General features: G+C 49.4%; 3 protein-coding genes across 4 annotated transcripts; 1 reads left to right on the top strand and 2 right to left on the bottom strand.

Moving 5' to 3' along the window:
• The first annotated feature begins 11,558 nt into the window (after positions 1 to 11,558).
• On the top strand, positions 11,559 to 75,931 carry LOC140393632 (acidic mammalian chitinase-like). Of its 2 annotated transcripts, XM_072479908.1 has the most exons (11): positions 11,570 to 11,682; positions 14,013 to 14,045; positions 14,241 to 14,445; positions 27,971 to 28,027; positions 35,509 to 35,674; positions 55,237 to 55,361; positions 59,348 to 59,471; positions 62,186 to 62,368; positions 64,923 to 65,039; positions 66,635 to 66,770; positions 68,907 to 75,931. In XM_072479908.1, the coding sequence occupies exons 1-11, from the start codon at positions 11,658 to 11,660 to the stop codon at positions 69,173 to 69,175; spliced, it is 1,440 nt and encodes a 479-aa protein (XP_072336009.1). In that variant the 5' UTR covers positions 11,570 to 11,657; the 3' UTR covers positions 69,176 to 75,931. The 2 variants fall into 2 exon arrangements, with proteins under 2 accessions (XP_072336008.1, XP_072336009.1); XM_072479907.1 differs by lacking the exon at positions 27,971 to 28,027 and having other exon boundaries at positions 11,559 to 11,682.
• On the bottom strand, positions 72,831 to 163,578 carry sort1a (sortilin 1a). Its single transcript, XM_072479904.1, has 20 exons — positions 163,288 to 163,578; positions 151,201 to 151,260; positions 142,830 to 142,903; positions 141,448 to 141,550; positions 138,610 to 138,774; positions 133,439 to 133,512; positions 123,346 to 123,395; positions 116,022 to 116,149; positions 107,583 to 107,727; positions 103,628 to 103,783; positions 102,296 to 102,402; positions 99,710 to 99,812; positions 98,564 to 98,735; positions 96,071 to 96,261; positions 95,456 to 95,645; positions 94,833 to 94,949; positions 92,872 to 92,980; positions 91,655 to 91,767; positions 85,894 to 86,008; positions 72,831 to 76,505 (listed from the first exon to the last, which is right to left on the bottom strand). The coding sequence occupies exons 1-20, from the start codon at positions 163,441 to 163,443 to the stop codon at positions 76,491 to 76,493; spliced, it is 2,343 nt and encodes a 780-aa protein (XP_072336005.1). The 5' UTR covers positions 163,444 to 163,578; the 3' UTR covers positions 72,831 to 76,490.
• A 43,419-nt stretch (positions 163,579 to 206,997) lies between these two features.
• On the bottom strand, positions 206,998 to 220,348 carry psma5 (proteasome 20S subunit alpha 5). The gene is made up of 9 exons (XM_072479903.1): positions 220,170 to 220,348; positions 219,237 to 219,303; positions 213,922 to 214,048; positions 212,380 to 212,447; positions 211,046 to 211,153; positions 210,362 to 210,420; positions 209,862 to 209,964; positions 207,982 to 208,068; positions 206,998 to 207,324 (listed from the first exon to the last, which is right to left on the bottom strand). Exons 1-9 carry the CDS (start codon positions 220,196 to 220,198, stop codon positions 207,241 to 207,243), a joined length of 732 nt encoding a protein of 243 aa, XP_072336004.1. The 5' UTR covers positions 220,199 to 220,348; the 3' UTR covers positions 206,998 to 207,240.
• Between the last annotated feature and the right edge of the window lie 29,371 nt (positions 220,349 to 249,719).

Below are 249,719 nucleotides of genomic sequence, written 5' to 3'. Positions count from 1 at the left end.
TTGAGGAAGAGAGTTCCAAACTCTCTCACCCCTCTGACGCAAAATGGTTTTCTTCTTCTCTGTCCTAAACGCGTGACCCCTTATTTTTAGACAGTGACCCTTTAGTTCTCGATTGTCCCACAAGAGGAAACATCCTCGCCACATCCAACCTGTCAACGCCCCTCAAGATCCCATGGGCGGGATTTTCCGACCCACCGTCGGGCCAGAGAATCGCTGGGGGGCGGCGTGAATCCCGCCCCGCAGCCCAGCCGCCGGCTGCCGGATTCTCCTGCCCCGGTTTTTCGGCGGGTACGGGAATCGCGTTGTGCCCGTGGGGGGCCGTTGGCAGCACCCACCCCGGCGATTCTCCGCCCCGTGAGTGGACAAGTTGCCGCCCGTTTTCGGCCTGTCCAACCGGCGTAAATCAAACAAGGTCCTTACCGGCGGGAGCTGGCTCTGCGGGCGGCCTCCGGGGTCTTCGGGGGACGCGGGGGGATCTGGCCCCGGCGGGGGGGAGAGCCCCCAGGGTGGCCTGGCCCACGATCAGGGCCCACTGATCCGCGTGCGGGCCTGTGCCATGGGGGCACTCTTTCCCTCCGCGCCCGCCGCTGTAACGGTCCGCCATGGCACGGAGAAGAATACCCCCGCGCATGCGCTGGGATGGTGCCAGTATACGCTGGCGCTCCCGCGCATGCACCAACTCACACCGGCCGGCGGAGGCCCTTTGGCGCGGTTGGCACGGCGCCAACCCCACTGCGCCGGACTAGCCCCTGATGGTGCGGATGATTCACATCACCCCTCGGCGCCGGTACGGCAAGCCCCACCAGGTAGCGGAGAATCCCGGCCCAGATGCTTTGATCAAGTTGCATCTTACTCTTCTAAACTCCAGCGGATACAGGCCTAGACTGTCCAACATGGAATCCCTACAGTGCAGAAAGAGGTCATCAGCCCATTGAGTCATCACCACCCCCCGAAAGAGCACCCCACCTAGGCCTAGACCCCATAACCCCACCTAACCTGCACATCTTTGGACTCTGGGAGGAAACCAGAGCACCCGGAGGAAACCCACGCACACACGGGGAGAACGTGCAGACTCCGCACAGACAGTCACCCAAGGCTGGAAATTGACCCAGAAACCCTGGCGCTGTGAAGCAGCAGCGATAACCAACCTTTCTTCATGAAATAATCCACCCATTCCAAGTATTGGAACGAATATTGTGTAATGAGGCAGACTTGATTAGGGAACATAAGGTGAAGGAACCTTAGGGAGCAGTGACCACAATATGATAGAATTTACCCTGCAGTTTGAGAGGGAGAAGCTGCAATCAGATGTAACGGTATTACAATTAAATAAGGGTAACTACAAAGACATGACCCGGCTTGGGTCAGTGTCTGTGCGGAGTCTGCACGTTCTCCCCGTGTGTGTGTGGGTTTCCTCCGGGTGCTCCGGTTTCCTCCCACAAGTCCCGAAAGACGTGCTGTTAGGTGAATTGGACATTCTGAATTCCCCCTCTGTGTACCCAAACAGGCGCCGGAGTGTGGCGACTAGGAGCTTTTCACAGTAACTTCATTACAGTGTTAATGTAAGCCTACTTGTGACAATAAAGATTATTATTATTATTATTAGGGGAAGGGTGGGCAGGCCATGCATTGTGAGGGGGGGGGTGGTCCTCAGGTGGACTTTGGGAGAAAGTCCTTTAAGGGGTTCCCGCCTTGGCTCACGGGGAGGTCCGGCATGTCAGGACCAACCTGGTAAATCCCTGTAGTGATTCTCGCCCACGTGATTCCCAGCCCGGAGAACGGGAGAACCGTGAGCGCCTGGAGTATCTGGTGCCCCACCCATGGGTCATTAGGGCCCATTAGCATCCAGTAGCATCCTCCTGCTGGCGTGCGGGCGCAGATCCCCATCCCGCCGCCAATGGGGGCGCCGGAGCACAGCGGTCAATTAGGCACTCAGCGCGTACCTCGATTTCAGCTGGACGCCCGCGTTTCTGGTGTGATGGGGCGGAGGATCCAGCTCCTTGGCTTTTAGACTTCCCTGGATTGTGTATGATGCAGTCGGAAGAGCACAGCAGAGAATGGCTGCAGCTGTAGAGCACGAGCAACAGGAGGAATCCTGCCTCTGCTGCATGTCCACAGGCCGGGAGGTTCCGGCCACGGATTTGGGAGCGACCCGGGCAGTAGTTCCGAACAGTAATCAACAATCAGGGAGAGGAAAGGAGAAAGACACAGGATGCATCCACACAGAGTGTTTAGGTTGGGAAGGAATTAAAGGCCATTGAGCTTGACTTTGGTTGCGGGCAAATTAATGGAATCAATTCTGGGGGTTAGTATCAGCCTTTATAATATAGACTGATGCACAATCAATAACCTCAGAAACGAGATTGGAGACAATTGAAGGCTTTAATCCGCGAGATGTTTCCCCCAGCAGCGCAGGTACAGAAGGAAGCTGCTGGGGCGGCACCGGCTCTTATACCCCGCCTAGCAGTGAGAAGCGTTGTTGATGAGGACAGTGCCTCGAGGACAATCTGCCTTCATAGAACATAGACCATACAGTGCGGAAGGAGGCCATTCGGCCTATCGAGTCTGCACCGACCCACTTAAGCCCAATGTTCATTTCAATGTGGTCGAGGAAACAATTATAGCCTCTGGGACCCAAGGAAGAGAGTGACAAATTGAATCCAAAATAAGCTTGCTGACAGGGAGCAATAGGTATTGGTTGACAGCTTGAAGGTTGTTACCAGTCGGGTTCCACAGGTCTCAGGACTCAGTGACTTGCCTTTTGCAGTTTATGTTAATGAATTAGACTCGATGTAGGGATCAAGACATTTTCGCAAAAACTGGTCATATGGTTGACAATCAGGATATAAGCTTTAGACTGCAGGATGGCCATGGTCTGGTTATTTGGATGGAGAAGTGCTCAGGAGGGAAGTCCTGGACAGACGGTGGACAACACGTGCAGCAGGTGGAGGAGGGATAAGGGGCGTCATTCTCCGACCCCCCCAGAGGGTCGGAGAATGGCCATTGGCCGCTGTGAATCCCGCCCTCGCCGGTTGCCGAAGTCTCCGAAGGGAGAAAAGTCAGCGGGGCGTTAATGTCGCCGCTGCCGCGGAGAATGTCACGGGTCTGCGCAAGGCAGCCGATTTTCGGCCTGCCGATATTCTCCCTTCCGGATGGGCCGAAGTCCCGTCGACGTGATGACCGTTCACGTCGACGTAAATCAAACCTCCTTTTCATCGGCGTGACCCTGTGCTCCAGGCTCACGCCGACCAGCGTGGAGGTGAGTGACGGCCTGGGGGGTTGGCTCTGGGCAGGCTATGGCGTGGCCGCAGTCTGAATGCGTGAGGAGAGGTGTGTCTCGGGATGTGTGTGTGTGTGTGCGGCGGGGGGGGGGGTGGTTAGAGTAGGCTGGGCTCCGGGGGAGTGCCGGGAGGGGGTCCATGCCGGGGTGGAGGTTGGGGGGGGGTCCGTGCCGGGGAGGGGGATGGGGGGTCCGTGCTGGGGTGGAGGTTGGGGGGGGGTCCGTGCCGGGGTGGAGGTTGGGGGGGGGTCCGTGCCGGGGTGGAGGTTGGGGGGGGGTCCGTGCCGGGGTGGAGGCTGGGGGGGGTTCCGTGCCGGGGAGGGGGACGGGGGGTCCGTGCCGGGGTGGAGGTTGGGGGGGGGTCCGTGCCTGGGAGGGGGATGGGGGGTCCGTGCCGGGGTGGAGGTTGGGGGGTGGTCCGTGCCGGGGTGGAGGTTGGGGGGGGGTTCCGTGCCGGGGTGGAGGTTGGGGGGGGGGGTCCGTGCCGGGGAGGGGGATGGGGGATCCGTGGTGGGGTGGAGGTTGGGGGGGGGGGTCCGTGCCGGGGTGGAGGTTGGGGGGGGTCCGTGCCGGGGTGGAGGTTGGGGGGGGGGATCCGTGCCGGGGTGGAGGTTGGGGGGGGGGGGTGCCGGGGAGGGGGATGGGGGGTCCGTGCCGGGGTGGAGGTTGGGGGGGGTCCGTGCCGGGGTGGAGGTTGGGGGGGGGGTCCATGCCGGGGAGGGGGATGCGAGGGCAAGTGAGTTGGTCCACCTGGCCAGGTGCCAGCCTCCAACAGTTGGACCCATGCGGTCCATGCCACCTGGCTGGGGGGAGGAGGGGATATGGGCAATGATGACATGTCGTCGTTCCCCTCCCCCCACCAGGCCGTCATGTTTTCAGATCATCAAGCGATGTTGGCCGCCGTGGCGGCAGCCGCTCATGTCTATGTTGCCCTGGATGAGGAGGAGGAGGAGCGTGCCAGAGAGGAGGCGCAGGCTGCCGCAGAGGGGCAGGCGGCAGCCGCCCACGCTGTAGGGACACCTGACCGACAGGACGAGGATGGGGAGGAGGACGTCGCGGCCCCACGGCAACGGAGGCACAAGAGGGCGCCCCGTGTGTACCGGCCCCGGCAGTCATACCAGGACCTCACGGACCGGGAATGCAGGAGGAGACTCCGGATGAGGCGGGAAACCGTGGCACACATCTGCCACCTGCTGGCACACCTGTCACCGCGTGGCACTGGCGGGGGACACCCTCTCCCCGTGTCCGTCAAGGTTACGGTGGCCCTGAACTTTTATGCAACGGGGTCATTCCAGGCACCGAGTGGGGACCTGTCCGGCATATCGCAGACATCGGTGCATCGGTGCATCCGGGCAGTGGCAAATGCCCTATATGCCATGGTGCACCGCTACATCCGCTTCCCCGTGGACGGGGCCAGCCAAGATGCCCGGGCCGTGGGCTTCTCTGTCGTGGCCGGGTTCACCATGGTCCAGGGCGCGATCGATGGGATGCACGTCGCCGTGCGGCCACCTGCAGATAACAGGGCCGTGTTCACCAATAGGAAGGGGACCTATTTGATGAACATACAGGTGGTCTGCGACCACCGCATGATGATCCTGCACGTCTGCGCCCGTTACCCAGGCAGTGTACACGACTCATACGTGTTGTCGCAGTCATCCATCCCCGGCATGTACGAGGGACGCCATCCCCGGCTGAGGGGCTGGTTGCTGGGCGGCAGCGGTGCGCAGGGGCCTTCTTGGAGGTGAGTAGTGAGTTTAAAAGCACTTACCTTTACAGGAGCAGCCCTTTGGATTTCGGCGGCAGCGGTGCGCAGGGGCCTTCTTGGAGGTGAGTAGTGAGTTTAAAAGCACTTACCTTTACAGGAGCAGCCCTTTGGATTTCGGCGGCAGCGGTGCGCAGGGGCCTTCTGGGAGGTGAGTAGTTAGTTTAAAAGCTCTTACCTTTACAGGAGCAGCCCTTTGGATTTCGGCGGCAGCGGTGCGCAGGGGCCTTCTGGGAGGTGAGTAGTTAGTTTAAAAGCTCTTACCTTTACAGGAGCAGCCCTTTGGATTTCGGCGGCAGCGGTGCGCAGGGGCCTTCTTGGAGGTGAGTAGTGAGTTTAAAAGCACTTACCTTTACAGGAGCAGCCCTTTGGATTTCGGCGGCAGCGGTGCGCAGGGGCCTTCTGGGAGGTGAGTAGTTAGTTTAAAAGCTCTTACCTTTACAGGAGCAGCCCTTTGGATTTCGGCGGCAGCGGTGCGCAGGGGCCTTCTTGGAGGTGAGTAGTGAGTTTAAAAGCACTTACCTTTACAGGAGCAGCCCTTTGGATTTCGGCGGCAGCGGTGCGCAGGGGCCTTCTGGGAGGTGAGTAGTTAGTTTAAAAGCACTTACCTTTACAGGAGCAGCCCTTTGGATTTCGGCGGCAGCGGTGCGCAGGGGCCTTCTTGGAGGTGAGTAGTGAGTTTAAAAGCACTTACCTTTACAGGAGCAGCCCTTTGGATTTCGGCGGGAACCGGAAGTTCGACCTCTGGCAAGTCCCCCCCCCCCCCCCCCAATAAATTCTGGTGGAGAGGAAACCCGAGACACTACACGTGTAGTGTCTCCCACCCACCCTCCTCCTCTAACCTAATAATAAGACCCATTGGTGTAAGGTAAGTGCCATATTATATTATATATTATTAGCATTGTGCAGGCCAAGGATTGGAGGTGGAGGAGCAGTCTCTGTCAGCGAGAGAACCTGAGAACATCTCAGAAGGTAAGCAAGTGATTTTTACTTTTATACCTTTTTTCAAATTGTGTGTGTCGGGGGGGACAGAAAAGCTGTGACCTGAGTGGCTGGTTGGGATTCTAACCTAAATTTTTTTTTTTGACTATTTGGGAACTAATTAAACATAATAACTTAATTATAATTTAGAGGATATCTAAGCCAGAGATCGGAGGATATTATAGTTAGCTATCGCATTTCTATTAGAAATCTAGTGCTAGGAAACAGATAGTTGACAGTAACTTTGTAATTTAAAAAAAAAAGTATTTATAAAAAAAAGACAAATTTTAATTAATTGACGCAATGTCAGTTAGAGGGGTGCTGTGCTCTGACTGTGAGATGTGGCAGGTCCGGGAGGCTTCCAGCGTCCTGGATGGCTTCATCTGCAGAAAGTGCACCCAACTGCAGCTCCTCACAGACCGCATGGTTCGGTTGGAGCAGCAATTGGATGCACTTAGGAGCATGCAGGTGGCGGAAAGCGTCATAGATCGCAGTTATGTAAGTGTGGTCACACCCAAGGTGCAGGCAGAGAAATGGGTGACCACCAGAAAGGGCAGGCAGTCAGTGCAGGAATCCCCTGTGGTTGTCCCCCTCTCGAACAGGTATACCCCTTTGGATACTGTCGGGGGGGATAGCCTATCAGGGGAAAACAGCAGCAGCCAGAGCAGTGGCACCACGGCTGGCTCTGATGTTCAGAAGGGAGGGTCAAAGCGCAGAAGAGTAATAGTTATAGGGGACTCTATAGTCAGGGGAACAGATAGGCGCTTCTGTGGACGTGAAAGAGACTCCAGGATGGTATGTTGCCTCCCTGGTGCCAGGGTCCAGGATGTCTCCGAACGGGTAGAGGGAATCCTGAAGGGGGAGGGCAAACAGGTAGAGGTCGTTGTACATATTGGTACTAACGACATAGGCAGGAAGAGGCATGAGGTCCTGCAGCAGGAGTTCAGGGAGCTAGGCAGAAAGTTAAAAGACAGGACCTCGAGGGTTGTAATCTCGGGATTACTCCCTGTGCCACGTGCCAGTGAGGCTAGAAATAGGAAGATAGAGCAGACAAACACGTGGCTAAACAGCTGGTGTAGGAGGGAGGGTTTCGGTTATCTGGACCACTGGGAGCTCTTCCGGGGCAGGTGTGACCTGTATAAGATGGACGGGTTGCATCTAAACCGGAGAGGCATAAATATCCTGGCCGCGAGATTTGCTAGTGTCACACGGGAGGGTTTAAACTAGTATGGCAGGGGGGTGGGCACGGGAGCAATAGGTCAGAAGGTGAGAGCGTTGAGGGAGAACTGGGGAATATGGACAGTGTGGCTCTGAGGCAGAGCAGACGGGGAGAGGTTGCTGAACACAGCGGGTCTGGTGGCCTGAAGTGCATATGTTTTAATGCAAGGAGCATTACGGGTAAGGCGGATGAACTTGGAGCTTGGATTAGTACTTGGAACTATGATGTTGTTGCCATTACAGAGACCTGGTTGAGGGAAGGGCAGGATTGGCAGCTAAACGTTCCAGGATTTAGATGTTTCAGGCGGGATAGAGGGGGATGTAGGAGGGGAGGCGGAGTTGCGCTACTTGTTCAGGAGAGTATCACAGCTATACAGCGAGAGGACACCTCAGAGGGCAGTGAGGCTATATGGGTAGAGATCAGGAATAAGAAGGGTGCAGTCACAGTGTTGGGGGTATACTACAGGCCTCCCAACAGCCAGCGGGAGATAGAGGAGCAGATAGGTAGACAGATTTTGGAAAAGAGTAAAAACAACAGGGTTGTGGTGATGGGAGACTTCAACTTCCCCAATGTTGACTGGGACTCGCTTAGTGCCAGGGGCTTAGACGGGGCAGAGTTTGTAAGGAGCATCCAGGAGGGCTTCTTAAAACAATATGTAAACAGTCCAACTAGGGAAGAGGCGGTACTGGACCTGGTATTGGGGAATGAGCCCGGCCAGGTGGTAGATGTTTCAGTAGGGGAGCATTTCGGTAACAGTGACCACAATTCAGTAAGTTTTAAAGTACTGGTGGACAAGGATAAGAGTGGTCCGAGGATGAATGTGCTAAATTGGGGGAAGGCTAATTATAACAATATTAGGCGGGAACTGAAGAACATAGATTGGGGGCGGATGTTTGAGGGCAAATCAACATCTGACATGTGGGAGGCTTTCAAGTGTCAGTTGATAGGAATACAGGACAGGCATGTTCCTGTGAGGAAGAAAGATAAATACGGCAATTTTCGGGAACCTTGGATGACGAATGATATTGTAGGCCTCGTCAAAAAGAAAAAGGAGGCATTTGTCAGGGCTAAAAGGCTGGGAACAGACGAAGCCTGTGTGGCATATAAGGAAAGTAGGAAGGAACTTAAGCAGGGAGTCAGGAGGGCTAGAAGGGGTCATGAAAAGTCATTGGCAAATAGGGTTAAGGAAAATCCCAAGGCTTTTTACACTTACATAAAAAGCAAGAGGGTAGCCAGGGAAAGGGTTGGCCCACTGAAGGATAGGCAAGGGAATCTATGTGTGGAGCCAGAGGAAATGGGCGAGGTACTAAATGAATACTTTGCATCAGTATTCACCAAAGAGAAGGAATTGGTAGATGTTGAGTCTGGAGAAGGGGGTGTAGATAGCCTGGGTCACATTGTGATCCAAAAAGATGAGGTGTTGGGTGTCTTAAAAAATATTAAGGTAGATAAGTCCCCAGGGCCGGATGGGATCTACCCCAGAATACTGAAGGAGGCTGGAGAGGAAATTGCTGAGGCCTTGACAGAAATCTTTGGATCCTCGCTGTCTTCAGGGGATGTCCCGGAGGACTGGAGAATAGCCAATGTTGTTCCTCTGTTTAAGAAGGGTGGCAGGGATAATCCCGGGAACTACAGGCCGGTGAGCCTTACTTCAGTGGTAGGGAAATTACTGGAGAGAATTCTTCGAGACAGGATCTACTCCCATTTGGAAGCAAATGGACGTATTAGTGAGAGGCAGCACGGTTTTGTGAAGGGGAGGTCGTGTCTCACTAACTTGATCGAGTTTTTCGAGGAGGTCACTAAGATGATTGATGCAGGTAGGGCAGTAGATGTTGTCTATATGGACTTCAGTAAGGCCTTTGACAAGGTCCCTCATGGTAGACTAGTACAAAAGGTGAAGTCACACGGGATCAGGGGTGAACTGGCAAGGTGGATACAGAACTGGCTAGGCCATAGAAGGCAGAGGGTAGCAATGGAGGGATGCTTTTCTAATTGGAGGGCTGTGACCAGTGGTGTTCCACAGGGATCAGTGCTGGGACCTTTGCTCTTTGTAGTATATATAAATGATTTGGAGGAAAATGTAACTGGTCTGATTAGTAAGTTTGCAGACGACACAAAGGTTGGTGGAATTGCGGATAGCGATGAGGACTGTCTGAGGATACAGCAGGATTTAGATTGTCTGGAGACTTGGGCGGAGAGATGGCAGATGGAGTTTAACCTGGACAAATGTGAGGTAATGCATTTTGGAAGGGCTAATGCAGGTAGGGAATATACAGTGAATGGTAGAACCCTCAAGAGTATTGAAAGTCAAAGAGATCTAGGAGTACAGGTCCACAGATCACTGAAAGGGGCTACACAGGTGGAGAAGGTAGTCAAGAAGGCATACGGCATGCTTGCCTTCATTGGCCGGGGCATTGAGTATAAGAATTGGCAAGTCATGTTGCAGCTGTATAGAACCTTAGTTAGGCCACACTTGGAGTATAGTGTTCAATTCTGGTCGCCACACTACCAGAAGGATGTGGAGGCTTTAGAGAGGGTGCAGAAGAGATTTACCAGAATGTTGCCTGGTATGGAGGGCATAAGCTATGAGGAGCGATTGAATAAACTCGGTTTGTTCTCACTGGAACGAAGGAGGTTGAGGGGCGACCTGATAGAGGTATACAAAATTATGAGGGGCATAGACAGAGTGGATAGTCAGAGGCTTTTCCCCAGGGTAGAGGGGTCAATTACTAGGGGGCATAGGTTTAAGGTGAGAGTGGCAAAGTTTAGAGTAGATGTACGAGGCAAGTTTTTTACGCAGAGGGTAGTGGGTGCCTGGAACTCACTACCGGAGGAGGTGGTGGAAGCAGGGACGATAGGGACATTTAAGGGGCATCTTGACAAATATATGAATAGGATGGGAATAGAAGGATACGGACCCAGGAAGTGTAGAAGATTGTAGTTTAGTCGGGCAGTATGGTCGGCACGGGCTTGGAGGGCCGAAGGGCCTGTTCCTGTGCTGTACATTTCTTTGTTCTTTGTTCTTTGTTCTTTGTTCATTGCGATCGTGTCTGATGACGCCTATACGGAGGCCACGCAATGAGGCGGAGAACCGCTACAATGATGCCCATGTAGCGACAAGGGGAGTGATAGAGAGGTGCTTTGGCGTGCTGAAGATGCGTTTCAGGTGCCTTGACCTTTCTGGGGGCGCCGTCCAGTATCGGTCAGATAGGGTCGGCCGCATCATTGTGGTGTGCTGCGTCCTGCACAACATAGCCCAGCAGAGGGGCGATGTGCCGCAGGCAGAGGAGGGCGGAGTGGAGGAGCAGCAGGAAGAGGCGCAGTCCTCCCCAGATGAGGGGGATGGAGGTAATGGTCAGGGCAGACGGGGTAGACACGGGTGGGTGGCTGTCCACCGTTACCGGCTGGCCCAGCGGGCACGGGACAGACTGATAGCCGCCCGCTTCACTGACTAGATGGGCGTGGGAATCGGGTAGTATGGCCACAGACCGCACACCATGGCAACAGCCGACCACCCACACCCCCCACCCATCCAACCACCCAGCACCCTCATCCCCCTCCCCAACCCCACCCACCCCACCCGCATGCACCCCCCCCCCCCATTGCCGATCCACATGCGGCACAACAGGCTGGGCTCACCCAGTTGCGGGTGGACGCATGTCTATCGCAGGCCATGGAGGATGATGAAAGTGAATGAAAGTGCTGCTCAAATTCTCCATAACACATGAGAAATGGGAGGAATATCCATTTACAATCTTTGTGACACATTCAAAGTTGTCCAGCTTCCTCACTGACCTCTATATCCATTTTGTTCATTACAATTGATTTCTACACCAACCCTGTCAAGACCCTTCAGATCCTTGTATGTTTCAGTGCGATCACCCTTCATTCTTCCCAACCCCAGCGAATATTGACCCAAATGGTGAAATATGGCAGGAAAGGTAAAGGAAGGATTCTGGTTGAGGTGTGGACATGGGAACAGACCAGAATTTTTCTCATAAACATATTTACCTATTGGATAAATGAAATGCAAGGTGCTTTACATTGAAGAATGTGAAGAAATAATGAGATGCCCGTAATTGAGTACTAGTGATTATCTGTAAGAGCACGAGAAAATTTAAGGAGCAGTAAAGCCTATTTAGCTTAAATGAGTTCATCCCTCGAGTATTCCAATTTACCCCATTTGCACCCAACAGCAACAGTAATATCATTAACTCCACTAACCTCTATGGTTAATAATTCTATATGTTTACACGCTTTATCACAAAGGTAACCTATTTGTCCAGCCACTGTAACTTCCGAGTTAATAATTCTCTGTTGTGGGAACTGTTGAGGCAGAGCATGGCTCCTGCAGAACCCAAGTGCCATCGGTTCCAGCAAGAATAACGTTGGAGAGACAGCGACTGAGACTAAAAATGCGGAAAGTACTTGTTTCAATTGGTAAGTGTGATTTTAAAGAAAATCGCAAGGAAGATCAAATCTGTACTTTTAAATTTTATTGGCTGTATAGATTGCTACAGTAAGATGTTGAGAAAGATTTGCTGCAAACAACAAACAGTGATTACTTTTGTTCTATGGCTCACTATCTATAATACATGTTAGATATACTTTAGTAGCTTATTGAATAGAAAATTATTTGCAATACTCTTTCCAAAATAAAATTGTGAATCTCAGATGCTATGATCCATGAGTATACATTGTGTTAAATATACTCTGCAATGTTTGATTGCTATTTTGCTAAGTGGGATAAAAGCTGCATTAAGAATGGAAGAGTTTACAGTGTATTTTTTTAATGTAAATTGTCTGTCTCAGTCAGAAAATCAATGTATAGGATCATGAATTAAGAGGATGTATGGGCAAATCCCACATTGCCCTCTCTGTCCTGATCTGAACTGCTTTACAGGCGGAAAGTCAGGCAAATTAATGGAAACAATCTAATGGAGGATTACAGGGACTGGCAGTGTTGTTGGTCATCTATGATTAGACACCAGTCCAAGCGCCCTTGTGCCGAGGTGTATATTGGGCAGTGGGCAAACAAGAGGCTTCAAATTGTTACAGGGGAGACTATTTAGTTTACCAAATACATAGAAATGAGCTGTATAGATATATTGGAATGCATGAGAACTTGTTCTGGTCAATCCAATTAATCATTAAATATAACAAATCTTTCATGACTTCAAAGTCAATTTACCTGGAGCTCAGGCAGGGTTTTTTTTTGGGGGGTGGGGTGTGGTGTTAGGGGGATAGGTTGGATATGAGCTTGTCAGATCAAATAAAACTGGGAGTATGGTGGTCACATTACTGGACTAGAATTCCAGAGCCATTGACTAATGATCCACAGTGTGTGTTCGAATGGCAGTTTGTGAATTTAATATATTCTCTCTTTGGATATGGATGTTGTTGGCAAGGCCAACATTTATTGACGATCCCTAATTGCTCTTGAACTGAGTGCCTCACTCGGCCATTTCAGGGGGTAATTGAGAGTCAACCGCATTGCTGTGGGTCTGGAGTCACGTGTAGGCCAGACCAGGTAAGGACGTAGATTTCCTTCCCTAAAGGATATTAGCGAATCAGATGGATTTTACAACAATCGACCGACAGTTTCATGGTCGCCATTACTGAGACTCTGGGCGGGATCCTCCAGCCCTCCTCCACCTCCCAGTCGCGTGTTTGTTGGCAGTGGAAGGTGGTGCACCATTCGCTGACGGCGAGATCTCTATTCCCGCCACTATCAATGGGAATCCCATTGAAGCCGTCCCACACTGTCGGGAAACCCACGAGGGAGAGGTCCATTACCAGCGGACCAGAAAATCCCGCTGCCAGAGAAAGGCTGGAGAACTCCGGCCTATATTCCAATTCTCCAGCTGAGTGAAGAGAGATCTCTGGAAATTAGTGTTAATTATTTTTTTTGAAAGTGACTGTGAATTATCAGATTGTCATAAAAAAACGATTAATGTCCATGAGGGGAGAAAAACCAACTTTCCTTGCCCAGTTTATTAGTAACTCCAACAAAAACAGAAAATGCTGGACAATCTCAGTAGGTCTGACAGCGTCTGTGGAGAGAGAATGTTTCTCTCGAAACGTCAGTTCCCCTCTCTCTCCACAGAGACTGTCAGACCTGCTGGGATTGTCCGGCATTTTCTGTTTTTGTTTCAGATTCCAGCATCTGCAGTAATTTGCTTTTATATTTGTAACTCCACCAGCGTAGTTAACCCTTAACTGCCTTCTGAAGAGGCCTATCGAGTCGGTCAGTCCTATCAAAAACTACACCACATAGTGTTTGAAGAAGGCTGACCACATGTAAGGTTCAAATATAAAAGTCAATTAACATCACAATTCATTGCCGGAAATGCAGGAAACAATTTTGGCGGTCAAATCCTGGAAAGCATAAAAACAGAATTATACATCTCTAACCCATTATCACTATTATTTACTGCAATATCCAGGTGGACATTTAGAAGCACAAGTCTGGCTTCTCTGCTATGGAACTAATTAGTTCTTAAAGAACATGTTTGTGTGCACTGCCCAATCACGTAAGATACTATGTTAAAAAACACAGTAATTGTGGAGAGATGGCGGTGGGTGTGATGGTTATACATCCAGGACCCCTTACCTGCTGACACTATAGCTCTCTGCACTCAAACCGATCACCTCTTCATTGGCTGAAATCGCCTTGAGATGTCTCGTAGCCATGAGAAGCACGATATAAATGCAAATCTTTGTGTTTTTTGTCATGAACTTCATGCTTGCTTTCCTTTGCTTTATTCTAGTTGGCTGCATCCTGTTGTTACAAGTACAAGTGGGTGAGTGACATTATTGCTGCCAAGTGCGTCTGCCCATTGCTATAACGTCTTGTTTCCCAAAGATTCTCGGTTTTATTAAACAATCGGTTTCCGAACAAAAACTTGAACCGAACTCCACATTTAGTCATTCATTTTGAAAAAGCTAAAATGGAGGGTGGAAGCCTTATTGCAAATCCTTTTACTTTCTGCTTTCAGGCACAGCTTTCAAACTCTTTTGTTACTTTGCGAACTGGGCCCAGCACAGACCAGGAATTGGCAAGTTTATGCCAGAGAACATCCCCCCTTGCCTGTGCACCCATCTAATCTATGCATTTGCCAACATCAATAGTAGGCACAAGATTGCTACCAAGGAACAGAATGACGAAAGTCTTTACAAAACATTCAATGGTCTCAAAAAAAAGTGAGTAGACGTGTTTTTCATAACAGCTCCTTTGTCAGGTGATGGTTTTCTCCAACTATGGTTTCAATGATGTCTCTGCCCATCCCAGCCACCCCTCGACCCCCCAAATCGTGATTCTGCACAGTGAGTCCCTCCAGGATTGTCGAATGGTATCACAGCTGAATCTGAAGCTATTCATTACTGGAATAAAATTTTCCAACGAGAGTCATTGAATAACAACCAAGAGAAGGAATCCTGTCCAATTCTTTGCCTTGTGAGCTGTGGTTGGGTTTGGCGGCGCAGTTACTGCGAAGTCACAAGATTCCAAGTCCGACCACCCAGTGCTGTTCTGAGGGACAGCTTCACTGTCTGGGAGGGAGGCGGGGGGAGGTGCAGGTGGGGGGCACCTTCCAGAATATAACAGATCCGCGATACTATACCAAAGAGCAAGATGTGTTATCCTGGTGTTCTCGGCAATTATCAACGGTCACAAAACCAGATTACCTGGTTTTAAATCCCCCACCCTCAACACATTGTCCAACTCCCAATTGTTCGCTTTGTCTGAGATTAAGCCAGTCTGTTTGCAACTTTGGTGTCAATCCCGAGGCCGGCTTCTGACTTCATGGGCGAAATTCTCCTACCTGCCCCGCCACATTTCTGTGCCGACCGGCCGGCGGGAGTCTCCGTAACACCGGCCGGTCAATGGGGTTTCCCATTGTGGGGCAGCCCCACGCCGTCGGGAAACCCCCCCGGTGCCGGCAGAACGGAGACTCCCGCCGGCGGAGAATGACGCCCCATATTCATGCCATCCGTACTCACTGACCTACATCGACTCCCAGCATCTTGATTTTAAAATCATCGTCTTTATTTTCAAATCCCTTGACGGTCTCGTCCTTCTCTATCTAATAAGGGCGACATGGTAGCACAGTGGTTAGCACTGTTGCTTCACAGCTCCAGAGTCCCAGGTTCGATTCCCAGCTTGGGTCACTGTCTGTGCAGAGTCTGCATGTTCTCCCCGTGTGTGCGTGGGTTTCCTCCGGGTGCTCCGGTTTACCCCCATAAGTCCCGAAAGACGTGCTGTTGGGTGAATTGGACATTCTGAATTCTCCCTCTGTGACCCGAACAGACGGCGGAATGTGGAGACTAGGGGCTTTTCACAGTAACTTCATTGCAGTGTTAATGTAAGCCTGCTTGTGACAGTATTAAAGATTATTATTATTGTTATCTCCTCCAGCTCCACAACCACCCAAGATATCGGCTGTCCTCTAATTTTAGCTTCTTGTGGAACCCTGATTTTAACTGCCTTGTCTTCAGTTGCCTCGGCCCAATCCCTGGAATCCTCTCACTACAACTCTCGATCCCACATTCCTCTGTGACATTCCTGTGAAACCACTGACCAAGCTTTTGGTCACCTGGCTTAATAACTCCTTACTTGGCTCAGTGTCGTGCTGAGTTTCCTAATGCTCCGAGGAATCACCTTGGGATGTTTCATTGCCTTAAAGATCCTTTAATTATGAGTTGTTGGTGTGCAGTCAAGCTAACTCCATCTCTCTGCTGAGGCAATAGGGTAAGCGGTTGGTGCCACAGGGCAGGTAAATGCTGCCAAGGAAAGGAATTGAAGGCCCGGAGACCCATCTCACACCAGGTCCAGGAGGGTCTCCATCCATAGTAGCGCCTCAGTCCTCTCCTGCTCCACTAGCAGAGCCTTGTCCCATCTAGTCCCACTCTCTGGAATTTCCTCTGAATTTATTTTGCTCTCTCTTACTCTCAAAGCTTTCTGCCAAGCTATCTTTCCAGAATGCCCTATTCAGCATCTGTTTTTGCCCCTCCATCAAAAGCATTAGATGATTGCAGAAAATTACTTTGATCTATGACACAGAAATAGACCAATTAGTGCAACTGGTCTATGTTGGCAGATATACTGCACATGCGCCACCCACCACCTCACTTTATCCAATGGTACTAACTTATCTATCTCTTATTTTCACAGAATCACAGAATAATACAGTGCAGAAAAGGCCCATCGGGTGTTCCCCGCCACATGAAAGGCTCCTGACCTGCCAATCCTAATCCCATTTCCATTCTTGGCCCATAGCCTCCAATGTTAAGGTGTGAGGCAACCCGCCTGGCCCACCCTCCCAGGCAGTGCTTCCAGACCATCCTCTGGGTAAAAAAGTTTTCCCTCAAATCCCCCCGGACCTCCCGTCCCTCACCAGGAACTTGCGTCCCCCTCATAACCGACCCTTCAACTGAGGGGAACAGCTGCTCCCTATCCTCCCTGTCCATGCCCCTCAGAATCTTGTCCACCTCGATCAGGCCGCCCCTCAGTCTTCCCTGCTCCAGCGCAACAACCCAAGCCTATCCAACCTCTCTTCATAACTAAAATGTTCCATCCCAGGCAACATCCCGGTGAATCTCCTCTGCACCCCCTCCAGTGCAATCACATCCTTCCTATAATGTGGCGACCAGAATTGCACACAGTGCTCCCGCTGTGGCCTCACCAAAGTTCTATACAACTCCAACACAACCTCCCTGCTTTTGTAATCCAAGCTCCGATTGATAAAGGCAAGTTCCCCATATGCCTTTTCCACCACCCTATTAACCTGCCCGTCTGCCTTCAGAGATCTATGGACAAACACGCCAGGGTCCCTTTGTTCCTCAGAACTTCCCAGTGTGGTGCCATTCATTGAATATTTCCTTGTCACATTACTCCTTCCAAAGTGTAACACCTCACACTTTTCAGGGTTAAATTCCATCTGACAGTTTTCTGCCCATTTGCCCATCCCGTCGATATCTTCCTGTAACCCAAGGGACTCAACTGTTAACCACCCGGCCAATCTTTGTGTCATCGGCAAACTTACTGATCCTACCCCCCCCCCACCCCCCCCCCACATAGTCATCTATGTTGTTCACAAAATGAAGAATAATAGGGGGCCCAGCACAGATCCCTGTGGTACGCCACTGGTCACTGGGTTCCAGTCACTAAAGCAGCCGTCTGTCTCCTACAGCTCAGCCAGATTTGAATCCACCTTATCAAGTTGCCCTGTATCCCATGTGCATTTTCCTTCTTTATAAGTCTCCCATGTGGGACCTTGTCAAATGCTTTGTTGAAATCCATGTAAACTACATCAACTTCACTACCCTCATCTACACACTTTGTCAATAAATTTAATTTTTCACCCTTATGAGTTTATCAAGCTTCCCCTTGAACGCATCTACACTATTTTTCGCTCTTATTCTTAGCGTTAACATGTTCCAATTATTAACCACTCTCTGGGTGAAGACATTTCTCCTCAATTCTCTATTGAATTTATTGACAATTATTTTATACCTTTGGCCCTTAGTCTTGGTCCCTCCCAAAAGGGAAACATCTTCTCTACGATTACGTTGTCAAATCCCTTCATAATTTTAAAGACCAGTAGGCCACCTCAGTCTTACCTTTTCTCAAGAAAAAAGGTCCAGCCAACTCAGTCTTTCCACAGAAATATATTCCCTGGGACAGCACGGTGGTGCAGTAGTTAGCACTGTTGCCTCACGCGCCAAGGACCCGGGTTCAATCCCGGCCCTGGGTCACTGTCCATGTGGAGTTTGCACATTCTCCCTGTGTCTGTGTGGGTCTCGCCCCCACAACCCAAAAGATGTGCAGGTTAGGTGGATTGGCCATGCTAAATTGCCCCTTAATTGGAAAAAAAAAATAATTGGGTACTTTAAAATTATTTTTAAAATATATACATTCCCTCGGTTCTGGAATCATCCTTGAGATTTTTTTTTACATTGTGCATTTGAGTATCTTGCGAAAAAATAACGAGTGAAACTGAACAAAGTCCACCTTGCCAATTCACAACAAAACGTACAAGTGCCACATTATGCAAGATTTCAAACTTGTCAAGTAAATCATTAAAAAAACTTGTTTAAACATTCATCAGGTACTAGGATCTAGTTGGATGACTCAAGGATCTAAACGGAAGAGAATGTATTAACATAAAAAGAGAAACGTGTAGTTTTTCTGACGCCAGGATGGTAAGAATTTAACGCACAGAACAGGGTTGTATATTTACCTGGTCAATTATCCTGGAAAACAACATCTCGTGGTAGTGCTTCACTCCAGAATCTCGGTGATCTGCAGCATTGAACTAGAATAGCAAGTACTGTAGTCTTGCAGAGAAGGAGAGCCAATGGATGTATCTATCTTGACTTCCAAAAGGCCTTTGATAAGGTGCCTCACGGGAGACTGCTGAGTAAAATAAGGGCCCATGGTATTCGAGGCAAGGTATTAACATGGATTGACGATTGGCTGTCAGGCAGAAGGCAGAGAGTTGGGATAAAAGGTTCTTTTTCGGAATGGCAACCGGTAACGAGTGGTGTCCCGCAGGGTTCAGTGTTGGGGCCACAGCTGTTCTCTTTATATATTAACGATCTAGATGACGGGACTGAGGGCATTCTGGCTAAGTTTGCCGATGATACAAAGATAGGTGGAGGGGCAGGTAGTATGGAGGAGGTGGGTGTGGTGTTAGGTGCTCTGAGGTACAGATGAACCAACACGGTTGCAATTGGTACAATGCTGTTTTATTTCAACTTGCTATTTACAGATTTGTCTTGATACTCTGCACGTGGTGACTCCCTGTGTGTGATGTTAATCAGGTCCTGTCCTTGTCCTGGTCTCTAGATCGACTGGCCACCAGGTGTCGTGTTTCTTGTCTTATACTGTCTCTGTCCTTGTCTGTGATTGGCTGTCGTGTTATGTGTGCTAATTTGTCTGTTGCTCTGTCTATCATGATGTGTGTTTGAATATCATGACATCCTCCCTTTTTTACAAGATTATGTGCCTACGTGGTTATAAATATGAATGTGTCCTGAGTGCAGCTAAAAGTGTGTGTGCGTGATATTTACAGCATGTACATGTGTCGTAATTATGTACATGGGGCGATGTCGGGTGTGTCATGCTAACGAGGTTGTACCATAACAAAACAGGAAAAAAACTTTGAAGTGTGGTCCGGTCAAACAAGATCTGGAATGAGAAAACAGTAATATGGTACAATACAATAGTTGCTAAACTTTGACGTGTGAACAGTCTCATAAGTCCAGTCTAGTAGGTGTGCGACGAATTCGGGTTGACCGTCAGGGTGGCACTCCATTCATCGGCCGGATTAATGGTGTTGACGCGGTTCACATCAATGACCGCAACACGAAAGGCATCTTGGTCATCTGTGTCGTTGGGTTGGATGTCCTGATGTGTGGGCTGGACGGCCCTCACGTGTCTGCGAGGTTGTCGGAGATGTGTAGGATCCATCGGTTGAGCCGCTCGACAGTAGGCAGCGTAGTGGCCCATCTTGCCACAGCGTAGGCATTGTCGGTTTTTTGCAGGACATTGCCCTTTTAAATGTGCAGCTCCACAGTTGCCGCACGTCATGACGTCACGGCGTTCGTTACGTCACTGCGCATGCGTAGTTCGGTCTTGCATCGGGCGCGCCTGCGCAGTGCGTCCCTCAATGGTGCCGTTGGTTTTGGCACGCACAAGCGCGGGAGACCTCGAAAAGCGTGCAAAACGGCCACCCTCGTCCGGGCCGCGGGCCGGGAGGTACTCGATTGCCTGGATGCGTTCGGCCTCATGGGCGGCCTGGCTTGCCGATTCGATCGCTAGGGACCCTCTCCGTGCCGATTCGGTCGCCTGAAATTGGGCAAAGCGGCTGGTCGCATTTTCCTGGAGGACACAGGCTTCCACCGCAGATGCTAAGGTCAGGCCTTTAATTTTAAGAAGCTGCTGGCATAGGCCACTGGAGGCAACGCCAAAAACGATCTGGTCCCAGATCATGGACTCTGAGGTGGTGCCGTAACCGCAGGACTGCGCGAGTATGCGGAGGTGCGTCAGAAAGGGTTGAAAGAGCTCATCCTTACCTTGCAGGCGTTGCTGAAAGATATACCTCTCAAAGCTTTCATTGACCTCAACGTTGAAGTGCTGGTCGAGCTTGAGGAGGACCGTGTTATATTTGGATTGGTTCTCGCCTTCCGCGAACACCAAGGAGTTGTATACATCGATGGCGTGCTGACCTGCGGTAGTGAGGAGCATGGCAATCTTTGTTTCGTCCGAGGCGCCCTGTTTTGTGTTGGCTCGCATGTACAGTTCAAATCGCTGCTTGAAGAGCTTCCAGTTGGTGCCCAGGTTCCCAGCGACTTGCAACTGCTGCGGTTTGTTGTTGATGTCCATGGCTCAGGATGGCAGATTTGCCGGCAGGTATCGATCCACTCCTGGTACCATGTGGTGTTGGGTGCTCTGAGGTACAGATGAACCAACACGGTTGCAATTGGTACAATGCTGTTTTATTTCAACTTGCTATTTACAGATTTGTCTTGATACTCTGCACGTGGTGACTCCTTGAGTGTGTTGTTAATCAGGTCTTGTCCTTATCCTGGTATCTAGATGGACTGGCCACCAGGTGTCGTGTTCCTTGTCTTATACTGTCTCTGTCCTTGTCTGTGATTGGCTGTCGTGTTATGTGTGCTAATTTGTCTGTTGGTCTGTCTATCATGATGTGTGTGTTTGAATATCATGACAGTGGGGAGGCTGCAGAAAGATTTAGACAGTTTAGGAGAGTGGTCCAAGAAATGGCTGATGAAATTCAATGTGGGCAAGTGCGAGATCTTGCACTTTGGAAAAAAGAATAGAGGCATGGACTATTTTCTAAACGGTGACAAAATTCATAATGCTGAAGTGCAAAGGGACTTGGGAGTCCTACTCCAGGATTCTCTAAAGGTAAACTTGCAGGTTGAGTCCGTAATTAAGAAAGCAAATGCAATGTTGTCATTTATCTCATGAGGCTTGGAATATAAAAGCAGGGATGTACTTCTGAAGATTTATAAAGCATTAGTTAGGCCCCATTTAGAATACTGTGAGCAATTTTGGGCCCCACACCTCAGGAAGGACATACTGGCACTGGAGCGGGTCCAGTGGAGATTCACACGGATGATCCCAGGAATGGTAGGCCTAACATACGATGAACGTCTGAGGATCCTGGGATTATATTCATTGGAGTTTAGGAGGTTGAGGGGAGATCTAATAGAAACTTACAAGATAATGAATGGCTTAGATAGGGTGGACGTAGGGAAGTTGTTTCCATTAGCAGGGGAGACTAGGACCTGTAGGCACAGCCTTAGAATAAAAGGGAGTCACTTTAGAACAGAGATGAGGAGAAATTTCTTCAGCCAGAGAGTGGTGGAATTCATTGCCACAGAGGGCGGTGGAGGCCGGGACGTTGAGTGTCTTTAAGACAGAAGTTGATAAATTCTTGATTTCTCGAGGAATTAAGGGCTATGGAGAGAGAGCGGGTAAATGGAGTTGAAATCAGCCATGATTGAATGGTGGAGTGGACTCGATGGGTCGAATGGCCTTGCTTCCGCTCCTATGTCTTATGGTCTTATGGTTCTGTGCACCACTTTATAAACTGAACCCAAATCATTACCTTCAGTTCCTGCACTGAATTCACTTAATTAAATGACTATAATAATACGGAAGGGACAATACCCATGGAAGAACATTTCAAGAATTGATAAAGTCTCTTTACACCATTCACAGAGCAGCAACATTACTCTGTAAGCACCAATATTTATCTTTCAGCCGGTTTTACTAGAACAGATGATCTGGTCATTTCCCTCATTTCCCTGCAGTTTGTGGAAACTTACGCTGCACAAAATGGCCACCATTACAACTGTGGGTATACTTCAAAAATAGTTCATTGGCTGTAAAGCACCTTGGAACATCCTGAGGTTATGAATAGTAATATAAGACCATAAGTCATAGGAGCAGAATTAGGTCAGCACGATAGCATAGTGGTTAGCATAATTACTTTATAGCTCCAGGGTCCCAGGTTCGATTCCTGGCTTAGGTCACTGTCTGTGCGGAGTCTGCACGCTCTCCCCGTGTCTGCGTGGGTTTCCTCCGGGTGCTCTGGTTTCCTCCCACAGTCCAAAGATGTGCAGGTTAGGTGGATTGGCCATGATAAATTGCCCTTAGTGTCCAAAATTGCCCTTAGTGTTGGGTGGGGTTACTGGGTTATGGGGATAGGGTGGAGGTGTTGACCTTGGGTAGGGTGCTCTTTCCAAGAGCTGGTGCAGACTCGATGGGCCGAATGGCCTCCTTCTGCACTGTAAATTCTATGTGAATTAGAAACATTTGGCCCATCGCGTCCGCTCTGCCATTCAATCATGGCTGATATTTTTCTCATCCCCATTCTCCTGCCTTCTCCCCATAACCACAGATTCCCTTATTAATCAAGAGTCTATCTATTCTGTCTTAAAGACACTCAGTGAATTGGCCTCCACAGCCTTCTGCGGCAAAGAGTTCCACAGATTCACCACCCTCTGGCTGAAGAAATTCCTCCTCATCTCTGTTTTAAAGGATCGTCCCTTTAGTCTGAGGCTGTGCCAAGGCTTCTAGTTTTTCCTACAAGTGGAAACACCCTCTCCACATCCACACTATCCAGGTCTCACAGTATCCTGTAAGTTTCAATAAGATCCCCTCTCATCCTTCTAAACTCCAACGAGTACAGACCCAGAGCCCTCAACCGTTCCTCATACAACAAGTTCTTCATTCCAGGGATCATTCTTGTGAACCTCATCTGCATCCTTTCCAAGGCCAGCACATCCTTCCTTAGATACGGGGCCCAAAACTGCTCACAATACTCCAAATGGGGTCTGACCAGAGCCTTATACAGGCTCAGAAGTACATCCCTGGTCTTGTATTCTAGCCCTCTTGACATGAATGCTAACATTGCATTTGCCTTCTTAACTGCCGACTGAACCTGCACGTTACCCTTAAGAGAATCGTGAACAAGGACTCCCAAGTCCCTTTGTGCTTCTGATTTCTGAAGCCTTTTCCCATTTAGAAAATAGTCTATGCCTCTATTCTTTCCACCAAAGTGCATAACCTCACACTTTTCCACATTGTATTCCATCTGCCACTTCATTGCCCTCTCTCCTAGCCTGTCCAAATCCTTCTGCAGCCTCTCTGCTTCCTCCTGTATCCCTACAGAGATTTGTATCATCTGCAAACCTAACAACAGAGCCCTCAGTACCTTCTTCCAGATCATTAATGTATATTGTGAAAAGTTGTGGTCCCAGCACCGACCCCTGAGGCACACCACTAGTCACCGGCTGCCATCCTGAAAAAGACCCCTTTATCCTGACTCTCTGCCTTCAGGAAATCCAAATAGATCACGTTCACTGGTTATCTTTTATCTAACACCCTGAAACCTTCTCAAAGAATTCTAACCAATTTGTCAGACATGACCTCCCCTTGACGAAGCCGCGCTGACTCAGTCCTATTTTACCATGAACGTCTAAGCACTCCGCAATCTCAGGCGAAATTCTCCGGAAATGTCCGCCGACTGGCGCCAAAACGGCGCAAATCAGACGGGCATCGCGCCGCCCCAAAGGTGCGGAATGCCCCAACCTTAAGGGGCTAGGCCCGCGCCGGACGAATTTCCGCCCCGCCAGCTGGCGGAAAAGGCCTTTGGTGCCCCGCCAGCTGGCGCGGAAATGACATTTCCGGGCGGCGCAGGCGCGGGAGCGTCAGCGGCCACTGACAGCTTCCCACGCATGCGCATTGGAGGGAGTCTCTTCCGCCTCCGCCATGGTGGAGACCATGGCGGAAGGAAAAGAGTGCCCCCACGGCACAGGCCCGCCTGTGGATCGGTGGGCCCCGATCGCGGGCCAGGCCACCGTGGGGGCACCCCCCGGGGCCAGATTGCCCCGCGGCCCCCCCAGGACCCCGGAGCCCGCTCGCGCCGCCTTGTCCCGCCGGTAAGGTAGGTGGTTTAATCTACGCCGGCGGGACAGGCATTTTAGCGGCGGGACTTCGGCCCATCCGGGCTGGAGAATCACGGGGGGGGGGGGGGCCGCCAACCGGCACGGCGCGATTCCCGCCCCCGCCGAATCTCCGGTGCTGGAGAATTCGGCAACCGGCGGGGGCGGGATTCACGCCAGCCCCCGGCGATTCTCCGACCCGGCTGGGGGCCGGAGAATTTCGCCCCTCATCTTTAATAACGTACTCTAAAATCTTACCAATGACTGAAGTCAGGCTAACCAGCCTATAATTTCCCTTCTTCTGCCTCCCTCCCTTCTTTAACAGTGGTGTTACATTCCCCACTTTCCAGTCTCTGGGACCTTTCCTGCCTCCAGTGATTCCTGAAAGATCATCACCAATGCCTCCACAATCTCCTCAGCAACTCCTTCAGAACCCTGGGGTGTAGTCCATCCGGTCCAGGTGATTTATCCATCTTCAGGCCTTTTAGTTTCCCCAGAACCTTCTCCTTAGTGATGGCCACTACACTCACCTCTGCTCCCTGACTCTCTTGTAACCCTGGTACGCCTCTGGTGTCTTCCACCGTGAAGACTGGTGCAAAAGTATCTATTCGGTTCCTCTGCCATTCCTTTGTTCCCTCTTGCTTCTTCTCCAGCCTCATTTTCCAGTGGTCCTGCGTCCATTCTTGCCTCCCTCTTACCTTTCATATATTGAAAAAACTCTTCCTATCTTCCTTTATATTACTAGCGAGCTTGCACTCATATTTCATCTTCTCCCCCTTATTGCTTTTTTAGTTGTCCTCTGCTTGCTTATAAAGGCTTCCCAATCCTCTGGTTTCCCACTAATACTCGCCACTTTGTCTGCTTTTTCTTTAGCCTTTATGCTGTCCTTGACATCCCTCGTCAGCCATGGATGCCTTGTCCTCCCCTTAGCATGTTTCCTCCTCCTTGGGATGAATTTCTATTGTGCCTCCTGAATAACCCCCAAAAACTCCTGCCATTGCTGTTCCACTGTCTTCCCTGCTAGGCTCCTTCTCCAATCAACTCTGGCCAGCCCCTCCCTCATGTCTTCGTGGTTACCCTTATTTAATTGTAATACCGTTACATCTGATTGCAGCTTCTCCCTCTCAAACTGCAGGGTAAATTCTATCATATTGTGGTCACTGCTCCCTAAGGGTTCCTTCACCTTAAGTTCCCTAATCAAGTCTGCCTCATTACACATCACCAAATCCAGAATTGCCTGTTCCCCAGTAGGCTCTGTCACAAGCTGCTCCAAAAAACCATCTCTTAGACATTCCATAAATTCCTTTTCTTGGGATCCACTACCAACCTGATTTTCCCAGTGCACCTGCATATTGAAGTCCCCCATGATTATTGTAATATTGCCTTTTTTACATGCCTTTCTATCTCCTGATTTATTTTCTGCCCCACATCCTGACTACTGCAAGGGGGCCTGTACATAACTCCCATCAGGGTCTTTTTACCTTTGTGATTCGTCAACTCTACCCACACAGATTCTATGCCTTCAGATCTTGCGAGTGGTTGCGATCTGGATCGCGGCCACAAGGGGAAGGGCCCAGTCTCACACAGCTAAGTGAGTTTAAGAACCCACTTACTCATTCTCACGCCTGCTCTGATAGCCACCCGGCATCTACAGGCCTTGCTGAGGACACCTCAGCCAGCTGGTATTCAGTACTGGTCCCAGGTGGAACGGTAATTGGTGGGGGCTCTCCCAGGTGGTTAGAGGCATCTAGGTGGTTGGCCTCCAGGCAGGGTGGCACCCTGGCCTGAACGGTGCCTGCCTGGCACCTTGTCACTGCCACCCTGGCAGTGCTACCTGGGTGCCAGCCTGGCAGTGCCAGGGTGCCGGTCTCGCAGTGAAAAGATGCCCGGGAACTAAAAATGCCTTTAGATAGCGGAGGTGTTCCCAGCGCTTCTGTTAATCCCATCCAGAACGGGCTCTTTTTTTTAGTTAGATTGCGTCCTCTATAACAGGCTGACCATTATTCTCAATGTAAAATCCATACCTAATGATTTATTAAGAATCTTACGCTCAGAATGCTGATGTCTCTCTCACTAATGGCTTTTAATAAAATATTTCTACAAAGAGATGCAAATTAAATGATTCTCCTCCTGGGCGGGATTCTCCGTCCCACACCACCCTCCGACCTCCCTGCAGGTTGGAGAACCCCGGGGGGCGGCGTGAATCCCACCCTGCCGCTCCGACGCTGGCTGACGAATTTTCCGGCTCCAGTTTTCGGGCAGAGGCGAGGATCATCTCGCGCCGATCGGGAGCTGTTGGCAGCGCCCCCCCCCCCTCCCCGGCAATTCTCCGGGTCCCGATGAGCCGTGCATTCCTGGCCAGTCCCACCGGCGTGAAATGGACATGGTCCATCCCAGTGGGACCTGGCTTGTCGGCTGTCTAGCGAGGTCCTCGGTGGGGCGCGGGGGGAGCCGGCCCCAGGGGGGACCCCACGGTGGCCTGGCCCGCGAACGGGGCACACGAATGTGCGGGCGGGCCTGTGCGTGGGGTCACTCTTTCCTTCCGCGCCAGCCTCTGTAAGGCTCCGCGATGGCCAGTGCGGTGAAGAAACCCCCTGCGCATGCGTAGGAAACATGCCGGCGGTTCTGCGCGTGCACCAACTCGCGCCGGCCGGTGGCGGCACTTCGCCGCGGGTTTGCACAGCGCCTACCCCTCCAGCACCGGCCTAGCCCCTGGAAGTGCAGAAGATTCCGCACTTCCGGGCGCCCGACGCCAGAGTGGTTCACGCCGCTCTTGGTGCCGGTACGTGCCGCCTCGCCAATTCCGGGAGAATCTCGCCCCTGGTGCAGCGTGCCCCCCCGGCATCAGGATTCTCCATCTTGCCAGCCAATGGCATTGTGGGCCGCCCCACACTGTCAGGAAATCCCCAGGTGAGAGTGCACTGCTGGCGCAACAGAGAATCCCGACAGGAGAGAATCCCGCCCCATGGGCGAGATTCTCCGACCCCCCGCCGGTTGCCAAATTCCCCAGCACCGGAGATTCGGCGGGGGCGGGAATCGCGCCGCGCCGATTGGCGGCCCCCCCCCCCGCGATTCTCCGGCCCGGATGGGCCGAAGTCCCGCAGCTAGAATGCCTGTCCCGCTGGCGTGGATTAAACCACCTACCTTACCGGCGGGACAAGGCGGCGCGGGCGGGCTCCGGGGTCCTGGGGGGGTCGCGGGGTGATCTGGCCCTGGGGGGTGCCCCCACGGTGGCCTGGCCCGCGATCGGGGCCCACCGATCCGCGGGCGGCCCTGTGCCGTGGGGGCACTCTTTTCCTTCCGCCTTCGCCATGGTCTCCACTATGGCGGAGGCGGAAGAGACCCCCTCCACTGCGCATGCGCGGGGATGCCGTGAGCGGCAGCTGACGCTCCCGCGCATGCGCCGCCCGGCAAAGTCAGTTTCGCGCCAGCTGGCGGGGCACCAAAGGCCTTTCCCGCCAGCTGGCGGGGCGGAAATCAGTCCGGCGCGGGCCTAGCCCCTCAAGGTTAGGGCTCGGCCGCTCAAGATGCGAAGGATTCCGCACCTTTGGTGCGGCGCGATGCCGGACTGATTAGCGCCGTTTTTGGCGCCGGTCGGCGGACATCGCGCCGATTGCAGAGAATTTCGCCCCAGATCCTTCTTGCTTTCTTGTTCACTGAGGATTATTTTTGCTTCCGAGGTTGGTGTTGAAGTTAAGTTATTTGTTGAAGGAAAGGATTGAAATGATCGATTGCTTTTTTCTGACAGGAGACCGCAGTTGAAGACACTCCTGGGTGTTGGTGGATGGAACTTTGGGACAGAAAGGTAAACCCTACACAGGTATAGACAGACAGCTCCCTCCCTCTGATCAGCCAGACACATCAGGATGAGGAGGAGCAGTAATTATCTCTTCTTATGGGTCACCAGCTGTGTTTTTCTTTCTGCCCAGACCGTTTGGGCGCTGCTTTGAACAATTTTGTTGTGTTTGTTCCAATTGGACAGCAGCGCGAGAAACCGGGGGCGGGATTCTCCGACCCCCCACCGGGTCGGAGAATCGCCGGGGGCTGGCGTAAATCCCGCACCCGGCGGTTGCCGAATTCTCTGGCACCGGATATTCGGCGGGGGCGGGAATCGCGCCGCGCCGGTTGGCGGGCCCCCCCCCCCCCCCGGCGATTCTCCGGTCCGCGATGGGCCGAAGTCCCGCCGCTGTCAACCCACGCCAGCCGGCGTGGATTGAACCACCTTTGGGACAGCGGGACACAGCGGCGCAGGTGGGCTCCGGGGTCCTGGGGGGGGCGCAGGGTGATCTGGCCCCGGGGGGTGCCCCCACGGTGGCCTGGCCCGCGATCGGGACCCACAGATCCGCGGGCGGGCCTGTGCCGTGGGGGCACTCTTTTCCTTCCGCCTTCGCCACGGTCTCCACTATGGCGGAGGCGGAAGAGACCCCCTCCACTGCGCATGCGCGGGGGTGCCGTGAGCGGCCGCTGACGTTCCGACGCATGCGCCGCACTGCAAAGTCAGTTTCGCGCCAGCTGGCGGGGCACCAAAGGCCTTTCCCGCCAGCTGGCGGGGCGGAAATCAGTCCGGCGCGGGCCTAGCCCCTCAAGGTCAGGGCTCGGCCGCTCAAGATGCAGAGGATTCCGCACCTTTGGGGCGGCGCGATGCCGGACTGATTCGCGCCGGTCGGTGGACGTCGCGCCGATTGCGGAGAATTCTGCCTCTGGAGCAGGAAATTCCATAGTTTGAGCTGCTAAAGCAGTGACTGAATCACACACAGCAGTAAAAGACATTTCTGAAGCACTGTGATTGGACAGGCTTTCCCTGTAGGACATACGTGGAATGAAAAAAACATTTATTAATAACCCTGTCCCAGTAAATGCTTACGAGCGACATAAAAACTTTACTTCATATTTGTCATTTACAGAACAGTTATACACAGTGTGGATTTCATTCATTTAGAATATTAAAAGGGAACTTCAACCTGATCTACTAAATCCAGGTCTGTTAACCAGGGAGCCACCATCCTGACTTGTAAATATTTGGATCAATATTAATTTCCCTCACTTTCTGCACTAACTCATCACAAACTATCGGGAAACGAGGGGCGAAATTCTCCGGTATCGGTGCGATGTCCGCCGACCGGCGCCCAAAACGGCGCAAATCAGTCGGGCATCGCGCCGCCCCAAAGGTGCGGAATCCTCCGCATCTTGGGGGGCCGATCTCCAACCTTAAGGGGCTAGGCCCGCGCCGGACTAATTTCTGCCCCGCCAGCTGGCGCGGAAATGACATCTCCAGGCGGCACATGCGTGGGAGCATTAGCGGCCGCTCACAGCATCCCCGCCCATGCACTGTGGAGGGAGTCTCTTCCGCCTCCGCCATGGTGGAGACCGTGGTGAAGGCGGAAGGAAAAGAGTGTCCCCACGGCACAGCCCCGCCTGCGGATCGGTGGGCCACGATCGCGGGCCAGGCCACCGTGGGGGCACCCCCCGAGCCAGATCGCCCTGCGCCCCCCCCCCAGGACCCCAGACCCTGCCCGCGCCGCCTTGCCCCGCTGGTAAGAGAGGTGGTTTAATCTATGCCGGCGAGACAGGCATTTTAGCAGCGGGACTTCGGCCCATCCGGGGGGGGCCGCCAACCGGCGCGGCGCGATTCCCGCCCCCGCCGAATATCCGGTGCCGGAGAACTCGGCAACCAGCGGGGCGGGATTCACGCCAGCCCCCGGTGATTCTCTGACCCGGCGGGGGGGTCGGAGAATCTCGCCCCAGTTCTTTAAACTAGGCCAGCATTTATTGCCCATGTCTAATTGCCCTTGAGAAGGTGGTGGTGAATTGTCTTCTTGAACCGCGTTGTCCATATGGTGTAGATACACCCACTGTGCTGTTAGGGAGGGAGTTCCAGGATGTTGCCCCGGCGACAGTGAAGGAACGGTGCTATATTTCCAAGTCAGGGTGGTGAGTGACGTGGAGGGGAACTTCCTGGTGGTGGGGTCCTGTCCTAGATGGTAATGATCGTGGGTTTGGAAGATGCTTGAACCTTGGTGAGTTGCTGCAGTGCATCTTGTCGATGGTACACACGGCTGTCACTGTGTGTTGGTGGTGGGGGGAGTGAATGTTTGTGGAAGGGGTGCCAATCAAGCGGGCTGCTTTGTCCTGGATGGTGTTGAGCTTCTTGAGTGTTGTTGGAGCTGCACTCATCCAAGCAAGTGGAGAGTATTCCATCACACTCCTGACTTGTGCCTTGTAGGTAGTGGACAGGCTTTGGGGGGGTCAGGAGGTGAGTTACTCGTCGCAGGATTCCCAGCCTCTGACCTGCCCTGGTAGCCGCAGGATTAAATGGCTGGTGTGAGGGCCCTTCCTGTTGATTTCCTTATTTCCCATTTTTTTACTTTGGCTGTTATATTTTTGATCCTTGTATGCTGAATTCCTTTCGGCTGAAAAGGGAAGAAAGGAACTCAAAAGCCACAGTAACTTTGAACAGCAGAACTCAGACTTTCTGGCACCCGAGAGATCGATGGGACTTGGTTCGATTGGTTGGCTGGTGGCCAATGAATTGGCCAAAAGGCCGTATTCTGCCCGGTAACAGGCGGTGATTGGATCTTGCTTGGGTGGACGGCTGCCACTCGGGGCTATGTAGAGTTGAACGACACGGGGGAAGGTCACAACCGCCATGCTGTGGGAGGCACTCAAGGCGGTTGTCAGGAGGGAATTTATTTTAATCCGGCGCACAGGAAGAGGGTGGAGCGGGAGGAGAGGGCAAGGCTGGTAGAGGAGATTCTGAGGGTGGATCAAAGATACTCGGTGGGGCCGGAGGAGGGGTTGTTAAAGGAGAGGCTCCAGGTGGAATTTGGGTTAACGTCCACAGGGAAGGTGGTGGGGGGTTGTGGAGGGCCAGAGGGGCAGTGTACGAGTACAGGGAGAAGGCAGGTAGGGTGCTGGCCCACAAGTTGAGGAAGCAGGCGGCGGTGAGAGAGATTGGTAGGGTGAGGAACAAGGGGAATAAGGTGGTGACAGACCCAGAGGAGGTAAGTAGATAATTTGAGGCCTTCTATAGGAGGCTGTACGAGTCGGAGCCCTCAGCGGGGGAGGAGGGGATGTGGCAGTTCCTGGCTGGGTTGGAGTTCCCCAAGGTGGAGGGAGAGGGTTCAGGGCTGGGGCCCCGATTGGGCTGAGGGAGGTGATGGACAGCATGGGTGCAAGCGGGGAAGGCCCCGGGGCCGGATGGGTTTGCAGTGGAGTTTTATAAAAGTTTGGTGCGGAGCTGGACTCACTGCTGGTGAGAACGTGCAATGAGGCGAGGGAGAGGGGGAGCTCCCCCCACCAACACGATCGCAGGCTTCCATCTCCCTGATGTTAAAGAAGAAAAGAGGATTGTGTCAGCGAAAACCATCCTTTGTAACCTGGGACATCGGTGCAAGAATCCCACAGCAAAGTGACCTTGATTCAACTATCTTTTGGTACTTCAAAGACTTTTATCTCAATAATGTCAGGAATAACACTGTTCACGGACAAGTTTACAATATTCGGCTATACTTTCATTAATCCAATTTGGAGGCCTGTATGTGCACCCAGAACATAGTTTGGACAACATTAAGGCTTAGTTAACAAGTGGCATTCGATAAATGCCAGATAATTACAATCTCCGATGAGATAGCTTTATTACCTTCCACCATTACAGTTGTAGATTCAGACTGAGACATGTTGGGTGCAAAAGTAAGTATCAATATTTTCTTTAAATCACTCAACAGTGCAGGATAATCAAATTTGAATAATGAATTAGATTTTTAAAAAGCTATTTGCTTTTAAGGATGTGTTCTCTTATAAAACACACCATTGTGTGCAGTTTTGGTCTCCTTCTCTGTTCTTGCTCTCGAGGGAGCGCAGCGAAGGTTTACCAGACTGATTCCAGGGATGGCGGGACTGACGTATGAGGAGAGATTGACTAGGTGGGGATTGTTCTCGCTGGAGTTCAGAAGAATGAGGGGAGATCTCATAGAGATTTATAAAATTCTAACAGGACTGGACAGGGTAGATGCAGGGAAGATGTTCCCAATGATGGGGGTGTCCAGAACCAGGGGCGAGATTCTCCGACCCCCCGCCGGATCGGAGAATTGCCGGGGTCTGGCGTGAATCCCGCACCTGCCAATTGCCGAATTCTCCGGCACCGGAGATTCGGCGGGAGCGGGAATCGCGCCACGCCGGTTGGCGGACCCCCCCCCCCCCCCCCGCTGCTAGAATGCCTGTCCCGCCAGCGTGGATTAAACCACCTACCTTACCGGCGGGACAAGGCGGCGTGGGCAGGCTCCGCGGTCCTTGGGGGGGTGCGGGGCGATCTGGCCCCGGGGGGTGCCCCCACGGAGGCCTGGCCCGCGATCCGGGCCCACCGATCCGCGGGCGGGCCTGTGCCGTGGGGGCACTCTTTTCCTTCCACCTTCGCCACGGTCTCCAGCATGGCGGAGGCGGAAGAGACTCCCTCCGCTGCGCATGCGCGGGGATGCTGTGAGCGGCCGCTATCGCTCCCGCGCATGCGCCGCCCGGGGATGTCATTTCCGCGCCAGCTGGCGGGGCAACAAAGGCCTTTCCCGCCAGCTGGCGGGGCGGAAATCAGTCCGGCGCGGGCCTAGCCCCTCAAGGTGAGGGCTCGGCCGGTCAAGATGCGGAGGATTCCGCACCTTTGGAGTGGCGGGATGCCGGACTGATTTGCGCTGTTTTGGCGCTGGTCGGCGGACATCGCGCCGATTATGGAGAATTTCGCCCCAGGGGCGCGATTCTCCGACCCCCCCACTGGGTCGGAGAATCTCCGGGGGCTGGCGTGAATTCCGCCCCAGCAATGTCGCAAATTCTCCGCCACCGGATATTCGGCAGGGGCGGGAATCGCGCCGCGCCAGTCGGCGGGAATCCCCCGGCGATTCTCCGGTCCGCGATGGGCCGAAGTCCCGCCGCTGTCAACCCACGCCAGCCGGCGTGGATTGAACCACCTTTGGGACAGCGGGACACGACGGCGTGAGCGAGCTCCAGAATCCTGGGGGGGCGCGGGGCGATCTGGCCCCGGGGGGTGCCCCCACGGAGGCCTGGCCCGCGATCCGGGCCCACCGATCCGCGGGCGGGCCTGTGCCGTGGGGGCACTCTTTTCCTTCCACCTTCGCCACGGTCTCCAGCATGGCGGAGGCGGAAGAGACTCCCTCCGCTGCGCATGCGCGGGGATGCTGTGAGCGGCCGCTATCGCTCCCGCGCATGCGCCGCCCGGGGATGTCATTTCCGCGCCAGCTGGCGGGGCAACAAAGGCCTTTCCCGCCAGCTGGCGGGGCGGAAATCAGTCCGGCGCGGGCCTAGCCCCTCAAGGTGAGGGCTCGGCCGGTCAAGATGCGGAGGATTCCGCACCTTTGGAGTGGCGGGATGCCGGACTGATTTGCGCTGTTTTGGCGCTGGTCGGCGGACATCGCGCCGATTATGGAGAATTTCGCCCCAGGGGCGCGATTCTCCGACCCCCCCACTGGGTCGGAGAATCTCCGGGGGCTGGCGTGAATTCCGCCCCAGCAATGTCGCAAATTCTCCGCCACCGGATATTCGGCAGGGGCGGGAATCGCGCCGCGCCAGTCGGCGGGAATCCCCCGGCGATTCTCCGGTCCGCGATGGGCCGAAGTCCCGCCGCTGTCAACCCACGCCAGCCGGCGTGGATTGAACCACCTTTGGGACAGCGGGACACGACGGCGTGAGCGAGCTCCAGAATCCTGGGGGGGCGCGGGGCGATCTGGCCCCGGGGGGTGCCCCCACGGAGGCCTGGCCCGCGATCCGGGCCCACCGATCCGCGGGCGGGCCTGTGCCGTGGGGGCACTCTTTTCCTTCCACCTTCGCCACGGTCTCCAGCATGGCGGAGGCGGAAGAGACTCCCTCCGCTGCGCATGCGCGGGGATGCTGTGAGCGGCCGCTATCGCTCCCGCGCATGCGCCGCCCGGGGATGTCATTTCCGCGCCAGCTGGCGGGGCAACAAAGGCCTTTCCCGCCAGCTGGCGGGGCGGAAATCAGTCCGGCGCGGGCCTAGCCCCTCAAGGTGAGGGCTCGGCCGGTCAAGATGCGGAGGATTCCGCACCTTTGGAGTGGCGGGATGCCGGACTGATTTGCGCTGTTTTGGCGCTGGTCGGCGGACATCGCGCCGATTATGGAGAATTTCGCCCCAGGGGCGCGATTCTCCGACCCCCCCACTGGGTCGGAGAATCTCCGGGGGCCGGCGTGAATTCCGCCCCAGCAATGTCGCAAATTCTCCGCCACCGGATATTCGGCGGGGGCGGGAATCGCGCCGCGCCAGTCGGCGGGAATCCCCCGGCGATTCTCCGGTCCGCGATGGGCCGAAGTCCCGCCGCTGTCAACCCACGCCAGCCGGCGTGGATTGAACCACCTTTGGGACAGCGGGACACGACGGCGTGAGCGAGCTCCAGAATCCTGGGGGGGCGCGGGGCGATCTGGCCCCGGGGGGTGCCCCCACGGTGGCCTGGCCCGCGATCGGGGCCCACCGATCCGCGGGCTTGCCTGTGCCGTGGGGGCACTCTTTCCCTTCCACCTTCGCCACGATCTCCACCATGGCGGAGGCGGAAGAGACCCCCCCACACTGCGCATGCGCGGGGATGCTGTGAGCGGCCGCTGATGCTCCCGCGCATGTGCCGCCCGGCAAAGTCAATTCCGCGCCAGCTGGCGGGGCGCGAAAGGCCTTTCCCACCAGCTGGTGGGGCGGAAATCAATCCACCGTGGGCCTAGCCCCTCAAGGTTAGGGCTCGGCCCCTCAAGATGCGGAGACTTCCGCACCTTTGGGGCGGCGCGATGCTGGAGTGATTCGCGCTGTTTTTGGCGCCGGTCGGCGGACATTGCGCCGATATCGGAGAATCCCGCTCCTGGGGTCAAAGTCTGAGGATTCAGGGTAAACCATTTCGGACAGAGATAAGGAGACATTTCTTCACACAGAATGGTGAGCCTGTGGAATTCATTGCTGCAGGAAGTAGTTGATGCTAAAACTTTGAATATATTCAAGAGGCGGCTGGATACAGCACTTGGGGAGAATGGGACCAAAGGCTATGGGGAGAAAGCAGGATTGGGCTATTGGGTTGGATGATCAGCCATGATGGTGATGAATGGCGGAGCAGGCTCGAAGGGCCAAAAGGCCTCCTCCTGCTCCTATCTTCTATGTATGCTGTGGATTTTGAAAGAGTTCTCATTGATTCATTTACAATTTTCATTCCAGAAAGAGATAACCTTAAAATATTTTTTAAATGTCTTGAACCAGATAAAACCTTTTCACTAATTCGCTCGCCCTCTCAGGTTCACCACCATGGCGTCGAGCAGGAAGAACCGTTCAATATTCATTAATTCAACGATTGAATTACTTCGGAAGCATAATTTTGATGGTTTAAATTTAGACTGGAAATATCCCGCGTCGAGAGGAAGTCCAGCCGAAGACAAAGAGAGGTACACTGTTTTGATTGCGGTGAGTAAAGCAACTTTGAAATACTTTCTGCCGTTAACTTCATTTGCACTGACTTTTCTAGGTTATAGTTCCAAGGGAAAAGCAATCCTCAGGAGCGTTTCCCTGCAAGCATTCTTCATATGAGAGGTTTGTTGTGGGAAGACAAATGATTAGGATTTATTAACAATCTATTTGGACAATTAGCACTAATTCTCAGGGATTTTGAATCTATTTAGTGCAGTTCAGAATATTAAAGCAATTTTCATAAAGATGCCAGATGATGTGGCATCTACAGCAGTCGATATCAGGGTGATATAAGTCGATATCAGGGTGATATAAGTCGATATCAGGGTGATATAAGTCGATATCAGGGTGATATAAGTCGATATCAGGGTGATATAAGTCGATATCAGGGTGATATAAGTCGATATCAGGGTGATATAAGTCGATATCAGGGTGATATAAGTCGATATCAGGGTGATATAAGTCGATATCAGGGTGATATAAGTCGATATCAGGGTGATATAAGTCGATATCAGGGTGATATAAGTCGATATCAGGGTGATATAAGTCGATATCAGGGTGATATAAGTCGATATAAGGGTGATATAAGTCGATATCAGGGTGATATAAGTCGATATCAGGGTGATATAAGTCGATATCAGGGTGATATAAGTCGATATCAGGGTGATATAAGTCGATATCAGGGTGATATAAGTCTATATAAGGGTGATATAAGTCGATATAAGGGTGATATAAGTCGATATCAGGGTGATATAAGTCGATATAAGGGTGATATAAGTCGATATAAGGGTGATATAAGTCTATATAAGGGTGATATAAGTCGATATAAGGGTGATGCAATATGTTCCTGTTAACCCAGATTTCAGGGATCTTAAACAGTTGATCTAAGACACAATCTACGGCAGTCAGCATAAAGATTAACAAACATGTTTTTCAAACACCACCTAAGGCCCAGACACATCTATGGGGTCTGGCACTAAGTAGGGAGGTTAGGGAGGGTGATGGAGAGAGTGAATGTTTCAGGTGTTGGATGGTGGGGTGGTCAAGAGGGATATTTTGTCCTGGGTGGTGTTGAGCTTCTTAAGTGCTGTTGGAGTTGCACTCAGACAAGTGACAAACATTCCATTTCATATGTTGTGTTTCTTGTAGATGGTCCACAAGCTTTAGGGAGTCAGGAGGTGAGTTATTCGCCACAAGATTCCTAGCCTCAGATCTGCTCTTGTAACTGTAGTATTTATTTTTCCTCCATTTCAGTTTCTGGTCAATGGTCCCCACTTCAGTCCTTATGATGCAGGGACAAGGGGGCGGCTTGTGGCGCAGTGGTTAGCACTGGGACTATGGTGCTGAGGACCCGGGTTCGAATCCCGGCCCTGGGTCACTGTCTGTGTGGAGTTTTCACATTGTCCCCGCGTCTGTGTGGGTTTCACTTCACAACCCAAAGATGTGCTGGTTAGGTGGATTGGCTGCGCTAAATTGCCCCTTAATTGGAACAAAAATAATTAAGTACCCCAAATTTATATTTTAAAAAATGATGGAGGGAAGTACATTGATCCATCAGAATTTGGGCCTAGGACTCAATACCGAGGAACCCCTACAGTGAAGTGCTTGGCCTGTGTTGACTGGTCTCCAAAGACCACAGGCATCTTTCTTTGTACTAGGTATGAGAATAGTAGAGTTTTCCCCGATTCCCACCGACTTCAATTTTGCTAGAATTCCTTGATGCCACATTTGGAGAAAAGCTGCAATGATGTCAGGGAGAGTCAGTCTCGCTCTCTCATCTTTGGAGTAAAGTTCAAATTTTAGTCAACAAGATTATTTTGTCCAAGTGAAATCAGAAACATTGCATTTTGATAGACTTGGAGGAAGACGGTGAGGTAATGGCAATGTCACTCAACGAGTAATGCAGAAACTCTGGGAACAGAGATTCAAATCCCACTGAGGCAGCTAGTGGAATTGAAATTAAATTAACAAATAATTCTGGAACTGAAAACTAACCTCAGAATTGGTGACCGTGCGATTGCGGTAAAAATCAAACAATTTCAGTCATGCCCGCATCACATGAAAAGCGTAAATATCCAGCTGTCCAATGGCATGATTGGTGATGTCATAACGATTACATTTCCCCTCCAATGAAGGAGTTTAGCTTGTTATCTAGTTCAGGATCCAATATAATTGATCCTAAAGGGAGCAGCATATCTCTCATGTGGTTCTCACCATTGATACAGTGTACAAATCACGGCCAGGATTCTCTAAAAACACGGCTAAGTGTTGACGCCACGTAAACAGCAGAGTGTTTCACGCCGGCGTCAATCAGCCTCCTGGTCCAGCGATTCTGTAGCCCACAGGGGTCCAGCCGGAGTGCTCTGCGCTGTACCAGCTGCCGTATGCGGCCCTGCAATGCTCGCCGCGGGACCGTGCCTGCACGCAGCGGGCAGTCGGGGGTCCGCACAAGTGCGCATCGGCCGCTTCTGCACAGGCGCCACGCAACATAGTGCAGCCACACAAAGGGCCGGCGGGGAAGAAGGTAGCCCCCCCCCCCAGATCGCGCGCACCCGCCGATCGGTGGCCCCCGAGCGCGCGCCTCGCCGTCGTGGAGGCCCACCCCCCCGGAGACTGATCCCCCGCTGTTGCTCGTTTTAGCCTTAGTCTAATTGCTTTTGTTCTGTCACCTTTGCTCTTGAGTCGACAGGTATCTTTCTGATACCGCCACGTGGTTCAAGTCCAAGTAATGATCAATAATCCAACACACCGCTTAGTAAGATTTAAATCAACGCACATTTATTATATACAGTAATCAATACTTATACATTAATTCTACTTCTAAGCTATTTCCTACAACTAACAGGCCAATACTTAACTTTGGAAACGGCCCACCAGGTCAGGGAAACGAATGGCCTTTCGAATGGGTTCTGAGCCTGCGGGATTCAAAGCTGGTACAAGTCGCTAGTCAGGAGCGCCTATCTCATAGCGAGCGTTGGAGTAAGACTTACTATTTCTCGCGGCTGTTGCAGAGGGTCAGCAGAAGGGTCTCGAAGGGTGCGGAGAGGAGAAGAAGGGAAGAAGGGTGCAGCCGGGAGAAGAAGGGTAAAGAAGGGTCGATTTGAACTTGGCCCCTATTCTTACCGTCCCCAGGGGCTTCCCGCCTCTCGGGGCGGACCTTGTACCTGGTTCCAAGTGATTGGACTGGGTCCCAATCACTTGGTTCGATTTTCTCCAATGCTGGAGCGATTCCTTGATCGAGGGGCGGTCGTTTACCTCTCTTTGTGTCAGCTCCTGCTGGCGCCGAAAAGTCTGGGTCGGCTTTGTGTTACTAATTTGTAGCATATTGTTCCCGGGATTGCTACTTACTATGCAGGTGGCTGGGGTGTTGTGATGTTGATGGCTGCAGGTATCGGTCTGGACTGACTTCCCCAGAGGCGAATACACTGTTTTACCTGCAGCTGTCTGTTTGAGTCCTGTTGGCTGATTTTCCCATCAGCCTCTTCCGTTCACCATTTTAAATCGGGGTTTGGACATTCTAATCGGGACTCAGCCATTTTAAGCGGCTACATTCTCTCTTTGTGATCCTAACGCAAAGCGTGAACGATCACATCATGTTTGTTACTCTCCATTCCCTGACCGGGGGGACACACCTCCTACATGGCTTCTGCACTGACCATAGCTATGCACAAACATTTTAACTCACAATTCTAAGGGCGCTATGTCAGACAGGGACATGCATTACAAAATAACAAACTTGGAACCTCTAATTTATCCTTAATATACTACCCTCGCTAAACATTCCATTATCTTACCTTCCTCAATTATACAACAAAATCACAGTCTTTCCTGGCTTGGCAGTCAAGCTCAGGATCATACAATTTTTTTTTTTGCTCATGAAAATGTTTTTTACATCTCTTTATTTACAACAACAACAATAAACGCAGGTGAATGCACTTTATTATTTTATTATAGATCGCGGGGGTCGGGGGTCTGGTCGTAACCGAATATAGGGAATCTGATCCTATATACCGGGGTTCGAGCGCGGTACGCTCTCCTTCTCCATTTCCGTAGGCGCATAGTCTGCACTACACAGCAGAGTATCGGCAACACTAACAGTGCTTCGATCACGTAGGACAGGGAGTACCAGGTTATGAACCTGGCACACCAGGAAGATGCAGTGTCGCTGGTGACTGGGCTCTGGGTACTGCAGGGCAGTGAAACATTAACGGCAGGGAGGTTTGAAGTCATGGGGTTCGCGGTCACGCGCAACCAAATGTCCAAAACCAAAATGTTGATCACGATGAAGGAAGTCCTCATGGCTGTCCTCTTTCCTTCTCTTTCTTCTTTTCTCTTTTTTTTTCCGATCCTCGAGCTTCTGGAGTACTGTAGAAACAAGCAAAGTGTCTGTAACTATCTTTGTTTAATATCCGGTATGCTAGTGTGTCTGTCCTTTGGTGCCAATTATTCCCTTTATAATTGGTCACTATGTGTGACTCCCTCATTTTTTTTCAAAACCAGATTTTTAGGACACGGCACACTTCCCAATGACGGACCAGTGCTGAGTTAACATCCCAATGTTCCAGGATGTAAATAGCAGATGGCAGCAACCTAAAGGTTACCTAAACAAACAAAAATGTTTTGAAATGAAAAATGTCAAAATGAGGTGCGTATGGGCCGCGACGGGTAAGAGATGGATGGAGTCCCCGGGTAGGACGGCTACCAATGCCGTATCTACCCTACCCGAGCGTGATTGACCAGCGGGGGGTCCTCAGGCAGGGCGGGTCTCACGCCGTTTCTCCACTGCCTGAGCAACCGACAAGAACGGGCAAAAATGTAGTCATCGTGGTGGGGCTGCTGTAGTGGTTCTATCCCTCGAACCAGAAGGGCAGTTACGATCGGGCGTCCGATACCCGAACAAGTATCAGCTGAAAAGCTAGTTCCTCTGAACAAGCGTGTGGTCTCTTGACCAGTGTCTGCAGACAAGCTAATTCCGCTGAACAAGCGTCTGGCAGCGGTGGGTCTCTGAGGGCAAGTCCTCAGAAGTTTCAGGAGAATTGGCGTGTGGCAGTGAGACAAAATTCTCCTGTCGGACATACAACATTAAACAAACTTACTAACAACATAAAACATTCTGCAGGTTCCATCAGGAAGGACAACACTTTTCCCAAGCGGTTCTTTTAAAATATCATGTGGACACCTCAGTTCTCGGTTGCAAACAGGGTCGTAAAGGGGTTGGCGGCTTGGGAGTCAGAACCCTTTTCCCGGGTGCCAAACTCTGGAGTGGATTAGGGCTGAAAGGGCTGCATGGTGTGAGTTGGGGTTGCTCTCGTCGTTGCGGACAAGTCTGTAGGAGTTGTCGCGGTGCCAATAATTGGTGTCTAGTTGTGTGGGTACAAAATCGGGGTCATCCGTGTGGTTCGGTGGTGGGGTTTATTTAGAAAAGTGATCAGGCAGGGGTCACTTGGATCGTAGTCGGAGTCGCTGGGTGTGGGTCCAGTTGTATGAGGATAGTAGGGAGGCGTGCTGTGGCTATCGTCCGAGTCACAGTCGCTGTCTCTGCTGCTGCAGTCTGTGGGCGTTCCGGGGCGGAGTGTAGATTTCGGGGCTGGAGTCAAGGTCGAGTCCGTGGCTGGGCTGGACGTGGCGGGGGTTGGTCGGGTTACGTTGGCTGTGGGTGGGGTGTGGTCTGCTGCGTCGAGCATGACGTGGTGGGCGTGGTTCGACTGTGTTCCATAAGCCTTTAACTGGTTTATATGAAACCACGCAGTCTTACCATTGGGGTACTTTATTTTGTAAACGGATGGGCTTACTTTGTCCGCAATAGAATACGGACCCGAGTATTTAGGTAACAGGAATGTGCTGGGGTTATATATAGACAGCATCACTTGCTGGCCGATATCATACTCCTTTGCATGCACGGCCTTATCGAAACAAGCCTTGCTCTGTTTCTTTTTGGTGCCCAATTTTACTGCGGCTGCTAACTGAGCCGTTTTAACATTCGCAACTAATTGCTCCACGGCTTTCTCGTGGGTGAGGGCCGTCACTTCGGGGCTGGTCAGGTCTAAACCTAACAAGTATTCTGTCCCTTTCATGGGGCGTCGGGTCATGAGGGTGTGTGGGGTGTAACCTGTGGAGGTGGAAACAGTGTTACGCAAAAACATCAGCGCAAAGTGGAGGACAGAATCCCAATTGGTGTTGTTCTGCTGGACCATTTTTCTGAGGGTGGTTTTTAGGGTCCGATTCATTCGCTCCACGATATCACTCGACTGAGGGTGGTATGCAGTGTGGAATTTTTGGGTGATGCCAAATATCGTGAGGACGTTCTGCATGACACGTCCCGTAAAATGGGAGCCTTGGTCCGATTCAATACTGCGGGGGAGTCCTCATCTTGTAAAGATGTGGTGGGTTAGAGTCTTGACTGTGGTTTTTGGAGTGTTTGTGCGGGCTGGAAATGTTTCCACGCATTTTGTAAAAGTGTCTATGACCACAAGTACATATTTATAGCCATTCCTGCAAGGGGGCAATGGACCTATAAAATCAATCTGGAGGTTAGTCCAGGGGCCGTTAACGGGTCGGGTGTGGCTGAGTTGGGCCTTTTTGGCATATCTGTCGGGGTTATTCTGCGCACAGATAAGATAATTTTCTATGTAATGGCTTACATCTTCCTTTAAATTTGGCCACCAACAAAGCTGTTTGAGGTGGGCTGTAGTGGGATCGATTCCCTGATGTCCATGACCGTCATGGAACAAATAAATCAATTGGTTCCTGTCCTGTTCAGGAACCACATAAAGGGTGTCCTTTAACACCACACCGTCATGTGTGGTCAGTGTGTTTCTGAACCTCTCGTAGGAGGCTGGAAACTTCCCTTTCACAATCTCCTTGAGATTGGTGTCCTGCTTCTGGGCCTCTACTAGATCCTCGATTCTAGTCTGTGTGACCTGAACTGCACTCACTGGCACGCTTCCGGGGGGTTTCCAAAAATACCCATATCTGGATCCTGCCTTAGCCAGTGCGTCGGCTTTTACATTTCCGGGGGGGAGGAACGATGGTGGCTGCGGACTTTTATGATCCCAAAAGTCCTGTTCTGGGCTTTCTCTAAAATATGGCGGAGCAATGGGGCTGAGGGGAGGGGTTTCCCATCTGCGGAAACAAATCCTCTTGTTTCCCACAGGGGCAGAAATTCTGTAAGTCTGTTACAGACATAGAGGCTGTCCGAGTATATGTCTGCTGGGCTGGGGAAGGAATCTGGGTGCTCAACGATGTACGCGATGGCCGCGAGCTCTGCTGCCTGCGCGCCTAAGTGTCCGGGTAGTTTCAACGCTATTTCCTTGAGGGTGCGTCCCTGCGCGTCCTCAACATAGATCCCGCAACCTGTTATGCACTTCCCATCTAAGATTGTGGAAGATCCATCCACATAAATCTTAAGGGGCTCACACGTGACCGTGTGCGGGGGGCTCTGAGATGAATTTCCTATCTTTCTGGGGGGGTTTTAGCGATAAAGGGGCCTGTGTTATGGTGTGGAGAGATGATCTCACATTCATGGGGGGTTCCGGGGTATTGTATATTGTCCGCGAAGTATGTGTGAGTCTTTGTCTGTTTCACTGTGATGCCCGTCCCTGCAATAGAAGGGTCCATCAGGCCGCTCTTATTTGACTGACGGTAACGTCCTTGAGTCGTCCGTCCAGTAAAAGTTGGGTGGGGGTGTGCTCGGTCAAGATGGTGATGGGGTTCAGTCCGGTAATGTATGAAAAGTACTGGACTGCCCAGAAAACTGCGAGCAGGTGCCTCTCACAGGCTGAGAATCCCTGCTCCACAGCATCTAAAATTCGGGAAGCATAAGCCACGGGTCTTAGCTGGTCGTGCCGTTCCTGCAGGAGCACGGCTGAAAGGGTACGGTCTGTGGTCGCTACCTCTATTGCGTAAGGGGAAAGCGGGTCTGGAACTTGTAGTGCGGGGGCGGCTATGAGTGCCTGTTTTAAAGAGTCCACATTATCCGTATGCTGCGGAAGCCATTCCCAGGGGGCTGCCTTTCTTTAGGAGGTCCGAGAGGGGCGCTGCCTTGCTGGCGAAACCGTCAATGTGGTTTCGGCAGTAGCCAACCAGTCCTAAAAGCGACCGGAGGGCTGAAACGTTCTGGGGAAGGGGCAATTTAGCGATCGAGTCAATTCTTTTATGCTCGATCTCGCGTTTACCGTGCGTGATAATTGTTCCCAAATATACCACTTTTTCTTCCAAAATCTGGGCCTTTTTGGGGTTGACTTTACAACCAATTGAATGTAACAATTCCAGGAGTTCGGACAGAAGCTCAATGTGCTCTTCCTTGGTGTCTGTCTGCAGTAGTAGGTCGTCTACATACTGTACCAGACATTCGGGGCGAGAGAATTTTGCTAGTCCATTTGCCAGCTGTCGGTGGAAAATGGAGGGGGAGTTGTGGAATCCTTGTGGAAGGTATGTCCATGTGTACTGCTGTGCTTTAAAGGTGAAGGCAAATTTGTACTGGCACGCCTTTGCCAATGGAATGGACCAGAACCCATTACTGATGTCCAAAACCGTGAAGTAGCGGGAATTGAGTCCCTGCTTGAGCATGGTCACGGGACTTGTTGCTACGATGGGGGCTTCTGCGGGGGTGACTTTGTTGAGCTCCCGATAATCAATGGTCAGTCGCCATGATCCATCGGGCTTTCTCACTGGCCAAATCGGGGCATTATTAGTGGAGGCTACTGATCTAAGTACGTCCTGCTCTAATAAGGGACGTCATTCTCCGCCGGCGGGAGTCTCCGTTCTGCCGGCGCCCGGGGGTTTCCCGACAGCGTGGGGCTGCCCCACAATGGGAAACCCCATTGACCGGCCGGTGTTACGGAGACTCCCGCCGGCCGGTCGGCGCAGAAATGTGGCGGGGCGGGTAGGAGAATTTCGCCCAAGCTCTCTGTTACTTTTAAGGGGCGAGATTCTCCGACCCCCCACCGGGTCGGAGAATCGCCGTGGGCCGTCGTGAATTCCGCCCCCGCCGCCCGCCGAATTCTCCGAAGGGAGAAAAGTCGGCGGGGCGTCAATCGCGCCGCACGCCTCGGAAAATAGCACGGGTGGGCGCGAGGCAATGGATTTCGAGGCTGCCGATATTCTCCCGTCTGGATGGGCCGAAGTGCGTAAATCAAACCACCTTTCAATCGGCGGCAACCAGCGCTCAAGGTTGACGCCGACCAGCGTGGAGGTGGGTGACGGCCGGGGGGGTTGGCCGCTGGAGAGGTGATGGCGTGGCCGCAGTCTGAATGTGTGGGGGAGAGGTGTGTGTAGGGTTGTGTGTGTGTGCGACGGGGGGGGGGGGTGGTTAGAGTAGGCTGGGCTCCGGGGGAGTGTCGGGACGGGAGGATGACTGCCAGGGAGGGGGACGGGGGGACGGAGGGGTCCGTGCCGAGGGGGGGGAAGGGGGGGTCCATGCCTGGGAGGGGGACGGGGGGACGGGGGACGGGGGTCCGTGCTGGGGAGGGGGGGGGTCCGTGCCGGGGAGGGGGACAGGGGGACGGGGGGTCCATGCTGGGGAGGGGGGGGGGTCCGTGCCGGGGAGGGGGACGGGGGGACGGGTCCGTGCCGGGGAGGGGGACGGGGATGGGTCCGTGCCGGGGAGGGGGACGTGGGGGGGGGGGGGTCCGTGCCAGGGAGGGGGACGGGGGGGTCCGTGCCGGGGAGGGGGGGGGGGGTCCGTGCCGGGGAGGGGGACGGGGGACGGGTCCGTGCCGGGGAGGGGGACGGGGTCCGTGCCGGGGAGGGGAACAGGGAGGCAGGGGTCTGTGCCGGGGAGGGGGACAGGGGGTCCATGCCAGGGAGGGGGACGGGGGGGGGGGTCCGTGCCAGGGAGGGGGACGGGGGACGCGGGTCCGTGCCGGGGAGGGGGACGGGGGGGTCCATGCCGGGGAGGGGGACGGGAGACGGGGGTCCGTGCCGGGGAAGGGGATGGGGGGGTCCGTGCCAGGGAGGGGGAGTGCGAGGGCAAGTGAGTTGGTCCACCTGGCCAGGTGCCAGCCTCCAACAGTCGGACCCATGTGGTCCATGCCACCTGGCTGGGGGGGGAGGAGGGGGTATGGGCAATGATGACATATCGTTCCCCCCCCCCCGCACAGGCCGCCATGTTTTCTGGTCAGCCAGCGATGTTGGCCGCCGTGGCGGCAGCCGCTAATGTCCATGTTGCCCTGGATGAGGAGGAGGATGAGGAGCGTGCCAGAGAGGCGGCGCAGGCTGCCGCAGAGGGGCAGGCGGCAGCCGACCAGGCTAGAGGGACAAATGATCGACAGGGGGAGGAGGGAGAGGAGGACGTCGCGGCCCCACGGCAACGGAGACACCCGAGGGCGCCCCGTGTGCACCGGAGCCGGCAGTCATACCAGGACCTCATAGACCGGGAATGCAGGAGGAGACTCCGGATGAGCCGGGAAATTGTGGCACACATCTGCCACCTGCTGGCGCACCTGTCACCGCGTGGCATTGGCGGGGGATGCCCTCTCCCCGTGTCCGTCAAGGTTACGGTGGCCCTGAACTTTTATGCAACTGGGGTCATTCCAGGCACCGAGTGGGGACCTGTCCGGCATATCGCAGACATCGGTGCACCGGTGCATCCGGGCAGTGACAGACGCCCTATATGCCATGGCGCACCGCTACATCCGCTTCCCTGTGGACCGGGCCAGCCAAGCTGCCCGGGTCATGGGCTTCTCTGCCGTGGCCGGGTTCCCCATGGTCCAGGGCGCGATCGATGGGATGCACGTCGCCGTGCGGCCACCTGCAGATAACAGGGCCGTGTTCACCAATAGGAAGGGGACCTATTCAATGAACATACAGGTGGTCTGCGACCACCGCATGATGATCCTGCACATCTGCGCCCGTTACCCGGGCAGTGTACACGACTCATACGTTTTGTCGCGGTCATACATCCCCGGCATGTACGAGGGATGCCATCCCCGGCTGAGGGGCTGGTTGCTGGGCGACAGGGGCTACCCATTGCGATCGTGGCTGATGACACCTATACGGAGGCCACGCAATGAGGCGGAGAACCGCTACAATGATGCCCATGTAGCGACAAGGGGAGTGATAGAGAGGTGCTTTGGCGTGCTGAAGATGCGTTTCAGGTGCCTGGACCTCTCTGGGGGCGCCCTCCAGTATCGGTCAGATAGGGTCGGCCGCATCATTGTGGTGTGCTGCGTCCTGCACAACATAGCCCAGCAGAGGGGCGATGTGCCGCAGGCAGAGGAGGGCGGAGTGGAGGAGCAGCAGGAAGAGGCGCAGTCCTCCCCAGATGAGGGGGATGGGGGCAATGGTCAGGGCAAACGGGCTAGACACAGGCGGGTGGCTGTCCACCGTTACCGGCTGGCCCAGCGGGCACGGGACAGGCTGATAGCCGCCCGCTTCACTGACTAGATGGGCGTGGGAATCGGGTAGTATGGCCACAGACCGCACACCATGGCAACAGCCGACCACCCACACCCCCCACCCATCCACCCACCCAGCACCCTCACCCCCCTCCCCAACCCCACCCCCCCCCCACCCGCATGCACACCCCCCCCCCCCCCCATTGCCGATCCACCTGCGGCACAACGGCCGGGCTCACCCAGTTGCGGGTGGACGCGTGTCTATCGCAGGCCATGGAGGATGATGACAACCCGCCCTGCGGTGAGCTCCTGGCTCCACATCGTTGGACTATGTCTGCCCCATGGCCACAGTACCACCATCCACCCGGACCATCCCTGCATGCGGCTGTGACACTGCAGCGCACGGTCCCGTCCTCTGCCCGGGGGGATGTTGATGGCGGCCCAGGGGGAAGGGGGCAGCCTCACCTGGGGCTGAGGTAAGACCACCCCTCACACACACACTTGCGCTCAACGTACATGACACCCCCGCACGCTTTGGACAGAGCACAAAGGCAGCTTCGGTAGGTGTAACATTGACTTTAATAACGAAAGGAGTTCATGCACGTGCCCTAGCCCCTAAAACTCATCTGTGCCCTGCACCCGTGCCAACTTACTCAGTGTCTAATTGTTTGGCCTTACGGGCCCTTTGACTACGCCTACGTGGTTCCCCAGACGGTACAGCAGAACTGGAGGTGGACTCCTGTGATTCCTGCCCTCTGACACGGGATCCCTTTGGCGGCCGTTTCCTGGGGCGTCCTGGCCTAGATGGGCCAGGCTGCGGCCCGGGCGACTGGGATGGCGAGCTGCCAGCCTGTCCTGCCCGTTGCCCACCCGATGCACCTGGGACGGAAGGGGGGGAGCCCGAGGTGTTGAGGTGTACCGGGACATCCCCTACAATGGAAACCGGAACAGGCCCCAGCACCTCCTCCTCCCTCGGGCTGCCCGATGGCCCCCTGGCCTCTACATGGGTGGGGGATGCGAACGGACTGGCCATCCGACGCCCCCCCGACATCTGGCGCTGCCAGTCCTGGAGGCCCGTGCTGGTATCGACAGGGGTCTGCAGGTTTGCAGCCATGGAGCTCAGGGAGTTGGCAATCCCTGTCTGTGACTGTGCGACGCTGGCTAGCACATGGGCAATGGCGCCGATGCCCTCAGCGATGGCCTGCTGAGACTGGGCCATGGCCTGCTGAGACTGGGCCTGGCCTGCTGAGACTGGGCCATGGCCTGCTGAGACTGGGCCGTTGCCTGCAGAGACTGGGCCATGGCCTGCTGAGACGGGGCTATGGCCTGCAGAGACTGGGCTATGGCGTTGAGCGCCTCTGCCATCTGCCGCTGGCGCTGGCTCATGGCCTCCTGTGAGAGGGCAGCCATGTCCTGGGCCACAGACGCCGCCTGCACGGAAAGCCCCAGGCCTCGCAAACCGTTCCCCATGTCTGACACCGTCGCACCCATTGCCTCCACCGCGGACGCCACCCGTGCGGTGTCGGCCTGGGTGGCACGCATGTCCGGCACCACTTCCAGCTCCTGGACGCGGGTGGACTCCTCCACCTGCGACTGCAGCCGCCGCAAGCCGGCCGTCACCCTCTTCGCTCGTCTCAGGTTCGGTGGTTGCATCGGATCTATGTGTGGGTGTGGTTACTCCAGGAACCCGGGATCCATCTGGGCGGCAGATGTTCGCTTGGCCTGGGCTGCCCTCCGACCGCCCGGTCCCTCTGCTGCTCCTACCTCCACCTGCTGTACCGGGACGGCTGTGTTGTGCGCACCAGTGAGTGTACCAGACTCCTCATCACTAAAGTGCCCAACCGAGGTGAGTGTTTCTGCGATGGTGGAGGGTGTTGGTGACAGTAGCGGCGTTGTGTCGTGCGCATCGTCCGACTCTGAGTCCATGGCACTTTGGGGTGGGGGTTCGTCTCCACCCATCCACTCTGAGTCACTGTCCGGTATTTCGTCTTCCTGGGTAGTGCTGTCCCGGGTAGTGGTGTCCTGGGTAGTGGTGTCCTGGGTAGTGGTGTCCTGGGTAGTGGTTTCGTGGCTCGGCTGTGACGGGGGCCTGTGGCTGCCCCTCTCGTTGCTGGGTGGCACAACCCTGCGTCGCCGCACCCGCATGAGACGGGGGCACCATCTCCCTGTTGCTCCAGGTCTCTCCGTCTCCCGTGGTCTCTGAGGGGCATCGTGCGGGCGTCGCATGCCAGAGGGTCCGGGTCTCTCCGTCTCCAGTGGTGTGCGAGGGGCATCGTGCGGGCGGTCTGCATCTGCGGGGATGGGTGCCTCGACGTTTGCTCCTGCGATACACAATGAAGCATGCATGGTTAGACATCAGGCAGTGATCAGCTGATATGGGGGAGGGGGGATATGGGGGAGAGGGGATATGGGGGATATGGGGGAGGGGGGATATGGGAGATATGGGGGAGGGGGGATATGGGGACGGGCTGTCGGTGGCTCACTTGCTGGTGGGCCCCCAACCTCTGCATCAGCAACCTCCCGGTCCTCAGGTCCGCCAGCCAGTTCCAGGGCCCTTCCCTCATGTTTGGTCAGTGGCCTCTCATCAGCGGGGCCTCCTCCAGTCCTCACATGCTCCCTGGTGTTGTGTGCGCGCTTCTCCTGTGGGGGGGGGGGGGGGGGTGGCAGGGGTAAAAGGCAACACTGTTAGGCAGGTATATGAATGCACGCCATCGGTTGCGCGTGCATTGCAGAGGTTAAGGTTAGGGCTGGATTCACTTGGGGATATGGGGAGAGGGGATATGGGGGAGGGGGATATGGGGAATATGGGGGAGGGTGGATATGGGGAGGGGGATATGGGGGAGGGGGGGATATGGGGAGGGGGGATATGGGGGAGGGGGGATATGGGGGAGGGGGATATGGGGGAGGGGGGATATGGGGGATATGGATATCGGGCGGGGGGGGAGGCTCACCCTGGCTGCCCTGACGAGGTCGTTCACCTTCTTGTGGCACTGGGTGCCTGTCCGTGGTGTCAGGGCCACAGCGGTGACGGCCTCTGCCACCTCCCTCCACAGACGCCGGCTGTGGCGTGGGGCAACTCTGCGGCCGTGCCCGGGATACAGGGCCTCCCTCCTCTGCTCCACCGCGTCCAGGAGCGCCTCCACATCGCGTGACTGGAACCTCGGGGCTGAGCGGCGGGCGGCCATCCGGTCGGGTGGGGGGGAGCAGCGCGTCTTATGAGCCGTCACGCCGCGCGGCGTGAACCACGTGAGCCAGCGCGGATAGCGTCACGCCGCACGGCGTGAACCACGTGAGCCGGCGCGGATAGCGTCACGCCGCACGGCGTGAACCACGTGAGCCAGCGCGGATAGCGTCACGCCGCACGGCGTGAACCACGTGAGCCAGCGCGGATAGCGTCACGTCGCTGCTAGCCCATTCCGGGCCGGAGACTTTGCGACGATTGGGGCGGCGTGATGCATGTGGGATTTGCGCCGTTTTTGGCGCCGGTCGGCGGACATCGCGCCGATAACGGAGAATTTCGCCCCCAATTTCTCCCTCTGCCTCTTGGGGAAATCCGTACTGTTTTGGGGGTCTAGGGTCAGGTCCTGTTACTTGTACGGAGCCAGTCGTGCTTGTGGGTCGCGAATGCTGCCCTGTTCTTTTGCAGGACTGCTCTAACCTGCTTGTCCGTACTAAGCGTGGTTGGGTGGAACCAAAATTTGCCTATGGCACTAATTTTGTTCATATATTCGCCTATGTTGAGCGTTGCGGGGGCTCTTGCGGATTTCACCATCTTCCAGACACACTGGTTGACTGGATCGAATGATAGGTGGTGGGAATTCATGAAGTCAATTCCCAGAATGTGTTCTGCTGTGTGGGGTCGGTCTACTAAAACTACGGGGTGCTTGGTGGTGATGGTTCCGATTTGAATGGGTGCAGGGGCTGTGATGTGTCCCTGCTGTGAGTGGCCTGTAAAGCCGCTGAGGGTGATAGTGGCTATTTTGAAACAGGGTGGAGGAATTTAAGATGGTGCGGGACCCCCCTGTGTCCCAAAGAAATTCGATAGGCTGTCCCAGAATTTTTGCTGCGACTACGGGTCGTCCTGACCTATCCCAAAGGGTGTCGCAGACCCAACTGGGGGAGCCTGTACACCGTCAGTCCGTTCCGGTCAAGTCTGTCTGATCCGAACGGGTGCTAACGCTATGGATGGGCTCTGCCTTTTTCTTAATCAGAGTGCCCGTCTGCTGGGCTCTCTGTGGCTTTTTAGGGGCATTGCACTCTTTCGCGGAATGTCCCAACTGTCCGCAGTTGTAACACTCTAGTGACTTGGGTGGGGGGCTGTTCTTTCCCTCATTTACCCAGGCGGGGTTGTGTTGCTTTTACTGCCCGCATGTCTGCGGCGGCCTGCTTTTCTTCGGTGTTTTTAACGGTGGGTTGACTCTGAACAGATTGCTCCCAAACACGGGACAATCCTTTCACCACCCACTTCTCGTTATGGGCCTCTTCTGAGGGATCATAACTCGTACAGGCTTTCTGTCCTGCATCGTGGCGTGGGAGATAAGGGTGCGGGTCCATTTGGCCATGTTGTCTGGGGACAAATGTGCACGGTCTTGGGCAGGGGCTGGTTTAGCACACTGGGCTAAATCGCTGGCTTTTAAAGCAGACCAAGCAGGCCAGCAGCACGGTTCAATTCCCGTACCAGCCTCCCCGAACAGGCGCTGGAATGTGGCGACTAGGGGCTTTTCACAGTAACTTCATTTGAAGCCTACTTGTGACAATAAGCGGTTTTCATTTCATTTTTCATTTCTATATCTCCAAAGACTGCTGCAAAGTGAATCCACAGGCATCCAGCGAACGCTGTGGGGTGCTCAGATTTCTTCTGCCTACATTTATTGAGGCCATCTATGGGGTCACCCCGGTTATACCCGATCGCATCCAGGATCGCAGTATGCATTTCTGCAAGGGTGCCTCCTCCTACATTCCGTGGGTCGGGAAGGGCTGCTGCTACTGACGGATCTAAACTTAAAACTGTGAGCTTTACCTACTCTCTCTCACCCAGGCCGTACATGTTCGCCTGACGTCTAACTGTGGCAAAGAACTGGTGGGGGTCTGAGGCGGGGAGGAACGGTGTGATCTTCTCGCACGCGTCCCGTAATTGGGTCACTGTTAAGGGGGTGGAATATAGAAATTCCGTGTCGTCTACTATGGCTGTGCAGTGGGTGGTTACAGGGGTCATTGGAGCCTGAACTATCTGCTGAGTGGGGGGTTGGGGCGCTTTTCTCTTTTGGGGCTTTCCCTGCGCACATGTTCCCTGAACATATCTCTGTGCTGTTTCGTGTAACTCTTCCCAATCAGGGCTGTCTTCCTGGTCTAACGTTTCCCCAAAGATTTCCTGAAAACCTTTCTGGACAGAAAGCAGTGATTGCAGCTCTGCAATCTGCTTCCGGCACTTTGCATGGTCTATGGTGCTCTCTCTTTGTTCTGTGGTGGCAGCGTGGAGCACTCTCAAGGCTGCCTTGAGATCACTGCATTGTTTCTGTAGCGTCTCGACCTGTTTTTTCTGTCTCTTTTCTTACCAGGACTGCACGTTGCGTGTCCTGATAGGCCTTTTCGTACTGTGACTGGAAACTGCTTAAATGCGCCAGACAAGACTGGTGACCCCGTTTGGCGTCAGCCACCTCTTCATCCTTTGCTGCCAATTTCCTCCTTAATTCTAAATTCTCTTTTTCAACTTCGCTCACATCGACTTTACTCATCCGATGTATGCCCTCAACTTCTTTGCAGAGCGTCTTGATGACCTCCTCTGTGCCTCGCAATTGTGCCAAACAGGACACGATTGCCATCGGCTTGCGAGCTTTTCCCAAGCTCTTTTTGTGTATCTCGCTCAGGTTCGCCCACCAAGTATGCCCTATACTTCCGGGACCTGATTCCTCATTATCGCAGAAATCATTCCACAGGGGCCATCCTTTGCCCTTGAGATATTTCCGGATTTCCTCCTCCCAAATGGGACACTGTCCCACTCTACTACAGCTGGTCGCTGCGACCGCAAATTCCACAGGGTTCATGAGGCGCTGCATTGCCTGCATGGCCATCTTTCCTATCCGACTGCTTCGTTTAAATTTGGAACAGGGGGCTAAGGCGGTGTTGTAAATGCGGGTACGGCTTTCGCTATTTTCCAAAAATACAGACTTCCGACAGTTTTGACGCAACAAAAATCTATCAGTTTTACCTTATAGCCCTGTTAGTTACGCATGCATTCACACACTTCCGAATTATGATCATTGATCAGAACCGCTTGAACACTTGTGGTTTTCAGTTTCCAATTGGGTTTCTAATTCAAATTTCTGAGGTTCTCCCGGAGTGGTTTTCCACTTCTAGATCGGGTCCCGGCGGAGTCGCCAAAATGTTGCTCGTTTTAGCCTTAGTCTAATTGCTTTTGTTCTGTCACCTTTGCTCTTGAGTCGCCAGGTATCTTTCTGATACCGCCACGTGGTTCAAGTCTGAGTAATGATCAATAATCCAACACACCGCTTAGTAAGAGTTAAATCAACGCACATTTATTATATACAGCAATCAATACTTATACATTAATTCTACTTCTAAGCTACTTCCTACAACTAACAGGCCAATACTTAACTTTGGAAATGGCCCACCAGGTCAGGGAAACGAATGGCCTTTCGTATGGGTTCTGAGCCGGCGGGATTCAAAGCTGGTACAAGTCGCTAGTCAGGAGTGCCTATCTCGTAGCGAGCGTTGGAGTAAGACTTACTATTTCTCGCGGCTGTTGCAGAGGGTCAGCAGAAGGGTCTCGAAGGGTGCGGAGAGGAGAAGAAGGGAAGAAGGGTGCAGCCGGGAGAAGAAGGGTGAAGAAGGGCCGTTTTGAACTTGGCCCCTATTCTTACCGTCCCCAGGGGCTCCCGCCTCTCGGGGCGGACCCTGTACCTGGTTCCAAGTGATTGGACTTGGTCCCAATCACTTGGTTCGATTTTCTCCAATGCTGGAGCGATTCCTTGATCGGGGGGTGGTCGTTTACCTCTCTTTGTGTCAGCCCCTGCTGGCGCCGAAAGGTCTGGGTCGGCTTTCAATTGCTAATTTGTATCAATTGTTCCCGGGGATGGCTGATTAAAATGCAGATGGCTGGGTTGTTGTGATGTTGATGGCTGCAGGTATCGGTCTGGGCCGACTTCCCCAGAGGCGAATACACTGTTTTACCTGCAGCTGTCCGTTTGAGTCCTGTTGGCTGATTTTCCCATCACCTCTTCCGTTCACCATTTTAAATCGGGGTTTGGCCATTATAATCGGGAGTTAGCCATTTTAAGCGGCTACACCACCCCCCCACCAGAACGGCCACTGCAGCCGTGAAGCCGAGCCCCCATCGGGTGGAACCATACGTGAACCACGTCGGCGGGAACTCGGCTGGGCGACCGTGGAAAATCGGTGCGGGGGCCTCTTTCACCGTCTCCGACCGGCGCTGCGTCGAGTGCGCGAGACTCTCGCCGATTCTCTGGTCACTGGAGAATCGCGTCCAGACCCGATCACGGGTCTGAGGCCCCATTCTCTGCCCCCGCGCCGAGTGCCATTTCAACGCAGAGGCTCACAGAACCCCGGGCCTGTCGAGGTGACGGGTCCCAATTCATTGCAAGAGCATTTTCACTATTTCGCTAAGTTGTTTCAGGCCTACTTCACAGTGAGTGTGCAACAAACTGCTTGGTCAGCAAAAGTAAGCTCCCTTCTCACAGATGTTTGGTTTTCCAAATTTTTGTTAGACAAGCACTATGAGAAAGATTTCCATTTGACCTTGTTAGGAGTCAAGTAATCTTGGGGCTCGATTGGAAAAGGATAACAAAGAAATAAGAATTTCACAAATTATTGGTGCAAAAAGGCATCCCTGTTTGACAATACTACTGATTTCAGAATGGCCTAATTATTTCCAAACAAAATGGATCGTAGCTTTTGTACGGCTGTGGGAGGATTAAATCAGATTGAGGTTGATTGGGGACAAGCTGCTAAACCAGAACAGGTGCTTACACCTGCAGAAGTCTTTTTAATGGGTGGCAATATTTCTAACACAATGTGCCCGCCATATGGACTTCTATGTTTACTGGCTCGGAAAATTGACATTAGTATTTGAGCAGGAAAGCCCTTATATTCATCACCTACTTTATTGTAATTAAATCTGTGAGGCACTATAAAAATAAACATGGGTTTTATTCAAAGTCCATATTTTATGCTTTCCCACCCCAGGAATTAAAAAAAGCCTTTCAGCAAGAAGCAGAAAACACGCAAAAGGCCAGGTTACTGCTTACAGCAGCTGTGGCAGCTAACAAAAAAAGAATTGATACTGGTTACGAGATTGAAAAAATTGCCCGGTAAGAGTTAATATTTTCAGTACAATTTTTCTTTCTCCTCTTGAGATGAATGCAGAAATTGTTATTTATTATAACTCATATTTGTGACAGTATTGGTATTAAAAACTCTGGTTTAAAGTACAGACAGGCAGTATGTCTGCTAAAGCTGTAATTACAGAGTCGTAAAAGGGTGAGTTAGTTGGTTTAGCACAGTGGGCTAAACAGCTGGCTTGTAATGCAGAACAAGGCAGCAGCACGGTTCAATACCCATACCGGCCTCCCCAAACAGGTGCCAGATTGTGGCGACTAGGGGCTTTTCACAGTAACTTAATTGAAGCTTACTTGTGACAATAAGTAGATTATTATTATTATTATTATTAATTATTGTTTCTAACCATTGACTTGGTTATAGATAAAGGGATAATGGGATGTTGTTATGATAGCTGGAGATTCCCTGGAAAGTAGATAATTGTTCTTAGTCCTAGCTAAGCAAGTCATGGAACTTAATGGGATACCGATATGAAATTAATGGGAGGAGCCAGGTTTGTCTGTAGTTTTTGCAGTCTGTTAAAAGATTTTAAATTGAACAGCAGTTTTGCCAAATGCTGTTAGGTTGAACAGAAGTGTACTGGATCTGCTCTTGAAAGGATCTCTCTCCAAATGTCTCTATACAGGTAAGCTAGTAACCTGTTTTGTTAACTTTATTTGTAAGTAGCATTTGAACTGTTTTGGGTTGCTTAATTGGAGTTACTAGCAGGTATAAGTAGTAAATATATGTTTTTCCTTTTGTTTAAGAACTGTTTAATGTTAATTGTTAAGCTATTTCAGTGACGTTAATGTGGCTAATTCTGTGTTTAAATTAAAGTTTGTTTTAACATAAAATATACTATTGGCCAGAATCCTTGCTCCTGGGGTGAAGAATCCTTTCCTCACAGTTTTACAAACTGAAAAATTGTTTCGGGTCTGGTCCAGTATCCTGACACTCTGAAATTTTCACAATAGCCTCTCGGCCCAATGTTTAAAACAAGCCCCATGAAATCTAATCAACCTTTGAAGGATTTTATTTGAATCCAGACTGGACAAACCTTTTTCTTTACTCAAGAAACTTAAGTGAGGAGTGAAGGTCATAAAGCAGGGCAGGCTGGGAAAGAGAGAGGATAGTGGTCCGATAAATGAATCAAAATTTGAAATTTGGCGATGACAAAATAGAATTTAAAGGTTGTGACCTCTAAGAGGAAGGGACAACTGAGCAAGTAAAGATTTCCATAGTTTTGCAGTCTTGGAAATAAATGACAATGAATTATTTTGATTATACCAGCAGATCTTCAGCAAATTGGATTATAGAGTACCTTTAACTCAGTAAAACATCCAAAGGTGCTTCACTTGAGCATTATAAAACAAAATATGGAGATATATTGGCTCAAATGGCAAAAGGTTTGGTCAAGGAGGCAGATTTAAGAGGCATCTAAGAGAATGTGGTAGAGATACGGAGAGGTTTAGGGAAGGAATTCCAGATCTCCTGACCAAGAAAACTAGAAGCACAGCCCCCAATAGTGGAATGATCAAAATCAGGGGTGGCATTCAAGAGGCCAGGATTGAATAGTTCAGGTAACCTGGAGGAGATAGAGATTGGAGGACAAGGTTAAGGGCATAGACATCAGAGAGTGAAATTGCTGACACTGACGGGCCATTGACTACAGGAGGAGGAGAGAGGACACCTCAATGAGAAACAGAGTGAGGCAGCAAACTAGAATTCTAAAACCAAGGCAAGATGGGAAGAGAAGAGAGTTCCTGGGAGGCCTCAATGTTGACGCTGGACCCCATGAAGTTTCACGACAATCAGGAAACCTCCTGCTGATTACCACGGACCATCGCCCGCAGCTGACGAATCCTCCACACCACTTGTGAAGCACCGAGGGCAGCAAGGGCACAGAACAAGCTCTGGTGGTGAACGTCAATGCCCATCACCAAGTGTGGCTCGATAGCATCACCAATGGCTGAACTAGCTGAGCCCTGAGGACATATTTGCCAGATTCAGCCTATGATAAGTGGTAAAGGAACCAAAGACCTCACCCTCATCAATCTACCTGTCACAGGTGCATGACAGTATTGTTGAAATGACCGCTCACAGTCCTTATGAATGATGTGGAGATGCCAGTTGTTGGACTGGGTGGGCACAGTAAGAAGTCTTACATCACCTGATGAAGGAGCTGTGCTCTGAAAGCTCATGATTCCAAGTTAACCTGTTGGACTTTAACCTGATGATGTAAGACTTCTTATTGAGTCCTTCTAAAGACAAAGTCCCATTTTTACACCAAGATTATCGCCCGTGATGTTGTGTGGCATGACAAAAGCACTAAAGTAAGATTTATTCAGAACTTACCTAGCAGGTCAAAACTGGGAATCCATGATGATCTCTGGACCAATAGCAGCAGCAGAATTGTATTCAGCCACAGCCTATAATCCCATGACCTGGCAAATCCCCCATGACACCATTGCCACCATCTCAGGACATCAACCCTGGCTCAGTGAGGAGTGCAAGAGAGCGCGCTCCGAGTTATACCAACATACCTACAAACAAGGTGTCAACCAGGTGAAGCTTCAGCACAAACCACACGTGTGAAAAACAGCAGAGCTAAGCAATCTCATAACCAATGGATCAGATCAAAGCTGTGCTATAATGCTACATGCAGGCATGAATGGTGCTGGACAATTAAGCTAAATGGAGGAGGTAGCTCCTCAAATATCCCTATCATCAGTGATGAGATGACCCAGTATGTCAGTGCAGAAAACAACCATGTGGCTTTTACAACCATTTTCAGCCGGAGGTCCAGGTGGATCTTAGCTTCCTCCAGATATCTCATTGTTGAGATTGTTCTTCAGCCAATTTAGTCCACTCTACATAATGTCACAAAATGGCTGAAGGCAGCGAGTACTGGAAATAACTACGTACCCTGCCATAATCCAACAATGCCCTTGGCTGCTGAAGTGTTCCCCGACTGGAAGGGAACATTCCTGCCTGGCGATTGTCGCACGATGTCCATTTATCCGTTGTCGCAGCGTCTGCATGGTCTCTCCAATGTACCACGCTTCGGGACATCCTTTCCTGTAGCATATGAGATAGACAACGTTGGCCAAGTCACACGAGTATGTACCCCTGGTGGGTGGTATCCTCAAGTGTAATGGTGGTACCCATGTTGATGATCTGGCACGTCTTGCAGAGGTTGCCATGGCAGGGTTATGTGATGTCGTGGTCGCTGTTCTGAAGGCTGGGTAGTTTGCTGCAAACAATGGTCTGTTTGAGGTTGCGCGGTTATTTGAAGGCAAGTGAAATGAAATTAAAATCGCTTATTGTCACAAGTAGGCTTCAAATGAAGTTACTGTGAAATGCCCCTAGTTGCCACATTCTGGCGCCTGTTAGGGGAGGCTGGTACGGGAATTGAACCGTGCTGCTGGCCTGCCTTGGCCTGCTTTAAAAGCCAGCGGTTTTTTGCTGTGGCGCATTGGAACTGTCGATCGGTGAGTCGAGCGCCATATCCCGTTCGTATGAGGACATCTTTCAGCGTCTGTAGGTGTCTGTTGAGCTCCTCCTCGCCTGAGCAGATCCTGTGTATACGGAGAGCTTGTCCACAGGGGATGGCTTCTTTAATGTGTTTAGGGTGGAAGCTGGAGAAGTGGAGCATCGTGAGGTTATCCGTGGGCTCATTGTGAAATATTTGGCGTGTCTTAATTGTATTCAATCTTATTCAAGGGTCATAGTTAGTGAACAAGTCCCGAATTCGATCTTGTGGCCCATTGAGATGAAGGAGGCCACTCATGTTTCCCACCCACTAGCCCAGATAGCCCATCATTGATATAAACAGATGGTGAGGATTCTGCAAGGGACAAGAAGTTGCTGCCAATGGGGCATCTTTCCATTAAAGTCATCATTTGTCCCTATAGTCGAAATGTATCAGTATTCAATGGATTATTCTTGGAATTTTGACTAAATACTTTTATTTCTACAGAAATGTTGATTTTATCAACTTAGTTTCATATGGTTTCCATGGAGCTTGGGATCGATTCACAGGACACATCAGCCCTTTATATCGTGGCGCTGCTGATAAAGGTGCTCATGCAAATTCTAATGTGGTACGTATACAATCTCCCACCATTAACAGTTACACATGAAGATGTCGGGCGCTTCACTCATCATGTTTTCAGAACAACTCTACAATCCCCCATTTCTACCCAGTGTTTCCTTTCTTAGATAATTCCAGTTTCCAGCTCCACGACCCTGCTCTGCGTCAAGAACAACCTTTGGCTGTCGGTCTTGTTGCCCTTTTCTTGTTTGAATAATATTCAGTGTTAGCAGTGTTCCAGATTAAACCTGCCCCAACCATCTTTATCTTGTTTTAACCCAATAAGATCAACTCCCAGATATTTTGTTCCAGTCTGGGAAGTTGAAGATTTTCCAGGCCTTCTTCATATTTCTGCCTTTGAAGATTAGCTGTGCAGCTCCTTCCCACTCCAGCCCTCGAGTATCTTTGTCAGCACTCCTCACCCAGAACTGAAAGGCACTCAGAGTGTGTGGTCCGACCAGATCATTGTACAGTTTGATCACTGCCTCAATTGATTCTTTTGTCTTAGTAGTTTAATGTTCTAATGGCATTAATCAAAAAGTAGAACATCACAGATTCTGTCACCTGACATTAGAATGGAAAAGATAGGGATCACTCAGCAGGTCTGACAGCATCTGTGGAGAGAGGAACACAGTTAACATTTTCAGTCAAGGACCATTCATTAGAACTGGTAAAAGTTAGAGTTCAGTTCCCTTGGCCTGAAATGTTAACCCTGTTTCTCGCTCCACAGATGCTGCCAGACATATTGAATAAATGTTACCTGGGAAGTTCCTGTGCCACATTGCAGCCACGTTACCCGTGTGCGTAAGGCCAGAAAGCAGCAACTATGGCCAAGCAGCAGAAAGCAGCAATTGTTTTAGAGTGACTGAAAGCAGAAGGAAACTGAATATTTCCCTGCTGAATTATCCATTAGGAAATGGAGAAGAAAATTATTGATTGTGAAAGGTGGAGGTATGTCCCTCGAGACTGTACAGAAAGAGTAACAGATGAGATGGGGATTTTTACCCCCGCATTCCTGATCAAAACATTGAATATCTGCCTGCACTGCATCCAGTTCTCCAAACACACCAACAGCCCTGTGCCACCTCATGCCATGCCTGTTCAACGACTCACATCGGCACTAGGGAAAAAACCCACCACATCTCTCTGCTCGTGAATTTCTTCCAGTAGAATTGCCAACATTGAATTAAGAAAATGTGCTCACGTCCAACCACCTTCCTCTGGTTCCATTATCTATCCTTGCTGTTTGTCCACAATTAATGGTCACTATCCCTTTAAGGTGCAGCTCACGATTCTGTTTTAACCACATATTTCCCATCTCTTATTTATTGTGCTGCCATTGGAAAGTGTGCTTTGGGCCTGGCGATTTGCCTGCTATTCAGCGATGAGAGGCAGCCCATAAAATTGTATAGATTGTCCGCCTGCCCACCTGCCCACCTGCACAAAGTGGGAGAATCAGGGATCAGCCAAACAGGATCACTAAGCTGGAGCTGGCACAGTGGGAGTATTTCTCCACCTGAAGAAAATCCATGGCCAAGATTTTACCGTTCTCGGGGACAAGTACTGGGGGTTCGGCTGAATCGTGGGGAGCTGTGTCAGATCAATTGCCCGATGAACTCCCTTTTACAAGCGGCGGAACCCCAGATGTGGCGAGGCTGCCTGCTCCAGGGAGGTGGGTAGCCAATTACTGCACCGTCATTAAAGACCAGTTAAAGGCCATTTTACAATACCACTGGCGTTTTGCTGTATAGGGAAGTATCCAGCTAAACCGGACACATTTCATCAGGAAGACTTCCCTGTAAGACAGACTGATAGCAGAAACACATCTACTGTAGACGCAACATTTCCTGCATTCCTTACACTGATCACCTCTTCCAGTGGTTAAGGCGTGAGATGCTCACCCTCTGACGAGCCTGGTATCAGCAGCCTATCTGCCATCTTGAATTAGGAAATCCATAATATTCAGCTCTATGTTTCATACATTAAATTAATGTTGAGATTGATTGAGCTTGAGGAAGATTAGGAATCTTTTGACTATTTAACCATTTACCCAGCTATTCTGCAATTAAAGACAGGAGGTGGTGGCACAGTGGCTTTGTCACTAGACAAGTAAACCAGAGACCCAGAGTAATGCTCTGGGGACCCAGGTTCGAATCCACTGCACACGGTGAAATTTGAATTCAATAAAAATCTGAAATTAAAATTCTAATGGTGAGCATGAAACCATTGTTGATTGTTGTAAAAACCTATCTGGTTCACTAATGTCCTTTAGGGAAGGAAATCTGCTGTCCTTACCTAGTCTGGCCTACACGTGACTCCAGACCCACAGTAATGTGGTTGACTCTTTTTTTAAAATAAATTTAGAGTACCCAATTAATTTTTTCCAATTAAGGACAATTTAACATGGCCAATCCACCTAGCCTGCACATCTTTGGGTTGTGGGGGCGAAACCCACGCAAACACGGGGAGAATGTGCAAACTCCAGACGGACAGTGACCCAGAGCCGGGATCAAACCTGGGACCTCGGCACCGTGAGGCAGCTGTGCTAACCACTGTGCCACGATGATTGACCCGGAACTGACCATTCAAGGGGCAATCAGGATTGGTGCACGTCCCATGAACAGATAAATAAACTCTGTGGTTTGTCGGGGAATATATGGGCGTGAATCTTAGCATAATATGAATTTTAATACCCCAAAAAACAGTTAATTGTTTCTGCTACAGAATTATGCCGCCAAATATTGGATTCGCAACGGTTTGCCAGCAAAAAAACTGATAATTGGATTTCCCACATTTGGACGAACCTTTGTGCTCAAGTCTTCGAATGAAAGTGTTGGTGCAGCAGTAACTGGTCCGGGACCACCTGGCAATTACACAAAGGAGGCTGGTTTCCTATCTTACTATGAGGTGATATAATATAACATTTATTTCTAATCCATTGATTATTTGTGCAGATATGTCCTTATGCAGCATGATATTTTCCAGGCAATTCTTTTGCTCTCTACCATGTGATCAAATTGGCTCAGACTTTGTTGGGGGAGGGCAGCTGATGGTGGACATTCAGAGTTGGATTTGTCTCACCGATTGCCAAAACTGAGAGTTGGTAACGGTGCAAGAGGTCAGCAACCAGGTTTTTGGTTAACAAAGGGGCTACTTAACCAAATGAATTTTAAGGATCAAGAAACAGACAGATGCAACTCTGTACGATGGATTAGAGACAAATTAGATACTCAAAAAAAAGGTTGGATTGAAACACAGAAAAGAAAGAAAAATTTACGGCCGTAGTCTCCGTTCCTGAGACTAAATGTTGACGCCGGGCAGGATTCGTGGAGTTCCACGACAGCAAAACTGGTGCCACACCTGGACCGATTCAACGACCGTTGAGGGGCTCTCACCGGCGTCATGTGGAACACAATTGATTCCAATGGAAAATGGTGCAGAATTCACTGGGGTTGCGATTGGCACTCAAGAGGCTGACAGGCTGCAGTCTCGTATAAGCACGCAACTCCGCACACACACTCACCCCCACCAACAAGATGGCACTGGTTGTGCTGGAGTTCGCCCATCCTGTTGATGGGTCAGCTGGGGCCAGAGGCTACCTAGGTGGGTGGCCTGGGGGAGATGGGGGGACACCCACATGACCAAATGGCTTCCTTCTGGCCATAGCCATTCGGCCTTTTGGGCCGAATGGCCTCCTTCTGTACTGTAAGTTCTATGACAAAATTCTATGACCTGTGGCACTAAGTTCACAGTGGGCTGTCAGCAGCATGCACATCTGCCCAGCTGCCTGGCAGGCGGCAGCAATGGTGTTCCATGACCACCCACCCCAACCCCATAGTCCACCTCCTGGCTACCCCACCCCCGCTTCTCCCCAGCGCTGCTCCTCAAACGAGGTGAGGATTTGCAAGTCCAGCAGCCCACCGCCAATCTGGGCCCTTTCCCGCCGATTGTGGGAGAGCTTTTCCTGAGGAGACACAGGGAGGGCATCATTAGCCATGGGCATGGCTCACAGTGGTGGCGAGGGGGTGTGCAGGGAGGGTTGAAGGGGAGGAGGTTGGGGGGGTTGCCTTGAGGGTTGGATCTCCCTTGGTGGGGGGGGGGGAGAGTATTGGTGTCTACTCACTCGTTCTGCCCGGTGTCAGTCGTTGACCTGTTTTCCAGCACTGAAGGCCAGCCCTCCTGGTCACCCTCCCCCAGCTCACAGCTGCTGCCACCTCATCCCAGGCAGCACTGGCTGCCCTAAGGCTCACCCTCCGGGACCCTCGGAGGAACAGGACATCCCCCTGGCCTCCACCGCATCCAGGAGCCTTCTCAGGTCAGCATCCCCGAATCCTGGGGCCCGTCTCCTGGGCGCCATTGTTGTGAGCTGGCTGGGGTTGGCTGAGCAAGTGCAGCTTAAGTGCTGCTCGATGGTGTTAGCGGGGGGGCTGGTGAGCGCGGTCCCGGCGAATCAGCTGCTGAGACGCTATTTGCGGTGAGAAACTTGTGAGGCCTCGTTAAGTGGACCAATTAACATTGAATTGTGTTGCCGGTTTCGCTGGACCGAGCATCGGGCAGCTCGCAATTCCCGCTCACACTTTGAAACTTTTCAAGAGAATCGCGCCCATAGACACTTATTATTTTACAACCCTCTTCTTCCCTCTGTGTTTGACTGCCTCGTATATGTGTAGAAGGTGGAGTGAGTTTAAGCAGGGGCAGTTAGGAATTCGATAATCATTAACATGTTGTGTTTCATACATTTGTAATTATAGCTACTGTTATTAATTAGCTTAATTGTGTTTATATTTCCAAACCTGGTAACTGTAATTATTGGGCAGCTAAAGACGTTGGGTATTTTTCTGAGAATTATTGGTTAATTCACTTGTGTTGTGACTCTGGGTCAAGGGGGGCTGGAATTGACAGGTCCCTAGCCCAGGGTGTCATAACAATTCGCTCCCATAGAAAGTAGTTTGAGGCTAAAATATTGTGTTTTTAAGAAGTTAGATAAAGCTTTTGGAGCTGAAGGGATCAAAGGATATCGCGGGGCGGGGGGGCGGCGGGGGCGGGCGGGGGGGGGGGGTTCAGAAACAGACTATTAAGTTGGATGATCAGCCATGATCATAACTCAATGGACTGAATGATCTCCTCCTGTTCCTATTTTTTGTTTCTGTGTATGTTACGCACATGAAGAACCAAATAATTAGAATAAATATTAAATGGACAGAAAGATTCTCTGCTTTTTAAGATTGCATTAAATCTTCACCTGCGAAGGCAGGTAGCAAATAGGTTAATTGGTACCCATCAGATTGCAGCATTAAATCACTACTGCACTGAGATGCGAGCCTATATATGCTCGAGAGAGTTACATACCGAGAGCTACAGCTCGGAGATAAGACATCGGTAGAAAGACACAAAGATAAATAAGTGTTGAATTTTTCTCATGGAACTGAAAGTAAAAATATCCAATTCTTCTCATTGACAGATCTGTGACTTTTTGAAAGGTGCTAAATCCATATACATTATGGACCAGATGGCCTCATATGCGGTTAAGAAAAATGTTTGGCTTGGATACGATAATGTGGACAGCTACGATATCAAAGTATGATTTGTGTGATGTGACCTCTATTGTTTAACTGAGACAATTTTGAGACAAAGTTATATTTGTGCACAATGATACACTGATCAATATATTAAGAGGGTAAGAGGGGCGTTTGAACTCTTTGTTGATATGAGTCAGATAGATGCACACCATGGAATCTTAGAAGCTAAATATTAATCTACATGTGTCAAAATACTGACTTACACGATTTGAATTTGGATTTATTCATCAGCGTGGCATTCATTTCAATTCAGTAGGTCCATGGAATTCAATAAGGGCAAATTAACAAATAAGAAATATAAGTACAAGCAGGACAGAGTTGGTTGGTCTTTCAGATTCCAGTTGTGAAGACTCTTGAGCCCCATGTGGCCCACAGGCTGCAGCTCGGGTGGAACGCTAGCACAGTGGTTAGCACAGTTGCTTCACAGCGCCAGAGCCCCAGGGTCGATTGCCAGCTTGGGTCACTGTCTGTGCGGAGTCTGCACGTTCTCCCCGTGTCTGCGTGGGTTTCCTCCGGGTGCTCCGGTTTCCTCGCACAAGTTCCAAAAGACGTGCTTGTTAGGTGAATTGGACATTCTGAATTCTCCCTCAGTGTACCCGAACAGGCGCCGGAGTGTGGCGACGAGGGGATTTTCACAGTAACTTCATTGCAGTGTTAATGTAAGCCTACTTGTGACAATAATAAAGATTATTATTATTTAATACAAGAATAACTTGCTTCCTCCCCCAACCTCAGTACGTCTCAAAACAATTTACAGCCAACGAAAGAGAGATCATCTATTTAACATTTAGGAGGTCGACTGGCAGAGTGGATAATTTTTGCAGCTGAACCATTGGCCCCAGCTTCTAGTCCCATCCCAGAACCTGACGGCCAATGTTCATGATATGGCCAAAGAGGTTGAGTGGCCACAGGCTACCGACCCATCACATGAAATGCCAAGCTATGGGAACAGACAGGAGTCTGTACTCTGTCTGCCTGATGTGCTTGTCAGAACCAGCAGAGATGATGATGAAATAACACTTAACAGGTTCAATAGGCAATTGAAGGGAACCAATTAGCTGGAAGAGCAAGGTTGGCACATGGATTCAAGCAAACGCTCACTTGATGGTAAACACCAACACCAGTATGAACAATCAGTTATTCCAAATTGTACATTCTATCTAAAGAATGATTTAAAAAAATAGAACAGCATAATTTTCAAAATTGATAACCTACAGAAAAAATATATTAAATCATGATGAATGGAGATGTTGTGCAAGGTGAATGGCCCTCAATGGACTCATCGTGTTCCATCATCCTCCAAACTCTAATAGTCCATATGCTGAAATTGCAATGGCTCCAGTCTGGCTAGAGAAATATCACTAACATGGCGATAGCCCCTGATGCCTGGATATTGGTCAGTATCATGGGATATCTCCATGGCAGTTGCTAGTCCTCCAGTGTTTCATCTCAATCGAGGATGATGCAAAAAGCTTGGGTCACTATGGACCCAGACAGTCTGAACCAAAAACAATGACATTTAACTGAATACAGTGAGATATGTAAATGCTACCTTAAAAGGAGTGAAAACAATTCCATTGCTACTTTATTATAGACCCGCTGGCTAAAGAAGAACAAATATGGTGGTGCTTTTGTATGGACAATCGATCTCGATGATTTCCAAAATCATTGCAAACAGGGAATATTGCCTCTCACAACCAAATTGAATTCACTTCTTAAAATAAATCCAGGTAATACATTTACCATTATCATAGATAAATAAATAATATTATTTCACAAAGCTGGTTTTATTATGTATTGATAGGTGCTTTTATTGCCTGCAGCCATTCTGTTGCAGTTTTTTAAAAAATCAACCACACTTTTGAAAATATTGGTAACTAATTTACTCCAGGCTAGAAGGATCATGATGATTCAGTTTATAGAAAACCAGATTTAAGTATTTTGTAAGTTATAAGTGACCAATCTTCTGTACTAAAGGGCTTTGGCTTAATTTATGATGTCAAGCCAGAAAAACCTATATTTATTGTGTCGAACATTTCTGTTGCAATTTCGCCCTTTTTCTGTGTCCACACTTCAAAAGGACTTGGAGATGCAAACGCATTTGCAGGAAATTTCTCATCTTACCTGAAAATGGAACAATAGTTACCACACCTACAGCAATAATAATTGGACTGTGTTTTCACAAATCACAGCTTCAATCTTTGTATTCAAGCAAGACTAGGTTTGAAGTTTTGCTACAAAAAGCAAGACACACAACAGAAATATTTATTGCCAGTGTTCGAGGAATACAAGACATTGTGCAGGAATTAACCAATTAAGAATTCACCAGCATTACTGTGTTGCTATCTCCTAGTCAGTGTTTGGCCACATTCCTCCAATGAACTATCGTAGAAACATAATTATTGAATGGCAATATGGGAAAGTCTGTGAAGCAACAGTGCTAACCACTGTGCTACCGTGCCACCCAACTTGGAGTACGTGAAGGACATCCACAGTCAGTATCACAGAAAGTGACTGCAATGCTTAATTTGTACACCAATGGCTCAGTCTGGGGCTCCACAGGTGACCTGTGTGAGATCACACAAGCCTCTGCACATCCAGGTCACGGATGCAATCTTTGTGAGGGCACACAACTTTTTGCATTTCGGCCAGGATCAGGCAAGCCAGGAAGCAAGAGCACAGGAGCTTTTACAGATCTCCTTTTCCACAGGTGCACGCTGACCTCACACAACATTGAGTTCTGTGGCATCAAGCAGTCAACTGTGTGAACTGCAAGGGCTTTGACTTGCTGGATGCTCAGCTTGTCTGTGACCAGACCAAATATATCCTGCAGGTCTTTGCACAAGCACTACATGCTCAGTCACTCTCAAATCCCAGAAGCCTTTCAGGGCCCAGGGAGGCTGCAGGGTCTGTGCCTCAGGGAGAAGGGCTACCCGCCGAGGAGGTGGTGGATGGCATCTGCGTGAGGTCACAGAGTATAGCTGAGACCAAATACAACGAGGCTCATTCTGCTATGCGTGCCTCAGAGGAGCAAGCCACAGGCTTGACAAAGATGAGTTCCAGTTCGTGGACCGGTCTGACGGAACTCTGCAATACAAATTTGTGAGTGGAGCAAAGGTCTGACAAATGGAGTATACTGTGGAACAATGTGAAATTGTCCATTTTGTCAGGAAACATAAAAATGCATGATTTAAATGGTGAGAGATTGCAAAACTGAGATGCAGATGGATCTGGTTGTCATATTGTATGAATCACAGGTTAGTATACAGGTAAAGCAAGTAATTAGGAAATTACAGCAGTGGTCACCTTATTCAAACAAAGATGTAAATGTGTTAGATTCAGAGAATGTTTACTAGAGTAATACCACAAATGGGTGGGTTGGCTTATGAGGAAAGGTTAGGTGTCCGTCCACTGGAGTTTAGTAGAGTAAGAGGTGACTTGACTGAAACTTTTAAGCTCCTGAGGGGTATTGACAGGGTGAATATGGAGAGAATGTTCCCTCTTCTCCGAGAACCTAGAACAAGGGAGTCACTGTTTAAAAATAAGGGTCACCCATTAAAGATAGAAATGAGGAAATGTTTTTTCTCAGGAGGGTTGTGAGTCTTCAGAACTCTTCCTCAAAAGGTGGTGAAAGCAAAGACTGAATATTATTAAGCAGAGAAAGATGGACCCCTTACTTATGAAGACTCAACATTATTTTGGGTAGGCAGGAATGAGGAGTTTAGGTTAAAATCAGATAGGCCAGGATCTTCTTAAATGGTGGATCAAGCTTGAGGAGCTGAGTTATCTACTCCTATGCCTAATTCATCTATTTATATTTTCAAATGGATCACAGTAAATATAAATATTACAATTTTCTCCTCAAGGCTGTAGATCATTTGCGAATTCATCTTCCAAGGAAAGTACTAAGAGCAAAACTGGCAGCACGGAAATACGTATTAATGGGGCATGGTGCCTCAACAAACAAGCTGGAATTTACGCTGACCCTCAAGATCCGGCCAGATTCTATCGCTGTGATCAACTAACCACCCATGAGCGTTGTGCTGATGAACTGATCTTTGATACAAGCTGCATGTGTTGCAATTGGCCTAAAAAAGTAGCAACTCTGCCTCTGGCTGGTGCACCAACTGAATAATACTCATCATCCATATCCAAAAATATTACTGCCACACCAGCCACTCCATTGATATAAATAGTCAGCAGTAATAAGGTGCCACTAGTGAAAATGGCTCCCAGCTAAACCATAGTTATTAACTCAAACCTTTTTGGCTGCAGGTTTGGAGTTAATTCCTCATTTCAAATCCTATCTTTATATAATTCTATCTTGAAGTAAAGGTGCCTTACTAAAAGCTTTCGTCCAAGTACACAATCTCTACCAGAACTCTCGTCCACAGCCCTAGAAACTTGATTTTATTTTAAGAAGTGTACAGCTTGACCTTTTTTTGGATACCATGCTGTGAATTTCAAATGGCTCCTTCTTTTTGCTGGTAATCGCTAACAATCCTTCCTAGCATTCTGCCAACAGACATCCGGCAGATTGCCCTGTAGTTCCCGGGCACATATTTGCCATGGAGTCGCCGCTCTTCCTCCCAGCCCACTCTGTGGCCATTCCCAAGCTAACACTATGAAATTTGCATTGATGCTAAGCACCAGGCCTTTTAGTGAGATTCCCAAGGTACTGTACCTTTTCTGATTTATGGCTCTGCTGCATTCTGGTCTAAGCACCAGTTGCCATTTAAATAACATACAGATCTAAAATGCTTTTAGCACTGAATATACATTACTTTCCAAACGTTGTTCTTCTAACTCTTGTCTGCCATGACGTTGTTAACCATTGCTGAAAACTAGAATCAAGGGCATAAACGTATCCATTAGTTACAGCCAGGGCATGCATCTCAAAACATTGTCTAATGGTTTAGGGTGGCACGGTGGTGCAGTGGTTAGCACTGCAGCCTCACGGCGCCGAGGTCCCAGGTTCGATCCCGGCTCTGGGTCACTGTCCGTGTGGTTTGCACATCCTCCCCGTGTCTGCATGGGTTTCGCCCCCACAACCCAAAAATGTGCAGGATAGGTGGATTAGCCGTGCTAAATTGCCCCTTAGATTTCATAGAATTTACAGTGCAGAAGGAGGCCATTCAGCCCATCGAGTCCGCACCGGCTCCTGGAAAGAGCACCCCATCCGAGGTCCACACCTCTACCCTATCCCCATAACCCAGTAACCCCACCCCAACACTACTGACAATTTTGGACACTAAGGGCAATTTATCATGGCCAATCCACCTAACCTGCACATCTTTGGACTGTGGGAGGAAACCGGAGCACCCGGAGGAAACCCACGCACACACGGGGAGGATGTGCAGACTCCGCACAGACAGTGACCCAAGCCAGAATCGAACCTGGGACCCTGGAGCTGTGAAGCAATTGTGCTATCCACAAGGCTACCGTGCTGCCTTAATTGGAAGAAAATGAATTGGGCACTCTAAACACATTTTTAAAATACCTATTAATGGTTTTAATCTTGGAAAACTCGATCAAATACAGCTTCATATTAGGAAGTAGTTGCAAGCTCTCTGAACTTTGGCTTTGGTCATAAGCTGAACACCGGTTTTGTCTCCACCGGAGAGACGAGAAAATTAAGAGAAATCCAAAGTTGCATTTGATCCGATGTGAGCGAACCTATCATTATTTGTCAAGTCTTAAATACATCTCCAAATTGAATAAAATCTTATTGCAAATTTGAGAATTTTTGGTTAGTTTTAAAAAATATATATATTACTGGATCTTCCAAATCACTGCTCATGGTAATTCTCAAAACAATCTTTCTGTTGCCGTTTTATTTGTTCATTTTGTGTGCATTACTTTTATACCCCTTCCCACCCGACATGATTTTATAATTCTACAAATTATCTAGTTTTCTCCCCCCTCCCCCTTTTTGTGTGGGAGCTGGTGAATGATACAATGGGAAAGACAATACACTTTGGTAATAGTTGTAATGTACAAGCAGTGCGCTATGGATACCTTTCGAAGTTAATGTCACAGAGAGACGTGATCCATTTTCTGATGGTTAATGCCAACAGCAAGAATCCAGCCAGGTAGAGAAGCTATCAGAAGAGGGAATGGAGGGATTAAATTGGTCACGTGAATGGACGTCCTCGAGAGGAGAGAAGTGGGACATGCAAGCCTGAGGCACTGCCAATATTGGGAGTACGATACACGGTTAGGCAAGTTGCATCCGCCTAGCGTTACCAGACAGCTAGCTGGTGCAGAGGATTTCAATTTGTTGTTAAATATGGCTGGTAAAAGAACATCGGACTCCACATTCAGATATGTGTTTTTCTGAAAAATTGACTTGCTGTTATGATGGCAGCCATTCAAGTTAGGGTGCAGGTACACCACAAATTTCAAGTCACTGCTGGCACCAGTTGAGTTTTTAAATTCAGTAAGCTCTACACTAAAAACTCAGTGCAATATATTAGCTCAACTAGAGAAAGGAAGTAGCGAATTTCCATTCTCGATTGAGAAAGGGTTCAGCAGAATTCACTGTGGACTCTTTAAAAATGTTTAAGATCGAGCACATGAAGTTGATCAAAATTTCAAGGGACATCACAACTAACTGTAAAAATTCAGTCATGACGATAATGTCAAAACACTGGCTGGTTAATATAATGGCCTGGCTTATTAAATTTAAAAAGCTACTTTGAACATAGCTATTCTTTAGGCAGATGGTGCTAGTTCCCCACCCTCATTTGTTGACCATTAAGCAAACCACTTTGAATCTTTGAGGCGGCAGCAAGCTAGCACAGTGGTTAGCACTGTTGCTTCACAGCACCAGGGCCCCGGGTTCGATTTCAGCTTGGGTCATTGTCTGTGTGGAGTCTGCACATTCTCCCTGTGTCTGCGTGGGTTTCCTCCCACAAGGCATGCTTGTTAGGCGAATTGGACATTTTGAATTCTCCTTCAGTGTACCCAAACAGGGGCGAGAGTGTAGCGACTAGGGGATTTGCACAGTAACTTCATTGCAGTGTTAATGTAAGCCTACTTGTGAGACTAAAATATTATCATCAGTGAGTACTGTTCTCGGCCTTAGTTTTTAACATCAGGCTGGTAACATCCTCCCACCAATCCGCAAACTTCAGTCATCAAATTTATGCTAATGAAGCAATCCAAAATTCAATCGGGTGGACAGAGCGACACAAACAGTTTACTGGAGCATTAAAATTGATTCATAGTTCGACAACTTAACCGTGACCCCCAAAAGGTAGTCAAGTTGAAAAGGCAAGAGCTCCAAAATTTGAAAAAAGCGACAGCAGTGAATCCAAATAGACTTTGAACAAACATCTCTCAGAAGGAAGTTACTCAAAGCAGAAAATGGGGGAGGGTTTAACAACTGGTCAAAAATGCAAGATATGGAAATAGATTGTTAGTACATACTCCTTTTAATTTAAATAAAATTGTTTTCAATTGGACAGCTAAGATCTAATATATTTTCCCCATTTGAAATACATCATACTAAAATATTCTGCAAATTTGTGGCTAAATTATTCATAAATTTCACTTGTAACTTTGAAAATGTGGTAAAAATGATGGTGCTATGGAAGGAGAAAGGATAAAGTGATTACCAATATTATCATTATAAAAAAGGAAACGGAATGCAAAGCCTTACATCATCCATAGGTTTTGAAAGCATGATCTTGCAAAAGTATGCAAACTTAAAATGTTCATAAATTAACTGGTACCAGACATGTCACTCTCCTCAAAGGAGTTTGTATTCAAGAAAGATGAATTCTAAATAGCGAAGATCCAGATGATTTTATTTACATAAATGAGAAAGCAAAAAATGCTCAAACTTTAATCACTGAAAATACACCAGCAATTCAGAGGATAAAGCAACTAATTCAACAATGCTCATTACATAATTTGCTTTGGAAATCCCTCGAGTTAGGTCGAGTTACAATTACTGGAAACGAAAATTCTTTCTAATACATTTGAAATACATATCATGGCTTTTGCATTAAAAAACATAGCAGGATTTAATAGTCTCACTTGTGGAAACATAATGCCTTCATGCATAATTGCCTTTTGCATTGCACAATGTGAAATTTATAGAAAAACCACCAGTTTAATTCAAAATACGCAGGGACTGATTCGCAATAGAACACAACGATCAATTTTGTTCAAGAAACAACTGAATTAGCAGAAATACATATTGTACTGGATTTTTAAAGATGCATCAGGTTGTGAAGTCTCGCTGCTGTGCAAATATCCAAGTTCACATAGCCAATATCCATCCCTCAATCACCATCACAATAGGCGATTAACTTGTCACCCATTGTTAACGACATTTATAAATGTTGGGATAATATGGATGTTAGTCTGTGATCCTGACAACAAAAGCAGAAGCAGAGTGGGAGCAGCAATGAGCTCAGCATCAAGAGGGAGACTGTAGGGTGATACGAGATATACAAGTGTGGGCATAAAATGTGCGCAAAAGTGATCATAGTTCACGATTACCTCTCGCCTTTCACTTCAGATGTCTGAACACCACAGATCTTCAGAACATGAGGCTTTGCTTTAATGACTATTGTGTCCCAGTTCAGAAAGTAGACATAATCAGGTGAACAGGACACTTCTATACGGTCATTGATTCAGGCACACAAGCATATGCCATGAAACTCATATACGGCAGTTTCTAAAAGCAGTAAAATCTGCTAAAAAGGAAGGAAACAGAATGCAAAGCAAGCAGGTTTACAACATCTATTTGGATCAAGGCTGATAGAAAACTGGTCACACCAAACCCATTCCAGTTTCATTGAGCAGATTGGTATTAGACCTGCACAATCCAGAGCTTTAATGCCACGAAGTTCTGCCTATTACAGCTTAAAACAAAGTTGTGCACACAACATTTATGTCATGAAGACAGAGCATCTTTTAACAGAAAAATCAGATAACTATTTGCAACAGAGCAAAATACAGAGCTTTGTGACAGAGCAGGGCTCTGGAATTGGGTTTAGACTTGTTTCTAGCAAGACCCATCACAAATGCTATGTGCTGAATTAGCCCTGTATGAGCTAGAAACTTTAATTGTTCCAATTTGAGAGCACGAGCAAGTACAGCAGTAAAATCAAACTCTGCATGCAGCTGGCAGAATTATAGCTTGATCATGAATTGAGCTTTACTACATGCATAATTCATTTCTAGTTTATGATGGTTTATAATATTGCTTCTCAGAAAACATACACGTTTCAGTCATCCCAGGAATTCTTCGAATACAATATTCTATTCAATTAATCAATGCACGGCTGTTGGAAAATATAAACATACATTGTATGCTGATACATCCTCAGCCCTTGATTTTACATCCTCAATCTTGTTTGGCAGAGGACAATAAGATGAAACAAAATAAGATTCCTGGCCGGAATACTCCGGCCGGTTGCTGGCAGCAGAGATCTCTGGTCCTGTGAGCAGCGCACCCCCCGCCCTTGTGTATCCTGGTGGCGTGGAGTGGCTTCAATGGGAATTGAATTGAATATGATTCTCAGTCAGCATATGCATGTCCACTTGAATATTCAAGACTTTTCACTGTATGCTAATACATGTGACAATAATAAATCAAATATTCAACTGTCATCACAAGTTATAAAACTGCTTTGTAATTTTAAGAGCCATGATCTGAAACTATACAATGCTTATAAAAAGAGCTAAGGAAATACACAAGGGTTCACTGGGACCCTCCATTCTTAATGTCACATGTGGCTAAGAATAGAAGATATATCTTGGAACATGTACATGGAGGTAAATCAACAACTTATCATATTACAGGACAAGAAAAAATAAGTACCGAGTCCCACATCACATCTCTGCAATGCATATTATTCATGCACTCTTGGAGCATAAGCTTGCTGCAAAGCTGGAGTTATTTAAGTGTTGGATTTACAACATTCTGTACTGAAAGATTTTTCTCCTGGATTTTTCTCAACCTGCTGAAAGCACAAAGCACTTGGACACATAAGCAAACAAGAAAACAATGCAATATGATTTTATAAAAAGAAAAGAAAACTATATTACATAATAACATGTTCATATTTTCCAATTCCAAAAACTAAGTGTTAAGGAACAAAGAAATCAAATCAAATAAATTAAGGGGTGTCGACAGGCCACTGAAATAGGTATTCACCAAGCAAATTCAGTATACTACACTCAACTTGCTATTCCTGAAACCAGATAATATTTCTATATATATATATATATATATATATATATAAAAAAAACACCCTAAAGTCCATGAACGTACTGGTTTCAAATTATTTCCCAAATTACCACTGATAAAGGCAGAATATTAGGTGGGACCGATTTGTGTTGTCAATGTACCTGCGTACTTACCTGATATCATTCAAAGTTAGTTTTATAATCGATATTGTTGTATGTGTGTTTATACGCATACTATTCTCTATAGCAGCGTTGAAAAAACAGCAAAGTGCAGCATGTCAGGGCATAAGCATTAGTTTTTAAATTTAATAAAATTAAATTGCAGTTGACAATTGATTAAGATTTTGATGTTTTTAAGAATGTGAAAAGCCCTCAATCATTTTCTTGTGGCATGAGGCATCAGAGTTTCAAATGGCAAATTAACTTCCAAAATCAACTAACAGCTGATCTCTTATTTAATAAAATAATCAATGTGTATCGCTAATACTTCTTAAATATATCAAGTACACAGATGTGCACAAAAATAGGAGAGTTATTGGCAGGACAATGCTCTTGAAAATTTAACTTTGCTAATTGTGATATTAAAATTGTTATGAAAGGGAAATTATTCTGAGGCCAAATATGAGTCACAATCTTATGATACTTTGGGAAAAGCATTGCCACAATAAATGTCTGCTTCTGTAAACTGGAGAGATCAAATTTTATTTGAGTTCATTATCTGGGATTCTGTATTCAGTGGCATTCATTGTTGAAGATGCAATATTTGTATTAATTTAAAAATTCACAGGTCAGTCTTGATGAGAAATAAGTGTTGGTTAATGCAAGTACCAGTTTGTTCAAGAATGTATAATCATATACAAAGTCCACAAAAGTTTGCAGTTATGTATTCAGAAGCAGATTTTAAAAATGTAGTTCTGCAAATTAATCAGTCATATTCCAAAATGACTACTTTTCCCATTTTTTAAAAAGCACATCTCCGATTGCCACCTCCCCCTTCCCCAACATAAATCAGAGCTTTCAAAATCAGTTCCAATATGCCAGGACCAGAAGCAGTCTCATCTATGAAGTTTGTGCTTGCCGATCTCATCACATTCATAATGCTTTTGCATGATGCTGTTAAATCGGAACACAGGTACTGGATAGAAAATATCAGATGGAGGCAACAGCATCTCTTAGAACCAAGATGCTGTTTGTTTGGCAGGAACAGCATCTTTAACTCCAAATTTCATTTTTCTTAAATCAGTCTATTCCAGGAGATCCTGTTAAAAGAAAGTGCAAGTTTCAATGCAAAATGTTGATTCCGAGGAGTTGAATTTTACTGATGTGACAGATATTCCCATGCAGGGAGTGGGGGAAAATCTAAATCGCTGGCTTTGAAAGCAGACCAAGGCAGGCCAGCAGCACGGTTCAATTCGCGTACCAGCCTCCCCGAACAGGCACCGGAATGTGGCGACTAGGGGCTTTTCACAGTAACTTCAGTTGAAGCCTACTTGTGACAATAAGCAATTTTCATTTCATTTCATCAGTGAATATTTTCAAAACATCAAATCCAGCAAGTATTGATTTCTGGCAATGAGGAAGAAGAATGAATCATGGTGATTTTTTTATACATATGAACTAAACTAGCATTTCACATTTTTCTATCATCTTACACCTACAAATAAGCTTGATTATTCAATGAGCAAATATTTGCAGCGTGAAGAAATTATCTTATAGTCAGATAACAAGCATCAGCAAAGCTAACCTCTATGCAAACGCTGAATATTTGAAAGTTTATTTTCCCACTCCTAATTTTGAAGGTAACAGACAGAATAGCTAACATTATAAATTTGATTCCTCAAGAGAAGCCAAAGTTAGTTTGATATGCAACTCCGCCTCAAGTTGAGGCCACACCAAAAAGAGTGAGTGGGTTGTGTGTAATTTGCATTCATACCTGAAGTGTAACAATAATGGAAACTGCTAATTACTGGATCCCTAATACCATCAACATCAGGGTGGTAACCATCACTGTTTCAGGCTCCACTCCCCTCATCACGCCTGTACTTGCTGATCCAACATCAGCCAGTCTTCTATTGTCTGCAATTGAAAATTCTTATCCTCATGTCATCTTTGATTTCTTTCTATTCCTAGTTCCCCGGAGGTTACTTCCAACTTGGTTCCTTGCAATGTTGCAGTTCAAATTTAACAAATGAACGAGAATTATAGAAACAAAATGTTTCCAGTACTCCAAGTGACTAATAGCAGATTACCATCCCACCCACTTATCTACCCATTGACTAATTCATTCAATCATCCACACATGAACATTCAAACTTACCGCACGACAAAAAGCAGAGGTGTCCCGTCTTCCCCGGACACAGAGCTCGTGGAGGGACCGAACGCTCCGCATTTCTGGGAAATCAGAGCTCAAAAGGTGCCGGGAGGAATGCAAAGCAACATGGAGTCGGGACAAGGAGGCGTTGAAGGTGTGATCGGGGGGAGGTTATCGTGTACAAGGCTCATATGGAGAGGAAGGCAAGGTAGGAGTACCAGGAGCTGGCCGGACGATTGTGGACAATCCAAGTGATACCAAATCAGAGCTTTGGGCACTGAGGAAGAAGCTGCAAATGTAGTTTGTCCTGTTGTCCAAGGGTCAGGTGGTGTCAGCTGCAGTGTGTAAGGGGAAAGCTGTCGTTGGAGGGGGGGGGGGGGGGGGGTGGTCTTCAACGCAGGGCCCTCTACGCCAACCTGAAGCATGCGACCCTCCACCATCTCAGCATATCCCCAGCCCGGCACGAGGCATAAAAGGCCATCTGACAATCAAAGAACATGGCATCAAAGAAGATGGAATCCAGTCTAAATTACCAAAACATGGAGGAGAAGCAGTACTGACGTGAATATATGGTCTCATCTCCCTTATATGGAAGTGGAACATGCCAGGAGATCTCAGAGATGCCATAATAGTGACCATCTTCAAAGAAAGGGAAAGGTGACACATCCGACCACAGTAACTACAGAGGAATTTCCCTGCTGTGGATCGCAAGGGCCGTACTTAATTGCCTTCTCCCTGTGGCTGAAGAGCTCCTCCCAGCGTCCCAATGCGGATTCCCCCCACGAAGGGGCACAGTGGATATGATCTTCGCCATGTAGAACTACAAGTGAAATGCAGGAACAGCATCAACCCTCTTTGTACATGGCCTTCTGATCTCACAAAGACGTTGGATAGGTCAACCATGAGGGATTTTGGAGCGTCCTCCTCCATTTTGACTGACTCGAAAAATTTGGCACCATCCTCCACAATGACATGGGAGACGTGACTTTGACCAACAATCCACCACAGACCCAGTTCAAGATCAGACTGGGGTCAAATAAAGCGGTGTCATTGTACTGATGCTCTTCTCGACCTTCCTTGCTGCAATGTTCCATCTCACTCTCAGCAAGCTCCCCGCTGGAGTGGAGTTAAACTACAGTATAAACGGGAATCTGTTCAACCTCAGCGACCTGCAGGCCACAGCCAAGGTTGACCCATCCTCTGTCATTGAACTTCAGTGTGCAAACCATGTTCGTGTCTGCGCACACTCGAAGGCCAAGCTCCAAGCCATCGTCAACACCGTCACGGAGGCATACGAGAGCATGGGCCTTACACTGAACATCGCTTCGACAAAATTCCTTTACCAGTATGTCCCCACCACACAGCTCTGCCTCCTGGTTATTAAAATCCATGAAGCAGCCTTGGGCAACGTGGACCACTTCCCATACCTTGGGAACCTACTGTCAACAAGGGCAGACATCAATGACAAGGTTCAACACCGCCTTCAATGGGGCAGCGCAGCCTGAGGAACTGTGTGTTTGAAGATCAGGATCTCGGCGTCAGCACCAAGCTCATGGTTAATAGAGCAGTCGTGTTTCCTCAAAACAAACCCAGCGTATCCAGTCCCCCCTCAGGGCTGAAGCTTCCCCTCCCAGACAACAACCAGGTGAATCTCCTCTGCACCCCCGGTGCAATCACATCCTTCTGATGGTGGCGATCAGAACTGCTTTAACCAATGCCGTATAAAGTTGCACCAAGACCTCCCTGTTCCTATAATAATAACCGCTTATTGTCACAAGTAGGATTCAATGCAGTTACTGTGAAAAGCCCCTATTCTATTCCCTGGCGAATGAAGGCAAACATTCCGTATGCCTTATTGCCCACCTAACTACCTATGGTGCCACCTTCAGGGATCTATGGACTTGTACACCTCAATACTCCGAGGGGCCTAGCCTTCATTCTGTATATTAGACCTCCCAAAATGCAAAACATCACACTTATCAGGATTAAATTCTATCTGTCATTGCCCTGCCCAATTTACCATGTGATCAATATCAGTCTCTAGCCTAGGACTATCCTCCTCACTGTGAACAACACTCGCAATTTTAGTGTCTTCTGCAAACTTACTACTTACACCTTCTACATTCACATGCAAGTCATTCATGCATTTTAAACACAGCAAGGGTCGCAGCACCGATCCCCGTGGGGCATTGCCAGTCACGGGCTTCCAATCACAAAAGCAACCCTCCATCACCCTTTGCCTCCTATTAACAAGCCAATTTGCCAACTTAGAATAGAATAGAATCATAGCTGCAGTACAGTGCAGAAGGAGCCATTCAGCCCATCAAGTCTGCACCGACTCTCTGAAAGGATACCATACATAGGGTCAGGCCCCCGCCCTATCTCCTTAACCCAGTAACCACCTAACCTAACCTTTTGGACACCAAGGGGGAATTGATCATGGCCAATCCACCTAACCTGCAAATCTTTGGACTGTGGGAGGAAACCGGAGCACCCAGAGGAAACCCACGCAGACACGGGGAGAACATGCAGACTCCACACAGATAGTAACCCGAGGCCAGAATTGATACTGGGTCCCTGCAGCTGTGAGGTAGCAGTGCTAATCACTGTGCCACCCCTAAAATTAAAGTTAAAATTGAACTTGGTTTGAACCAGCCTTTCCATGTGGGACCTTGTCAAAGGCCTTACTGAAGTCCATGTAAACCACATCAACTGCGCTACGCTCATCAATATGTTTAGTTGCTCGGGCCAACATTCCCAGCATGGAAGCATTGACCATGCTCGACCAGCTTTGCTGGGTGTGTCACATAGTCTGCATGCCTGACATGAGATTACTGAAACAGTCACTCTACTCGGAGCGTCAACACGACAAATGAGCCCCAGAAAGGCCAAGGAAACTCTTGAGAAAGTGCAACATTCCCACCAAAGCCTGGGAATCCCTGGGCCAAGAACACCCAAAATAGAGGAACAGTGTCCAGGAAGGATCACCTCAAGTTTCATCGCTGAGAGCAAGCTGAAGCCACGCGTTGATAGTGAAAGAAGCTGATGGCAACCTGCACACCCCATCAACTTCCCCTCAGCCACCCTCTTCCCCACCTGTGACAGAGACTGCTGCTCACACACTGAACTCCTGACAACTCATTTTTACGTAGAAGCAAATCATCCTCAAGCCCGAGGGACTGCCGAAGAAGATTTGTTTCAGAGAGCCAGCCAGTGACCATATTTTGAAGAAGCACAACGTGACAAGCTTATATAGAAGTTTTCCATTCTGAACATAGACAGCAGAATTAATATTAGACACTGCCAGAAAAGAGTCAATAAAGTGGCAAAAGGGGTACATTTTGTAGACACGAAGTGCATGTGACTTTTTTTAATAACTTAGATAGATAAAGATGCTTTCCTAGATTAAAGGTTTGATTTTCTAGAACCAATGAATTACAAGTGCAGTCAATGTTTTGTACACAAACACAAAAGACAACTTGAACACATTGGAAGCGTGTCCTGGTTTTCAATGTCTGGGCCATTTTATTTTAAATAATTCCACAAGATGCGTGGCATCCATCTGAAGAGGCAGGTGTGGACCAAGAATCCTCGGAAAGTACCCTGACAAAGCTCCAACGTAGAGTCTACATTCTACATACATTAGAACACAGAACATTACAGCGCAGTACAGGCCCTTCGGCCCTCGATGTTGCACCGCCCTGTGAAACCACTAAAGCCCATCTACACTATTCCCTTATCGTCCATATGTCTATCCAATGATCATTTGAATGCCCTTAGTGTTGGCGAGTCCACTACTGTTGCAGGCAGGGCATTCCACGCCCTTACTACTCTCTGAGTAAAGAACCTGCCTCTGACATCTGTCCTATATCTATCTCCCCTCAATTTAAAGCTATGTCCACTCGTGCTAGACATCACCATCCGAGGAAAAAAGCTCTCGCTGTCCAACCTATCTAATCCTCTGATCATCTTGTATGCCTCAATTAAGTCACCTCTTAACCTTCTTCTCTCTGACGAAAACAGCCTCAAGTCCCTCAGTCTTTCCTCATAAGATCTTCCCTCCATACCAGGCAACATTCTGGTAAATCTCCTCTGCACCCTTTCCAATGCTTCCACATCCTTCCTATAATGCGGCGACCAGAATTGCACGCAATACTCCAGATGCGGCCGCACCACAGTTTTGTACAGCTGCAACATGACCTCATGGCTCCGAAACTCAATCCCTCTACCAATAAAAGCTAACACACTGTATGCCTTCTTAACAACCCTCTCAACCTGGGTGGCAACTTTCAGGGATCTATATACATGGACCCCGAGATCTCTCTGCTCATCCACACTACCAAGAATCTTACCATTAGCCCAGTACTCTGTCTTCCAGTTATTCCTTCCAAAATGAATCACCTCACACTTTTCTGCTTTAAACTCCATTTACCACCCCTCAGCCCAGCGCTGCAGCTTATCTATGTCTCTCTGTAACTTGTAACATCCTTCCGCACTGTCCACAACTCCACCGACTTTAGTGTCATCTGCAAATTTACTCACCCATCCTTCTACGCCCTCCTCCAGGTCATTTATAAAAATGACAAACAGCAGTGGCCCCAAAACAGATCCTTGTGGTACACCAATAGTAACTGGACTCCAGTCTGAACATTTCCCATCAACCACCACCCTTTGTCTTCTTCCAGCTAGCCAATTTCTGATCCAAACTGCTAAATCACCCTGAATCTCATTTTCTGCAGTAGCCTACCGTGGGGAACCTTATCAAATGCTTTACTGAAATCCATATACACTACATCAACTGCTTTACCCTCATCCACCTGTTTGGTCACCTTCTCAAAGAACTCAATAAGGTTTGAGGTACGACCTACCCTTCACAAAGCCGTGTTGACTATCTTTAATCAAATTATTCCTTTCCAGATGATTATACATCCTATCTTTTATAAACCTTTCCAAGACTTTGCCCACAACAGAAGTAAGGCTCACTGGTCTATAGTTACCAGGGTTGTCTCTACTCCCCTTCTTGAACAAGGGGACAACATTTGCTATCCTCCAGTCTTCTGGCACTATTCCTGTAGACAAAGATGACTTAAAGATCAAAGCCAAAGGCTCAGCAATCTCCTCCTTAGCTTCCCAGAGAATCCTAGAATAAATTCCATCCTGCCCAGTGGACTTATTGGTTTTCACACTTTCCAGAATTGCTAACACCTCCTCCTTATGAACCTCAAGCCCTTCTCGTCTAGTAGCCCGAATCTCAGTATTCTCCTCGACAACATTGTCTTTTTCCTGTGTGAATACCGACGAAAAATATTCATTTAGCACCTCTCCTATCTCCTCGGACTCCACGCACAACTTCCCACTACTGTCCTTGACTGGCCCTACTCTTACCCTAGTCATTCTTTTATTCCTGACATATCTATAGAAAGCTTTAGGGTTATCCTTGATCATACCTGCCAAAGACTTCTCATGTCCCCTCCTGGCTCTTCTTGGCTCTCTCTTTAGGTCCTTCCTAGCTAACTTGTAACTCTCGAGCGCCCTAACTGAACCTTCATGTCTCATCTTTACATAAGCCTCCTTCTTTCTCTTGACAAGTGTTTCGACTGCTTTAGTAAACCACAGTTCCCTCGCTCGACCGCTTCCTTCCTGCCTGACAGGTACATACTTATCAAGGACACGCAGTAGCTGTTCCTTGAACAAGCTCCACATTTCCATTGTGCCCATCCCCTGCAGTTTTCCTCTCCATCCGATGCATCTCAAGTCTTGCCTCATCGCATCATAATTGCCTTTCCCCCAGATATAATTCTTGCCCTGCGGTATATACCTATCCCTTTCCATCACTAAAGTAAACGTAATCGAATTGTGGTCACTATCACCAAAGTGCTCACCTACCTCCAAATCTAACACCTGTCCTGGTTCATTACCCAGTACCAAATCCAATACGGCCTCGCCTCTCGTTGGCCTATCTACATACTGTGTCAGGAAACCCTCCTGCACTCATTGGACAAAAACGGACCCATCTAAAGTACTCGAACTATAGCGTTTCCAGTCAATATTTGGAAAGTTAAAGTCCCCCATAACAACTACCCTGTTGCTTTCGCTCCTATCCAGAATCATCTTTGCAATCCTCTCCTCTACATCTCTGGAACTTTTCAGAGGCCTATAGAAAACCCCTAACAGGGTGACCTCTCCATTCCGGTTTCTAACCTCAGCCCATACTACCTCAGTGGACGAGTCCTCATCAAACGTCCTTTCTGCCACCGTAATACTGTCCTTGACTAACAATGCCACCCCTCCCCCTCTTTTACCACCTTTCCTGAGCTTACTGAAATATCTAAACCCCGGCACCTGCAACAACCATTCCTGTCCCTGCTCTATCCATGTCTCCGTAATGGCCACAACATCGAAGTCCCAGGTACCAACCCATGCCGCAAGTTCACCCACCTTATTCCGGATGCTCCTGGCATTGAAGAAGACACACTTTAAACCACCTTCCTGCCTGCCGGTACACTCCTGCAACTTTGAAACCTTACTCATGACCTCACTACTCTCAACCTCCTGTATACTGGAGCTACAAGTCAGGTTCCCATTCCCCTGAACTAGTTTAAACCCTCCCGAAGATCATTAGCAAATTTCCCCCACAGGATATTGGTACCCCTCTGGTCCAGGTGTAGACCATCCCGTTTGTAGAGGTCCCACCGACCCCAGAATGAGCCCCCATTATCCCGAAATCTGAAACCCTCCCTCCTGCACTATCCCTGTAGCCACGTGTTCAACTCCTCCCTCTCTCTATTCCTCGTCTCGCTAGCACATGGCACGGGTAACAACCCAGAGATAATAACTCTGTTTGTCCTAGATCTAAGTTTCCACCCTAGCTCCCTGAATTCCTGCCTTACATCCCTACCCCTTTTCCTACCTATGTCGTTGGTACCTATGTGGACCACGACTTGGGACTGCTCCCCCTCCCCCTTAAGGATCCCGAAAACACGATGCGAGACATCACGCACCCTGGCACCTGGGAGGCAACACACCAACTGCGAGTCTCTCTCGTCCCCACAGAATCTCCTATCTATCCCCCTACTATGGAGTCTCCAATGACTAATGCTCTACTCCTCTCCCCCTTCCCTTCTGAGCAACAGGGACAGACTCTGTGCCAGAGACCTGTACCCCATGGCTTACCCCTGGTAAGTCCCCCCCCCCCCCCCCAACAGTATCCAAAGCGGTATACTTGTTATTAAGGGGAACAACCATAGGGGATCACTGTACTGACTGCTTCCTCCCAGCCCCTCTCACCGTCACCCATCTATCTTTATTCTTCGGAGTAACTACATCCCTGAAGCTTCTATCTATAACCACCTCTGCCTCCCGAATGATCCGAAGTTCATCCAGCTCCAGTTCCCTAACGCGGTTTCTGAGGAGCTGGAGATGGGTGCACTTCCCATAGATGAAATCAGCAGCGACACTGACGGCGTCCCTCACCTCAAACATTCTGCAGGAGGAACATTGCACTACCTTCCCTGCCATCCCCTTTAGATAAAAGAAGAAGAAAGAAAGAAAGAGCTTACCTGTTATTCACTCTATCCCTTAGGTTAAAGGAGGTGGAAGGGTGGGAGACACTACAAGTGTAGTGTCTAGGGTTAGAAACTGCCCAACTTAAATACAGGTAAAAAACACTTAACCAGCAACCACTGCGCCCCACACAAAAACAGCAATCAGCTGTAATGGGTCTGCGCAAACAATTTAAATCTTTACTACTTACCCAGCAGTCACTCTGTCCTCACTCCGATTGGATTCAGCTGGAAACTCCCTACAGTAATTTAAAAAAAATTTACTCCCCTTCTCAGCAAGCACTCACTCAGCAACCACTGCGCCCCGGACGACAACACCTCAGGGAAAAGAAAAACTACTTACCAGTCATCAGTCAATCACTTACCTGCAGGCTGTGATGTCACGGTTCAACTTCTTTCTACTTCTACCTGCCCTCAAGCCTTCCTCTCAGCTGGGATCCTTACAGCGGTTGTTTTTTTTTGGTTAAGGGGTAGGCAGGGAAACACTGAAGAAGTGTTTCAGGTTTAAAGTGTCACTTGACAACAGCTCCTCCACAAACCACCTTCAAGTTACGGTGGCCACAATGCACCTTTGCAAATTTCTCTCGCAACTGCCAATCAGCAGCGCCGCTCTACTGCCCTCTGCTGGATTAGGTGCTCAAGTTCTTACGGATTTGAGCAAGATCTTGAGCTTTAGCCCAGAAACTAGAGTACGACCAACTGAACCACGAAAATGCACAGGCAAATTCTTAATTTTCCCATGGTATTTAATCGGAAAAATTGTACTACACTTACTTCATCAGAGTCATCGTGGTACTCCGATTTATTGGCAGCTGTAGTGGTGTCCAGTTCATCTGCTGTGTTAGCCTCTGCATGCTGCTGGAGGACAGAGTACCGATGTACCAAGAATCTGAAAGATTGATTAAAAGCCATTTTAAGGCATTATAGTTGGCAAGTTTATTAGGCACACATTCTTATTTTATGGAAAGGGACAAAACTGGGCCCTGGGTGCAAGTTCTAAATTGGGGCCAGGCAAATTTTGATGGAATTAGACAGGAGCTTGCAAAGGTGGATTGGAGTAGCTTGTTTGAGGGCAAAGGTACCTCCGGCAAGTGGGAGGCCTTTAAACGTGAAATAGTCAGAGTTCAGGGGCTATATGATCCTGTTAGGGTGAAGGGCAAGGCTGGCAGGAGTAGGGAACCCTGGATGACAAAAAAATATTGAGGTTTTGGCCAGGAAAAAGGAGGCATGGCTTGGGTACAAGCAGCTGGAATCAAGGGATTCCCTGGAGGTGTACAGGGGATGCAGGAGTATACTCAAGAAGGGAATTAGGGGCATGAGGTAGCTTTAGCTGAGAGGATTAAAGTGACTCCAAAGGGATTCTTTAAGTATATTAAAGGAAAAAGAACGAGAGAGAATAGGACCCCTCATGGACCAAAGTGGACATGTGTGGAACCGCAGGAGATGGGTGAGGTTCTCCATGAATATTTCTCCTGTGTTTACCGTGGAGAAAGACATAGAATCATATCATATAGAATTGACAGTACAGAAGGAGGCCATTCGGCCCATCGAGTCTGCACTGGCCCTTGGAAAGAGCACCCTACTTACGCCCACTCCACCCTATCCCCGTAACACAGTAACCCCACCTAACCTTTTTTATTGGGACACCAAGGGCGATTTAGCATGGCCAATCCACCTAACCTGCACATCTTTAGATTGTGGGAGGAAACCCACACAGACACGGGGAAAACGTGCACCCAAGCCGGGAATCAAACCTGGGACCCTGGAGCTGTGAAGCAACTGTGCTACCGTACTTGGGAAGCTGGGGAGGTTAGTGGCGATATATTGGGGACAGTTCGCATTACAGTAGAGGTGATGATGGACATATTAAAATGTATGATGGCTATGAGAGGTTGTATAAGGCTCAGCCCCCGGAAGAGAAGGAGGGAATGATGCATTTCCTGGATCAGCTGGAATTCCCGAAGGTGGAGGAGCAGGAGAGGGCGGGATTGGGAGCACAGATTGATGTGGAGGAGGTGGTAAAGGGGATTGGGAGCATGCAGGCGGGGAAGGCCCCGGGACCGGATGGGTTCCCGGTGGAATTTTATAGGAAATATATAGACCTACTGGCCCCGCTTTTGAAGAGAACCTTTAATGAGGCCAGGGAAAGGGGGAAGTTGTCCCCGACTATGTCGGAGGCGACAATATCGTTACTTTTGAAGAAGGATAAAGACCCGCTGCAGTGTGGGTCCTACAGGCCCATTTCCCTTTTGAATGTAGATGCTAAGCTCCTGGCCAAGGTAATGGCGACGAGGATAGAGGATTGTGTCCCGGGGTGGTCCATGAGGATCAAACTGGGTTCGTTAAGGGGAGACAGCTGAACACGAACATACGGAGGCTGCTAGGGGTGATGATGATGCCCCCACCAGAGGGGGAGGCGGAGATAGTGGTGGCGATGGATGCCGAGAAAGCATTTGACAGGGTGGAGTGGGACTACCTGTGGGAAGTGTTGAGGAGATTTGGTTTTGGTGAAGGGTTCATTGGATGGGTACAGCTGCTGTATAGGGCCCCGGTGGCAAGCGTGATCACGAACAGGCAGAGGTCTGACTACTTCCGTCTTTATAGAGGGACGAGGCAGGGTGTCCCCTGTCTCCGTTACTGCTTGCATTGGTAATTGAGCCCCTGGCCATAGCACTGAGGGGCTCCAGGAAGTGGAGGGGAGTACTCAGGGGAGGAGAAGAACACCGGGTATCATTGTATGCAGATGATTTACTACTGTATGTTGCGGACCCGGTGGAGGGGATGCCTGAGATAATGCAGACGCTCGGGGAGTTTGGGGAATTCTCGGGGTACAAATTGAATATGGGGAAGAGTGAGTTGTTTGTGGTACATCCGGGGGAGCAGAGTAGGGGAATAGAGGATTTACCGCTGAGGAGGGTAACAAGGGATTTCCGGTACTTGGGGATCCAGATAGCCAGGAGTTGGGGAACCTTACATAGGCTTAATTTAGCACGATTGGTGGAACAGATGGAGGAGGATTTTAAGAGATGGGACATGGTGCCCCTGTCACTGGTGGAGAGGGTGCAGGCAGTCAAAATGGTAGTCCTCCCGATTTTCCTTTTTGTGTTTCAGTGCCTCCCGGTGATGGTCACGAAGGCTTTTTTCAAGAAGATCGAGAAAAACGTCATGAGTTTTGTGTGGGCTGGGAAGACCCTGAGAGTGGAGGGGGTTCTTGCAGAGTAGCAGGGAGAGGGGGGACTGGCACTACCGAGCTTAAGTGAGTACTATTGGGCCGCCAATATTTCAATGGTGTGTAAGTGAATGGGAGAAGTGGAGGGAGCGGCGTGGAAGAGGTTGGAGATGGCGTCCTGCAAAGGAACCAGCCTACAAGCACTGGTGACGGCACCGCTGCCATTCTCCCCGAAGAAATACACCACAAGTCCAGTGGTGGTGGCAACACTGAAAATTTGGGGGCAGTGGAGACGGCATAGGGGAATGACGGGAGCCTCGGTGCGGTCCCCGATAAGAAATAATCATAGGTTTGGCCCGGGGAGAATAGATGGGGGATTTGGAGCATGGCAGAGAGCTGGGATTGTGCAACTGAGGGATCTGTTCCTGGACGGGACGTTTGAGAGTCTGGGAGTGCTGACGGAAAAATATGGGTTGCCCCAAGGGAATGAATTTCGATACATGCAACTGAGGGCTTTTGCGAGGCAACAGGTGGGGGAATTCCCGCAGCACCCGACGCAGGAGATTCAAGATAGAGTGATCTCAGGGACATGGGTGGGGGATGGTAGGGTGTTATATACACACAGGGAAATGAGACACGAGGGGGAGAACATGGTGGATGAGCTGAAAGGAAAATGGGAGGAAGAGCTGGGGGAAGAGATTGAAGAGGGACTGTGGGCAGATGCCCTACGTAGGGTAAACTCTTCGTCCTCGTGTGCCAGGCTTAGCCTGATACAATTTAAGGTTTTGCACAGGGCACGCATGACCGGAGCAAGGCTCAGTAAATTTTCCGGGGTAGAGGATAGGTGTGGGAGATGCTCGAGAAGCCCAGCAAACCACACCCACATGTTTTGGTCATGCCCGGCACTGCAGGGGTTCTGGGTGGGGGTGGCGAAGGTGCTTTCAAAGGTGGTGGGGGTCCGGGTCGAACCAAGCTGGGGGTTGGCGATATTCAGGGTTGCAGAAGAGCCGGGAGTGCAGGAGGCGAGAGAGGCTGATGTTTTGGCCTTTGCGTCCCTGGTAGCCCGGCGAAGGATATTGCTTATGTGGAAGGAAGCCAAGCCTCCAGGCGTGGAGACCTGGATAAACGACATGGCAGGGTTTATAAAACTGCAATGGATAAAGTTTGCACTAAGGGGTTCGGCTCAGGGTTCACCAGGCGGTGGCAACCGTTCATTAACTACCTCACAGAACGATAAAGGAAGTGGGAAGGTAACAGCATAACAGCAGCAACCCATGGGGGGGGGGGGGGGGGGGGGGGCGCTCAGGGGGGTCCTCAGGGGTGTTTTTGTAAAGATATTGGCACTTGGTTATGTATATTGAATTGCTGATTTTATTATTTGGGAGAGTTATTATTTTTGTTATGGCAGTTGCCATTTAGTTTATATATTATTTATTTATTTGTTAAAATACGGTCACGGTTATTTATATTGTTTTGCTGTTGTAAAAAGGGGAAAAACCTTTGTACTGTTTTGTTTGGCCGAAAAAGTGGAATAAAATATATATATTTTTAAAAAATGTATGATGGAGGACAGCATGGTAGCACTGTGGCTTCACAGCACCAGGGTCCCAGGTTCGATTCCCCGCTGGGTGACTGCCTGTGCAGAGTCTGCACGTTCTCCCCGTGTGTGCGTGGGTTTCCTCCGGGTGCTCCGGTTTCCTCCCACAGTCCAAAGATGTGCAGGTTAGGTGGATTGGCCATGATAAATAGCCCTTAGTGTCCAAAAAGGTTAGGCGGGGTTATTGGGTTACGGGGATAGGGTGGAAGCGAGGGCTTAAGTGGGTTGGTGCAGACTCGATGGGCCGAATGGCCTCCTTCTGCACTGTATGTTCTATGTTCATAAATCTCAGATTCTATGTCCTTCGTTCAAAACACAGTATTTGCATTTTTCAAATGGAGGAATTGGTCCCGAGGAAAAGTCACTCGACCAAAATCGTCACCGTTTCCACAGATGCTGCCTGAACTGCTGCAGTATCCCAGCAGTTTTGTTTTTTTATTTCAGATTTCCAGCATATGCAGTATTTTGCTTTTGGAATTAGTCAAGACTTGACTTAGCAATTAAATAAATACATTATAATGGCTTATTAGTTAAATTAAATAATTTTCACAAAATCATCAGTCCCATCTAAACCCAAGAGCCTGAAGGAATTCAAGATTCTCCCCCCAAAATGCGAAGTTAATTTGTGGTGGGATTTTCAGGGAGTTTCCCCCGGCTCTGCCAGCGAGTTCCCCACCTGCTGTTCAATGACACGGAGTCACTTTTTTGGGCCCTGGGGAGCTTCTCACCGGTTTAGCACTGGGGACTCTGAGATCGGGCCGCCATTTTGAAAAGGTGCCCCAATCTCTCATTGAGCTTGTGGGTCGCCCATACGCCCCACCATGGGCAATGTCACCCCCACACACATGGACATTACCCCACACCGCCCAAATGAGGACACCCCACTATGGGGTTCCTGGGGTACCCCCTCTTCAGCGCCAACCTCTTCCCCCCCCCCCCAAGCCTCCTTACAGCACCCACTTCCTGCTAAGAATCCCACCCATCACCCACCCGAAGACCCCTACTACCTGCACTGCAAACCCCCACCCTTCAAACCCACCCTCAGTTCATGGGAATGGCACCCCTCGCCCTTGGCATTCGGGGACTCAGGCAGTGCCAGGGTGCAAGCTGGGGTGTGCCAAGGTGCCCATGTTCCAGGGGGAGGGGCAGAGAGCCACCCTGCACTTATCCTGACCACCCAGGGGTCTCAGATGGCCCGGGTTTACGACCTACTTCCGCGAGCACCATTCGGTCCCACCCATTTGGGGTGGGGTTCCGACTCGGACATCTTGCGAGATGTTGGAGAATCCCGGGAGGCGCGGAGCCTGTCGGGAGGCTCGCTGCAGGCCCCCCCCCCACCCTCCCCCCCGGCATTCCTTGGCCACATCGTGCTCTCACTGGAGCGCAACGTGGCCTGTGAATCAAACCCAGAGTTGCAATTCAATTGTTGACTGATTATATTTGTTATTTACTGTTTGACCTTGAATTTGCTATAAATACATGAAGGATAATTTGCTGAATTTACACAAAGATCACAGACAACCCATTCCTGAATTTCTCAGAAATACTCAGCAGCAGGCGCTCTCACCCACAACAAAGTGGGAAAATTGCACCTGTTGTAAACTATTCCTTTCAATTAAAAACTCTCGGGATTCTCTCCTGCTACTGCTCTTTCACAATTAGCATCAACTGGAGTTAATATACATTAGGAATTTTAAAAAAAAATTATGTATTAAACCTCGAAACCCCAAAATGTAGAATTTTCTCAGAAGTAAATCAGATGCACTTGCCTTCCACCACAAACGTATTTCTTGATAAAAATCATTCCTAGGATTAACAGCATCAGTAATAATGCTATTATAGTGGCAATAATTGGCACAGAGCTGGTTCTGTGTGAATTAGACTGAAAACAAAGGAAGATTTTTTTAAATTCTAAATATTATATGAACCGAATAATTTTGAACAGAAGGTACAATTAATAACAAAGTAAGGACAATGCTGGAACTTCCGGTACGACAATCAGAGTGCCACTCCCCTCATGCTTCTTCAACTGGAAATCCAGCCGTTTCCATCTTACCCAGCTTTCTCACTCAGGCCAGGTAAGGTTGGTGTAGCACAACATGTTCCTATGGCAACACCAGAAGCAGGGAGGTCCTGGGCAGCCCCCTCTCTCCTCTTTCCCCACCCCACCCTTTTTTTTTTTTTTTAAAAACAGCATTAGTTGCCACGGAGGGGGGTATCCAAAGTTTGCCATTTAAATCGCATTTACAAATGGTTCCCAGTACAGGACAATTACCCATTGGAAGTCTGAACTTCCCCAACAATTGCTGTGCAATTCTATCCTGGAAATCTCCAGGATGATGGTTCCCAAGGCTCGGAATTACGGGCCTGTTCCCTGTTCAGATCTGTTCCCTGCCTTGAAGATGGTCTCACCAAAATAAGTAATGTCACGAGAAAAATAATGATGTGGAGATACCGGCGTTGGACTGGGGTGAGCACAGTAGGAAGTTTTACAACACCAGGTTAAAGTCCAACAGGTTTGTTTCGAATCACTAGCTTTCAGAGCACTGCTCCTTCCTCAGGTGAATGAAGAGGTATGTTTCAGAAACATATACATCGACAAAGTCAATACTTTGAATGAGAGCATTTGCAGGTAATCAAGTCTTTACAGAGCCAGAGATAGCGGTAACCCCAGGTAAAAGAGGTGTGAATTGTCTCAAGCCAGGACAGTTGGTAGGATTTTGCAAGCCCAGGCCAGATGGTGGGGGGGTGAATGTAATGCGAGATGAATCCAAGGACCCGGTTGAGGCCGTACTCGTGTGCGGAATGTGGCTATAAATTTCCGGAATGGTTCTTCTGCACACTTTGACCAAGATTTAATTTTACATTTGCTTCCTAGTTTAACATTTTACCTGAGAAAACTTCAGAAATTCTTCACCATATTTACTCGCCTCTGTGAAATCAACATTTCCTCCACCTGCAGTACAATAAATGCCATTGCACTTACCAGCTCTTCAGGGGCCAACAAGTTACTAACGCATTTTTTACTAATGTCTTTCACGGAGCGATTCACTTGTATCCCTCCAAAACATCGGTCTCCTGGAATTTTTCGGTACCTATGAAATGAAAAAAAAATGAAAATTGCTTATTGTCACAAGTGGGCTTCAAATGAAGTTACTGTGAAAAGCCCCTAGTCGCCACATTCCAGCGCCTGTCTGGGGAGGCTGGTACGGGAATTGAACCCGCACTGCTGGCCTGCCTTTGTCTGCTTGGAAAGCCAGCTATTTAGCCCTGTGCTAAACCAGCCCCTCATTGGGGATCTGGTAATATATCAATCATTAAAAAATAAGAAGCTTCACATTTAAAATGATTTATGAAACTTTTTTAATATGAAAAAGTATGTGCATGAAACACCAACACCATACCAGTCAAACATCTGAGGCCAGAATAGTTATTGATCTTGCAAAATAAATAATAAATACCATTTGGCAACATAAAATTAGCAATTGTCAGCAAGTTACTGGTACTCAGTCAAGAGTGCCGTGCCTAAAGAGAAGCAACTTCCAGGTTTAACTTCATGAATTGAAACTTATGATTGAAAGTAAAGATCTCAAAGAGAATCAGAAAAGTTGAGCGGTTTTGAGAGAGAGAGCAGAGAGTGAAAAAAAAAAAAGAGGGGATCATTTAATCTCTCCAGTCTTCCACCTCATCACTAACCTTCTCCATTGTTCTTTTTTCCCTATCCTCCCACTTTCCCAAGGTGAAAACCTAGCAAGTTTCTAACTTTTTCCAGTTCTGTTGACAGGTCACCACCCTGAAAGGTGAATTGTTTCTTTCTCCACAGATGTTATCTGACTTGCTGAGTGTAACACCATCGATTCCTTTTTAAGTCTGCTCAATAAATTGTAGCACCATCGATCACACACGAGGCGAGACGTAGAGAATTTCAATCGAGGCTTTATTGAGCAGACTTGTTCCCCAGCAGCTCAGTCACAGAATGCAGCTGCGGGGAGTAAACCGGGTTCTTATACCCCGCCTATCTGGGTGGAGCCCAGTAGGCGGCAGATCCAATCAGGACCCAGCATCTGTCCTCCAATAGCTCTCGGCATTCATGGTGTACCGTATTACCCCTAATACATACCACCACACTGAGTATTTCCAGCATTGACAGTATTTTGTTTGCGTGGAGTGCTGCAAGTGTTACTCAGCTTTCCAGTGAAGGCAAACACTGTAAAAGACTTTTCAAAAATATATTTTTGTTGTACACAAAATCCAACACTTGACCAATCAGGAGAGTGCACTGCAATTACTGGAAAACAAGGAGATCTTGTGGCATTGTCGTAGCACCCATGTTCCAGAGAACATAAATAGTGCGTACAGAGGCAGGTCTATGACTCAGTTCCTAGGAGTGGTACAGGGAGAGTCACATGGATACGTAACAAATGGAACTGATGGTTAAGTTGCTTCTCACTACTGATGAATGCGATGTGGAATCACATTATAGTGTGCACACCTGAAGGTGACGAGACAAAACTATGCTGACAATCTCAGTGGTAGTTACTTGTGGCTCTGGGTTACAAGGTCCTTGGCGATCGAGGTGCTTTCTTTACTCTCTCTTGTCACACAGAAAATGCTGAAAAAACTCAGTATTTGTGGAGAGAGCAATAATGATCGAGTCCATCTGACTTCTTCAGAGCTCTGAAGAATCATATGGACTTGAAACTTCAACTCCTGTTCATCTCTCCACAGATGCTGCCGGACCTGCTGAGTTTTCCCGTACTTCCCGTGCGCTTTTGTCACAAGACAGTGGAAACAATTGTCATTCACATCAACCTCCTTTAATTCGCATTTACTTTTAAATCCGAAGACAAATTTTACAATTTGCACGGAATATCAGCTCATGCCAAGAGATGCTAACAGTCTTAAAAGTCAACATTTTGTTCAGTTTGATTGAATCACATTCATTACCCATTTGTCTGCAAAATTTCTTTTCTTCCTTGTAAGCAGAACTCCAGGTCATGTCCTTGCAGATCATCTTGTTCGATACATTCGGAGCTATTTTCTTTTCTGTAGTAACCAAAATCACTGAGGGGAAAAAAAGCATGTTTATAAACAACAAGGTCAGTCCCAGTCAGTATAACAAATGCAACATTGACAAAATAGTCAAGAACTTGGCTCCCACTTCGAAAAAGCAAATAATTGATCTTTCCATCCAAGGTTTATACCGTATGAAACCAACACTTCAATTAACACCTATCAGTAAGGGATGTTATTCTAAATCGCCAAAAGCAAGCCTGAAGAAAACCTATTGAAACTTTCAATTAGAAACAATACATTCTTATTAAATTAACTGAATGAAGTTAGATTTTCAAAATAAGTCAGGTTAAGAATGGCCAGGCAAATGAAGCAAAGAAGGATTGTGGTCATGTAGAGTAAAACTGTGGTTTAGGACCTGGCAGGTGAAATTTTCCTGTTCTGTATTTCCTTATCCTGAGACATAGTTTGGCAAACCTACATATTTCAAAATAAGCCAACCAAGTTAGATTGACAGATTTGCATCATGAATCATTGGAAAAACAGCAATGGCATACCATAAATAATCATCCAAAGTACACAGACAGACATTGGGCTGTTTGTTCACAATGTAGTCGTGTCCATTCCGACAAAGGGAGGATTTTCTCAAACGCCGGAATTTCTCTTTGTAACCCAACATACAGCCGTCATTAGGATCATTAACATTACTCGAATGAGCAAGCCACTGGATGTAATCATCGTCAGCACCTGGGGAAATGAGCATTAAAAACTTTTTAAGTGCATGTTTATCTTAAAAATCAGTAACTAGATTTCAAAGAAATACATCCATTTCCTGCACGAGTGGTTATAGAATGGAAACCCGACAATTAAAAGCTCATGCAATCCAAGTGTTGGTTTAGTGGCAGTAGTCTCACACAAGTCAAGTGCTCATGGGTACAAGTCCCATTGTCGAGGAGCCGAGGTGGTGAGTAGTCATCTTTGTTCACAGGCAAAGGGACCAGGGGTGTTGGGATTGCCACCCCAGTCAATACTAAACAGCAATAGCAAACAAACCTAAAATCAGTTTGGGCACAAATTGACTTTAAGAAAACAATATAATTAAGTCAAATTCAATAAAACTATGAGATGATTCTGTAACTGCTGATTTTCAACCTCATTAAATCCAAACTCACAATCTCTTGTGAGGAGTTCCTCAAAGTCAATGGTGACAGATATCCAATGCTGTGTAAATATCAGGTCCACATATCCCCAGATACTGATGTTCATCGATTTAGCACCTGGTTCGGACGCAAGGCCAGTAAATATGATGGGTTTGTCGATGAATTGATACGGGTACCAGCACTGACCTTCATCAATAGAAAACCTAGAATCAAATCAAATTATTGAACGTGTAAATTAAGGTGTTCTCAACATTTAAAAAATCAAAAATGACTATCACAACCAAGCCCTTCCCCTTAGTTCGAGCTCAGAAAATTCCCACTATTCTCCTGATGGGTGCACAATTTAGCCAATAGCTTTCCAAATAGCAAAACGGACCAAAATCAGACAATATCAATTCGAGATTTTCAAAATTACAAGGAACGCTTGCCAGTTTAAAAAATATATATTTTTATTGAATAAACCATTACATAGTAATAACACCCACATACAAATCAGAAACAAACAAGCAGCAACAGTAATATGAACTCCAACAACTATAATAATACCCAGAATAATCACCCCCCAACCTCTCCCTTACCGCTCCTAGCCTCCCCCAAACCTCTCCCTTACGCCTCCACTAACAGCCAGTGACCAGCTCTTGAAAGAGCGAAATGAATGGGCGCCATCTACGATAGAACCGGTCAATCGACCCCCTTGTCGTAAACTAGACTTTCCCGAGGTAGAAGAATTCCATTAGATGACTCAGCCAAACAGAGGCACTGGGTAGCGCCACCTGCTTCCAGCTCTGCAATATTCATCACCGTGCCAACAGCAATGCAAATGCCAGACCATTCGCCCCTGCACCTGTCCTGGACGACCTGTCACCACAACTAGCGACTAATGGACAGGCTTCTAAGTCAAGCTTCAGGACTGCCGATATGGAGCTGAAAAAGGACCTCCCATAGCCCACCAATTTGGGGCAGGACCAGAATCTGTGCATCTGGTGAGCAGGTCCTCTCGAGCATCACTCACACTTATCCCCCACCTCCTCAAAGAATCTACTCATCTGGGCCTTGGTGAGGTGCGTCCTAAACACAACCTTAAGGTGTAACAAGGATGAAGTAGCATTTACCCTACGGAGGGACTCACTTCATACTTCTTCCTCCTAAATGGGCCCTAATTCCACCTGGCCTTTACCTTATCCACCAAAACCTGCTGTTCTCCCATAATCCACCTATAAATCCCACACATGCTGCCCTCAATCGATTTCGCACATGAGAGGATCCTTTCCAGCAGTGTGCTCCCGGAAAAGTCGGAAGCGCTCGCTTGACAAAGTCTCGCTCCTGAAAATACCAAAACCTATCCGGACTCCCAAGCTCTGCCTTTTCCTTCAATTCCTCCCAACTTACAAACCGCCCCTCCAAGAATAAATCCTTCACCCTCTCTAGTCCCTTATCCTTCCATCTTCTAAATACAGCATCCAACTTCACTGGCTCAAGTAAATGACTCCTACAGGTTGGGGCCCATTTTGACATTGCCCTTAGCTTGAAATGCTGATGAAATTGTCGTCATATTTTTAACGTGAGGTTTACCACTAAATTCCCAGAATATTTTGCTGGTGAAAAAGACAAGGATGTCGTACCAGTGCTTCCAGGCCGGTTCTTCTACATGACCCAGACTTAATTTGTACCCAACTAACTTCCTGATCCCCAAACCACCCCAGCACTTTATCCGCATTGGCCACCTGGTAACAATGCAACAAATTTGGCAGCGTCAATCCTCCCACCTGCTTTTCTCTCTTTAGAACCACTCTCCGGATCAGAAACGTCCTTCCTGCCCATTTAAAGCCCATTATGGGCCACTCCACTTCCCGGAAAAAAGACAGGCAGAAAAACTGGAAGGCATTGGAATAAGACGACAAACCACGGCAAGATGGAACATGTCCCACCAGCGATAGTGGAAGAGTCATACTAGAGTTGAAATGTTAATTCTCTTTCTCCCTCCACCAATGCTTCCAGACCTGCTGAGCTTGTTGAGCCAATTTAGTTTTTATAACAAGGAAGAAAGGCAGGTAAAAAGTGATTCAAACTTTGCAGAATAAATCTGGAAATGCTGAGAATGTAGGTACAGTAAGAAGTCTACAACACCAGGTTAAAGTCCAACAGGTTTGTTTCAAACACTAGCTTTCGGAGCACTGCTCCTTCCTCACTTCACCTGAGGAAGGAGCAGTGCGCCGAAAGCTAGTGTTTGAAACAAACCTGTTGGACTTTAACCTGGTGTTGTAGACTTCTTACTGTGCTCACCCCAGTCCAACGCCAGCATCTCCACATCATGAGAATGTAGGTAGGCAGGGTTATTGTGTCATGATGAGTTTGCACCATCAGCAGTATTGCTTCATGGGTCTAATATAAACTACGGTTGTGAATATAATGTAACAAGCGCAATGCCACAGAAAACAAGTTTATAACATGCAGATCCCAATAAGCATGATCAAGAGGTGTTTGCTACCAAGCAATAATACTCACTTTATCGTATTAACAGTGTTATACTCATTGCGTTCCACGGCAACTATCAAACCTCCAGAGTCCAGAATAGTATAGTGATGGGGTCCCTTTAAGGCTTTAAACCATGAATAACCACCATCATCAGACACATACACATCGGGTATCATGACAGAAATTGCATCCCCAACACTGCCTAAAAATGAGACAAGACATGATACAAAATAACAAATGTGTGGTAATCTTTGAAACAGAACAATAGCTATTTCCCTAAAACTAAAGCTAAAATATTTGGGATAATTTGAATATTTGCACTCCATCACTCTGCTGCAACTAAATTTGAAAATATAATAGTAAACACTGTGGCAAGGTTAAAAAAAAATCAAGCTGTAAAATATTTAATTATATTGAAAATATTTATTCTCATTAATTTCTCAACTTCCTTTCAAGTGATGACAGAAATTGCAAGTTCCAAATTCAGACTGGCAGACTTTCCTTAATTTGTAACAGCAATAGGGTTAATATTAAAGAGTCTGTACTCAAGGAAAATAGCTTATGTCCCTCTCTCCATGACACCAACAAAGTTGATTTCACATTCCCAACAGAGGCATTTTTAAAAAAAACATAAAATTCCAATTAATGGCAAAATTTAGCAAAACTACTTAATTCAAAATGACAAGAGGCTGGCATGAGCCTATCGCTCCTGAATTAATATTTTGCTGAATTTTCCTCATGTTTACCTACACTATTAATATTCTTCATGCTCAGCACCAGCCTTGCAGTTGCAAAAAGGAAACTATAAAATTGAACTGCATAATAAAATACAGCATGGTTATAAAAGTGCACGTCTCAAATAAAATTATTTTATGAAGCAGCGAAGGGTTGAACAAAAAGCAACCAGGGTCGTGGCAGCACTTGACAAGGTGCCAGAAGCAGCTCACTGCCCTTTTGACCAGAAAGTGGTGCACGAAGTGGGAAGGCCCGAAGCGGAGTTGACTTGGGTCAGTGGGGGTGGAGAGAGAACTTTCTGAACAAACTGCTTATGAATTATAGGCATGCTCGTTGTAGTAAACTTCATTGAAAATGCACTCTGCAGTGAAACTGCAACATGAATTCAGTTGCCTCACATTTAAAGCTATAAAATAAATTATCAGAACAAAGTTTTAATACCATGTGCTATGATCAGACCAACTGCGTTTGGCTCAGACAATGGCGGCATTGGTACATTCAGTTTCTGGGAAATGCTGTAGGATGCATGGATATGCAGACTACACTGTGGAAATTCAAAGACAAAAATTAGATTTGCTCAACAATGAATCAAGTCATCAGATGCTACCTATAAAGAAAAAATATTTAACATTTAGGGCATAGTAAAATTTAATACATCAGTTCAGCAGAAATAATTCAGAATAACATCTTTTAACATTTTATTAAATGCACTCAACACTGGAAAAATGGGAACATTCAACACACTGCACAGAAATACTCGATTTGTATAGTGTGGTTTACATGGCTAGGATCTCCTTAGTGGCACGCCAACAAAGTTGCACATGTATTCTCTTCCCACTGAATTGTTCACACATTATCTTTCTACGGTTTTTAAACAGTTAAAATAATAACCTAATTCGCTAACTTTAATATATTATTGGGGTTTGAATTTCCGTGAAAAAAAAGCTTTAAAACTCAGCACCTTGAACACGGACACAATTTCCTGGCCCCACGTTTACTCTCTTGCAATCCAAGTAAAATACATTAAGCCTGTATTAAATGTTCTTAATCTCTCTGAATCACATTAAATTATGGGGGCAAGGTCAAAACGTTGATCAAATACGTTGAATCCTACTTAGAGTACAGAAACAAAAATCTGCATTGTGTGAGAAAACTGCTATGTTGCTATTTAGTAGATCTTTCCAAATATTTGCACAGCACGTCATTTTCTCAGATTTCCTTGGAAGTGTTACTTTAAAAACAAAGCCTTACCGTCATATATAAAATAAACAAATGGACCTAAACTGTCATGTATTCAATGTTCTATTATACTAGATTAGTGGTGCTGCACTCAGATGTCCAACAGCAAATCCGCCATAAAGTATCACATGTGGAACTCCTATCTTATTTGGAACTGTGCAGCAGGTTAGGAGAACTAGCCCAAGATTCGGATCTCAATGGATTTGCACGGAGGCTGCCCCAGAAACTGTTAGTATGCTTCACTGCCATTATTTATGCTCTTCTACAGGATGAGACAGGCTCCTTAGACCAACAGAATGTTGTGTCCATGAACAATATGTATGCCAGGTTAAAGTGAGGGCATCACTGTGTGCGTGAAGACACACAAGATCTCACCTAATCAGGATTCAGCATGAAAATCGCCAGGAGCTGTTTCGCTTTGCGTCCCCACCACTTTGTTGCTGGCAGCAAGTTAACTTTTGGTGTTTCAAACCAGTAAATTTCAGGATTGTGAAAAACGGACAGATAATAATATTGAGAAATATGTTTTTCAGTAAAACTGCAACCCAAGTGTTCCAAGAATATGTAGAGATATTAAAAATGAACAGATTGGAGAGCTAGAAAGCAGATTCCAAATATGAGCAAAAATATTCACGCCGTGCAAAAAAGACAAAGGCATCATACAATGCTAAATTCCTGTCCAGCTACTGTGCTCAGTGTTCCTCGGGGTTGGTGGAGAATTCTTTCAAAACGTTAATAGTTAAAACTTGCAATTACATTTTCTTCAACAGAATGTAGCAATGTCTTGGTCGACAGCTTGTTACAGTAGACCTTAGAGACACGTTGCAGTCATTCCCTGGCCACTCCCTGTCATCATTTTATGATCCTCACATGAAGGAGAAAGAACAGCTATGGTCAAGGCACATCTGGAGTGGGCAGAAGTCCTGTTTCATAGCTTCCCCCAGATATTGCAGTCCAGCTAAAGAAATGAGCTTGTGCCTGCACATGTAGAGATTCTAAACTGTCAGACACACGAGGATTCATTTATGCTTGCCAGAAGTGACATACATTTATGTGCAAAGCCCTGTTCTCTTCAAACAAAAGGATAAGTTCAAGCCTCATGCCTTTCTTGAATTACCTGCAAACATGAGGAGTCTAAGGCTCCCTGTTGCTTTCTCCAGAGCAACATACATACGAACAAACGTATGTATCTCTGTCGGAGTTGACTTCCCAATCAATCAGCACCCCTTTTCTCCTCCAGTATAAACTGTTGTGACCATTTGAAATTTGGCGTTCATGTATTTGTCCCAATGAGTGCACGATGAAAAGCAGCAGCAACACGTTTCTCTTTTCAGCACATGTACTGGTTCTCGGAGTTTGGGAGAAAGCCAGAATGTCTAATGTAACCAGATTACCACAAAGCACTTGAACCCCACCACAATATGAGCAAGGCTGCAAGGAACATAAATTCAGCGTGCACTGGAATGTGCTTTTCAATTAGGCTAACAGAAACCACTACACTTACCATTACGCTTTAAGGTCAGTCTTAACTCACAGTTCAACGGTTGCTACATCTAAATTCACCTGTACTTCCTCATTTAACATCTGGAAGGTTAATAGCACAATAGTGCTAACAATCTCATCTGTAAATCACATTCACTGGAATCTAGTCCGAGAGTATGTTCCAATTCTAAATATTTCTCAAAAGTTGCATTTACTTCACTGTGAAAACGGCAGAAGAATGTTTCTAATATATTCAGATGAAAGTTCTGAGATATATCAATACGCATATTTACATCTCAATCTCACCTCATCTTTATTTTTGGCTGTCGAATCACAGTCACTATTCTCTGGTTTTCTTAAGGGTTTCCACTCTCCTCCTCTGTCAAATGTAATGACAGACTGAACAGAACCATCTAAAAGAGAATTAAAACATGCTATTTATTATAGTCTGGATAGGATAGCACAGTGATTAGCACTGCTCCTTCACAGCACCAGGGACCCAGGTGGCACAGTAGCACAGTGATTAGCACTGCTCCTTCACAGCGCCAGGAACCCAGGTGGCACAGTAGCACAGTGATTAACACTGCTCCTTCACAGCGCCAGGAACCCAGGTTCGATTCCTGACTTGTCTGTGCAAAGTCTGCACGTTCTCCTAGTGTCTGTGTGGGTTTCCTCCGGGTGCTCCGGTTTCTTCCTACAAGTCCCGAAAGATGTGCTTGTGAATTGGACATTCTGAATTCTCCCTCCGTGTACCCGAACAGGCAAACTCAGCAGGTCTGGCGGAATGTGGGGACTAGGGGATTTTCACAGTAACTTCATTAATGTAAGCCCACTTGTGACACTAATAAAGATTATGTCCCCTGAGTTTTCTGTGAATTAAATAAGGCCAGTGGTGGGTTCCAGCAATGACAGTGAATTCAAAGTAGAGTTGCAGCCTTTGACCAACAGGAATTCTCACTTGTTGTATAACCGCTAATAGAATTTTCTGGCTCTTGGCCAAATTATCAGAGAGTCCAAATGCTTAGCTTACAAATTGTGGCTCATTGACTAATCACAAAGGAACAGAAAGCAGCTCAGACCATCTCATGAAGCACAGCAGTGGGAGGCGAAGCAATTCCCATTCAGCCATCGCCCTCAAAACTTCCCCGGTTCACAAATAACTAACATAAATCATTTAAGCATCCAACTAGAAAACTACTCCCTGAACAACAGTATATTGAATAAAAGCAAAATACTGCAGATGCTGGAAATCGGAAAGCAAAACAGAAAATGATGGATAAACTCAGCAGGTCTGGCGGCATCTGTGGAGAGAAACAAAATGAAGATGGAGTCTAAATGACCCTTCTACAGAACAGTCTATTCAACTGCTGCAGTCCATTGCCAAAAATCAGTGTATCACAATCAAAAATTGTCTGACACAGAGCCTTTTCCTCTTTTGCCATCCATGTAAACAGATTTCATTAGCTTCATATTTGTTTTAAGATGCAACATGTCTTAGCTCAGCCTGGAACAACAGTGCAAGACTGAAGAAATATAATTTAATATTTCCAATTTTACAAATTATAGGAATGAAATAAAGTATGTATAAAACTGTAAAGCAGTTCATGTTTTAAAGAAACGCAAGCTTGTTTTACTTGCCTTCAGACAGTACACTACTAACATATACTCCACGCAATGAAGTAACATTGGTGAAATCCGTCTCGCCTCCTGTTGTTGTGTACAAATGTCTTTCAAGAGATTTAGAATACACTATTCCACGATCATCTGAAACATAAATTGTGCCAAAGCCAGTATCTACATTGGGGAAGAGAGAAAAAAAATAAAGATTTATTTTTTGGAGGGGAGAAAAAGGTAAAGATTTTTTAAAATAGAAGGCTAACTTGGCAGAGCTCGCACATTATTCCTTTTGCTCCTCAAGGTGGATTCAGCACAGACACATGATAAAATTATGATTGTTGCAGGGGCCCCCAAGTCAATTTGAACATTCCCCAATCCAATTCCAAGTTCATAGCACAATGGAAAAAACAAACTCAGTTGCATGGATATAGAAAATTCTTATCAGGGGATATTCATCTGTGGTTAAGGTTAAACGTTGAGAGGAAATCAAACATGGGAAACCTAAACATGCAACTAAGTTGATGTCAAAAGTACAGCAGTATTTCCATTCCCTATTGACATCCTTCATTCTGATCAACACAGGACAGTTTAAAAAATGGCAATTTCTTTCTGATATGGTTATATTATAAATATTTTATAGACACTTGCATTTTCATCCATTGTTACAATAATAGCCATGATACATTCCATAATAAAAGCCTTCTCAATCAACCAACCAATCAGACAAAAACGGGCACCCAGATAACGAAGCAACTTATCAAATGCTTGACCATCGGTAAGCTTTACAAACGGTTTTTTTTTTTAAAGTCCAAAGGGTCAATGGAGAGAAAGGGATTTAGGGAGTTAGTTATGGGTGGGTGAGTTTAGGGAGTTAGTATGGGTGAGTTTAGGGAGTTAGTATGGGTGAGTTTAGGGAGTTAGTATGGGTGAGTTTAGGGAGTTAGTATGGGTGAGTTTAGGGAGTTAGTATGGGTGAGTTTAGGGAGTTAGTATGGGTGAGTTTAGGGAGTTAGTATGGGTGAGTTTAGGGAGTTAGTATGGGTGAGTTTAGGGAGTTAGTATGGGTGAGCTCCCTGATGGCTAAACTCACAGGTGCCAACGGCAACATAAAAGGAAGAGGAATGCATTAAAAGATCAAAATCAGAGGAAGGGGAATTTGAGAGGGGTCGAGTATAGTAGGACTGCGTAAAGGGCATGGCCATGAAGGGAACTAAAATCAATGAGCATTTTCAATAAGAGGCATTGGGTGGCTTGGTGTCAATCCAAGACCGCTAGAACTTGTGTGATGAATATGCAAGATAGGGTTTATAGTAAGGATGTGATAGCACTAGAAAGGGTGCAGAAGAGACTTACCAGGAGGTTGCCTGAGCTGGCGAGTTTTAGTCATGAAGAAAGATTGGATAAACTGGGGTTGTCTGCTTTGGAGCAGTGGATGAGGCGCATCGCACAAGGCTATGGGTGAAGTGCTAGATAATGGGATCAGAATATGGCGGTGGTTGTTTTTGACCAGCTCAGGCACGAAGGGCCTTTTCTGTGATGTAAATCTCTGACTCTATGACACAGACAGAAATTTGGAAGAGTTGAAGTTTAGAGGGTAGAAAATGGAAGGTCGCCCGAAAGACCATTGGGATAGTCAAGTCAGGAGATGACAAAAACATGGATGAAATATGAACTGAGGCAGGAACAGAGGAGTTGATGTCACAGAAATGTAAAGAGGATATGGGGTCAACAGCTCAGCCCAGGATTGAGAGGGGCATGCTATTTGCTAATAGTCTGGTTCAGCCAGAAACAATGGGTGAGGAGAGGGATTGGATCAGTGAATAGGATACAAGGTGCAGTAGTGAGTAGTGACTTGGTGCCAAGACCGTAGACTTGGGATGACTCCACAGGATCGGGGTGACCTGGCTCAGATCGCCATTGCTGCAGTCCAGTCTTTCAAACGCACCCCTTTAGTACGACTCGCAGGCTCCTGGCTGTTCACACTGCTGAGTGCTGCCTGTGTCCTTTAAATGCTCAGAAAGCCTCTGGTCATCAGGGAGCCCACCCTGGCCACCCCTCTGGACACCCTCATACCCTAGCTGTATCTTCAAGGGCCAAGCTTAATCAGAATCCCACCAAGAGTTCACCCCAACCAGAGGACAGCCTTTGGAACCCTCGCTGGTTCTCTGCTCCTCTCAGGGCAGAGGATTTACCAGTGACCCCCAGATCACTAGCTGGCTTCTCCTGGCAAGACTGGCAGCGCCGTTTGCCCCTCAGGCAGTGTTCAGGGGGTTGCGGCCTGCGCTAGGGAAGAGGGTGTCCCTCCGCTCCTCACTGGCATGAGCCGTGGGTTCACCTCGGTGCGGGGGCTGGTCTTTTCTGAGCCATCTTGGTGGCTGCAGTGAGTAAGTGCTCCAGCTGCCAGACTCTTTGCAGCTAACTCTGGGCCCAGTGGTTAGAAAACCCACTGGGAATTGTTGCGAATTCACACCAGCACTCTGCTGGCCTGTCAGCAGATCCTGAATTACTCCATAAATAGCACCCCCAATGGAAACGCAAACAACACACAATTGAGTCCTGGCATCAACACTTAGGGCTGGATTCTCCGTCCATGGGGTGCTCGGAATGCGTTCCCCGATGGGACGATGGTCCCCCGAGAATCGGACGTCAGGCCAAAATCGGGATCACCGACCCAAACGCCCCGCTCTGGCCCCCCACTGGCAACGTGAAGGGTCCCACGCCATACACCAGCGGGAACATGGAAATAATGATCGATTTGTATCTATTTAGCGGGCCTGGCGCCCTATGGTCCGCCCTCCCGGGATTCTCCAGTCCCCACGGCCAGGAATCATGTGTGCGCGGTTCACTTGTGATCTGTACAATCGTGGCCCTGGTGTGGTGGACCTCGGGATGGGGCAACCATTGCCCTCTTAGCCCAACGCGAGGTCCATCCTACGCCCGAGACCCAAACCCCCTCCCCAACACTGCAGCCCCCAGCCTACCCCCCACATCACATAGTAGCCCCCAATCCCCAAGCACGAGAATAACCCGTCCCCATCCCCCAGGGACCACTGTGATAGGGAGACTCCCCCAGGGTCCCCTTTAATAGGGAGACCTTGCTCAGGGACCCCTGTGATAGGGAGACACACACCCCCAACAGCGATCCCCATGATAGGAAGACCCCATCCCAAAAAGATGCAAGTTGCACTTTGCATTCCAATCACTTAAGTGTGTGATTTCACTGCACTTACCTCTCTTTGATGTGGTCAATGTTTACCCTGGGGTTTCACCACTTACGCCACTGTTGTGAAAGGGTATGAATAGATCAAATTTGCAGATGGTTTTTACGAGCTGGCACAGCTGCTCTCCTTCAAGAAATGGACATGTGGAGCTGCAAGGTAAGTACTAAAGCTATAATGCCCCTCTCTAGACTACTCTCTAACTTCCAGATAGGGGCCCATTTTCGGGGGGGGGGGGGGGGGGGGGGGGGGGGGGGGGGGCGGCCACGTGACTTCGCTATCAGGCCACCGGCTCAAGGTGGCGGTCTGATAGCAGGATTCTCTGGTATTCCATGCCATGCTTATATTTGCATACCATGAAACACTGAATTGCAGCTCGACAACTGCAACAAGGAGATCGTAAAACTGATACAATTCAGGTCCGGTCTCCCAAACTGAGAATCCAGCCCTTAGTCTCCCAATCGGAGAACTCCGTCCAAGAGCTTAGTTTATTTACTAAGTCAGACACTGAATTTCAACATCAGCTGTATGTATGTTATTTTTTCCCCCATATCACTGCTTAAATTCCACTCTGCTGCATCTACATCCATCACTCAAAGTAAAAAAAATTCACAGGAAAAGGTTAACGGGATGCCAAAAGGTGCATCTCTCACACTTGAAAAAAGTGATGATGGGGTCCAACAAGTCCATCTTTACGCAGGGTTTAAAGGTTTAACACACTATTGCTCCTGAATTAACATCCTGTCTCAAATACCTACCACCAGGGTCATCAACGTGCATGAACACCATGTCATCATTTGCAGCCAGTATGGAGTAGAACTGCTCAGCGCTTACATGAGGCAGCTGTGCCATGTTCCAGGTGTCTCCCATATCCAAGGACACATGGAGTGCCCTCAAACTGACCTACAAAATAAATAATGGGTAATAACGAGAACAAACGGATTACATAAATAATGTGCATGAATTATATGCATTGGAGACCATGTCTTTGTTTTTTAAAGTCCCCTTTAAGTTCTTCTCCTCTCTTCATGCACCAAGTGACAATTGAAGCAGACAAAGCACATGTTTACGCCCATTTCCGTGCCTATTTTTTTCCTAGAACAGGTCACTAGCCTGTCACCAGAGATTGTAGATCGATGTGCGACACTCCACATCAAGCATTGCTGCCTCGGGGCCTCTCCAACTCTGACCATCTGCCATAAGCATATTGGAAGGATCTGCAGTTTGATAACCAACCCGTTTGGTCAGCAATCCTGGAGTGGGATTCAAACACGGAGCATTTGGTTCCAAGGCAGGGACGCTATCTACTACACTACAAGACCTTCTCCCCTTTCAGTGACCCATTCTGAAAGATATGTAACTAAGAGGGGTAAACCTTCTCTCACTCTCTCTCTCGCTCTCTCTCCAGGAATGTCTACACATTTGGATTGGATTTGTTTATTGTCACGTGTACCGAGGTACAGTGAAAAGTATTTTTCGGCGAGCAGCTCAACAGATCATTAAGTACATGAGAAGAAAAGGGAATAAAAGAAAATACATAATAGGGCAACACAACATATACAATGTAACTACAAAAGCACTGGCATCGGATGAAGCATACAGGGTGTAGTGTTAATGAAATCAGTCCATAAGAGGGTCATTTAGGAGTCTGGTGACAGTGGGGAAGAAGCTGTATTTGAGTCTGTTCGTGCGTGTTCTCAAGACTTCTGTATCTCCTGCCCGATGGAAGAAGTTGGAAGAGTGAGTAAGCCGGGTGGGAGGGATCTTTGATTATGCTGCCCGCTTTCCCCAGGCAGCGGGAGGTGTAGATGGAGTCAATGGATGGGAGGCAGGTTCGTGTGATGGACTGGGCGGTGTTCACGACTCTCTGAAGTTTCTTGCGGTCCTGGGCCGAGCAGTTGCCATACCAGGCTGTGATGCAGCCTGGTAGGATGCTTTCTATGGTGCATCTGTAAAAGTTGGTAAGAGTCAATGTGGACATGCCGAATTTCCTTAGTTTCCTGAGGAAGTATAGGCGCTGTTGTGCGTTCTTGGTGGTAGCATCAATGTGGGTGGACCAGGACAGATTTTTGGAGATGTGCACCCCTGGGAATTTGAAACTGCTGACCATCTCCACCTCGGCCCCGTTGATGCTGACAGGGGTGTGTACAGTACTTTGCTTCCTGAAGTAAATTACCAGCTCTTTAGTTTTGCTGGCATTGAGGGAGAGATTGTTGTCGCTACACCACTCCACTAGGTTCTCTATCTCCCTCCTGTATTCGGACTCATCGTTATTCGAGATCCGGCCCACTATGGTCGCATCGTCAGCAAACTTGTAGATGGAGTTGGAACCAAGTTTTGCCACGCAGTCGTGTGTGTACAGGGAGTAGAGTCGGGGGCTAAGTACGCAGCCTTGCGGGGCGCCGGTGTTGAGGACTATTGTGGAGGAGGTGTTGTTGTTCATTCTTACTGATTGTGGTCTGTTGGTCAGAAAATCGAGGATCCAGTTGCAGAGTGGGGAGCCAAGTCCTAGGTTTTGGAGCTTTGATATGAGCTTGGCTGGGATTATGGTGTTGAAGGCGGAGCTGTAGTCAATAAATAGGAGTCTAATGTAGGAGTCCTTGTTTTCGAGATGCTCTAGGGATGAGTGTAGGGCCAGGGAAATGGTGTCTGATGTGGACCGGTTGCGGCGGTATGCGAATTGCAGTGGATCAAGGCGTTCTGGGAGTATGGAGGGGATGCGCTTCATGATCAACCTCTCGAAGCACTTCATTACGACTGAAGTCAGGGCCACTGGTCAGTAGTCATTGAGGCACGTTGCCTGGTTCTTCTTTGGTACCGGTATGATGGTGGTCTTCTTGAAGCAGATGGGGACCTCGGAGTGGAGTAGGGACAGGTTAAAGATGTCCGTGAATACCTCTGCCAGCTGGTCTGCGCAGGCTCTGAGTGCACGACCAGGAATCCCGTCTGGGCCCGTCGCCTTCCGAGGGTTCACTTTCAGGAAGGCCAATCTGACTTCGGAAGCTGTGATGGTGGGTATGGGTGTATTATGGGCTGCTGGGGCACTCGCCAGCGGATTGTTGGTTACCTGCTCGAACCGAGCATAGAATGCATTGAGTTCATCGGGGAGGGGTGCGCTACTGCCAGAGATACTGTACGGCAGAATTTTTTAAATTCTGGATCGTCCCCAATGCTCTAAATTCACTACACAACACAATGTGGGTGGAATCCTCCAGTCCCCAGACGTGGGTTTGGTGGCACGCTGTTAGCCAGCAGCGGGATTCTCTTTTCCCCACCTCTTGTCAGCGGAGTCTGCCATTGAAGCCACCCCTCGCCGCCGGGAAACCCACGGATGGGGATACGCTGCCGGCGGGATAAGAGAATCCCAATGGCATGTATCTTTTAGAACTGGACTCATTAAGGCAAGTAATTTTTCTCAGAAATGTTAGTAAACAAACAGTATTCTACTGAGGGTTCAATGGATATAACTAAACTCCAGAATTACAGTTCAAAGTTAGAAAACATCACACACACATAAAAGCTCCCAGTTGACCATACTACAAAATTACTCTGAATTTCAGATTTACTATTTTGCAGTTGAGTTGATTTGAAATTTGTAACGTCTGATTGTAACCGCAATTTTGGTCTTGGTCTAACCTTTCCCCCCAAAGAATGTTCTCTTAAAAGAACAAATATCTAATCCAATGACTGCCCTCATTAAATTTCTACCCATGCACCAATAAGATTTATTGTTTGGCAATCGTAAAAATTAACACAGGAACACTCAGTTACAAATTAGGTTCAAAGTCCTTATTGCACAGGTTGAAATTTAAGATGGAGAAATTCCACTTTCAAGACTTTCTGCTATTGATTTTAAAAACAGATGCAGTATGTCCCAATGAATGACACTATTTCTCATTCTGCTCCACACATACCTTCCCCGTAAATTTAAAATGGAAGTTACTGCTTTGGCACAAGCTACTTACTTTCTAAAAAACATTGAAATATGTTAGAAGATACCAATAAATTAAAGGCACAAATGATTCATCAGTCAAGATGATAGAGAAGATAGTTGAACACCTTGATGAGACCTTATGATAAAAAAATCTGATGGGACGTGAAAATAAATTCTTCCGGAGAGAACTGAAAACAATGTTAAATTCAAAATTGCACAACATGTAAGGAGTTTGGTTTAGCAAGGATCAGAGTGTTTTGTTACCTTAGTATAATGAGCTTTATAACACAGCTGCTAAATAAACAATGCATTTACTTTTATAGCTTTATGTGAATGCACACCCAGTTGGAGTTAACCATGTTGGTACATGTATGAACCCAACTCTATTGGCAAATAAAAGTTCCAGAAGTTTCTTGTACACCAGAGTTATGCCTCAACTTGATTTGTAACAGAAGTATAAGATATTCTTTCAAATTTGTACCATTATGATGATGAAAACTGGGGCTGGTTTAGCACAGTGGGCTAAACAGCTGGCTTGGAATGCAGAACAAGGCAACAGCGCAGGATCAATTCCCGTACCGGCCTCCCCGAACTGGCAACAGAATGTGGCGACTAGGTGCTTTTCACAGTAACTTCATTGAAGCCGTGATTTGATTTGATTTATTATTGTCACATATATTAGTATACAGTGAAAAGTATTGTTTCTTGCATGCTGTACAAACAATGCACACCATACATAGGGAAGGAAGGAGAGACTGCAGAATATAATGTTACAGTTATAGCAAGGTGTAGAGAAAAGATCAACTTAATACGAGGCAGGTCCATTCAAAAGTCTGATGGCAGTAGGGAAGAAGCTGTTCTTGAGTCGGTTGGTACGTGACCTCAAACTTTGGTATCTTTTTCCTGACGGAAGAAGGTGGAAGAGAGAATGTCCGGCGTGTGTGGGGTCCTTAATTATGCTGGCTGCCTTTGAGGCAGCGGGAATTATAGATAGAGTTAATGGATGGGAGGCTGGGCTACATTCATGACCTTTTGTAGTTTCCTGCGGTCTTGGGCACAGCAAGCTGTGATACAACCAGAAAGAATGCTTTCTATGGTGCATCTGTAGAAGTTGGTGAGGGTCGTAGTTGACATGCCAAATTTCCTTAGTCTTCTGAGAAAGTAGAGTCGTTGGTGGGCTTTCTTAACTATAGTGTTGGCATGGGGGGACCAGGACAGGCTGTTGGTGATCTGTACACCTAAAGATTTGAAGCTCTGGACCCTTTTTACTTCGTTCCCATTGATGTAGACAGGGGCATGTTCTCCACTACGCTTCCTGAAGTCGATGACAATCTCCTTCGGTTTGTTGACATTGAGGGAGAGATTATTGTCGTTGCACCAGTTCACCAGATTCTCTATCTCATTCCTATACTCTGTCTCGTCATTGTTTGAAATCCGACCCACTACGTTGGTGTCATAGAACATAGAACATTACAGCGCAGTACAGGCCCTTCGGCCCTCGATGTTGCACCGCCCTGTGAAACCACTCTAAAGCCCATCTACACTATTCCCCTATCGTCCATATGTCTATCCAATGACCATTTGAATACCCTTAGTGTTGACGAGTCCACTACTGTTGCAGACAGGGCATTCCACACCCTTACTACTCTCCGAGTAAAGAACCTGCCTCTGACATCTGTCTTTTATCTCCCCTCAATTTAAAGCTATGTCCCCTCGTGCTAGACATCACCATCCGAGGAAAAAGGCTCTCGCTGTCCATCCTATCCAATCCACTGATCATCTTGTATGCCTCAATTCAGTCACCTCTTAACCTTCTTCTCTCTAACGAAAACAGCCTCAAGTCCCTCAGCCTTTCCTCATAAGATCTTCCCTCCATACCAGGCAACATTCTGGTAAATCTCCTCTACACCCTTTCCAATGCTTCCACATCCTTCCTATAATTCGGCGACCAGAATTGCACGCAATACTCCAAATGCGGCTGCACCAGAGTTTTGTACAGCTGCAACATGACCTCATGGCTCCTAAACTCAATCCCTCTATCAATAAAAGCTAACACACCGTACGCCTTCTTAACAACCCTCTCAACCCGAGTGGCAACTTTCAGGCATCTATGTACATGGACACCGAGATCTCTCTGCTCATCCACACTGCCAAGAATCTTACCATTAGCCCAGTACTCTGTCTTCCTGTTATTCCTTCCAAAATGAATCACCTCACACGTTTCTGCATTAAACTCCATTTGCCACCTCTCTGCCCAGCGCTGCAGCTTATCTATGTCCCTCTGTAACTTGAAACATCCTTCCGCACTGTCCACAACTCCACCGACTTTAGTGTCATCTGCAAATTTACTCACCCATCCTTCTACGCCCTCCTCCAGGTCATTTGTAAAAATGACAAACAGCAGTGGCCCCAAAACAGATCCTTGTGGTACACCACTAGTAACTGGACTCCAATCTGAACACTTCCCATCAACCACCACATTTTGTCTTCTTCCAGCTAGCCAATTTCTGATCCAAACTGCTAAATCTCCCTGAATCCCATGCTTCCGTATTTTCTGCAGTAGCCTACCGTGGGGAACCTTATCAAATGCTTTACTGAAATCCATATACACATCAACTGCTTTACCCTCATCCACCTGTTTGGTCACCTTCTCAAAGAACTCAATAAGGTTTGTGAGGCACGACCTACCCTTCACAAAACCGTGTCGACTATGTCTAATCAAATTATTCCTTTCCAGATGATTATACACCCTATCTCTCACAAACCTTTCCAAGAATTTGCCCACAACAGAAGTAAGACTCACTGGTCTATAGTTACCGGGGTTGTCTCTACTCACCTTCTTGAACAAGGGGACAACATTTGCTATCCTCCAGTCTTCTGGCACTATTCCTGTTGACAAAGATGACTTAAAGATCAAAGCCAAAGGCTCAGCAATCTCCTCCTTAGCTTCCCAGAGAATCCTAGGATAAATCCCATCCGGCCCAGGGGACTTATCTATTTTCACCCTTTCCAGAATTGTTAACACCTCCTTCTTATGAACCTCAAGCCCTTCTAGTCTAGTAACCCGAATCTCAGTATTCTCCTCGGCAACATTGTCTTTTTCCTGTGTGAATACTGACGAAAAATATTCATTTAGCACCTCTCCTATCTCCTCGGACTCCACGCACAACTTCCCACTACTGCCCTTGACTGGCCCTACTCTTACCCTAGTCATTTGTTTATTCCTGACATATCTATAGAAAGCTTTAGGGTTATCCTTAATCCTACCTGCCAAAGACTTCTCATGTCCCCTCCTGGCTCTTCTTAGCTCTCTTTAGGTCCTTCCTAGCTAACTTGTAACTCTCGAGCGCCCTTACTGAACCTTCATGTCTCATCTTTACATAAGCCTCCTTCTTTCTCTTGACAAGTGTTTCGACTGCTTTAGTAAACCACAGTTCCCTCGCTCGACCACTTCCTTCCTGCCTGACAGGTACATACTTATCAAGGACACGCAGTAGCTGTTCCTTGAACAAGCTCCACATTTCCATTGTGCCCATCCCCTGCAGTTTTCCTCTCCATCCGATGCATCCCAAGTCTTGCCTCATCGCATCATAATTGCCTTTCCCCCAGATATAACTCTTGCCCTGCGGTATATACCTATCCCTTTCCATCACTAAAGTAAATGTAATCGAATTGTGGTCACTATCACCAAAGTGCTCAGCTACCTCCAAATCTAACACCTGTCCTGGTTCACTACCCAGTACCAAATCCAATATGGCCTCGCCTCTCGTTGGCCTATCTATATACTGTGTCAGGAAACCTTCCTGCACACATTGGACAAAAACAGACCCATCTAAAGTACTCGAACTATAGCGTTTCCAGTCAATATTTGGAAAGTTAAAGTCCCCCATAACAACTACCCTGTTGCTTTCGCTCCTATCCAGAATCATCTTTGCAATCCTTTCCTCTACATCTCTGGAACTTTTCAGAGGCCAATGGAAAACCCCTAACAGGGTGACCTTTCCTGTCCATACTACCAGTATGGCAGTTCTAGCATTCTTGGCTCTTAAATTTAGTCCTGCAGTCTATATTAGATCAACAAGGTTTAAGCAAGATTTTGCCATAGAACCTCGACATATACAAAATCTGGGAATATTTTCCTTTCAATTCTAAATGTGTATAAATAAAAAGGTTAACATTCGGGTTTCTTAAACTTAGTTTGTTTCCAACTGTTGATTTTATATATACGGATACAAAATCTTCACTCACATTAGATTATTGTTATGACAACTTAATTCCTCCCACCATAGTTCACAGAGCAGTGTAAAGTAAATAAAGTAGTTCAAATTCAATTGATTGTCCACTAAAAGTTATTTTGTAGATCTTTAGTTTGCTTAAATGAGGCTTTAAAATATTTGTCTAAAATTGTGTTTACAATCCCGCAAACAAAAGGATGGCGTAGTTTAAATATACAGAAAGAGCATAGTTAAGAAAATCTGCTTGCGGAACTCAGTTATGCTTTTTAGCATTATTCCTTTTATATTCAATCAAATTGACAGAAATATTATTTCAATTCTGGAGTGGATGATCTTAAATTTCTGAGGTGCTGAAACTACAGATAACCCTCAATATCTACTCAATTAGAGTCAGGTCATTTTTTTCTTCACTGTTGGTCTTCAGGCAACAATTCTCCAGGAGCACAGTTCCACAGGTCAGGCACCTCACAGTACCGCATGCAAGTCATTATTATTTGTTTGCAAGACTCAACAGGGACTGCCTCTATGAAAATCGCTTATTGTCACAAGTAGGCATCAAATGAAGTTACAGTGAAAAGCCCCTAGTCGCCACATTCCGCCACCTGTTCGGGGAGGCTGTTCCGGGAATCGAACCATGCTGCTGGCCTGCCTTGGTCTGCTTTCAAAGCCAGCGAATTAGCCCTGTGCTAAACAGCCCCTAAACTAGCTTATCTTAGCTTGGGGTTTGTTTCAAAAATGATTTGATAGGTTGGTTAAACAGCTGAAGAAAGAAAGGACTCCTCTTTGATGTTACACATGTTCTTTCACAGACAGTGAACCATCGTCTCGCTGTTTTCACACTTCCACTTGGCATTTGTGATGACCTGGAAACAAATTACTCACCCAGAGTTGTACCATGATTTGGGATATATGAAAACAATATTTCCTTACACAACAGCTGATTATGAAAATATATATTTTAATAAAATGACTGCAAAGACAGCAAGTGTTCATGCACGCATGTTCTGAAAATGTCTCTATATATTTACCTTATCAGTCATAACAGAAGCAAAGAGGAAACACCCGCCGAGCCCAAATGAGTAAATTTTTGATCCAATAATTTTGAATGTTCTTCCAAAATCATCTGTCCTTTTAAGTTGCAACAGGCCCCTCGCAGCTACAATACAAATCAGATTGTATCTTCATTAGTCCAATTCACATATCGAAAAAATGACCTTAAATTTAAATAAGCATTCTGTGCTTAACAATATTTAAGCAAGCATTTTGAATAGAAATCACAATGTTTGCTTGCCAGCAATGCCTACCTCTCAGGAATGCATCAAAAAAAGCTTGTTTTTAGCCCCAGTTTAATTGAACAAATACAGTTAGTTTGCAACTTATGTTAACAATTAGAAACCAAAGCTTTTTCTACTGAATGGGGAAGCACATGGGCAGCAGGGTAGCAGTGGTTAGTACTTTTGCTTCAGAGCTTGAGGGTCCCAGGTTCACTTCGAGGATTGGGTCACTGTCTGTGTGGAGTCTGCACATTCTACCAGTGCCCGTGTGGGTCTCCTCCGGGTGCTCCGGTTTCCTCCCACAGTCCAAAGATGTGCGGGTTAGGTGGATTGGCCACGCTAAATTGCCCTTCGTGTCCAAAAAAGGTTAGGTGGGGTTACAGGGATAGAGTGGCGGTGTGGGCTTAAATAGGGTGCGCTTTCCAAGGGCCGGTGCAGATTAGACGGGACGAATGGCCTCCTCCTGCACTGTAAATTTTATGATTCTATGAAAAGATATATTGTAAATGTTCCCAATGTGTAGGGCGGCACGGTGGCCTTGTGGTTAGAACTGCTGTCTCACGACTTCCGGGTGCGGCGATGACCAGCTGAGTCGCACGTTTCGGCAGCTCCCGGTGAAACGGACTTTTGGGCTCTTGATAGGAGCCCCAACGGCAATTTTGACGGCTAAAAACACTGTGCGGTAAACCAGAAGGGAATCCCCCCTGGATACGGATGAAAAAAGGAGGAGAAAGTGGCCGGATTGCAGTGGTCCTTTAGAACAGCGGCAAGGAAGGCAAGCAAAAACCAAGATGGTGTCGGAAGGTGGCAGTTTAACATGGGGCCCTGAACAACACGAGTTCTTGAAATGCTGTGTGGAAGAGCTCAAAAAGGAAATGAAGAAAGAGCTGTTGGCCCCGATACTACAGGCGATCGAAGGGCTAAAGGAGGAACAAAAGACCCAGGAGCGGGAGCCTCAGGTCGTGAAGGCAAAGGCAGCCGAGAATGAGGACGACATACAGGGCCTGGTGGTGAAGACGGAGACGCATGAGGCACATCAGAAACGATGTGTGGAAAGGTTGGAGGCACTGGAGAACAACGCAAGGAGAAACAACCTGAGGATTCTTGGTCTTCCTGAAGGTGCGGAGGGAGCGGACGTCGGGGCATATGTGAGCACGATGCTGCACTCGTTAATGGGAGCGGAGGCCCCGGCGGGTCCGTTGGAGGTGGAGGGAGCATACCGAGTGATGGCGCGAGGACCAAGAGCAGGAGAAATTCCCAGAGCCATAGTGGTGAGATTCCTCCGTTTTAAGGATAGAGAAATGGTCCTTAGATGGGCAAAGAAAACTCGGAGCAGTAAATGGGAGAACGCGGTGATCCGCGTTTATCAAGACTGGAGTGCGGAGGTGGCGAGAAGGAGGGCGAGCTTTAATCGGGCCAAGGCGGTGCTTCATAAAAAGAAGATAAAATTTGGAATGCTGCAACCGACAAGACTGTGGGTCACATATCGAGGGAGGCACCACTACTTTGAGACGGCGGATGAAGCGTGGACTTTTATTGTGGAAGAAAAACTGGAATGAGCGGGTTATTAAAAAGAACGTTTGAACAAAGTGGTGGGGCGAATGTGGGGGGCGAAGAGGGGGGTTAAAAAGGGGGGAAAGAGGAGTTTTATGTACTAATCCTGTGATGTGGTAACTTTTCTCTCTTCCACAGGTGGTGATGGGGGGGGAGGAGGGGAGGTGGAGGAGATGGGGCGTTGGCCATTGGGGGCGGGGCCAAGGGAGAAGCGCGGGCTTGGTTCCCGCGCTATGATAATCATGGCGGGAATAGAGAAGCAGGAAGGAGGGGGCGTCGCACGGTGCGAGCCGAGGTCACGGGGGGAAGCCGAGGTCGGCCAGAGTTTGCCGACTTCTGGGAGCAACATGGGGGGAGTAATTACGCTAGCGGGGGATCTAGCGGGGGGGGGGGGGGGGGTGGGAGGGGGGAATTACTGGGTTGCTGCTGCTGGGGAGAGGGGGGAGCTGGTATGGGAGGTGATGGGCGGGGGGGCACCGCCTGGGGGAGATACAGCTGCTTGGGAACCGGGTGAGGAGCTAGAAAAAGGCGATGGCTAATCGACAAGGGGGGGGGGGGTAGGAAGCCCCCCAACCCGGCTGATCACGTGGAACGTGAGAGGGCTGAACAGGCCAATAAAGAGGGCACGGGTACTCGCACACCTTAAGAAACTTAAGGCAGATGTGGTTATGTTACAGGAAACGCACCTGAAACTGGGGCAGGTGTTCCATTCAGGGCTAGATGCAAAAAACAGGGGGGTGGCTATATTAGTGGGGAAGCGGGTAATGCTTCGAGGCAAAGACTATAGTGGCGGATAACGGGGGCAGATACGTGATGGTGAGTGGCAAACTACAGGGGGAGACGGTGGTTTTGGTAAACATATATGCCCCGAACTGGGATGATGCCAATTTTATGAGGCGGATGCTAGGACGCATTCCGGACCTAGAGATGGGAAAGCTGATAATGGGGGGAGATTTTAATACGGTGTTGGAACCAGGGCTGGATAGGTCGAAGTCCAGGACTGGAAGGAGGCCGGCAGCAGCCAAGGTACTTAAAGATTTTATGGAGCAGATGGGAGGTGTAGACCCGTGGAGATTTAGCAGACCTAGGAGTAAGGAGCTCTCGTTTTTCTCCTATGTCCATAAAGTCTTCTCGCGGATAGACTTTTTTGTGCTGGGAAGGACGTTGATCCCGAAGGTGAGGGGAACGGAGTATACGGCTATAGCCATTTCGGATCACGCTCCACACTGGGTAGACTTGGAGATAGGGGAGGAAACAGGAGGGCGCCCACCCTGGAGAATGGACATGGGACTAATGGCAAATGAGGGGGTGTGTCTAAGGGTGAGGGGGTGCATTGAAAAGTACTTGGAACTCAATGATAATGGGGAGGTCCAGGTGGGAGTGGTCTGGGAGGCGTTGAAGGCGGTGGTTAGAGGGGAGCTGATATCAATTAGGGCACATAAAGGGAAGCAGGAGAGTAAGGAACGGGAGCGGTTGCTGCAAGAACTTTTGAGGGTGGACAGACAATATGCGGAAGCACCGGAGGAGGGACTGTACAGGGAAAGGCAAAGGCTACATGTAGAATTTGACTTGCTGACTACGGGCACTGCAGAGGCACAATGGAGGAAGGCACAGGGTGTACAGTACGAATATGGGGAGAAGGCGAGCAGGTTGCTGGCACACCAATTGAGGAAAAGGGGAGCAGCGAGGGAAATAGGGGGAGTGAGGGATGAGGAAGGAGAGATGGAGCGGGGAGCGGAGAGAGTGAATGGAGTGTTCAAGACATTTTATAAAAAATTATATGACGCTCAACCCCCGGATGGGAGGGAGAGAATGATGGGCTTCTTGGATCGGCTGGAATTTCCCAAGGTGGAAGAGCAGGAAAGGGTGGGACTGGGAGCACAGATCGAGGTAGAAGAAGTGGTGAAAGGAATTAGGAGCATGCAGGCGGGAAAGGCCCCGGGACCGGATGGATTCCCAGTTGAATTCTATAGAAAATATGTGGACTTGCTCGCCCCGGTATTGACGAGGACCTTTCGTGAGGCAAAGGAAAGGGGACAACTGCCCCCGACTATGTCTGAAGCAACGATATCGCTTCTCTTAAAGAAGGAAAAGGACCCGCTACAATGCGGGTCCTATAGGCCTATCTCCCTCCTAAATGTAGATGCCAAGATCCTGGCCAAGGTAATGGCAATGAGAATAGAGGAATGTGTCCCGGGGGTGGTCCACGAGGACCAAACTGGGTTTGTGAAGGGGAGACAGCTGAACACGAATATACGGAGGCTGTTAGGGGTAATGATGATGGCCCCACCAGAGGGGGAAACGGAGATAGTAGTGGCGATGGATGCCGAGAAAGCATTTGATAGAGTGGAGTGGGATTATTTGTGGGAGGTGTTGAGGAGATTTGGTTTTGGAGAGGGGTATGTTAGATGGGTGCAGCTGTTGTATAGGGCCCCGATGGCGAGCGTGGTCACGAATGGACGGGGATCTGCATATTTTCGGCTCCATAGAGGGACAAGGCAGGGATGCCCTCTGTCCCCATTATTGTTTGCACTGGCGATTGAGCCCCTGGCGATAGCGTTGAGGGGTTCCAAGAAGTGGAGGGGAGTACTTAGAGGAGGAGAAGAACACCGGGTATCTTTGTATGCGGACGATTTGCTACTATACGTGGCAGACCCGGCGGAGGGGATGCCAGAAATAATGCGGATACTTGGGGAGTTTGGGGATTTTTCAGGGTATAAATTGAACATGGGGAAAAGTGAGTTGTTTGTGGTGCATCCAGGGGAGCAGAGTAGAGAAATAGAGGACCTACCGTTGAGGAAGGTAACAAGGGACTTTTGGTTACCTGGGGATCCAGATAGCCAAGAATTGGGGCACATTGCATAGGTTAAATTTAACGCAGTTGGTGGAACAAATGGAGGAGGATTTCAAGAGATGGGATATGGTATCCCTGTCACTGGCAGGGAGGGTGCAGGCGTTTAAGATGGTGGTCCTCCCGAGATTCCTCTTTGTGTTTCAGTGCCTCCCGGTGGTGATCACGAAGGCTTTTTTTTTTAAAAGGATTGAAAAGAGCATCATGGGTTTTGTGTGGGCCGGGAAGACCCCGAGAGTGAGGAAGGGATTCTTACAGCGTAGCAGGGATAGGGGGGGGGGGGCTGGCACTACCGAGCCTAAGTGAGTATTATTGGGCCGCTAATATTTCAATGGTGAGTAAGTGGATGGGAGAGGAGGAGGGAGCGGCGTGGAAGAGATTAGAGAGGGCGTCCTGTAGGGGGACTAGCCGACAGGCTATGGTGACAGCCCCATTGCCGTTCTCACCGAGGAACTACACCACAAGCCCGGTGGTGGTGGCTACACTGAAGATTTGGGGACAGTGGAGACGGCATAGGGGAAAGACTGGAGCCTTGGGGGGGGTCCCCGATAAGAAACAACCATAGGTTTGCCCCGGGGGGAATGGATGGGGGATATGGAATGTGGCAAAGAGCAGGAATAACGCAACTGAAAGATCTGTTTGTGGATGGGAAGTTCGCGAGTCTGGGAGCGCTGACCGAGAAATATGGGTTGCCCCAAGGGAATGCATTCAGGTATATGCAACTGAGGGCTTTTGCGAGGCAACAGGTGAGGGAATTCCCACAGCTCCCGACACAAGAGGTGCAGGACAGAGTGATCTCAAAGACATGGGTGGGGGATGGTAAGGTGTCAGATATATATAGGGAAATGAGGGACGAAGGGGAGACTATGGTAGATGAACTAAAAGGGAAATGGGAAGAAGAGCTGGGGGAGGAGATCGAGGAGGGGCTGTGGGCAGATGCCCTAAGCAGGGTAAACTCGTCGTCCTCGTGTGCCAGGCTAAGCCTGATTCAGTTTAAGGTATTACACAGGGCGCATATGACTGGAGCACGGCTCAGTAAATTTTTTGGGGTGGAGGATAGGTGTGCAAGGTGCTCGAGAAGCCCAGCGAATCATACCCATATGTTTTGGTCATGCCCGGCACTACAGGGGTTTTGGATGGGGGTGACAAAGGTGCTTTCAAAAGTAGTGGGGGTCCGGGTCGAACCAAGCTGGGGGTTGGCTATATTTGGGGTTGCACAAGAGCCGGGAGTGCAGGAGGCGAGAGAGGCCGATGTTTTGGCCTTTGCGTCCCTAGTAGCCCGGCACAGGATATTGTTAATGTGGAAAGAAGCCAAGCCCCCGGGGGTGGAGACCTGGATAAATGACATGGCAGGGTTTATAAAGCTAGAGCGGATTAAGTTCGTTCTAAGGGGGTCAGCTCAAGGGTTCACCAGGCGGTGGCAACCGTTCGTCGAATACCTCGCAGAAAGATAGATGGAATGGAAAAAAGAAGGCAGCAGCAGCTGCCCAGGATCGGGGGGGGGGGGGGGGGGGGGGGGGGGGGGAGGAGGAGGAGGAGGAACCAGAAGGACTCTCAGGGTTGTTAATATATACTGTATAATATGTATAGGTCGTTGCGACAGATAATTATATATTGGACTGTTAAATTATCTTTTTGGAGAGTGTTACTTGTGATAAGGCAGTTGCCAATTAGGGTTAGTTTTCATTTTTGTTATTTATTATTTATTCATTTTTTGTTTATAAAATAGGTCATTGTTATTTGTGTTGTTATAATATTGTGTAAAGGATGCACGATGTACTGTGTTGGTTGACCAAATATTTTCAATAAAATATTTATATTAAAAAAAAGAACTGCTGTCTCACAGTACTGAGAACCTGTGTTCGATCCCAGCTCTGGGTTAGTGTTCGTGTGGAGTTTGCACAGTCTCCCCATATCTGCGTGGGTCTTGCCCCCACAACCTAAAGATGCGCAGGGTAGGTGGATTGGCCACACTAAATTGCCCCTTAATTGGAAAAAAAGAATTGGGTACACTGAAAAATGTTTTTTTTAATGTTTCCAATGTGTAATTACCAGAGTAAAACAACAAATAAAACAGCTAGCACTGCTAACCATCATTCAATTACTAAAGTAAAAACTGTTTTCCAGCATTACTGCTGGCATATTGTTAGTACTCTTGTCGCAGAAACAGTATGATTCTGCAAGTGAGGTCCTGGGGACAAGCCACAGGAATAGACTACCTGCAGTCTTTGTGAACAGTACTCCAGTGTACAAGAGTTCAGTGGGCAGATAGAACAAAATTCAATGCGAATAATACCAGTTTTGTTCACATTTACAGAAGCCTTTTTTAAATAAAATGCAAGAATCAATTGTGGAACAAGTTAATTTTCATATTATGTATGTAGCGTATGATTTGTGTAAGGGCTTAATCCACGGCTTTACACTGATGTGCTAAATGACCTGTCTAATAAAAACAAATCCCAACGGACTTCTGAGGTTTTCTTGCAAGAAAAATAAAACAAAAAATAAATAAATCTAAATGATAGCAAGAAAGAGTTATCGTATACCTTTGAATGTTGTATACTTCAAAACTAAAACTCATAACCAAATTATCTTACATATCCATTTCAAAGAAATTACAAGGTAGGATTTTTATTAACTTTAATCAAAATGTATGATATTGACAGAACTTACTACAAGATCCATTGGGGTGGGTTGTGAAGAAAATAGTATCATTTTGTCCCCTGAAATAAAACAAAGCAAAGACAATCAAATGGACAATCATACTTACGAATAAAATGTAATTATCATACAAGCTGGGGGACAAAAGGGGAAGTGGAACGACTTCCAAAAATGACATAAAATTTGCCTGCATAGGCCAAACATTGAAGAATCTGTTCGTAGACAATAGATCGTGTTCAGGGACTTCCGGGTGCGGCGCACGTTTCGGTAGCTCCCGGTGGAACGGATTTTTGGGCTCTTAATAAGAGCCCCAACGGCAATTTTAACGGCTAAAAGTACTGTGCGGTGAACCAGAAGGGAATCCCCCCGGATACAGATGAAAAAAGGAGAGGAAGGTGGCCGGATTGCGGTGGATCCTTTAGAGCAGCGGCAAGGAAGGCAAGCAAAAACCAAGATGGCGTCGGAAGGTGGCAGTTTAATATGGGGCCCTGAACAACACGAGTTTTTGAAACGCTGCGTGGAAGAACTCAAAAAGGAAATGAAGAAGGAGCTGTTGGCCCCGATATTACAGGCAATCGAAGGGCTAAAGGAGGAGCAAAAGACCCAGGAGCGGGAGCTTCGGGTCGTGAAGGCAAAGGCTGCCGAGAATGAGGACGACATACAGGGCCTGGTGGTGAAGACGGAGATGCACGAGGCACACCATAAACGATGTGTGGAAAGGCTGGAGGCGCTGGAGAACAACGCGAGGAGGAACAACCTAAGGATTCTTGGTCTTCCTGAAGGTGCGGAGGGAGCGGACGTCGGGCAATATGTGAGCACGATGCTGCACTCGTTAATGGGAGCGGAGGCTACGGCGGGTCCGCAGGAGGTGGAGGGAGCATACTGAGTGATGGCGCGAGGACCGAGAGCAGGAGAAATTCCTAGAGCCATAGTGGTGAGATTCCTCCGTTTTAAGGATAGAGAGATGGTCCTTAGATGGGCAAAGAAAACTCGGAGCAGTAAGTGGGAGAACGCGGTGATCCGCGTATACCAAGACTGGAGTGCGGAGGTGGCGAGAAGGAGGGCGAGCTTTAATCGGGCCAAGGCGGTGCTTCACAAAAAGAAGATAAAATTCGGAATGCTGCAACCGGCAAGACTGTGGGTCACATATCAAGGGAGGCAGCACTACTTTGAGACGGCGGATGAGGCGTGGACTTTTATCGTGGAAGAAAAATTGGAATGAGCGGGTTATTAAAAAAAGAACGTTTGAAACAAAGTGGTGGGGCGAGTATGGGGGGCGAAGAGGGGGGTAAAAAGGGGGGAAAGAGGAGTTTTATGTTATTAATCCTGCGATGTGGTAACTTTTCTCTCTTCCACAGGAGGTGGTGGGGGGAGGAAAGGAGGTGGAGGAGATGGGGCGTTGGCCATTGGGGGCGGGGCCAAGGGGGAAGCACGGGCTCGGTTCCCGCGCTATGATAATTAAGGCGGGAATAGGGAAGCAGGAAGGAGGGGGCGTCGCACGGTGCGAGCCGAGGTCACGGGGGGGGAAGCCGAGATCGGCCAGAGTTTGCTGACTTCTGGGAGCAACATGGGGGGTGTAACTACGCGAGTGGGGGATCTAGCCGGGGGGGGGGGAATTATTGGGCTGTTGCTGCTGGGGAGAGGGGGGAGCTGGCATGGGGTGGGATGGGCGGGAGGGGGCACCGCCTGGGGGGGACGGGGGGGGGGGGGGGGGGGGGGGGGGGGGGGGGACACAGCTGCGTGGGAACCGGGTGAGGAGCTGGAAAAAGGGGATGGCTAATCGACAAGGGGTGGGGGGGTAAAAAGCCCCCCAACCAGGCTGATCACGTGGAACGTGAGAGGGCTGAACGGGCCGATAAAGAGGGCACGGGTACTCGCACACCTTAAGAAACTTAAGGCAGATATGGTTATGTTACAGGAAACACACTTGAAACTGATAGACCAGGTGAGACTACGCAAAGGTTGGGTGGGGCAGGTGTTCCATTCGGGGCTAGATGCGAAAAACAGGGGGGTGGCTATATTAGTGGGGAAGCGGGTAATGTTTGAGGCAAAGACTATAGTGGCGGATGGCGGGGGCAGATACGTGATGGTGAGTGGCAAACGACAGGGGGAGACAGTGGTTTTGGTAAACGTATATGCCCCGAACTGGGATGATGCCAATTTTATGAGGCGGATGCTAGGATGCATCCCGGACCTAGAGGTGGGAAAGTTGGTAATGGGGGGAGATTTCAATACGGTGTTGGAACCAGGGCTGGACAGGTCGAGGTCCAGGGCTGGAAGGAGGCCGGCAGCAGCCAAGGTGCTTAAACATTTTATGGAGCAGATGGGAGGAGTAGACCCGTGGAGATTTAGCAGACCTAGGAGTAAGGAGTTTTCATTTTTCTCCTATGTCCACAAAGTCTATTCGCGAATAGACTTTTTTGTTTTGGGAAGGGCGTTGATCCCGAAGGTGAGGAGAACGGAGTATACGGCTATAGCCATTTCGGATCACGCTCCACATTGGGTGGACTTGGAGATAGGGGAGGAAACAGAAGGGCGCCCACCCTGGAGAATGGACATGGGACTAATGGCAGATGAGGGGATGTGTCTAAGGGTGAGGGGGTGCATTGAAAAGTACTTGGAACGCAATGATAATGGGGAGGTCCAGTTGGGAGTGGTCTGGGAGACACTGAAGGCAGTGGTTAGAGGGGAGCTGATATCAATAAGAGCACATAAAGGAAAGCAGGAGAGTAGGGAACGGGAGCGGTTGCTGCAAGAACTTCTGAGGGTGGACAGGCAATATGCGGAGGCACCGGAGGAGGGACTGTACAGGGAAAGGCAAAGGCTACACGTAGAATTTGACTTGATGACAACGGGTACTGCAGAGGCACAGTGGAGGAAGGCACAGGGTGTACAGTACGAATATGGGGAGAAGGCGAGCAGGTTGCTGGCCCACCAATTGAGGAAAAGGGGAGCAGCAAGGGAAATAGGGGGAGTGAGGGATGAGGAAGGAGAGATGGAGCGGGGAGCGGAGAGAGTGAATGGAGTGTTCAAGGCATTTTGTAAAAAATTATACAAAGCTCAACCCCCGGATGTGAGGGAGAGAATGATGGGCTTTCTGGACCGGCTGGAATTTCCCAAGGTGGAGGAGCAGGAAAGAACATAGAACATACAGTGCAGAAGGAGGCCATTCGGCCCATCGAGTCTGCACCGACCCACTTAAGCCCTCACTTCCACCCTATCCCTGTAACCCAATAACACCTCCTAACCTTTTTGGACACTAAGGATAATTTAGCAAGGCCAATCTACCTAACCTGCACGTCTTTGGACTGTGGGAGGAAACCGGAGCACCCGGAGGAAACCCACGCAGACACGGGGAGAACGTACAGACTCCGCACAGACAGTGAACCAGCGGGGAATCGAACCTGGTACCCTGGCGCTGTGAAGCCACAGTGCTAGCCACTTGTGCTACCGTGCTGCCCCAAACGGGTGGGACTGGGAGCACAGATTGAAATAGAGGAAGTAGTGAAAGGAATTAGGAGCATGCAGGCGGGGAAGGCTCCGGGACCGGATGGATTCCCAGCTGAATTTTACAGGAAATATGTGGACTTGCTCGCCCCGCTACTGATGAGGACCTTTAATGAGGCAAAGGAAAGGGGACAGCTGCCCCCGACTATGTCTGAGGCAACGATATCGCTTCTCCTAAAGAAGGAAAAGGACCCGCTGCAATGCGGGTCCTATAGACCTATTTCCCTCCTAAATGTAGACGCTAAGATTCTGGCCAAGGTAATGGCAATGAGGATAGAGGATTGTGTCCCGAGGGTGGTCCATGAGGACCAAACTGGGTTTGTGAAGGGGAGACAGCTGAATACGAATATACGGAGACTGCTAGGGGTAATGATGATGCCCCCACCAGAGGGGGAAGCGGAGATAGTGGTGGCGATGGATGCAGAGAAAGCATTTGATAGAGTGGAGTGGGATTATCTGTGGGAGGTGCTGAGGAGATTTGCTTTTGGAGATGAGTATGTTGGATGGGTGCAGCTGTTGTATAGGGCCCCAGTGGCGAGTGTGGTCACGAATGGACGGGGTTCTGCATACTTTCGGCTCCATAGAGGGACAAGGCAGGGATGCCCTCTGTCCCCATTATTGTTTGCACTGGCGATTGAGCCCCTGGCAATAGCAGTGAGGGGTTCCAAGAAGTGGAGGGGAGTACTTAGAGGAGGAGAAGAACACCGGGTATCTCTGTATGCGGATGATTTGTTGTTATATGTAGCGGACCCGGCGGAGGGGATACCAGAGATAATGCGGACACTTCGGGAGTTTGGAGAATTCTCAGGATATAAACTGAACATGGGGAAAAGTGAGTTGTTTGTGGTGCATCCAGGGAAGCAGAGCAGAGAAATAGAGGACTTTCCGCTGAGGAAAGTAACAAGGGACTTTCGTTACTTGGGGATCCAGATAGCCAAGAATTGGGGTACATTGCATAGGTTAAATTTAACGCGATTGGTGGAATAAATGGAGGAGGACGTCAAGAGATGGGACATGGTATCCCTGTCACTGGCAGGGAGGGTGCAGGCGGTTAAAATGGTAGTCCTCCCGAGATTCCTCTTTGTGTTTCAGTGCCTCCCGGTGGTGATCACGAAGGCTTTTTTCAAAAGGATCGAAAAGAGTATGAGTTGTGTATGGGCCGGGAAGACCCCGAGAGTGAGGAAGGGATTCTTACAGCGTAGTAGGGATAGGGGGGGGCTGGCACTACCGAGCCTAAGTGAGTACTACTGGACCGCCAATATCTCAATGGTGAGTAAGTGGATGGGAGAAGAGGAGGGAGCGGCGTGGAAGAGATTGGAGAGGGCGTCCTGTAGGGGGACTAGCCTACAAGCTATGGTGACGGCCCCATTGCCGTTCTCACCGAAGAAATACACCACAAGCCCGGTGGTGGTGGCGACTTTGAAAATTTGGGGACAGTGGAGACGGCATAGGGGAAAGATGGGAGCCTTGGTGGGGTCCCCGATAAGAAATAACCATCGGTTTGCCCCGGGGAGAATGGATGGGGGATTTGGAATATGGCAAAGAGCAGGAGTAACGCAACTGAAAGATCTGTTTGTGGATGGGAAGTTCGCAAGTTTGGGAGCGCTGACCAAGAAATATGGGTTGCCCCAAGGGAATGCATTCCGGTATATGCAACTGAGGGCTTTTGCGAGGCAACAGGTGAGGGAATTCCCGCAGCTCCCGACGCACGAGGTGCAGGACAGAGTGATCTCAAAGACATGGGTGGGGGACGGTAAGGTGTCAGATATACATAGGGAAATGAGGGACGAGGGGGAGATTATGGTAGATGAGCTGAAAGGGAAATGGGAAGAAGAGCTGGGGGAGGAGATTGAGGGGGGGCTGTGGGCGGATGCCCTAAGTAGGGTAAACTCATCGTCCTCATGTGCCAGGCTAAGCCTGATTCAATTTAAGGTGTTACACAGGGCACATATGACTGGAGCACAGCTCAGTAAATTTTTGGAGGTAGAGGATAGGTGTGCGAGATGCTCGAGAAGCCCAGCGAATCACACCCACATGTTCTGGTCATGTCCGGCACTACAGGGGTTCTGGGTGGGGGTGACAAAGGTGCTTTCGAAAGTAGTTGGGGTCCAGGTCGAACCAAGCTGGGGGTTGGCTATATTTGGGGTTGCACAAGAGCCAGGAGTGCAGGAGGCAAGAGAGGCCGATGTTTTGGCCTTTGCGTCCCTAGTAGCCCGGCGCAGGATACTGTTGATGTGGAAGGAAGCCAAGCCCCCGGGGGTGGAGACCTGGATAAATTACATGGCAGGGTTTATAAAGCTGGAACGGATTAAGTTCGTCCTAAGGGGATCGGCTCAAGGGTTCACCAGGCGGTGGCAACTGTTCGTCGAATACCTCACAGAGAGATAGAGGGAATGGAAAAGAAGAAGACAGCAGCAGCAGCCCGGGGGGGGGGGGGGGGGGGGGGGGGGGGGGGGGGGGGGGGGGGAAAGGAGAGGAGAGGAGGAACCAGAAGGACTCTCAGGGTTGTTAATATATATGTATAATATGTATAGGTCGTTGCTATAAATAATTGTATATTGGACTGTTAAATCATATTTTTGGAGTGTTTATCTGAGACAAGGCAGTTGCCATTTAGTTTTAGTTTTTGTTATATATTATTTATTCTTTGTTTATAAAACAGGTCATTGTTATTTATACGGTTATATTATTGTGTAAAGGATACACAATGTACTGTGATGGTTGACCAAAAACTTTCAATAAAATATTTTTTTTAAAAATAGATCGTGTTCAAATTTACTTCAGCTGTTCAAGGGGATTTTCACAGTAACTTCATTGCAGTTTTAATGTGAGCTTACTTGTGACACTAACAAAGATTATTAATATCGAGGAAATTCACTTTACTGATTTTATCTGTGTTCAGTTTTCCCCTTTGTAGACTGAATGTTACATTAGAAGAGAACATGCTTGTATATTTGGAGGCCATACGCTTCTTTTGCTAATTTAATCAAAAAGAACTTTGAGGAATGCTTTTCTTTTCCAAGATTGATCAATAGGGAATTCGGAGTCTTGCTGCAGGAAGTGTGCAGAATACTGTGGGATACTTTCTGTTCTTTAACCAGTCTAGTAGCTAACATCAATTCCTCCATGTTTTTCAATTATACAGTGGTTCAAGCTACTTTTAATTTACGGTTTCCACAAATGAATAGAATAAGCAGCCACAATAGTGTTAAATAACTCTTCTTTTAGGTGAAATGTAAATTGGGAGTGGAGGACTATACTAATATTAGAACAAGGCCTCGAACTTTATTCTAATAAATTATCACAAGTAGGCTTCAAATGAAGTTACTGTGAAAAGCCCCTAGTCGCCACATTCCGGTGCCTGTTCGGGGAGGCTGGTAAGGGAATTGAACCGTGCTACTGGCCTGCCTTGGTCTGCTTTCAAAGCCAGCGATTTAGCCCTGTCTAGATCATAGACAGATCCTCTCGCCTTTGTTTTCAGCCTCTGACAACTCAAATCCAGAACTACTTCCATCCAAAAGCATGTGAAAATCTCGGAATTCCGATGTCACCAAATTTTAATTCATTCGAGGGATGTGGGCGTCAATCCCTATTTGCCAGTGAGAAGGTGGGGTGTCCTTTAAGAATGGTGCCCTGTTCTCTGAGGATTCAGCCTTACTGCCGTCCTCGGGTCCCACGCATCACGTTTTCGACACGGGTAACCCCAGGTTCCAAAATAATTTCTACATGTGGGTGAATTGCGATCTAGATCGCCCTAATCCACCAGGCAGGAATCCCACCTCATTCCGTGCCGAAACCACACTTAGAAACGTTTTGACAGAATTGCGTCCATTATTTTCAGCTGTTAAATTAAAAAGGGAAGAAGGGATTTACAACTTGCAACGGTTTCATTCGTGAACAAGGAAAGGTTATTAAATTTAATTTGGCCTGCAAGTGGGAGCCATAGGAAAACATGAAAGATTTGATATTTTGGAATGTTCAAAGAAATGCTGAGGACAATGGAAATACAGATGAAAGGGGGAAAGGAAATGCAAGGAGAGATGTTGACAGCATTTGTGGTTGGCGGTATGAGGAAGACGACTTGCTGGAAACAGCTCTGGGCTGGGAGAAAATGTTATATTCAAATCAGCTACCCAACCAAGCCAAAAAAAGTCATGTGCCTTAAAAGTTTATTGGATTTCCACAGACGAGGAAGTGACTTTTGAGAGGTTGTATCGTATGCCTTTATTAAAGCAAAGGCAGCTTTGCCCTAGATGATCACAGAATTGCTACAGTGCGGAAGGAGACCATTCGGCCCATCAAGTCTACATCTACCCTAAGAAAGAGCATTCCACCCAGGTCCATGCCCCACCCCACCCTATCCCCATAACCTCACATGCCTGGACACGGAGGGGAAATTCAGCATGGCCAATCCACCTAACCCACACACCTTTGGACTGTGGGAGGTAACCGGAGCATCCAAAGGAAACCCACGCAGACATGGGAAGAATTTGCAAACTCCACACAGGCAGTCACCCAAGACTGGAATTGAACCCGGGTTATACAGGGGCTATGAGGCAGCAGTGCTAACCACTGTGCCACTATGCAAAGCTTACTGGATTTGTATAGTTGAACATCTATAAGGGAGCCTGTGTGACGTTTATAGTGGACCTGACCAAGTAGGGAGTCTTTTGGAAGGAAATGTTTTGCAAGGCTAGTTTTAACTGTGCAACTGTAAACTTGTGTGCTCAAGTTTTCTTTCTTCGTGGTAATAAACCTTTAAAATCCAAGTGTTACTGGACTTGTTCCTGCTGAGGATCAGTACTTTTCTGCTCGTTCAGAATAGAAATAGAAAAAGTCATGGCCCATCAGCCAAGTCCTCTGGGGTTTGGTTTACTCGACAATGAATATCCGCTGTGGTCATAATTGTGTTATCATACAGATTTTCCAATACATTATAATGTTTAAATCAGAACCACTCTAATTGAACATTAACAAAATTAATGATGCATTCTCAAGGGCAATTAGGGATGGGCAGCAAATGCTGGCCTGGCCCGTGTTGTTCACATTCCATTACAGACATGAAAAAAACCTAATCCACAAAGTGATTTCCAAGCCCACATTCTGCCCATCATGAAAATTACTTCCTTTCACGTCAACATCACCTAATCTTCCAGCCTTGCCTCGTCCAATCACGACTGAAACTTTTCCCCAAATGTATTACCCCCAGACTCACCAAGTCTCTTTTCAGTTTCCAACCAGCCAGTTCGGAGAGAAAAAAAACCTGCTTCACATCTTCTACAATTTAATCATCATTTCAGCCTTTGTCAACCAAATCGCTTCTCCTTCTCCATTAACAGTTAATTCAAAATTGTTATTCTTAATTTATGGTGTCTCTGTCGCCTCATCTTCATTCTACCACATTCCTAACAGTACCCTTCCAACTTTGGCCTTGAATATAACCTCTCTCTTCTCCCACTCTAACTTGGAAATAGTAGGCGGAATCTGACCATATTTTTTCAGGCTCAGACTGAAAAGCAGCATGTAGCTCTCCAGCTGCTCACACCAGTTTTCTCTCCAGATATTGACCCTCTCCAAGAGAGAAAAAGCGAGTGGGCGTGGTTTGCAACATCGCTGTGGCGGGGTGGGACCGGAGTCGGGGTGCCCCAATCAGAAGTGAAGTGAAACTTCACACCACACCCCGACAATTATCGGAGGGAACCCCTGCCCCCTCACCACCGCTGAAGTATCACCAGTGTCCCCCTCCCGAATCACACATGGAAACCCCTCCCCACCCTCCCAAATGGGGCTTCCACGAGGGCCCACCTCTGGCACTGTCCCCTATGCAGGTCTGCACTGCCAGAGGGTAGTGCCGGGGCACTGGCTGGGCATGCCCTTCTCCCCCTGGGTACCATACTTACCTTTGCTCCCCTGGAAGGATACTCTCTACTGAATGCCGTTTTTAAAAGCGAGGTTTGACTATTCCGTGGGGGGGGGGGGGGGGGGGGGGGGGGGGGGGGGGCTGGCTAATTATAGTTACATTTGTTCGAATCCACTAAAATGAGGTTCTCGCCCTTTGTCCAGAGAGAATCGCGTTTCCCGATCCTGTCCGGACTTTCAGCCTGCATCGCCATTCTTTCCAACAGCGACGCAGGCGGAAAATCGTCACGAGACCCTTCAACCAAACTCTTCAGAACTAACTCCGCAAACCTACATCTTTCAAAACCTGACACTTTTAATCAACTTCAAAAGTGTTAGTCTGGGCGGCACGTGGCGCAGTGGTTAGCACTGGGACTGCGGCGCTGAGGACCTGGATTTGAATCCCGGCCCTGGGTCACTGTCCGTGTGGAGTTCGCACATTCTCCCCGTCTCTGCCTGGGTCTCACTCCCACAACCCAAAGATGTGCAGGGTAGGTGGATTGGCCACGCTAAATTGCCCCTTAATTGGAAAAAAAATAATAATTGGGTACTCTAAATTTTAATATAAAGTATTACAGTCCAGCACCAATTCTCCTTTGTGAACGGCTTTGGGACATTCACTATGTTAATGAATTACTCCATACTTTACAAAACAACAATCTGCTCAGTCATCAGTTACTATCAGTTAAGCTTTACTTACCACTTAACAAGACAGACAAAGTCATGAATATTTTTCCATGTTTCACCAAAATTGGAGGAAAACCACAGCACATTCTGAAATATTGCAAATAGATATTAGACAAAAAGAATAAAATCTTGGAATCGAATTATGAATACATTTATGAAACCACTTACATACAGATAAGCTGCCATGTTTTCTATATTACATCAGTGACTACATTGGAAATGTAATTCATTCGGTGTATAGAACATTGGGATTCCCAGTGACTGTGACAGATGATATATTAATGTAAATTGAATTTCATCTGCTGTTGCTCATATTTAATCCCATTTATTATTTACATTCTGGAGTTCCTGAATTTAGCAGATCCTATTCTGTGCTGTACTGTTCTATGCTGTTTGGAACATTGAGCTTTGGAATCCAACTCAAATGTTAACTCAAAACAGGAAGGGTTCAAATTCTGAGCCAGGGTAACCCACAATACTTCTTGCAAGTAACCTTCTGCCTACTTTTTAATACATGCTGGTCACTTTGAACTCACTAGTAGCCTCTCATGTGAAACTTTGTCAAAACAGTTCAGAAATAAAACAAACGCAACAACAAGTTGGGACTGTCACTTCCTCAGATCTTTCCCCCTTTTACCCGATACAGATTGCTCCTTTTTAACTAAACAACTACCGTGCAGGTAATTCCCAACTTTACTATCGACTTATTGGCCCTGAACCTCAAAAGGTGGAGTGGCAGGGCAGCACGGTGGCGCAGTGGTTAGCATTGCTGCCTCATGGTGCAAAGGTCCCAGGTTCGATCCCGGCTCTGGGTCACTGTCCGTGTGGAGTTTGCACATTCTCCCCGTGTTTGCATGGGTTTCACCCTCACAACCCAAAGATGTGCAGGTAGGTGGATTGGCCACGCTAAATTGCCCCTTAATTGGAAAAAATGAATTGGGTACTCTAAATTAAAAAACAATGATACTTGCAGAAATATTAATAGTGGCAAGAAAATATGTAGAATATAAAGCATTCCGATGCATTTATAATTAATTGTCACTGATTTTTCTCTTCCAATTTCTACGTCCATAAAATTTCCCAGTAAGTTGATAAAAAATAAGAGCAGGAATAGGCCCCCCAGCCCTTCGAGCCCGCTCTGCCGGTCAATCAGAACATGATCTTCTACTTCAACACCATTTTTCAAAGATTCGCCGCCCTCTGAAGAAATTTCTTTGCATCTCAGTCCTTAGTTTGAGACGTTTCCCCTGGTTCTAGCCAGGCAAAATATCCTTCCTGCATCTACCCTGCTGAGCTCTGTAATAATTTATTGCAATTAACATCACCCAATAGATGTGAAAAATTTGAAAGCTTGTAGTCAGTTACTCAAATGTAACTCCCACATCTGCACAAAACTTTACCTATTATTCAAAAGCCATCTAGTTCTAAAAACCGGAGATTTTCTTTCTATTCGTTCATGGGATGGGGGCATTTACTGGACATCATCAGCGAGTCAACCACATTGCTGTGGATCTGTAGTCACATGTTGGCCAGACCGGGTAAGGATGGCAGATTTCTTTCCATAAAGGGCATTAGTGAACCAGATGGGTTTTTACAACAATCGACAATGGTTTCATGGTCATCATTAGACTTTTAATTCCAATTTTTATTGAATTCAAATTTCACCATCTGTCCTGGTGGGATTTGAACCTGGGTCCCCAGAGCATTACCCTGGCTCTCTGGATTACTAGTCCACTAGCAATACGCTATCACCTCCCTGGAGTTGTTTCCAAAGCAACTGCAATGGTTACACATAGTAACTACCGTACCCTAAAGATAAGCTGAAGCATTCGCAAGAACCTTCTGCCAGAATTGTTCAGTGGATAACCAGTCTCGGCTCCTCCAGAGGCCCCAACATCACAGATATCAGTCTTCAACCAAAATGATTCATTCCACGCGATATCAACCATATGATATCAAGAAACATATGAAGGCACTGGATACTGCAAAGAATGAAGACGTGTGCTCCAGAACTTGCCGCACCCCTAGCCAAGCTATTCCAGTACAGCTACAACACTGACATCTATCCGGCAATGTGGGAAATTACCCAGGTATGTCCTGTACACAAAAAGCAGGGCAAGCCCAACCCATCGAATTACCACCCCATCAGCCTACACTCAATCATTAAAGTGATTAAAGGAGCCATTAACAATGCTGTCAAGCAGCATTTGTTTAGCAATAACCTGCTCACTGACACTCAGTTGGAGTTCACCAGAGCTCCTTGGAGCTCCTGACCTCATTACAGCCTTGGCTCAAACATAGGCATGGAGCAGATCCCCAGAGGCAAGGTGAGAGTGACTGCCATTGACATCAAGGCAGCATTTGACCAGGTGTGGCATCAAGGAGTCCTATCAAAACTGGGGTAAATGAAAATCGAGGGGGAAACCTCTCCAATGGTTGGAGTCATACCTAGTACAAAGATGGTTGTGCTGGTTGGAGATCAGTCATCTCAGCTCCAGGGCATCACTGCAGGAGTTCCTCAGGGTATTGTTCTAGGCCCAACCATCTTCTGCCACTTCATCAATGACCTTCCTCCATCATAAGGTCAGCAAAAGTGTGGATGTTCACTGATAATTCCACAATGTTCACCACCGTTCATACCTCCTCAAATACAGCCCATGTCCAAATGCAACAAGAACTGGACAACAGCCAGGTTTGGGCTCACAAGTGGCAAGTAACAGTCAGCATCACATGTGCCAGGCAACGACCATCTCCAACAAGAGAAAATCTCACTCCTTGACATTCAATGTCAATCCCCCACTGAAGCTGAACTGGATCGGCCATACAAACACCGTGGCTACAAGAGCAGGTCAGAGGTCAGGAATCCTGTGATGAGTAGCTCATCTCCTCACTCCCAAAGCCTGTAAACCATCTACAAGGCACAAGTCAGGTTTATGATGAAATGCTCTTCACTCACTAGGATGAGTGCAGCTTCAACAACGCTCAAGAAGCTCGGCATCATGGAGGACAAAGCAGTCTGCTTGATTGGCATTCATTCCACAAACATTCACTCCCCCAACCACCAAAGCACCATGGCAGCCGTGTACACCATCTACAAGTCGCATTACAGGAACTCACCAAGGCTCCTTAGCCAGCACCTTCCAAACACACGACCACTCCCATCTAGAAAGACAAGAGCAGCAGATACCTGGGAACCCCACCACCGGGAGGCTCCCCTACAAGTGACTTACCATCCTCACTTATTGTCATTTCTTCATTTTTGCTCGGTCAAAATCCCAGAACTCCCTCCGTGGCAGCACTGTGCGTGTGCCGACACCGCAAGGCAGCACTGTGCGTGTGCCGACACCGCATGGCAGCACTGTGCGTGTGCCGACACCGCATGGCAGCACTGTGCGTGTGCCGACACCGCATGGCAGCACTGTGCGTGTGCCGACACCGCATGGCAGCACTGTGCGTGTGCCGACACCGCATGGCAGCACTGTGCGTGTGCCGACACCGCATGGCAGCACTGTGCGTGTGCCGACACCGCATGGCAGCACTGTGCGTGTGCCGACACCGCATGGCAGCACTGTGCGTGTGCCGACACCGCATGGCAGCACTGTGCGTGTGCCGACACCGCATGGCAGCACTGTGCGTGTGCCGACACCGCATGGCAGCACTGTGCGTGTGCCGACACCGCATGGCAGCACTGTGCGTGTGCCGACACCGCATGGCAGCACTGTGCGTGTGCCGACACCGCATGGCAGCACTGTGCGTGTGCCGACACCGCATGGCAGCACTGTGCGTGTGCCGACACCGCATGGCAGCACTGTGCGTGTGCCGACACCGCATGGCAGCACTGTGCGTGTGCCGACACCGCATGGCAGCACTGTGCGTGTGCCGACACCGCATGGCAGCACTGTGCGTGTGCCGACACCGCATGGCAGCACTGTGCGTGTGCCGACACCGCATGGCAGCACTGTGCGTGTGCCGACACCGCATGGCAGCACTGTGCGTGTGCCGACACCGCATGGCAGCACTGTGCGTGTGCCGACACCGCATGGCAGCACTGTGCGTGTGCCGACACCGCATGGCAGCACTGTGCGTGTGCCGACACCACAATGCAGCAGTGCGTGTGCCGACACCACAATGCAGCACTGTGCGTGTGCCGACACCACATGGCAGCACTGTGCGTGTGCCGACACCGCAATGCAGTACTGTGCGTGTGCCGACACCGCATGGCAGCACTGTGCGTGTGCCGACACCGCAATGCAGTACTGTGCGTGTGCCGACACCGCATGGCAGCACTGTGCGTGTGCCGACACCGCATGGCAGCACTGTGCGTGTGCCGACACCGCATGGCAGCACTGTGCGTGTGCCGACACCGCATGGCAGCACTGTGCGTGTGCCGACACCGCAATGCAGCACAGTGCGTGTGCCGACACCGCATGGCAGCACAGTGCGTGTGCCGACACCGCATGGCAGCACAGTGCGTGTGCCGACACCGCATGGCAGCACAGTGCGTGTGCCGACACCGCATGGCAGCACTGTGCGTGTGCCGACACCGCATGGCAGCACTGTGCGTGTGCCGACACCGCATGGCAGCACTGTGCGTGTGCCGACACCGCATGGCAGCACTGTGCGTGTGCCGACACCGCATGGCAGCACTGTGCGTGTGCCGACACCGCATGGCAGCACTGTGCGTGTGCCGACACCGCATGGCAGCACTGTGCGTGTGCCGACACCGCATGGCAGCACTGTGCGTGTGCCGACACCGCATGGCAGCACTGTGCGTGTGCCGACACCGCATGGCAGCACTGTGCGTGTGCCGACACCGCATGGCAGCACTGTGCGTGCGCCGACACCACATGGACTGCAGTGGTTCAAGAAAACAGCTCAACACCACCTTCTCAAGGACAACCAGAGATGTGCAACAAAAATCTAGCCAAAGACACCCACATCACAAGAATGAATTTTAAACATTTCATTTCACAGAATGAAACATTGCTGCAAAGAGGATACATGTCAAAATGACTATATTTTCCATTATTAGCTGAACTCTCTCTCGTTCAAACTTACCAGTTACCTGCTAAAGTGAAAGCAACGTCTTTCCAAGCTTAATTTCAACATTTTTTTTGATCTCTTGAATAACCAAAACTCATTCCGGATAACAAATCCGATCATTTTCTTCTTGGGTGTACTTACATCTATGCTGAGTGCGAGCAGATGATCAGCATTTTTGGAATTGTAAAAGATTTGCAGTAGTGGGTGAAAAGGAAGATTTTGGGGGGAAAAGTTCTTGCCAAAATCACTCGACGTGAAGATCCTTCCACCACTGCTCTTCCCAGAGACATCAGCTGTAAGGATCACCTAAAGGGGGAGAAAAAAAGAGAGAACAATTGTCATCCTGAAATATACATTCACTGTTTTTTTAAATTAAGTTAAACTTTCATTTCCCCCTAAATACACAAACACTTAACTAATAATTCTTTATGTAAAATGGAGAACAACTCGCTGAGGTGGCTCTGTTGTGCTTGCTGCAGCCATTTATACTGGACGGAGGAGTTTCACATTAACAGTTCCTATTAAAACAATTTTGCAAATGATGTTTGCGATCATCTGATACCATCTTTCTGACGGTTACAGGGGTGGGAACATGCTGGTTTAGCACAGTGGGCTAAACAGCTGGCTTGTAATGCAGAACAATGACAGCAGCGCGGGTTCAATTCCTGTACTGGCCTCCCCGAACAGCGCCGGAATGTGGCGACTAGGGCTTTTCACTGTAACTTCACTGAAGCCTACTTGTGACAATAAGCGATTATTATTATTATTATGCTGGACAACTGAAGCAAAATTCCTCCTTCATTGTCTCACCCAGAGTTGGTACAGCTACTTTAGATGTAGAGCAAATGCTTCCTCGTGTGGGGCAATCCAGAACGAGAGGTCATAGTTTTAGGATAAGTGGTAGCAGATTTAAAACAGAGTTCAAGAGAAATTACTTCTCTCAAATGGTCGTAAATCTGTGGAATTCACTCCCCCAGAGTGCAGTGGATGCAGAACCATGGAATTGATACAGCACAGAAGGGGGCCATTCGGCCCACTTTGTTCATGCTGACCTAAAGGCATCCAGGTGCCCTTTCCAATCCCACCTTCCTGCTCCCGGTCCACAGCCCTGTATCTAACAGCAGCTTATGGTGCAGATCCAGGTACTTGTGAAAAGAGTTTAGGGTCTCTGCTTCCACCACTAACTCGGGCAGCGAATTCCACACTCCTACTACCCTCTGCGTACAAACGTTCTTCCTCACGTCCCCTCTACACCTTCTGCCACTTAGCTTGAATCTATGACCTCTGGTTTTTTGAACTCTCTGCCAAGGGAAACAGGTTGCTCCTGTCCACTCTCTCTCTACCCCTCACAATTTTGTATTCCTCAATCATGTCACCCCTCAGCCTTCTAAATTCCAAGGAAAACAGCCCCAATCTCTCCAATCCCACCTCGTAGCTACAATTCTCCAGCCCTGGCAGCATTCTAGTAAATGTCTTCTGCACTCTCTCCAAAGCAATTACATCCTTCCTGTAATGAGGTGACCAGAACTGCACGCATTCCAGTTGTGGCCTCGCCAGTATCTGATACAGTTCCATCATCATATCCCGACTGTCTGGACATTGAGTAAATTGAAGGAGGGGATTGACAGATTAATAATGGGTTAAAGGGTAATGGGGAACAGGCAGGAAAGTGGAGTTGAGGCAGAGAGGAGATCAGCCATGAACGTATTGAATGGCGGAGCAGGCTCGAGGGGCCGAATTGCCCACTCCTACTCCTAGTTCTAATGTACAGCAGCCCAGGCCACTGGAGGAGGGGGAAAAAACTGCAAACCTGCCTCTGCAATTATGCTGCCAGGTGACACCACAGTCCCTGCCAGGAGCCAAAACTACCTTGGGTAATGCAAACTGTCTTCAGTTACTTGGCCACAGGTAGCAGCCTGAAAGTCTTCAGCAAACCAGTAAGACAAATGTATTATATACTTAAATGTTTACACTTAGCCTCGCAGATCTCATACTTTTTAAGCCTCGCAGATCTCATACTTTTTAAACATTTGTTTGGTTATAGTACTCAGCCTAATCCCTGTGATAATTCAGTACCCTGCGCGTCCACAGAGCTATGTGATATTACCACCTATCAATCTACAAACATTAATTAATTTTTATATTTATTTTCTTCCTGGCTGCTGCCGTCCTCTAACAGTTATTGAATTTCATGGTCAACAAAAAGCCAAACGAAGCCAATTGAGAGACCATCTCACTGAAACAGCACCACATTTGGAGTTAATCTTTGATGAACAAGAGTGTGCTAAAACAGAAAGGGACTCTTCTGGATAAGGGTATCTCTCAGCAGATTGTGAGTATGGCGACTTGGGAATTGTGGGTGAAGGCCAGTTTCTATTATTTCACTTCACAATTTGTTGGATCTTACAAAATGTTTAACATATGGATGCCACGGTAGTGGAATTGCAGAATCTTTCAGTGTGGTGAGTTAAGTGTTATTTGTCTTCTATATTTATCTTATGATCAGCATGCATCACATTCGACAGGTTTGTTTCCACACTCCCAATTGTGTTTTTTTAATATATTCGTCCTTACCCCTTTCTCAGGGTCTTCCTGTACCAATAGGACAGTTGATTTATGTCTGACCCCAAGCCCCATACCAAACATTGTTCTGAAGCTTGTTGCCAGAGAATGTGCAAGAGTAGACCATAAGTATTCTCTCTCTAGTTCTCGGTGCCTGCATGGAACGAAAGATGCACTCCGCTACCCTCATAAAGTAGACATTTATAGCTCAGCACACTGCACCAAACAAGCCTATGGCTGTGAATCCAAATCTTAACTTTGCAAATCTTAACTTTGCAATGTACATCAAAAAACCGATTCAGTTTGAGAAAAATCAAAAGAAAGACAGCAATGGATAGTGCACTACAAACTAGCATATTGGCCAATGATAGTGCTGGACATTCTAAATCAGGCTGGCACGCAACATAAAAGGATTACCTTTCCAGAATTCTCAGGGCCAATAGCAATTCCAAATTCCGTACGGATGAAAGTATTGTTGATGAGTTTTGTAATATCAGAGAAGGTCTTTCCATAATTATTACTGAAAGAAAATGATCAATTAAAACAATGCAGCATGCAACCTGCTGAGTAAGTAAACAAAGTCTAAAAATGACACAGCAAAATAAAACTCCATTAGTACTTGTAGGGCACATTGAAATACTGTGGCCTACAGTGATAGAACGTAGTTATACAAATAATTCAGCACCCCAAATTCCAAATCTTAGCCAGGCAATTTTTCAGAGAGCATTATCAAAGAAAGAATTGTCATCTCTCCAAAAGAGGGAGAGACATTTAAATTAAACCAGATTAATATGCCTAATTTCTCATAGCAATTACATGGGTGCAATGTGAGGCCTGTGAATAGTTAGCCAGAAACGGTCATAACACGCTTCTCAAGCAGGAGTAAATTCTTTTTAAAATTTCTTTTCCAATTAAGGGGTAATTTAGCGTGACCAATCCACTTACTCTGCATATCTTTGGGTTGTGGGGGTGAGGCCCACCCAGACAAGGGAGAATGTGCAAACTCCACACGGACAGTGACCCGTAACTAGGATCGAACCCAGGTCCTCAGCATTGTGAAGCAGCAGTGCTAACCACTGCGTCACCCCAAGCAGGAATAAACTTAACATGTAGTGCAGGTTTTATGTTGTTACGGAAACAGCATATAGCTAAATTACAACATTACCTTTCTATCCAGTTTTTATACTATCCAAAGGCATAAAGAATTTAGGCAATTCTGATTTAATATACTCCAAACATGTTCCAATGGAATTTCTCCAACTAATATTACATTGATCTCATGGCATAACCACAGCTATGGAAGCTACTGCAACATACAACTTCACATCCATGGTAATACAGAATAAATCGGAATACTCTTCCTTGTAATCCAGCTTCCGTTGTAAACACAAAGACTAAGCGAAGGTTCTGTTAATCTACTATCAATAAGATTACCGACAGGGCACAATAGCAAACAGAAAGCAAACAATTTTGTAGATTCTACTACAAATCAGCATGTGGTCAGAGATAAAGAATGTGGAAGAGCACAGCAATCAGAGCTTATTGACAGATGGATACTGGAGCATGATCACAAATTATTACGACATTTTTACCACTCTATAGCAGCTTCAACATAACTGCCAAAGACTGATAAAACTCCACTATTGCTTACAATACAAGTAAGGCAGGAACACAGTGTGCACTCTGGTTGCAGAACTGTTCATTCAAATTCTTGAACTGAATTGATTGAACAGCAGCAAAGGTTGTTTCACATTTTTCTGTCCAAACTATTATTGAAAGCTGAAGGTGCCATACATTACCTTCTGTATAACCGTGACTGCCCAAAGCTAATTCCCAAGAAAGGTAGCTGGAAGGTCGTTAAGGCCAGGAGTACCTATGAATGAAAACACAGCAAAATAATTAAAATTTTATTTAATGTGTTGATTATATTTTTCCCCCAAATCTAGAATTCTTCGCAATATAATACTTCCACATTATTATGCACAAAATTTTAAACCTACCGATAGCTCACTAAAACAGTTTGTGGTTAACTCAACGGGATTAATGACAAATTGCAACATTGTAGATATGCTACAAATTGGGGTCTACATTAAAGCAGAACTGGCAACAAATTAGGTCACCATCAAACACACCCACGCCAGTTGGTCTATAAAAACCCTCCACAGACATTTTGTATGTTGAAGCAACTTGCAAGCTCGATCACAAGAGCAGTCACAGAATTTCTGCTCAACTGACATGCATGCCAAAACTGAAAGCTCACCGAATTCTAAAAATAAATCATACAACTGAAAAACAGCCTTGAACAACGGTTCTGGGCCAAAGCCATTGCTTTAACATGACACAAATAAGTGAACTTTCTTTAACATATGAACTTACTATGATGAATATCTCTGAATTTCAAATCAGTTTGAAAACACAAACTGCTAAAATGTAATACCTTTTCGAAATAACTTCAGAAACCTCGCCACACAAATGCTTACTAATGAAAGGACAGGATGATCAGCAAGTTGAATTAGCACAATTTTACTGATCTTCCGTTCACCCTTAATGAATGTTCCAGAACAGCAGAACCGCACAGGAGAGGGGCAAAACACTGCCGCTTAAGGCAAGTCAATATGGGAAGATTACTGTTGCAACTGCATTCTAATCACTCCTGGGGTGAAATATCCTTTCCTCACAGTTTTACAAATTGCTTGGGATTTCTTGTCTGGTATCCTAACAATAATTGGGGTCCAATCAGGTATGCCAGCAGCATTTACTAGATAGAGGGAGGCAGCCGCAGTGACTACTTTCTGGAGAGCTAGATCAGATCACAAAGAAGTTAGCTCCCTCTCAACAAATATGATTTTGGCTGAAAAGGTTACAAACAATTATACTTGAATTTTGGCATCTTTCTTTGAAACCCAATAAGCACTTGAAGTTGTTACTGGGACAGTATTTTCAATGTTCAAACCGGTCATAATTTTAAACAAAAGCTGGTTATTTTATAGTAAGTGTATCAGCCGGAAATTACATAATTTGGCTACCAACAGAATTCACAGAAATTCATAAGAATGTAAATACATTTGTAATTGTACACAGTGCACTGTATTGTATATTTTACTGTCTTTGTTAAAATTTTACACAACAGTCTCAAATCTCTCCAAAATGCATGGGCACGGATTCAATACTTTGGCCAAGAATGTTGAAACTAAGCCGAGGTTGAATTGTGTGGTCTGAGCATACACAATGTACCCAATGTCCCAGGAAGCACCAGTGCTGCACTCAGCTAAAAGACTCTTAATTAACTTCTAAAATTCATAATGAAAGTTTGGTTCGAAAAATCAGATAGGCTGAAAAAAAATGAAATACTGCTTTGATTACATATCTGTGGCAGTTATTATTTGTTCAGTAAACTTTTAAATAACACATTAATGATTAGGGGTTTGGAAAGAGCACATGCACTCACACGGGTGGAGTGCATTCTCTTTATCCTCCACGCCTACACTTGTGTACATGAGGCGGAGGCCAAATAACATTCAGCCGGATATTCAATGCTTTCATTGTAGTTGTACAACTACAGATAGCATCTTGATGAGGTATTGCTTATAAAATGAATGTAACCAAATGATTACAAACCTGATAACACGGAGTAATAATAAAAACACATCAGGGAAAGTTGCAAAAATTCCTTGTGGTAACACTTTGCACGAAAGGTATTTGGAAAAAAGCAAATTATTGCAGATGCTGGAATCTGAAACCAAAGTTTATTTTAATTAATTTGTGGGATGTGTGGATCGCTGGTTAGGCCAGCATTTATTGCTCGTCTCTAGTTGCCCTGGAGAACGTGGTGGTGAGCTGTCTTCTTAAACCGCTGATGTCCCTGTGGTGTAGGTACACCCACAGTGCTGTTAGGGAGAGAATTCCAGCATTTTGAACCAGTGACAGTAAGAAACGGCGATATATTTCCAAATCAGAATGGTGTGTGGTTTGGAGGGGAACTTAATGTGTCTGCTGCCTTTGTTTTTCTAGGTAGTAGTGGTCATGGGTTTGGAAGGTGCTATCTAGGAGCTGGAGAAAACTGCATGAATTTGGTACAATGGGCAGTGCAGGACTACCTTAAAAACAGTGATAATAATCATTCCTCTTGCTAAAACACTAAGTGTACAAGGAGAGTACCCAGACTTAAGACACTACTGCTGCAGTCAGACAAGAGTAATACATAAAGCAGGAATTGTAAGCAGAGTTGCTGCTGTAAAGCCAAGATTGGAGATAGCCACGGAAAAGGATGAGGAAGAACAAAGAGGTAGAATGGGGAGGGCCATTTTAAGACTATATTCTTCTGTTGTTAACTGTCCAAGTTCAAAACAATAAATGAGCAATCTGCTCACAGGAGTCTATGAGGTTAGCAGACTATAAAATAACCTGGGACCAATCTGTGCCAACATACCCCAACTCCCTATTTCCCGTTAGGTAATACTTCATTTTCAAGCCAGAAGTGTATCTTTTTAACTAGGTTTTGCAAGTTTGTCAATACAATTGAAAGTTTATGTGCCACAGATTTTCTTCACTCCTGTTCCAACGATGCTGGGTCCATCCAGGGCCTTCCCTTACAAGCCAGCTCAGCACCTCGTCATGCACGGGGACGCACGCACATGCACAATTAGTCGCAAGAAAGCTGAACTGTAAAGATGGAGCTTGAATTCTTAAGACAGTTTTTATCTACACAATATAATGTGTTTATCATGAGAGTCGTCGGGGAGTGTGAATAACCAGACAGTAGTAATTAAAGGAATCCAAAAATGTAACCTGCTCATTACTGGGGCAACTTCTAGAAATGTCTGCTTACTGGCGATTACAGAAACCCAACTGTATTCACACTTGTTCTGGCACAAAATTTTCTTAGGCGACAGAGCTTCTGTTATTAATATAGGCAGCAGTCTTGCTGACCAATTTATTATACTGACTCAATTAATGTTGTTGGTGCAATTTTGAAGAACTAATTATTTGGTTAAAGGTTAATTTTTTGGTGATGTAGCTTAGAAAATCTACTGTGTAACAACAGGTATATTTTGACGCATCCAGATGAAATTCTGCCATCAGATATCTCAAAGGCAGTGCTAACCTGTTTTCATTCTCGGGATGTGGATTTCCCTGGCTAGGCCGGCATTTATTGTCCATTCCTTACTGCCCTTGAGCAAGTGCTGGTGAGCCGCCTTCTTGGACCTTTGCAATCCATGTGGTGTAGGAACATCCACAGTGCAGTTAGGGAGGTAATTCCAGGATTTTGACCCAGTCATAGTCAAGGTGGTGTGTTACTCAGGGGAAACTTGCAGGCAGTGGTGTCCCATGTATCTGCTGCCCTCGTCCTTCTGGTCATGGGTTTCGAAGGTGTTGTCTATGATGCCTTGATGAGTTCCGGCAGTGCATCGTGTAGATGGTACACACGGTTCCCCACGGTAGGCTATTGCAGAAAATACGGAGGCTGGGGATTGAGGGTGATTTAGAGATGTGGATCAGAAATTGGCTAGCTGAAAGAAGACAGAGGGTGGTGGTTGATGGGAAATGTTCAGAATGGAGTTCAGTTACAAGTGGAGTACCACAAGGATCTGTTCTGGGGCCGTTGCTGTTTGTCATTTTTATCAATGACCTAGAGGAAGGCGCAGAAGGGTGGGTGAGTAAATTTGCAGACGATACTAAAGTCGGTGGTGTTGTCGATAGTGTGGAAGGAAGTAGCAGGTTACAGAGGGATATAGATAAGCTGCAGTGCTGGGCTGAGAGGTGGCAAATGGAGTTTAATGTAGAGAAGTGTGAGGTGATTCACTTTGGAAGGAAAAACAGGAATGTGGAATATTTGGCTAATGGAAAAGCTCTTGAAAGTGTGGATGAGCAGAGGGATCTAGGTGTCCATGTACATAGATCCCTGAAAGTTGCCACCCAGGTTGACAGGGTGGTGAAGAAGGCCTATGGAGTGTTGGCCTTTATTGGTAGGGGGATTGAGTTCCGGAGTCAGGAGGTCATGTTGCAGCTGTACAGAACTCTGGTACGGCCGCATTTGGAGTATTGCGTACAGTTCTGGTCACCGCATTATAGGAAGGACGTGGAGGCTTTGGAACGGGTGCAGAGGAGATTTACCAGGATGTTGCCTGGTATGGAGGGAAAATCTTATGAGGAAAGGCTGATGGACTTGAGGTTGTTTTCGTTAGAGAGAAGAAGGTTAAGAGGAGACTTAATAGAGGCATACAAAATGATCAGGGGGTTAGATAGGGTGGACAGTGAGAGCCTTCTCCCGCGGATGGAAATGGCTAGCACGAGGGGACATAGCCTTAAACTGAGGGGTAATAGATATAGGACAGAGGTCAGGGGTAGGTTCTTTACGCAAAGAGTAGTGAGGCCGTGGAATGCCCTACCTGCTACAGTGGTGAACTCGCCAACATTGAGGGCATTTAAAAGTTTATTGGATAAACATATGGATGATAATGGTATAGTGTAGGTTAGATGGCTTTTGTTTCGGTGCAACATCGTGGGCCGAAGGGCCTGTACTGCGCTGTATTGTTCTATGTCTATGTCTATGACTGCCACAGTTCATCGGAGGTGGAGGAAGTGAATGTTTGTTGATGCTGCGTAGCCACCTAAAATGGCTGATTCCCGATTAATTTGGCCAAAACCCGATATAAAATGGCTAACCGAAAAGGCTGATGGGAAAAGCAGCCAACAGGACACAAACGGACAGCTGCAGACAGAATAGTGTATTCGGCTCTGGGGAAGTCGGCCCAGATCGATACCTGCGACCATTAGCAGCACATCAACCCAGACATCTGCAGTTTAATCGGCTATCCCCGGGAACAATTGCAACATATTAGCAATTGAATGCCGGGCCAGACCTGTCGGCGCCTGCAGTGGCCGAAACAAAGACAGGTGAACGACCACCCCCCGATCGAGGAATCGCCCCATTATTGGAGCATATCGAACCAGTGATTGGGAACAAGTCCAATCACTTGGGACTCAGGGTCAAGGGCCGCCCCGAGAGGCGGGAAGCCCCTGGGCCCTATAAATTGAGGGGCCAAGTTCAGATCGCTCTCTCTCTCCCTTCTTCTCCTGCTCGCAACCTTCGCAAGAACATCGACCAGAAACTGTAAGTTTGACTCCAGCGATTGCTACCCGATAGAGACTCCGAGCCATCGACCCGTATCAGCCTTTTGAATCCCGCAGGCCAGACCCAATTCGATAAACCATTCGTTTCCCTCACCTGGTGGGCCATCCCCAAAAGTTATTTGGCCAGTAGTGGTAGGTAGTGATATAGACAGTAGGATTATTGTATAAGTATTTATTGCTGTACATAATAAATGACCGTTGATTTCAATCTTACTAAGCGGTGTGCTGACTTATTAATCATAACTCGAGCTTGAACCACGTGGCGGTATCCGAAAGATACCTGGCGACTCGTGAGCAAAGGTGACATAATCAGAGCTAATAAAACTAAGGCCAATAAGAGCAACACTGCCAATCAAGCGGGCTGGTTTATTCGAGATGGTGTTGAGGTTCTTGATTGTTGTTGGCGCTGCGCTCATCCAAGCAAGTGGAGAGAATTCCATCACACTCCTGACTTGTGTCTTGTGGGTGGTGGACAGGCTTTGGGGAGTCAGGAGGTGAGTTACTTGCTGCAGGATTCTTGGCCTCTGGCCAGTTCAGTATTTATAAAATGATCAGAGTTCAGTTTCTGGTCAATGGTAACCCTGAGGATATTGATAGTGGAGGATTCAGTGATCGTAATACCATTAAATGTCAAGGGACGATGGTCAGATTCTCTCTTGTTGGAAATAGTTATTTCCTGGCGCTTGTGTGACACTAATGTTACTTACCACGTGTCAGCCCAAGCCTGGATATTGTCCAGGTCATGCTGTATTTAGATATGGACTGCTTCAGTTCACTGATTAGTTACAAATGCTGCTGAACATTCAATCAGCCAACATCCCCACTTTTGACGGAAGGTCATTGACGGAGCAGAAGCAGCAGAAAGTAGTTGGGCTTATGCTCTGGAGCAGAGCTGACTGACCTCCAACAACCACCTTCCTTTGCGCTGGGTATAACTCCAACAAGTGGAGTGTTTCCCCAGATTCCTGCTGCCCCAGTTTTGCTAGAGCTCCTGGATGCCACAATTGGTCAAATGTTGTTTTGATGTCAAAGGCAGTCACTCTCACCACACTTTATAGTTCATAGATAGTTCATAGAATTTACAGTGCAGGAGGCCATTCGGCCCTTCGAGTCTCCATCGGCTCTTGGAAAGAGCACCCTACCCAAGGTCAACACCTCCACCCTATCCCCATAACCTAGTAACCCCACCCAACACTAAGGGCAATTTTTTTATCATGGCCAATCCACCTAACCTCCCCATCTTTGGACTTGTGGGAGGAAACCGGAGCACCCGGAGGAAACCCACGCACACACGGGGAGGATGTGCAGACTCCGCACAGACAGTGACCCAAGCCGGAATCGAACCTGGGACCCTGGAGTTGTGAAGCAATTGTGCTATCCACAATGCTACCGTGCTGCCCTTTAGGAATCCAGTTCTTTTGTCCATGTTTGAACCAAGGCTGGAATGAAGTCAGGAGTTGAATGACCCTGGCTGAACTCAAACGGAATGTCAGGGAGCAGGTTATTGCTAAGTAAATGCTGCTTTTTAGCACTGTTGATGACCCCTTCAATTACTTTACCGATGATCGAGAATAGACAGGTGGTGGGTTAATTAGCCAGGCTCTATTGGTCTTGTTTTTGTGTTCAGGACATATCTGGACAATTTTTCACATTGCCAGGTTGGTGTTGTGTTGTAGCTGTACTGAAACAGCTTGGCTAGGGGTGCAGCAAGGTCTGGAGCACAGGACTTCTGCATTATTGCCAGAATATTTGTCAATGCCAATAGCCTTTGCAGTATCCAGTGCCTGCAGGCTGTTTCTGAATATCAGGTTTGATGATTGGCATTGCTGATGCTGGGAAGCTCCAGAGGAAGCCCAGATGTAACATCCACTTGGCACTTCTGGCTGAAGGTTGTTGCAAATGCTCCAGCCTCGTCTTTTGCTCTGATCTGCAGGGCTCTCCCATCATTGAGGATGGGGATATTTGTGCAGCCTCCTTCTCCAGTGAGCTGCTTAATTGTCCACCACAATTCAAAACTGGATGTGGCAGGACTGCAGAGCTTCGATCTGATCCATAGTTGTGGGATCACATAGTTCTGCCTATCATGTGCTGCTTACACGGTTTGGCACGCAAGTAATCCTGAGTTGTAGCTTCACCAAGTTGATTGCTCATTTTTAGGTAAGCCTGGTGGTGCTCCTGGGGGTACGTTAACCATGAGATTTCAGATTATTGTCGAGACCTATTCTGCTGCTGTTGATGTCTCCCTCAGCCTAATGGATGCCCAATCTTGAGTTGCTACACCTGTCCAAATCTGTCTCATTTAGCATGGTGGGAAGGCAAGACTTCATCTCCACAAGGACTGTGCATGCAGTGGTCACTCCTACCAATTCTAACACTGACAGATGCATCTGTGGCAGGCAGATTTGAAAGGATGGTCACATATATTTTTCCTTTTGGATGATTTCTTCAGCATCTGCACCTGAAGAGATGTAGTGTGTGGTAATCAGCTGGAGGTCCCTTGCCCATGTTTGACCTTATGCCATGAAGCAACATGGCATCCAGAATCGATGTTGAGGACTCCCACGACAACTCTCTCCTGACTGTATACCACCATGCCACTGCATCTGTTGGGTCTGTCCTGTCGGTGGGACAGGCAATACCCAGGTTTGTGGTTAATGATGTCTGGAACATTATCTGTAAGGTATGATTCCATGAGTATGACTATGTCAGGCTTGACTAGTCTATGAGACAGCTATGCTAGTTTAGACACAAGGCTCCGATGTTAATGAGGAGGACTTTGCAGGGTCGACATGGCTGAGTTTGCCATTATCGTCTCCAGTCTCCAAGCCAATGTTGGGTGGTCCATCCAGTTTCATTCCTTTTTGACTTTCTGGAGAGTTGGTTAATATTAGTCATATTTCACATTGTTTAACATAATCGGCCACATTTTTCAAGCATTATTCCTTTATTTTTAAGTATTTAAATAATGCAAGAATTGCAAGAATTAAAACCTATCAAATTCAATCATAATGATAATAAAAAGTTCACAATACTTACACCAGTTCCATCTCCAACCCATGCCAATGTTACAGATCCACTCAGATCCACAAATTCATACTAGGGGGCAAAGAAATCAGAAAAGATATTGAAAGACTTTTTTACTGCATGGGTGTGCACAATTATAAAGCACAACACTTCAAAGCCTGACTGATTATGGTAACCCTAGCCCAGTAGAGGAAGACAGTTTACTTGGGCAACAATTTTCAAACTGTAGTCGACTTTTTTTGCAAGTGTACTAATGCATCAACTTGTACAATTGTGCTTCACACCAACAACGCGCTTTCAAAGTGATTCACCTGATGAAGGAGCTGTGCTCCGAAAGCTAGTGATTCGAAACAAACCTGCTAGGCTTTAACCTGGTGTTGTAAGACTTCTTACTGTGCCCACCCAGTCCAACGCCAGCATTTCCACATCATCACAATAATGCACTGATCATAGAAAATTCCCTACAGTTCATTAGCATAGTTGATCATATCTCATTAACTTATAATACTGGGAATAATAAAGGTATGATGTGGAGGACAAACTAACTGTTCAGTCTGCATTGAAGACATCCTGATAAATGTAGTCAATCAATGTCAAAATTAATTATTTTGTACAATGCAGGTGAGACGTTAATAAACAATCTTTGCGGGACTTCCGGGTGCGGCGATGACCAGCTGAGTCGCACGTTTCGGCAGCTCCCTGTGAAACGGACTTTTGGGCTCTTGATAGGAGCCCCAACGGCAATTTTGACGGCTAAAAACACTGTGCGGTAAACCAGAAGGGAATCCCCCCTGGATACGGATGGAAAAAGGAGGAGAGAGGGGCCAGATTGCAGTGGATCCTTTAGAACAGCGGCAAGGAAGGCAAGCAAAAACCAAGATGGCGTCGGAAGGTGGCAGTTTAACATGGGGCCCTGAACAACAAGAGTTCTTGAAATGCTGTGTGGAAGAGATAAAAAAGGAAATGAAGAAAGAGCTGTTGGCCCCGATACTACAGGCGATCGAAGGGCTAAAGGAGGAACAAAAGACCCAGGAGCGGGAGCTTCGGGTCGTGAAGGCAAAGGCAGCCGAGAGTGAGGACGATATACAGGGCCTGGTGGTGAAGACGGAGACGCAGGAGGCACATCAGAAACAATGTGTGGAAAGGTTGGAGGCACTGGAAAACAACGCAAGGAGGAACAACCTGAGGATTCTTGGTCTTCCTGAAGGTGTGGAGGGAGCGGACGTCGGGGCATATGTGAGCACGATGCTGCACTCGTTAATGGGAGCGGAGGCCCCGGCGGGTCCGTTGGAGGTGGAGGGAGCATACCGAGTGATGGCGCGAGGACCGAGAGCAGGAGAAATTCCCAGAGCCATAGTGGTGAGATTCCTCCGTTTTAAGGATAGAGAAATGGTCCTTAGATGGGCGAAGAAAACTCGGAGCAGTAAATGGGAGAACGCGGTGATCCGCGTTTATCAAGACTGGAGTGCGGTGGTGGCGAGAAGGAGGGCGAGCTTTAATCGGGCCAAGGCGGTGCTTCATAAAAAGAAGATAAAATTTGGAATGCTGCAACCGGCAAGACTGTGGGTCACATATCGAGGGAGGCACCACTACTTTGAGACGGCGGATGAAGCATGGACTTTTATTGTGGAAGAAAAGCTGGAATGAGCGGGTTATTAAAAAGAACGTTCGAACAAAGTGGTGGGGCGAATGTGGGGGGCAAAGAGGGGTTTTATGTACTAATCCTGCGATGTGGTAACTTTTCTCTCTCCCACAGGTGGTGATGGGGGGAGGAGGGGAGGTGGAGGAGATGGGGCGTTGGCCATTGGGGGCGGGGCCAAGGGAGAAGCGCGGGCTTGGTTCCCGCGCTATGATAATCATGGCGGGAATAGAGAAGCAGGAAGGAGGGGGCGTCGCACGGTGCGAGCCGAGGTCACGGGGGGGGAAGCCGAGGTCAGCCAGAGTTTGCTGACTTCTGGGAGCAACATGGGGGGAGTAATTACGCTAGCGGGGGATCTAGCGGGGGGGGGGTGGGAGGGGGGAATTACTGGGTTGCTGCTGCTGGGGAGAGGGGGGAGCTGGTATGGGAGAGGATGGGCGGGGGGGCACCGCCTGGGGGAGATACAGCTGCGTGGGAACTGGGTGAGGAGCTGGAAAAAGGTGATGGCTAATCGACAAGGGGGGGGGGTAGGAAGCCCCCCAACTCGGCTGATCACGTGGAAGGTGAGAGGGCTGAACGGGCCGATAAAGAGGGCACGGGTACTCGCACACCTTAAGGCAGATGTGGTTATGTTACAGGAAACGCACCTGAAACTGATAGACCAGGTTAGGCTACGCAAAGGATGGGTGGGGCAGGTGTTCCATTCGGGGCTAGATGCGAAAAACGGGGGGGTGACTATATTAGTGGGGAAGCGGGTAATGTTCGAGGCAAAGACTATAGTGGCGGATAACGGGGGCAGATACGTGATGGTGAGTGGCAAACTACGGGGAGAGACGGTGGTTTTGGTAAACGTATATGCCCCGAACTGGGATGATGCCAATTTTATGAGGCGGATGCTAGGACGCATTCCGGACCTAGAGATGGGAAAGCTGATAATGGGGGGAGATTTTAATACGGTGTTGGAACCAGGGCTGGATAGGTCGAAGTCCAGGACTGGAAGGAGGCCGGCAGCAGCCAAGGTCCTTAAAGATTTTATGGAGCAGATGGGAGGTGTAGACCCGTGGAGATTTAGCAGACCTAGGAGTAAGGAGTTCTCGTTTTTCTCCTATGTCCATAAAGTCTACTCGCGAATAGACTTTTTTGTGCTGGGTAGGGCATTGATCCCGAAGGTGAGGGGAACGGAGTATACGGCTATAGCCATTTCGGATCACGCTCCACACTGGGTGGACTTGGAGATAGGGGAGGAAACAGGAGGGCGCCCACCCTGGAGAATGGACATGGGACTAATGGCAGATGAGGGGGTGTGTCTAAGGGTGAGGGGGTGCATTGAAAAGTACTTGGAACTCAATGATAATGGGGAGGTCCAGGTGGGAGTGGTCTGGGAGGCGTTGAAGGCGGTGGTTAGAGGGGAGCTGATATCAATAAGGGCACATAAAGGGAAGCAGGAGAGTAAGGAACGGGAGCGGTTGCTGCAAGAACTTTTGAGGGTGGACAGACAATATGCGGAAGCACCGGAGGAGGGACTGTACAGGGAAAGGCAAAGGCTACATGTAGAATTTGACTTGCTGACTACAGGCACTGCAGAGGCACAATGGAGGAAGGCACAGGGTGTACAGTACGAATATGGGGAGAAGGCGAGCAGGTTGCTGGCACACCAATTGAGGAAAAGGGGAGCAGCGAGGGAAATAGGGGGAGTGAGGAATGAGGAAGGAGAGATGGAGCGGGGAGCGGAGAGAGCGAATGGAGTGTTCAAGACATTTTATAAAAAATTATATGAAGCTCAACCCCCGGATAGGAGGGAGAGAATGATGGGCTTCTTGGATCGGCTGGAATTTCCCAAGGTGGAAGAGCAGGAAAGGGTGGGACTGGGAGCACAGATCGAGGTAGAAGAAGTGGTGAAAGGAATTAGGAGCATGCAGGCGGGAAAGGCCCCGGGACCGGATGGATTCCCAGTCGAATTCTATAGAAAATATGTGGACTTGCTCGCCCCGGTACTGACGAGGACCTTTAATGAGGCAAAGGAAAGGGGACAACTGCCCCCGACTATGTCTGAAGCAACGATATCGCTTCTCTTAAAGAAGGAAAAGCGGGTCCAATAGACCTATTTCCCTCCTAAATGTAGATGCCAAGGTCCTGGCCAAGGTAATGGCAATGAGAATAGAGGAATGTGTCCCGGGGGTGGTCCACGAGGACCAAACTGGGTTTGTGAAGGGGAGACAGCTGAACACGAATATACGGAGGTTGTTAGGGGTAATGATGATGGCCCCACCAGAGGGAGAAACGGAGATAGTAGTGGCGATGGATGCCGAGAAAGCATTTGATAGAGTGGAGTGGGATTATTTGTGGGAGGTGTTGAGGAGATTTGGTTTTGGAGAGGGGTATGTTAGATGGGTGCAGCTGTTGTATAGGGCCCCAGTGGCGAGCGTGGTCACGAATGGCATATTTTCGGCTCCATAGAGGGACAAGGCAGGGATGCCCTCTGTCCCCATTATTGTTTGCACTGGCGATTGAGCCCCTGGCGATAGCGTTGAGGGGTTCCAAGAAGTGGAGGGGAGTACTTAGAGGAGGAGAAGAGCACCGGGTATCTTTGTATGCGGACGATTTGCTACTATACGTGGCGGACCCGGCGGAGGGGATGCCAGAAATAATGCGGATACTTGGGGAGTTTGGGGATTTTTCAGGGTATAAATTGAACATGGGGAAAAGTGAGTTGTTTGTGGTGCATCCAGGGGAGCAGAGTAGAGAAATAGAGGACCTACCGCTGAGGAAGGTAACAAGGGACTTTCGTTACCTGGGGATCCAGATAGCTAAGAATTGGGGCACATTGCATCGGTTAAATTTAACGCGGTTGGTGGAACAGATGGAGGAGGATTTCAAGAGATGGGATATGGTATCCCTGTCAATGGCAGGGAGGGTGCAGGCGGTTAAGATGGTGGTCCTCCCGAGATTCCTCTTTGTGTTTCAGTGCCTCCCGGTGGTGATCACGAAGGCTTTTTTTAAAAGGATTGAAAAGAGCATCATGGGTTTTGTGTGGGCCGGGAAGACCCCAAGAGTGAGGAAGGGATTCTTACAGCGTAGCAGGGATAGGGGGGGGCTGGCACTACCGAGCCTAAGTGAGTATTATTGGGCCGCTAATATTTCAATGGTGAGTAAGTGGATGGGAGAGGAGGAGGGAGCGGCGTGGAAGAGATTAGAGAGGGCGTCCAGTAGGGGGACTAGCCTACAGGCTATGGTGACAGCCCCATTGCCGTTCTCACCGAGGAACTACACCACAAGCCCGGTGGTGGTGGCTACACTGAAGATTTGGGGACAGTGGAGACGGCATAGGGGAAAGACTGGAGCCTTGGGGGGGTCCCCGATAAGAAACAACCATAGGTTTGCCCCGGGGGGAATGGATGGGGGATATGGAATGTGGCAAAGAGCAGGAATAACGCAACTGAAAGATCTGCTTGTGGATGGGAAGTTCGCGAGTCTGGGAGCGCTGACCGAGAAATATGGGTTGCCCCAAGGGAATGCATTCAGGTATATGCAACTGAGGGCTTTTGCGAGGCAACAGGTGAGGGAATTCCCGCAGCTCCCGACACAAGAGGTGCAGGACAGAGTGATCTCAAAGACATGGGTGGGGGATGGTAAGGTGTCAGATATATATAGGGAAATGAGGGACAAAGGGGAGACTATGGTAGATGAACTAAAAGGGAAATGGGAAGAAGAGCTGGGGGAGGAGATCGAGGAGGGGCTGTGGGCAGATGCCCTAAGCAAGGTAAACTCATCGTCCTCGTGTGCCAGGCTAAGCCTGATTCAGTTTAAGGTATTACACAGGGCACATATGACTGGAGCACGGCTCAGTAAATTTTTTGGGGTGGAGGATAGGTGTGCGAGGTGCTCGAGAAGCCCAGCGAATCATACCCATATGTTTTGGTCATGCCCGGCACTACAGAGGTTTTGGATGGGGGTGACAAAGGTGCTTTCAAAAGTAGTAGGAGTCCGGGTCGAACCAAGCTGGGGGTTGGCTATATTTGGGGTTGCACAAGAGCCGGGAGTGCAGGAGGCGAGAGAGGCCGATGTTTTGGCCTTTGCGTCCCTAGTAGCCCGGCACAGGATATTGCTAATGTGGAAAGAAGCCAAGCCCCCGGGGGTGGAGACCTGGATAAATGACATGGCGGGGTTTATAAAGCTAGAGCGGATTAAGTTCGTCCTAAGGGGGTCGGCTCAAGGGTTCACCAGGCGGTGGCAACCGTTCGTCGAATACCTCGCAGAAAGATAGACGGAATGGGAAAAAGAAGGCAGCAGCAGCAGCCCAGGATCGGGGGGGGGGGGGGGGGGGGGGGGGGGGGGGGGAGGTTGGGGAGGAGGAACCAGAAGGACTCTCAGGGTTGTTAATATATACTGTATAGTATGTATAGGTCGTTGCTACAGATAATTATATATTGGACTGTTAAATTATATTTTTGGAGAGTGTTACTTGTGACAAGGCAGTTGCCAATTAGGGCTAGTTTCTATTTTTGTTATTTATTATTTATTCATTTTTTGTTTATAAAATAGGTCATTGTTATTTGTGTTGTTATAATATTGTGTAAAGAATGCACACTGTACTGTGTTGGTTGACCAAAAATTTTCAATAAAATATTTAATAAAAAAAAAAATAAACAATCTTTGCAACAGCGTATGTGCCATAAGCTACTGGGGGAGCTCTCAACCAACCCTGAATTAAGCTTAGTCTCTTGAGGGGTGGGGTATTTTAGTCCAATTGTTGTTATTCCCTTGCACCCATTTTACTTCCTGTGCAAGGCTGTTTAGCACAGGGCTAAAGCGCTGGCTTTGAAAGCAGACCAAGGCAGGCCAGCAACACGGTTCGATTCCCTTAACATCCTCCCCGAACAGGCGCCGGAATGTGGCGACTAGGGGCTTTTCACAGTAACTTCATTTGAAGCCTACTTGTGACAATAAGCAATTTTCATTTCAATACCCCTAACCCCCGTCTTGCCAATGGCTGCTGTAGTGTAGCAGAGTGGTCCAGGTGACTATGAAATCACCCTTCCCGTCCCCTCAAGAAAGCACCAGCTCCCCACTCTCGTTGTCAGCACTCAACAATGCAGTTCGCATCGAGAAGACTGTGTGGAAAATCACAATTGCAAATCATTTCCCCATCGCCATGTGATGAAGCACATTAAAGCAACATTATCCATATCAAAACAACCCCTTGTGATTATTTTCCATTTACTTCAGATTTCCACCCTCAATCCATTTATCTAAAAAGTGATGTTCAATAGTGGAGTTCCAATCCAATGTAAAACAAAATGTCCAAAGTGTGCCTCTAGTTTTTAAAATATCTGGGCCACAACTCCCCAGCGTCAGGTTTTCAGCATCTGCTATATTTTGTTTGGGATAAAAGGGAAAGTGCAGTCTGTGATTTTCCAGGTGGCACTGTCATCTCACAGGGCATTCATTACAATTCAAACACGAAAGACATTTACAGGCTTTGACAAAGTTCATTTGCAGGCTGGAGAAAAAGAATTAGAGTTAGATCGTGTTGATCCACTTGGAAAACTGCACTGTAAATTCTGTGAGTCTGTGCTAAATTTGTACAATGTAATTAGACCCCAGTAATGTGCCCGGTTTTGTGCACCCAATTACAGATAGGTCACCACAATCAAAAACATATACCATATATATTCACCAGGAAAAGAAATGAGAAACAATTCTTGTGCAAATAACAGTGGCAAATAAGGGCAGCACGGTGACAGTGGTTAGCGCTGCTGCGTCACAGCACCAGGGATCTGGGTTCAATTCCGGCCTTGGGTCACTCTCTGTGTGTAGTCTGCGCGTTCTCCCAGGGTCTGAGTGGGTTTCCTCTGGGTGATTTCATCCCCCAGTCCAAAGATGTGCAGGATAGGTGAACTGGCCATGATAAATTGCCCCCAAGGGTGGAGCCGCTGGAATAGTTCAGGGGTTTGGGCTGAGGTACGCTGGTGAACCGGTGGAATTTACTGCCGCAGAAGGTTGTGGAGGCCAAGTCACTGAGTGTGTTTAAGACAGATATAGGTAGGTTCTTGATTAATAAGGGGATCAAGGGTTATGGGTAGAAGGCAGCAGATTGGGGATGAGAAAAATAGCAGCCATGATTAAATGGCGGAGCAGACTCGATGGGCCGAGTCACCTAATTTTGCTCCTATGTCTTATGGTCTTACATTTAATAGTGTGGGGGAAAAAATTCCAAATAAAAAAATCTCCAGGTTCCCAAGTAATCAGTAAATGCAAAGACCAGTATGCGTAGTTTAAAATTGGATTGAAGCACAACCAAAGTACCTGTATACTCAATAGTGAAAATGACACAAAATACCTGTTCAATTCATCAGCTATTTCCTGAATCTCCATTATCAATTCTGCAGACTCACTTTCTATAGGACCAAAGCTCACTTTGTGAACGCGACTATTTAAAAAATATTTACAGAAACTCTTACTACCTGTTTTTATATTTCTGGCGAGTTTTCTCTCAGTCTAATTGTTCCCTCCTTATTAAATTTTGAGTCACCCTTTGCTGTCCCTTACGTTCTGTCCAATCTTCTCACCTTCCACCCATCTTCACATATTGCGTGCTTTTTCTTTATGTTTGATCATTTCCTTTCTAGTTAACCACGGGTGGTGTGAGAGCCTGTCATTTGGGCTTTTTCTTACTCATTAGAACGTATCTATTCTGTGTATTCTGAAGTATCCCCTTATAATGTTTGCCCCTGCATCCCTATTGACCTATCCCTTACCCTAATTTGCCAATTCACTTTATGCTCTCATAATTTCCCTCGTTTAAGTTAAAAACATAGTGTGGGACACACTCCTCCCTCCATCAAACTGAATATTTAAAAATTCAATCATATTATGGTTGCTGCTACCTAGGGGGACCTCCACTATGACATCATTAATTAATCACATCTCATTGCACAATATCAGGTCTCGTGTATTTTGCTCTCTGGTTAGCTCTAGAATATGCTGATCTAATAAACTCTTCTGAAAACATTCAATGAACTCTTCACCTGGGCTACCTTTGCCCATCTGACTTTTCAAGTCCACATGTAGATTAAAATCTCCCAAGATTGTCAATGCGCCTTTCTAACAAGATCCAGTTTTTTCTTCCTTTATGCCCCATGCTGCCACGTGGTTATTGTTAGAGAGTCTGTACATGACTCCCACAAGTGACTTCATTACTTTACCATTTCTCATCTCTAACCAAACCATTTCTATATCCTGGTTTCCTGAACTTAGGTCATCCCTTTCTATTGTGCTAATGTCATCATTAACTGACAGAGCCACCCCTCCACCTTCTCCTCAATTCCTGTCCTTCCTAAATGGTCAGTAATATTTGATATAACGATGGGCGGCACGGTGGCACAGTGGGTAGCACTGGTGCCTCATAGCGCCAGGGAATTGGGTTTGATTCCGACCTCGGGTGACTAAGTGTGGAGTTTGTCCATTCTCCCATGTCTATACGAGTTTACTCCGGGTGCTCCAGCTTTCTCCCACAGTCCAAAGAGGAAATCTTTCTACCTCAGTACGTGTCTAGGCTATACAGCAAATAGCAACCTCACGCTATTTATCATAGGTGAAAACAAATTAAAGAAAAAGGATAAGAAGCTTAAAAAAAGTAAAATGCAATGAGATAAAACAGGTTAGACTAGTACTTGCTCAGGTCAGGAGGAATGCACAGGATTGCAAACAAACAGCCGTGGAGAGATAGCTCAAGTGACCAACTACGAGCTCAGTTAAATAAATGAGACAAATAATACTTGAATAATAAATGCAATGCAATTTGCTACCTCAATATGAGAACCCAACCAGAGGCACTGTATTGCTCCTTCCACACAAATTTAAAGCAGGTGTCAGAAGACATCAACTCAAAATAGCAATGTAACTCAGGAAGTTAGATCCAAGATGGTGTTCCCCATAGGAAGATATCTGCTTCGTTAGCTTCCACTACTGTTCATATACAATGAAGTTTTACTTCTGCATGAAAAAGTTAACTTTTCTTCAAAGTTCCAATCAATTCAGACATAACTTAAACGACCATTTTTCAAACAACCGCATCCAGAACAAAACGTTTCAAGTGACACTTTTCATGAATCTTAATGTAACTTCAGGAGTTTGGGTCCTAAATCTGAACTTTTCCACAAAGCTTTAAAAAAAAGGAACAGGCTCAACTTCCGAATTCCCACTGATTCCTGATCTCACAACTCCAGTGGTATTTCCAGCATCACAAACTAAACATGGGAGAGTTGATGCTCTTAATAGCATTTCTACAAAGCTGAAACGTGAAGAACATCCCTGCTGAATTCAACCATTGCTAAAATTTGATTCCCAAACGAGTGGTTTGATAGAATCCAAAATGCCTGCTCAGAATAAAGCGACTGGCTCTTTCCAGCAGTTGAGATAGCAATTTGAATTCTGATTTCCCATTCGATAATTACATTCATTGCGATCGTTTTTTTTTAAAGGGGGTTGCCTCAGGCAAAGATAACAAGTAAACATACTTGCAAATTCGGTGCAGTATTGTTAAAACTACACTGGCAACGCTTCAGGGCGTGAGCGTCAAACATGCAATGTTGTCTCTTGTCTGACACTCGGCCTTTTGGCTAAGATCAAGCCCAAGAGGAGGTGCAATGAATGCAGGAGGCGGCCGGGGGAGGCGGGGGTTGGGGGGGGGGGGTCCCGGGTTGGGGGAGGGGTCCCGGGTTGAGGGGGGGTCCCGGGTTGAGGGGGGGGGAGGGGGGTCCCGGGTTGAGGGGGGGGAGGGGGGTCCCGGGTTGAGGGGGGGGGGGGTCCCGGGTTTTTGGGGGGGGAGGGGTCCGGTTTGGGGGGGGGGGAGGGGGTCCGGTTTGGGGGGGGGAGGAGGGGGGTCCCGGGTTTGGGGGGGGGAGGAGGGGGTCCCGGTTTGGGGGGGGGGAGGAGGGGTCCCGGGTTTGGGGGGGGGAGGAGGGGGTCCCGGGTTTGGGGGGGGGGAGAGGAGGGGGTCCCGGGTTTGGGGGGGGAAGAGGAGGGGGTCCCGGGTTTGGGGGGGGGGAGAGGAGGGGGGTCCCGGGTTTGGGGGGGGGGGAGAGGAGGGGGTCCCGGGTTTGGGGGGGGGGGGGGAGGAGGGGGTCCCGGGTTTGGGGGGGGGAAGGAGGGGGTCCCGGGTTTGGGGGGGGGGGAAGGAGGGGGGTCCCGGGTTTGGGGGGGGGGAAGGAGGGGGTCCCGGGTTTGGGGGGGGGGGAAGGAGGGGTCCCGGGTTTGGGGGGGGGGAAGGAGGGGGTCCCGGGTTTGGGGGGGGGGGAAGGAGGGGGTCCCGGTTGGGGGGGGGTCCCGGGTTTGGGGGGGGGGAGGGGGTCCCGGGTTTGGGGGGGGGAGGGGAGGAGGGGGTCCCGGGTTTGGGGGGGGGGAAGGAGGGGGTCCCGGGTTTGGGGGGGGGGGGAAGGAGGGGGTCCCGGTTTGGGGGGGGGGGGAAGGAGGGGGTCCCGGGTTTGGGGGGGGGGGTCCCGGGTTTGGGGGGGGGGAGGGGGTCCCGGGTTTGGGGGGGGAGGGGAGGAGGGGGTCCCGGGTTTGGGGGGGGGAGGGGAGGAGGGGGTCCCGGGTGGGGGGGGGGGGTGTCCCGGGTTGGGGGGGGGGGGAGGGGGTCCCGGGTTTGGGGGGGGGGAGGGGGTCCCGGGTTTGGGGGGGGGGGGGGAGGGGGTCCCGGGTTTGGGGGGGAGGGGGGTCCCGGGTTTGGGGGGGGGGGGAGGAGGGGGTCCCGGGTTTGGGGGGGGGGGGGAGGAGGGGGTCCCGGTTTGGGGGGGGGGGGAGGAGGGGGTCCCGGGTTTTTTTGGGGGGGAGGGTGTCCGGGTTTTGGGGGGGGTCCCGGGTTGGGGGGGGGGGGAGGGAGGGGGTCCCGGGTTGGGTGGGGGGTCCCGGGTTGGGGGGGGGGGAAGGGGGGAGGGGGGTCCCGGGTTGGGGGGGGGGGGAGGAGGGGGTCCCGGGTTGGGGGGGGGAAGGGGGGGGGGAAGGGGGGGGGGAAGGGGGGGGAAGGGGGGGGGGAAGGGGGGGGGGAAGGGGGGGGAAGGGGGGGAGGGGGTCCGGGTTGGGGGGGAAAGGGGGGGAGGGGGTCCCGGGTTGGGGAGGGGGGGAGAGGGGGTCCCGGGTTGGGGGGGGGGGGAGAGGGGGTCCCGGTTGGGGGGGGGGAAGAGGGGGTCCCGGGTTGGGGGGGGGGGGGGGGGGAGGAGGGGGGTCCCGGGTTGGGGGGGGGGGGGAGGGGAGGGGGGGAGGGGGTCCCGGGGGGGGGGGGGGGGTCCCGGGTTGGGGGGGGGGGGGGGGGGGGTCCCGGGTTGGGGGGGGGGGGGGGGAGGGGGTCCCGGGTTGGGGGGGGGGGGGGGGAGGGGGTCCCGGGGGGGGGGGGGGGGTCCCGGGTTGGGGGGGGGGGGGGGAGGGGGTCCCGGGCTGGCCGCCGGCAGGCTCTCACTCACCTTATGGGTTTGGGCCGTTAAGTTGCCCTGGAAGGCGGGCCGCTGCTGGCAGCTGTCGGCGGGAGAGGCCGCCGACTCCCCGGGCTGAGTGGCCGACAATCCGCCCTGGGCCGCGGCCGCCGCCAGGAGCAGCGCCCAGGCCGCCACTGCCGTCATCGCCCCGGCCTCACCCACACCAAGTGCCGCTGCTCGCTCACTGCAACCGGCCGCCAAACACGGCACACATCCCCGATCCTCACTGCCGCTCCCGGCCCCTCGCTCCGGCTCCACAACAACCCGCGGCCCAGCCCCCAGCAACACCGCCGCCAACCAGCGCCCGCCCCTCCCGCCGGGCCACGCCCCCAGCAACACCGCCGCCAACCAGCGCCCGCCCCTCCGCCGGGCCACGCCCCAGCAACACCGCCGCCAACCAGCGCCCGCCCCTCCCGCCGGGCCACGCCCCAGTAACACCGCCGCCAACCAGCGCCCGCCCCTCCCGCCGGGCCACGCCCCCAGCAACGCCGCCGCCAACCAGCGCCCGCCCCTCCCGCCGGGCCACTCCCACAGCAACACCGCCGCCAACCAGCGCCCGCCCCTCCCGCCGGGCCACGCCCCCCAGCAACACCGCCGCCAACCAGCGCCCGCCCCTGCCACACCCTCTCCGCCCATTGGGCGGCTCCAGCGCCAACCAGCAGCGTCCCCTCAGACTGGCGGTGGGAAGCCCCGCCCATTGCCCGGAGTGTCCGGAGTGACCATGGCCGGAGCCCAGTGACCCCGGCCGGACCTCCCGCTCCTTGCCGGGTGTTTATTTCCTCTCGGCTGCCGGATTCCCTGAATAACATCCCCCAGTGCAGGAGGCCATTCTGCCCATCGAGCCTGTACCAAGCCCTTGCGACCCAGCACAGGGTCACACCCCACCCTCACACCCTGCCCTTTGGGCACTGAGGGCCAATCCACCAAACCACACATCTGTGGACTGTGGGAGGAAACCCACGCACACACGGGGGAGGACGTGCAGACTCCGCACAGACAGTGACCCAAGCCGGAATCGAACCTGGTCCCTGCGCTGTGAGACAGCAGTGTTAACCCGGGTCCCTGGCACTGTGAGACAGCAGTGTTAACCTGGGTCCCTGGCACTGTGAGACAGCAGTGTTAACCGGGTCCCTGGCACTGTGAGGCAGCAGTGTTAACCTGGGTCCCTGGCACTGTGAGACAGCAGTGTTAACCCGGGTCCCTGGCACTGTGAGGCAGCAGTGTTAACCCGGGTCCCTGGCACTGTGAGACAGCAGTGTTAACCCGGGTCCCTGGCACTGTGAGACAGCAGTGTTAACCCGGGTCCCTGGATCTGTGAGACAGCAGTGTTAACCCGGGTGCCTGGCACTGTGAGACAGCAGTGTTAACCCGGGTCCCTGGCTCTGTGAGACAGCAGTGTTAACCCGGGTCCATGGCACTGTGAGACAGCAGTGTTAACCCGGGTCCCTGGCACTGTGAAACAGCAGTGTTAACCCGGGTCCCTGGCACTGTGAGACAGCAGTGTTAACCCGGGTCCCTGGCACTGTGAGACAGCAGTGTTAACCCGGGTCCCTGGCACTGTGAAACAGCAGTGTAACCCGGGTCCCTGGCACTGTGAGACAGCAGTGTTAACCCGGGTCCCTGTCACTGTGAGACAGCAGTGTTAACCCGAGTCCCTGGCACTGTGAGGCAGCAGTGTTAACCCGGGTCCCTGGCACTGTGAGACAGCAGTGTTAACCCGGGGTCCCTGGCACTGTGAGGCAGCAGTGTTAACCCGGGTCCCCTGGCTCTGTGAGACAGCAGTGTTAACCCGGGTCCCTGGCACTGTGAGGCAGCAGTGTTAACCCGGGTCCCTGGCTCTGTGAGACAGCAGTGTTAACCCGGGTCACCTGGCACTGTGAGACAGCAGTGTTAACCCGGGTCCCTGGCACTGTGAGGCAGCAGTGTTAACCCGGGTCCCTGGCTCTGTGAGACAGCAGTGTTAACCCGGGTCCCTGGCACTGTGAGACAGCAGTGTTAACCCGGGTCCCTGGCACTGTGAGGCAGCAGTGTTTCCCCGGGTCCCTGGCACTGTGAGACAGCAGTGTTAACCTGGGTCCCTGGCACTGTGGGACAGCAGTGTTAACCCGGGTCCCTGGCACTGTGAGATAGCAGTGTTAACCCGGGTCCCTGGCTCTGTGAGACAGCAGTGTTAACCCGGGTCCCTGGCACTGTGGGACAGCAGTGTTAACCCGGGTCCCTGGCACTGTGAGGCAGCAGTGTTAACCCGGGTCCCTGGCACTGTGGGACAGCAGTGTTAACCCGGGTCCCTGGCACTGTGAGGCAGCAGTGTTAACCCGGGTCCCTGGCACTGTGAGACAGCTGTGTTAACCCGGGTCCCTGGCACTGTGAGACAGCAGTGTTATCCCGGGTCCCTGGCACTGTGAGACAGCTGTGTTAACCCGGGTCCCTGGCACTGTGAGACAGCAGTGTTAACCCGAGTCCCTGGCACTGTGAGACAGCAGTGTTAACCTGGGTCCCTGGCACTGTGGGACAGCAGTGTTAACCCGGATCCCGGGCACTGTGAGGCAGCAGTGTTAACCCGGGTCCCTGGCACTGTGAGGCAGCAGTGTTAACCTGGGTCCCTGGCACTGTGGGACAGCAGTGTTAACCCGGGTCCCTGGCACTGTGAGATAGCAGTGTTAACCCGGGTCCCTGGCTCTGTGAGACAGCAGTGTTAACCCGGGTCCCTGGCACTGTGGGACAGCAGTGTTAACCCGGGTCCCTGGCACTGTGAGGCAGCAGTGTTAACCCGGGTCCCTGGCACTGTGAGACAGCTGTGTTAACCCGGGTCCCTGGCACTGTGAGACAGCAGTGTTAACCCGGGTCCCTGGCACTGTGAGACAGCTGTGTTAACCCGGGTCCCTGGCACTGTGAGGCAGCAGTGTTAACCCGGGTCCCTGACACTGTGAGGCAGCAGTGTTAACCCGGGTCCCTGACACTGTGAGACAGCAGTGTTAACCCGGGCCCCTGGCACTGTGAGGCAGCAGTGTTAACCCGGGTCCCTGGCACTGTGAGGCAGCAGTGTTAACCCGGGTCCCTGACACTGTGAGACAGCAGTGTTAACCCGGGTCCCTGGCACTGTGAGACAGCTGTGTTAACCCGGGTCCCTGGCACTGTGAGGCAGCAGTGTTAACCCGGGTCCCTGACACTGTGAGGCAGCAGTGTTAACCCGGGTCCCTGACACTGTGAGACAGCAGTGTTAACCCGGGCCCCTGGCACTGTGAGACAGCTGTGTTAACCCGGGTCCCTGGCACTGTGAGACAGCAGTGTTAACCCGGGTCCCTGGCACTGTGAGACAGCAGTGTTAACCCGGGTCCCTGGCACTGCGAGACAGCAGTGTTAACCCAGGTCCCTGGCACTGTGAGACAGCAGTGTTAACCCGGACCCCTGGCACTGTGAGACAGCAGTGTTAACCCGGGTCCCTGGCTCTGTGAGACAGCAGTGTTAACCCGGGTCCCTGGCACTGTGAGACAGCAGTGTTAACCCGGGTCCCTGGCACTGCGAGACAGCAGTGTTAACCCGGGTCCATGGCACTGTGAGACAGCAGCGTTAACCCGGGTCCCTGGCACTGTGAGACAGCAGTGTTAACCCGGGTCCCTGGCACTGTGAGGCAGCAGTGTTAACCCGGGTCCCTGGCACTGTGAGACAGCAGTGTTAACCCGGGTCCCTGGCACTGTGAGACAGCAGTGTTAACCCGGGTCCCTGGCACTGTGAGACAGCTGTGTTAACCCGGGTCCCTGGCACTGTGAGGCAGCAGTGTTAACCCGGGTCCCTGACACTGTGAGGCAGCAGTGTTAACCCGGGTCCCTGACACTGTGAGACAGCAGTGTTAACCCGGGCCCCTGGCACTGTGAGACAGCTGTGTTAACCCGGGTCCCTGGCACTGTGAGACAGCAGTGTTAACCCGGGTCCCTGGCACTGTGAGACAGCAGTGTTAACCCGGGTCCCTGGCACTGCGAGACAGCAGTGTTAACCCAGGTCCCTGGCACTGTGAGACAGCAGTGTTAACCCGGACCCCTGGCACTGTGAGACAGCAGTGTTAACCCGGGTCCCTGGCTCTGTGAGACAGCAGTGTTAACCCGGGTCCCTGGCACTGTGAGACAGCAGTGTTAACCCGGGTCCCTGGCACTGCGAGACAGCAGTGTTAACCCGGGTCCATGGCACTGTGAGACAGCAGCGTTAACCCGGGTCCCTGGCACTGTGAGACAGCAGTGTTAACCCGGGTCCCTGGCACTGTGAGGCAGCAGTGTTAACCCGGGTCCCTGGCACTGTGAGACAGCAGTGTTAACCCGGGTCCCTGGCACTGTGAGACAGCCGTGTTAACCCGGGTCCCTGGCACTGTGAGACAGCAGTGTTCACCCGGGTCCCTGGCACTGTGACAGCAGTGTTCAGCCGGGTCCCTGACACTGTGAGGCAGCAGTGTTAACCCGGGTCCCTGGCACTGTGAGACAGCAGTGTTAACCCGGGTCCCTGGCTCTGTGAGACAGCAGTGTTAACCCGGGTCCCTGGCACTGTGACAGCAGTGTTCACCCGGGTCCCTGACACTGTGAGGCAGCAGTGTTAACCCGGGTCCCTGGCACTGTGAGACAGCAGTGTTAACCCGGGTCCCTGGCACTGCGAGACAGCAGTGTTAACCCGGGTCCCTGGCTCTGTGAGACAGCAGTGTTAACCCGGGTCCCTGGCACTGTGAGACAGCAGTGCTAACCCGAGTCCCTGGCACTGTGAGGCAGCAGTGTTAACCCGGGTCCCTGGCACTGTGAGACAGCAGTGTTAACCCGGGTCCCTGGCACTGTGAGACAGCAGTGTTAACCCGGGTCCCTGGCACTGTGAGACAGCAGTGCTAACCCGAGTCCCTGGCACTGTGAGGCAGCAGTGTTAACCCGGGTCCCTGGCACTGTGACAGCAGTGTTCACCCGGGTCCCTGACACTGTGAGGCAGCAGTGTTAACCCGGGTACCCGGCACTGTGAGGCAGCAGTGTTAACCCGGGTACCCGGCACTGTGAGACAGCAGAGTTAACCCGGGACCCTGGCACTGTGAGACAGCAGTGTTAACCCGGGTCCCTGGCGCTGTGAGACAGCAGTGTTAACCCGGGTCCCTGGCGCTGTGAGACAGCAGTGTTAACCCGGGTCCCTGGCGCTGTGAGGCAGCAGTGTTAACCCGGGTCCCTGGCTCTGTGAGACAGCAGTGTTAACCCGGGTCCATGGCACTGTGAGACAGCAGTGTTAACCCGGGTCCCTGGCACTGTGAAACAGCAGTGTTAACCCGGGTCCCTGGCACTGTGAGACAGCAGTGTTAACCCGGGTCCCTGGCACTGTGAGACAGCAGTGTTAACCCGGGTCCCTGGCACTGTGAAACAGCAGTGTTAACCCGGGTCCCTGGCACTGTGAGACAGCAGTGTTAACCCGGGTCCCTGTCACTGTGAGACAGCAGTGTTAACCCGAGTCCCTGGCACTGTGAGGCAGCAGTGTTAACCCGGGTCCCTGGCACTGTGAGACAGCAGTGTTAACCCGGGTCCCTGGCACTGTGAGGCAGCAGTGTTAACCCGGGTCCCTGGCTCTGTGAGACAGCAGTGTTAACCCGGGTCCCTGGCACTGTGAGGCAGCAGTGTTAACCCGGGTCCCTGGCTCTGTGAGACAGCAGTGTTAACCCGGGTCCCTGGCACTGTGAGACAGCAGTGTTAACCCGGGTCCCTGGCACTGTGAGGCAGCAGTGTTAACCCGGGTCCCTGGCTCTGTGAGACAGCAGTGTTAACCCGGGTCCCTGGCACTGTGAGACAGCAGTGTTAACCCGGGTCCCTGGCACTGTGAGGCAGCAGTGTTTCCCCGGGTCCCTGGCACTGTGAGACAGCAGTGTTAACCTGGGTCCCTGGCACTGTGGGACAGCAGTGTTAACCCGGGTCCCTGGCACTGTGAGATAGCAGTGTTAACCCGGGTCCCTGGCTCTGTGAGACAGCAGTGTTAACCCGGGTCCCTGGCACTGTGGGACAGCAGTGTTAACCCGGGTCCCTGGCACTGTGAGGCAGCAGTGTTAACCCGGGTCCCTGGCACTGTGAGACAGCTGTGTTAACCCGGGTCCCTGGCACTGTGAGACAGCAGTGTTATCCCGGGTCCCTGGCACTGTGAGACAGCTGTGTTAACCCGGGTCCCTGGCACTGTGAGACAGCAGTGTTAACCCGAGTCCCTGGCACTGTGAGACAGCAGTGTTAACCTGGGTCCCTGGCACTGTGGGACAGCAGTGTTAACCCGGATCCCGGGCACTGTGAGGCAGCAGTGTTAACCCGGGTCCCTGGCACTGTGAGGCAGCAGTGTTAACCTGGGTCCCTGGCACTGTGGGACAGCAGTGTTAACCCGGGTCCCTGGCACTGTGAGATAGCAGTGTTAACCCGGGTCCCTGGCTCTGTGAGACAGCAGTGTAAACCCGGGTCCCTGGCACTGTGGGACAGCAGTGTTAACCCGGGTCCCTGGCACTGTGAGGCAGCAGTGTTAACCCGGTCCCTGGCACTGTGAGACAGCTGTGTTAACCCGGGTCCCTGGCACTGTGAGACAGCAGTGTTAACCCGGGTCCCTGGCACTGTGAGACAGCTGTGTTAACCCGGGTCCCTGGCACTGTGAGGCAGCAGTGTTAACCCGGGTCCCTGACACTGTGAGGCAGCAGTGTTAACCCGGGTCCCTGACACTGTGAGACAGCAGTGTTAACCCGGGCCCCTGGCACTGTGAGGCAGCAGTGTTAACCCGGGTCCCTGGCACTGTGAGGCAGCAGTGTTAACCCGGGTCCCTGACACTGTGAGACAGCAGTGTTAACCCGGGTCCCTGGCACTGTGAGACAGCTGTGTTAACCCGGGTCCCTGGCACTGTGAGGCAGCAGTGTTAACCCGGGTCCCTGACACTGTGAGGCAGCAGTGTTAACCCGGGTCCCTGACACTGTGAGACAGCAGTGTTAACCCGGGCCCCTGGCACTGTGAGACAGCTGTGTTAACCCGGGTCCCTGGCACTGTGAGACAGCAGTGTTAACCCGGGTCCCTGGCACTGTGAGACAGCAGTGTTAACCCGGGTCCCTGGCACTGCGAGACAGCAGTGTTAACCCAGGTCCCTGGCACTGTGAGACAGCAGTGTTAACCCGGACCCCTGGCACTGTGAGACAGCAGTGTTAACCCGGGTCCCTGGCTCTGTGAGACAGCAGTGTTAACCCGGGTCCCTGGCACTGTGAGACAGCAGTGTTAACCCGGGTCCCTGGCACTGCGAGACAGCAGTGTTAACCCGGGTCCATGGCACTGTGAGACAGCAGCGTTAACCCGGGTCCCTGGCACTGTGAGACAGCAGTGTTAACCCGGGTCCCTGGCACTGTGAGGCAGCAGTGTTAACCCGGGTCCCTGGCACTGTGAGACAGCAGTGTTAACCCGGGTCCCTGGCACTGTGAGACAGCCGTGTTAACCCGGGTCCCTGGCACTGTGAGACAGCAGTGTTCACCCGGGTCCCTGGCACTGTGACAGCAGTGTTCAGCCGGGTCCCTGACACTGTGAGGCAGCAGTGTTAACCCGGGTCCCTGGCACTGTGAGACAGCAGTGTTAACCCGGGTCCCTGGCTCTGTGAGACAGCAGTGTTAACCCGGGTCCCTGGCACTGTGACAGCAGTGTTCACCCGGGTCCCTGACACTGTGAGGCAGCAGTGTTAACCCGGGTCCCTGGCACTGTGAGGCAGCAGTGTTAACCCGGGTCCCTGGCACTGTGAGACAGCAGTGTTAACCCGGGTCCCTGGCACTGTGAGACAGCAGTGTTAACCCGGGTCCCTGGCACTGTGAGACAGCAGTGCTAACCCGAGTCCCTGGCACTGTGAGGCAGCAGTGTTAACCCGGGTCCCTGGCACTGTGACAGCAGTGTTCACCCGGGTCCCTGACACTGTGAGGCAGCAGTGTTAACCCGGGTACCCGGCACTGTGAGGCAGCAGTGTTAACCCGGGTACCCGGCACTGTGAGACAGCAGAGTTAACCCGGGACCCTGGCACTGTGAGACAGCAGTGTTAACCCGGGTCCCTGGCGCTGTGAGACAGCAGTGTTAACCCGGGTCCCTGGCGCTGTGAGACAGCAGTGTTAACCCGGGTCCCTGGCGCTGTGAGGCAGCAGTGTTAACCCGGGTCCCTGGCTCTGTGAGACAGCAGTGTTAACCCGGGTCCATGGCACTGTGAGACAGCAGTGTTAACCCGGGTCCCTGGCACTGTGAAACAGCAGTGTTAACCCGGGTCCCTGGCACTGTGAGACAGCAGTGTTAACCCGGGTCCCTGGCACTGTGAGACAGCAGTGTTAAACCGGGTCCCTGGCACTGTGAAACAGCAGTGTTAACCCGGGTCCCTGGCACTGTGAGACAGCAGTGTTAACCCGGGTCCCTGTCACTGTGAGACAGCAGTGTTAACCCGAGTCCCTGGCACTGTGAGGCAGCAGTGTTAACCCGGGTCCCTGGCACTGTGAGACAGCAGTGTTAACCCGGGTCCCTGGCACTGTGAGGCAGCAGTGTTAACCCGGGTCCCTGGCTCTGTGAGACAGCAGTGTTAACCCGGGTCCCTGGCACTGTGAGGCAGCAGTGTTAACCCGGGTCCCTGGCTCTGTGAGACAGCAGTGTTAACCCGGGTCCCTGGCACTGTGAGACAGCAGTGTTAACCCGGGTCCCTGGCACTGTGAGGCAGCAGTGTTAACCCGGGTCCCTGGCTCTGTGAGACAGCAGTGTTAACCCGGGTCCCTGGCACTGTGAGACAGCAGTGTTAACCCGGGTCCCTGGCACTGTGAGGCAGCAGTGTTTCCCCGGGTCCCTGGCACTGTGAGACAGCAGTGTTAACCTGGGTCCCTGGCACTGTGGGACAGCAGTGTTAACCCGGGTCCCTGGCACTGTGAGATAGCAGTGTTAACCCGGGTCCCTGGCTCTGTGAGACAGCAGTGTTAACCCGGGTCCCTGGCACTGTGGGACAGCAGTGTTAACCCGGGTCCCTGGCACTGTGAGGCAGCAGTGTTAACCCGGGTCCCTGGCACTGTGAGACAGCTGTGTTAACCCGGGTCCCTGGCACTGTGAGACAGCAGTGTTATCCCGGGTCCCTGGCACTGTGAGACAGCTGTGTTAACCCGGGTCCCTGGCACTGTGAGACAGCAGTGTTAACCCGAGTCCCTGGCACTGTGAGACAGCAGTGTTAACCTGGGTCCCTGGCACTGTGGGACAGCAGTGTTAACCCGGATCCCGGGCACTGTGAGGCAGCAGTGTTAACCCGGGTCCCTGGCACTGTGAGGCAGCAGTGTTAACCTGGGTCCCTGGCACTGTGGGACAGCAGTGTTAACCCGGGTCCCTGGCACTGTGAGATAGCAGTGTTAACCCGGGTCCCTGGCTCTGTGAGACAGCAGTGTTAACCCGGGTCCCTGGCACTGTGGGACAGCAGTGTTAACCCGGGTCCCTGGCACTGTGAGGCAGCAGTGTTAACCCGGTCCCTGGCACTGTGAGACAGCTGTGTTAACCCGGGTCCCTGGCACTGTGAGACAGCAGTGTTAACCCGGGTCCCTGGCACTGTGAGACAGCTGTGTTAACCCGGGTCCCTGGCACTGTGAGGCAGCAGTGTTAACCCGGGTCCCTGACACTGTGAGGCAGCAGTGTTAACCCGGGTCCCTGACACTGTGAGACAGCAGTGTTAACCCGGGCCCCTGGCACTGTGAGGCAGCAGTGTTAACCCGGGTCCCTGGCACTGTGAGGCAGCAGTGTTAACCCGGGTCCCTGACACTGTGAGACAGCAGTGTTAACCCGGGTCCCTGGCACTGTGAGACAGCTGTGTTAACCCGGGTCCCTGGCACTGTGAGGCAGCAGTGTTAACCCGGGTCCCTGACACTGTGAGGCAGCAGTGTTAACCCGGGTCCCTGACACTGTGAGACAGCAGTGTTAACCCGGGCCCCTGGCACTGTGAGACAGCTGTGTTAACCCGGGTCCCTGGCACTGTGAGACAGCAGTGTTAACCCGGGTCCCTGGCACTGTGAGACAGCAGTGTTAACCCGGGTCCCTGGCACTGCGAGACAGCAGTGTTAACCCAGGTCCCTGGCACTGTGAGACAGCAGTGTTAACCCGGACCCCTGGCACTGTGAGACAGCAGTGTTAACCCGGGTCCCTGGCTCTGTGAGACAGCAGTGTTAACCCGGGTCCCTGGCACTGTGAGACAGCAGTGTTAACCCGGGTCCCTGGCACTGCGAGACAGCAGTGTTAACCCGGGTCCATGGCACTGTGAGACAGCAGCGTTAACCCGGGTCCCTGGCACTGTGAGACAGCAGTGTTAACCCGGGTCCCTGGCACTGTGAGGCAGCAGTGTTAACCCGGGTCCCTGGCACTGTGAGACAGCAGTGTTAACCCGGGTCCCTGGCACTGTGAGACAGCCGTGTTAACCCGGGTCCCTGGCACTGTGAGACAGCAGTGTTCACCCGGGTCCCTGGCACTGTGACAGCAGTGTTCAGCCGGGTCCCTGACACTGTGAGGCAGCAGTGTTAACCCGGGTCCCTGGCACTGTGAGACAGCAGTGTTAACCCGGGTCCCTGGCTCTGTGAGACAGCAGTGTTAACCCGGGTCCCTGGCACTGTGACAGCAGTGTTCACCCGGGTCCCTGACACTGTGAGGCAGCAGTGTTAACCCGGGTCCCTGGCACTGTGAGACAGCAGTGTTAACCCGGGTCCCTGGCACTGCGAGACAGCAGTGTTAACCCGGGTCCCTGGCTCTGTGAGACAGCAGTGTTAACCCGGGTCCCTGGCACTGTGAGACAGCAGTGCTAACCCGAGTCCCTGGCACTGTGAGGCAGCAGTGTTAACCCGGGTCCCTGGCACTGTGAGACAGCAGTGTTAACCCGGGTCCCTGGCACTGTGAGACAGCAGTGTTAACCCGGGTCCCTGGCACTGTGAGACAGCAGTGCTAACCCGAGTCCCTGGCACTGTGAGGCAGCAGTGTTAACCCGGGTCCCTGGCACTGTGACAGCAGTGTTCACCCGGGTCCCTGACACTGTGAGGCAGCAGTGTTAACCCGGGTACCCGGCACTGTGAGGCAGCAGTGTTAACCCGGGTACCCGGCACTGTGAGACAGCAGAGTTAACCCGGGACCCTGGCACTGTGAGACAGCAGTGTTAACCCGGGTCCCTGGCGCTGTGAGACAGCAGTGTTAACCCGGGTCCCTGGCGCTGTGAGACAGCAGTGTTAACCCGGGTCCCTGGCGCTGTGAGGCAGCAGTGTTAACCCGGGTCCCTGGCACTGTGAGACAGCAGTGTTAACCCGGGCCCCGGGCACTGTGAGACAGCAGTGTTAACCCGGGCCCCGGGCACTGTGAGACAGCAGTGTTAACCCGGGTCCCTGGCACTGTGAGGGAGCAGTGTTAACCCGGGTCCCTGGCACTGTGAGACAGCAGTGTTAACCCGGGTCCCTGGCACTGCGAGACAGCAGTGTTAACCCGGGTACCCGGCACTGTGAGGCAGCAGTGTTAACCCGGGTACCCGGCACTGTGAGACAGCAGAGTTAACCCGGGACCCTTGCACTGTGAGACAGCAGTGTTAACCCGGGTCCCTGGCGCTGTGAGACAGCAGTGTTAACCCGGGTCCCTGGCGCTGTGAGACAGCAGTGTTAACCCGGGTCCCTGGCGCTGTGAGGCAGCAGTGTTAACCCGGGTCCCTGGCACTGTGAGACAGCAGTGTTAACCCGGGCCCCGGGCACTGTGAGACAGCAGTGTTAACCCGGGCCCCGGGCACTGTGAGACAGCAGTGTTAACCCGGGTCCCTGGCACTGTGAGGCAGCAGTGTGAACCCCTGTCCCTGGCACTGTGAGGCAGCAGTGTAAACCCGGGTCCCTGGCACTGTGAGACAGCAGTGTTAACCTGGGTCCCTGGCGCTGTGAGGCAGCAGTGTGAACCCCTGTCCCTGGCACTGTGAGGCAGCAGTGTTAACGCGGGTCCCTGGCACTGTGAGGCAGCAGTGTTAACCCGGGTCCCTGGCACTGTGAGACAGCAGTGTTAACCAGGGTCCCTGGCGCTGTGAGGCAGCAGTGTTAACCCAGGTCCCTGGCACTGTGAGACAGCAGTGTTAACCCGGGCCCCGGGCACTGTGAGACAGCAGTGTTAACCCCTGTCCCTGGCACTGTGAGGCAGCAGTGTGAACCCCTGTCCCTGGCACTGTGAGGCAGCAGTGTTAACCCGGGTCCCTGGCACTGTGAGACAGCAGTGTTAACCCGGGTCCCTGGCACTGTGAGACAGCAGTGTTAACCCGGGTCCCTGGCGCTGTGAGACAGCAGTGTTAACCTGGGTCCCTGGCACTGTGAGACAGCAGTGTTAACCCGGGTCCCTGGCACTGTAAGACAACAGTGTTAACCCGGGTCCCTGGCTCTGTGAGACAGCAGTGTTAACCCGGGTCCCTGGCACTGTGAGACAGCAGTGTTAACCCGGGTCCCTGGCTCTGTGAGACAGCAGTGTTAACCCGGGTCCCTGGCTCTGTGAGACAGCAGTGTTAACCCGGGTCCCTGGCACTGTGAGACAGCAGTGTTAATCCGGGTCCCTGGCACTGTGAGACAGCAGTGTTAACCCGGGTCCCTGGCGCTGTGAGACAGCAGTGTTAACCTGGGTCCCTGGCACTGTGAGACAGCAGTGTTAACCCGGGTCCCTGGCACTGTGAGACAGCAGTGTTAACCCGGGTCCCTGGCTCAGTGAGACAGCCGTGTTAACCCGGATCCCTGGCACTGTGAGACAGCAGTGTTAACCCGGGTCCCTGGCACTGTGAGACAGCAGTGTTAACCCGGTCCCTGGCACTGTGAGACAGCAGTGTTAACCCGGGTCCCTGGCACTGTGAGACAGCAGTGTTTACCCGGTCCCTGGCACTGTGAGACAGCAGTGTTAACCCGTGTCCCTGGCACTGTGAGACAGCAGTGTTAACCGGGTCCCTGGCTCTCTGAGACAGCAGTGTTAACCCGGGTCCCTGGCACTGTGAGACAGCAGTGTTAACCCGGGTCCCTGGCGCTGTGAGACAGCAGTGTTAACCCGGGTCCCTGGCTCAGTGAGACAGCCGTGTTAACCCGGATCCCTGGCACTGTGAGACAGCAGTGTTAACCCGGGTCCCTGGCACTGTGAGACAGCAGTGTTAACCCGGGTCCCTGGCACTGTGAGACAGCAGTGTTAACCCGGTCCCTGGCACTGTGAGACAGCAGTGTTAACCCGGGTCCCTGGCACTGTGAGACAGCAGTGTTAACCCGGTTCCTGGCACTGTGAGACAGCAGTGTTAACCCGGTCCCTGGCACTGTGAGACAGCAGTGTTAACCCGGGTCCCTGGCACTGTGAGACAGCAGTGTTAACCCGGGTCTCTGGCTCTGTGAGACAGCAGTGTTAACCCGGGTCTCTGGCACTGTGAGGCAGCAGTGTTAACCCGGTCCCTGGCTCTGTGAGACAGCCGTGTTAACCCGGATCCCTGGCACTGTGAGGCAGCAGTGTTAACCCGGTCCCTGGCTCTGTGAGACAGCCGTGTTAACCCGGATCCCTGGCGCTGTGAGGCAGCAGTGTTAACCCGGGTCCCTGGCACTGTGAGACAGCAGTGTTAACCCGGGTCCCTGGCACTGTGAGACAGCAGTGTTAACCCGGGTCTCTGGCACTGTGAGACAGCAGTGTTAACCCGGGTCCCTGGCGCTGTGAGACAGCAGTGTTAACCCGGGTCCCTGGCGCTGTGAGACAGCAGTGTTAACCCGGGTCCCTGGCTCAGTGAGACAGCCGTGTTAACCCGGATCCCTGGCACTGTGAGACAGCAGTGTTAACCCGGGTCCCTGGCACTGTGAGACAGCAGTGTTAACCCGGTCCCTGGCACTGTGAGACAGCAGTGTTAACCCGGTCCCTGGCTCTGTGAGACAGCTGTGTTAACCCGGATCCCTGGCACTGTGAGGCAGCAGTGTTAACCCGGTCCCTGGCTCTGTGAGACAGCCGTGTTAACCCGGATCCCTGGCGCTGTGAGGCAGCAGTGTTAACCCGGGTCCCTGGCACTGTGAGACAGCAGTGTTAACCCGGGTCCCTGGCACTGTGAGACAGCAGTGTTAACCCGGGTCTCTGGCACTGTGATACAGCAGTGTTAACCCGGTCCCTGGCACTGTGAGACAGCAGTGTTAACCCGGGTCCCTGGCACTGTGAGGCAGCAGTGTTAACCCTGGTCCCTGGCACTGTGAGACAGCAGAGTTAACTCGGTCCCTGGCTCTGTGAGACAGCCGTGTTAACCCGGATCCCCGGCGCTGTGAGGCAGCAGTGTGAACCCGGGTCCCTGGCACTGTGAGACAGCAGTGTTAACCCGAGTCCCTGGCTCAGTGAGACAGCCGTGTTAACCCGGATCCCTGGCGCTGTGAGGCAGCAGTGTTAACCCGGGTCCCTGGCACTGTGAGACAGCAGTGTTAACCCGGGTCCCTGGCACTGTGAGACAGCAGTGTTAACCCGGGTCTCTGGCACTGTGAGACAGCAGTGTTAACCCGGGTCCCTGGCACTGTGAGACAGCAGTGTTAACCCGGGTCTCTGGCACTGTGAGACAGCAGTGTTAACCCGGGTCCCTGGCACTGTGAGACAGCAGTGTTAACCAGGGTCCATGGCACTGTGAGACAGCAGTGTTAACCCGGGTCCCTGGCGCTGTGAGACAGCAGTGTTAACCCAGGTCCCTGGCTCTGTGAGACAGCAGTGTTAACCCGGGTCCCTGGCACTGTGAGACAGCAGTGTTAACCCGGGTCCCTGGCACTGTGAGACAGCAGTGTTAACCCGGGTCCATGGCACTGTGAGACAGCAATGTTAACCCGGGTTCCTGGCACTGTGAGACAGCAGTGTTAACCCAGGTCCCTGGCTCTGTGAGACAGCAGTGTTAACCCGGGTCCCTGGCACTGTGAGACAGCAGTGTTAACCCGGGTCCCTGGCACTGTGAGACAGCAGTGTTAACCCGGGTCCATGGCACTGTGAGACAGCAGTGTTAACCCGGGTCCCTGGCACTGTGAGACAGCAGTGTTAACCCGGGTCCCTGGCACTGTGAGACAGCAGTGTTAACCCGGGTCCATGGCACTGTGAGACAGCAATGTTAACCCGGGTTCCTGGCACTGTGAGACAGCAGTGTTAACCCGGGTCCCTGGCACTGTGAGGCAGCAGTGTTAACCCGGGTCCCTGGCACTGTGAGACAGCAGTGTTAACCCGGGACCCTGGCACTGTGAGACAGCAGTGCTAACCCGGGTCCCTGGCACTGTGAGACAGCAGTGTTAACCCGGGTCCCAGGCACTGTGAGGCAGCAGTGCTAACCCGGGCCCCTGGCTCTGTGAGACAGCAGTGTTAACCCGGGTCCCTGGCACTGTGAGGCAGCAGTGTTAACCCGGGTCCCTGGCACTGTGAGGCAGCAGTGTTAACCCGGGACCCTGGCACTGTGAGACAGCAGTGTTAACCTGGGAGCCTGGCTCTGAGAGACAGCAGTGCTAACCCGGGTCCCTGGCACAGTGAGGCAGTAGTGTTAACCCGGGTCCCTGGCACTGTGAGACAGCAGTGTTAACCCGGGTCCCTGGCACTGTGAGACAGCAGTGTTAACCCGGGTCCCTGGCATTTGAGACAGCAGTGTTAACCCGGGACCCTGGCACTGTGAGACAGCAGTGTTAACCCGGGTCCCTGGCACTGTGAGACAGCAGTGTTAACCCGGGTCCCTGGCTCTGTGAGACAGCTGTGTTAAGCCGGGTCCCTGGCTCTGTGAGACAGCAGTGTTAACCCGGGTCCCTGGCTCTGTGGGACAGCAGTATTAACCCGGGTCCATGGCACTGTGAGACAGCAGTGTTAACCCGGGTCCCTGGCACTGTGAGGCAGCAGTGTTAACCCGGGTCCCTGACACTGTGAGACAGCAGTGTTAACCCGGGACCCTGGCACTGTGAGACAGCAGTGTTAACCCGGGTCCCTGGCACTGTGAGACAGCAGTGTTAACCCGGGTCCCTGGCTCGGTGAGACAGCTGTGTTAACCCGGGTCCCTGGCTCTGTGAGACAGCAGTGTTAACCCGGGTCCCTGGCTCTGTGAGACAGCAGTATTAACCCGGGTCCCTGGCTCTGTGAGACAGCAGTATTAACCCGGGTCCCTGGCACTGTGAGGCAGCAGTGTTAACCCGGGTCCCTGGCACTGTGAGACAGCAGTGTTAACCCGGGTCCCTGGCACTGTGAGACAGCAGTGTTAACCCGGGTCCCTGGCACTGCGAGGCAGCAGTGTTAACCCGGTTCCCTGGCTCTGTGAGACAGCAGTGTTAACCCGGGTCCCTGGCACTGTGAGGCAGCAGTGTTAACCCGGGTCCCTGGCACTGTGAGACAGCAGTGTTAACTCGGGTCCCTGGCACTGTGAGACAGCAGTGTTAACCCGGGTCCCTGGCACTGTGAGACAGCAGTGTTAACCCGGGTCTCTGGCACTGCGAGACAGCAGTGTAACCCGAGTCCCTGGCTCTGTGAGACAGCTGTGTTAACTCGGGTCCCTGGCTCTGTGAGACAGCAGTGTTAACCCGGGTCCCTGGCTCTGTGAGACAGCAGTGTTAACCCGGGTCCATGGCCCTGTGAGACAGCAGTGTTAACCCGGGTCCCTGGCTCTGTGAGGCAGCAGTGTTAACCCGGGTCCCAGGCACTGTGAGGCAGCAGTGCTAACCCGGATCCCTGGCTCTGTGAGACAGCAGTGTTAACCCGGGTCCCTGGCACTGTGAGACAGCAGTGTTAACCCGGGACCCTGGCACTGTGAGACAGCAGTGTTAACCCGGGTCCCTGGCACTGTGAGACAGCAGTGTTAACCCGGGTCCCTGGCTCTGTGAGACAGCTGTGTTAACCCGGGTCCCTGGCTCTGTGAGACAGCAGTGTTAACCCGGATCCCTGGCTCTGTGAGACAGCAGTATTAACCCGGGTCCCTGGCTCTGTGAGACAGCAGTATTAACCCGGGTCCCTGGCACTGTGAGGCAGCAGTGTTAACCCGGGTCCCTGGCACTGTGAGACAGCAGTGTTAACCCGGGTCCCTGGCACTGCGAGACAGCAGTGTTAACCCGGGTCCCTGGCTCTGTGAGACAGCAGTGTTAACCCGGGTCCCTGGCACTGTGAGGCAACAGTGTTAACCCGGGTCCCTGGCACTGTGAGACAGCAGTGTTAACCCGGGACCCTGGCACTGTGAGACAGCAGTGTTAACCCGGGTCCCTGGCACTGTGAGACAGCAGTGTTAACCCGGGTCCCTGGCTCTGTGAGACAGCTGTGTTAACCCGGGTCCCTGGCTCTGTGAGACAGCAGTGTTAACCCGGACCCTGGCTCTGTGAGACAGCAGTATTAACCCGGGTCCCTGGCTCTGTGAGACAGCAGTATTAACCCGGGTCCCTGGCACTGTGAGGCAGCAGTGTTAACCCGGGTCCCTGGCACTGTGAGACAGCAGTGTTAACCCGGGTCCCTGGCACTGCGAGACAGCAGTGTTAACCCGGGTCCCTGGCTCTGTGAGACAGCAGTGTTAACCCGGGTCCCTGGCACTGTGAGGCAGCAGTGTTAACCCGGGTCCCTGGCACTGTGAGACAGCAGTGTTAACTCGGGTCCCTGGCACTGTGAGACAGCAGTGTTAACCCGGGTCCCTGGCACTGTGAGACAGCAGTGTTAACCCGGGTCTCTGGCACTGCGAGACAGCAGTGTTAACCCGGGTCTCTGGCACTGTGAGACAGCAGTGTTAACCCGGGTCCCTGGCACTGTGAGACAGCAGTGTTAACCCGGGTCCCTGGCACTGTGAGACAGCAGTGTTAACCCGGGTCCCTGGCTCTGTGAGACAGCAGTGTTAACCCGGGTCCCTGGCACTGTGAGACAGCAGTGTTAACCCGGATCCCTGGCACTGTGAGACAGCAATGTAAACCCGGGTCCCTGGCACTGTGAGACAGCAGTGTTAACCTGGGTCCATGGCACTGTGAGACAGCATTGTTAACCCGGGTCCCTGGCACTGTGAGACAGCAGTGTTAACCTGGGTCCATGGCACTGTGAGACAGCAGTGTTAACCCGGGTCCCTGGCACTGTGAGACAGCAGTGTTAACCCGGATCCCTGGCACTGTGAGACAGCAGTGTTAACCTGGGTCCATGGCACTGTGAGACAGCAGTGTTAACCCGGGTCCCTGGCACTGTGAGACAGCAGTGTTAACCTGGGTCCATGGCACTGTGAGACAGCAGTGTTAACCCGGGTCCCTGGCACTGTGAGACAGCAGTGTTAACCCGGATCCCTGGCACTGTGAGACAGCAGTGTTAACCTGGGTCCATGGCACTGTGAGACAGCAGTGTTAACCCGGATCCCTGGCACTGTGAGACAGCAGTGTTAACCTGGGTCCATGGCACTGTGAGAGAGCAGTGTTAACCCGGGTCCCTGGCAATGTGAGACAGCAGTGTTAACCTGGGTCCCTGGCACTGTGAGACAGCAGTGTTAACCCGGGTCCATGGCACTGTGAGACAGCAGTGTTAACCCGGGTCCCTGGCTCTGTGAGACAGCAGTGTTAACCCGGGCCCCTGGCACTGTGAGACAGCAGTGTTAACCCGGGTCCCTGGCTCTGTGAGACAGCAGTGTTAACCCGGGTCCGTGGCACTGTGAGACAGCAGTGCTAAACCGGGTCCCTGGCACTGTGAGACAGCAGTGTTAAACCGGGTCCCTGGCTCTGTGAGACAGCAGTGTTAACCCGGGTCCCTGGCACTGTGAGACAGCAGTGTTAACCCGGGTCCCTGGCACTGTGAGGCAGCAGTGTTAACCCGGGTCCCTGGCACTGTGAGACAGCAGTGCTAACCCGGGTCTCTGGCACTGTGAGACAGCAGCGTTAACCCGGGTAACTGGCACTGTGAGACAGCAGTGTTAACCCGGGTCCCTGGCACTGTGAGACAGCAGTGTTAACCCCTGTCCCTGGCACTGTGAGGCAGCCGTGTTAACCCGGGTCCCTGGCACTGTGAGACAGCAGTGTTAACCCGGGTCCATGGCGCTGTGAGGCAGCAGTGTTAACCCCTGTCCCTGGCACTGTGAGACAGCAGTGTTAACCCGGGTCCCTTGCACTGTGAGACAGCAGTGTTAACCCGGGACCCTGGCACTGTGAGACAGCAGTGTTAACCCGGGACCCTGGCACTGTGAGACAGCAGTGTTAACCCGGGTCCCTGGCACTGTGAGACAGCAGTGTTAACCCGGGTCCCTGGCTCTGTGAGACAGCAGTGTTAACCCGGGTCCCTGGCGCTGTGAGACAGCAGTGTTAACCCCTGTCCCTGGCACTGTGAGACAGCAGTGTTAACCCGTGTCCCTGGCACTGTGAGACAGCAGTGTTAACCCCTGTCCCTGGCACTGTGAGACAGCAGTGTTAACCCGGGTCCCTGGCGCTGTGAGGCAGCAGTGTTAACCCCTGTCCCTGGCACTGTGAGACAGCAGTGTTAACCCGGGTCCCTGGCACTGTGAGACAGCAGTGTTAACCCGGGACCCTGGCACTGTGAGACAGCAGTGTTAACCCGGGTCCCTGGCACTGTGAGACAGCAGTGTTAACCCGGGTCCCTGGATCTGTGAGACAGCAGTGTTAACCCGGGTCCCTGGCACTGTGAGACTGCAGTGTTAACCCGGGTCCCTGGCTCTGTGAGACAGCAGTGTTAACCCGGGTCCCTGGCTCTGTGAGACAGCAGTGTTAACCCGGGTCCCTGGATCTGTGAGACAGCAGTGTTAACCCGGGTCCCTGGCACTGTGAGACAGCAGTGTTAACCCCTGTCCCTGGCACTGTGAGACAGCAGTGTTAACTCGGGTCCCTGGCACTTTGAGACAGCAGTGTTAACCCCTGTCCCTGTCACTGTGAGACAGCAGTGTTAACTCGGGTCCCTGGCACTGTGAGACAGCAGTGTTAACCCGGGTCCCTGGCTCTGTGAGACAGCAGTGTTAACCAGGGTCCCTGGCTCTGTGAGACAGCAGTGTTAACCCCTGTCCCTGGCACTGTGAGACAGCAGTGTTAACTCGAGTCCCTGGCACTGTGAGACAGCAGTGTTAACCCGGGTCCCTGGCACTGTGAGACAGCAGTGTTAACCCCTGTCCCTGGCACTGTGAGACAGCAGTGTTAACTCGGGTCCCTGGCACTGTGAGACAGCAGTGTTAACTCGGGTCCCTGACACTGTGAGGCAGCAGTGTTAACCCGGGTCCCTGGCACGGTGAGAAAGCAGTGTTAACCCGGGTCCCTGGCACTGTGAGGCAGCAGTGTTAACCCGGGTCCCTGGCACGGTGAGACAGCAGTGTTAACCCGTGTCCCTGGCACTGTGAGACAGCAGTGTTAACCCGGGTCCCTGGCACTGCGAGACAGCAGTGTTAACCCGGGTCCCTGGCACAGTGAGGCAGCAGTGTTAACCCGGGTCCCTGGCACTGTGAGGCAGCAGTGTTAACCCGGGTCCCTGGCACTGTGAGACAGCAGTGTTAACCCGGGTCCCTGGCGCTGTGAGACAGCAGTGTTAACCCGGGTCCATGGCGCTGTGAGACAGCAGTGTTAACTCGGGTCCCTGACACTGTGAGACAGCAGTGTTAACCCGGGTCCCTGGCACTGTGAGGCAGCAGTGTTAACCCGGGTCCCTGGCACTGTGAGACAGCAGTGTTAACCCGGGTCCCTGGCACTGTGAGACAGCAGTGTTAACCCGGGTCCCTGGCACTGTGAGACAGTGTTAACCCGGGTCCCTGGCACTGTGAGACAGCAGTGTTAACCTGGATCCCTGGCACTGAGAGACAGCAATGTTAACCCGGGTCCCTGGCACTGTGAGACAGCAGTGTTAACCCGGGTCCCTGGCACTGTGAGACAGCAGTGTTAACCTGGATCCCTGGCACTGAGAGACAGCAATGCTAACCCGGGTCCCTGGCACTGTGAGACAGCAGTGTTAACCCGGGTCCCTGGCACTGTGAGGCAGCAGTGTTAACCCGGGTCCCTGGCACTGTGAGACAGCAGTGTTAACTCCGCTCCCTGGCACTGTGAGGCAGCAGTGTTAACCCGGGTCCCTGGCACTGTGAGACAGCAGTGTTAACCTGGATCCCTGGCACTGAGAGACAGCAGTGTTAACCCGGGTCCCTGGCACTGTGAGACAGCAGTGTTAACCCGGGTCCCTGGCACTGTGAGTCAGCAGTGTTAACCTGGATCCCTGGCACTGAGAGACAGCAATGTTAACCCGGGTCCCTGGCACTGTGAGACAGCAGTGTTAACCCGGGTCCCTGGCACTGTGAGGCAGCAGTGTTAACCTGGGTCCCTGGCACTGTGAGGCAGCAGTGTTAACCCGGGTCCCTGGCACTGTGAGAGAGCAGTGTTAACCCGTGTCCCTGGCACTGTGAGACAGCAGTGTTAACCCGGGTCCCTGGCACTGTGAGGCAGCAGTGTTAACCCGGTTCCCTGGCACTGTGAGTCAGCAGTGTTAACCCGGGTCCCTGGCACTGTGAGACAGCAGTGTTAACCTGGGTCCCTGGCACTGTGAGGCAGCAGTGTTAACCCGGGTCCCTGGCACTGTGAGACAGCAGTGTTAACCCGGGTCCCTGGCACTGTGAGACAGCAGTGTTAACCCAGGTTCTTGGCACTGTGTGACAGCAGTGTTAACCCGGTACCCTGGCTCTGTGAGTCAGCAGTGCTAACCACTGTGCCATGCTATTTAGGTGAGGGGTGAGCAGTGAGGGGCACTTCATCTCTGTCGATAGGCATTGCGAAGTTTTTGTTAATTTCTGTTAATTTTATCAGAAAAGGCCTCAAGTGCAACAAGAATTTTCCTTTGCATACCAATTCACAGGAACATTTTTTTTACGAAAAGGAATTTGACACCAAGCCCAAAAAGTTGATCAATTAAGAGGCAGTTTTTTTAAAGAATGGTTTAAATGAGGGGGGTTTAGGGAGGAGATTCCAAAAGTTCGGGTCTTGACAGCTGGTGGCATAGTGACTGGTGGTGAAGAAATGAAAAATGGGGGTGAATAAGAAAACAGAATTAGATGAGTGTACGTTTGTCAGTATGTTTGAAGCTGGAGGAGGTTACAAAGATAGGGAAGGATTTAAAAACAAGGATTAGAATTTCCTTCACCTGTTTGTTTGAGACAAAGCACAGACCACCATTCAATAATCAAGGCTGCCATGACCAACAACGGTCAAAAAGATGTGAATATTCTGCTTTTCATCGCAACATACCAGCAGGTGCACAAAGTGTTGATGCATGCATTGTGTGAATGAATATTAATATATGATCAATGTCAGCCTTCGTCTTGTAAGACAGTGGTTTGCACTGTGGTTGTCAGCTCTATGTTAAGCATCATCTATCCTTGGCTTAACAAATGAGGGTATATCATATGTGCGGAAACAGTGTCTATTACTCATTTTTTATTTACTAATCATGAATGCGAATAGCTGCACCTGAGTTCCCAATTAGCCGCGCACAGCTAACATTGGGCAACACAGATCTAAAATGCAGATCTTCCAAAGCATAGCCTCAAAAAATGGTCAAGGGTTGATGGCAAAAGAACATAAGAACATAAGAACCAGGAGTAGGCCATCTGGCCCCTCGAGCCCCTCAATGAGATCATGGCTGATCTTTTGTGGACTCAGCTCCACTTTCCGTCCCGAACACCATAACCCTTAATCCCTTTATTCTTCAAAAAACTATCTATCTTTATCTTAAAAACATTTAATGATGGAGCCTCTACTGCTTCACTGGGCAAGGAATTCCATAGATTCACAACCCTTTGGGTGAAGAAGTTCCTCCTAAATTCAGTCCTAAATCTGCTTCCCCTTATTTTGAGGCTATGCCCTCAAATTGTAATAAATTGTGCAATGAAGTCTGGCTCCTTTCCAAACATTCAATGCATTGTTGACACAGCACCATGTTGCAAATAGTCATGCAAAGCAATTTACCAGGTTGTTAAAGATGTTTAAGGGGCAACTTGACAAATACATGAATAGGATGGGAATAGAGGGATACGGACCCCGGAAATGCAGAAGATTTTAGTTTAGACGGGCAGCATGGTCGACACAGGCTTGGAGGGCCGAAGGGCCTGTTCCTGTTCTGTACTTTTCTTTGTTCTTTGGAAACAGGGTGAGGCAATGGAAAGATTGTTGCGCCACTTCTCATGTATCAGATACTGTAGATATAAGTCTGTGTTGTAAATAAACCATTTTAATAAAAAGGAACAAAAACTATGTACCAAAAAATAGCATTTGGTGAAGATAAAAAGTTGGATCTTTGGGGTAAAAGTGCCTTTTGTGATTTCAATGCCCTTTTAATTAAGTGATGGGACACAACTGGAATTTAGTTATTTACTTATTTTTTGCAGGAATGACTATTCTTTGCTTGTAAGTTTGAACCAAAATATGTTTCCTGACAATCAATTTAGCCAGAAAATGTAGGCAAAGTAATTGGAACAGCTGATTGGGAAAAGAAGAGACGTCATAAAGTTCATAGAATCACTACAGTGCAGAAGGAGGCCATTCGACCCACCGAGTCTGCACCGACCCTTTGTAAGGGTACTCTACCTAGGCTCAGGCCCCCACCCTCTCTCCTTAACACAACCACCCCACCTAACCCAACCTTTTGGGCACTAAGGGGAATTGATCATAGTCTATCCACCTAACCTGCACATCTTTGGACTGTGGGAGGAGAAAGTGCAAACTTCACACAGTCACCCGAGGCTGGAATTCAACCCGGGTCCCTGGAGCTGTGAGGTAGCAGCGCTAACCACCGTGCCGCCCAAAAGATTTTGATTCTTGTGTTTGAATCTCCTCATGGACTCTTCCCTCCCTACATCTGTATCCTCTTTAAATCCTGACCCACAACCCTCCCTATCCCATGAGACTTTTTTAACCATCTAAGAAAATACGTGAACTATTTTGAAAAGCTGCAGTTAATCATGAATAAATGAGGTGGCACAAGGGGCTAAATTGCTCCTTCGTGTCCAAAGGATTAGGTGGAGTTACTGGGTCACATGATAGGGTGGAAGTGTGGGTTTAAGTAGGGTGCTCTTTCCAAGGGGCGGTACAGACTCGGCGGGCCGAATGGCCTCTTCTGCACTGTAGGGATCCTATGATAACTTGAGACAAGTAACAGAGTTTCATCAAATTTATGGACTCTAATATTATCATTAAATATTTTATATTTTAGGGCAGCATGGTAGCATTGTGGATAGCACAATTGCTTCACAGCTCCAGGGTCCCAGTTTCGATTCCCGGCTAGGGTCACTGTCTGTGCGGAGTCTGCACATCCTCCCCGTGTCTGCGTGGGTTTCCTCCGGGTGCTCCGGTTTCCTCCCACAGTCCAAAGATGTGCAGGTTAGGTGGATTGGACGTGCTAAATTGCCCTTAGTGTCCAAAATAGGTTAGGTGGGGTTACTGGGATAGGATGGAGATGTGGGCTTAAGTAGGGTGCTCGTTCCAAGAGCCGGTGCAGACTCGATGGGCCGAATGGTCTCCTGCACTGTAAATTCTATGATTTAATTTCCGGCATTGAACTTTGGCTGAAAAAATAATTACCGACAACATAACTTGTAAATTTTGCATTGTGTGAGTGTGCGAATGCGGGTGGTGAAAGTTTGAGAAGCTGTCTTCAACAAGGGGAGTTTTGAATCCGCAGACGACACGAATAAATGGAATTGGGAATGAAATTAAACCAAAATTTTTAAAATCTAGTCCATGTTTTCTTGTGTACTGTCCCACAATACCAACAAAAATGTTCACATTTGATACCAATGCCTTTTGGAACAGTTGAAATTACTTTTGAATATTTGAAAGTTCTGTGTTGAGGAGTTATAAAGCACAGCTAAGGATGTTTCACCCAAAAGCTAGGAAATGTGGAATCTCTACACTCCTGTCCAAAGAATTGGATCACAAACATGAGACAAGTGAGAAAGAAAAGATACACGGAATACAGCGAGAACAGAACTAGAAATCCGAGCATTGCAATGGAGGAGCGAAAGAAAGGAAGAGAGAGAGAGGACGCTTTCGAAAGAAGACAGTGAGAAAAGGAGATAAAACTGGGTGAACGGCACAGGGAAGTAGAGACGGATGACACAGACTGGAGAATAATACTCCCTAAAAGTCAGGGCGAGTCCAGAGAGGCTGGGGAAAACCAGCAGGAATCTGTAGGAGTCTGGAAAACTGAAGTTTGGAAGTCCTTCAGGAGGTGATAGAAGAGGCAAGTTGCTGAAGTGCAGAGAGCTGATAGAGGTTCTGATGTCCTGCGGGTTGGGGAGGTGATAGAATCTGCGAGGGCTGGGTAGTTAGGGAAAAGCTTCTTGGACTAAAAAAGGCTGAAGTTAGGCCAACATAAATAAAACAGGTCAGGGCAGAATCAGTGGCAGTTGGAATGGCCAGGGAAGAGTTACTTGTCCTTAAAAGGGCCAAAGTTAGAGCAATAGAAGTAACATAGTTCTGGATAGAATCCATGAGGGCTAAAGTAGCTAAGAAACTTAAAAAGGGCAGACGTCAGGCCAGCAGAAGTAAAATGAGTCAAGGTGGACCCCATGAGGATTGGCTTGGTTAAAGAAAAACACTTTGTTTGAAAAAGCGAAAGCCAGGCCAGTCGGAGTAAGAATCAAAATAGAAAAGGAGGAAGTTAAGAGGGATGAAACCAGGCCAGCGGAGGTAAAGGAGGCCCATGAAGGACCTGCAAAGGTTTGGAAAAGAGCTCGTGATCTGTTCAGCAGGCACCTTCACAGCAGATTCAATAGGCACCAGGGACGTTCCTAACTGGATCCAAACAGAGTGAAGGTGATGCCCCAATCAGTTGAAGAGCCTCAGGAAGTACAGCAGGAGCTCAGCATTCACTTTGGGGTAGTGGTGCTCCAGAGGACAGGTTAGGGGAACAGCCACACCCAAAAGCAAGAGAGGAAGAGATGAAAACCAATCCCTGTAGGAACCAAGAATAAACGTGGATGTTAGCAGCAATCAGCAAGCTAACAGCCAAGTGAAAGACACAAACGCTATTGACCATCGCAACTTACTGAAGGGTACAGGCACAGGGTTACTGACAAAATTAGCTGCCATGCCTACCAACAAAAAAAAGCAACATATGGGGCGAAATTCTCCGGTATCGGCGCGATGTCCGCCGACTAGCACCCAAAACGGCGCAAATCAGTCGGGCATCGCGCTGCCGCAAAGGTGCGGAATGCTCCACATCTTGGGGGGCCGAGCCCCAACCTTAAGGGGCTAGGCCTGCGCCGGACGAATTTACGCCCCGCCAGCTGGCGGAAAAGGCCTTTGGTGCCCCGCCAGCTGGCGCGAAAATGACATCTCCGGGCGGCGCATGCGCGGGAGCGTCAGCGGCTGCTGACGGCATTCCCTCGCATGCACAGTGGAGGGAGTCTCTTCCGCCTCCGCCATGGTGGAGACTGTGGCGAAGGCTGAGGGGAAAGAGTGCCCCCCACGGCACAGGCCCGCCCGCGGATCGGTGGGCCCCGATCGCGGGCCAGGCCACTGTGGGGGCACCCCCCGGGGCCAGATCGCCCCGCGCCCCCCCCAGGACCCCGGAGCCCGCCCGCGCCGCCTTGTCCCGCCGGTAAGGTAGGTGGTTTAATCTACGCCGGCGGGACAGGCATTTTAGCGGCGGGACTTCGGCCCATCCGGGCCGGAGAATCGTGGGGGGGGGTGCCCGCCAACCGGCGCGGAGTGATTCCCGCCCCCACCGAATATCCGGTGCCGGAGAATTCGGCAACCGGCGGGCGCGGGATTCACACCAGCGCCCGGCGATTCTCCGACCCGGCGGGGGGTCGGAGAATTTCACCCCTGAACCCTGATACAAGCCTAATCTTTTCAAATGAAGACAGGGTTTATTTGGTAACCAACCAGCTGAAGAGGAAAAAGCAACGTAAGAGCATCTTATCCAGATCAAACGCAGCTTAGGGGATCTGAGTATCAAAACCAAAGTAGAACAGAACGGATGCAATTAGTTTAAAAATGTGAATGCTGAACTTGTGTTATTTTTAATTCTCTTAATCTTTGGACACTTGCAGTGAAATCTCATTGAAATTCACATCTGTGGGCGGCACGGTAGCACAGTGGTTAGCACTGTTGCTTCAGAGCTCCAGGATCTCAGGTTCGATTCCTGGCTTGGATCACTGTCTGTGCGGAGTCTGCACGTTCTCCCCGTGTCTGCGTGGGTTTCCTCCAGTTTCCTCCCACTGTCCCAAAAGACATCCTTGATATGTGAATTGGATATTCTGAATTCTCCCTCTGTGTCCCCAAACAGGCGCCGGAATGTGGCGACTCGGGGATTTCACAGTAGCTTCATTGCAGTGTCAATGTAAGCCTACTTGTGACAATAAAGATTATTATTATTATTTTGTTCCCCATGAGATGAATATGTTTCCGGTTACAGAGGAAGTTTCTTTATTCGTTCATGCGACGTGGGCATTGCCGGCTGGTCCAGCATTTATTGCCCATCTCTGAGCACATTTAAGAGTAAACCATATGGCTGTGGGTCTGGAGTCACATGTAGGCCAGACCGGGTAAGGATGGCAGATTTCCTTCCCTAAAGGATATTAGTGAACCAGATGGGTTTTTACGACAATCGACAATGGTTTCATGGTCATCATTAGACCTTTAATTCCAGATTTTTATTGAATTCATATTTCACCACCTGCCCTGGTGCAGATGCTCCTTAGCAAAGGATGTAGGTGTAGAAATCAGGGAGGGGGACTCGAATAAATTAAGAAGTGTCACAACACCAGGTTAAAGTCCAACAGGTTTGTTGGGAGTCACTAGCTTTCGGAGCGCTGCTCCTTCCTCATGCTAGCTGGCTTCTGGCTCACCAGCTCAGAAAGCAGGCAACCACAAAAGAGATAACGCAGGTAAGGGTCGGGGGCAGTAGGGTGGTCCTGGCTCCAGATGAGGTCAACGTAGCTTCAGAACTTTCTACTGGGGACTGTACCAGCTCCGAGCCCCCGAAGGGGGATTCGAAGATTAAACAGTTTCCTGGACGGGCTGGACTTGCCAGTCGTGGGGGAGGAAAAGAGACAGGGACTGGAAGCACCGCTAGGACTGGGGGAGGTCATGGAACACATTAATTTCCTGCAGCCAGGGAAGGCACTGGGACCTGCGGGAGGTGTTCAATGACTCTCTGTCGAGGGGGGGCCTGCCGTCCATGCTGACACAGGCCTCACTCTCATTGATCCCTAAGGACAAAGACCCACTCAAGTGTGGGGTATACACACCCACCTCACTCCTGAACGATGAAGCCGAAATCCTGGCGAAAGCTCTGGTGAGGGGACTGGAGAGTTGATTGCCAGAAGTAATCACAGAAGATCAGACCGGGTTTGTCAAGGGCAAACAACTAACGGCGAACATCAGACACCTGCTGAACGTGATCATGACCCCACCTGGGGAGGGGACATCTCCCTGGATGCAGAGAAAGCCTTCAACAGACTCGAATGGCTGTAGCTCAGGGAGGTTCTGGAATGGTTCGGGTTTGGGACAGGGTTCACCTCGGGGGTGAAACTACTGTGCAGCGTTCCCATGGCGAATGAACACCACCAGCTGAGGCCACTTCCAGCTGCACAGAGGCAGGAGACACGGATGTCCATTGTCCTCACTGCTGTTCACTCTGGCAATTGAGCAACTGGCCATCACTCCCGGATCAGCGAAGGGCTGGAGCGACATTCAAAGTGAAGACAGGAAGCACAGAGCCTTGCTCCCCTGACCTGCTCCTCCAAGTCTTGAGCCCCCTACCAGCAAGTGAATGATAATAAAACTGCGGAGGGAGTTCGGAGCCTTCTCGGAATACAAACTAAACCTGAGCAGGAGCAAAATCTTCTGGTGAACCCCCAAGGGGAAAGAGCAGAGCTGGGACGCTGCCGTTCAAACTGGCCCAGACCAAGTTCAGATACCTGGGGATCCAAATAGCGCACGGCTGGACACGGCTCCACAAATGGAACCTGCCTATCCTGGTGGAGGAGGTGAAGAAAGACCTGCGGAGGTGGGACTCGCTCCCCCTCTCCCAGGTGGGAAGAGTGCAGGCAATGAAAACAAACGCGTTGCCAAGGTTCCTCTCCCTATTCAGATCCCTCTCTATCAAGGTGGATAAGCAAATCATGGCTTATGTGTGGGCTGGAAAGAACCCCAGGATCCGCAAAACCGTCCTACATTGCACGTGGGGGGCTCAGCGCTACCAAACCTCCTCCTCTTCCACTGGGCAGTGAACACCGAGAAGGTGCGAGGGTGGGTGGGAGAGCCGGACGCAGAATAGGTGCGGATGGAGGAGTCCTCCTGCATTGGAACATCCCTACAGACACTGGCCCCCGCCCCACTCCCATTCCCCCCAGCCAAGTACCCGAGGATCCTGGTGGTAATAGCCACACTAAGGACCTGGAACCAGTTCAGACACCGCTACAAACTTGGTGACATGTCTGTTGTGGCTCCATCTGCAGAAACCATAGATTCATCCTGGTGAAAATAAATGGCACCTACAAACTTGGAGACAGAATGAAGAGGTGCTGACAGTACGGGACCTGTACGTAGAGGGTAGAATAGCGACCCTGGGGGAACTAACGGAGAAGCTCCAGCTCCTGAAAGGGAACGAGCTCCAGTCCTTGCAGCTACGAGACTTTTCCACAAGGAAGCTGCAGCGTTCCCCAGCTACCGCACACACCGTCTGGACAGACTGTGAATGCAGGTGAATTAGGGGTCGGCAAAGTGCTGACTTATGGTTGGTTAGAAGGAGCAAGGGCCCCATTGGAGAAGGCACGAGAAGGATAGGAGGAAGAGCTGGGCACAGAGATAGGGGGAAGACTCCTGAGCAAAGCGCTGCACAGAGTAAACTTCACTTCCCCATGCACAGGGCTGAGCCTAATGCAGCTAAAGGTTGTGCACAGGGTGCACCTGACCAGGACACGCATGAGCGCATTGTGCACAGGGTGCACCTGACCAGGACACGCATGAGCGCATTTTTTCCAGAGGTAGAGGATAGATGCGAGTGGTGTCAGGGGAGGTCTAGCCAACCACACCCACATGTTCAGGTCCTGCCCCAAGCTTATTGGATACTAGACCACCTTTTTCTAGGCCATGTCCAAGGCCGTGGGGGTGTGAGTGGAGCCATGCTCTTTATTGGCGCTCTTCAGGGTATCGGAGTAGCCAGAGCTGGAGAGAGGGGCCGATGCCCTGGCCTTCGCCTCCCTGATTGTCCGCCCGGAGACTCCTGCTTGGATGGAGGTCGCCAGCACCACCCAAGGCAGCAGACTGGCTGTCCAATCTAGTGGAATTCCTGGAACAGAAAAATTTGATATCCGGGGATCAGACAAAAGGGTTCACCACAGTTGGAAATGGTTCAGCAACATCTTCGAGAACCTATTAGTGACCAGCAACTTTGTGGAGGGGGGTGGGGCTGGTGGGGGGAGGGTGGGTGGAGAGAGGTAGCACCCATAACACAGGGAAAGCAACAGGTGTACAATACAAAGGGGGCCCAGGGGCCTACTAGCAACACTACAGCAACACGCCCGAAAAGAAGGGCAAAGTCCCCAGATGAGGCCTCGCCATCTTCGGTTGACCTCGCTCGGAGGTGTTGTATGCTGGGATTACCACCTGCAGGTGACATCGCCTGCCCCCCACCCCCCCCCCCCCCCCCCCCCTTTCAGGTGACATCAGTGTTTTTGCTTATTTTTCTCTCTTTCCTTTCTTAACCATAAACCGGTCACAATCTGTAAATATTGACCACTTTGGTACGGTGCTGAACACAAGTGTATTGTTTAATCGCATAGTCTCCCGGTTGAATTTTTAAATGTTTAATAGTTATTTCTGTAATTTTGGTAGAAACAATGGTCTAGTTAGATTATGTGTAAGGTAAAAGTAAAGTCACCACAGTCCTAGGTGGAATTCAAATCTTGCCATCTGCAGAGGTGGAGTTTGAACCTGGGACCCTGGAGCGTTACTCTGGATCTCTGATTTACTAGTCCAGTTACAATACCACTATGCCACTGCCTCCCCATACATGGTGTTCCCAGGTATCTGCTGCCCTTGACCTTCTCGATGATTGTGGTTGTGGGTTTAGAGGTTGTGTCTAAGGAGCCTTGGTGAGTTACTGCAGTGCATCTTGTAGATGGTACACACGGCTGCCACTGTGCGGCGGTGGTGGCGAGTTTGAATGTTTGTGGAAGAGTACTGCTTTGTGCTGAATGGCATTGAGCTTCTGGAGTGTTGTGGGAGCTGCACTCATCCAGACACGTGGAGAGTATTCCATTACACTCCTGACTTGCACCTTGTCGATGGTGGACAGGCTTTGGGGAGTCAGGAAGTGAGTTACTCTCCACAGGATTCCAAGCCTCCGACCTGCTCTTATATTTATATGACTGAGTCCAGATCAGTTTCTGGACCATGGTAAGCCCAGGATGTTGATTGTGGGGGATTCAGCCCTGGTAATCTCATTGAATGTCAAGGGGCGATGGTTATTGTCCAGCATTTGTGAGGCATGAATGTTACTTGCCAATAATCAGCCTAAGCCTGGACATTAACCAGTCTTGCTGCATCTGTTCAGGGACTGCTTCAGTATTTGAAGAGTCGCGAATGATGCTGAATATTGGGCAGTCACCAGAACAAGGTAGTTGGATCTAGGATTATGGTGGTCACTCCTACCAACATTGTCGTAGACAGATGCATCCGCAGAAGGCAGATTGGTGAGGATGAGATCACGTACCTGCTGGTGGTTCCCTCAGACACAGACCTTGTCCTTCAGCCCTGTCAGTAGTGGTGGTACCCTGCCACCTTTGCTGATGGACAATGAAGCCCCTACCCAGACTACATTCAGAGCCTTTGCCATCTCAACGCTTATTCAAAGTGGTGTTCAACATGGAGGAGTACTGACTCATCAGCTGATGATGGACGGTACATGGTAATCAGCAGGAGGTTTCCTTGCCCATGTCTGACCTGATGCCATAAGACTTCATGGGGCCCAGAGTCGATGTTGAGGTCTCGCAGGGCAACTCTCTCCCGACTGTATACCACTGTGCCAGCACCTCTGCTGGGTCCTGCGGTGAGACAGGACATGCCCAGAAATGGTGGTGTCTGGGACATTGTCTATAGGTTTGATACTGTGAGTATTACTGTCAGGCTGTTGCTTGACCAGTCTGTGAGAAAGCACTCCCAACTTTGGCACAAGCCCCCAGATGTTAGTAAGGAGGGCTTTGCAGGGTTGGCATGGCTGGGTTTGCCATTGCCATTTCTGGTGCCTAGGTTGAAGTTGGGTGGTCCGTCCGGTTTCTTTCCTTCTTGACTTCCTCACAGTTTTGATATATCTGAGTGGTTTGCTGGCCAGTCATTATCAAATTCAGGAGCGCAGCCCACGAGTGGGCCGCGGGCGGGTGTCGGGAGGGTCGCGGAGCTGTCCGTCGCGGCGCTCCCGATCGTGCAAATCTGCGCGCAACAGCCGCAGCAGCCGGCTGTTAATAACGCCGGCTGCAAGCGGCCTTCAAAATGGCCGCGTGTAAAAACAAAGCGGCCGCACTGCGCACGCGGCCCGATCATCGACATGCAAGCGCAAAACTATGCACATGCGCGCCGATGATCGGGCACGCAGGCGCAGTGCAGCCGCTTTGTTTTTAAACGGTCGCAGCTTTTTGATTTATAACTTCGAGGGGGTTTTATTCATTTAGTTTATTCATTTTTTTTCCATTTATTTTATTCATTTTATTTATTTATTTTTGTACAAGTTCGGGGGGGGGGGTTTATTTGATAAAATTTTACAGGAAAAAAATGCAGAACTTTGGACAGTTGGAGACTCCATACTTTCTGACACCAGAAGGCTTCACCTTCATCCAACAGGTTCCATTGGAGGAGCATGTACGAGGGCCAAAGGGACCCAAAACCAATTCCTCCATTTTTATCAGCAGCAACAAGGTAAGAGAAAATGGTGGGTCGCGCAGGTCGGCCGGTTGGTAAAAATGGGTCCCCGGAAAAAACGTTTGAAGAACACTGTGCTAGGCCACTTGAGAGGACATTTAAGAGTCAACCAGATTGCTGTGGGTCTGGAGTCACATGTAGGCCCGACCAGGTAAGGATTTCCTCCGCTAAAGGACATTAGTGAATCACACCTCACCCAGTAAAAATTAACAAAAAGTGAACTGTGACAGGGAATTTTCATGATAAATATTGACATAAAAGTATTATTCAAATTGTGTTAATGTAAAGTGCATGCGCACACAAGATTTGTAAGATAATCTCTCTATAAAATAGTAAATGAGGAATTTAAACGACACTGCATGAATCTTTTTAAAAATAAATTTAGATTATCCAATTAATTTTTCCAAATTAAGGGGCAATTTAGCGTGGCCAATCCACCTACCCTGCACATCTTTGGGTTGTCTGGGTGAAACCCACGCAAACACGGGGAGAATGTGCAAACTCCACACGGACAGTGACCCAGAGCCAGGATCAAACCCGGGACCTCGGCGCCGCGAGGCAGCAGTGCTACTGCATGAATCTGTTCCTGGTTGATTACATTTCCTTTAATAAAACAGCCATTGCCATCCATGTATTTTCTTGCAAAAGTAAATCACATACAATAAATCACCAACTCCAAACAGCAAGCTTGGCACATTTAACTATAGGTACTGTTTGAATATTGTATTTACTGAAAATGATGTTTAATTATGACCCCTCCTCATATCAGTTTTCCTCAACAGTCAACTCCCAGCTGCAAATAAATGAGACATTCTAAACATAACTTTTAAGCAGAAGGATTACAGTTGACTCCATTTAAGTGGGTATTTTAATTCAGTAAATGTAAATTGAATATATTCCATCAACAGCAGCCCTGGAGAAGTATCTCTATCTCTCGTAGTCCCGTTATGGATGTGAGAATTTTCCTCAGGGTTCAACTTTGGAAATTTTTAAAAAATAATTTTTTTCCCCTTTTTTTCTAATGAAGAGGCAATTTAGTGTGGCCAATCCACCTACCCTGCACATCTTTGGGTTGTGAGGTTGAGACCCACGCAGACACGGGGAGAATGTGCAAACTCCACACGGACTGTGACCCGGGGCCGGAGTCGAACCCGGGTCCTCAGTGCCGTGAGGCAGCAGTGCTAACCACTGTGCCACCGTGCCGCCTCTAACTTTGGAAAAATGATAGCAATTTTATTTGCCTCCTGCCAAAATCTCCACCTTAGTCCTTAACCTCATCCATGGCACTTCCTCGGGATATGCCTGCTGGGTATATGAGCTTGGACATTCTGAATGCTCCCTCTGTGTACCCGGACAGGAGCTGGAATATGGCGACTGGGGGATTTTCACAGTACCTCCACTGCAGTGTTAATGTAAGCCTGCTTGTGACACTGATAAATGTTATTATTTGTGTCCCATCTGAGCCTTCGATAAAATTCACATTCTTACAAGCACCAGTGCCCCCCCCCCCCCCCAGCTTCCCCACCCTGCTGCTGGAACACTGATCCATGTTGATTAATGTCAATATCCAACTACCTCAATTGTTGATTTATTGGCGCAGTCTTGTAATAATCATGAGGAACTCATGGAATTCTTTGCCACTAATAGAGAATAACCAAACAGCGGTCTCTGTCACATTTCTCCCTTCCATTATCTCACCAAATCAAAGTTCTACAGTTAACCCCTGCTCTAACCCTTTCTCGACTTCCTCTCCATCTTCCCATACGTTCTCGCCAACTCATCTTCTCTTTGAGATTCACCACCTGCTCTATCAACCCTATTCCCAATAAAGTGCTGTTCACCCAACTTTGCTTCCTTGGCCCCATGTTACCAATATTGTTAATAGTTCTCTCTCTTTAGGAGCTGTCCTTCTCTCATTTAAATCTTCCATCGTCACCCCCTCCATAAAAAAGATCCTTGAGCCCTCCATACTTGCAAACTTATTGCCCCATCTCCAAACTCCCTATCCTCTCAAGTTGCTCAATGTGTTGCCACCTGCCAAATCTATGCCTATAGTTCACAGAACTTCGTGTTGAATCTCTCCAATCAGGTTTCTGCCCTTGTCACATACTGTTACGGTTCTTTTCTTAATCACAAATGACATCCTATGTGACAAAGGTAAACAATCCTCCCTCATTCTTCTCAAATTGGCCACAGCTTTTGACATGATTCAACACGAACCTCCACTAATGTCTCTACACTTCATGCAGCTGGATGTGATCGTCCTTGCCTAGTTGCAGACTTATTCACCTAATTACATCTGGACGATTACTTGCAATGGTTTCTCTTCAATCCTGGGAATAGCTGGAGGATCTATTCTTGCTCCCTCCTCTTTCTCGTGCTCATCCTCTTCCCTGCGGTAACATTAGCAGAAAACCGAGTGTTAATTTTCACGCGTGAGCTGACAACACCCAGATCTACCGTATTACCACCTCCCACCTCTCTCAACACCCTCACTGTTGTTAAATTACCAGACAGCTTGTCTGACATCCAGTACTGGATCAAGCAGAAATTTCCTTCAATATTGGGAAGGAATGTTGCCTTTCCCTTTGCTTCCTGGTCCAAACTCCATTCCCTAGCTGAAAACTACATCACCCTGGCAACCATCTGAGACCAAGTCAGATTGTTCACAACATCAATGTCATGTTTGACCCCCAAGATGATCTTCTGACTATGCATCCTCACCATTACGAAGACTGCCTTTGTAACATTGCCTTCTTTCACCCTTGCCTCAGTGTATCTGTCGGTAGAATTGACTATTCCAATGCACTCCTGTCTGGCCTCCCAAAACTCTACCACCATTCCTTACTGACACAGAAACCTGTGCTTGCTGACCTGCAGACTCCTGGTCAAGAACCAACTCAATGTTACAATTCTCATCCTTTCAAATCCCTCCATAACCCCAGGCCTCCCTGTCTCTGCAATCTCCTCCCGCCTCGCAACTCACCAAGATATCCCAGCTCATCTAATCCTGGCCTCGAGACTAATCCAGATTTTAATTGCTCCACTTTCAGTGGTCATATCTTTGGTTACCTTGGGCGCGATTTAGCGGACTTAAAACTAACTCCGCTGTCGGGTGCGTTTGGCGGAGTGTTTCTTGGTGGCTGCAGTGCCCAGAATCACCCGCTATTCAACAGCACTTTGCCATTTGTTTTGTCCTCGGGGAGTTTCCCTTCACCGAGGCCACAGAGCGACTTCCTGCTGGCGACCTGGTCTCGGCAGCAGGAACGGCTGTTTGCAGACCTGGGTGCCATTTTAATCGGCAGCCCAAATCTTCTCCCCCACCCCTTTCAGGCCTGCCCTGCTTCTGCCCCCCCCATACCTTGTTCAGACCCCTGGAAACTCCCCTCCAATTGACAAGTCCCCCACCCCTGGCAGTGCCACCCTGGCACTCGGGCACTGCCACCCTGACAGGGTATCATAGCCTGGTGCCCAGATGCCAGGTGGAGTGCCAGGGTGCCAGCCTGTCCTGTCCCGACCAACCCGAGACCTCCAATGGCTTGCAAGACGCCCCCAAGGTGCTGTTACACCTGGTCCACAGTTGCGTGTACCATTATTAAACGGTGCCCTGGCAAGGTTTGCAGGCCTGGCCATTGAGTCCTGGGCACCGGGTGAATCCGGCATCTGGGTATTTAAATGAGCCGTTAGGGCCTTTAGCCAGGGCGAGATCCAGATCACACTGGGCAGACAATTGACCTGGCACCCAACGGGATGCCCGATTTGGGCTTTCGTACGATTCATGCCCCTTGTCTCTGAGCTCTAGAATTCCTCGCCAAACCTGTCTGCCTTTAAGACCTAAAAAGGAGAAAATTCATCTTTGGAAATTGCAGAATAATAACAATAATGTTTATTGTCACAAATAGGCTTACATTAACACTGCAATGAAGCTATTGTGAAAATCCCCTCGTCGCCACACTCCGGCGTCTGTTTGGGTACACAGAGGGAGAATTCAGAATGTCCAATTCACCTAACAGCACGTCTTTTGGGACTTGTGGGAGGAAACAGGAGCACCCGGAGGAAACCCACGCAGACACGGGGAGGATGTGCAGACTCCGCACAGACAGTGACCCAAGCCGGGAATCAAACCTGGGACCCCGGTGCTGTGAAGCAACAGTGCTAACCACTGTGCTACCATGCATCGCAATGTGTTGCTTTGAACGCATTGCAAGAACTCTCCAAAATTGACTTAGTACACTTGCTGAAGAGCAAGTTTCCCAAAGTTACCCGAATTTCAATGTGGGTATAGACTATCAAGAGGCACGGGCAGCATGATCTTGACAGCTCACCAAATACAAGAAAAATGTTGCCACAGCATCTACGTCCCTACCTAGCATTCTTTAACTTGACAAAGATCTTTGACTCCTTAAAGTGTGTCACAGCTGAAGTATGGATATTCTCCAAAATTTGTTACCATCCTTTAACTGCTCCATGATGATATGCAAGTGGTGATCCTTAACAACCGGCCAATTACAGCCCCTTTTGAGGTTACGACAGGAGCCAAACAAGGTAGTGTCCTCACTCCAACTCTTTTTTCAATCTTTCTTGCCATGTTCCATCTGACTAAAGACAAGGGGCGAGATTCTCCGACCCCCCGCCGGGTCGGAGAATCGCCGGGGGCTGGCGTGAATCCTGCCCCCGCCGGTTGCCGAAGTCTCCGGCACCGGATATTCGGCGGGGGCGGGAATCGCGTCGCGCTGGTTGGCGGGCCCCCCCGCTCGATTCTCCGGCCCGAATGGGCCGAAGTCCCGCCGCTAAAATGCCTGTCCCGCCGGCGTAGATTAAACCACCTACCTTACCGGCGGGACAAGGCGGCGCGGGCGGACTCCGGGGTCCTGGGGGGGGGGCGCGGGGCGGTCTGGCCCCGGGGGGTGCCCCCACAGTGGCCTGGCCCGAGATCGGGGCCCACCGATCCGTGGGCGGGCCTGTGCTGTGGGGGCACTCTTTTCCTTCCGCCTTCGCCACGGTCTCCACCATGGCGGAGGCAGAAGAGACTCCCTCCAATGCGCATGCGCGGGAATGCCATCAGCGGCCGCTGACGCTCCCGCGCATGCGCCGCCCGGAGATGTCATTTCCGCGCCAGCTGGCGGGGCACCAAAGGCCTTTTCCGCCAGCTGGCGGGGCGGAAATTCATCCGCCACCGACCTAGCCCCTTAAGGTTGGGGCTCGGCCCCCAAAGATGCGGAGCATTCCGCACCTTTGGGGCGGCTCGATGCCCGACTGATTTGCGCCGTTTTGGGCGCCAGTCGGCAGACATCGCACCGTTTCCGGAGAATTTCGCCCAAGCTCTCTGCTGGATTGTAGCTTATTTATCGAATGGGCAGTAAATCACAGGCAACTCCAAATAAAAACAAAGACCACTCCAAACTGTCATTGAGCTCCAATACACTGATGATGATTCAATCTGTGCCGTGTTGGAAACCGATCTCCAGAGAATTGTCAACATATTTACCGAGGCAAATGAGAAGATAACCGCAGGAAGTAGTTGAGTCCAAATCATGTATGGTTTCAAGAAGCAGTTAGATATCGCACTTCGGGCGAATGGGATCAAAGGATATGGGGCAAAGCAGGGTTAGGCTGAGTTGGATGATCAGCCATGAACATAACGAATGGCGGAGCGAGCTTGATGGGCTGAATGGCCACTTCCTGCTCCTATTTTCTCTATGTTTCTATAAGGCCTACACTTAATATTTAAAAAAAAACAAAGTCCTCCAGCAGAAAGCTCCAAATGTAGACGGGTTGATCAGTAGGTTTGCGCATGATATAAAATTGGTGAGGTGGTAGACAGTGAGGATAGCCTTTTAATTACAGGAGGATATAGACGGGCTGGTCAGTGGCAAATGGAATTCAATCTGGATAAGTGTGAGGTGATGCACTTGGGCAGGACAAACAATGGAAGGGAATACATGATAAACGGCAGGACCATGGGAAGCACGGAGGATCAGAGGGACCTTGGTGTGCATGTACACTGGCCCCTGCAGAGCAGGCGGATATAGTGGTTAAGAAGGCATATGGTATGCTTGCCTTTATTAGCCGAGGCATCAAGTTTAAGAGCAGGGAGGTTATGCTGGAACTGTATAAAACGTTGGTTAGGCCACAGCTAGAGTATTGTGTACTGATCTGGAATCCACATTGTAGGAGGGAATGTGATAGCCACTGGAAAGGGAGCAGAGGAGATTTACCAGGATGTTGCCTGGGCTGGAGAGTTTTAGTTTGAAGAGAGATTGGATAGACTTTGATTGTTTCCCTTGGAGCAGGAGAGACTGAGGGGGGACATGATTGAGATGTATAAAATTATGAGGGGCATAGATAGACAGGAAGAAACTTTCCCTTGGTGGAGGGATCAATGACCAGGGGGCATAGATTTAAGGTAAGAGGCAGGAGGTAGAGAGAGGATGTGAGAAGTATTTAGATGTGCACTTGCGATCCCAAGGCACAGAAGTTTATGGGCCAAGTGCAGGAAAATGGGATTAGTTGTGTTTTAACGAGCAGACACGATGGGATGAAGAGCCTTTTTTGTGCTGTATGATTCTGACCCCAGCCCATTGATTAAAATTCAGGATGACTACCTGAGAAGTAATCTTTCACAGAAGTACGACATTAACAAAGCAATCCAGCTTTGCCCGAGATCTTCTGGTGCAGCCTCTGGCCAACTGAGGAAATGGGAGTTTGAAGATTAGGACATCAAGACCGAAAGCTAGCTCATGGCCTAGCTGCAGTCATTATCTCGATCTTATTATACAGGGATGAAACATGGACAATGTACAGAAGACACCTCAATCACTAGAGTCATTGTCTTCAGATTTTATACTTTGGGTGCAAGGACAAATACCAACATCAGTGTCCTCTCACAAACAGGCACCACTAGCATGAAGGCCACGATCACGATCATCTGCCATCAGCTTAGTTGTGTTGGTCACATCGTTTGGACGTCAGATATTAGGTGCCCAAAGCAGTTCTTCTTCTCCAAGCTCAGTCAGGAAATACACACCAGTAAAAGCACCTCAAGGATGTCCTGAAAGTCAACACAAAGAAATGCAACACTGACATCAATTCCTCGGAGACCATCATCCTGGATCAAGCCAGACGGCAGCAGAGGATCCCAGTATTTTGTGACCCAACAAGCGTAAAAGAGGGAAAACACTAGAAGCAAAAAGAACATGTCCTGACCAGAATAAATATTACAAATCCAGGTAACCCCACGTGACAAATGCTCGATGTGTCACCAAGTCTGTAGATTGCGAATTGACTTCATCAGCCATCTTTGGACTCATGGAATACAATGATCCCCACTTGCGAGGGACAGCCAATAATCAGAAAACCTACTCTTTTGATCATGTTTTTGGCTATATGTCCTAATGTCGCCTTTTCTAGCTCGGTATCTATTTTGGTTTATAACACTTCCATGAAGCATCTTTTATTACATTGGACAGTAATACACGTTGTTGAGCCCGGCTTCTCACAAATTCTGACTCATCCAAACCTCTGACTCCCAATTAAACCCTCCACTGGCTCTATTACCTCCTCTCTTCCCCAAACCCATTTCTCAATGATCTTGTCACTCTCAAAGATTACCACCTTCTTCAGTCCCATATTCTAGCACCAAGTCATCTCAGTCCCACAATCTGCAATATTCCCTCAAAACAACCCCTACCAAAGCTACACTTTTGCTCATTCGTTCAGCCAGCATCCCATCACCTCTTGGTATCTGGTCATCGTTACTTCTGAAGCTCTTGGGGACGTTTTATATCAAATTTCACACACAAGTGTGAGTTTTTGCTTACTGCATACTTTTTGGTTGAAATTCACTTCACGACTTTTACAATGAATGAAAAAAATCCATTTAATCTCATTAGTGTAGCCAGTAACAGATAAACAAAACTCCAGAGTAAAAAAAAACGTGCACAATTTTCCTGCAATATTGCCTTAGTAAACTCTTGCCAAGTGAAAACATGGGAGTTAGTTATTTCATCAGTAAGAATTATTTATGTATCTCACGTGTCTAATCCTGGCACTGATTGAATTCTGTTTGGGTTTAAATCAACTTGTTTGAAGAGAATGGTGAACCCTTTAGTCAGAGGGGAAAATCACAGCATGTCTAATTGAATTAGATGCTAGCTACACCTTTATAATAATCAGGTAATTTTAAGCCACAAGCCCCTTTGCTGGGGAAAGATTGAACTGAAAGGTGGTACAGGGCGTCGCCGGCATGTTTCTGCATCAGTTTCTCCCTCAGAACTCATTCCCAAATAATTTGTTCGAACAATTTGGAAAAAAAAAAATAGGGCTGCAGTTTCAATCTGACGGGGGGGATCAATGTGTCTAGTCCTTGCGCTGAAGAGTTTCATGACTAGGACATTAAATATTTTGTTACCTCCTCTCAGATGACAAAAGAACACCCATTGTAATGGATTCTATGGAAACACAGCATAAAGTGTCATTTGAGAATATTTTTTTTATTTTTTAGAAATATTTTTATTCTCCTCCTTTTTCACATTTTCTCCCACATTTACACCCATCAACAATAAACAATAATCAGCAAGATATGTCAATCCCCATAATAACAATTCCATCCTCCCACCAACCCCCAAACATCAGCCCGCACGTTTACATAAACAAATGACAAAAAGGAATCAGGGATTACCCGTAGTCACCCTTAATCTACACAGCCCCCCTCCCCCAACTAATGTTCGATGTTATCCAGTTCTTGAAAGTGCATAATAAATAGTGCCCATGACTTGTAGAACCCCTCCGAGCTTCCCCTCAGTTCGAACTTAACCTTCTCAAGGGTCAAGTATTCCAACAGGTCCCCCCGCCACGCCAGGGCACTGGGTGGAGAGGCTGCTCTCTATCCCAGCAGGATCCGCCCCCGGGCGATCAACGAGGCGAAGGCTATGATATCTGCCTCCGCACCAGTTTCCAACCCTGGCTGGTCCGACACCCCGAATATGGCCTCCTGGGGACCCGGGTCTAGTTTCACACGCACCTTGGAAATTACCCTAAACACCTTCCAGTACTCCCCTAGCTTTGGACAGGACCAAAACATATGAACGTGATTCGCACCTCCCCCCCCACAACGCTCACACATCCTCTACTCCTTCAAAAAATTGTCTCATCTTCGCCCTCGTGAGGTGCGCTCTATATACCACCTCCAGCTGTATCAGCCCCAACCTTGCACGAGGTGGAGGCATTCACTCTCCGGAGCACACCAGACCCCCTCCTCTATAGCCTCTCCCAGCTCTTCCTCCCACTTTGCTTTGATCCCTTCCAGTGGTGCTTTATCCTCTTCCAGAATAACTCCGTATACCGCTGACACTGCCCCCTTCTCCAGTCCCCTTGTCGTCAACACCTCCTCCAGCAATGTGGAAGCCGGTTCCTCTGGGAAACTCTGTATCTCCTTCCTCGCAAAATCCTGAACGCGCATGTACCTAAACACTTCTCCCTGCTCTAGCCCATACTTCGCTTCCAGCTCCCTCAATCCTGCAAACCGACCCCGAAGAAACAAATCTTTTAGCATCTTAATCCCCTTCTCGTCCCATTGTCATTTGAGAATATAACCACAGGAGAGGGCAGGCAGGCGAGAAGCTTGCAGGAAAGATCCTGACAAGGGAAGACCTCAGACACCACTGCCTGCAAAAGGCAAGGAGAAAGCAGACAACTGTAAACCTAGCCATGTCCATGAAGGAAAAACTACTACTTCACAAGGTCACTTTCTGCCTGTTAAATAAACAGCTTGAAGATTATATCTAGCTCGCAACTGACTAAAGCATTTTTAGGCTTTCAGCTGAAGGATTAGAGAACACGGTACAACACAACTAAACAGCATTCAATTCAGATCACTATTACTATGCTGCCAGGAAATATTGGGCAGTGCAGACAGTCTCCTGGAGCCAAGGAGCTCGAAGTGTTGATGGAAATAAGCATGATAGGGAATTCTTAATACATCTGACATTTCTCCTTTTAGTCTCCTACAAAGCAAGTGCCAGTGTTAAACGGTAGTCTTATATTCAATTTATTTTGCATCAAATGTTACTTTTCATAAGTGATGTCTCGCCATTGGCAAAATCGGTACTTCAAAATGTGAATAATCAAACTATTCGTCTCAAGATTAACAAGGAGGCAGCTCAAATTTTCACGTACCATCCAATTTAATATTGGATGCTATAGACCAGATTTTCAATGCCTATTCTGGCCTATGCTGACTGACCTCAAGCCAGGCCATGGTTAGGGTAGGGTATTGCAGTTGATCTTATGCTGGGTTTGGGTGGCAAATGTCAGCCACCCCTTTCACTTCTGGCTCCTCTCCACATCCCCTGCCAGGGGGTAGATGTGGGGACCTGAGGTGCGATAATGGAGATGGGCTATGATTTCCTCTTATTACCAGTCAGTGAGAAGACAGGTGACTTAGTGCAATATAGGGCACTTGGAAGCTAGGTAACTATATTTAGTCAGATATTAGTTTTGGTGAAGAAATAAAGAACAAAGATGAAAAAAAGACACACCCTTGATCAATGACGATAGGTTAATGTTACTTCATCTTCCTATAATCAGTTGAAATAAAAACATGTACATGAAAAATGTTGGTCCTAGAACGTTCTTTGTTTTTATTATTTCATATAGTCAGAGCTGTTTCAGGTTTGAATCACCAGTTTATAGCAAACACTGACAGGATTAAGGTTCATAATCAAGGAGGCTCAAAGTGAAACGAGGCTGAACTGAATTATATTTGGTCTATCTTTACCTTTGCCTCGCAACCTTTTTTGGTGCAAGGGTACTTTGGTGCAAAGTTGAATAAAGATTTTCTGAACGCATTATCAGTAACAAAATTTATTTAGCCTTATTTGATTCGTAACAAGTTTTCAATGCACTATGTACAGAGACCGTTTCAAATCCTTGAGATAAAAGATTGATGTAATTTGTAATACATAAAGAAAAATGTTTTCTGGAATTTCTTTCCTACAATAACTTTTATTTCATGAACAAAATCTTCAAGCGAGCATGGAACTTTGATTGTGCTCCGAATCAAACTCCAGGAAGCAGTGCCGTGTCGATATTCATGTTTGCAGTTTCTTAATTTCTTCTTCCAGCTCTTCCTTTGTGTACATATGAAATACTTTCGAAGGTTCCATTGTTGCGAGCTGAAAAAGAATCAGCAGTTATCAAACTCCGGCAAATTGTCGTGCTTGGCAGCAACAGAAGTGCTAACAAGGAGCTAAGGTTACTATCCACACAGCTTTTGTAGTGAGGCTCGTTACTGGAAATGCACAGGGATTTATATTCAAGCCTATGCTACTTTCTAGCTTCATTTACCGAGTGCATGTTCAATTATATATATATTTTTTCAGATTCCTCTGCATGAAGTCTCATATCGCTACCCAGATGCAATGCCTGGCACTTTGAGAAAATACACTGGTGCTCTAGTTGTCTGCTCCCTCGCTATCTCATCTCAGCTCCTATAGGGGCTCACACACCATGCTTCCTTGGGCACTGGCAACCCTCTAGTGCCTGGCAATCCTCTTCTGCAGGAGGGAAAAGCCAACTCTGGTCACCCAGCTGTGCTCACATCTATTCTGTTGATCAGGATGTGGGAGGGAAGGATAGGGAAAGAGAAATATAAATTATTGAATGTTTACAGCACAGGGGCTATGCAGCCCCAGCCAGCTCCTTGCAAGAGCAATGAATCTATTATCGATCAGACTGAGGCTTCAGAACCAGAAGTAAAATTATTAAACAAAAGCAGACAGCCCTAGCAGACTGAAGGACTTGCGGTTTTACCAGTGGCTAGACATTCATACCTCAATATTAGTAGCATTCAGTTTTTCTTCCATTACTTGTTTCAGGATGGTGAGAGCTGCGTTTTTTGCCTCTTCTAATGTCATTGACTAGAAATCAAAAACAATAATTGAAGTCTTCATCCAATGTAATTACTAAAGGCACCATTCTGCACACTTCCTCAATAATTTGTTAAATTAAACTGCTAGCTGAAATTTGGGTGGCAATGTGGATTTATACTCTGGCATGCAAACTGCCAATGGCAACACGTCGTGTATTGATTGATTTTGTGGAAAAAGATTAATACTTCCAATAAAGTGATCTTGACAACAAATAATATGGGAAATGAAGTCGGGAGAGAATTAAAACATCTGCTGCGATATGCACAAACTAATGCTCCGGGAAATTATACTTCAACTGAGAATTATTTCAGAAGGGAAAGGTTTTTGTAAAATATAACTGAAAAGGCTGGAAAAACACAGCAGGTCTGTCAGTATCTGTGGAGAGACAAGCAGAGTTAATGCTTGGACTTGAGACATTAACTCGGTTTCGCTCTCCACACATGCTGCCAGACCTGCTGCGTTTCCCCAGCACTTTCACTTTTTATTTCACATTTCCAGCATGTGGAGTATTCTGCTTTTATAAGTTTTTGAAACTGGTCCTAACTTGCTTTGCAATGATTTAAACATTATTTTCTGATCAGCCAAGTCCATTATAACTCGAGCCTACTTCTGGTTACATGAAGCTGCACAGCAAAACTCTTTTAGTCACAATGATTTATGAGCATAAGAAACCCAATACCCCAAAATATGAAGGTTGAAAGGAATGCCAATGCTTCATTGGTGTATGCTGAAAGCTGCAAGATGTTTGGAAAGTTTGGCTAACAAGAACCTAAGCATTGTACCCATGGTTTGCAGGACCGTCCAGGTTCAATAGATTTCAAGGGCAATGGACATGTATAATGTATCAGCTAAATTAATGCCGGATTTTGGAGTCAGCGGAAAAGTAACAGCGCTCGCTGTTGGTCTAGAAGCAAGTTGATCACAAAGATCTTGTGATTCCGGTAATGCAGACATCCCCTTTCCTGATGGCAAAGCAAAAATGGCATCAAGTCAAGGGGATCTCCTGGAATGCAAGAGGAGTGATATCAACAAGCTGGATAAGCAGCCAATCACATCAAAGTATTCTCACACAGCAAACCATTCATCCGTTAAATTTAAAATGTTCAGCTAGCGAAATAAATAATGATTGATATTTTAGCTTCTATCAGCTTCCAACGTAGTCGAACGATTAATTCCAGAATCTAAAATGTAGCATTTGACAATGAAATGTAAAATTATCCTATTGTTTAACACCCAGTTACACCTCATTCAGAAAAGTTTTTTTTTTAAAACAGCAAGAGAGGAAGTTCTTGTCACTTCATAGTGCTCTCATTGCTTGCAGTCTGCAGGGGTGGGAGGAGGGCCTCATTGCACACCCTCGGGAGAAGCGGACACTGACGGCACGATTTGGATTTCTGCATTATTATATACATGTTCAGACTCCCAGGTTGCTGTCAGTTTCAGGAGAACAACACTGATAGTTTTGCCATCATTGCCATCGCTAATTTCAGGCCAGTAAACTTAAAATTTTGCCAAGATCAATGTGTCAGACAATAACACACTCCTGTAGATTGAAGAGGGATCAAAATAAAAACTTGTGTTGGTTTTGGAAATTCACAAGATTGTGATGATTGGAAATACAAGTATTTTCCAAACGGCTGCTAATAAGTGTATATTTTATTACAATATTACCCAGATTTTTCATTAGTTAAGCGGGGGCCTACAAATGTTGAACCGTTTTTTTCCATGACATTAAGTGGATTAAATTCCAAACATCATCCTCTTTACAGTGGTGCCTGTACCTTACGATAAACCTCCTGGAGCGAGCTCTGGGCACCTTCAGAAGCAGAACCAATCGCTCTTGCATCACACTGTACAAAGGTCCCAGATGGATCCATATGATACCTGCACAAGAAATTAAAATTGCGCTCATAATTACAAAAACACCGTAAATATGTAACAATAAAACAAACCATAAATTGCCCATCCTAAGCACAGGCTAGAGACCCAACATTGTAGTCCTTGAATGACACAGCACAGTTTACCAGCATACATACAGCAGTTCAGTGTTGAATGCAGATCGGACATCCAACTGCTGAATTGTCAAAAGCCCCAAATCAAACAATAATTCAATTGAGCACTAGGGGGCCTCATCCTGCCGTCACTGGTATTAAAGCCAGCTCCAGGCAGGCCTGTCACCACGCTGTGCGACAGCTAAAATCATGCAGCCAACTTATCATGTTAAAAGTATCCTAATCCACTATTAACATATAACAAAGCATTCAGTAGAAATTATACTCACATCTGTGGTCCTTTTTCATCAATTCCTCCAAACAGCAAAGCCACACCAAATGGTCGGCTCTGAGAAAAGTTAAAAGTCAAGTCATTTTAATCACATCTTTCCTTTCAAACACACAAAAACTAAATGATAATATATTAAAAAGTTATCTTCTACCCTCCTGCAGTCAAGAAAAAGAAACAAAGAGGAGTTTTTTTGTGATCAAGCAAGAGGTACGGTAGGCCAAAGTCGCCCCGGCATTTTTGACCTTTCATTCACACCCTTTTTCCTTAGAGTCTGCTTCAAACACACAGTATCCCGCAAGAAGCTACAATATTTTCAAATCATTCAGTGAATCAAGTACTGTATCTTGCTATAGCAGAGAGGGGGAACATGGATTTCTTGCATACAACATAATTGTGAAACCATCTTTAAAAGCAGCAACTCTACCTTGTAGCTTGTTTAATTTAAATGATTATTAATATACACAGAAAGATTACTACTATAACCAGTTAACATGTTGTAACTGTTACAAAAAACAATACTCTAGTACATTACTGGATAATGTTCTGGATTTCCATAACCAATTGTGCATTAGCGGATGCCACAAATTGTTGTCAGTTTAACACGTGCGTCCTTAGTTTCGCCATCAATCCAACTGCAAATTCTGGACCCCTGCATCTATATGGATTTAGCGAGAAAATTTACCATTGCACCAGGATCTGCATCTTCTTCGCCAAACTGCAAGGCCAGGTTAGAAACTGCCTGCGTCACACTCTCCACGGTCATATTTTCATTATAGGTAAACCAATGATTCTAAAGAATAGAAAACAAATGCAATTGTAAGTTGTGCCAAATTAAATAACTTCATATGAATATTATTCCTATCCACAGAGGCATCAGAAATTTGACTAAAAGTTACAATCTTTAGGGGAAGAGAAAACAAAACATTTTAAATGTAATTTGAAATACAACAGATTGTAATTTTCAGGGACTTGTATTCAAAACACTGGCACCAAAATCAAGACCAAGCTGTAGTTGACGATTAAATAATATGTTTTTGTTAAACATCTTCCTCTTTCATACTTTCCTTAAACATAAGGAATAACAGGTGTTAGGAGCCTATCTATTTGCAATGTGTAAAACTGTGAGGAAATGTTACTGTGCCTCAGGAGTGATAACACTGAATCACGGTATCTTTTATATTAAAACAAATTTTAATGTAAACAGAATTAATCACATTAGCAACAACAAAAATTTACAGTTAAGAGTTACAACAGTTCTGAAGTAAAAGAGAAAACCTTAACTTGCTTCCTAAAACCAGTCTCTAAATTCCAATTAAGCAAATCAATATATTTCAAATATCAATCACAAATAAAGTTAACAACCAGGTTTCTACTTGCTTTTCTCGTGCAGAATCCTTGGAAAAAGAACCTTTCAGGACCAAGCTAAAATACCTCTGTTCAGATGAGAGTTCTAGGACCAACTGACTCCTACATCATCTGTACCCAAAGCACTCTTTTGTTTCTTCTTTCAAGATGTTCCATGACTTGCTTTGCCAGGACCAAACACAATGCCGCTCATAAATCATGTGCTCCATTGAGCCTGCTCCGTTCAAAACAATCATGGCCCAACTCCACTTTGCCACCTGCTCCCCATATACCTGGATTCTCAGACACCAAGAATCTATCTATCCCAGATTATTCAACAATGGAACATCCACAACCCTCTGGGTGGCAAATTCCAACAATTCAAAGTAATTTATCCCCATTTCAGTCCTTTATCCTGAGATTGTATTCCCGTGTTTTAGATTCCTCAAATAGCGGAAACAATCTCTCAGCATCTACACTACCAAACTCCTTCAGATGACAGTCTGTTTCTTACAACAGAGGTTTTGCCTGCCGAGTATTTGCAGCATTTCACTTAATATAAAACATCAAGTTGGTGGTTAAAAAATGCACTGTATCCATCTAAGGTCACATTATAAAAATAAGTTATTTAACATTTTAAAATAGGTTCATTTGCAAAAATGGTAATTTTACCTGCGTTTCAACCCTTGCTTTGTCAATCAAAGTTTTGGCATCAGCTATTAACCCACTCATTGCACAACCTAGCAACAAAATAATTAACAAGTAAGGGAAGACATTCCAAAAAACATAGAATGGATGTTGAAATTTAAATGCAATAGCCTTTATCCAAGACAAAATGCCTACATTTGATACAGGGGTATTTTTATTTACAAATACAGACTCAAAAGTACAAGCTGTTGACTCTCATAATAACCCAAAACATTTTGCACAAATATGCATTACGTAACAAAGCAGACAGATCATGCAAACATCAAAACTAATGCAACAAAATAATACTGGACAATCTCAGCAGGTCTGACAGCATCTGTGGAGAGTGAGAGAGGAGAGAGAAGGGAGCTAACATTGCGAGTCTGGATCACTTTGCCAGAGCTTTGGCAAAGAATCATCCAGACTCGAAACATTAGCTCCAGAGAGGCTGTCAGACCTTTTTAATTTTTTCAAAACAAAACAACAGTTGCAATTATAAGGAACACCCTGTCCCCATTTCCTTTATAATTTTATTCTAGGCCTTTATCAAACTAATTTGACACTTCTGCAGTCAAGACCTGTTTTGATGTCTCTGCCGATGTCAATCAACAGGGACCACCAGGCCAACTCAGGACTTTACAGCAGGAGGAGGCCATCCATCCAATATAATTTTTCCAAAGGGCCTGCACTGTCTACCTATCTATAGAAAGCATCCTATCTGGCTGCATCACAGCCTGGTATGGTAACTGCTCAGCCCAAGAACGCAAGCACATAGCCCAGTCCATTACGCGAACCCAACTCCCATCCATTGACTGTCTATACCTCCCGCTGCCTGGGGAAAGCGGGCAGCATAATCAAAGACCCCTCCCACCCGGGTTACTCACTCTTCCAACTTCTTCCATCGGGCAGGAGATTCAAAAGTCTGAGAACACCAACTAACAGATTCAAAAACAGTTTCTTCCCCACTGTTACCAGACTCCTGAATGACCCTCTTATGGACTGACCTGATCTCTTCACACATCTTCTCTACTGAGTACTATTACACTCCGTATGCTTCACCCGCTACCTGTGCCTATGTATTTACATTGTGTATTTATGCATGCCCCTATGTTTTTTTCATGTATGGAATGATCTGTCTGGACTGCACGCAGAACAATAATTTGCACTGTACCTCGGTACACGTGACAATAAAACAAATCCAATCCAATCTACCGAGTCACATTCCCATGACCTCCACCGTGCCTTTTTCAAATTACACTCTTCCACATTGTTTTTAAAAGTAAATTATGAATTTTGCCTCCATCACTTGGATTAAGACTTTGACACAGGCTGAAACGTGTCATGTATTTCATTTTAATCAGTCTCGAGGAGGTGTAATATGTCATAGCAATCATTTTCTACTGTGTCAACCATTTCCCCAGATATTCATCTGTAAAATTTGCTGTTGCACTCATTATTCAGGAAGTATTGAAGAAGAAAAAAGGTTCAACTGTCAATGTCCTGCAAATTCTTTTTAAGTGTACTAACCTATGTGGGCATCAATTTCAACAATTTTCTCAATGCTATTGGGTTCCATCAGGGGTGAAGTGATTCTCTTTTCAACTGCAAGAACAACACCTTCTGTAGTCTGGATTCCGATTGCTGTGGAGCCCAACTATAGGAAGAGAAAGAGCATTTTGTTACATTTTGACTGTTTAGCTAGCTTTAAAAAGTACACCATTAAAAATCCCAGAAATTGAGATATTTGGGGCAGCACGGTAGCATTGTGGATAGCACAATTGCTTCACAGCTCCAGGTCCCAGGTTCGATTCCGGCTTGGGTCACTGTCTGTGCAGAGTCTGCACATCCTCCCAGTGTGTGCGTGGGTTTCCTCCGGGTGCTCCGGTTTCCTCCCACAGTCCAAAGATGTGTAGGTTAGGTGGATTGGCCATGATAAATTGCCCTTAGTGTCCAACATTGCCCTTAGTGTTGGGTGGGGATACTGGGGATAGGGTGGAGGTGTTGACCTTGGGTAGGGTGCTCTTTCCAAGAGCTGGCACAGACTCGATGGGCCGAATGGCCTCCTTCTGCACTGTAAATTCTATGATAATCTATGATATAAAATGTTAGAAAACTCTTTAAAACAAAAGTTCTGATATACAAAGTATCTACTCAGAAGAACATAACGTTTCAGATACTGATGGCTACGCCATCTATTTCGAGCATTTGCTGTTTCTATTTCAGATTTTCAGCTTTGACAGTTCCACCACCACCGCCTGTCCCCCCCCCCCCCCCTCTCTTATATCTGAACATCTAGCTCGCCTGTTCTGCCATTTAATTAGAAAATTAAGGATGAGCAAAACTTGTAATGGTGGCTGATGTCATGGGTTCCACAAATTGGTAGGAGGATCTGAATTGCAGACTGAAATGTGACAGAAATAAATTCAGCTCAGAATTCAGATAACTTGCATGTCTAGTGCCATTAACACCCAAAACAATTCATGGGAAGGTATTGAGGCAAAAAGGGATCGCAAGAGGAGTAACTAAAAATCTGGTCAAAGAGATAACCAAGTAGACAGAAATTAAGAAAATGTCCCAAAGCTTAAATCAGTGGTGAGGAACAGGGGTGCACAAAAGAGGTAGAGGCCAGAGTTCAGAGATGGTTGCAGTGATAGGAAGAGAAGACATGAGGGATTTAAACAAAACTGAAGAATGTTAAATAGAGGGTTGGGAAGTTCAGACCCAATTTAGGTCAGTGAGCGTAACAGTGACGGGTAAGCAGTATTTAGTGAGGATTAAGGGATGGACCATTTTTTTTGTAAGCTAGTCTGTGCAGAGAAGAATCAGACACTGGTTAGAAGAGCACTAGATTGGCTGTATCGGAGGTGACAAAAAATTGAAATTCTGACAATAGTTCAGTTGAGGACATGTTGAAAACAGGCAGCATTAGAACTGGAAGTCAATGGTCTGGAGCAGAACACCTCGAGCATTAATTGATTCAAATTATTCAGAAAGAGACAAAGAAGACTTGCATTGATAAAAGTACTTTTAACAATGTCAGGAAGTCCTGAAGTACTTTACAGCCAATTAAGGACTTATTACAGGAAATGTGACAGTCTTTCGAACACAGCAATGGGATAATGATCAAATAAACTGCTTTAGTGCTATTGGGGGATAAATATTGGCTAGGAAACCACGGGTCTAATGAGAGTGAGGAACATAAAAATATTTAATATTGGGAAAATTGGAAGAGAAATTAATGTAATGAAATGTCGACAATTCCCTGCACAAGTGATGGCCTAGGCTTATGGCTTGTAAAGGAATGGCTTCAGATAGTGATTGCCTTGGTTTTGATCTCACAAATTCCAGATTCTAGAATGTTCCTAGTGGCAAGATTTTTTTCGATATATAAAAGGTAAGAGAGAGGTAAGAATGGATGTTGGACCACTGGAAAATGTGGCTGGAGAAGTAGTAATAGGGAATAAAGAAATGGCAGGGGAACTAAATAGGAACTTTTCATCAGTCTTCACAGTGGTAGACACCAGTGGCATTCCAGGAATTCAAGAGAATCAGGGGTAGGGGTGAGAGCAGTGGCCATCACCAAGGAGAAGGTGCTGGGGAAGCTGAAAGGTCTGAAGGTGGATAAATCACTCGGACCGGATGGACTACACCCCAGGGTTCTGAAGGAGATAGCGGAGGAGATTGTTGGGCAGCACGGTAGCATTGTGGATAGCACAATTGCTTCACAGCTCCAGGATCCCAGGTTCGATTCCGGCTTGGGTCACTGTCTATGTGGAGTCTGCACGTTCTCCCCGTGTCTGCGTGGGTTTCCTCCGGGGGCTCCGGTTTCCTCCCACAGTCCAAAGATGTGCAGGTTAGGTGGATTGGCCATGATAAATTGCCCTTAGTGTCTAAAATGGCCCTTAGTGTTGGGTGGGGTTACTGGGTTATGGGGATCGGGTGGAGGTGTTGACCTTGGGTAGGGTGCTCTTTCCAAGAGCTGGTGCAGACTCGATGGCCCGCATGGCCTCCTTCTGCACTGTAAATTCTATGATAATTGTGGAGGCATCGTGGTGATCTTTCAGGAATCACTGGAGTCAGGAAGGGCACCAGAGGACTGGAAAGTGGCTAATGTAACACCGCTGTTTGAGAAGCGAGAGGCGCAGAAGATGGGAAATTAAAGGCTGGTTAGCCGGAGTTCAGTCGTTGGTAAGAATTTAGAGTCCATTAATAAGGATGAGATTGCGGAGTACTTGAAAGTGCATGATAAAATAGGACTGAGTCAGCACGGTTTCGTCAAGGGGAGGCCCATGCCTGGCAAATCTGTTGGAATTCTTTGAGGTGGTAACAAGGAAGATAGACAAAGGAGAGCCAGTGGACGTGATGTACTTGGATTTCCAAAAGGCCTTTGAAAAGGTGGCATACAGGAGACTGCTAAATAAGTTAAGAGCCCATGGTGTTACGGGCAAGATACTTGCATAAATAAAGGATTGGCTGACTGGCAGAAGGCAGGGGGTGGGGATAAAGGGGTCTTTTTCAGGATGGTAGCTGGTGACAGTGGTGTGTCTCAGGGGTCAAGGGTTGGGACCACAACTATTCATTCTAGGAACATAGGAATTAGGAGTAGATGACAATTCAGATCTGCAGTCTGCTCCGCCATTCAATCAGATCATGGCAGATCTCTTCCTGGTCTCAAATAATCTTTATTATTGTCACAAGTAGGCTTACATTAACACTGCAATGAAGTTACTGTGAAATCCCCTAGTCGCCACACTCCAGCACCTGTTTGGGTACACAGAGGGAGAATTCAGAATGTCCAATTCACCTAACAGCACATCTTTTGGAACTTGTGGGAGGGAACCACTGGGTTCTCTGGTTTCCTCCCAGTCCAAAGACGGGCACATTAGGTGGATTGGCTGTTGGCGGCACTGTAGCCCAGTGGTTAGCACTGTTGCTTCACAGCTCCAGGTTTGAATCTCGCTTGGGTCACTGTGTGCGGAGTCTGCATGTCCTCCCCGTATCTGCGTGGGTTTCCTCCCTCAATCCAAAGATGTGCAGATTAGGTGGATTTGCCATGCTAAATTGCCCTTAGTGTCCAAAAAGGTTAGGTGGGGTTACTGGGATAGGGTGGAGATGTGGACTTAAGTAGGGAGCTCTTTCCAAGGGCCGATGCAGATTCGATGGGCCGAAAGGCCTCCTTCTGCACTGTAAATTCTATGATAAATTGTCCCTTAGTTTCCAAAGATGTGCAGGTTAGATGGTGTTACAGAGATAGGGCGGTGGAGTGGGCCAAGGTAGGGTACTCTTTCAGAGGGTTTGTGCACACCATGGTCCAAAAGACCACCTTCTGCACTATAGGAATGATATGGTTCTATTAATCAACCCTGCATCATTGCACAGTACTAGATCTAAAATAGCGTTATCCCCAGCTGGTTCTATAACATATTGCACCAGGAAACGCGTCACAAAACTTGTATTCTACAAACTCACCTTCACCTATTTGATTAATCCAGTCTTTATGAAGATGAACATATCCACAATCTTTACATTGCCTTTGTTACAAGCTCCAATAATTTCTTGTCCATTTCTCTGTCCAATACTATAACTACTCTAGAGCATATAAACTATTCCCACCAACCTTTTCTGATCTTTATATTCTTAATCTCCACCCACTCTGATTCCATTTCCTGATTTTCTGAGGCAAGATCCTTTCTCACTAAGTCCTCACATAATCCTTTATAATAAAGACTACCCCTCCTCCTTTCATATTCTGCCTGTCTTTTCAAAATGTTGAGTATCACAGAATATTTATTTCTCAATCTATGTCAGCTTGTAACTGTGTCTTTAAAATGGCAACTAGATTTGAACCATTTATCTCTAATTGTGGCACTAGTTAATCGACATTAAAGCGACGCTTCTCGGGTGCAGATGTGACTTCATTTTTAAAATTCCTATTCCCTGCTTGGACCTCACTCTTGGTTACATTATTATCGTAAAACATTCTGTCCCTTCCAATCCCAGTCAGCATGGGTGAGATACTCCAGTCCCGCCAACAGTGCACCACTGTCGTGGGTTTCCCAGCAGTGTAGAGTGGATTCAATGGGAAATCTATTGACAGCGGTGGGACCAGAAGGTTCCGCAGCTGGCCAACAGCAGGCCGCCTCCTGCTGCCAGGAAACACTCCGCGGGAAGGCCAGAGAATGTTGCCTCTCGTCTTTCTTCACATCGACATACCTTTCTATCGGCCAAACCTGTGTCTTTGGATTTCTAAATGTCTCTTCTCCCAAAGCCTCTCCCTATTTCTGTAGCCTTTCGCCTCGTCTGATTAAGGTCTATTACAAGAAAATGCTTTCAGTTACTTCATCCAGAAGATGCAGCAGTGGAAATCGGTCATTCGGTCTGCTCCGCCATTCAGGAGACCATGGGTGATCTGATGTGCTCATCCGCACTCCAGATTTCCGCCTTCCCACAGAACCCTCAATTCCCTCGCTGATTAAATACCTGTCTCTCACTCTGGGATGAACTGACCGACCCAGTCTCTGTGGTAGATAGATTGTTTACAGCATGGAAACAGGCCCTTCGGCCCAGCTTGTCCATGCCACCCAATTTCTACCACTATGTCAGTCCCACTTGCCCGCATTTGGGCCATATCCCTCTATACCCACCCTGCCCCTGTAACTGTCCAACTGCTTTTAAAAGGACAAAATTGTACCCGCCACTACCACTGCCTCTGGCAGCGAAGAAATTTCCCCTCTGGTCTCTTTTGTATCTCTCCCCTTAAACCTAGTTCTAGACTCCTCTGCATTTGGGAAAAGATGTCGATTATCTACATTGAAACACAGCCCAGTATTGTACAAACTCACCTTAATGGCCTCGATGGCATATTCGACTTGGAACAATCGGCCTTCTGGAGAGAATGTATTGACACCCCTGAAAGTGAAACCAAAAACCCATCAACACGTAAATTAAAACTTTTATTAACGGGGGGGGCGGGGGGGAAAGAGAGGCTGGGGGGGGGGGCGTTGAGGTGAAGGCCGGGGAGTGGAGCAGCGCACGGTGCAGTGACTATCCGGGCGGCGCGGGGGGGGGGGGGGGAGATCCGGGCGGCGCGGGGGGGGGGGGGGGAGATCCGGGCGGCGCGGGGGGGGGGGGGGGGGGGGGAGATCCGGGCGGCGCGGGGGGGGGGGGGGGAGGGATCCGGTCGGCGCGGGGGGGGGGGGGGATCCGGTCGGCGCGGGGGGGGGGGGGGATCCGGGCGGCGCGGGGGGGGGGGGGGATCCGGTCGGCGCGGGGGGGGGGGGGGGATCCGGGCGGCGCGGGGGGGGGGGGGGGAATCCGGGCGGCGCGGGGGGGGGGGGATCCGGGCGGGGGGGGGGGGGGGGGGAGATCCGGGCGGGGGGGGGGGGGGGGAGATCCGGGCGGCGCGGGGGGGGGGGGGGAGATCCGGGCGGCGCGGGGGGGGAGGGGGGGGGGGGGGATCCGGGCGGCGCGGGGGGGGGGGGGGGGGAGATCCGGGCGGCGCGGGGGGGGGGGGATCCGGGCGGCGCGGGGGGGGGGGGATCCGGGCGGCGCGGGGGGGGGATCCGGGCGGCGCGGGGGGGGGGGATCCGGGCGGCGCGGGGGGGGGGGATCCGGGCGGCGCGGGGGGGATCCGGGCGGCGCGGGGGGGGGGATCCGGGCGGCGCGGGGGGGGGGGATCCGGGCGGCGCGGGGGGGATCCGGGCGGCGCGGGGGGGGGGATCCGGGCTGCTCAGGCCGGGCCCCGGTCGCAGTGACGAAGCTCGGGCTGCACTCACCGGTCATACTCGGAGCGGATGATGAACATGGCGGGTGTGGTTATGGACAGCGGGAGCGGGTTTGTGCTGAGCGGCGGCTCGGGGAGGGACGCGGGGCTCCGGGGCTGGGACTCGACTCCAATCCGCAGGCTGACGCCGCAAAGCTGCCGACTGAAGGCCCAACCGACAGGCGCCAGACCCACCCCGCCCCATCCTCGCCTCCCATTGGCTGTCGGGGTGGCCAGTGGGCGGGGCTCCCTAGCATCGTTGTGGTCTATTGGCTGGCGGGGCGCGGCCGGGAGGGGGCGGGACACGGGGCGGGGCGCGGCCGGGAGGGGGCGGGACACGGGGCGGGGCGCGGCCGGGAGGGGGCGGGGCGCGGCCGGGAGGGGGCGGGGCGAGGCCGGGAGGGGGCGGGGCGCGGCCGGGAGGGGGGGCGGGGCGCGGCCGGGAGGGGGGGCGGGGCGAGGCCGGGAGGGGGCGGGGCGCGGCTGGGAGGCGGGGCTCCTCACTCAGCATCACAGTGCGCTTGGGGGGAAAGGGGGGGATAGAGACCAGGCCTGGGGACCCAAGCCGGGAATTGAACCTGGGACCCAGGCGCTGTGAAGCAACTGTGCTAACCACTGTGCTGCCCCTTATGAGGGGTAAGTCATGCTTGGCAAACCTGCTCGAGTTCTTTGAGATTGTGGCGCACAAAGACTCCGTGAGACAAATAGAGTGACGTCGATGAGGCTTTATTAAGCGTGTCTGTTCCCCAGCAGCCCGATAGTAAACTGGCCTGCGGGGGAAGACTCCGGCTTCTTATACTCCGCCTTCAGGGCGGAGCATGAGGTCAACGGCCAACCAGGACCCGGGATCTGTCAGCCAATGACATTAGGGCTTCCAGTCCCACATGACCCCCAATACATACTACCACATTCACCCCTTGTCAAAAATGAACCCGGCGGGGTGATGCTTCGTATGGTGGTAAGGGTTTACAGTACTGGTCCTGGGAGGAGAGAACAGTTACATGGTAGTACCGTATTGGACAGTATCGTCCTGTTACAACTATTTACAGAGGATATAGGAAAACAAAATGTTCATTGGACAGTCCATCTTTGTTTTACATCGACGCCACGAGTCGGTCGGGCGGTCTGGTCGTCCGTGTCGATCGCCTCGGCCCCGGCGGTGGTGGTAGTGCTTGTACCAGCGTTGTCGCCTCCGGGAACCGCACGGTTTTAGCTGTCGGTGCAAAGGGGAGGGGGACTGATCCTCCTGGGAAGGGGGCGGTCGCGGGGTGCAGCGGTGGCAGGAAGGGGGGCGGTTGGGTTGATGGTGCCGGGGGGGTGTGCGTGGTGCCGGCGGGCGCCAGATCCCGCAGGGAGACCGTGTCCTGTCGGCCGTCGGGGTACTCCACGTAGGCGTACTGGGGGTTTGCGTGGAGGAGGTGAACCCTTTCGACCAACGGGTCCGCCTTATGTGCCCGCACGTGCTTTCGGAGCAGGATGGGTCCTGGGGCCGCCAGCCAGGTCGGCAGCGACGTTCCAGAGGAGGACCTCCTAGGGAAGACAAGGAGACGCTCATGAGGCGTTTGATTAGTGCTCGTACATAATAACGACCGGATGGAATGGAGAGCGTCCGGGAGGACCTCCTGCCACCGTGAAACTGGGAGATCCCTGGACCGTAGGGCCAGTAGGACGGCCTTCCAGACCGTGCCGTTCTCCCTTTCTACTTGCCCGTTCCCCCGGGGGTTGTAGCTGGTCGTCCTGCTTGAAGCTATACCCTTGCTGAGCAGGAACTGGCGCAGCTCGTCACTCATGAAAGAGGACCCCCTGTCGCTGTGGACGTATGCGGGGTAACCGAACAGTGTGAATATGCTGTTCAGGGCTTTAATGACTGTGGCCGCGGTCATGTCGGAGCAGGGAATGGCAAAAGGGAAGCGGGAGTATTCGTCCACTACATTAAGGAAATACGCGTTGCGGTCGGTGGAGGGGAGGGGCCCTTGAAATCCAGACTGAGGCGTTCAAAGGGACAGGAAGCCTTAATCAGGTGCGCTCCATCTGGCCTGAAAAAATGCGGTTTGCATTCTGCGCAGATGTGGCAGTCTCTTGTGACTGTACGGACCTCCTCTAAGGAGTAGGGGAGATTGCGGGACTTGATGAAGTGGTAAAACCGAGTGACCCCCGGGTGGCAGAGGTCCTCGTGGAGGGCTTGGAGGCGGTCAATTTGTGCGTTGGCACATGTCCCGCGGGATAGGGCATCAGACGGCTCGTTCAGCTTTCCGGGCCGGTACAAGATCTCATAGTTGAAGGTGGAGAGTTCGATCCTCCACCGCAAGATCTTGTCGTTCTTGATCTTGCCCCGCTGTGCATTATCGAACATGAAGGCAACCGACCGTTGGTCAGTGAGGAGAGTGAATCTCCTGCCGGCCAGGTAATGCCTCCAATGTCGCACAGCCTCCACTATGGCTTGGGCTTCCTTTTCCACTGAGGAGTGGCGGATTTCTGAGGCGTGGAGGGTTCGGGAGAAAAAGGCCACGGGTCTGCCCACTTGGTTAAGGGTAGCCGCGAGAGCTATGTCAGAGGCGTCGCTCTCGACCTGGAAGGGGAGGGACTCGTCGATGGCGCGCATCGTGGCCTTTGCGATGTCCGCTTTGATGCGGCTGAAAGCCTGGCAAGCCTCTGTCGACAGCGGGAAAGTCGTGGTCTGTATTAGGGGGCGGGCCTTGTCTGCGTACTGGGGGACCCACTGGGCGTAGTATGAAAAGAACCCCAGGCAGCGTTTCAGGGCTTTTGGGCAGTGCGGGAGGGGAAATTCCATGAGTGCGCGCATACGTTCGGGGTCGGGGCCTATTATCCCATTGCGCACTATGTAGCCCAGAATGGCTAGCCGATCGGTGCTAAAAACGCACTTGTCCTCATTGTACGTGAGGTTCAAGGCTTTGGCAGTCTGGAGGAATTTTTGGAGGTTGGCATCGTGGTCCTGCTGATCGTGGCCGCAGATGGTTACATTGTCGAGGTACGGGAACGTGGCCCGTAACCCATGTTGATCAACCATTCGGTCCATTTCCCGTTGGAAGACCGAGACGCCGTTTGTGACGCCAAAAGGGACCCTTAGGAAGTGGTATAATCGCCCGTCTGCCTCGAAGGCTGTGTACTTGCGGTCACTTGGGCGGATGGGGAGCTGATGGGAGGCGGACTTGAGGTCCACGGTGGAGAAGACTTTATACTGGGCAATCCGATTGACCATGTCGGATATGCGGGGGAGAGGGTACGCGTCTAGTTGTGTGTACCTGTTGATGGTCTGGCTATAGTCAATGACCATCCTTTGTTTCTCCCCTGTCTTCACTACTACCACCTGCGCTCTCCAGGGACTATTGCTGGCCTGGATTATGCCCTCCTTTAGTAGCCGCTGGACTTCGGAGCGAATGAAGGTCCGGTCCTGGGCGCTGTACCGTCTGCTCCTAGTGGCGACGGGTTTGCAATCCGGGGTGAGGTTCGCAAACAAGGACGGGGGTTGCACCTTGAGGGTGGCGAGGCCGCAGATAGTGAGTGGGGGTATGGGGCCGCCGAATTTAAACGTAAGGCTCTGTAGGTTACATTGAAAATCTAAGCCCAGCAAGGTGGGGGCACAGAGTTGGGGAAGGACGTTAAGTTTGTAGTTTTTGAATTCCCTCCCCTGTACCGTTAGGGTAACTATGCAGAATCCCTGGATCTGTACGGAGTGGGATCCTGCAGCTAGGCAAATCTTTTGTGCGCTGGGGTAGGTAGTTAAGGAACAGCGTCTTACCGTGTCGGGATGTATAAAACTTTCCGTGCTCCCGGAGTCGACTAGGCATGGCGTCTCGTGGCCGTTAATTAGGACCGTTGTCGTCGTCGTCTGGAGAGTCCGGGGCCGAGCCTGATCGAGTGTAACCGAAGCGAGCCGTGGTTGTAGTAGTGGGGTGGGGTCCGTTGTTGCCGTCCAAGATGACGTCGGGGATGGATAAAATGGCCGCCCCCATACCTCGCCCGTAGATGAGGGGTCACAAGATGGCGTCGGGGGTGGACAAAATGGCCACCCCCATGCGTCGTACAGGCCGGGGGCGGTCCAAGATGGCGGGGCCCCTCCTCCCCTCGTGGTGGTCGGGACCCAAAATGGCGGCGCCTGGGGGTCGCACATTGAGTGCTGGGGGGTCTGGGGGGCGCTAGGACCGCGCGGAGTTCCTTTGGTGCGAGCGCCAGGGCCGCGGGCGCTAGGACCGCGCGGAGCTCCCTCGCTAGGGACCGCGGTGTTCGGGGCCAAGGCATCAGTACTGCGAGCGCTGGGACCGTGAGGAGGTCCCTCGCCGGGGACGGAGATCGGGGTCCAGGTAAGTTGTATTGCCGGCGGGTCAGGCGTGGGGCGCGGGACGGGGGTGAGGGACCAGGTCGGCGGCGCTGGCGGGTCAGGCGTGGGGCGCGGGACGGGGGCGAGGGCCCAGGTCGGCGGCGCTGGCGGGTCAGGCGTGGGGCGCGGGACGGGGGCGAGGGCCCAGGTCGGCGGCGCTGGCGGGTCAGGCGTGGGGCGCGGGACGGGGGCGAGGGCCCAGGTCGGCGGCGCTGGCGGGTCAGGCGTGGGGCGCGGGACGGGGGTGAGGGCCCAGGTCGGCGGCTCCGGCGGGTCAGGCGTGGGGCGCGGGACGGGGGTGAGGGTGGCGTTCGGGATACGAAAAACCCCTTCCTCTCCGTGGAGAGTGTTGGCCGGCACCCAAATCGGGAGCGCCGGCGGCGGGTCATACATGGGCTGCGGGGAGGGGGGTTGGGGAGCGTAGGCGGCGTGCAGGGCTCCCAGTTCTCCCGGGGCCGCGGTGGTCGGGACCCAAAATGGCGGCGCCTGGGGGTCGCACATGGCGTGCTGGGGGGGTTGGGAGGCATAGACTGCCTGTAGGGCTCCCTGTTCTCCCGGGACGGCGGCGACCACGCGGGACCGGCACACCACCGCATAGTGGCCCTTTTTCCCGCAGCTTTTGCAGATGGCTGCGCGGGCCGGACAGCGTTGTCGGGGGTGCTTCGCCTGGCCGCAGAAATAACAGCGGGCGCCCCCGGTGCGACTCGGCGTTTGGACTGCGCAAGCCTGTGGGGTGTCCGGGGGGGGGGGGGGTAGGGGGTTTGCCGCGGCGGGTACGTACGGGGCCCAATGGCCTGCCGCGCGGTCGGGGCCGTAGGCGCGGGTATTACTCGCGGCTACGTCCAGCGAGGCTGCCAGGGCCCGTGCCTCTGAGAGTCCTAGTGACTCTTTTTCTAGAAGTCTTTGGCGGATTTGGGAGGATTGTATACCTGCAACAAAAGCATCGCGCATTAACATGTCCGTGTGTTCGTTTGCGCTCACCGACGGGCAGCTGCAGGCTCGTCCCAAAATCAGCAGCGCGGCGTAGAACTCGTCCATCAATTCTCCGGGAGCTTGCCGTCTCGTCGCGAGCTGGTAGCGAGCGTAGATTTGGTTAACTGGGCGAACGTAGAGACTTCTCAGTGCTGCGAACGCCGTCTGGAAATCGCGGGTGTCTTCAATGAGGGTGAAAATCTCCGTGCTCACCCTCGAGTGCAGGACCTGCAGTTTTTGTTCATCTGAGACTCGGCCTGTGGTCGATGTGATGTAGGCCTCAAAGCAAGTCTGCCAGTGTTTGAAGGCTGCTGCTGCATTCACTGCGTGGGGGCTGATCCTCAGGCATTCTGGAATGATCCTGAGCTCCATAGTCCTTTTTAGGCACGCTTAATAAATTGTGGCGCACAAAGACTCCGTGAGACAAATAGAGTGAAGTCGATGAGGCTTTATTAAGCGTGTCTGTTCCCCAGCAGCCCGATAGTAAACTGGCCTGCGGGGAAAGACTCCGGCTTCTTATACTCCGCCTTCAGGGCGGAGTATGAGGTCAACGGCCAACCAGGACCCGGGATCTGTCAGCCAATGACATTAGGGCTTCCAGTCCCACATGACCCCCAATACATACTACCACAAGGACGTAACCAGCAAGATGGAGAATGGGGAACCTGTGGATGTGGTATATCTAGACTTGCAGAAGGCGTTTGGCAAAGTGACACAGAAAAGACTGTTTACAATCTATATAAATGATCTGCAAGCAGGGACAGAGTGTAACATACTAAAATTTGTGGATGATACTAAAATAGGTGGAAGAGCAGGCAGTGAAGAGGAGACAAAGAGTTTAAAGATGGATGTAGATAAGCTAGGAGAATGGCCCTTTGGCAGATGGAGTTTAATGTGGATAAGTGTGAGGTTATCCATTGTGGCCAAAAAAATAGAAAGGCAAATTATTACCTAAATGGGAATTAAATTCAAAATGTGCCTGGGCAGAGGGATCTGGGTGTCTTTGTTCATAAATCGCAGAAAGTCGGTGCGCAGATGTAATAAAAAAGGCAAATGGAATTTTAGCGTTTATTGCAAATAAAATTAGAGAAGTGTTTTTGCAATTGTGTGGGGTATTGGTGAGACCACATCTGGGGTGGGATTCTCCGAAATTGAGGCAGAGTGTTCGCGCCGTCGTGAACGCCGTCGAGGTTCACGACGGCGCGAAACGGCCCCTATCCCGACCGATTGAGGGCCCGATACATGACGCGGCTGGCGCCGCATAACTGCCGTCACCCACGCATGGGTGGCGCCAACCTGCGCATGCGTGGTTGGCGTCCTCTCCGAGTCCACACCGCAAGAAGATGTCAGACGGATCTTGCGGGGCTGCGGAAAAAAAGGAGGTCCTCCTTCAGAGAGGACGGCCTGACGATCGGTGGGCACCGATCGCGGGCCAGACCCCATTTGAGCCCCCCCCCCCCCGATGCAGGATCCCCCCCCCCCCCAGCGTTCCCGCGCTGTTCCCGCCGGCAGCGACCAGGTGTGAACGGCGCCGGGGGGAACCCGCCGTTTTGGGCTGGCCGCTCGGCCCATCCGGGCCTGAGAATAGCAGGGGTGCCGGAGAATCACCATTTTGGGTGTCTCGGGCGATTCTCCGGCCTGCACCGCGTGGAACTCGAGGGGGCCGTTCTCGCCGCTTGGGAGAATCGTGGGAGGGCGTCGGACCAGCGGCGCGGGAAAATTTGGCGGCCGAGGTGAGGCGATGCGGGAGCGAAGAATCGTGCCCCTGGAGTATTGTGTCCAGTTCTGGTCTCCTTATTTGAGGAAGGATGTGGTGGCATTGGAGGCAGTTCAGAGGAGGGTCACCAGATTGATTTCAGGGATGAAATGGTTGACGTATGAGAAGAGATTAAACAGTTTAGGCTTATACTCGCTGGAGTTTAGAAGGATGAGAGGGGATCTGATCGGGATGTATAAAATATTAAAAGGGATTGATGAAGTAAACGTAGACCAAATGTTCCCCCTTGTGGAGATATCTAAAAAGAGAGGTCACAGATATAAGTTGAGAGGCGGTAGAATTAAAACTGAGATGAGGAGGAACTGCTTCTTGCAGAGGGTGTTAAATTTGTGGAACTCGCTGCCCCATAGTGCGGTGGAATCTCAATCATTAAACGGTTTCAAGAAGGAGGTAGATAAATTGCTGATTAAAAAACGGGTTAAAGGGAAATGGGGAACAGGTGGGAGGTGGATTTGAGACCAGGAAGAGATCAGCCAGGATCTGATTGAATGGCGGGACAGGCTCGCAGGGCTGAATTGCCGACCTCTGCTCTTAATTCCTATGTACACAATCCATTAACTGACTTCAGATGGAAGGACAAGGGGAGCAGGTACGTGGGAACACCACCACTCAGGGGACACTTTGGGGACAGTGACCACAATTCGGTGACGTTTACGTTAATGATGGAAAGGGATAAGTATACACCGCAGGGCAAGAGTTATAGCTGGGGGAAGGGCGATTATGATGCCATTAGACGTGACTTGGGGGGGATAAGGTGGAGAAGTAGGCTGCAAATGTTGGGCACACTGGATAAGTGGAGCTTGTTCAAGGATCAGCTACTGCGTGTTCTTGATAAGTATGTACCGGTCAGGCAGGGAGGAAGGCGTAGAGCGAGGGAACCGTGGTTTACCAAAGAAGTGGAATCTCTTGTTAAGAGGAAGAAGGAGGCCTATGTGAAGATGAGGTGTGAAGTTTCAGTTGGGGCGATGGATAGTTACAAGGTAGCGAGGAAGGATCTAAAGAGAGAGCTAAGACGAGCAAGGAGGGGACATGAGAAGTATTTGGCAGGTAGGATCAAGGAAAACCCAAAAGCTTTCGATAGATATGTCAGGAATAAGCGAATGACTAGGGAAAGAGTAGGACCAGTCAAGGACAGAGATGGGAAGTTGTGCGTGGAGTCTGAAGAGATAGGAGAGATACTAAATGAATATTTTTCGTCAGTATTCACTCTGGAAAAAGATAATGTTGTGGAGGAGAATGCTGAGACCCAGGCTATTAGAATAGATGGCATTGAGGTACGTAGGGAAGAGGTGTTGGCAATTCTGGACAGGCTGAAAATAGATAAGTCCCCGGGGCCTGATGGGATTTATCCTAGGATTCTCTGGGAGGCCAGGGAAGAGATTGCTGGACCTTTGGCTTTGATTTTTATGTCATCATTGGCTACAGGAATAGTGCCAGAGGACTGGAGGACAGCAAATGTGGTCCCTTTGTTCAAAAAGGGGAGCAGAGACAACCCCGGCAACTATAGACTGGTGAGCCTCTGGGTAAAGTCTTGGAGGGGATTATAAGAGACAAGATTTATAATCATCTAGATAGGAATAATATGATCAGGGATAGTCAGCATGGCTTTGTGAAGGGTAGGTCATGCCTCACAAACCTTATTGAGTTCTTTGAGAAGGTGACTGAACAGGTAGACGAGGGTAGAGCAGTTGATGTGGTGTATATGGACTTCAGTAAAGCGTTTGATAAGGTTCCCCACGGTAGGCTATTGCAGAAAATACGGAGGCTGGGGATTGAGGGAGATTTAGAGATGTGGATCAGAAATTGGCTAGCTGAAAGAAGACAGAGGGTGGTGGTTGATGGGAAATGTTCAGAATGGAGTTCAGTTACAAGTGGAGTACCACAAGGATCTGTTCTGGGGCCGTTGCTGTTTGTCATTTTTATCACTGACCTAGAGGAAGGCGCAGAAGGGTGGGTGAGTAAATTTGCAGACGATACTAAAGTCGGCGGTGTTGTCGACAGTGTGGAAGGATGTAGCAGGTTACAGAGGGATATAGATAAGCTGCAGAGCTGGGCTGAGAGGTGGCAAATGGAGTTTAATGTAGAGAAGTGTGAGGTGATTCACTTTGGAAGGAATAACAGGAATGCGGAATATTTGGCTAATGGTAAAGTTCTTGGAAGTGTGGATGAGCAGAGGGATCTAGGTGTCCATGTACATAGATCCCTGAAAGTTGCCACCCAGGTAGATAGGGTTGTGAAGAAGGCCTATGGAGTGTTGGCCTTTATTGGTAGAGGGATTGAGTTCCGGAGTCAGGAGGTCATGTTGCAGCTGTACAAAACTCTGGTACGGCCGCATTTGGAGTATTGCGTACAGTTCTGGTCACCGCATTATAGGAAGGACGTGGAGGCTTTGGAGCGGGTGCAGAGGAGATTTACCAAGATGTTGCCTGGTATGGAGGGAAAATCTTATGAGGAAAGGCTGATGGACTTGAGGTTGTTTTCGTTGGAGAGAAGAAGGTTAAGAGGAGACTTAATAGAGGCATACAAAATGATCAGGGGGTTAGATAGGGTGGACAGTGAGAGCCTTCTCCCGCGGATGGAAATGGCTGGCATGAGGGGACATAGCTTTAAACTGAGGGGTAATAGATATAGGACCGAGGTCAGAGGTAGGTTCTTTACGCAAAGAGTAGTGAGGCCGTGGAATGCCCTACCTGCAACAGTAGAGAACTCGCCAACATTGAGGGCATTTAAAAGTTTATTGGATAAACATATGGATGATAATGGCATAGTGTAGGTCAGATGGCTTTTGTTTCGGTGCAACATCGTGGGCCGAAGGGCCTGTACTGCGCTGTATCATTCTATGTTCTATGTTCAGGGGTTCCCCACCAATTTACTCACCAGGAAGCTCCCACTCTTACCACCATCAGACATATTGGAAAGATTTTCAGTCAGATAATAAACCTGCTTTGTCACACCACAAACTCGCCTTCCATGGACAGCAAGTCCTGGAGTGGGACTTGCACTTGGAGATTCTGATTCAGAGATCGAGAAGCTACCACTGACGCCACCAGACCTCCAGACATCATTTGGCTTTATAATATTAATTATGTTCAGTATAAAAGTTTTATACATATCATTGCAGAAATATATATAATAATATATTTATAATAATAATAGGGCAGCACGATGGCGCAGTGGGTTAGCCCTGCAGCCTCACGCCGCCGAGGTCCCAGGTTCGATCCCGGCTCTGGGTCACTGTCCGTGTGGAGTTTGCACATTCTCCCCGTGTTTGCATGGGTTTCGCTCCCACAACCCAAAGATGTGCAGGCTAGGTGGATTGGCCACGCTAAATTGCCCCTTAATTGGAAAAAATGAATTGGGTGCACTAAATTTTTCCAGTCGATTTCGGCGGGAGAGGAGGAGCTGGTTTGTCAATTTCAGCGGGGGCAGTGCGGAAGTGATTGCTGGGAGGTAAGTCTGTCCTTTAAAAACACTTACCTGGTCCCGTTTTCGGTCCCTCTTTTCTGTTTTTAAAAAATATTTTAGTATTTAAGGCGGGAACAGGAAGTTCGACCCCCGGACTTCTGGGAAGACCCTCACCAATAAATTCTGGTGGAGAGGAAACCCGAGACACTACACGTGTAGTGTCTCCCACCCGCCCTCCTCCTTTAACCTAATAATAAAACCCATTGGTGTGAGAAAGTACCATATTTTATTAACACTAAGAAGGTAAGTGAGTGATTTTTACGCATTTTTACTTTTGTACCTTTTTCAAATTGTGTGTGTGTCGGGGGGAAACTGAAGTGACATCACAGAAAAGCTGTGGCCTGAGTGGCTGGTTGGGATTCTACACTAAATTAAAAAAACTGAGCATTGGTAACTAATTAAACATAATTACTTAATTATAATTTAGAGGGATATCTAAGCCAGAGATCGGAGAGTACTATATTTAGCTTTCGCATTTCTATTAGAAATCTAGTGCTAGGAAACAGATAGTCAACAGTAACTTTGAAATTTAAAAAAAAAATATTTAAAAAAAAATTTAAAAATTAAAATTTTAATTAATTGACGCAATGTCAGTTAGAGGGGTGCTGTGCTCTGACTGTGAAGTGCAGAAAGTGCACCCAACTGGAGCTCCTCACAGACCGCATGGTTCGGTTGGAGCGGCAATTGGATGCACTTAGGAGCATGCAGGTGGCGGAAAGCGTCATAGATCGCAGTTATGTAAATGTGGTCACACCCAAGGTGCAGGCAGAGAAATGGGTGACCACCAGAAAGGGCAGGCAGTCAGTGCAGGAATCCCCTGTGGTTGTCCCCCTCTCGAACAGATATACCCCTTTGGATACTGTCGGGGGGGATAGCCTATCAGGGGAAAACAGCAGCAGCCAGAGCAGTGGCACCACGGCTGGCTCTGATGTTCAGAAGGGAGGGTCAAAGCGCAGAAGAGTAATAGTAATAGGGGACTCTATAGTCAGGGGCACAGATAGGCGCTTCTGTGGACGTGAAAGAGACTCCAGGATGGTATGTTGCCTCCCTGGTGCCAGGGTCCAGGATGTCTCCGAACGGGTAGAGGGCATCCTGAAGAGGGAGGGCAAACAGGCAGAGGTTGTTGTACATATTGGTACTAACGACATAGGCAGGAAGGGGCATGAGGTCCTGCAGCAGGAGTTCAGGGAGCTAGGCAGAAAGTTAAAAGACAGGACCTTGAGGGTTGTAATCTCGGGATTACTCCCTGTGCCACGTGCCAGTGAGGCTAGAAATAGGAAGATAGAGCAGCTAAACACGTGGCTAAACAGCTGGTGTAGGAGGGAGGGTTTCCATTATCTGGACCACTGGGAGCTCTTCCGGGGCAGGTGTGACCTGTATAAGAAGGACGGGTTGCATCTAAACCGGAGAGGCATAAATATCCTGGCCGCGAAGTTTGCTAGTGTCACACGGGAGGGTTTAAACTAGTATGGCAGGGGGGTGGGCACGGGAGCAATAGGTCAGAAGGTGAGAGCATTGAGGGAGAACTAGGGAATAGGGACAGTGTGGCTCTGAGGCAAAGCAGACAGGGAGAAGTTGCTGAACACAGCGGGTCTGGTGGCCTGAAGTGCGTAAGTTTTAATGCAAGAAGTATTATGGGTAAGGCAGATGAACTTAGAGCTTGGATTAGTACTTGGAACTATGATGTTGTTGCCATTACAGAGACCTGGTTGAGGGAAGGGCAGGATTGGCGGCTAAACGTTCCAGGATTTAGATGTTTCAGGCGGGATAGAGGGGGATGTAAAAGGGGAGGCGGAGTTGCGCTACTGGTTCGGGAGAATATCACAGCTGTACTGCGAGAGGACACCTCAGAGGGCAGTGAGGCTATATGGGTAGAGATCAGGAATAAGAAGGGTGCAGTCACAATGTTGGGGGTTTACTACAGGCCTCCCAACAGCCAGCGGGAGATAGAGGAGCAGATAGGTAGACAGATTTTGGAAAAAAGTAAAAACAACAGGGTTGTGGTGATGGGAGACTTCAACTTCCCCAATATTGACTGGGACTCACTTAGTGCCAGGGGCTTAGACGGGGCGGAGTTTGTAAGGAGCATCCAGGAGGGCTTCTTAAAACAATATGTAGACAGTCCAACTAGGGAAGGGGCGGTACTGGACCTGGTATTGGGGAATGAGCCCGGCCAGGTGGTAGATGTTTCAGTAGGGGAGCATTTCGATAACAGTGACCACAATTCAGTAAGAATCTTAGAACCTTTATCTTCCATTCTCTTTTTAAAAAAATGTATTTTATTACAAACATGTATCAAAACAGGTTACAGCGAATAAACACCCCAAGAAACATGCTTCCCAACAATCACCTGTACAGATTTTCCCCCTTTTTCATCCCCCTCCCAGCGTCGAACAGCCCCTCAAACACGGTCACAAACATCCCCCACCTTTCCTCAAACATCCCCCACCTTTCCTCAAATCCCCCTGACGAACCCCTTAACTCATACTTTATCTTCTCTAACCGCAGGAAGCCGTACAGGTCACCCAACCAAGCCGCTACCCCCAGTGGCGATGCCAAACGCCACTCCAGCAAAATTCGCCGCCGTGCAATCAGAGGCGAAGGCCACGACATCGGCCTTCCTCCTCTCCATGAGCTCCGGCTTCTCTGTTTATTTTCCATTCTCAATTCATTTTTTTCCCATTAAGGGGCAATTTAGCGTGACCAATCCACCGACCCTGCACATCTTTGTGTTGTGGGGGTGAGACCCACGCAGACACGGGGAAAATGTGCAAACTCCACACAGACAGTGACCCAGAGCCGGGATCAAATCTGGGTCCTCGGTGCCGTGAGGCAGCAGGGCTAACCCATTGCGCCACCGTGCCGCCCCTATCCTGATGGCAGTCTAACTGAGGCCGGTGTGGGGAAGCTGCTGAATCTTTCCTATCAGGGTGAATGAAGCAGGTCATCAGCTTGTGAGTAGGCAGGCTCTTTGGGTAATTAAAAATAAACGTCTCTGCAGGCCCTTGAGAAGCCACAGACATCTTTAGACCAGCACAAAGAAATTAGTGGCCTTCCCGCCCCACTGTTAAAGGAACTGCCGATCCACTGAGTATTTGGACGTTTTTGCTTACATAATGCCCACATTTCCTGTTTTTGGATCACTTTCACCTTATTGCAAACACTTTCTCGGTTTTTGTTTACAACTGTAGCTCGTTTTGTGGCCACCATGTGGCGCAAGGTTACCTCTTCTCTTCGCTCCATCTTATTTCTCAAATGTTTCATAAAAGTACAAGGGGACTCATTGCCTCATTTGGTGGGTTGGTTCTGTGACGTGTATGTGGAAACTCCCCCCCCCCCCCCCCCCGCCCCATCTTTCAACCATACAGACTTGTAATGACCACTTGTTCTTCAGCCTTCTACATTCTGGGAATTTCCCCGACAAACGGCAGGGAAAACTAGAAACTTTACAGATTTGTAACACTGTGGATTCCAGGGGCAGCACGGTGATGCAGTGGTTAGCACTGCTGCCTCCCGGTGCTGAGAACCCGGGTTTGATCTTGGCCCCGGGTCGCTGTCCGTGTGGAGTTTGCACATTCTCCCCGTGTCTGCGTGGGTCTCACCCCCACAACCCAAAGACGTGCAGATTAGCTGGATTGACCACGCTAAATTGCCCCTTAATTGGAAAAAATAATTGGGTACTCTAAATTTATTTCAAAACCCCCCGTGGATTCCACTCTTGGGATTAGTGACTAATTCAGAAACTATGCCAGCATTCAAGACTAGATTGGAAGGATAGGTAGATAAAGTCCTGTTAGGGGCAGCACGGTAGCACAAGTGGTTAGCACTGCTGCTTCACAGCGCCAGGGTCCCAGGTTGGATTCCCTGCTGGGTCACTGTCTGTGCAGAGTCTGCACGTTCTCCCCGTGTCTGCGTGGGTTTCCTCCGGGTGCTCCGGTTTCCTCCCACAGTCCAAAGACGTGCAGGTTAGGTGGATTGGCCATGCTAAATTGCCTTAGTGACCAAAAAGGTTAGGAGGGGTTATTGAGTTACGGGTGTTAAGACGTTTTAGTTGTTGTGAAATGAAGAATCTAAAGTTCTTGTTCCTTTTCACCAAACACCATTCATTTCACTTACACAGCCTCTGCACAAAACTCTTAACAACACACCACCTGACAGAGGCCACCTGAAGCCCCTTTACATATCAGTGTCAATTAATGGATACTTAACATAAATGAGACAACTAATTGCAATGTCTCTTCACCCATTACTTAACAACGGGGATAGGGTGGAAGTGAGGGCTTAAGTGGGCCGGTGCAAACTTGGGCCGAATGGCTTTCTTCTGCACTGTATGCTCTATGTTCTGTGTTCTAAAAGAAAGCGGGTTGAAGGGGGAACAAAATAAGCAAATTAGATGATAGAGAGTGATCCTGGCTAGTTGGACTGAGTGACCTGTTTCTAGTCCATGGATTTTAATCTTTTCTCCCGTGTTCCAGAGTGGACCTGCTTGTGTTTGACATGTTTAGGTTTAATCATCAATGCTTTTACTGATTGTGAATAGATTTCACAGATCCAACTGTTGCCTTTATTCTCATTTCAAAATATCTTTAATTTTTTATATAATTTTATATTTTATGTAATTTTGTTTAGTTTGCCCAGCGCACACCAGCAAATTGTATTCTAAATGAATTTTAGCGGAAGTTCTTTCCCTGATCATCTTCTAGTTTATTCCACATTATTTTAGCTTTTGCAGGAATGTTTCTCCTAAGTAGCAGAACGACTATTGTTAAACCTTATTTATGTCTTATTCATCCTTGATGATAGATGTTTGCTTCTGCTGAAATATTTTGAAATACTTTAGTATTTGTGGGCAGCACGGTAGCACAGTGGACAGCACAATTGCTTCACAGCTCCAGGGTCCCAGGTTCAATTCCCGGCTTGGGTCACTGTCTGTGCGGAGTCTGCACGTCCTCCCCGTGTGTGCGTGGGTTTCCTCCGGGTGCTCCGGTTTCCTCCCACAGTCCAAAGATGTGCAGGTTAGATGGATTGGCCATGCTAAACTGCCCCTTAGTGTCCAAAATTGCCCTTAGTGGGGTTAGGGTGGAGATGTTGACCTTGGGTAGGGTGCTCTTTCCAAGAGCCGGTGCAGACTCGATGGGTCGAATGGCCTCCTTCTGCACTGTAAATTCTATGATCTATGATCTATAGTTGATACCGTTGCACATTTTGGCACAACCCCAATGTTGTGAAGCCTCAAATAAATCAACAATCACTCCTGAAGCTGAAGACCGAATTTGCAAATTAGAAATATGAAATTCCCAACCTCTGTATCTTTTAAAGTAGCCATCTGTCTCAATGAAGAAAGAATCTGTGCATTCCCAATGCATCAAGGTGGGGACCAAGATAAAGAAAATCTTCTGACCTGGCCTGACAGTTTACGCAGGTGAGTCGTGGGCCCCACGAGGAAGCCTGTGTTACCTTCCATATTATTGTTATTAGGATCACGTAACAAAAATTAAGGAAGATTTCCTCAGATCATTATTCTTTAACAGTATAGTAAATATAACTGAAACATTTCCTCTGATTGCAACTTCAACAAAATCACTTCATTTTAAGCATCATTTCTCGGCTCTTGTTACTAAGTCGCAGACAACGGAATTCCCTCTGCTATCTGCAAACTTTGTCAACTCACAGCAAGCAATGGAAATCTTCCACCCATTATGTAATTGCCAAATTGAGGGAACAAGTTCAACTTTGATATCTAATGTAAATGTTATGTCAGTATCCAGGCATTTTTGTTAGTCTGACATTATGTGCCAAGTTTTACTGATAATATTATTGGAATAAGAATGCATGAGGTGGAGATTTTCCCCACCCAATCAGTGAAAATAATTCAGCCCCAATATTGAGTGATTGGTTTTCAGATTTTGGCCACCTGTCCTGCTCACTTCTATTGACGCTGAAATTCCCATCAATTCCAGGAATTTCTGGACTGGCAAAGCCACTTTTCTCACAATATTCCCTTTAAGAAAACCTCAAATTCTCTTCAAGTAGGAACAGGAGGAGGCCATTCAGCCCCTCAACCCTGTTCTGCCATTCAATTAGATCAGAGCTCACCCTTATGTTAACTCCATCTACTTATCTGGGTTCCATAATCTCTCATGTTGCAGAACACAAATGTATCAATTTCAGTTTTAAACATTGCGATTCCCAGTCTCGGCAGCTTTTTAATAGAGAGTTCCAGATTTGCATGATCCTTTCTGTAAAGAGGTGCTTTCCGACATCAGCGCTGACTAATGTCGTGTCACAGATCACATGCCCACTAAGGAAACCTGCTGATTCCCTTTTCCATTAATGTTGTTTCCCTCTATTTAGTGGAAGTGGTGAAGTTGCAGAGATAGAACAGAGGGGGTGGATTCACAGCCCATTCCTGCTCTGCTGCTACTTTTCCTGGGGGTCTTTACTGGGTAGCCAAGGCTCCTGCATGAATGCGGCACGAGTTTCATTAATCTGTGCCAATCAGGGTCCTATGATATGCACAAATGCCACAACAGTTTTAACAGTTAATTGCAATGAAACCGGCCCCATCAGGAAATGTTTCTGAATCCGTAAACACCAAAGTACCTGATCGACCTGTTATCGACATAACTGATGTCTCTGTGGAAGCAAATTGTGATCAACTACCTGTGCCAGAAAGGCATACCCATTGTTGCAGTTTCTGTTAATGTCGATCCTGTAGAAGAATCCCAGACGGCAGAATTACGTTGCTCTACATGAAATGGATGTGGCATTATAGGTATTACGGTACCTGAGAGGCTGAAGTACCATTGGTAGAACCTATATGCTTGCTATTGGCTAGAGTGTATAATAGCTCCGCCCTAATAGGCGGGGTATAAGAACTTGTGCCGTCCCAGCAGCCCTCATTCTGTACCTGAGCTGCTGGGGGAAACATCTAGCTTATTAAAGCCTTCAGTTGGACTACAACTTCGTTTTAGTGGTCATTGATCGTGCATCAATTTAATAAGCTAGGATTTAAGAAGAAAGGATGGAGCTCCGAATCAAGCCGGAGTGTCTGCAACTTAGCCCCCACGCGGCGAACTCAGCGATCTTTAAGCACTGGCTGGCGTGTTTTAAAGGGTATCTCGGGACGGCAGAAAACGCACCCACGGGAGAGCAGAAACTGCACGTCCTGCACTCAAGGGTGAGCCCGGAGATCTACACCCTCATTGAGGAAGCGGAAGACTTTGATGCAGCAATTGAGCTGCGAAAAGGACACTATATTCGCCCGGTAAACCAGGTCTACTCCCGGCATCTGCTTGCAACAAGACGGCAAACCCCTGGGGAATCGTTGGAGGAATTCTACCGCACGCTCCTGGTGCTGGGCAGAAGCTGCGGTTGCCCGCAAGTTTCGGCGAGCGAACACTCAGAACTCTTAGTCCGGGACGCTTTCGTGGCAGACATTGTGTATCATCACAAATCCGCCAGTGCCTGTTCGAGAAAGACACCCTGGGTCTTAGGGAGGCACGAGCCCTTGCAGGCTCTATGGACGTGGCCTCCAGGAATGCCCGCGTCTACGCTCCCGACCGCGCGGCAGCCCCCTGGGCAGCGTGGAACCCCGCAGCAGCCAACCCAGAGACTTCCCCCGTTCCCCCGCAGGCCTGCGCTGCAAGTTGGCCTGCCAACCCTGAGGGGCCCCGCTGCTACTGATCGAAGTCAGGAGAAAGGAAAGATTAAAAACGACAAGATCTTGCGGTGGAGGATAGAACTCTCTACCTATAACTACGAGATCTTGTATCGTCCCGGGAAGCTAAATGAGCCTCCTGACGCCCTGTCCCGCGGCACATGTGCCGCCGCACAAGTGGACCGCCTCCGAGCCCTCCACGAGGACCTCTGCCACCCAGGGGTCACTCGCTTTTTCCATTTCGTCAAGACACGCAACCTGCCCTACTCCATCGAGGAGGTCAGGACAGCCACCAGGGACTGCCAAATCTGCTCGGAGTGCAAACCGCACTTCTACCGGCCAGATAGAGTGCACCTGATAAAGGCTTCCCGTCCCTTTGAACGCCTCAGCATGGACTTCAAAGGCCCCCTCCCCTCCACCGACCGCAACACGAACTTCCTGAATATGATTGACGAGTACTCCCGGTTCCCATTCGCCATCCCCTGCCCTGACATGACCGCCTCCACCGTCATCAAGGCCCTCCATAGCATCTTCGCACTGTTCGGGTTCTCCGCTTACATACACAGCGATAGGGGGTCCTCCTTTATGAGCGACGAACTGCGTCAATTCCTGCTCAGCAAGGGCATCGCCTCGAGCAGGACGACCAGTTACAACCCCCGGGGTAACGGACAGGTAGAGAGGGAGAACGGAACTGTCTGGAAGACCGTCCTACTGGCCCTACGGTCCAGGAACCTCCCAGTCTCCCGCTGGCAAGAAGTCCTCCAGGATGCCCTCCACTCCATCCGGTCACTACTTTGTACAACCACCAATCAGACACTTCACGAACGTCTCCTTGTCTTCCCAGGAAGTCCTCCTCTGGGACCTCGCTCCCGACCTGGCTGGCAGCACCCAGACGCATTCTGCTCCGAAAACACGTGCGGGCGCACAAGCCGGTCCCGCTGGTCGAGAGGATCCATCTGCTCCATGCTAACCCCCAGTACACCTATGTGGCGTACCCCGACGGCCGACAAGATACGGTCTCCCTACGGGACCTGCCACCCGCCGGAACTCCACGCACATTCCAGCCACCAGCCCCACCCTCCCCTCCACCGCAGCACCTTACAGGAGGATCGGTCCTTCCGCTGCCCTTGCCTAGGCCCCCCCACGCACCAACGCTCCCCGCAGGCGCTCCCTCCCCAGGTCAGCTGTTTTCCCCACCAGCGCCATCTAGGGGTGACGAAGCTGTCATGGAGATCGAAGTCAGGAGAAAGGAAAGCTAAAAGGGGTGGTGGTGCAAAATCCTGGATTGGATTCGCTGTTAAAGGTGGAGTGGAAGATTTGTCTAGAAGTGTCATTTGGAAAACCTGTTCTAGATTTTGCAATGCAAACTGCTGAGGGAAAGCATACCCTATGAGAGACTCTTTTGTTAACTTTTTTATTGAGAGTACCCAATTATTTTTTCCCAATTAAGGGGCAATTTAGCGTGGCCAATCCACCTACTGCACATCTTTGGGTTGTGGGGGTGAAACCCACGCAAACACGGGGAGAATGTGCAAACTCCATACAGACTGACTTGGGGCTGGGACCGAACCCGAGTCCTCAGCGCTGTGAGGCAGCAGTGCTAACCACTGTGCCACCGCGCAACCCGGAGTTTGGAAACTCACACGAGACAACCATCTGAGGGGATTCTGAGGAGACATCGATAAACTTTCACTTGAGGTTCAGAGTGGAGCGTGTATTTACCCATAGTCATCTTGTGTGCTTAAGAGGGTCTTTGTGTTAATGAGATCATTGAAACTTAAAATGTACTTTGTTATCCATGTTAATCCTAAAAACCTGTCTGCAATTGTTAAGCTAAAAGGGAGCATAAAGGAGTAATGTTTTATGATCCAATTTTTTCTTTAAACCTTAAAAGTTTCTTTACCTTACAAGGTCCTAGTTGCTCAGCAATCCCTGTTGGTTTATTTATTCTTCATGCTGTAGCCCTCTCTAAGCACAATAGAAACACAGTTGGAACTTAACCAACCTCCACACATACAATAACCTCTGTCCAGCATGAATCTAACTATAGGTTTTACCCTTCCAAGCATAGAGACATTCAATTAAACACATTAAAACAATACCTTCTTTCTAATGTCAACGATATAAATACAAATCTGTTAAAACTACCTTTATTTTCCTGACAAACAGGAAAGTAAAAACAAGTGCATAAGAGGCCATTCAGCCCATCAAGTGTGCAGCGTCCCTCTGAAAGAGCACCCGACCTAATAATAATAATCGCTTATTGTCACATGTAGACTTCAATTATGTTACTGTGAAAAGCCCCTCGTCGCCACATTCCGCTGCCTCTTCGGGGAGGCCGGTACGGGAATTCAACCCGCGCTGCTGGCCTTGTTCTGCATTACAAACCAGCTGTTTAGTCCACAGTGCTAAACCAGCCCCTAGGCTCATTCCCTATCCCTGTAACCGTACCTAACCGGCACATCTTTGGACACTGAGGAGAAATGTTAGCCAATCCATCTAACTTGTACATCTTTGGACTTTTGGAGGAAAGCGGAGGATCCGGAGGAAACCCACGCAGACATAGAGAGAATGTGCAAACTCCACACAGTCACCGACTTGAACCTGGGCCCCTGGTGCTGTGAGGCAGCAGTGCTAACCGCTGTGCCACCGTTCCCTATCGGAAAATAAAATATGGTAAAATCATTCATTAAAGAGGAAAATGTAAAGGAAGTCAAATTAAGACCAGGAAACAGAACAAAGGCAAGACTTATAAGGATTGGGATGTGAAAGACTAAATATTTACAGGTCAATGATTACATTCCGAGATTAAACTGTGGGGCAGGTTATTTACACATTACTTAGTAAGAGTATGATTAATGTTAAATTACAAATTAGTTGATGCTTTTAAATAAAATGGGCAAATTTATACAGATGTAATTAGGAAATCATTGGTGATGTGAAATTTAGAGAAGGTTGATTATGATGTTAAAAATGATAATTGCATTCCAATAAAGTCACAAGCAGTTGGAAACTATTATTCGGAGGTTATCAGTTAAGACATTGCAGTTGCTACCTATACTTGTTCAGTTTTTTTGTTATAATGAATGCCATATTTTAACATATTAAAAATGCTTATGTCAATGTGTGAATTTATATGTTATACTCGGATGCTGACTTTTATTGTCTCTGGAGGTAAACTTAGCAAGAAACCTGTCGAGTTTGATTCATTAATTTTATGCTGCTCTGTAGACACACAAATGAAACAGAATCACAGAATTTTTATGGTCCAGAAGGAGGCCATTTGGTCCACGGTGACTGCACCGGCTCTCCAAACAAGCATTGTGACTCAGCGCCATCCCCCCTTTCCCCGTACCCCTGCACATTGCTTCTATTCAAGTAATCATCTCATTTGAATGCCTCAAACAAGAAAGATTCACAATGTATACAGAAATTAATAAGGGTATCTGCTTGAAGAAGTAACCCCGAACCTAGTGCAAAATGAAAATATTATGGAAGAATTATGAAGTATATAGATTAGACATTAAAGTCCAGATTTTATGCTGTGACCGTAGATTAAATCCAACTGACTTGTTTGTGTTTTATCAGACTCAAAATAGAGGCATGCCTTTTTTTTTGAAGATTAGTTTATTAGCATGGTTTCAGGTTCAGATTAGATGGATGCAGGGAACACAGTGAGTTTATATTTTGTATCAGGTGGCCCCCACTGGCACAGCATGCTAGCCGGTTGCCTGATAAATAAGAGTTTGAGTGAAATGTTATCAATTCTGTAGTTTGCTCGGGGTCCTAGCAGAAATGGTTAAGTTGGATGTTCACCTTCCACAACACTCGATTGAAATGTCACATTATTACAGAACAAGTATGCCTGCCTCTATTCGTTAGCTATGAAACATAATTTGTGTTTGAACTGGGTCAGTCCGTCTGTGATGAGTAATAGATTTCAATGGAATACTGTGAGATGGGCACATTTATAGAATGGTATGGCAGAGAAATCCCAAAGTGATTACTGAAAAAGCAGATTGAACTTTTGTATTTCTAAAAAGAGGGATTAAATGAAATCATAATGCCTCGAATCATAAGACTATAAGACATAGGAGCAGAATTAGGCCATTCGGCCCATCAAGTCCGCTCCGCCATTCAATCATGGCTGATATTTTCTCATCCCCATTTTCCTGCTTTCTCCCCATAACCCCTCATCCCCTTATTAAAAAACCTATCTAACTCTGTCTTAAAGACACTCAGTGATTTGGCCTCCACAGCTTCTGCGGCAAAGCGTTCCACAGATTCACCACCCTCTGGCTGAAGAAATTCCTCCTCATCTCTGTTTTAAAGGATCGTCCCTTTAGTCTGAGAGGGTGTCCTCTGCTTCTAGTTTTTATTAGAACCATTAGTACAGGCAGACAGAAAAACAATTGTGACCGTAACATGCAGCACAGAAGTTTAAAAAGAAACAAGAGAAATGTAGCTGAGACAAAGAAACGTAAAGAAAGTAAATGAATGTCAACTGTTGTCCTTCAACTAACTTTTGATGGGATAGGTTAACAGCAAGCTAACAGTACTTGCACACATAAATTATTGATTTATTCTTGGCCACTGTTGCTTTGAGAGTGCTGTAAACTAATTGGTCTTTGTATAGTAATACTTCTAAATCATTTGTTATCATTTGCATTTTTGGAAATTGTCATGTGAGAGTACCTTGAAGAAATGGGTGTTTATAAATGGGTGTGTATATAAATATCTGTAGTGAGAGTACCTTTAAGAAATGGGTGTTTATTACTGCAGTGATGTCAGAGAGTGGGTGGAGCTGGGCTGTCTGTCAGCTTTTTACTTTCGTTTTTGAGCAGGCTGTAAGGTGTGTTTTAGTTTCGTTTTCAGAGCTGGATAGCTGCAGTCACAGCCAGAAGGTGTATGAATCTCTCTCTATTCTAAAGACTGTAAATCGATCCTGGTGATTTAAAACTAATAACAGTAGTGACTTTAACCTGATGTGCTTCTGGTAAAAGGTGTTTTAAGTCTTATGGATGTTAAAAGGAAAGCTTAAAGGATTACTCAGTGTTGTATTCTTTGGGGGTTGTATTTGAATTAATGGTTGCTAAGATGTTCACTGTATGTTTTAAAAAGGTTAACTTGAGTTCATAGAATAAACATTGTTTTGCTTTAACAAATACTGTTTCGATTTCTGCTGTGCCACACCTGTAGAGTGGACCGTGTGCTCCCCATACCACAATCTATTAAAAGTTGTGGGTCAGGTGAACTCCATGATACACTTTGGGGTTCTCTAAACCTTGGCCCATAACAAAATTGTATTGCAATGTCATAATGTTAAGGGGCTGGTTTAGCACAATGGGCTAAACAGTAACTTCATTGAAGCCTACTTGTGACAATAAGTGATTATTATTATTATGTGAGACCTGCAGCAAATATTTGAATAAAAGGAGAAGTACAGAAGAATCTGTAAAGAAAACCAGTCAATTATTTGATACCAGAACTTATGAGAGATGGAAACACTGAATTACATTCCGAATCCAAATTGATCTAGACCAGTACTGATTCATATACAATAAACAAAGTTATTAAGTCAATAGGTTGCTTCAAAATTTGGCCTCAAAAGGTATTTATTTAGACATTCAATTGTTATACTACTGGGAATGTTTGATACCAGATTAGATTTTGCTGAAAGATAAAGGACTGTGAATGATGCACAATTATTAAAGTGCAAACTTATAGCATTGGACAGATACCCCCTGCATTGCAAATTGCACCAAGTTACTGGATGATTTGCACCATCTCCTTAAGGTTTGCACAAAGTTGCTGCATTTGCATATTAAATGGCTATGACACCCACCACAAAAAGTTAAATCTAGTAACTAATAGGATGAATACCCTCTTAATGATGTGCTAATAATCAATGGCTGCCGATCAACCTCTTTTGCCAAGAAAGTAAACGATTATATGTGTGGAGTTTTGATATATTCTATATTCCCTCTCTTTAGTTTTGATTTCTGGATCTGACTTGACATTGAATTCACCCATCCTAATTCATTCTCCTTCTCCATCCTGCCTGGGTTTTATTCAATCCTTTAAAAGTCATTGGTTAAGGAGATACACTGCCCAGCCGATGCTCATCAAGGTCCCTGTGTCTTGTTGCCCTTGCTGCTCTATTACCAACTCACACTTCCTGCAACTTTGAGGGGGAAAAATGTTAAAACCTAAACATGTATTAGTAAGTCCAATAAACTGGCGGTGCTGTGAGGTACCCTGCTCCTAATAAACTACGCTTGATGTGAGATACCCTGCTCCTAATAAACTGGCCGTGCTGTGAGATACCCTGGTCCTAATAAACTGGCCGTGCTGTGAGATCCCTGCTCCTAATAAACTGGCCGTGCTGTGAGATACCCTGGTCCTAACAAACTGGCCGTGCTGTGAGATCCCTGCTCCTAATAAACTGGGCTAGATGTGAGATCCCTGCTCCTAATAAACTGGACTTGATGTGAGATACCCTGGTCCTAATAAACTGGGCTTGATGTGAGATATATGTGAGTATAAGAATTGGCAAGTCATGTTGCAGCTGTATAGAACCTTAGTTAGGCCACACTTGGAGTATAGTGTTCAATTCTGGTCGCCACACTACCAGAAGGATGTGGAGGCTTTAGAGAGGGTGCAGAAGAGATTTACCAGAATGTTGCCTGGTATGGAGGGCATAAGCTATGAGGAGCGATTGAATAAACTCGGTTTGTTCTCACTGGAACGAAGGAGGTTGAGGGGCGACCTGATAGAGGTATACAAAATTATGAGGGGCATAGACAGAGTGGATAGTCAGAGGCTTTTCCCCAGGGTAGAGGGGTCAATTACTAGGGGGCATAGGTTTAAGGTGAGAGGGGCAAGGTTTAGAGTAGATGTACGAGGCAAGTTTTTTACGCAGAGGGTAGTGGGTGCCTGGAACTCACTACCGGAGGAGGTAGTGGAAGCAGGGACGATAGGGACATTTAAGGGGCATCTTGACAAATATATGAATAGGATGGGAATAGAAGGATACGGACCCAGGAAGTGTAGAAGATTGTAGTTTAGTCGGGCAGTATGGTCGGCACGGGCTTGGAGGGCCGAAGGGCCTGTTTCTGTGCTGTACATTTCTTTGTTCTTATACCCTGGTCCTAATAAACTGGACTTGCTGTGAGATCCCTGCTCCTAATAAACTGGGCTTGCTGTGAGATCCCTGCTCCTAATAAACTGGGCTTGATGTGAGATACCCTGCTCCTAATAAACTGGGCTTGATGTGAGATACCCTGCTCCTAATAGAACATAGAACATAGAAAATACAGCACAGAACAGGCCCTTCGGCCCACGATGTTGTGCCGAACCTTTGTCCTAGATTAATCATAGATTATCATTGAATTTACAGTGCAGAAGGAGGCCATTCGGCCCCCCGAGTCTGCACCGGCTCTTGGAAAGAGCACCCCACCCAAACTCAACACCTCCACCCAACACCAAGGGCAATTTTGGACATTAAGGGAAGTTTATCATGGCCAATCCACCTACCCTGCACATCTTTGGACTGTGGGAGGAAACCAGAGCACCCGGAGGAAACCCACGCAGACACGGGGAGGATGTGCAGACTCTGCACAGACAGTGACGCAAGCCGGAATCGAACCTGGGACCCTGGCGCTGTGAAGCAATTGTGCTATCCACAATGCTACCGTGCTGCCCTTAAGAACAAATAAATCGGCACTATATCATTTTACCGTAATCCATGTACCTATCCAATAGCTGCTTGAAGGTCCCTAATGTTTCCGACTCAACTACTTCCACAGGCAGTGCATTCCATGCCCCCACTACTCTGGGTAAAGAACCTACCTCTGACATCCCCCCTATATCTTCCACCATTCACCTTAAATTTATGTCCCCTTGTAATGGTTTGTTCCACCAGGGGGAAAAGTCTCTGACTGTCTACTCTATCTAGTCCCCTGATCATCTTATAAACCCCTATCACGTCGCCCCTCATCCTTCTCCGTTGTAATGAGAAAAGGCCGAGCACCCTCAACCTTTCCTCATAAGACCTACTCTCCATTCCAGGTAACATCCTGGTAAATCTCCTTTGCACCTTTTCCAAAGCTTCCACATCCTTCCTAAAATGAGGTGACCAGAACTGTACACAGTACTCCAAATGTGGCCTCACCAAAGTTTTGTACAGCTGCATCATCGCCTCACGGCTCTGAAATTCAATCCCTCTGTTAATGAACGCTAGCACACCATAGGCCTTCTTCACAGCTCTATCCACTTGAGTGGCAACTTTCAAAGATGTACGAACATAGACCCCAAGATCTCTCTGCTCCTCCACATTGCCAAGAACTCTACCGTTAACCCTGTATTCCGCATTCATATTTGTCCTTCCAAAATGGACAACCTCACACTTTTCAGGGTTAAACTCCATCTGCCACTTCTCAGCCCAGCTCTGCATCCTATCTATGTCTCTTTGCAGCCGACAACAGCCCTCCTCACTATCCACAACTCCACCAATCTTTGTATCATCTGCAAATTTACTGACCCACCCTTCAACTCCCTCATCCAAGTCATTAATGAAAATCACAAACAGCAGAGGACCCAGAACTGATCCCTGCGGTACGCCACTGGTAACTGGGATCCAGGCTGAATATTTGCCATCCACCACCACTCTCTGACTTCTATCGGTTAGCCAGTTCGTTATCCAACTGGCCAAATTTCCCACGATCCCATTCCTCCTTACTTTCTGCAGAAGCCTACCATGGGGAACCTTATCAAATGCCTTACTAAAATCCATGTACACTACATCCACTGCTTTACCTTCATCCACATGCTTGGTCACCTCCTCAAAGAATTCAATAAGATTTGTAAGGCAAGACCTACCCCTCACAAATCCGTGCTGACTATCCCTAATCAAGCAGTGTCTTTCCAGATGCTCAGAAATCCTATCCTTCAGTACCCTTTCCATTACTTTGCCTACCACTGAAGTAAGACTAACTGGCCTGTAATTCCCAGGGTTATCCCTATTCCCTTTTTTGAACAGGGGCACGACATTCCCCACTCTCCAATCCCCTGGTATCACCCCTGTTGACAGTGAGGACGAAAAGATCATTGCCAACGGCTCTGCAATTTCATCTCTTGCTTCCCATAGAATCCTTGGATATATCCCGTCAGGCCCGGGGGACTTGTCTATCCTCAAATTTTTCAAAATGCCCAACACATCTTCCTTCCTAACAAGTATTTCCTCGAGCTTACCAGTCTGTTTCACACGGTCCTCTCCAACAATATGGCCCCTCTCATTTGTAAATACAGAAGAAAAGTACTCGTTCAAGACCTCTCCTATCTCTTCAGACTCAATACACAATCTCCCGCTACTGTCCTTGATCGGACCTACCCTCGCTCTAGTCATTCTCATATTTCTCACATATCTGTAAAAGGCCTTGGGGTTTTCCTTGATCCTACCCGCCAAAGATTGTTCATGCCCTCTCTTAGCTCTCCTAATCCCTTTCTTCAGTTCCCTCCTGGCTATCTTGTATCCCTCCAGCGCCCTGTCTGAACCTTGTGTCCTCAGCCTTACATAAGTCTCCTTCTTCCTCTTAACAAGACATTCAACCTCTCTTGTCAAACATGTTCCCTCACTCGACCATCTCTTCCCTGCCTATTTGTCTATATATTTGTTTCTGGAACATACCTCTTCATTCACCTGAGGAAGGAGCAGCGCTCCGAAAGCTAGTGACATCGAAACAAACCGGTTGGACTTTAACCTGGTGTTGTAAGACTTCGTACTGTGCTCTTCCCTGCCTGACAGGGACATACATATCAAGGACACGTAGCACCTGTTCCTTGAACAAGTTCCACATTCCACTTGTGTCCTTCCCTGACAGCCTATGTTCCCAACTTATGCACTTCAATTCTTGTCTGACAACATCGTATTTACCCTTCCCCCAATTGTAAACCTTGCCCTGTTGCATGCACCTATCCCTCTCCATTACTAAAGTGAAAGTCACAGAATTAGGCCACACTTGGAGTATAGTGTTCAATTCTGGTCGCCACACTACCAGAAGGATGTGGAGGCTTTAGAGAGGGTGCAGAAGAGATTTACCAGAATGTTGCCTGGTATGGAGGGCATAAGCTATGAGGAGCGATTGAATAAACTCGGTTTGTTCTCACTGGAACGAAGGAGGTTGAGGGGCGACCTGATAGAGGTATACAAAATTATGAGGGGCATAGACAGAGTGGATAGTCAGAGGCTTTTCCCCAGGGTAGAGGGGTCAATTACTAGGGGGCATAGGTTTAAGGTGAGAGGGGCAAAGTTTAGAGTAGATGTACGAGGCAAGTTTTTTACGCAGAGGGTAGTGGGTGCCTGGAACTCACTACCGGAGGAGGTAGTGGAAGCAGGGACGATAGGGACATTTAAGGGGCATCTTGACAAATATATGAATAGGATGGGAATAGAAGGATACGGACCCAGGAAGTGTAGAAGATTGTAGTTTAGTCGGGCAGTATGGTCAGCACGGGCTTGGAGGGCCGAAGGGCCTGTTCCTGTGCTGTACATTTCTTTGTTGTTCTTTGTTCTTCTGAAATCCATCAGCGAGGAAAACAAACAGCAAGAAATTAACTTTAAATTGCGGTCACTATCTCCAAAATGCTCCCCCACTAACAAATCTATCACTTGCCCTGGTTCATTACCAAATACTAAATCCAATATTGCCTCTCCTCTGGTCGGACAATCTACATACTGTGTTAGAAAAACTTCCTGGACACATTGCACAAACACCACCCCATCCAAACTATTTGATCTAAAGAGTTTCCACTCAATGTTTGGGAAGTTAAAGTCACCCACGACTACTACCCTGTGACTTCTGCACCTTTCCAAAATCTGTTTCCCAATCTGTTCCTCCACATCTCTGCTACTATTGGGGGGCCTATAGAAAACTCCTAACAAGGTGACTGCTCCTTTCCTATTTCTGACTTCAACCCATACTACCTCAGTAGGCTGATACTCCTTGAACTGCCTTTCTGCAGCTGTTATACTATCTCTAATTAATAATGCCACCCCCCCCCACCTCTTTTACCACCCTCCCTAATCTTATTGAAACATCTATAACCAGGTACCTCCAACAACCATTTCTGCCCCTCTTCTATCCAAGTTTCCGTGATGGCCACCACATCGTAGTCCCAAGTACCGATCCATGCCTTAAGTTCACCCACCTTATTCCTGATGCTTCTTGCGTTGAAGTATACACACTTCAACCCATCTCCGTGCCTGCAAGTACTCTCCTTTGTCAGTGTTCCCTTCCCCACTGCCTCATTACACGCTTTGGCGTCCTGAATATCGGCTACCTTAGTTGCT

The sequence above is a fragment of the Scyliorhinus torazame genome, chromosome 17 (genome assembly GCF_047496885.1).
Source record: "Scyliorhinus torazame isolate Kashiwa2021f chromosome 17, sScyTor2.1, whole genome shotgun sequence".
NCBI lineage: Eukaryota > Metazoa > Chordata > Chondrichthyes > Carcharhiniformes > Scyliorhinidae > Scyliorhinus > Scyliorhinus torazame.
Note: the sequence above shows the minus strand (reverse complement) of the source record. Positions and strands in the feature narration are given on the sequence as shown.

Bases quoted from the DNA above. Each gene is read 5' to 3' on its own strand.
- LOC140393632 (XM_072479908.1), top strand. From the start codon at position 11,658: ATGCGGAAAGTACTTGTTTCAATTG. The intron at 14,046-14,240 runs GTGAGTGACATT...TTCTGCTTTCAG, and splicing joins GTTGTTACAAGTACAAGTGG to GCACAGCTTTCAAACTCTTT. The intron at 35,675-55,236 runs GTGAGTAAAGCA...TTCCCACCCCAG, and splicing joins GGTACACTGTTTTGATTGCG to GAATTAAAAAAAGCCTTTCA.
- sort1a (XM_072479904.1), bottom strand. From the start codon at position 163,443: ATGACGGCAGTGGCGGCCTGGGCGCTGCTCCTGGCGGCGGCCGCGGCC. The intron at 142,904-151,200 runs GTAAGTATTGTG...TTTCATTCATAG, and splicing joins GGGTTGGAGATGGAACTGGT to GTACTCCTGGCCTTAACGAC. The intron at 98,736-99,709 runs GTATTAAAACTT...TCTCATTTTTAG, and splicing joins TGGTCTGATCATAGCACATG to GCAGTGTTGGGGATGCAATT.
- psma5 (XM_072479903.1), bottom strand. From the start codon at position 220,198: ATGTTCATCATCCGCTCCGAGTATGACCG. The intron at 211,154-212,379 runs GTAAAATTACCA...TCTATTCTTTAG, and splicing joins AAGCAAGGGTTGAAACGCAG to AATCATTGGTTTACCTATAA. The intron at 207,325-207,981 runs GTATGAATGTCT...ATTCTTTTTCAG, and splicing joins TGAATGCTACTAATATTGAG to CTCGCAACAATGGAACCTTC.